This window comes from Balaenoptera ricei, chromosome 2 (assembly GCF_028023285.1).
Source record: "Balaenoptera ricei isolate mBalRic1 chromosome 2, mBalRic1.hap2, whole genome shotgun sequence".
NCBI classification, from domain to species: domain Eukaryota; kingdom Metazoa; phylum Chordata; class Mammalia; order Artiodactyla; family Balaenopteridae; genus Balaenoptera; species Balaenoptera ricei.
The window spans coordinates 58,948,994-59,232,803 of record NC_082640.1 but is presented as its reverse complement, the minus strand read 5'-3'; the positions used below and the strand labels follow the sequence as shown (position 1 = coordinate 59,232,803).

Below are 283,810 nucleotides of genomic sequence, written 5' to 3'. Positions count from 1 at the left end.
ACATGTGCATTAAACTAGTGTCTCAGCCACAATGCTCTGCCTTTCTGAGTCAGTTGCTCCTAAGAAAACTCACGTTGCTGAAGTGTGTGGAGAGGGATAAGGAGCTTCAGAGAGCCTCACCCAATTTTAGGCAGAGCATACGGTGGTTCAGAACATGAAATCTGGAATCAGATTGCCTGGATTTGAATCCCAACTATTCCAATTACAAGCTGTATAACCTTCAGCAAGTTACTTCATCTCTTTGTCCTTCCATTTCCAATTAAATGGGGGATTCTAATTTAGTACCTACTTTATAAGATTGTTGAGATAAGTAAATGAGTTAACACGTGTAACACAATTGGAACAGCACCTGGCACATACTAATTGCTCAGTAAATGTTAGTTCTCACTTTTAAAAACGTGAAACCATGTTCCCCTAAAAGACCAGGCTCCCACAGCTCTGTGCCTCCACCTCATGACCCCCTTGCCTGCCATGCTCACAGATACCTCTCCTGTATACAGGCCATGTACGTGCCTCTCTCCTTCACCCTCCTCTTTAGACTGTGGGCTCCTGTAGGTCAGGGACCAAGTCTGGGAGCCAACATTCATATGCTGCAGGGACACGACACCCCTGTTGGTAGAAGTCTAACTCCCAGCTTTGCCCCCAACCTGACACCATGAAGTTCCTCTGGCCAAGGAATGGGCAGTATTCTTCCTTCCTCTCATCTCCTTAGTAGAAACATGGAAAACCACCTATCATCAGAGCTGGGACTTAGAGACTATCCCTTCCACCCCTTCATTTTATAGCTGGAGTAACTGAAGTCCTAACAGGAGAAGTGTGCCCAAAGTCAAACTCGTGGTACTTCAAATAAAAATGGCAAGTGATGGGAGATGGCAATTTTCTAGGAGTCTTTGCTTTGTGTTGGAATTATGTCAACTCCAAGCTTCATACTGCTCTCCCAATGATGATTCAAAACACCAATTGACAGTTATCTGTGTCTGTCATCAATACAACATAAGAAAATGGTTTGATGGTTTAAACCTTGCCTATATACAAAATTTTTCAAAATTTTGGAGGAAGGGTATAAAGAAGGGTCTAATGATGAAGGATTGGAAGCAGGAGTTTAGAGGACCATGGGATGCCCACCTTTCTATACCTCCTGCCCTTTTGCCCCTGCCCCACCCACTCGAATCACCCAGTAGACCTGAGACTATTGAGGTATAGCCTGTTGGTTAAGAGCATAAACACTGAAGCCCACTTGCCCAAATTTGCATCCTACTCTGCTAACTGAAAGACCTTGAGCAAGTTACATAATCTCCTTGTACTTCAGTTTCCTCATCTGTAAAGTGGGGATAGTGATAGGAATTACCTTACAGGGCTGTTGCGAGGATTAAATGTGTTAATATATGTGTAAGGTGCACAGAACGTTGCCTGGCACACAGTTAGTGCTGCATACCTGTTAGCTATTAGCCATTACTATCATTATTCTTGCCTTGTTTTACCCCGGCTCCTCAGGCCTGGGAGCCTAGTAACACCCGACCTCGTAGCCTTGTCTCTGCCTGGTGCAGCAGAATTCCAGCTCAGGCCCCCAAATCACCAGTCATAGACAGAAAACTGGAAGGCCCTCTGTCTGTGACTTATCTGAGGAAACTGAGTCCCAGAGAGGACCAGGGACTTGCCCAAGTTTACCCAACTAAGGTAGAGCCTGGGCTAGAATCCAGATGTCCCAGTGCCCAGGGACCTGTCTTGGGCATGACCAGACTCCTTCCAGGCTTTTCAGGGGAGCTCAGTGTGACTGTGCAGACTGTGTAATTAGCTAGACAGGGTTAAACACTGAGCCACTGCCAAATGGGTTAGAAGTCAGCTGGCTGGCGGGACGGTCCCACCCCCATGGATGGTGGGAGCCAAGGTGAAGCTGGGACTAGCCTTTGGCCTGTCAGCAAACATTCTGCTGTTGGGCCCTTAGACTGTGGGCTCAGTCACAGTCAAGGGCCCCTGAGTGCCTGCCCCAAATATGTTCCTTCTGGTGGATCTGGGGGGATATGTCTTAGACCACCCTTGCCCTGTCCTCACCCTTTCCAAGAGACCATGGATCCCCAAAAGATCTCTGCATTGGCCAAGGTCCCCCTGTGAGCTGGGGAACGAAGGCCAGGGACGGTCCACAGCCTGAGTCTATGACCAGGGCCCTGTATCCTTTTCTGTCTGCACCAGCCTCCCCTGCGGCACCATTGCCTGTGACGCTTGCCCTCTGCCTCTCATAAAATAAACCTTCACCCCTATCCAACTTTCTCCCTTTAATTTCACTGTACCCTCTACCCCAGCCTGGGTCTGGTGACCCCACAGTGACCTTGAATGCATCTTTGTTTATTGACCATCAGTCCCATCATCTCTAAGCCTTCGAGGCAGGGACCAGGCTCACTGGGCTCACCTCTGCCCCCAGGCCCCCTGCAATGTCTGTAGAGGAGGCACTCAGTCAATAATCATAGTAGGAAGGAGGACCCTCAGGGAGCCGTCAGTCATGGGGCAGGAAAAGATCATTTCCAGCTCTGAGAATATGGGCTTAAGATTTTTATCTCATGGTAGACAATTACGTTTTAAAAAGTAACACCCAGACTCTAAATGTTAAGTGCTCTGGGATGGGCTCAGCCTGGGCAGCTCCAGGAAGAAACATGAGAGCTGGGGGTCCCTCCCAGAGGGCTTCTGGAAGGAGGAAGGGTCTGAAGAACAGTTGGAAGCTTCTGCCGGGGGAGGCAACCTTGTGGCTTTTGAGAGGGGATAGAAAGGGAAGATGACACATTTCCCAAGCCCTCCTGCCTAGAATAAGCCCATTTGCCCAGCCTCCTCATCAGTTTGGAAACTCTACATCCAGAGTGGTTGTCGAGCTGCCCGGGAGGGGCTGAGGGATCTGGGCATATGTTCCTGCTAGCCGAAGTGAGGACATTTCTCCCGCCATCCCCACCCACATCAACCCCCAGTGCCAACTCCAATCATCAATAACAATGCTCTGTCCTCACTAGGAAAGTGGGAGGAGGAGGAGAAGATGGGCAGCCCGTATTCTCTTCAGGAAAGAGGAAGAGTCCACATTCCCTTCTGGGGTTCACTGGGTTGGTTGTTAATATAGCATGGGCTTCCAAAGCCCCCTGGGTGCCCTGAAACTGCAAGAGAGCATCTGGAAGCATTGATGGCGGGGCAAGGGGAGGGCTTCTAGCAGGTTCTCAAAGGGCTCATGACTCATGGGAGGCTCAGGACCAACACCCCGGACCCAAATTGTCAGGGTGCCCTGAGGTGGCAGTGGGCAAGGATCACTGGGGAAAAAGGTCATTAAGAAACTGGAATTTGGGGCTTCCCTGGTGGCGCAGTGGTTAAGAATGCGCCTGCCAATACAGGGGACACGGGTTCGAGCCCTGGTCCGGAAAGATCCCACATGCCGCAGAGCAACTAAGCCTGTGCACCACAACTACTGAGCCTGCACTCTAGAGCCCGCGAGCCACAGCTACTGAGCCCGTGGGCTACAACTACTGAAGCCCGTGTGCCTAGAGCCCGTGAACCGCAACGAAGAGTAGCTCCCGCTCCTGCAACTAGAGAAAGCCCACGTGCCCCAAGGAAGACCTAACGCAGCCAAAAATAAATAAATAAAATAAATAAATTTATAAAAAATAAAATAAAATAAAATAAACTGGAATTTGGGACTTCCCTGGTGGTCCAGTGGTTAAGACTCCACGTTTCCAATGCAAGGGGCACAGGTTCAATCCCTGGTTGCGGAACTAAGATCTCACATGCCACACAGCCCAGCCAAAAAACAAACAAAGAAACTGGAATTTGAAAGGGCAGAATTCTCTTGAAGTTGGTGTGCTGGTAGTGACATGCCAGCTTAGTGTAGCAATCTGGAAGTCATCTGCCATCTGACTGGGTGGAGGGCCTTGGAATAACTCCTGCCCCATCCTGCTGCTATGCCCTGACCCTTAGCCTTCAAATTAGGACTTAAGTTTCCCCTAACACCCAGTGGGACTGCCTCCATTTTTTACTTCATCCAATCCCCACTCACCCCAAGGCAGTTGGCAGGTGAAAATTAAGGTGGGGAGGTAACTCTGGGGTGAAGGGAGTGGGAGGCGAAACAGCACAGTGATTGGGAGGGAGGTTTCTAGAGAGCATGGCCCAGGTTTTAGAAGATGCAGGTTTACTGCCACAAACCTGAGAGTCTCTGGAATGAGGTGGCAGTGGAGGGGGCGTTTGAGGACAGAGGGCAACGTGCAGAGATATTGTTACCATGGAAGAGGGGCTTGCCAGAGGCAATGTGAGATGGAGCTGTTGGCTGAATTTTATGATACAAATAACGATTAGATCTAGCTTATGTGGTGTCCTGGTTTCAGGGCCAGTTATGGAGACCTGGATTTCAAATGCCATCTCTGCCTCTTGCTGGGTGTGTGACACTGAACAAGTCTAAAACTCTCTGGGCCTCTGTCACCTCACCTGCAAAATGGGACTATTACTACATTCCACATTAGGTTGTTGGGAGAATGCAAAGAGCTAACGCACATAAAGCACTTGGCACAATACGTGCATTTAGTAAAGAAAAGTTAAAAAAAAAAAAAAAAAAGTCAAACCTCCTGCCCAGCCCCTGGGGCCCAGGGCTGGCTCCAGGTGGAGGGCCCAGTGGCAGGAACAGTGTCGTCGTGTGGCTCTACCAAGGATGACAGCCAGCACACCCACCTGCACTGGCATCTAGACCCCTCCCCTGCCTCCCGCCCTCTTTATGTAAGCCTCACAGGTGAGCAGCTAGGACCTGCGCCAGATGGGTCAGAGGTATCTGGGGCCACACCTCACCCGTAGCCCAAGGCAGGATGGGGCGGGTCCCCACTGACGCCCAGCCCCACTGCATCATCACCTGGAACCAGGGGACCCGGCAGCGCTGGCTCCCACACCCATGATGCTTTAGCTGAAGGAGCACAGGGGATGTTGAGCTCTGTGCCTGCCAGCCCCAAGGAGGAAGGTGAGCGCCCTGCAGCAGCCAGACCCTATCGGCACGCAGTCCTCTCTAAGTCCTCAGTGGGGTTCTTCCGGCTGGGAGTCAGGAATCACAAGAGAGATTTCAGGGGGACTGATCTTTGAGGTGAGACAGGCAGGTCGTGCAGACTAAAGAGCAGTGGGGGGCGTGGGGTCCACTGTGCAGGGGAAAGGGGAAGCCAGTGGGAAGCAGCACTGCAGACTAGGTCACTGCTTTGAGAGCTCCAGCCTGTGCAGAGGGACCAGCCTGTGTGGCCAGGATGGTGGGATTTGGAGGAGGCACTGCTCCTCTCCCTACTTGGGGTTTTCAGGATTTGGGAAAGTATTTGGGCAACGCCCGCCATTGAAAACATCCTGTGGCGTATAGGAGTAGGGTTCTCCCTTTGCCCCCAGAGCAGAGAGAGGTGAGAACCAGAACAAGAAACGGGAGTATGGGGCGGGGCGGTTGCCAATAGTGGGCAGGAGTCTTTGCAAAGCAGGAGGCCAGAGAATTTGATGTATTTGCTCATCCTAGTGACCGATTGGCCCTGGGGACTAGAGAGCCCGGAGCCCAAAGGCAGCCGCCTCCTGCAATGCTGTGTTGTTCCTGATGCGATCAGAGCATGTGGGCTTAGGAGGCGGTAAATTGCAGTCAGGTAACGAGGCCGGGAGCCAGGGAGTCATGTCCAGGAAGGAGGGCAGGTGCCCCCTAGCCCAGCCAGGCCACGAGGTGACTCACGCTGTGTCTCTATTGCAGGGTGGTTTTGTGGTGCTGGACCTCTCTGGGGCTGATGCGGCTCTCCCAGGGAACACTGGGACAAGTTCTCTGAGGTTCTCGCTCTCTCCCCGGTGAGCTCGCAGGGTGTGGCCACCCCTCGGGGACCATGCCAGAGGCACTCCTGCTCAGGTCTGCCAGCTCCACCCTGAGGACCATGTAAGGAACAAGGATCCCACCCTCTTCCCACCTCCCGGCCCCCACGCTGCCTCCCAGGGAGAGTACCCAGGCTTGGCAGGGTGCCTGGACCCCCAGACTTGGATTGGGAATTTTCACCCTACTTAGTCACCATCCTAATCTCACCAAAGAATTTCCTCCTACTTATTCCCCAAAAGATCCATGAGAGTTCACCAGTAAGGGTGAGAGCTGTGGATGTACTAAGCACTTTACATGTATCCTCTTATCCTCACAACAGCCATAGGATTTAGGCAGAAAACCTAGGCTAAGAGAGGTACAGTGACTTGTCCAAGGTCGTACGGCAAGTAAAGTGACTTGAACAGGCCGACTCTGGTAAATCTCAATGCTCTATTGTTTCAAGAAAGCATTTATTGAACACCTACTGCACACAGAGCAGAGGGTTGATTGGGAAGAAAGAGCCACAGAAATAAAGAGGAGATGGATCCCCATCCATGAGGGGTTCACACGGAAAACGAAGGCTCCCCTCGACTTATGTGTCACACACATAGTGACAACTTGGGAACAATTAGATCCAACCAACATTTACTGAGCTCCAACTGCATGCCAGAGAGAACTTAGGGACAGAGGTCAGGGTTGAATCAGACATGACCCCTACTCTCAAGGAGCTTCCCAAGCCACGTGTGGCCTTCAAAGCCCAAACCTGAGTGTTTGAGGGCTATAAGGGTGAGAGGTGTTGGGGATAATCCAGGAGGACTTCCTGGAGGAGCTGAAGGAAGCTTTTGGCAGGCTGTGTCTTTAAATGGTTCCCATCAGCTCTTCTGCCAAGATTGGAGGAGAAAGGAGAGTGCAGGCTCTCCCAGACTGCTCTGCCTGCCCCACACACCTCACAATATGTCTGCTCATACATGCCCTTCAAGTGTTTTCTTGCTCCCTGTGCTACTGGGCAGGTGCTGAAGAAGTTTTTGCTTCTGTGAAAGTGAGCAAGGCAAGATGCTCATAGTGTTTGTGTGTGTGTGTGTGTGTGTGTGTGTGTGTGTGTGTGGAGTGTGAGCTGGGGTTGAGAGCAATTCCTGTCCTCACCAGGGATACTTTTTGGATCTTCTTCTTCCTCGTAGGAATGAGAAAAGCAGAGGCAAGTCAGCCTCCTTGGGCCGTTCTCCCACCATTACTGTCATTCTGCTGCTTAGGAACTTCCGCCTCTGGGACTGAGCCAAGGTCTGGAGCGCTGTATTCCAGGAGGAGTCTAAGATTCCAGAATGACAGGGATACTGTGTTAATCACCTTTGACAGGCTCACCGTGTTGACTATAATAGTCGTACCTCACTTACTGGGGTCATTTACCAGCCACTTGTACCTTCTGGAAGAGCAGCAAGAATTAGAAGGGGCCCAAAGTGCTTTTGAGGAGTCAAAACTGAAGGGATTGCTCCCCAAATCTCTTTTCTTTGAGGAAAACATTATAAATTCCACTTTGGAAGCCATCTCCTCTGAGTTAACTGACAATTCTAACAAGCTTGGATATTTTATTTCCTAGTCTGCTACCAAAAAACCCTGTAAAGTAGGAGGGAGGTGAGCTGCTAGAGGCCAGCACAGTGACAGTGGCAAGAAGTGACCACTAGTAATGCAGGTGAGGATTAAAAACTAAAGACGACCATGGCCAACAAAGACGTGTGAGGCAGCAGCCACCTTGGGAAGGGGCAGATGGCCCTCGACGCGATGCAGTTTCGCTCATTTTTGTGTTACAAGCCAGACCTGTAGAGTTTGTTACTAGTATGACCTTGAGTGAAGTGAGCAGGAAAAAGTTATAGGGAGGTCCAGCAAATTCTGTTTCAGATGATGGACAAGGATACCCTCCCCCTAAGGGGACTAAATCTTGAAGGTTCAAACCAAGAGGAAGCGCATACTTTACTCATTTGGATAATTGGGTGGATTTTTTTTTAATTTATTTATTTTATTTTTGGCTGCATTGGGTCTTTGTTGCTGCGCGGGCTTTCTCTAGTTGTGGCGAGCAGGGGCTACTCTTTCTTGCGGTGTGCGGGCTTCTCATTGCAGTGGCTTCTCTTGTTGCGGAGCACGGGCTCTAGGCATGCGCGCTTCAGTAGTCGTGGCATGTGGGCTCAGTAGTTGTGGCTCGCGGCTCTAGAGCGCAGGCTCAGTAGTTGTGGCGCACGGGCTTAGTTGCTCCGCAGCATGTGGGATCTTCCTGGATCAGGGCTCGAACCCGTGTCCCCTGCATTGGCAGGCAGATTCTTAACCACTGTGCCACCAGGGAAACCCGTTTAGCTATTTTAAAACCAGAACCCGTTTACGCAAATTTTATTAGGTGGCAGAAATGCTGCCTGTACCTTTTGATGGTGAGGATTTAAAAACAGGCTTGGGGCTTCCCTGGTGGCGCAGTGGTTGAGAATCTGCCTGCCAATGCAGGGGACACGGGTTCGAGCCCTGGTCTGGGAAGATCCCACATGCCACGGAGCAACTGGGCCCGTGAGCCACAATTACTGAGCCTGCGCGTCTGGAGCCTGTGCTCCGCAACAAGAGAGGCCGCGATGGTGAGAGGCCCGCACACCTCGATGAAGAGTGGTCCCCACTTGCCGCAACTAGAGAAAGCCCTCGCACAGAAACGAAGACTCAACACAGTCATAAATAAATAAATAAATAAAAGAACGTGAATTTCTTTAAAAAAAAAAAACAGGCTTGTTTGTGAGGAAGCAGTTAAGACGGTGGGAGATTACAGCCAGTGATGCCTCAGCTGATTTGGGGGTGGCTGCCCACAGCTGGTGTTTTCAAAAGCTGATTGGCTTTAAGCACTGGGTTTACCCTGTGGGCAGCCCTATCTTTTGAGGACAGGGGCCGAGATAGAGCATGGATGTTACACCAAGTTCACAGTCCTCCCCCGGACTCTCAGTGTGGGACCCTCAGCCTAGTTATGTGCGTGTCCCCCCATTTGCCCTGTAATTGTCTGAGCCCAGAGCTCAGGAGCCATTTGATAACATTATGTAGTCTTCTTTGTCCCAAGGTGGAGGCAGCTTTTACTCCACAATCCAAGAGAGTAATGGCAGTAACCGATGATCCAAAGTCAGCAGGACAAGTCCCACGGTGTTCAGAACCCTCTGTTTCCCTCTGCCTGGCACAGCAGGCCTCCCCCCAGAAGCATGCTTTGTCATCTTTTCAGTCCTTCCGGCAGCCTCCCTGGAGCAGGTCACCATAGCAACAGAAGGGCTGCTTCAGCCCCGTGGCCCAGCCTTGTTCACAAAGTTCCCAAGAAGGGGACCAGCTTGGCACCCCACTCATCCCCCTCCTCCTCACTGCCCTCCCTTCATAACCTCATGATGTCTTTTGCTTTAAAACCTATCTCAGGTTCTTAAACAGACTGCCACCAGGTGGGCCTGAATGTGTTTGCAAACTTAATTTGAACCTGCGGTACCAGCAAGGAGTAAGGACGAATGTGAGAAGCAGGTAACTGAGCAAGCTGCCTGGGGACTAGGTAGGGATGGGACTAGCCCCACCCCGACAGACAGGTGGGATTCCCTGGAGCCAGTGTCCTGCCTTCAGGGATGCCAAGACCAGCTGCACAGGTTGCACACTGCACAACTCCAGTAGGCTCTGTTTACATACCCGATGACTGTGAAAGGTGTCCCCAGAGTTGAGTAATCCTGCTTGACCCTGAGGTGTATACTGAACCCCATCTGCTCATCCACCCAGGAGATTGAGGTCTGGCCAGTTGAACCCTGAGGAGGAATCATGTCAAGGAGCAGTGAGGCTGAGTTGATAATGGAGGCCCAGTAACCCCGTGGGCTGTGTTGACCAGAAGAGGAGATTCATTGTCCAGAGCCGCCAAGCCTGGGAGGCAAGGGGGATCGGGGCCAGGAGTGAAGACAGATGGCAAGAGCCCCAGATTTCCCTGGTCCCATGCCTGTTCTGTCCATCAGGGAATGGACATAGGGCACACTCACAGACACCGTTGCGGGGGAGAGGGCCTCACTTGGGGGCTTGCTTAGGACTCGTGAGAGCTGTAGGAGTGTCCTCAGCTCCACTCTGAGTTTCTAAGCATGGCTATTCCCAAAGCCTGAGGGCTGGTGGGTGTGGAGAGAAAGGGGATGGGGGCACCTCCCAACCCTCAAAGTTTTCATGCCACTGGAGTGGTGCTCAGAATCCTCCAGTGCCAGACCCCAAGCCTTTCTCTGTCCAGATGGGGACGCTTGAGCCCAGAGAGACGCATGCATTTGCCCAGAGTCTCACAGCAAATCAGAGCAGAGCAGGACTTGATTTTTCTTTCTGCTGAGTCCTTAGAACCTGAAGGGAGAGGGTGGCGTGGGGGTGAGGTTAGCTCCTGCAACTACTAAGATCTTGTCCCCTGACTCCCCCGGGAGGCAGAGATGCCAGCGTCACCCCCGGGGCTGCTGAGACGTGTTCTGGGCCAGCATCGGGAGCCCAGGCCAGTCTGCCATCTTCTAACAATTGTTTTCCCCCTCCCCTGCCAGCTCCCTGACTGACGGGCACACACTCTCCAAAGAGCCCCTAAGCCATGCTCTCAAGCTCTCGTCCCCAGCGAAGGTGAAAGATGCCCAGTTGAATTCTCCAGGTGAGCCAGGTGGGAGGCTGCTGGGCAGAGTAGGGTGGTCCAGGGCAGGGATGGAGCTGTGCTGGGTGTGCTGGAGGGGGTTGATGGGACACTAACAAAGCAAGCCAGGGGACCCACACAGGACAGAACTTTGGGGGACGGGGCAGGCGGAAATCCTGCTGATCTCCATGCCCCAGGGACCCCCCCACACCCCTTCCCTCTTTGCCGCCATCAGGGCCAAGCTTGATGGAAGGAAGTGGGAGGAAGTTTTTTTCTTCAAGAAGTTTGGGAAGGAGAGAGGTCAGAGGTAGAAAGACAGCTGGGGCCTCATCCAGGGCAAGACGTCGATACCTGGGATCTCGGCTCGGGGTTGCTGAAGGATGGGAGGAGGCCCAGATAAGCAAGGCCTTGGAGAGTCCAAGCTGGTTGACTGGGCCCAGGGGCGGGCTGGCCGGCCCGAGCTGGCAGAGTTGTTTTTGGAAGCTTGGGAGGCCACATGCTCTTTTAAGGACGTTCACTTCCAGATAATTGCACCTTGTGAGAGGCAGAGTTATCATTTACCCTGGCAAGTCATCAAAATGATAATAACACAGCTTTTGTTCATTTTTATTGGCTGTACAACAATATTGTAGCAACAACAGACGTTTAAAAAAAAAAACGCAAGCAATCGGTGCCTGGCACAGAGGGTCACTGCCTCCCGGGTTCAGTGCCGTCCTTGGGATGGTACATTGTTGCCGTCTTGTCGCTGGTCTGTGTCGCCTCTCAGGTGCTGGTTTTCCCAGTTGTGATTTGCCCAGCTTCAGGCTCCTCAGAGAAGCCAGCTGGTGATCCGGAAGCCACTCTCGCTCCCTTGGGCGTTTGGGTGGGAGCTGGTCGGGGGAGATGACAAGCTGACTGTTGAACTGCTTGTGTATTTTGTAGAATGTTCTTCGATGTGGGTACATCTGGGGTCTTCCTCGTGGCTAGACAGGGATTGTGGATTTAGGGGAGTGGGTGGTAGCATTCGAAGTGGGACTAGCTGGGGAGGCCAGTTCCAAGGGTCCCCAAATGGGGCAATACAGAGGCCAGAACCAGGGGCAGGAGGAAGGGGGAGAGGACTGGGGCCTTTGTTCTGAAGACTCTTCCCTCAGAGTTTCTTCTGACTTGGCTTTCACGGTCAGAGGACAGGCCTGATGTGAGGGCAGGAACAGAGTCGGGACCTCTCTGCTCTGTCACAAGCACTGTCGTGGGCTGGAGGGCAGAAAGCTGGGCCAAGGTCACCATGCCCATGGTCTGTGAGGAAGCTGAGACGTAAAAGGTGTAACAAGGGGAGACACCAGACCAGGGCTTCGGATACCCTGCTTCCCAGGCTGCCTGGTCCCTTGGAGACCAAACGCCAATCCCCTCACCGTGGCGGGGCTCACTGCTGCCATCAGACAAGCTGCCCCTCTCCCAGGCTGGGTGTCTTGGGGTGGCCTTGGCAGGGATCTGGCCTGAGGTGTGCACTTTCCTGGAGTGGACTCTGCCTCTCTGCTCTTCCTTAGAGATGAAGAGGGACCTGGACCAAGGAAAGGATTGACCGATTTCTGAGGGGAAGGGTTTGAAAGGCACCGAGAGAGCCCAGGAGAGGGGCCAGCTGGGCCCAGGCAACTGCCACACTCTCTTCCCGAGAGCCAGGGCAGCTCACTGACTTGCTGTGTTGCTGCGTCACCTCTGGCAGGTCCCATCAGTTTGCTCAGGCTTTCTTTCCTTGGACTGGATAATTCCTTCTCTGCAGCGCTCAAAGAGCAGCTGTCAGCACCCGGGGACTTCGCACAGCAAAGCCCTGGAGCTCAGAAGTCCTGACTGTGAGTGATGGCATTGGTGTTTTGCAACTCAAGGGGCAGGAAGGGAGCCAATGTGAGGCAAGTTCAGTGTCCCGTGGAGCATTCCGTGTCGGGAGTGTTTCCAAGGAGGAACAAGTAATCCGAGCCCCTTGGGCCTCAGTTGCTTAATCTTAATTAGCATCTGGCAGCCCTGCAGCAGTGGGGCACAGAGAATAGACAGGTTTCAAACAAGCGGGTAGGGAATCCCAGAGAGGGACCCATCAGAGAGGACTGGCAGCCAGGGGCCAGGCAAGGGCCGAGGGTGGGGAGGGGGGCACCAACTTTAAAGGAGGGGTGGGGAAGGAGTAGGCAACTGTAGGGGAGGCAGCGGGGCCATTCTGGTTTATCAGGACTTCGGGAACCTGGTAAGGACAGCCAGGCTGGGGGCGAACCTGGACTCTCCAGCCTCTGCGCAGGGCTAGGCCGCTGGGGATACTGAGATGGACGGTGTCCTGGCCTCAGAGAACTCCTAGTCTGAGGGCAGACAGGCTCTGGGTGAAGGGCACACAGAGGCTGAGGCAGGAAGGCCTGCTCCCTGGGAACTGGGTGATCAGGGTGCTTCCTGGATGAGGAGGACCTCTAGCTGGCCTCAGTCGTTCAAGCTCCCTCTGGGCCTAGGCCTGAGCTGAGTGGTCTGCCCTTGGGAGTTTAGCATCTAGGGCTGGTGATAAGAAGAAGGAGACAATCTGGGAGGGGCTGAGGAGGCTTCTCAGCACCACTGCCCAAGGGACCCCAGGCACTGCCCAGGGCAGTGCCAAGCAGACCTCATTGGCTCCCACAAGCCTGCCCTGTGGGTCACACTCCTCCCAACCCCAACTCGTGTAGCCTCCAGGGTTTTGAAGGGTGGAGGGGGAGGCTCTGGAATGCAGCTGCAGTAAGATCCAGATTCACCATGGCTTGAGTGCCCACTGTGTGCTGGCCTGGCCCTGGGGCTTATTTCCACGATTCCCCAGCAGCTCCAAGAGTCCCGGATCCAGACTCTGTATGGGAGAGGATATTGGAGCAGCCACATGTGGGGAGGGGCCTCGAAGCTGCCATTTCCATAAAATTGAGAAAAGGCAACTATCTGTACCAAAGACTGTTTGCGGAGGGGGGCTTCGGCGGATTACAAGAGGAGTTAAATCGTTCTTCCCCACACATCTGCCCCCTTAATAAGAGCAACTTTTACTGAACATTTACCGTATGCTAGGCTCTGTGCTCAGGGATTAACTTTCATCTGTCATCTTCTCTTCATGGCAGCAGTGGGGTAGGCACTTTTATCATTCTCATGTGGTAGGGCAAACCGAGCTCAGAGAGGTTCAGTGAGTTCCTCAGAATGACACAGCTAGTAAGATGTGGAAGTCTTAACTGGCACACTGCCTCTTTGGGACCGTTTAGGTGTGGTGCCCTCCCCTCCTGCATGCCCTGGCCAGCCCCTGCCTCCTAACTGCCAAGCTGCAGTCCCTCTGGAGAGCTCTTGGAGGCTTGCCTGCAGGAATCAGAGTTCACCTGGGTCTCCTTGAGTTCCCAAGAAGCTGGAGGGTCCTCAAGCTCTGGTCCCCAGGCTGGGCTCTGAGCTGCCCAGATGGCTGTTCTCCCGGGGACAGCTCCACTGAGTTGGGCCACAGAGCAGCTGGGATCTGACCTCCACACAAAGGCAGCCTTGTGCTGGGCCTAGACATACATTTTTTTCTAGCCCTTTCTGGGTGAAACATGAACCCCAGCTGGATCAAGGCAACGTCAAGACCACAGGGAAGAGGAGGGGATCCAAGAGAAGCAGCTGCCGGGGATGGGGCTGGTGGAGGTGCTGGCCAGGCCTGTTCCCTACACTCACTCTCCCTAGGAAACTCTCACACCCACTGGGGAGTTTTGAGCTGGAGGTCAGGAGGCTGGGAGCTCAGCCCAGCTTGATCACCAGGCCTCCCTCTGTCCCACGCTCCTACCCTTCCCAAATGTTTCAAGGGCATGCGTGGTGTTTCGGCTGGAAGGAGACAGGTACTACCCTTGTCCTCAGGGAGCTCAGAGCCTGCGGCTGGGGGGCAAGGAGGGGCCCTTGGGACAGTGTGAGGCAGAGGATCCGCTGTCATTTCAGCTTCTGGTGGGAGTGGGGGTAGGGAAGGTAGGAAGGACTTCCCAGAGGTCAGAGGAAATGGGAACAGGTGGTAATCTCAGCCCCACAAGCTGAAAAAAGCAGAGCCTCTGGGGATCCTTGTAAAAACTCTTCCCTAATCAGAACGTCCAGTTCTGTCAAGCCACAGGTGTGCCAAGGGCTGGACAAACTGTTCTGGCCCAGGCAGGCCTTCACCCTAATCTCTCATCATGTCCTGAAGCCACCGTGGCCTCCTCCCCTCATATATCCCCAGAGTGCCTGGCATGGGGTTAAGCAGGTTCCAAAGACCCTTAGCAAAGGGGCCCTGTATGAAGAGGGACCCTCCTGGTGCTTGTCCCAGACAGGCCTTTGCAGCAGGGGCTGCAGGATGCCGTGCCCTGAAGAAAGAGCTCTGTCCCGGCCCTAGAACCACATTTAACCAGGATCAGTGTCTCCCTCCTTCTGCTTAATCAGCTTCATTCCGAGGCCGTTCCCACAGGCTGCAGAAAACACCCCGGGCTTCTCCTCTCTGCTCTAGTGTTTCTCCCTTTCCCAGCTAATTGAGAGTGACTTCCTCTGCTGTTCAGGCGCCTTTATTCCAGAGCCCCAGAGAACACAGCTCCCTGCCTGCCTCACCAGCCCCAGCATAATGGGCGATTGTAAGACACAGGCCGGGGTCAGGCCAAGACGAGGTGGGGCAACATGAGAGAGAGTGGGAGAGGAGAGAGAGGCAGGACAAAGTGCAAGCGGGGCCTTGGGAAAGCCCACCCCCAGCACTCAGCGGACATTCTCTGGGTGTGTGCTTGGGGCTGTTGGCTGCAGGCTGCCTGCTAGCTGGGTTCTCTGTAGATCTACCCATAGATCTAACCATTGGATGCCTTTCGGAATCAGGTCTGGTTTGGATCTTGGGTGCCTTGCTGGGTGATAGGGACCTTGATTGGGTCCTGGGCATGTTTTGGCTGTTATTGCCGCAGTGAGATGGCTGGGCATGGGATAGACCTATGCACCTGTTGAGTTTCAAGGTGAGGGGATGGGGACAAATTTAAGGGTCTGGCAACCCATCCTGATTTCTTACATTTCTGCTATCCTCCAAGGAATCACCTGCAGGTACGCAGGCTGGGAGGTACCACGGCAGCCCTGGACCCACCCGTGATGCCTCCCTCCTGCTCAGTTCTGAGCAGCCTACTTTGTGGCAGAGGGTCAGGGGACTCAGGTACCACTCTCCTCTTCCGCCAACACCATCCCCAAAGGAATAGACCATGGACCCCCGAGCCTAAACCTCATTCACTGACCAGCCCCCTAGCCACTGGATGCAAGGCAGCTGACAGTCAGAGGTCTTGTCCCGGTCAGTCCCAGCTCTGTCCCTAACTTGCTGTGACCTTGGCCATTCCTTCCCCCTCTGAGACTCAGTTTCTTCTCCCTCTGAGACTCAGTTTCTTCTCCCTCTGATGGTATTATGTGTAAGAATGCCCTGCGTCCACTTCTCAAGGATGCCCTACCCCCCACCGCTCCCCCACCACTGAGGTCTCAGTCTTTGTCCCTGATGGGCATCACATGTTTAGTTTTATTTATTCTTTTGGCAAACATTTATTGCAAGTCCAATGCTTGCATCAGAAGTTCAGAGTCTAGTCAGAAAGGACGGAGAGAGATTTCTTGAGCACCCACCATGTGCTAAGCTTTTTAACAATATTACTTTGATGCAGATCTTTTTAGTTTTGTCTATGCATTTTTATATGCACTTTTGTTTGTTCCCTTTTTTTCTATTGAGGGTATACTCTGGACATCTCCTTGTGTCATTAAATATTTTTTAAGTACTATTTTGATGACTGCCTATGAATCCATGATATGGCTGTACTCTAATGAATTTGTCATGTCCCCCTATTGGACACTGGGTTTTTTCCAATGATTTTGTTAATAGAAACAGAGCTGCTAAGATATCCATCTCCCTGTTCTCGCTCTATGTGTCTCTGATTGTTTCCCATGGGTACTTTCTAGAAGTGTGATTGCTGCGTCAGAAGTTACTACTTTTTTAAGCCCTTTGATATTTATTGCTAAATTGCTCCCAGGAAAGTCATACCAATTCACACTTCCAAATGGCACAGCACCCTTGCCAACAGTGGGTGTTGTCTGTTTGTCTAATGACATCTTTGCTACTTCATGTTCTTTGATTTTAGGAGAAACCCAGGTAGGTAGGTAGGTAGGAAGGTAGGTAGGTAGGTAGGTAGGTAGGTGAGTTCAGATGGCTTTAGTTGATGGAGGTTATCATGAGGACAGGCAGGGAAGAAACGAAGCTTAGAAAGTGTCCAATGGGGATGGGAAGAAATAGGCCTCCGTGATTCCCCACTCTGGTGACAACCACTGTTGCTCAAACCCAGCCTCTCTCTGCCCCGCTGCCGCTGCCTGCTTCTCTCTGCTCCCCACACTGTGCTAGGACTCCTACCACCCCCTGATCTCGGTGGATCTGTCATGATCTCCGCAAGTCACAGGCCAACTCTGCAAGAGAGAGGCTCTGAGTGGATCAGTCGCCGCCCACAAGGAGCGCTCCTTCGGGGCAAGGCCCAGCACGGTGACCTCATGGCCCCTGTGCAGGGCATGGGGTTCTGGTCTCATTGCTGTGGCCAGGAGAGCAGGGCCAATATCCAGTGCTTTGTGGGCAAAGGGCCCCTTCTGACTGCTCTGCCCACCTTGCTGATAGCTAAGACCTGGTCTTCTACCTCGCTGTCCAGAGATTTCTCTTCCGACAGAGATGAGACTGGGAGAGAGAATGGTGTGAGCAAAGGCCCAGAGGTGGGGCTACATGGACATGAGAAGCGGGAGAGGAGGAGGCACTGCGGGCAGGGAGGTTCATCTATCTTCGCTTCCATCAGTTCCTAAGCCTGAGGCCACTGAGCTGTGGTGGACTCAGGTCAGGAGGACACTGAGTGGGGCTGGGTCTTGCCAGGCCCTACCTGGGGGCTCTCAAGCGTGCAGGACGGAGGTTCAGCCTGCCGTGGCCCACTTGGTCAGGCATCTGCTCTGGGGGCCCGCCTCTCTCTGTACTTGGGCAGCAATGTGTCCTGCACCACCCTCACGCCATCCTGGGGGGAAGGGAGGAGGGGAGAGAGGGAAAGGCCCAGGTCCCCTGGACACACAGTCATTCAGTCCAGCCTCTGGGACTGGGATGGGACAGAGGCTGACTTGTGCTTCCGCTAAGGCCCCCTGCCCTCTTCTCGGGTCCAGGCATCTGTGCTCAGGACCCAGGGAGGAATCAGACCTGCCTTTGAGAGCCTCCAGCCTGGTGGGAGAGGCAGACCCAACCAGGACTCGGCCCGCAGTGAGGCTCAGGCACTAAAGTCCCCAGTGAGGGGGTGGCACTTGGGGCTTGAAACGTGGGAGAGGTGGATGTGATGGGGGAAGAGTGTTTCAGGCAGAGTCGCAGCATGGGCAAAGGCCCGGGGGTGGGTGGGAATGAAGGGAACCAGGAACAGCTCAGGTTGGCTGTGCTGAGGTGGGCAGAGACTGGCGAGCCCCTGTGGGGAGGGCCTTCCTTAGAGGCCACAGGGAGGGCATCACCCTGTGGTCAAGGGGAGATGTGGGAGGCTTTCCAACAGGTCAGATTTGGGTTCAGAAAGGTCACTCTGGGAGCCTCTGGAATGTAGGAAGAGGCAGTGACCGGAGGTCCTGGCTGCCCAAGGTCACCGAGCCCCAGCCCCAGTGCAGGACTTGGGCAGGAGGCATGACGGTCCTTTCCCAGGGGAGATGTGGGTTCTGGGGTTGGCCTAGAACCCCACCGTGACCCCAGCATGGCCAACTGGAACTGTGTGGGTTTGGGAGTCAGACTGTGGGTTGGGATCCCAGCTCTGCCAGCAGTGACTTAGCCTCTGTGAGTCTCACAGGATGGAGGGTTGTTAAACACGAGGTCATAGAACAAGATGGCACGCAGCCCTCCTGGCACAAGTAGGGTGCTCAGTAAATGGGAGCTGTGCCCATTCTAATTCCTTCAAGGGAAGGAGAATGATTGGACCTCTGGGAGGCCAAGGGCAGGGGCAGCCCCCTTCCCACCAAAGTCTTCCCTTCTGGCTAGTCTGGGGTTCAGACAGCTGAGCCTGTGCAGTAAATGTAGAGAGAAAGCTGCACTGCCTGGTCACCCTTCCCGAAGGACATGGGTCCACCAGGAGCCGGGCCTCTCATTCCTGTCACAAAGCAGCTGGGCTAAGAGGAGACTGATCTCACAGACCAACTGCCTTTCCTTCCCTTGTCCATTCCTTCTTTCCTCCTTCTGAGAAGGATGTGAGATGACTTAACCCCAAAGCGTAGGCACCATGAGATAAAAAACTAACACAGGGGAAAGGCAGAACCGTGTAGTTAGTGGGAGAGAAGAAATCAGATGAAGGAACTCTGTCCAAAACGTCCATCAAAATTTTAAGTGCTTTTTTCTTCAGATGCAGTAAACCTACTTCTAGAAATCTATCCTTTGGAAAGCCTAAGGACTAAAAGCTGGAAATCGTCTGAGTGTCTTTCAATGGGGAAGTGGTTGTGATATGTACATTATGATATGAAATTATGGTATGGCCAACGGAGCCATATCAACACAGCCACACACACACACACACACACACAATGAGAGAGATACATTAATGTCACGGAAGTTAAAAATGGATGATTTGGCTAATGGCTGTTTGAATGTAGGAGCCAACATTTAAAAATCAGATGATTACACATAAACACCCAGATTTCCGGTAGCCCTCGGTTTCCTTTCCTCCTGGGCACCAAATCCTAGAGCCAAGGAGCAGCCACTTCTGTAGATGAAGCGTGTGCTCCCCCCACCCCCCAGTCCCCACCACTCCATATTGCCTCCCTGACACTGAGGCTGGGGTTGGGGCAGTGATCATTGCCCTTGTATTGCAGCTTTCCTTAGTAAAACGTTGCACTATTCTCTGTCTTTTATCAAAAAACAGAGGAACAAAAGGTGGACTATGAGGGCCACGTGTCTCAAGGAAGATGAGAGGGAGCCTATTTCTTTGTGAAAATGAAGACTGTGCCTCTGTGTTTCACATGCAGATTCTGGGGCTCTTCATTCATTTATTGTTTACTCTTATTTATTATGATGCTGGTACATTACCTACCTATCCCCTATGGCCATTTTGGGTTTGCTACCCTTGATTAATACAATAGTAACATGATTCTTTTTTTTTTCCCCCTTTGGATAAAAAAACAACAGCAACAAAATTAAAACGAATTCCTTGTACGTATATCTGTATAAGCATGACATACACCAAATGTGAACAGTGGTTACCTAGACAGGCAGCATTAAGAAAGCCCTATCCCATTTTATATCATGTACTTCTAAATTGTTTCCTATTTCTTAGAACAAATATGTATTGTTTTGTGATTTTTTAAAAAAGGTTATAACTTAAAAGATGATGAGTTAAAGTTAAAACTTTTGGTTGAGGGAAGCTTTCACAGCAGATCGGAAGCCTTAGCTGTGATGATCTTGGCACGCCTGGGGGAACAGGTAAATGCAGTGGAGCATGAGCATCTAGCAGGACCCACAGGAGAAATTTGCCTTTTCTGGTCTAAGCACCAAGAGGAATCTGTACCAGGGAAGGGAAGAGAACTACCAGCTACTGGGAGGTGACTCTGCCAGGCTCTGGGCATGCAGGCCGGGCTACCTCACGGAATTCTTGTCCCAATTTGGGTGAGGAGGTCGTGTGTCAGCGTTCCATTCTTCCTCCCTTTTTTTTTTTTTTTTTTTTTTTGGGCTGTGCCACGCACCTTGTGGGATCTTAATTCCCCGAACAGGGACCAAACCCAGGCCCTCAGCAGTGAAAACGCGGAGTCCTAACCACTGCACCACCAGGGAATTCCCCTTCCTCCCATTTCTAAAAGCAGTTTTATTGAAATGTACTTTATATGCCATCGAATTTGCCCATTTTAAGTGTAATGATTTTTCACTTTTTCTATGATTTTTAGCAAATTTTCTGTTGTACAAACTTTACAGCAATCCAATTTTAGAACTTTTCCATCACCCCAAAAACATCCTTGGTGTCCGTTTGTAGTCACTCCCCATCCCCACCCCAAGCCTCAGGCAACCAGTAATCTGCTTTCTATCATTTCTGCCTTTTCTGGACATTCCATGTAAATGGAATCAGACAATACATGGTCCTTTGCTTTTGGCTTCTTTCACCGAACATGTTTTTGAGTTTCATCCATGGTGTTGCCTGTATCAGTACTTTGTTCCTTTTTAGTGCCAAATAGTATTCCGTTGTGTGGAGAGGCCACGTTTAGTTTTCACTTACCAGTTGATGGACATATGGTTGTTCCCGCTCTTTGACTACTATAAATAATGCTGCTATGAACATTCATGTACAAGTCTTTGTGGGGATGTGTGTTTTCGTTTCTCTTGGGTAGATACCTAAGAGTGGAATTGCTGGGTTGTATAGTAGATTTATGTTCCATTTTTTAAGAAACTGCCAAACTGGCTTCCAATATGGCTGCACCATTTTACATTCCCGCCACCTGTATGAGGGCTACAGTCTCTCCATAACCTCGCCGACCCCTTGCGCTTGACGATGATTAAAATGGAGCTAGGAGGAGAAAGCCTTGCCAGGGTCACACAGCAGGGAGTGGCAGAACGGAATTGGAACCCAGGCTGACCTGACTCCACAGCCTGTGTCTTTGCCCTGGTCTGCTCACGTGGATGGACTCTCACCTTTGTGCAGGGGCTGGAGACCCTAAAGGGGTTGATCACTGGGATCTGCCAGGCTGGGGTCCCAGGATATGGGAAAGGGGCTTGGAGATGTCTGAGGAGTGATTGGAGAGGGGTCCTCAGCGGCCCTGGCTCACACCTCCACCTGGGGATGTGGGTCTCAGTCTGGGGAGGTGGTGGACGCCAGCCAGCATGGTTCTGACTTCTGTCAGTACACGAGGCCTGGCACTGAGTGACCTTCTCTCTGCCCCAGCCCACCTTCCCAGGCTGCCATTCCCCTGCCTCAGACATTCCCTTCTTCTGCTTGGGCCAGAATATGTCCCCTTGTCCCCCATCCTTGGCCTCCATGGGAGGAAGGATGGGCTCTCCTGTCCCAGCCCCAGGACCTTTACCTCTTCCTGCCAACTTCCGGGTCCACATGAAACCTTAGAGTGTTGAACAGGAGGGACAAGGTCATCAGTCCATCTGCTGCCTTGGGGAAGGGCTGGTCACAGGACCCCTGTTGGTCCCGCCTCGAGATGGACATCCAAGGAGGTGGGACCTCTCCATCTCAGCATGGGTCTGGCTAGCAGGTGGCAGGGTAGCCCCTGTGGTCCTAGTCAGCCCTCACTCCCCCACCCTTGGGTCACCTTTTTAGGATGGCCGCCATGGCCCCAAAAAGTGGCCTCATGGACAAAAGGATCTAGACGACCCATCCAAGCCTCCTTTGCAAATGATCTGGAGAACTTGGAAAAAGGAGGAACAAAAGCGTGCATTTATTGAGCCCCAACTATATGCCAAGGCTTTTTCATTTTTTTGACCCTGATATCATCCATGAGAACTAAACCCTCACCTTTCCCCTGAGAAAACAGACTCAGAGGTTCAACAGCTCACCTCACATCTCGCATGCTAAATGTTAAAGCTCTGTTCCTACCTACCGCACACAGTAAAAAAGGCTAGGTTGTGCCCGGGACACTGTCCCAAGTGTGAGCATTGGCATCAGGCATACCTTTCCCACTGTGTGACCTTGGGGAAATGACTGAACCTCTCTGAGCTGCAGCTGCCCCATCTGTAAAATGGGGCTACCAGACCCATGTTGTTCAGACTAGATGAGATCCCCATGTGAGGGATTCACATGGGGCCTGGCACTAGGCAAGAGTGAGCAGAGATGGTTAGATTATTTCCTGGCACTGGGAAATTTTCCAGGCTAGTGATCAGAGCCTGCTGGTTTTCAGTCTCCTCTAGCCCCGTGGAAGCGTTGCTATTTTTGATGCTTTGACCTTCTGTCAATTGGGTCTGTCCCCAACCCATTCTCAGGAGGCAGAGGAAGGGTAGAAACCCCAAAGGATCTGACAGTCCCACTCTTCTGGGGCAGCCACAATCCCACTGCAGACCTCTCACCCTCAGGGGGCAAATCCCAGCTGGCATGAAAGCAGGAAAATGTCTAGGGTCCCCAAGGCCTCCTCCTCCCCTCCAGCTATTCTCTCTCCTCTTCCTTGCTGCATCCCTAAAGGTTTGCCCATCCTTCAAGGCTGTCAGACCTCCCCCTCCAGGCAGCCTCTTGGTGTGTCTGCCAGCCCCCTTGGCCCAGTGCCCAAGGCGTTGTTGGGACCAGAGGCCTGGGAGCTCTGCTTAAGGTAGGACCAAGGGTCCCCTGGGGACAACCCTGGGCTGGCACGATCCAAGCTGTGGTCTCCCGGACCCTGCAGAGGAGGCGCTGTGGACAACTCGGGCCGATGGGCGCGTCCACCTGCGCATAGACCCCAGCTGCCCACAGACTCCCTACACTGTGCATCGGATGTTCTACGAGGCTCTGGACAAGTACGGGGACCTCAGCGCTCTGGGCTTCAAGCGACAGGGCATGTGGGAGCACATCTCCTACAACCAATACTACCTGCTGGCCCGCAAAGCCGCCAAGGGCTTCCTAAAGGTGAGGGAGCCCCTCAAGGCACAGCCTCTCCCCTCCCCAGCCCTGCCTTCCAGCTCTGGCCCTCACAGGCCTCCTTCCGACGCCCCACTGGGCAAGCCCTTAGAAAGGATAACAGTAAAAACCAGCCCATTTATTGAGCTAATTTTCCGCTCTGGCCTGGTGCTGAGGGTTTACGTTCACTGGGCCCTTGCCATGTGCCAGGACGTGACACGAGCTTCTCGTTTTTTGTCCCATTCAAGGGGCCTGGGAAGCCTGGTGCACTGGGCTGAGGGATGGGCTCCCCGGGAAGGCCCTGGGAGGGGCAGCAAGGGCTGTTGAGTGACTGGTCCCCCAGGGCACTCTCTAATGTGGGAGCCTGGGAGGGTGGTCCCTGAGGTGGGCGGCAGGGTCCCCTGCAGTTTCGAAAGGGGGCTTGGTGAGAATGAGAGGCTGACCCGGCCTGTCTGCCTTTGGCCTGGAGCTCGGCCTGGAGCGGGCCCACAGCGTGGCCATCCTCGGCTTCAACTCCCCGGAGTGGTTCTTCTCGGCAGTGGGCACAGTATTCGCAGGGTGAGTGGCTGAGGGAGGGGCAGGGTCTCCAGTGGGTTGGAGGTGGGCAGAGAGCGGAGAGAGGGTCGTTATCTCTTTCTAGGGACCCCCAACCCCGTCCCCAACATCCCATCTCTTCCCTGGGGCCCTCTCCAGCACCACCTTTGTCCCCGCTCTGCCTGGGGCGACTGTGCTGAGCCGCCTGTCTGGGCCACGGGAGCTCTCTGGGCCTGGGAGCTGTGGGTGTGTCGGGCAGGGGGCTGGGCCAAGGGGGTGGCCCGCTGCACCTGCCCAGACACGCATCCTCCTGGGTCTCCTGCAGTGGCATCGTCACTGGCATCTACACAACCAGCTCCCCTGAAGCCTGCCAGTACATCGCCCATGACTGCCGTGCCAACATCATCGTGGTCGACACGCAGAAGCAGCTGGAAAAGATCCTGAAGGTTTGGGGGAAAGGGACCAGGGCCACGGGGGTCAGGCTGGGCGTCCTCACAGACCACCAGCTTACAAAGGGCTTTTCCACCCTCCCTGCCAGAATCCTCCATCATTCTCAACAGCAACCCGCCCCACCACACGCACACAGAGCAAAGCAGGGCAATGGCCGCCGACCCATTTGCCAGGTCTGAAAATTGAGGCCAAGAATGTCCAAGGGACATACCCCACATCCCCCAGCCAGCTTGCTGTTCCCCATGGCTTTCCCTTCAGGGAAGGGTTGTGTGCCCTGAGGGTGGCTCATGGCTCTGACACGTGAGCACCCAAGTCTGAGTCTCGATGGGGAGTGGGGGTGTGGGCTGCCACAGGGTGGGGCTTGGGCTAAGCCACAGCAAGTGCCGCAGGGTCTTCTGAAGACAGCAGGGCACCGGAGCAGCTCAACAGTGCCTCTTGGGGCAGCTGGGTCTTTTCTGGAGCACTGATGCCTCCTGATTCATTTAAGGTCCCTTCCTGATTGGCTCTGTCCCCATGGGCACCACGCTGGCATGCAGTGGCCTGAGGGCACCTCTGTGCCCCAGCTACACCCAGTAGCCTGCAAGATCCTCCAAGGCTCCCTGCATCTCAAAGGAGGCTTCCGGGTTGCCTTGTTGGCTTGGCCCTAGTTCTGGAGATATCACCTGGACCTCAGCTCCCCACCTGTACCTGAGGGCGGGAGAAGTGGTCTCCAACCTCCTAGGACCGTGGGATCTGGATCCCAGGATGGGCCTTCCCTCAGCTTGAGTGGAGAAGTCCTTTTCTGTCTCCACTCCTTTTGAACCCCGTTGTCAGGGTTCCCTCATTCTGAGGGCCTCCATCCTGTCTGACTTGGATAAATGCTTGAGATTGGGGGAGGAGATGTGGGTGCGGATAAGGTGGCCCAAAGTGAACGGCTCTGAGAGACTGAGGTGAACCCGAGCTGTCCTCAGCACCCCCTTGCTCCCCCTCCCCCTCCCCAAGCACTCGGGCCCTTCACGTCATAGAAAGGGGACAAATATTTAGAGAACAGTGCACCGCAGGGGTGTCCCAGGCCCCCTAGGACTCAGTGGGGCCATGATTTCCTCAGGTTTGGAGGCTTCATAGATGCCAGAGGCCTCTGACCCAGGTGCCCCCAGGCCAGCTTTGCTTGAAGCCCCACTGGTTTGAGATTCCTTGAGAGCCTCAGCTACTAAGTAGCAATGGTGTTAGCGCTTGTCCTCAGCCTCACCCGAGGGAGTCACACACTCATCAGCGTGGGCGCTCGTGTCAGAACCCTAGGGTGGGGAGGGCAGTGGAGCTTTAAAAAGCCCCCGAATAGTTTTGCCCCATCCCTCAGGGAGACAGCCCCCCTGCATAGATGGTTGATCTGATCCCAATGCCCTCCCCCTGCCCCATTTTGCCACTGAAGAAACCAAGGCCCAGACCTACTGAATCAGAAATGTCCACCCTAGGTAATTACTTAAAATTCGTATTATGAAACTTTCCAGACAAACAAAAATAGAGAAAAGAGTGTAGTGGACCCTCATAGAGTGATCGTCCAGATTTAATCATCATCACTGTTTTTTTGTCACACTCATTTCATCAATTTACCTATTTTGCTGAAGTATTTGAAGGCAAATCTCTGACATCACATCATTTCACCCCCCGAATATTTCAATACCTCTAAAATATATGACATTTTTCTTTTTCTTTTTTTTAAATTTTTAATTTATTATTTATTTATTATTTTTATTTTTGGCTGTGTTGGGTCTTTGTTTCTGTGCGAGGACCTTCTCCAGTTGCGGCAAGTGGGGGCCACTCTTCATCGCGGCGCGCGGGCCTCTCACTATCGTGGCCTCTCTTGTTGCGGAGCAGAGGCTCCAGACGCTCAGGCTCAGTAGTTGTGGCTCACGGGCCCAGTTGCTCCGCGGCATGTGGGATCCTCCCAGACCAGGGCTCGAACCCATGTGCCCTGCATTGGCAGGCAGATTCTCAACCACTGCGCCACCAGGGAAGCCCTATATGACATTTTTCTTAATCACAGTAACTTTATCACCTTTATTTACACAAGTCAAAGAATTCTTTCTTATCATCTAATACCAACAATGTCTTTTTACAGTTGGTTCATTTGAATCAAGATCTAAACCAGGCCCATGTGTTGCATTTGGTGGTATCTCTTAAGAGTCTTTTAATTCAAAACAAAGGCCCCACATTTTGTTTCCCGTACCATACACCAGTGTGGTCCAGGACCAACAGCATCCCCTGGGAACTTAGTTTCAGAACCCCCCCAGACCTACTGATTCCAAAACTCAGGGTATGGGGCCCACGCCTCCTGGTGATTCTGACACAGGCTCAAGTGTGAGAACCTCTGTCATTGACATGCTGCAGAAACTAGGTTAGCCGTCCTGAGCTGTCGTTCAGCTTGTCCCTCTAACCTCTGCACTTCCTGTTAGATGGCAAGCGTTGATGCATTTCAGATTAGACAGTGATTGGCAGGAACAACCCATACGTGGCGCTGCGTACTTCCCATTGCACAACCTCGAGAGGCACGTGATGTCAGGTGGTACCTCGTAGTGAACTCTGAGCTTCATCCCTGGATTCCTGTGGTGGCCACCTGCTCATCCACTGTGACATTCCCCATCAGCCTTTCTCCACTGATGATCTTTGCCTGAATTAATTATTTCATGAGCCATGGGAAAATATTGGTTTCCTAATTGATCAGCTGGGATTCTTCTCCAAGGGAAGAACTTTCTCTCATCACCTGGGACTCTTTGCTACCTGAAGCACCCCATTTGTACAGAGCAGGTGTGGTAGACAGAATAATGGTCTATGTTGGTGACTGTTCCATGCATATTTGAAAGAATGTGCATTCTGCAGTTGTTGGGTAGAATGTTCTAGAAATGTTAATAATGTCAACTTGATTGATAGTGTTCTAATGTTGTTTAAGTCAGCTATATCCCTGTTGATTTTCTGTCTACTTGTTCTAACAAATACTGAGAAAGGGAATGTTGAAATCTCCAGTTATTGTTGTGGATTCTCTATTTATCCTTTCATTTCTGTTTTTGCTTCATGTATTTTGAAGCTCTGTTATGTATACACATATTTAGGTTGTTATGTCCTCTGGATGAATTAATCCCCTTATCATTAAGAAATGTCCCTCTTTATCTCTGGCAACTGTTCTTCCAAAGTTACTTTGTCTTAAATTAATATAGCCACTCCAGATTTCTTATGATCAATGTTTGCATGGTATATATGTTTGCATTGTTTCACTTTTAACCTACCTGTGTCCTATTTTTAAAGCAAGACTCTTATAGATAGCGTATAGTTGGGTCATGCCTTTTAATCCAGTCTGACAAAATTGTCTATAAAACTACCAGTTGGCTGTTTCCCATTTGTCCCATCCATTCTTTGATCCTTTTCTCCCCTTTCATGACTTCTTTTGGATTGAGTTTTCTGTTTTTATTTTGGTTTGTTTTTGAATATTCCATCCTATCCATTGGTTTACTAGCTCTCCCTCTAGTGTTTGCTCTAGGGCTTACAATATGCAACTTTAACTCATCACAGTCTACTTTCAAATAATATTATGATATAATATTGTACTACTTTACATATAATGTAGGAATCTTACAGCAATGTACTTCCTTCTCTCTCCCATACTTTGTGCTATTGTCATTTATACTTAACTTCTATGTGAGTTATAACCCTTGCAATGCAGTATTTTAAACCGTCAAGTATCATTCAAAGAAATTTTAAAGGAAGGAAAAAATGTCTTTTTATTTACCCACATATTTGCCATTTCTGGCACTCTTCATCCCTTTATGTCGACCCCAAGTTTTCATCTGGTTCATCTTCCTTCCTCCTTAAGAATTTTCTTTCTTTTTTTTAATTTTATTTTTTTTATTGGGGTATAGTTGTTTTACAATGTTATGTTAGTTTCTACTGTACAGCGAAGTGGAGTTCCCTGTGCTATACAGCATGTTCTTATTAGTTATCTATTTTATACACATTAGCATATATATGTCAATCTTCAGCATTTCTTGCAATACAAGTCTGAAGGCAATGCATTCTGTCAGCTTCCCTTTGTCTGAAAACTTGTTCATTTTTGCTTTCATTTTCTGAAAGATATTTTCATTTAGTTTATAGTTCTAGGTTGACAGGGTTTCTTTTTTTTTTCTTTCAGCTCTTTAAAGACTTCATCCCAATGTTTTCTACTTTGCATAGCTTCTGATAAGAAGTCTATAATTTCTTTTTTTTTTTTTTTTTAATAAATTTATTTATTTATTTATTTATTTTTTTAGCTGTGTTGGGTCTTCGTTTCTGTGCAAGGGCTTTCTCTAGTTGCGGCGAGTGGGGGCCACTCTTCATCACGGTGCGCAGGCCTCTCACTGTCGCGGCCTCTCTCGTTGCGGAGCACAGGCTCCAGACGCGCAGGCTCAGTAGTTGTGGCTCACGGGCCTAGTTGCTCTGTGGCATGTGGGATCTTCCCAGACCAGGGCTCGAACCCGTGTCCCCTGCATTGGCAGGCAGATTCTCAACCACTGCGCCACCAGGGAAGCCCTATAATTTCTTATCTCTGTTCCTTTCCACATGGTGTATCTTGTTTTTCTGGCCACTTTTAAGATTTTTTCCTTTGTCACTGGTTTTCAACAGTTGGATTATGTTGTGTCTTAGTGTGGTTTTTCTTTGTGATTATCCTGCTTGGGGTTCACCGGGAGTCTTGAATTGATGGATTTATAGTTTTAATTAAATTTGGAAATTTCTCAGACTTTTTTCAATTAAAAAAAATATTTCCTGGGACTCCAATTACACATATGTTAGGCTTCTTAGTTTTCTCCTGCAGGTTAATTTTTTCCATTTTTTTTTTCTCTCTTTCAATTTCATTTTGAGACTTGTGTTTAATTAAGCCTTTCAGAGCAGGTTTAGATAGCGTTTCCTCTAAGGCTAATTTAGCCCCAGACCTAAGACCTGACCCTTCTGGGGTCTCTATTTCCAGAGATCCCTCCACTCTGGCTGATGGAGACACAAACAGTTCTGGCCCCATACATGCTCTTGTTTGTCTTCTAGCCCCAGTCACTGATCTTCCTCCAGCATTTATTCTTCATCTAGTTTCATGGAGTTTCACCTATGCCTATGCAGGTTGATAATCCGCCAAAGAATCAAGAGGACCCCTAAAGAAATTTCTAGAACTCTTTCTCTGCATAGTTCTCTCCTGTCTGGTATTCTGTCCCACAAATTCTAGGCACCCCGGCTTTCCTGAACTCTGATCTCTGACACCTCAACTCAGTGAGATAACTGAGTTCTGATTTCCCTCTACCCTTTCCTCTCTTCTCTCTTCTGCAGTCACACAGTCCCCTGTTGCACTCAGCCAGGCCCCAGGTTGTCTGGTTTTCCTTTAATAGAAGTCATTCCTTGCCCCCTGCTTATCCACCTTTGCTGCTCCAAAGTTCTCATGATGGGGAACCATGCATGAAGGGTGGCAAGGGTCCTGCTGAGTGAAAGGTCAGAGCTGGGGACCACCAACCTTTGCCACAAGGTGCCTGCCAGGCTAACACCTGGAGATTGGGCTCTTCTCAAGAGGTGACTTTTTTAAATGAAACCCCATTTATTTTTCCTGTCGATACAGATCTGGAAAAACCTGCCACATCTGAAGGCAGTAGTGATATTTCAGGAACCTCCTCTGACAAAGATGGCCAACGTGTACACGGTATGGGTAGAGGGCTCGTGTGGGGCAGGTGGGGTCTGTGTGAGCCTGCCCAGCTCACCTGGGCTGCCTGCACTCTCCCACCTGGCCGCAGATGGAGGAGTTCATGGATCTGGGGAATGAGGTGACTGAGGAGGCCCTGGACACCATCATCAATGCCCAGCAGCCTAACCAGTGCTGCGTGTTGGTCTACACGTCAGGCACCACTGGGAACCCCAAGGGCGTGATGCTGAGTCAAGACAATGTAGGACAGATGCCCAGATGGGTGGGAGTGGGCTATGGGTGGATCTGGGCAATGGCCCTGCCCTAACAACTCCCAGGGAGTTTCCTTCAGCCCCTCAGCTCAGGAAGCTGGGAGAAGTAGGACAACTCTTAAGTCTGTGGTCCAGACTGAGCCCAGCAAAATGGTGGGGGATGGGAGGGGGAGGCCTGTCCCAGGGTGTTTCCTGCAGAGACGCCCAGGAGGGTGAACAACCTCTAGGGTGTTCAAAGAACACTCCAAAGAAATAGCCCAAGCCCACAGGGTGGCCACGGATGTGAACACTTCCAGGGCTGGCTTTGTAGACACTGCCAGGACCCATCTGCCTGTCCGCCAGATCACATGGACAGCACATTATGGCAGCCAGGCCGGTGACATCCAACCCGCAGAAGTCCAACAGGAGGTGGTGGTCAGCTACCTGCCCCTCAGCCACATTGCTGCCCAGATCTATGACCTCTGGACAGGCATCCAGTGGGGGGCCCAGGTCTGCTTCGCTGAGACTGATGCCCTGAAGGTCAGTCTGCCTCTCTGCCTAAGTGGGTGTCCAAGTGTGTGTGCAAGGGCCTGCCCAAGTGTGTGCTTGTGTCTGTGGGCCCTGTGTGTGCACTCATGAGCATGCCGGTTCCCCGTGTGTTTATCAGTCAGAATTCTTTCAACTGCAATTAGCACAGCCTGACTCAGATGACCAAACAAGAAGGGAAACTGATGATATTACATAAAGGAAAGTTGAGTCAGAGTGGTTTGTGGGTCCACAGTGCCATCAAGGACGGGCCACCCTCAGAGTAAGATCACAGGACGGTCACAGATGGCCACGGCCCTGCCCTGCATCCCAGCCTCATAAACTACACCTGTGCTTGGGATCCTTCTTTTAACCATGAGGAGAACGTCCCCAGAGCCCCCTAGCGGACTCCCCTACATTGGCCCAAATGTTGTGCCATGTCCATTCATCAACCAGTCACTGCTTAAGGGAATGGGATTACCATGTTTGAGTTAGACTAATAAAAAGTCACTGCCCCCAGGACTGGGAGGGGACTGAGGTACTTCTGAAGCATCTGGCCACCCTGGTACCTGAGCAACATCAAGGTTCTTTCAGCAAAGTAGAGCAGTGAGTAGGTGGCTGTTGAGTCGTAGCCGACAGTATGTGACATGAGTTGCATGCGGTGTGTGTGTACACCTGTGCGAGCTACTGTATACAGGATGCCTGCGTGTGTGCACGCTGACTCTGGTGACAGGGCCCTCCTGGCTCCCGGCCGGCTCTGAACCACAGCCCTGTCTCTCGCTGGCTGCGAACAGGGGAGCCTGGTGAACACGCTGAGGGAAGTGGAGCCCACATCCCACATGGGGGTGCCGCGGGTGTGGGAGAAGATCATGGAGCGGATCCAGGAGGTGGCGGCTCAGTCTGGCTTCATCCGGCGCAAGATGCTGCTGTGGGCCATGTCGGTGACCTTGGAGCAGAACCTCACCTGCCCGAGCAGGTAGAGAGGGCCAGGGGGCAGGAGGCCTGGGGAGGCAGCAGGGCTGGGTCATAACCCCAGGACACAACCTAGGATCTGATAGGCCAGGTTTGTCCAGGCCCCATTGGCCAGGCTTGTCCAGACCCCTGCACAGAGGCCCCATCCGTGGCTGGGCTTGAGCCCCTGTTCTCTTGCCAGATCCCACAGGAGACCATCACCCCATCTTTGGGTCTGACTGCAAGGACTGACTTGCTCCCTCTGGGGTGGCATTTTCCTCCCTGGGAGCAGCTCCTGGCAGTCTCCCGAGGGGTCTCCTGACTTCAGTAGGTGGCTACAGAGAAGGGGCCACAGTGATGGGGGTTTTCCAGCCTTCCCATAATCCAAAGTGACCATTCATCTCTCGCCCACAGCCTTTCGATTGCTTTAAAATTCCCAACCAGTGCTGTGGGAGGATCAATGGCATTAATCTGGCCTGTTCCAATTTAGAAATATTTTCCATTACTAGTGTGTCTGTGAAACGGTATCATGTCTCATGAGACATGTACATGTGTCTGTGCACTTAGGACTTCATTTGCACAGACATGAAAAGGGAATATGCATGAATGACCCATTCAAGAGCTTCAGATGGGATCAGACACATGTTTGTGTCTGTGCATATATACTTCAAGTCTCTGCAAGTGTGTATTACTGTGTGTGTGAACTTGCATGCATCTGTGTTGTCTGTGCACGCATACACAGCTGAATCTGGTTTTCTAACTTCCCCGCTCAAGACGTGTTTGCACGTAACTACATGTACACACCTAGGCGTGCATGCATGTTCACAGGCAGGGCCAATATTAAAAATATTTAGCAGTGGATTCAGCATCGCCACTAACCAATCAGAATAGATCATTGGAACGGCCATTCTGGGTCCCCACTGAACACCCACCCTTTTAACGCAAGTGTGTATGCATGTGTGTGTGTGTGTGTGTGTGTGTGTGTTGTCTTCTGTGAGCCATTCTCCCTCTCCCACCAGTGATCTGAAGCCCTTCACAACCCGACTGGCAGATTACCTGGTGCTAGCCAAGGTCCGCCAGGCACTGGGCTTTGCCAAGTGTCAGAAAAACTTCTATGGAGGAGCCCCCATGACCGTGGAGACACAGCACTTCTTCCTGGGCCTCAACATCCGCTTGTATGCGGGCTACGGCCTCAGTGAGACCTCGGGCCCTCACTTCATGTCCAGCCCCTACAACTACCGGCTCTACAGGTGTGACCCAGGTTTCAGCACATATGCCAGCCCGCACGTCCTGGCTGACACCCTTCAGTGCCCCCCTGCTGATTAGGTCCCTGAGCCCAGGCCACTGGACTATGGGTCCCTGAGTGCCAACCACTCTATCTTGGGCCAAGTCCCTTGGCCAGGCCCGAGTCTCGTGGGGATGGTCTCTGCGACAGTGTCACTTGGGTCTGTGGTTGCAAACAGCCTTGCAGCCCAGGGGCTCCCTGAGCAGGCCTCTGATGGAGGAATTTCCCTTCGGCCCCTCCCTCCAGTAGGGTGGGGTGTGTTAGAGGGTGTCCCAGCATTGCTGATAGCCCCGGTTCCATCTGGGATGGGAGCTGGGGGGGACTGGGCCGGACCTCTGGTGTGGGGTAGGGGGCAATCAGCTCTAGGGAGTGAGTTGAAGGATTCTCTGTTGTGCATAAATACCTCCCCTCCCTGCTTGCCCATCACAGTGCTTAAAGTTGTCCCATTACGATTTCCCCCACTGATTCATTCATTCACCTAAAAACCTTTAACTGGCCCTACCTCTCAGCTCTGAGGACCCTATTAAATTACAAAAATCCTGGGAAAAGACATTCTAGCCATCGGAGAAGACTAGATGGATCAGACTAGGGGCTGATCCAGGGCTTGGAGGAAACTGCTCCCTCTGACCGTGCCTCCCGGCCCCTCCATCCCCCCAGCTCCGGCAAGGTGGTGCCGGGCTGCCGGGTGAAGCTGGTGAATGAGGATGCAGAGGGCATCGGAGAGATCTGCCTGTGGGGCCGCACAATCTTCATGGGCTACCTGAACATGGAGGACAAGACGTGTGAGGCCATTGATGCCGACGGCTGGCTGCACACGGGCGACTCAGGCCACCTGGACGCCGACGGCTTCCTCTACATCACTGGGCGTCTCAAAGGTGAGCGCCTCTGGCTGGTTTCGAGGCTGTGCTGGGACATCGGAGGAATTATACTGCCACCACAATTTATACCCACTACAAGTGTTGAGCCCTTATTAAGTGCCATGCACCTTGAATAACATCATTTTACTTACTATTGTCTCCCGTGGGAAAGATGCTATCATTACCTCGACTTATTAATGAGGACAACCAGAGAGGTTAAGTAACTTGCCCAAGGTCACCCAGCTAGTAAATGACAGAGCTGGGATTCAAACTCCCTAGATAAACAAGGCAAGTCTTTCCAGAAAATTTGAGGACATAAATATGTATTTTTATATGCAAACATGGATATGAGGCAGAGTAGAACACAAATTGGACATAAAATTTAAAATAGAGCATGAGATTTCAAAGAAATTTCCCATGAACAACTTGGCTCTCCCAGGGAAGTAAGTTGGGGACACCTCCATGGAAGAGGTGCTTTGCTTACTTTGCCCAAGTGGATACAATGCCCTCAGCACCCCTGTGGGAATCCCATGCCCCAGTTTCCCAGGGGAAACTGAAGCTCGGTGAGTGGGTAAACACCTTTCTGGAAATCACGCAGGCAGATGTGTGATCGAGCCTGGGTCCTGCTTAGAGGGTCGGCTCTCCAGGCAGAGTCTGGGTGCTCTTGGCCTGAGCACCTGGACTAAAGCCTGTGCCGGGGGCCTGGCCTTGCCTCCCCAGAATTAATCATCACGGCTGGTGGGGAGAATGTGCCCCCTGTGCCCATTGAGGAGGCCGTGAAGACAGAGCTACCCATCATCAGCAATGCCGTGCTGATCGGGGACCAGAGGAAGTTCCTGTCCATGCTGCTCACCTTGAAGGTGTGTCGGGGCGGGGAGGGGTCTGGCTCTGGAGGAGCAGCCAGTGGGTGGTCTGTGGGTCTGGCCCCAGCAGAAGCCATGTTCAGCCAGGACATGTCTGGATCTCATGACTGTATTCTGGAATAACTAGTCAGTGCTGCCTGCACTAAGGGGGCAGCCGCAGCGCATGGAAATCCCTTCTGCCCCTGGTAATACAGTTAATAGTATGCTGCCCTGATGATCTTCTATGTGTTCCAGTACAGTCCAGTTTACACAGTGCTGCTGCCCTCAGTCCCCTCAGCAGATAACCAATCTGGTATCTGATACCAGGGTAGTAGACGGGGCCAGAATTATGGTCCCTGTTTTAAAAGATGATCTCACTGGCTGAGGTCATCTCAGTCTCAGGCCTCCCTTCCTTCCACCCCACCACGGGGCTCAACGCCGTCCAAGTAGCATCCCACTCATTCTAGAACTGTCTCTTTGAAACAGAGCTCACAGTGATCCACATCCTTGACAATCAGCAGTGCGACCTCCTCCAAGACCAGGGCACACATCTTGTGGAGTGAGGCTTGGTTTTGATCTATCTCTGGCTTTTCAGTGCACTCTGGACCCTGATACCTCTGACCCAACTGATAATCTGACGGAGCAAGCTGTGGAGTTCTGCCAGAGGGTGGGTAGCAAAGCCACCACAGTATCGGAGGTCGTGGGGAAGAAGGATGAGGCCGTGTATCAGGCCATTGAAGAGGGGATCCAGAGAGTCAACATGAATGCAGCTGCCCGACCCTACCACATCCAGAAGTGGGCCGTTCTTGAGAGGGACTTCTCCATTTTGGGTGGAGAGTTGGGTAGGTGTTTTCTTAACACTATTGCAGGGGCTGTGCAGGAGGGCAGAGGCCATGGTGGAGCCTGGGAGGTGCCCACTAGGAAGCAGCCATGGCAAACAGAAGGTCCCTGATGGCACTTCGGATGACACCCACCTCCTTCCTTCCTGTGGGAGGACATTGATTGCTCAGTGCCTGGGCTTGTGGTTAGGTAGGGCCTGTTCAGTGTATAAGATATGTGCTGGAATTCGTTAATTTGAACCTATAACGTTTAACTTTGTTTTGACTAAGGAACCATTTTCCCCTGAAATCACAGTGGGACCACCAGGCAGACACAAAGTTCCTGTTAGTGTTTGTTTGGGCTGGAGTCATCTGGCTCTAGGGAGTGAGACCACCATAATCTTTTGTAAAGTCAGCTCATGCAACAGGTAAAGGGTGGAAGCCCTTCTGGACCATGGTCCACAGAACCAGAAAAGGCCTCTGGTGTGGCCTCAGTTGGATGGATGAAGTCGCTCTTGGCTGTAGCATCTTGGGGTGTTCATGGCATGGCGGGGTGGGTATGCAAATGGCTCCTTCAATGAGATTCCCTCCAACCCATCAAGGCTGAACCCAGATGCAACTATCCACAGTAATGCTGAGCTGCTGTCAGAGACCCTGAGCTTATCTGGCTGTCTGGTGCCAGCAAACTGAATGCAAGGTCAACCAGATAGTTGTCCTCTTTAAGCAGTTTATATAAATGGCTTTGATTTTGAAGTCTCCAGTTACACAGCCAAGTATGAGTTAGCACAAAATGGAGTTGAAGCTACACAAATCAGAGCCCTTTTAACCTTGCATTAGAGGAGAGAACCAAGGCCAAGAAAAGTGATATGAGGAAGACCTCTCATAAAGACCATGCCAGAGGCCCTCCCTGGCCAGGGCTTTCCCCTAGCCTATCACAAGCAATCAAAGCATTACATCCAACATCATATGAACTTTCACTGAAATGCAGAGATGATTTGCCTATCAGTTATTGTCATGTAAATTACCCCCACTTCCTCTGTATTCTACCGGCCACTTAGACCAACCCTGGTACAGTGTGGGAAGGAGCCACACAGGGGTGTGACCACCAGGAGCAGGGATCGCCATGGGCCATCTTGGAGGATGGCTACTTGTTGGTCTGGCTTAATTCCAGAGTTCTGGGACGCACTGAGTCTAGATGTTTACCACACACCTTCTCAGACATCTCAGAGCCCAGGCCTCACTCATTTCTTCCAATTTCTCTTTTAGGTCCCACAATGAAGCTGAAACGGCTCACAGTCCTAGAGAAGTACAAAGATATCATCGATTGCTTTTACCAAGAGCAAAAAAAGTAATCAGGGGTCGTCCTTCCCGGGTTTCTCCTGAAGATGGCAGGCTATTTTCCTGACCCCCAGGTCCTCTTCAGTCTGGGCACATGGACTTCTGGCAAGTCTGTTAGTTTCTCTGGGTCAGGTACGGTCCTGGCATCTACATTTGCCAGGTCTTATGCCGAGAAGCTTCATGTGTGGATAGTTTTAAATGTATTGCTTTTTATTTGGGTGACAAGTGAGATCAACTCTCTTTCCAGAACTAAAGGGCTGACAGGTTTTGGCCTTAGTTCCAGGTAGATTTAACAGGCTGCTAGCTCACTTAACAGGAGGCTGGGTGTTGGGGGAGGGAGGAGGGGGAAGATGGCTCGGCTAACCAGTGTGCCACAGGGAAAGCGCTCAGTTGTAACTCACCTAACAAACACCCGACTTACTCTGGAATCTTGTTGGACATTGCCGACCCCATCATCCCATTACCAGGCACTCCACCATACACACACCCACTGACTTTGATGCGTAATAAAACTGCTGCTGCCTATTTGATTGTATTTAATGTGTAATTTGAAATTAAACTTTTTAACAGAACTGTCAACAAGTACCTGATTTTTTTGTCAATAGAGCAGTATATCAGTCCAGAGTAGTGGTTATTTAACCCACAGGACACTGTGCAATAGGTATACCAATGACCTCTAGTGCCCTGGAATAAGCAAAGGTGTGGGAGGAGGTCAAGTGGAGCATTCTAGTGAAAGCAGTCAATTGGGTGCTAGTCTGTCACCACCATGCCACCCTGCCCACTCTGTTTTTTGTTTGTTTTGGCTGAGCCATACAGCTTGTGGAATCTTAGTTCCCCAACCAGAGATCGAACCCGTGTCCCCTCACCCTGCCCACTCTAAATACTTGAAGCAGCCATTCTTAGTAGCAAACTGAGCCAAAATGACCTAAGGCATCTAAATGGGAAATCGGTAGAGAAAGCATACACCTCAATTCGTTTGGGAATTCTTTATTAGTGTAAACCCAAGGATCACTGATAATTAGCACAATTCAATAAAACAGAAGCAGCAGTTTAAACAAAGTAAAATACATATAAGGTTGTAAGTCTGGTTACCAGCCTAAAAAAGGACCCAGACAGGGGTATTTGTTGTTGTTAAGAAATCCCCTTGTGACCAGGGTACACAATGCAAAGCCACAGGTTTGCAATGTTACACAAGGGCCAAGAAGGACATGAGTTGCCTCTGGTGTGGGACCAAAGGGTTCATGAAAATAGTGACTTAGTGTCTGAAGATTAAAGAAAAATCATGCTAAGGATGGGGAATGGAGGAGGGATGGGGACGTGCCTGAAGGTCAAAAGCTAAGGCAAGCCCCAGGGTGGCACGATTTTGTGACTCATCTCAGGCTGAGTCTGCAACTCATCTTTTATTGGTGGTGCTGAGGCACAGGGAGGTAATTTGGTGTTTTGGGGAAGGGGTAGCCACTGAAATATAAAGTTAATAGCCAGCACCCCAGGGTCCTCAACTGCAGTCAAATTTTATATGGTCAGGCCTTTTAGCAGTATCAGTGGGAGTGTGGTCCACTTCCAGACAGAGACAGACATGCTGGGGAAGAGTGATCGCACACAATGGTTGGCTCCCATGTCTGACTCAGGGTCTGCACAGGGGATCAAGGGCTGCGTTACACACGATGCTTGATGTATGTCCAATGAAAAGGAAGGACCACTCCTTCATTAAAAGCTCTCGCCAGGAATAGTCAATCATCTCAAGATAAAAATAATTGAACACACAATGCATTTGTGTCTTTGTACCCGATATATTACCCATATCTTATTAACAAAAACTACATCTCTCATTATATATTTCTCGGATCTGAAGTCTTTATTCATACTCAGTAATTCATGTAAAGCACAAATCGGTCTTTACTTTCCATATCACTAAGAAATATACCATATTCACTGTTTTTGATGTAAACTTTCCCAGGAAATTTCTCTTGTGCCCGTTTAGTTTTATAAGAATATTATCTTGTGCTAATACATCAACATTATATTTTATTTCCATTATATTTTTCATAAACCTAGGAAATCATTGTTTTTCTTGAAAAAGTTGTATGTTTTCTCGTATTAATTCTGTATCATTACAGAATCATATCATTACAGAATCTGTATCATATTTACAGTTAAAGAAAAACTGTTGTAACTGAAGCGTAAAATGGTTAACAATGGCAAATGATATGGTCTACTTAGAGTTTTCAAAAAATGTGTACCAGATAGACATTTAATAAATAAAACAAGCACTTGAATAAAGTCCTTTGAAAGCAGGCCCAGGGACATCACCTGCATCCTCTGCACAGATTTTGTTAAGAAAAGGCCAGGTCTAAAAATGTACTCTGTCAAGAAACAAGCAACAAATGCATAAATGCATACATAATGGGAGGTATTCTAATACAGGCTGACATGGAGTCCGTTAGGAGTGACTGAGGCAAAACCATTTGTAGAAGCCTTAATCTAAATCTTTTACTCGGCGACAGATTTCTTCCGTGAAGTCTGAGCATTTTGCATTGCCTCCCAAATCTTTTGTTAAGCTCTGAGAAAAGGAAAAAGCAAAGATAAAAAATGTATCCACACATTAAACCAAAGCAAGGATGTTTTTATTTAAAGCTCTCGGTGAGATACCAGCTGAATGAGTTACCTGACTACTCTTTCATTTAGTTCCTCATTTCAAAGTGAGACCCGCTCCACCACCATCCACCTACCCCAGGAGAACCTGGAAAAGCTAATTCGATAGTGTACACAGAAACACTCTGGAAGAACAAGATGCTCTCACTACAAAGGGAAGCAGGGAGGCTTTCCAAAAATTTTCCCTTTGTCCATACAACAGACCCTAAGGAAGCATTTGATTACGGACACTTAAATGACAGCAAATCTAAACAAGAGGTTGCATAAATTCCTTGGGGATTTTTAAATTTTTTTTTTTCTTTAAAGACACATTTTGACCTATTTTTTGGAGGCTAAGAAACAAATACTAAGGAAATATTTAAATCACTTAACTCTTAAATTGCCTTCTTTAAGAAAGAAATCCTCCCATATTCTCTGTTTTCTACCAGCTTATGCTCTCTTTACTCCCAAACGGAACTCAGTATATTTAATTCTCTTGTCCCATCGCATCCTGAACAATTTAAAGGGCCTACTGTGTAATTTAGGCATCTCTCTGCTGGGCTCTATGAGTAGCTTCTCAAATACAGCGTCAGAATAAAAAATATATATAATCACATGCCCTTCAATATGACTATATCAGGCTGTTAAAAACAAGCTTGGGTTTCTTATATTTTGGCCATAAGAATTTCAAATTATAGAATTTTTTAAAAAGAAGAAGCAAACCTTGAAGACATTATGCTAAGTGAAATAAGCCAGTCACAATGTTACAAATAGTATATGATTCCACTTACATGAGGCACCTAGAGTAGTCAAATTCATAGAGACAGAAAGTAGATGGTGGTTGCCAGGGGCTGGGGGAATGGCAGAAAATAGGTAAATTATTGTTTAATTGGGACGGTTTCAGTTTAGGAAAATGAAGAAGTCTGGAGATAGATGGTGGTGAAGGTTGTACAACACTATGAAAAGTATTAATATTTAATACCAATAGACTGTGTGCCTCAAAAATTATTAAAATGGTCGATTTTATACTATGTATATTTTATCCTTTTTTAAAATGCTAGTTTTTTAAAAAAAGGAAGAGACCTCAGACTAGGGATTAGCCTTTCAGGCCCAGCCTTGTAAAGCCATGACCTCCTCTGTTCTCCTCCCACTTTCAGAATAATTGATCACAACCCTCCTATGAGTCACAACTGCTTATGGAAACAGTGACGCTTGTTGGGTAAGAGCCAGACTGGGTGTGAACCCCAACTTTGCCAGTTAGGAGCTGTGAGACCTTGGACAAACTTACTTAATCTCTCTGTGCCTCAGTTTCCTCATCTATAAAATGGGCTTAATTACAGTATCTATGTCACATAGGAGTAGAGATTTGCTGAGATATATATAATGAATATAAAATCACGAAAGTATTCAATTAATATCAGCCATTATTACTTCTATAAAACTTCTACATTACTTTTATATCACAGATGCACATATAATATATAGCTCCACTGTATTATAGACACATCTGCATCTGTACTACTGCTAGATTCCAAGCTCCTTGAGGCCTGAGACCAAGGATACCAAGGAATACCTTATTCCTCATTTTATTATATTATCCATACCTTATCATGTATGCAATGGATGTTTGCTGGGAAGAGGAAAAAGCTGCCAAGAAAAATTAATGGACTTGGCCAAGATCCCACAGGTAACAACAGGGTAACTGGGCCTGCACTGCTCTGACGCCCACACCACTGCTCTTTCCATTGCACCCTGGTGCCCCTACCACAGTGCTTCTCGGCCCTTCCCTGATGAAATACGTTAATCCTCTCTTCAGAAAATGCACACACGTGTGCAGACCCCCCGAGTTCACTCAGGGAGCCCACATTAAGAATGCCTGTTCGACATCCAATCCTTTGGCCCTCTTGAGAAGAACCATCATCGGTCCTTCACACACATTAAACCCAAGGAGGAAATGCATTTTACCCAGCAGAAGTGTGGCAAGATTACCAATACCTTCCCATCCTTAATTGTAGCAAAGCATGCCGTCTCAATCTTTGCAGCGTGGTCGAAAAGCCCCATGTGGCGCAGCATCATCACGGCACTGAGCAGGAGGGCCGTGGGGTTGGCCATGTCCTTGCCCGCGATGTCTGGGGCCGTCCCGTGAACCTGCCCAGGTAGGGGGGGAAAGGGTGCAGTCAGGAGGGAGACAGGAGCAAACAGCCCTCTTCCAGGGAAGCTGGGCTCTTAATCAGCTTTCCTCACCGATGAAAAATAGCTACAAATAGCTGCTCAGACACGTCTTAGAAATAAAACCTCACAAAAATAAAGAGCTAAAGTAATTCTTTTTTAAGTGCAAAAATATGGACTAACAATCTTATCCAGTCCAACTTTCAGTAAAATATTTTAACTGAGGAAGGATACATAATAAATAATAAGGATAAAAAAGAAATAAGAGGAAAACGAATGAATAAACTAAGCTTCATTTTCTTCTGACAATTGGAAAAACTCAAGAGTTAAAATATATTTATGCAGATAAGCCCTCCTGGGTTCTCATGTCATTCTGACTTGAATTCTACTTCAGGTGTCACCAGGGTCCTTACCGACTCGAAGATTGCAACTCCATTGGCTCCAATGTTGCCACTTGGTGTCACACCAAGACCTCCAATCAGTCCTGCACACAGGTCACTGGGGGCAGAAAAGCATTTCAAAGGATATTTTGAAAAATAAAACGTCTCACCTAGCACCCAGACTTTCATTTTTAAATACCATTCTCCACTAAAAGGAACCTGGGCTCCTTAGAGAAATGGCTGATTCCAGGACTACAGTTAGGAAAATATAGGATGAGCCTGAAGCACCTTATTGTGCCAGAAAGCAAATGATGGGCTGTGTTAAAAGGACACAGAGACGGGGCTTCCCAGGTGGCGCAGTGGTTGAGAATCTGCCTGCCAATGCAGGGGACACGGGTTCGAGCCCTGGTCTGGGAGGATCCCACATGCCGCGGAGCAACTAGGCCCGTGAGCCACAACTACTGAGCCTGCGCGTCTGGAGCCTGTGCTCCGCAACAAGAGAGGCCGCGATAGTGAGAGGTCCGCGCACTGCGATGAAGAGTGGCCCCCATTTGCCGCAACTAGAGAAAGCCCTCGCACAGAAACGAAGACCCAACACAGCCATAAATAAATAAATTAAATAAATAAATAAACCCAAAAAAAGTTAAAAAAAAAAAAAAAAAAGATCCCGCGTGCTGCAACTAAGACCCAGCGCAGCCAAATAAATATATAAATAAATTTAAAAAAAAAAAAAAAAGGACACAGAGACAGTTCAAAGGGACTCCCACTGGCCAAGTCTGCACAACATATGCATCAATATAAAAGATGATAGTGATGGATATAACCACTAAATAAAATAGAAACCAGGAGTCCAAATTGATATAGGTAAATAAGTAAACAAATAAATAAAAGAGAAGGAAAAGCTTATCCTTACAGTAGAATGCCAACTAATACATGTAGAAGGAATGATGGACTTACAAAAGCACCATTTAACCACCATCATGTGTACGTGTGTAGAGACAAAGAGAGAAAAAAGAAGAAGGAGGAGGAGGATGAAGGGAGGGAAAAGGAGAGAAGAAGAGAGAGAGAGAGAGAGAGGGAGTAATAAAGTAAGTCTGGTAAAATGTTAACATTTGGTGAATGTGGGTGCTGAGTACACAGGAATTCTTTGTACCATTCTTGCAACTTTTCTGTAAGTCTGAAATTAGGCCAAAATTTACAAAAAATTTATAAAAATGAACACGCACCTACCTAGCTACACATGATAAAACACTGAAATCAATCAATCAACCAACCAATAAAATATCTGTAAAATGGGAAGAGGGAACTAATGGTCAGGGAGCAAGAGCCCAGAGCTGATTTGGCAAATGAATGAATAACCCATCCAGCATATCACCATTGATATCACCACCTGAATTGTCAGAATTCAACTCGTGGCTTGTAACAAATGCTGTATTTTATAGTATTTGATTAAAATTTGTAAGCCACAATTTATTTTATGACATTTATAAATAAACTGTAGGCTAAAAGGTATAGCCAGACTCACCTAAGGATGTCTCCATACAAATTTGGCATAACAAGGACATCAAACTGGGACGGATCCTGGACCATCTACAAAAAATGCATTTGTGCGTTTAGCAATCAAAAACTGTGCACCACACGGACACACTATATACCACAAAAAGTAGCAGGTAAGTGTGAATATATACTTACATTCAAACATACTGTGTCAAGGTACATCTCATTAAATTTAATATCTTTATAGTTTTCTGCAACTTCCCTGCATTTTTGCAGAAAAAGCCCATCTGACATTCGCCTGTATTTAATCAAATAAAAATTGCTGAAAGCAAAGACTTGCAGAGAGAAAAAGATCAAATCAGAGAAGTAAAGTAAGTTCAAGAAATTTAAGTTCCAGATATCTGATTTCAATTACAGTAAAATTATTTTTTTTGGCAATCAGTAAAATGCAAATTTAAATGTTTTAGGATACTTCTGGAAGCACAAAAGGGTAAAAAATGTAATATAGTTTGATCATAAGAGACTATATTTTTATAGTGTTATCCAGCAAGAATTATGAAATATCTATTAATAAGAAAACATTAAAATTGCCTTAAAAGGTTAACTTATTCAATTATTTAAATGGTTTTACTATTTTACATGCTCAACACTTTTCTTAGGTTAGGAAACCTGCTTCCTAATACACTGAATTAGCCTTTAATACACTAGGGCTGAGAAGAATTCAAACTGCTAGAATAATACATCAGATAGTATTAGCACTATGAGCAATATTTTAAGCCCCTGAGCAGGTGGCCATCTCAGAAACATTCCTGCTATTCCCTCCTAACACAGAAACGACTGCCCTTTTACAGACCTTAGTGGCCTTAGCTAACTGCCCACCGCACCTGGGGATCCAGACTCTCCGGCTTCCTTCCCCGATGGTTCTCAGGCCCTCCTTAAACTTCCGGGACCTGAATTCTTGCTCCCTCCAAACCTGCCCCAGTCATCCACTCAGTGAAGCACATTAAATAGGATATTCTGACACAAGAGAAATGCCTCACCCTCTGACTGGCTACAAGACCATTTTCCAGAGCTATCAGGAGTCAATGAGCAAGCTGGAGAGAGGAAAGGAAAGCCCTGTCACTGCTCCTCGCCCACAAAGCCGGAGGGAGCGCCGCCCACAGGGACTCACATGATGTTGGCTTTGTGCACGGCCGTGACGTTGCTCCGGAGATTGTTCCGCGCATACTCAAAGGCAAACTCCGCGATGCGCTTGCTCGCCCCCTCAGTAATGAGCTTGATACTCTGCACAACTCCATCCACAATCTGAAACAGAGGAAGTCCTGCCTCGCTGAAAGGGTATGGCAACAACCCGGTCCTGGACTGCCAGCAGTGTGCAGACAACACCATCCGTGGCAGGCTTGCATGGCACCAGCTGCCAAGGCAAGCATCATGCATACGGTATGTCAGTGAGGTTAATCATGTTCACTCCAGTCCTAGGAGCCAGGTATTGTAAGCCTCACCACACAGATGAGGAAAACCAAGGTGCAGAGATGGTTACGTATGAAGTTGAGGATTCAAAATTCACACAGAGGACAAGTTCCCAAGCCCACACCCTGAAGCACCACACCCCCTCGCCCAGGCATCCACTTGAGTACTGTCAGCCAGAGACCCAGGACAAGACAAACACCCACAACTCCTCACAGAATGCGAGAGAACTGTCTTTGGGAAATATTTTCAACTGGGAATTTGAACAAAGGTCCCAAGTGCACAGAAAGCAACCCAACTAAGAATGAAAAAGTATCCAAATGAACATACCACATGCTCAATTCCACTGTATTCTCCTTCCGTGTTCTCTCGAATGGTGACAATATTTACATCACTGTAAGGGGTTTTATAGCCTTCGATTGAGACACATGGTCGGACATTTGCATAAAGGTCAAATGTTTTACGCAGCAATAAATTCATGGATGGGTGACCCGCGGCTATTGGGGTTTTTAAAGGGCCTGTAATAAAGAAGAATACCCAGATGACAAGAGGATGCAGTCTGGTCTTTTCTTTTCCTTTATAAACACAAGTAAATAGTGTTGACACTTGTCCCTCGGCATGGGGGTTTGGGGGGAGGGATTGATCCAGGACCCAGCAGATACCAAAATCCATGGATGTTCAAGCCCCTTATTATAAAATGACATAGTATTTCCATATAGCCTACACACATCCTCCTGTAAACTAAATAATCTCTAGACTACTTATGATACCTAATATAATGTAAACACTATGTAAATAGTTGCCGGTGAAAAAATTCAAGTTTTGCCTTTTGGAACTTTGTGGATTTTTTTTTTTTTTTTTTTTCTGGTAACACCAGTTTTATTCGTTGGGGTGGCAACTATAGCCTGGCTGGGGGCAGGGCCAGCCCTCACAGGTTGTTGAGCTCCAGCAGGCTCTGGTCAAGGGTCTGGTGCATTGCCACGTTCTCCTCCTTGGCACTGGCCAAGGTCTCTTCCAGGTCGTCAATGGTTTTCTCCAACTTTGCCACCGACCTTTTGGCAGACTCTGCTCGGGTCTCAGCCTCCTTTAGCTTCTCCTCCAGCAGTTTGATCTCCTCTTCATATCTATCTTCTTTGGTGGAATACTCCTCCTCTGAGGCCATCAGGGACTTGAGGGCCTGGTCCGTGGTTCGAAGATCCTCCTCCCGGCTCTCAGCCACCTCAGCTGTCTCTTCTGAGGGCTCCAGCTCTCCTTCCAGGATCACTAGCTTCCTGGCCACCTCCTCATACTTGCGGTCTGAATCCTCAGCGATGTGCTTGGCCTCCTTCAGCTGCATCTCCATCTTTTCCTCATCCTTCATAGCTCGGTTTTCCATGACCTTCATCCCTCTCTCACTCTCATCAGCTGCCTTGTCAGCCTCCTCCAGCTTTTGCAGGGCTGTAGCCAGGCGCCCCTGCGCCTGGTCCACCTCCTCCTCTACCAGCTGAGTGCAGCGGCTCAGGGAGGCCACATCTGCCCTGGCATCGGTGGCTCTCTTAGCCTGCTCCAGTTTCTCCTGGGCATCCTTCACTGATTGAGAATACTCTTCCACCTCGCCCTCCGTCCCTCTCAGCTTCTTCTGGAGGGCCTGCTGCTCCTCCTCCAGCCGCCTGCTGCGGTCCTCAGCTTGCTTCTTGTCAGCCTCGGCCTGCTCAGCGCCATCGACGGCATTCTCCTTGTCCAGCTTTAGCATCTGCAACTTCTTGATGGCATCCATGGTTGCGGTGGGAGACCAGCTGGCCGGGGGGCAGTGCAGACCGGGCTAACCGGGCTGGCTGCGCAGACGGGTCGCACCGGTGGCGGGCGAGAGGACCAGCCGGGACTGGGATGTCCCAGCCCAGAATTTGTTTTTTTAATCTTTTCCATACATGATTGTGAATCCACAGATGCACATGTGGATATGGAGAGCCAACTGTATTTGAAATACCAATTTTTATTTTTTCCAGTATTCCATCAGAGATGTATTTAGGATCCTTTCTTTGGACATGAAGTAGCTTTGTGACACATCTAACATGCACGCTTCATGAATCAAGGGACACTTTTACAACAGAGCAAGCGTCATTTAAAAGGGCAGAGAGGTGCTCTGTTTCTGAATCTGATGTTCTCTTCATCGTAAATGAGTCCATCCATGGCTGGTCACTCTCAGGCAACATTCAGCGCCTACTCCCTGTGTCACCTACAGACCCACCTGGGCTACCTTGTAAAATATGTTCTGCCTCTAACTTTACCCTCTCCCTCAGATTCAGATGAAGGAAGAAATTTCCTCAATGAAGCTTTCTGGAATATCAACTGCATTGAGCATCTACTGACTGAGGACCAAGCACGGTATCAGGTCCTTGACATTAGCTAATCCTATGACACCACCTCCCTATGAGGTATCAACTCTATTGCTGTCATTTTTTTTTTTTTTTTTTTGGCTGCACTGTGCCGGTCTTCGGGATCTTAGTTCCCTGATCAGGGATCGAGTCCGGGCCCTAGGCAGTGAAAGCACTGAGTCCTAACCACCGGACTGCCAGGGAATTCCCTATTGCTGTCATTTAAAGGTAAAGGGGAAAAAAAAGAGTAAGAAATTTGCCCAAGCCTCCCAGCCAGTAAGCAGCAGGGATGACATTCATAGTGGATCTGTCTGGATTTAAAGCCTATGCTGAATTCCAATCTGTCACCTGCTAATATTTTGAATCATGACCTTAAGCATGTATGAATTAAAATAAAAATGTAAAAATTATACAAAAGATAAATCTAGGTAAAGATAAATGTAACACCTGTAGCAGAAATCAATAATAAGCATCATATTCACTTCAGTGCTACCTTTCAAGCCCATCTTGTTCTTATCCATGGACTCTTTGGCTTCTGGAGGGATCATCCACTTTCCTCCCGGTCCTTGAATGGCGGTGACATTCCGCTCCTCCCACTGAATAGGTGCCTAGATGCCACACCACAGAGCACAATGAACTGGAAAGACCTACATGTGACTGACATTCACACTACAGTTATAAACAAACTTCCTCACTTTGGATGCAACTGGTGAAAACACATACAATAAAGGCCCGGAAAATTCCTGGCATGCAAGAAGAGATGTCATTCTCTAGCATGTCCAGATGGATTCTCCACATTACCCTTGTCCAGTCATCACTCCTAGCTGCCACCTGCCTACTTCTTTTTTTCACAATCACTGTTAATGTGGCTATAATTATAATATCATAAGGAGCAGAGAAATATGATTCACAGAAATATCACATAGTACTGATACATGGATGAATCCTGAAAATATTATGCTAAGAAAAGAGCCAATCACAAAAACCATGTAATTTTTTTTTTAAGTTTTGAATTTTATTTTATTTGTTTTTTATACAGCAGGTTCTTATTAGTTATCTATTTTATACATATTAGTATATATATGTCAATCCCAATCTCCCAATTCATCACACAAAAACCATGTAATTTTAAGACTCTTTTTATATGAAATGTCCAGAACAGGCAAATCTACAGAGAGAGAAAGTAGATTAGTGGTCACCTAGGGCTGGTGATGGGAGGGTAGGGTGGGAGAGAGAAGGGTGATGGGGAGTGACTGCTGATGAGTATGGGGTTTCTTTCTGGGTGATGAAAATGTTCTAAAATTAGACTATGGTGATGGTTGCACAACTCCATGAATGAACTGTACACTTTACATGATGAATTGAACAATATATGAATTAAATCTCAATAAAGCTGTTAAGAAAAAAAAAGACATATTATAACCTATGAAAGAAGTTTTAAGGAATAAACCAGCGTTATCCTTTCTTTTCACCCACACCCTTCAATGTGTACACACACATCTGACAGCCAACTGGGCACGCACTAGGAATAGGAACACAGAGCAAGACTTGTGCTCCTTGTTCACAAGGAGCTTACAGCTGAGAGCGATCATATTTCAGTTCCCTTGGGGAATGCTATTGTATAAGCATCATTTCCTCTGTAGGAGTTTTAATTAAAAACTCATATAGAAAAACAATGAATGTTTAGTATAAATAAATTGAATTCCTTGACTTATAGCTGTTGGTATCATAACAACCCTGATTTAATCTTACACATTATTTCACCTAGCAGCTATAAATAGCAAGAATAAAGCATCAGGTCAAACAAAGTCCAAGTTTCCTAAATTCTGTAGATTTTTAAGTATCTACCTGCATTGAAGGCTAGGCTGTTGGATAATAATACCTCATACTTGATACTTCCACACCAGGAAAAAAAAAAAAAAAAAAGAATCTTTCAAAATGCCCTATATAGTTTTTTGAAATATCAATTCTATTCTCTTTTTTTGGCAGGAAGGAAAAATGAGATAGACAGGTGACTTGGCAGGGCTTAAAGGCTTTAAACCCAGGCAGTGTTCGAAAGTCCACAAAAATGACAGTACTACTTGGATTACTTTATATATAACTGATGCCAATACAGTAGCTTAAACTATTGACAATGACGGCAGCAAACAACACTCTTTCACTCAGAATCTGTGAAATTTAACAGACCTCACCAACTTCATACAAATGTGAACAATTCATCCTAAGAGTTCACGGTCTCCAACTGGCTAAGAAAACTTTGCTACAAATTATTATCAAAAGTATTTTTTAAGCTCACTTACTTTGGCAGCATCAAAAATCTTCATAACTGTGGCTGAAATTTCTGGGCCAATTCCATCTCCTGGAATTAAAGTTACCGTCTTAACCTGAATATAAGAAATCATCAAAGAAGACAGTCAGAATTGATTTTTGAAGGTTTAAAAAGGAACATCATTGACAAAGAAATCCAGTTTATGGGTTTTCTTAACTCATAAGAAATGCCTTTAAGAAAACAAACCTACCTTCCAACGGCTTATCAAAGTGGAGCCAAGAATCAAGAGACTCCACAACTCTACTCCCTAGCTGAGCCCAGAGGTTTTAAAAAGAACTTAAGTGATGCTCTCCAGATAAAACAAAAATAAACTACCAGGTAAACTTCCCAATTGCTGTTTCGTTTCAGACAAACTACAAAGAGACCAATTAATTCAAGTCTGTAAAACCAAGGAGAGCAAAACATTTCAACAATGTTCTCTCACTAAAATTTAGAGGGTTTCCCAGGAAGGCAAGCACTTTCCTCTCCACCAGGAGCCTAGAAAGTTCGGTTTCTCATGCAACTTGTTCAGTCTTACAAAACACTCTCAGACACTTCCAGAGTACCGCTGAGGTCTGTTTTGGCACTCAGAAAATCAGACTTCACATCAGGACAGGGTTTCCATTTTCCTGATTTCCTTTATAAAATTGGCTCCTAATGACAAAAGTAATCCAAATAAGCTCAGCAGAGTTTATTTGGAACCAACAAGAATAGGGTATGTGATCATACCTGCAGTGTCTGAATTACACTTAGAATGACAAGTGTATTTATAATGTAACATCAACGATTTAGTTCAAAGGCTTCAAACAAAATACAGCCAGCATTTCAAACACAGAAAAAAATGTGTAAAGGGAAATGATGAGAGGATTTAAATGAGGATTACCATTTGGAAACTATATATGTCATTATTTGGGTATTTCCCCTACCTAGAAGTTTGGTTCAGACAACGGTCCCTGGCCTTTTTCAGTGCCAGTTGCCTGTGCTCCTTTTTTAAAAAATCACTGATTTACATTTCCCTGGTCTTCTACCTTCCAGTGATGCTCCCAAAGCAGGTGGACTAATTATTTCTGAATTTTTCTGTACAACTGAAGAAATCTTTTTTAAAAATTAGTTTCTCTTATTTCTTTCAAATATAACCCCCTCCCCACCAGGTCAATATATATTTTTTAATGGACAGCCTGAAAATTAAATAATAGCAGAGAGCAATGATCATCTCATTAGCTTTCAGAATGCGTTTGAAATGCTAGCTTAACTATCCTTAAAGCGCAAGCCTCATCCTGCATCTTTTGCAGCAAAAGCAGAGCCAAAAGAACCCCTTTGGTTTCTTCTTCCTGTTCTCCCAACATGTAATAACAAACGTCATCAGGCCACCAGAAAAAACTACTTTACTTCCACAGTTCAGAAAGTAAATGAAAAAAGATATACTATGGTCTTATAAATCCCTCACAGGGTAAGATGTTATACGGGAGTATAGGAATTATGAAATCCAAATCAGATTCTGTAAGAAGGAGGTAAAATAAAAACATACAGGAAGTCACTGACCCACAGTCTTAGAATGCTCTAAAAATGTGGTATCAGCTTTTAAAGCACAGAACTCTAACGCTGGGAATTCTAAAAGCAGCAGATTTAATGAGAAATAGATGATCCGCTAACACAAGAGTCTATGAAGACTACGTAAGCAAAGTATTGATACATATAAGCCTACAGGGCTTATAGATGTTTGAGGCATTCCTAATTGGCGATCAATCTACTGTTTTCAGGGAAGCTCACAAAATAAAAATGCAAAGCAGGTTTTGAAGCTTCTCAACAATTTTGTCTCAACTTGTACTACTTTGGAAAAAAACTGTCTTATCCAAATGAGATTGTGAAATAAAGTAATAGGCTCAAGGGTAGTAGTTATCTTTAGATAGTATCTGTTTTTTTATATTCTATTTTATAACTATTTTTAACAAGCTTCCTTCAAGATATTAATGTGATAGGCTTACAGCACCAGCTATAATACAATTTTTTTTTTAATGTGCAAGTGACCTAATAGATGTATGCATGTTCACCAATTATTTAAATGTACAGTATAAGTATGGCCAATTTTCCTAATTTTAAATAAGTGAAGATTAAATGCTATATAATGTGTCTAAGCATCTTTCTTGAGAAACTTCTAAAAGGAAAAAATTAAAGACGTAATTATACTCACACCACCAGCAAAACCTCTGGTCACCTGTTTTTGGTTGTGGAATGCCCCCAGCAGCCGAGAGACCTACATTTAATATCAACAAAGAAATGTTACATACAGAATTAAACCACATATAGTTAAAAGGTAGAGATGGAACCATCTCTGACAGCTGATAATGCTGCAACTTTGCAGATATATTCAGGAATTTCCGAGGATTATTTTTCTCACGTATTAGCTCAATGTAGCAAGCTCTTTCGGATTTGAAAACTGAAATATTCAGTTTACCTTTGCTTTGAGAATGTAAGTACGATTTATGTACTTTTAAAGTCAATTTTATGAAAAGTTGTCAAAAGATGTTGAAGCTAGGATGAAACTCTACTTTTTTAGCTCAAACACTGGATTTTTCTCAGATGATCTGGATGGTTTAATGTCAACATTCTTGACCACTGGGTCAGTTTGGGGGTAACACACACTCTAAGAAAACTATCACTAATTTTAAGAGCCAGCAGGGTCCTTATTAATCCCAGAGCCCAACTCACTCATTATACAGTGGAGACAGTGGGTCCAAAGAGTAGGGATTTGCCTAAGGTCACAGAGTGACCACAAAGAGACCACAATCTGGGTCTCCCGACTCTTAGTTCAGGGCTTCTCCAATTATACATTATGCCTATTCTTCTCCCATGAATATTAAGAAATTACACTTTATAATAAAAATCTAACAAAGTTTATTTAATACTATTTTGACACCTGTGTCATACAGAATGAAGATTTTAAATAAATTATCTACTTCTTCTGATAATATAAGTGACATGGTCATTATTGTTAATCGCTGGGACAGGGGAAAGATACAAAAAAAGAAAAGAAATGTGACCTACTAATCCCACTACCCCAAGATGTTACCACCGGTACATTTTTTTTCCACTTAACACTATGACACACCAGAAATATACATTTTGAAAGGTTATTTTGAACTTTAATAATTCAGTCCTTGAAAACTGGTACAAAGTCATATTACATTATAATAAACAATATAATCAAAGAAATTGGGTACATAAACCAAAGGTATTAAAATTCATTAAAAGTTTTAGTGACTTCCCTGGTGGTGCAGTGGATAAGAATCCACCTGCCAATGCAGGGGACACCGGTTCGATACCTGGTCCGGAAAGATCCCACATGCTGCGGAGCAACTAAGCCCATGCACCACAACTACTGAGCCTGCGCTCTAGAGCCTGCGTGTCACAACTACTGAAGCCCGCATGCCTAGAGCCCGTGCTCCGCAACAAGAGAAGCCCACCGTAATGAGAAGCCTGCGCACCGCAACTAAGAGTAGCCCCCGCTCACCGCAACTAGAGAAAGCCCGCACGCAGCAATGAAGACCCAACACCACCAAAAATAAATAAAATTATTTAATAAATAAATAATAATTCATTAAAAGTTTTAAATGTTAACTTTTTTTCATGCTAGATACATGAGCAAAGATACATTTGCTATATCCTTAGTCTTCATTTTGGGGGACAGTTCTTATAAGTCCTGAATCTTCACTGTAATGTCAGCATCCACTAAAGAGACACCAACCAACAGCCAAGGAGCTGTGAACGAATTGTATCCTCTAACCTGGCATCTACAGTCATCTCTCTGGACCGACAATAAAAGACAGGGTGAGACCCAAAAGAATATGCTATGCCAAAACCACTGGCCAAAAACTTAATCCTAGGACATGATTCATCCACCAGCAAATGGGCTATTGGAAGGGAGACCATTTAACGGCTACGTTATAAAATTTGCATGAGTCCTTCTCCCCACACCCCAGAAAGAGAGAAAAAACATTCACTCAAAACAGGCCCATGTCAGGACTTCCCTGGTGGTCCAGTGAGTAAGACTCCACGCTCCCAATGCAGGGGGCCTGGGTTCGATCCCTGGTCAGGAACTAGATCCCGCATGCTGCAACTAAGAGTCTGCATGCCACAACTAAGAAGTCCGCGTGCCCCAACGAAGATCCAGCATGCTGCAATTAAGACCTGGTGCAGCCAAAATAAATTAATTAATTAAAAAAAACAAACAGGCCCATGTCGAGATTGGGACTGACATATATACACTACTATATATAAAATAGATAACTAATAAGAACCTGCTGTATAGCACAGGGAACCCTACTCAATACTCTGTAATGGCCTACATGGGAAAAGAATCTAAAAAAAAAAAGGGGCGCTATATGTATATGTATAACTGATTCACTTTGCTGTACACCTGAAACTAACACAACACTGTAAATCAACTACATTCCAATAAAAATTAAAAAAAAAAAAAACAGCCCATGTCTTTGTGATAAAAGACCCAACCAAAATAACTGATTTAAAATGTAAATCCATGAGGCAAAGATTTTCATGTTTTGTTCACTGTTCTATCTCCAGTACCGAGAACAGTGCCTAGTAGGTGCTCAGAATACTTTTGGAAAAACTGAGGCCAGCCTCAAGCATCTCTCTATCTGATGAGTTCCCACTCCAGCAAATAGCTTTAATACTTGCAATGATTTTCTCTAACAACCAGTCTTCTTCATCTTTGTCATCTCTTCTTCGTGATCTTAGAATAAGGTAGTATTGCATCTAAATCATTAGAATGACCCGGAACTTTTAAGACAAGATTTATTAAAGCACAGGCTGACTTCTACTTTATAGTATACTTGTACATATGTTACATCATTTTATTTTAATAAAACCTGGAGAGATTGTATTAGTAGCCCTTTTCAGATAAGGAGACTAAGGCCAGGCTCACAGAATATGGACTGAACTTCTGACTTCCTGGGCCATCTTCATCCATAGCACCTCATTTCCTTTTTTACCTTCATCCTCCAACTTAAAAACATATAAATACAGTGTAGAATGTATGGCAGGTACTCACTCAATAAAAGCTTCCTGATGGGGGAAGTGCCTCGTTATAATTATAGTATTTTAGAGCCAGAAGGGTCTTTAGAAACTCACTATTTTTTCTAATAAAGCTTTTTTAGAAAAAAAATAAATTTAAGCTGCAGATCTCTTTTTTTGAAATAAAACCTTAAATGGAACGCTAATAGAGGACTTGTTCTGATTGAAACTCACATCCAGCTCAGCTGTCTCATAATTCTGGGACATCAGCTTCCGAGGCACTGTCTACCCCAGTCCCTAAAGGGAGAAACTGGTCCACAGAGGTCAAATGACTGCCAAAGGTCACACAGGGAGTCCATTCCATGTCAGAGGAGAACCTCATCTTCTGACACTTTCTGAATTCCTACTATGTGGCTTTTTTCTTGTAGACCACGCTAAAGGCAAAACAAATTTACTAGCTGTTTTATTTAGTCCCTCATTCTGAAGCTTAATGTACCTACCAAAGATGATTGGATGTTAAGTGTAAGCTCAGTGATTAAAGGATTGACTTCTGTTTAGACAATGACACAGAACTTGCTTTACCTTCAGGAGCCAATGTGAAATAAATTACCATTATACACAAATCCAGGTCTGAAGAGGGTAACAAAGCAGAACGCAGTTACTAAATAAAACCTAGCTACTGATGCCCAATTGTCTGCTTGAAGACTGTAAGATAAGTATATTGACAGCTAGGAAAGCTTCAGGTTTTTGTGTTCCTTCTGCATGTATTAGGTGCTCTCACATTATTTTTTTCAATCCTCAAACAACTCTGTGAAGCAAGTATAGATATTTTACAGATGGCTTATCAAGGCTCAGAGATGTTAAGTAATTTGCTCAGGGTCACGCAGCCAACCAATGGTACTGCCAATATTTAAACCTAAGACTCCTAAACTCCAGTGTAGACTGCTTTTCACTAAGTAACAGTGCATGTGGACCTCGCTTTAAACTTAAAACAAAGGAGAAATACAGTATCAAATTTTATAGAAAAAAATTAAATTGCTTATGGTAGGTTTCTAGGGGATCATTCTTTAAGAGCAACAGGAGAACTGAGGGCCCATTTTTCCCTCTGCCTATAATTCGTTGTGTGACCTTGGCCACAGAGTAGGCAGAATGGGACTTGGAACTGGGAATCCCGAGACATCTGGGTTCCTCTTCCAGTTCTGACACGGACTTTCTGTGTTATCTTGAGCAATTACGTTTTCAGGCACAGTTAGTTCCACTGAGGAACCAAAGAATTGCAGAAATGGTCAGAAACCCTATCCAGCTGCGGCAGGCATCCGAGCTGTCAAGGTCAGAACGCAGGATTCTCACCAATAAAAGGTGAAAGAAAGGCGATGCTGGTCTCCCTCTCCCAGTCTCCCAGTGTTCAGATAGCAATTCCAAGGTGCAAGGTACCCTGTGTCCTTTGAAGGGGAAATAGCTACACGATCAGACTGGGAAGAGCTCTAAGGGAGAAAAAGTCTGGCAGGAAAATGACTTCGGGATTCCCTCACCTGGGAGGTTACCCGGCCCGGGCCGGAGCAGACACCGGGGGGAGGCCTGGGCCGTGCTGGAGGGGACTCTCCGCGCGATCAGCAGGCTGCAGGGCCGCAGCCCCGGAAGCCGCCGGGATGGCGGAGCCGGGGCGGCGGCTCCGGTGACCTTCCCAGGCTACGCGCGCGGCCTGGGCTCCGGCCGGCGCAGATGCCGGCGGTGGAACCGGGATGCTGCCCGGAGCAGGACCTGCGCCCCCCGCCTTCACCCTGATGCCGTCCCCGCCCCAGGCGCTACCTTCGGAGAGCGGGGCTGCCTACACACCGCACGCGGGCCACGGAGCGAGGCGCACAGGCGGCCAGGACAGGCTCCCTAACTGTCCCCAGCCGGTCGCGCGCCGCCGCCTCCCCGTCGGGGGCCGCGCGCCTGCCCCCGCCCAGCACGCGGCCCGCCCGCCAGTCACACGCCGGCCTGCCAGGCGCTCACCTTGGATATCCACGCGGGCCCAGCCATCGTGTCCACTTCTCTCACCACAGCGACAGCGGCGGCAGTACTGCGCAGCCGCGCAGCCCGCGCCGGGAGCCCGCCCCTGGAAGCCCCGCCCCCTGGAAGCCCCGCCCCACGGACCCGCCTACTGGATTCTCCGAGCACGCTCTCGGTCCCGGTCCTGGACACCCCGGCTCCGCTGGCCAATCGCCGGGCTAGTCTCGCGGCGTCTTGCGGAGCAGCGACCCGGAAGCTGCAGTCCGGAATCTCCGGTAAGACTCCTTCCTCTCCTCATTCATTCATAGATTCACTGTTCAGATGGGATGTTTGTCCCGCGCCTGCTAGATGCCAGTCACTCTTCTAGATTTGGGGGATTTAGCTTCTCTTAAGGAGTTTACAGCCTCAGGGAGGGAGATAGATCATTTACTTGTTCCACAAATATTTATTTTTATTTTTTAACAGCTTTATTGAGGTGTAATTTATATACCTTAAAATTCACTCACTGTAATTTCGCGATGATTTTCATTAAATGTAAACAGTTGCACAGCCATCACCACAATCCAGTTTTCGAATCTATGGAAATATTCCTTGTGCCCATTTGCAGTCATTCCCAGCTCCAATCCCAGGTCCCAGCAACTACTGATCTGCTTTCTGTCTTTAAAGCTCTACAAATATTTCTGAGTGCCAACTAGATACCAGACACTGTTCTAAGTGCTGGGTTTTACAATCCAGTAGAAAAGACAGGCACCAATCAAGTATCACACAAACATGTAAGTTAAAACTGTGATAAGTGTCAGGAAGGGAAAGTGCAAGGAGCAATGAGAAGGTAAAATCAGGGGACCTGATTCAAATCTAACAGAGAGGCCAGAGAAGGCCTTTCTGAGGAAATAACACCCATAATCCCCTTCCTCCTCATCCTCTCCTCAGCAACCAGAGTCCTGAAGCTCTACTGATCACGGGTCCCCTAGTTGGGTGCTGGGGTGATTTAGACTAAGTCTCCCCCCACCCCACCCTGGAAAAGGTTGTTTCCAGAGAGGAGCTACCCATCTACCCAGAAAGGTGGTGAATTAGGTGCAGAAGTGATGCCAGTGACTTTCATGAGATAATAAAGTACAGCTAAGTCTGTGGCCTCATCAGGATACAGGAATCTCAACAATCTCTTCTCCTTGGCCTTTCCTCTCATCAGGCCCTGGCAGTCCCACCCAGGGGTGTTCTCCCCAGTCCCCCTCCACTCCATCCCCACTGCCACGCCTGCCCTCCTGCAGGACTGACCATCTGATGCCCAGACAACCCAGTCCTTTCTCCACACAGTCCTCTCCTTCACTCACAGCTCTGACCAGGGCCCATCCGGGCCCTAAAACCTCCTGGCTCTCTCTTGCATTCATCTCTCACCACTGTCTTTTTCAGCCATATTTCCTGTCACTCCTTCCAGCCCCAAAGTCCTGGAGTGCCAGCCAAGTAGGGCTCCTGGCCAGCCCCCAAATGCGTCCCATATTTTACCCACCCTATGCTCATGCCATTCCCTCTGCCAGAATGCCCTTTTGCACCATTTCCACCTGTTGAAATTCCAGCCACTTGTCAAGACTCAGCTCAGATGTTGGTTCCTTTGGGAAGCCCCCCAGACTCACCCACGTGTTCCTTCCCCCTACTCAGAGCCCCCTAGCACTTGGTTCCCACCTCTCCCAGGAACCTTATCACATTCTACCCTGCTGTGTACCACTGAGATCCTCCTCAAGCCCAGAGACCATCTCTTATGTCTTTGTGTCTGGAATATAGACTCTGAGAGTACTTGCTGCTCAGTGATTACAAAACAAATGTGAAATGACTTTCTCCAAGGTCCATTTAATTCACAACAGCTCCATGGGGAAACTGAGGTACAGCTAATAAGTGATGATGCCGACATTGTACTAGGATGCCTCCTAATTACTATGGCAGTTCTCCTAACTGCTAAGCTTCCCCTGGGGAGGGGGGTCATTCAACTCAACAAAGCCTTCCTAAGTGGAGTCCCTCTCAGGTGCACTGTGAGGGCAAGGAAATGAATAAGCCCCAGCCCTGCCCTCGGAGTCTAGTGAGGGAGAAACACAGAAGAAATTCAGCCAATGACAGGTGCTCTAACAGTTTGGGGGTGGGGGTGGGGGCTGGGCAGGAGAGGGGTGTTGATTAGGGAAGATTCCACTATGGAGATGGCATTTGAATCAGTCCTTGAAGAAGTCAAAGAGGTCAGCAGCCTAAGATGGGGCGATGAGGAGGGACTGAGGCCAGCAAAGACTTTGAGGCAGAAAAGTGTCAAATTCTCAGAAGCTCGGGTTCTCAGGACTGAAAGGACCTCAGAGGTTTCCCAGTCTAACTCGCATAACAAGGTGCTTCCTGACTCTGGAGCAGCTGGAGGGACGCCGGGAAGACAGAAGCTACCTCCCCCTCAGCTGGCACCCGTTCCCTGAGTCCGGAACTGCCAGCCGCTACTCCTCATACATGTTCCAGAGTTCCTGCAACATGCAGGTCACTCTCCTGTGGACAAGCCACTTTGTCCTGTCCCTTGCACTTTGTAGTGCCAGAGATCCCATCAGCGAGGTATGTTTGAACTAGACGGTGGGAAAACTTTGCCACTCAGGAGAAGGATCTAGAACGTGTGCCCTTATTTGTGACTACAGCACTACGTAATCCAGGTGTGCTTCACTCTAAGAAATTTTTTTGTAATCAACATGGCAATTTTTAAATCAATCAGTCAGCAAAATAGGAATATAATTATTCACATACCAAAGGCTTTTAAAAAATTTTTACAAAAGGAACACAAATTTATTTCCACAGAATTTCCCTAGTTTATTTTCCTAACTATTAAGACTTCAGTAAATAAACGGGCAAAGGACCTGAATAATCAGTTCACAGTCAAAGAAACACAAATAAACTTTTTAAATGTCCAACCTTAACCGTAATCAAGTACATGCAAAAATATTTTAAATTTGAAGCTTTTACCCTGTCGGGAACCAGCTGCAAGCTGACACAGTTCTTGCAGCTTAAAGCATGGCAAAGTCCTGCTTAATTCTTGACAGGACCCGAAAGAGTTATTGGAGAAGATATGAGTCTTGGCCCATGAGGTTGCTTGCAGTTTCTCTAACTATAGTTTGTCCTTGGCATGTTTCGGTAATCACAGTCTGTTCTCACGCATGTTTATATTCTGGTTCACAGAATGTTTTGTACTATAACTTCAACACTAAGGAAATACTGTCTGATGATTCTGTCTTGTGATTTTAACAAAAACATGTATTGCCTACTGCAATCTATAAAAAGAGTTTTGATGGGAAATAAAGTGTGTGTGTGCTTGTACACCACCCTCCTGACCCCATCTCTTCTTAATCCCCTCACCTGCTCTCAGGACTTGTTCCTCAGTCTAACAGCGACTGACATTACCCCTTTTATTAGAAAGTGTAAATAAAATGCTAATGTCCTCTACTATCTAATTTATGGTGAAACTGCCACACTCTAAGTTTTGGCTGGCCTTATAAACTGCCACAGTTTTTGTGGAAAACAGTTTAGCAATGTGTCTCAAGAGCTATTAAGTGTTTTTACTCTTTCACTTAGTAAATCCATTCCTGAGAATCAATCCCTTGAGAAATCTCCTAAGAAATCCACAAAGACAAAGCCATCAGCACAAAGATATTCATTATAGGATTATCTATAATTTTTAAAATTAAAACAGAAACAATCTAGATAATTACAAGGAAATGGTTATGTAATTTAGGGTAAATGAATTGCATGGAACACCACACAGCCCTCAAAAGTGATCATTATGAACACTCTTTAGCGTCTTGGTGTTTATGGTTTAGTGTTCAGGAAAAAAATATCAAATTTAAAATGTTTGTTCTGCTATAACTTCTTGCTATACGTGAGCAGAGACTAGCAGGGAAATTACTTCCTCCCACAGTCTTCCCTCACTCGATAAAATCCAGCTGCAATCTCCCAGTTGCTCAGACCACAAGACTTGAAGGTGAGCTCTATTTTCCAGATAGATCCAAAATTGGACACTTCTTCCCACCTCCACTGCTCCCATCCTGGTCCAAGCCAAAGTCATCTCTTGCCTGAATCAATGCAGTAGCCTCCAAACCCATCTCCCTGCTTCCACCCTTGCCTTTTTACAGTCCATCTCCTGCCTTAGGGATTCTGTTAAAACATAAGACAAATACATCCTCCACTGCTCAAAATAGCCAGTGTTATCTCGTCTCCCTCCAAGTAAAAGCCAACACTCTGACAGTGGCCCATAAGGCCCTGCACAGTCTGGTCTTACTACTGATGCCAACAACTCAGCCTCTGTTCACTGGTGCCAAATCGAATCTCAGAGACAGAGTTTTGGGTGAAGTAGAAAAGAATATCTTTATTGCTTTGCCAGGCAAAGGGCAACACAGCAGGCTCCTGCCCTTGAAAACTGTGTGTCCCAACCTGGGAAGATTTGGTGAGGAGTTTTATAGCAATGGTTCAAGAGTGGGGTTGCTGATAAGATTAGGGTGTGTGCAGGGCCTGCATTCCTTTAATCTGGTCTCAGGTAATTTTTTTTTTTTTTTTTTTTTTGTCATGCAGCATGCGGGATCTTAGTTCCCCAACCAGGGATCAAACTCACGCCCCCTGCAGTGGAAGCCTGGAGTCTTAATCACTGGACCACCAGAGAAGTCCCTCAGGTAATCTTTTGATGAGTTTCTCTGGTTCCTTTACTCTGGACTCAGGTGGTCTTCTCTGGTATGAAGAATGCTGACATCTTCCATTTGTTGTGTTTTAGTTCTATAAAGAGCTTAAAGATATTGTTATGTGTATCCCTTGAGGCAAAACCAGGATGCTGCCCCAAGGCTGCACTATTGTTTCTTGGCTCCTCCTCCCTTGTCTCTGCGTCCCCTTCCTTCCCTGATTAGCAACTGTTTGAATCTGCCCTTTGCAACTCAGGGAAAGTCATGGAGGCTGGAGTCTGTTCCCTACAAACAAGCAACGGCGGACACAGAAAGTCTTCCGTGCCCAGGAGCCCCACAGGGTCCTGCTCAGTTTCACTACCCCCTCTCTTTTCTCATCTCCCACCACTTTCCCCTTCATCACTCCCTTTTAGATACACGTACCTCCTTGCTGTTCTTTGATCAGACCACACTTTGTCCCACCTCAGGGCCTTTGCACTTGCTGTTCCCAGTGCCTGGAATGCTCTTCCCCATGGCTTGCTCCCTTGGCTACTTCTCATCCCCCTACCACCCCAGACCCTGGCAACCACCAATCTACTTTATGTCTCTATGTCTTTGCCTACACTGGGCATTTCATATAAATGGAATCATACAATTTGTGCTCTCTTGTGATTGGCTTCTTTCACTTAGAAATTAAATAATGTTTTCAAGATTTATCCTTGTGTATTGGAAAAACTTTGGTTCTTTTCCTCCTGTGTCTTTCCTAACTCTTACACTACTGCCACAGTCACAACACTTCTGACACTTCCAGTCGCCAAATGTGTGTGTGGGGCTGTTCCCCACCAAGCAATTCTTTGTGACACCAGCTGGGTGTCCTACAATTTAACTCAATTCTGACACTATATACCTTGAGACAGTGTCAGATCCCACAAGTTAAGGGCTCAGTCCTACAAGATTGCTCCCACCCCACTTCAGATGACAGTTGCAAGTCCAGGTTGTCACCTGTGCTTCTGACCCATGGGCTTTAAATCTGAAATTCCTATGACCTTCTCCTCAGTTTTGATTAATTTGCTGGAGTGGCTTCACAGAACTCTGGAATGTATTTACATGCATTTACTAGTTTGTTAAAGGATATGATAAAGGATACAGATGAACAGCCAGATGAAGAGACACATAGGGTAAGGTCTGGGAGGGTCCCGAGCACAGGAGCTTCTGTCCCCGTGGATTTGGGGTGCATCATCCTCCCAGTACACAGATGTGTTCACCAACCTGGAAACTCTGTGAACCCCACACTTCAGGATTTGTATGGAGGCGTCATCACATAGGCATGATGGATCATTTATTCCATTTCCAGCCCTTCTCTCTTCCCAAGAGAATGGGGAGCAGGGCTGAAAATTCCAAGCTCTAATCATCGTGCCAAAATACAAAATTCAGCTGAGGAAATTTGAAAATCTAATTGACTCTATTCAACGATTCATGAATCAGGCAGCATCCCATCTAGGAGATCCCATCTAGGAAATAGAAAGTACAGGTGCGTGTCTCCTCTTGTGGAGAGGAGGAGACACACACCTGTACTGTGAGCCTCTCAGCCCCTGCTGATCTGTCCATCCCACACAGAGCCACTTGCAATGTTTACTGACCAAACAGATGAACTGACTGACACTCTGACTGTACTTCCCACTCTTCAGTGGCATTTGGAGAACAATCCTGCACAGCCACTGCCCCTCGAAGTTCCAGGGCTCGCCAAGCTTCTACACTGAAAACTGAACTCATCACTCTCCCCACTAAACTGCCCTCCCTCCTCTGTTCCCCATCTCAGCCAAGGGGTCACCCTCAACCCCTTCATCATTCAGAAAAGATTCTCTGTGCAGCTACTGTATTCCAGGCCTGTGCTAGGCACAAGGGAGGAAGTGGTGACACAGGGGAGGTGAAGTCCCTGCCCTCTAAGGCTTTAGCGTGGTTCTCAACACTGTCAGCTAGGATCCCCCCACGACCTTTAATAAATATTTTGAATATCCTCCGCTTTAAATTCATGGATAATATAACCTACTTATACATGTAATGAAAAGACAAAATCAATATAATATAACAAATATAAAAGGGAAATAAAAGGAGCATTAGAATAAAATGTGTTTCAATCTGTAAATGCTTAGGCCTAATACACCAGAGATGTAATAAAGCAGTCACGTGCTTGCACCTACTTAGGACAAAGAAATCTGGACTTAAGGGAGGTAAGACAATATTCAGGCAATACTTTATTTTTGGCATCTGAAAGTAAGAGCTTAAAAAGTAGAGTTTTATATACCGTGAAACATGGCGACCGCAACATCAACAAATGCAGATGGATCCAGGCGAGTTGTATGGGGACTCATCCCATGGTCAAGAAATATCCTCAAACAATTAGATTTGCCAGCAGGTATCTGGGTGAATTTCTTCTTTCTCTATCATGAGTCATGTTGCCATCACAGGTGTGATTTTCCAAAATGGTGATAAGTCCTTGCTAAAGCTCTGAGCAAAGCGAAACTTGGTCTTCCCTTGATTTACACAGTAGTTGCGTTCCTGGAAAAGTCAGCATATGTTAAAACCATGCCAAAAAAAAAAATTGAGTTTATTTGTAAAATTACTAGTTTCCAAGCTCGCTTAATTACAGGGTGTGTTACCTACAGGAGCATCTGGTTGGACTTCTTAAAGTCCTGTGGGACAAGAAACATTCTCCGCTGGGCAGGACTGTCGCTACATTGCAGGACAGCCAGCATTCCCAGCCCCCTGTCCACCACATGGAAATAGCACCCTCCTGTCACTGCATCCACTGAAATATCCCGTACAGTTCAAAGCATTCCTTGGGAAGCATTATCCCTTCCATGAAGAACATTGGTCTAGAGGGTCAATATCAGACAGTTGATCCCAACCCAGTGTAACATGTGCGGCAATACAGATTCCAGGGTCTGTGGGTGCTCCAAACCTGGGGTATCTCAGGAACTGGGGGTTCAAAGTGGACAGATTGCTATAAGCAGACAAGACCTAAGGGAGGCCAATTTTGCAGACAGAAAGAAGGGAAGGCAAAGGGGTGCCAGGCAGAAGGGACAGCATAAGCCAAGGCCTGGAGATGAATGACAATCCATGAGGTATGTGGGAAATGCAAGGTTTAGAGCCCAAAGGGCCAGGTGGTGGGAGGCTGGAGGAAGAGGCAGGGTCCAGACCCTCCCACGCCTATCACAGGAAGCAGCATGGACTCTGTCCTGGGAGGTAATGGGGAGCCATCTCACATACGATGCATTTACTCATAAGTGCATTATTTTTTTAAGGGACTCTGCTCAAAAGATTTGTCCTCCTGAGGCCTGTTTTGGGAGTAGTATCTTACTTCTCCAGAAGTAAAGCCTGGAAATGCAAACCAGGGATGTTGATCAAATCAAATTGACCTGATCTATTCCTATTTGCTTACACTGTGGGGCCTGGCTTTGCTCGATCTGCCCGAGTCTATAGGTTAAGTTCAGAGAAGCTACATAAACAGTGACGCCTTCCCTGAAAGCAGATCGTGACTCCCAGCACAGCCCTCCCCCTAGAGAAATCCAACGTGTGGGCTGCGTGGTTGATGGCATGGGCTCTTGAAAGCCAATTCCCACAGTCCCCACAGTGGACAGAGGAGCTGAAAGGAACGATCCCCAGGAAAACCTGGTCCCCAGTCTCACCCCACAGAGGGTTCTGAAGATTTTATGATTAATATGACACCTTATAACATCTTAAAAAATGCTTGAGCAAGCAGAAGCTAACATTGGCAAAACACCTGTTGAATCCCCCATTCTTCTGGATTAATCAAACAGATGCAGGGAAATGAACTAAATCAGAATCCTCCCTACACAGACTTCCAAACAATCCTCCAAACACAGAAATGAATATTCAATAATTCAGGGCCTGCCTTTGAGGAATGCACACGCAGCTGGGGAGCTATACAGATAGTTCTAGGAGACAGTTTGTGTTAGGATGCTGGGGCTTGGCGGGGGGTGAGGTGTTCCCAGACAGATTCCTTTGTTCTTTTTGTGTAAATCATGATCCCAGGGCCTCTTTATGGTCACAAAAACCCCCAGCTCACCAGGGCTCTCCAAAAGGTCTTCCAGAACCATCTTTCTGTGTGATTTAGCCCTCCTCCCAGTGACGGTGAAAGCCACCTGACTTCAAAAAGTATGGAATCTAAGGCATTTGAGCACAATTTTTACCCCACAGGCAACACCCTCGCCTCCCTCTCTGATGCTGAAAGCTTGGAAGGGAACATAAAGTTTATTTCACAGCTGAAGAAATTGATGCTCGGAGAGGGACAATGACTTGCCCAAGGTCACAGTGAGCAAGCAGGGATTGGAAACCCAAGCCCAGGCTTACCACTTACATGCAAGACCTCATGTAAATATGTTTATGAAAGTCCTCCTCCCCAGGGCAGTGACTAATCAAACCGTCTCTAAGAGGGAGTTGTTCATACACTCACAAAATGAAGGTTCTAGGCCCACGTTCAGTGCTGAAGCCACTGACCATGTGTGGCTATTAAGCACTTGAAATGTGGCAAGTTCACACTGAGAAGGCTGTTAAGTGTGAAATGCACACCTGATTCCAAAGGCTTAGACTGAACAAAAGAATGTAAAATATCTCCTTAGTAATTTGTTATATTGATTACTTGTTGAAATGACAATGTTTTAGATATATCTGGTTAAATAAAAATATTATTAAAATGAACTTCATCTGTTTCCTCCTTTTTTCACTTTTTTTGGCTACTAGAAAGTTTAACATTACATAGATGGATCGCACTCTATTTCTATTGGACAGAGCTTCTACAGGCATTGAGGATATAGCAGAGCACAGAACAGACACAAATCATGCCCTCCTGGAGTTTATCCCCTGAGGGAGGAGAGAGACAACAAATAAACAAATAAGTGAAATAAGTGCTATAGAAAAATAAAGCAGGGAAGTGGGGGAGGGGGGGTAGAGAAGGGAGGAGGGGTTGACATCTAAAACAGGATGATCAAGAAAGGCTTTATTTACATTAGCCTTCAGGAAAATGCAAATCAAAACCAGGAGATACCACTTCATCACCCCCCTCTAGGCTGTCTGTAATCACAAAGACAGGTAATAACAAGTGTTGGAGAAGATGTGGGAAATTGGAACCCCGATAACATTGCTGGTGGGAATGTAAAATGGTGCAGCCACTTTGGAAAACAGTCTGGCATTTTCTCAAAATGTTAAACAGAGTTACCATATGACCCAGCAATTCCCTCCTAGGTATCTACCCAAGAGAAATGAAAACATATGTCTGCACAAAAACTTGTACATGCATGTTCATAGGAGCATTATTCCTAATAGCCAAAAAGTGAAACAACCCAAATGTCCATTAATTGATGAGTGGATAAATAAATTGTAGTATCGCCATACAGTGGAATATTATTCGACCCTAAAAAGGAATGAGGTACTGAACCATGCTACAACATGGATGAATCTTGAAAACATTAAGCTTAGTGAAAGAATTCAGTCACAATAGAGCATATATTGTCTGATTCCATTTAATGGAATTCTAATTCCTTGAAATGTCCAGAATAAGCAAATACATGGAGACAGAAAGTAGATTGGTGGGACGGTTGAGCAAACTGGGGAGAAATGGGGAGTGCCTGCTAATAGGTCTGGGGTTTCTTCTTGGAGTGATGAAAAATGTTCTGTAACTGATCATGATGAAGGTTGCACAACTCTGTAAATATGCTAAAACCCACCGAATTGTATACTGAATTGTAATGGGTGAATTGCATGGCATATGAATTATATTAATAAAACTGTTATTAAAAAAAAGAAAACAAAGACTTCACTGAGAAGTGATATTTGAGCAGACATTTGAGTGAATTAATTGGCTATTTGGGGGAAGGACATTCCAGGCAGAGGAAACAGCAAGTGCAAAGGCCCTGAGGAAAGAGCAGGCTTTTTCAAGGAACAGGCTAGAGCAGAATGAGAGGGAGAGAAGAAGGCGTTGAGTCAGAGGGATGCGGCAGCAGATCATGTAGGGTCTTCCAAGCCATGGGAAGGACTTTGGCTTCTCTGCTGAATGAGATAAGTCACTGGTGGCTTTAGAGCAAAGAGGGATCAGTGTGGCTGCTGTGTTGAGAATAGCCTTCGGGGGTCATGTGCAGAAACAGTGAGAAAGCTGTTATATTGTCTGAACATTTCAGTTGAACTAACATGATGTATATGTGTGTGTTATTGGTTTGAACCCCCTAGAACAGGAAGGGATTGGCAAATTGCAACCCGGGGGTCAAATCTGGCCCACCATCTATTTTTGGACAGCCTGTGAACTAAGAATTGCTTTTACATTTTTCAAAAATTAGAAGAATAATACTTTGTGAGATATGAAATTCAAATTTCAGTGTCCATAAGTAAAGTTTTACTGGAACACTTCCAGGCCCATTTGTGTGTATGGATGCTTTCACAGCAGAGGTGAGTAGATGCAAAAGGAACAAGAGACTGCGTGGCCCTCAAGGCCTAAAATACTTCCCATTTGGCTCTCAACAGAATAAGTTTGCTGAACCATAGAACAATTCCCAAACATTTTGGTCTCAGGACTATTTTTCATCTTAAAAACTGAGGATCCCATATTTTGTTAATAGAGGTTATTAATATTCACCATTTAGAAATTAAAATTGCATGTGACCCTGTGAAAGTATTTTTAAAATATGTATTAAATAATTTTAAAAAAATAATAAATCCACTACATATGTTAGCTTGGTTAACAGTTTTATGAAAAATGATATATATTTTAAAAATAAATTTATTTATTTATTTATTATTTATTTTTGGCTGCATTGGGTCTTTGTTGCTGCACACGGGCTTTCTCTAGTTGTGGTGAGCGGGGGATACTCTTCGTTGCGGTGCATGGGTTTCTCATTGCGGTGGCTTCTTTTGTTGCGGAGCACGGGCTCTAGACACACGGGCTTCAGTAGTTGAAGCATGCGGACTCAGTAGTTGTGGCTCACGGGCTCTAGAGCACAGGCTCAGTAGTTGTGGCACATGGGCTTAGTTGCGCCAGGGCATGTGGGATCTTCCCGGACCAGGGATCGAACCCGTGTCCCCTGCATTGGCAGGTGGATTCTTAACCACTGCGCCACCAGGGAAGTCCTGAAAAATGATATTTTTGAAAACAAAAAATATTTAGTGAGAAGAGTGGCATTGTTTTACAGTCAGCCCTCCTCTGCGGAACCGGTGGATATAGAGGGCCGACTATGGGACTCAGATTTTGGTATGAAGGCAGGTCCTGGAAGCAATCTTCCGCAGATCCTGAGAAACCACTGTACATGTTTGTAAATATCTTTAAAGTCTGGTTTGGACTTCCCTGGTGGTACAGTGGTTAAGAATCCGCCTGCCAATGCAGGGGACATGGGTCTGAGCCCTGCTCCGGGAAGACCCCACGTGCCGCAGAGCAACTAAGCCTATGTGCCACAACTACTGAGCCGGTGCTCTAGAGCCCGTGAGCCACAACTACTGAGCCCATGTGCCACAACTACTGAAGCCCGTGCGCCTAAAGCCCGTGCTCCTCAACAAGAGAAGCGGCCTCAATGAGAAGCCTGTGCACTGCAACAAAGAGTAGCCCCCGCTCCCTGCAACTGGAGAGAGTCCGTGCGCAGCAACAAAGACCCAATGCAGCCAAAAAAAAATTAATTAATTAAAAAAAAAGAAAAGTTACTTATAAGTATAAAAAAAAAAAAGTCTGGCTTAATAGAAGACAGCTGCATTCTCATATCTAATTCTTCCTTCAACCTGTGGCAATACTACACATGTAACTTCTGGAAAACTCCCCTCTATGCTTGGGAGAAAATGAGAGTGAAAAACGCAAATAATGTCCTAGTATTATTATGAAAATAATAATAGTGCTGACCTCACAGACCCTCTGAAAAGGTCCCAGGGACCGCACTTTGAGAGCTGCTCCCGTGGAGGCAGCAGGGACTTTACCCAGAAGCCACACTCCAGAGGCACTTCCGCAAGTGCTTCAATTGTCTTAATGCCATTTCAGCAGAGGGTCTGTTCATTAGCAAACTGATGGCCAAAATAATTGTCCATCAGTCAAACAGGCAGTGTTCCAGATGTGCAATGTGCTGTCCATGTGCCTCTGCTCTTGCACCACACAGCATAAGAATCTAGTGAGCTCCAATGGGCTCTAGGTCTTAGGAATCCGTCTGATCTGGGGTTCAAGCCGCTGAGTGAGGATGCCATCGCCTGACCTTGAATTGAAGCTTGTTCCTCAAATATTGTTGCTTCTGCCTTGGACTTAATCTTTTCAAGAAGGAAGCTTTTTGGAACACCCAGGACATATATCTGGGCCTTCATTGAGCTCACAGAGGAGGTTATATAACTCGAGGACCTGCTTGCTAATCAGTGATGGTCCGTGGCACAGAATTCAGGCTAAAACTGGCTTACTTTGCCTCAGCGCCCCCTGCTAGTAGCAAGGTATGCTCATCTACCACTCATTACTGGAGATTACTGAGATCTACAGCAACACTGAACCCAGTTGCGATGAACTGGCTTAGTCGTGTCATGATGTAATCTACCACAGTAATCCAGGAGAGAGGTGAGGGGGACTTGGACCACAAGATAGTGATAGAGTGCTACAGAGTGGTTGGATTCTAGACATAACAGACTGTGCTAATCAACCAAGTGTGGAGTGTGAGGAAAAGAGAGGAATCGGGGTTGCCTCCAAGGATTTTAAAGGCACTTGAAAGGATGGATGGGGCAGCCTGCAGGAGAAACAGGTTTGTGGGGGAGACTGACCCCTCCCCCCTCAACAGGACAGTCACCATCAGGTTGGGGTCTCATTCTAGGCCATCCGGGAACTTCCCACATCCAGAGTAGCTTCTGGGGAAGGGTCTAGAACAGGTCAAAAGAGGTGGTTCCTGAAGGGAGAAGGTGGGTTCATTCTGTTTGCTCTGTATGAAAGGGCTTGGTCAGAAATTCCCTGGTGGTCCAGTGGTTAGGACTCTGTGCTTCCACTGCAGGGGGGAACAGGTTCGATCCCTGGTCCAGGAACTAAGATCCCGCATGCCATGCAATGCGGCCACAAAAAAAAAAAAAAAAGGAAAGGGCTTGGTCACTCAGTCCTCCAGGAGGAAAATCTATTCCAAGTCAGAACATTCGGGGAGCTACTTGAATCAATGTGTAAACAGGTCCAAAAAATGTATTCTTTTAAAGAATGTTGATTCAATATTTACTAAGACCTTGTCCTAGAGCCTGGGGATAGAACCAAATAAAACATGGTGCCAGCCCTCCTGAATCTTAGTATTCGAAAGGAAATAATTTCCCTCCTTCAAAAAAGATAGCCCCAGGCTATGTATTCATTCATCCACCAAATATTCATGAAGAATCTACTATATGTAAAGTGCTGGAGATACAGGAAAGTTACAAGACAAGCTGTTCAGTGCTAGAATATAGGCCAGAATTAAAAAGGGGTTGTGAGGCGTCTTGTGTGTATGAGATGAGGTTGACCAAGGAACAGCTCACAGAATATAAACAGCAGCTATGTCAGGGGAGCGGCCAAGATAAGTGCTCTCTAAGCAAAGATAAGACTTCAGGAGGAATGAGGTTTAAATTGCCCCTAAGATAGAGAAGACTCAGATGAGCCAAGATAGCTAGCAGGTCCTACTAGGAGGTGGTGTGAAGGTGATATAAAGTTAGAGGTAGGTTAGCAAAAGATTTGAGTGTAGGACAAGAGAATGACTCACTGGGCACATGGGGCTGCTAGAGGGAAGATTTACTGTAGATGTTCCCACCCAGACCTTGGGCCCAAAGCACCTTATCTCTGCCATCAAGATCCACTTAGATTCTAAGTCCTAGACTAACAACTTGCAGATCAATGACATTTCAACACAAAGAATAGTCAATGAGGAAGCACCTTGAAAAAAGGAAAGAAATCAATGTTTTATTATATTTACTGACCCTTTAACTCCTATCAAGTTTACTCCTTGGGCATTTTGTAGTATTTATCCCTCCTATTTTTCTTCCAAATTTTGCAAGGTGCCAGGAATCCCCAAACTACCCCTTGTTGCTACCTTCTGATGTTACATCATTTACAAAGACTGCAACTGCCTAGGAGTTGGCCCCCTTTAAACAGCAGTAACCATATGTTCCCCTGCCCCTAGACAGTGTGATCAAGACAACCAGGACCCAGATTTAAATTACCAGCTGCATGCCCTTGGGCAAGTCACCTTTTCTGAGATTATTTCTTCATCTGTGAAATGGGATAATAACGCCAAACTCTACAGACTTAAGGGGTGTTCATGGAATAATCATATTCAGTAAATGTAAAGCATCCAACACAATCCTGGGCGCAGAGTAGGTAATCAATGCTTCTTTCTTCTCCCTCTGTCCACTCTCCCCTCAACAAACACACACACTGTCTTTTTCACACCCAACAGCTGGAAGCAGCAGAAGCACGATTTGGAATCAGAGAAGGAGGTGAGAGTCACGCTTTGCCCCTTCCCAGCTGGGTGGCATTGGGCAGGTCACTTTGCCTCTCTGAGCTGGGGGTTTCTCATCTGTAACTTGTAAATTGTATGCCATGCCCCTCCTCACAGCATTGTTGTAATAGCTCAAGAGAGAGAGGGCCTCACTTAGGGCAATGGCAATAGCGATCACAAAGGATTTGTTAAGGGAACACTCTAGCCAGGTTGGTTGCTTCTATTTATCACCTGTGAGAGGAGGGACTCCCAGAACTGAAAATACAGTCCTCTTTGTAGAAGTTCTGGCTTTTCTGCCAGGAGTACCTGGCATGCAAATGAGTAGCATGTTAGCAACTGTAAAGGAATGTAACAGAGCAGGATATGAGCACACAGAATTCTGGCCAATTCATGGGCAATGGGGAATCTAAGATGTTTGTTAATAGTGATTGTGTGGTTTGGAGAAGGTTTCAGTTTCCCCAACTCTAATAGTGGGAGAAAGACGAATTGCAGATGGAAAGAATCTTACAAAGGCCTGTCTCTGCTCTAAAATTCCACATTCTCTGAATCTGCCTTCTTTCCCACAGCTGTCTGCTATAAATGTCCAATATAAATGAAGGATAGTGAGGCGGTCTCTGAAGGCTGGTCAGCAATCCCCTGGGCTTCTGAATTGTTTCCTGCCCGTCTGATAGCAATTGATTATGCCTCTGATGACTCTTGCAATATCATCAGGGAGGTTTGTCTGTTTAGCTGATGGCTGCTATTCTCACCAGAGGGTGGCAAAATAATGTCGGAAAACCCCTACCAGGAACCTCAGGTATAAAAGGGAAATGTAAAAACGCCAGGGATCATCTGCCAAACTTGGACCCCTGCTCCTCTTGGAACCCCCAACCTTCAGCCGAAGCAACGATTCTCAAAGCGTGGTCCTGGGGCCAGCAGCATCAGCAGCACCTGGGAACCTGTAGGCCCCCCACATTCTTGGCCACCCAGACTTAAACCGGAAACTCTGGGGGTGGAGCCTACCAAGTGATTCTGATGCACTGCTCTCAGTGGTTAAAGAAACAAACCACCTATTTTAAAGCATAAAGTCTTGGTCTCCTCATCCAGGTGTGAGCTGAGCCAGTGCTGGAGTCCAGCTCAGGTTCTGCTACCTCCCAGCTGTGGAACCCTGGGCAAGTTACTAAACCACTCTCAGCCTCAGTTTCTTCACCTGTAAAATGGAGATAATACCTACAGAATCAGCGGTCCTGGGGTGAGAAATAACAAATGTGTGAGCTGGACCCTTAAAAGGTAGTTAGCGATGGCTCCATTTGCTGCAATGGATGGCATCTGTTTAAAAGCCCCGCGAAACGTCCTGGCATTTGTCACAGTAAGTCTCTGGACACAGTAAGTCTTTTAAATCCTCTCAAGTCTCACGTATCCAAGGGCTCAAAGAAAGGCAAGCAAGTCCCGTCCTCCTCCCTGAGGGACCCAGAGGGTCTGAGATACTCTGACCAGGCCGTGGTCAAAGACCAGATCAACCTCCTCGGGCCTGGCCCGGGAGGGGCCTTAGAGGTCATCTCGATTGACCCCCTGCTGTTCCGCGGAGGAACGGGGCCCAAGGGCGCGCGGTGAGACGCTGGCGGAGCTGGGCCCCAGCCTGGATCCCCGCACTCACAGTTCAGGGCTCTCCGCCTGCTCCTCACTGACGCCCCGCGCCCCAGCTCAAGGGGATCCAAGATCACCCAGTCGCCCCCACTGCACCCCTTGAATGGATCTGCCCAGGCCCCGCACCCTCAGCCCCGCGCCATCTGGGCTCCCGGCGGCCGGAAGTTCCTGGGTCCGCCCAGCCGACGCGGGCGCGGGCGCCAGACGGGCCAGGCAGCGCCTCCCGCGGCCAGGCCGCCCCCTGGCGGGCCCGGGGAGCTCGGCAGCTGGGAGCCGGGTGCCCGCCCTCTCCCCGCCGCGGGGCGGAGTCGCCGCGCTTGGGGTCCGCTCCCCTCCTCCCAGGCTCCCGCCCCGCCCCCGCCGGGTGGGCTGCGGGGCGCGGCGCCTTGAGGCCGGGCGGCGGGTCCGGCGGCCGTCGGAAGCTGCCCGCCGAGGGGCTGACGAGGGCCGCGGGCGCGGGGCTCCGGCGGCCGCTGATGGGAGGCGGTCCCCGGGAGAGCAAGCGACGGCGCCGCAGCCACCATGGGGAACAAGCAGACCATCTTCACCGAAGAGCAGCTGGACAACTACCAGGTGAGCCCGTCGCCCGGCCCCCGAAGCGTCGCCCCTCGGCTCCTCCCTTCTTTTTCCCGTCTCTTGCCGAGGCCTCCCGACAGCCGGTTCACCGGGTTCAAACCTTGCTTCTGCCTTCAGCTCGACGCTTGACCTTGGGCCGGTGACTTCTCCGAGCCTCAGTTTACCTACCCGAGGAATGAGAGCGCTTTCCACTTAAAAGATTCTCGCAGGCGTCCCTCGCTCCAGCTTCCCCCCTCCTCTCTCTCTCATTCAGACTTCTTGCTCTTGGCCCCAGGCTGGACCCGAACCCTTCCCCGACTACTCCTCCCATCGCCCACCTTGGCGCAGAGATGGAGTCCTTAAACGTAGGCTGGAGGGAGGACCCTCCCACCCCCCAACCCCCCTACCCCCCTACCTCCCTACCCCCCTAAAACCTGGGAAGCAGCCCAGGAGAGTGAGTCTTTGTAAAGTAGAAATTAGCTGGGTAGGGAGTGAAGTGCATCAGCACCCAAATGCCATTCTAGGTTGGGGTCTCTCCGTATGGCCCCAGTATGGAAATAATTGGAGCAAGAAGGCAAGCCAGGTACCAGTCTTACGTGGTCATCTCTCCAAACTCCCTCAGGCCCCCAGCAGCCACCCCCTTAGACCCTCCTGAGTCCCTCCACCTCCAGAGCCAGGGAGCTGTCCAGATCAGATCCCAATGCCCTCCCACTCATGTACAAACTTTTCTGTGGTTGCAGGATGGAGCCCAGCCTCCTGGCTTGCCCAGAGCCCTGGCCAGCCTGCCCAGGCCCCTTCCCTGCCCTGCGCACTGCAGCTGCCCCGGAACTATCCGCATTCCCTTGACACGCCGGGCTCTTTCCTCCCTCTCTTTGCCCGTGCTCGGGGATGCCGCTCCCCGGTCTCCAAATGATTTCACTTACCCTCCCAGGCCCAACTCTGATGCTTCTTTCCTGACTGTGCCAGGCAGAGGGGGCTGGACTGTGTTGTGGCCTGTGTGGAGTGCTTGGGGGAGATGAACACCAGCAGGGTCTCCACAGCTGCCTGTTGCCTTCGTGAATATTTATTTTGGAATCGAGCTTGAAGTGTGGGTCCTCTGGTGTGGGCACAAGTAAAATAAAGGCCCTTTTCCTCCTGGAAGTGCTGGTTGTCAATAACACTGCTTTCTCAGGGCCTCACGTGGAGGCGCCTTCTGTGTACGCAGCGCTCTAATGGAGGCTCTCTATGCATCAACGCATTTGATCATCACAGGGAGGTGGATTATTTAGCCCCATTTTACAGTAGCGTAAACAAAGGCTGAGGAGCCATTCGGTACCCTGCACAGTGAAGGTTCACACAAGAATTTGAATTGTGAATCCAAGGCTCACTCCTTTTGTTGGGGCTGGGGGCTGTGTGTGCTCTATGTCCTTAAGGCCCTCACTGTCTGCAGACACAGCCCCTTGCCTCCAGTGAGAGGCAGGTGGTGAGTGTGCTCTAGGGGAGGGCACTAGGGGGCAGTGGGAGACCTGGAGGAAAGGGGGGGCTTTGCTTCGACTGGTAGGTTCAGAAATAATGCAGCGCTTGCAGACCCTTGAAAGATCAGTAGGATTTTGCCCATCAGGGCCCCGAAGGAGGCATTCCAGGCAGAGGGGACAGCTTGGGTAAAGACTTGGAGCTGGGCCCAGGCAAGCAGGTAGACCATGCTCAGAAGAGTAGCCTTGTGGGCATGGGGACCTGGGTTCCCACTCAGTCTGGCCTGGCATTGAGTTACCGTTCGGAGTCAGGCCCAGTGCTGGGTTCTGATCCTTTGCCAGAGGCTGGGCCTGGTGGGAGAAACGAGAGCTGTGAAACCTGAGAGCCCCACGTCTCCCTCCCTGAGACTGTCCAGTTGGCCAGGCCAGTGAAGGCCAGCTGGGGGTGACCCCGGGTAACAGCCACCCCTCCCCCAACTGATCTCCAGGGTTTCCTGCCCTCTTCCTCAGTCCCCAGGTGCCAGTGATTCCCAAAGTTCAGATTTCTTCCCAGACCACTTCTCTGCCTTCCAGGTCCAGCCCCTAGACCCCTCAAACAACCAAGAGCTCACCGCCTTCCCCAGGAGCCTCCACTGCTGTTTGCTCTACTATGGCCTATGTTTTCAGTCGAGAACGAGTCCTGTAACTCTCACCCTCTTTGGGGGCTCACCTGGGGATCCCATCCTCGATCTCCATAGCCAGGGCCCTGGGTGAGTCCTCTCAGTGTCGTGTAACTGAAAATGTAACTGCTGCCTCCCCACCCCACCCTGTTCTGCACCCTCCAGCCACCCGCGTGCTGCTACCGCAATCTCTCAGTTTCTCACTCCATCCGCTTCTCACTCCTTCCCATTTTCTTTCAACAGACACAATGTGCATCACCAATGTAAAACAATTTTTTCTTTAAAAAGAATCTGTGGACCAAGAGTTGCATCGTATGTGTATTAACTAATCCCCCACTGTGGTGGGAGACCCTAGGGAGTTGTCCCTATATAGGTCATGAATGCCTGGAGCAGAAGTACAGGGTCAGAGATGTGAAGGATCTTTCTAAAACATGGGTGTGACCCTCTCCTCTCCCTGGAATTCCACAGTGTCTTGGGATAATAGCCTGAGCGGAGTACAGAGCAGACCTCACCCTGGCCTGATCTGGGCTCAGCCAGCCTCCAGCCTCATTTTTAGTCCCTCCCCTGGCACCCTAAGTTTCAGGCACACTGAAGGGCTTCTAGCCAAGCATGGCCTCACCTCTGGCCTTGTTCTCCTGGCGCCCTCCCCTCACTTCTTCATCAGCACCATCTGGCCTATCTTTCTGTCCATGCCAGGCCTCACCTCTTTTGGACAGGCTCCCTGATGCCCTCCCCCAATCCTTCTTGTGGCCACAGAATGGTTTATACCCAGTCATCACTGTCTGTTTCCCCTCCATCCCACTTCCTGTGTGTCCCCTGCTCAGGCACAGAAGAGGCAGTGGAGAATGTTGTCTGAATGAATGAATACTTGTTAAAGCACGGCTCTAAGGAGTGGAAAGAACTCCAGGGATTCTGAAGTCCTGGGTTCAAGTCATGGCTGGGCCATAGATGCTGTAGGCCTTAGTAAGCCATTGTCCTCTTCTGGGTCTCAGTGTCCCCACCTCTAAAATGGGAATGATTACTAGCCCTGCTGTGCTCATGTCACAGGGCTCTTGCAGGGGTCAGCTGAGCTGTGTGATGGTCAGCTGGGCGGTGCTGAGGCTTGAGCTGGCAGAGCTGGATGGAGAGTCCACTCCAGCTGGGACTGGCTATGGCTCGGCTCAGGACCACTGGCACAGGCAGACCAGGCATGTGGGAGATGGGAGGCAGGGAGGCTACCTGGATAAAGTACCCTTGAGTTGAGCTTTGGAGCATGGAAAGGATTTGGACAAGCTGGACAAGGTGGGGAAGGCACTCCAGGTGGGAGAACAGGATGAATATAAGCTTAGAGGAGGAACTGTAGCCTTAACTGGCATAACATCTGAGCTTCTACTATAAAAGCCCAGCCTGCCCTGTCTTCTGCTGCCAGAGTCCTGAGGGCCCATCTCTCCTGGGCTAGGCCCCCTCCCTCCCTCCCACCCCTCATGACCCTAACTTGAGCTGGGACTCTTCCCTGAAGACCTATCCCTGTGAACTCCCAGGGGCCAAGCAGTGACCAGACATTTGTTCTCAGTGGAGTGTAGGAAAGAGTTCCTGCAGACCTATGGCAGTAGCTCCCTGGGCAGCTGAGTAGATGGAGGGGGGCAGGGTTTTTGTTTGGTGTCTTCAGGGTGGGAACAGACACAGAGCTGCGGGCTCTGAAGGGATGCCTTTGGGACATGGGGTACTGGGTGGAGCTGTTGCACAAAACGGGGTAAGCTGTGGCCTAAAGGCTTCCTGCATCTTATCTCATTTGCTCCTCTCACTGCCCCTTTCCAAGACGCAGTATCCCCATCTTACAGATGCGGAAACTGAGGTTCCAACAGGAGACTGAACTTGCCTAAGGGTCCAAAGCAAGACGAGAATTTGAATCTGACTACTAAACCTTTTCCTCTGCCATGCTGCCAGGCTACTCATAGCCCTGAGAAGCTTTTAAGGCACCTGCCATGTTCCTCCCCAAGAGCTGCCTCCCTGGGATGAGTTCCAGGGAAGTAAGTCAGCAGAAGAAAAAGCAAAACATCAGTCGACGAACAGGTTCATGGCAGCTTTATTGGTAATGTTGAAAACCTAGAAATGGCTGTGGCTAAATGTTCAGAAAGATGAGAAAGTTTAGGTTAAGCAGGGCCAATGCCTTCAGTGAGATATTCCCCAGCCAGTGAAATGATAATGTTAACTGCTGTGGAAGGTTTATATGGAAAAGTCTGGCCATTCATTCCACCAGTCTCTATTGAGCATGCACCATGTACCAGATATGGGAATACACAGTGGAAGCAGGACGTGGAGTGGTTGGTGTATGACGGTGCTGGGTGGACCGTGGCTCTGTTTCCACTCAGTGGGCAGTGGTCAAGAAGCACATAGGGGGCTTCCCCGGTGGCGCAGTGGTTAGGAATCCGCCTGCCAATGCAGGGGGCATGGGCTCAAGCCCTGGCCCGGGAAGATCCCACATGCTGTGGAGCAACGAAGCCCGTGCACCACAACTACTGAGCCTGCGCTCTAGAGCTCGTGTGCCACAACTACTGAGTCCACGTGCCACAACTACTGAAGCCCACGCACCTAGAGCCCATGCTTCGCAACAAGAGAAGCCACTGCAGTGAGAAGCCCGCGCACCACAACAAAGAGTAGCCCCCACTTGCCGCAACCAGAGAAAGCCCGTGCGCAGCAACGAAGACCCAATGCAGCCAAAAATAAAAATTAATTAATTAATTAATTTTAAAAAAAAGAAGTACATAGGCCTGAGTTCCAGCCCAGCCCAGGTCTGCGTGTGCAATTTAGGGCAAGCTGTTCAACTTCGTTGAACCTCGGTTTTCCCATCTATAAAATGGGAAGGTAATGCCTGCCCCCCCCCCAACCCCCGCCCATAGGCTAGTGATGAGGATTAAACAAAATTGGATATTCAGAGCCCCCACGGGCCAGCCCATGGTAATTATGGACTGGTTGTGGTGTGGTTCTCAGGCTGGGCTGCACGTTGCAATCACCTGATGGCTCTGAAAACTGCTGATGCCTGGATCCACCCTCAGGGATTCTGATGTAATTGATCTGGGGTCCATTGGTGGTGATGGGAGGGGACACAGGGAGTTTAAACAGCTCCCCAGGTGATTCTGCTCTAGAGCAGAGGCCCTCACACTTTAGCAAGCATCAGCATCTCTAGAAGGACTTTTAAAAATGCAGATTGCTGGGCCTCATCCCCAGAGTTTCTGATTGTAGTTCTGGAGAGAAGCCTGAGAATCTAAAGTTCCACTAAGTCCCCAGGTGATGGCGATGCTGCTGGTCCAGGAACCACACCTTGAGGACCATTGATGTGGACAGATGTAAGTAGTTGTGGTAAGGGACTGGAGTCGTGTGAGAAGCTTTCACATTTATTGCCAATAAAACCCTCAGGTCAGGACCCAGATACTTCCTTTCCAACCCAGGGGATAGGAGAGAGGAGAGAAGAGAGGGGAGGGGGAAGAGGATAGGCCAGGGGGAAAGAGAGCAGAAACCAGGACCTCTCCCCATCCCCAGTTACGCCGACACCCCCACCATGCTGGCTGGAAGCGCTCTGGCCCTTCTCGCTGGCAGCTTCAGGACGTAGAACCAGCTGTGGGGCTGAGAGAGGTCTGTGCCTGGAAGGCCCAGCTGGGTGGCCTTTGCTGCCTGCTCCAGGTTTCTGGGGTCTGCTGAGAAATCAGCCCACACGGGCTTCAGCCTGAGTCTTAGGCCTGTGGGGCACAGAGTTCTTTGCCCATTCTGGGTGGGGAGGGGGCACTGCTTCCCCAGCCTGAGCCTCTCCTGGCCCCTACAGGGGAGCTATCACCGAAAGCAAAGCCTAGCCCCCCAGGAGAAGCCCCTATGTTTCCGAGAAGGGCCAGACTATGGGGGTCCTTAGTCTAACTCCCACCGAGCAGCAGGTGGCTCAGGACAGACTTGTGGGGCTAACTAGGGCCTGGAAATTGCCACCAACTCTCCCCTCTTCGGCTCTCCTTCAGGTGCCCACTGGAAACCCTAGATAGGCATCCTGTGGGCCTGCTTTCTTGGGTCCTCCTCAATGTGCAGTGCAATTGCCCTGGGGCCCAGGGCTCCAGGTCTCATCCACGGGCTGTCTGCAAGCCTGTACCGTGGCCATTAGTCCCTCGTCGGAGCCAGCTCTGGTCAGCATACCGCCCCAGGAGGCCCCACCAGCTCTGGGCTCTGGGCTCCCTCATGCTTCAACGACAGGCCGAGGTGGAGGAGCCAAACAGCAGGAGAGGAGCACGAAAGCCCTTCATGGTTGGACATTTTACGAAGTGCTGGGTCCTTTTCACCCCCATACTTCCCACAAGGCCTGGCATAGTAGCCTCATCACCAGGCAGGCGGAGCTGTGGACAGAGGCGTGACTGTAGGAGGTGGGTTATCCAGACAAAGGCAGGATCCCCAAGATGAGTTTATAATCTGGGTGAACTCAGGATCCGAGTGCTGCCCCAGCCCTGAGTCATGCCTACCTGGGGGTCCCCAGCAGCCCGCACCCTGGCCTCTGTCCAGATGCTGCCAGTTCCCCCCTGCCCGCCTTCCTCCTCCCCCTCTCCTCCTCGGCCCCTTCTTCTCCCACTCCCCAGCCTCTTCACTGCCTTCTCTAACCTCATCTCTTCCTGTGGCTTCAGATACCAGTTAGATGCTGGTGCTTCCCCAGTCTGTGTGCCTGGAACTCTCAGCCTCTGACCACGGGGCTGCTGCCTGCGACCACTCAGGACACACACCACCCACGACGAGGCACCATTCTTAGGGGCTGCAGCATGGACCGTGCCCCCTGCCGCTGGGCAATGCGGTGACCCTGTCAGTCCTCACTCCTGTTTTGTCTCCCGAGTTGTCTCCCAGCCACTTCCCCCGGGTGTCCCACAGGGTATCTCCTGGCCCCTCAAATCAATGGCATCCACCTCTGAACTCTCCATCTGCCTCCCAAATGCCCTACCCTACGCCTGCCTCCCAGCCCCCCACGCCACGCACTCGCTTCCCTGGCTCAGGTCAAAAGCTTCGGAAGGCAGCTTCTGGACCCACTAGACTGCTCCCTGCAATGGGCTGGGGCAGGGAGGGCTGGTAGTGACTCTGCTGCCCCAAGTCCAGGGCTGGCTGTTCCCGTGTGGCTCTGAGGGAGGAAGGACAACCAACTAAATGTGTGTTTTCCTTCCACAGGACTGCACCTTCTTCAATAAGAAGGACATCCTCAAGTAAGTGTGGCTCTTGTTCACCCCTCTGGAGCTGGGGCAGGGGCAGGGGTGGGACCGGGGACCCTGGGGGCAGAGGCAGGGGGCTGGGGGTGGTGCCGCACTGGCTGAGGACTAGCTTTTCCACCCCCATCAGCAGCCGAGCGCAGGCTGCTGTGGGAACTCGAGACGTCCCACCCCCGGCCCACATCCTTCTGCCAAGAATCGAACGTCTGTTTGCTGCATGCCAGGCTCCGTGGTGGGCGGTTTCAGGAACATTCTCATTTAATCCTCACTGTGCCCTTGTAACAGGAGAATCCTTTTATCCTCACTTTACAGGTGGGGCTTAGCAACTTGGCCAAAGTCGCCCAGCCAGGGACTGAAGACCTGGCCTCTGACTCCAGGGTCCTCGTTATTTCCTTGCACCCTGGGACCTGTCAGACTAAGGGGGGACCCTGTCTGTTAGACTAGAGATCCCTAAGAGCCCTCTGGCTCTGATGTCCTGCCACTCCTGGGAGGTCCTAAAGGCAGGGGCATGGCAGGCAATGCCACCACCGCCCCTGAGCTGTCCACCAGGGGTCTCTTCCCTTTCTTTGGGGGTGGGGTGGGCCTAGACAGGAGAAATGAAGGGGGTTGGCAGCCTCAGAGCCCCAGGACCAGATGGTGGGCAGGACTCACAGAATGCCAGGAAACCTGGCCCCACAGGCCTTGCCAGGCCCCCCCTCCCTGGGCTATCAGGTGGCACTAAAAGCCAGCAAGGTCTCAGGATCACTTTCCCTGGAGGTCGATGGGCAGGCTGGGGCGAGAGCCTGTTACACTTCCCAAGGGAGCTGTGGTCTGTCACTGCCATGACCACTCTGCTCAGACGGTGTCCCTCGGTCCTTCCTTTCTGCCCAGGCTGCTTTTCCAGCCTGTCCCCTGGTGGGCAGGGATGCCCACTCCTACCACCTTGGAGAAGCAGGGTCAGGGGCAAAGCCCCCAGGCCTTGGCATCAGCAGACCTGGGCTCTACTTCCCAGCTCTGACAAGCTTTGAGCCTCGCTGAGCCTCTGTTTCTTCTATAAAACGGGGATAATGCTACCTCCCCTGTTGCTGAGAGGCAGGAAAGCCAAGGTGTGGTGTTTGATAAATGGAATTCGGTCTGTAGCTTGAGTGAGGTGTGGGGTGCGCTTCCCATTTGGACAGATGGTCCTCAGAACTGTAACAACACAGCGGTCACCCTGGCATTCCCGTGGCACCTCTTACCTTTCAGAGTTCTTGGCCCAAATCCTCGTTTAAGCCTCACCACATTTGTCCTCTGTAACAGGGAGCTCCTGCCATCCTGACTTCCCACCTTTGTAGACACCGGGCCCAGACTGCTTGTCCTGGGAGGCCCACCATCATTTCTGTTCTGGCAGCAAAAGCTTGTCCCCAGGCCTTGGCACTGGCTGCCCCGCTGCCTTTCTCATCTTCCCACTGCATTCCTGCATGTCCTTCAAGACCCACTCCAGAGTCATCTACTCTGTGAGCCCCCAACTCCCTGTCCCCCAGCTCTCACACAGCTGCTTTTGCAGCCTTTTTAGGGGCTCTGTGGGCTCATGGCTCAGGTGCCCAGCTTCCCCCGGACTTGCAGTCAGGCAGGACACAGGCTCCCCATGCCTGGCACTGGGCACGGCACCAGTAAGCGCTTGAAGAGTGTGTGGGTGAAGGATGGGTAGGGTTGGCCAAGGGGAGAACATTCCAGGCTAGGAGCAGCGGGGTCAAGGGCACAGACCTGCTTCACCCTGCCCCATCCCCAGTGATCTTACTGAGAGCAGCAAGGTTGCCCTTGGGGGAGGAGAGTGGTTCAAAGGCCAGGCCAGGAATTGGATTCAACCTGAGGGGCCTTTGGGGGTGACCCTCGTCTCTTGGCAAATGATCAGCCCCAGGCAGGTGGGTGGTCTGAGCAGGGGTAGGGGGTCTCCTGGCTCCCCACAGCCCTGGCCTGCCCAGCTCTGCATCCTTCAGTGCCAGCCTCTGTAGTTCAGCCCAGGCCTGGAGTCCACAAAGGGGGGAAAGGACCCCTTCTGGCAGCTGGACGCACTTTCTGAGTCCCCCACTGCCTGCTCTGTCACTGGTTCCTTCAGGCCCCACCTCTGTGTTAGCACTCATTGGGGACCAGACCCGTTGCTCTTTCTGCAGAGTGGTCATGTGGGGAGGGGGAGGGGGTAAAGCCCCACTGGGAGCAGGAGCTCTGGGATCTGGTCCCCACTGTGTAGCACCTGCCATGTCTCAGTTGCCACCTCTGCAGTATGGGGATGACAGTGCCCCCTGGGGCTGTTTTTCCACAGACTCCAGTGGCTGGGAGGGCAGGGGTGACAGTGTTGTTCAGCACAACACAGGCTGCTTGGAGTTTTGTTGCCCACCCGTCCACCCTCAGGAAGGGTCGTGAGGCCAGGCAGCGTGTGGGATTACCTGTCCCTGGGGGACCAGGCGTGGCCTCGATGGCTCGATTCCAGTTGCAGCCCCCTCGATTTTCTCCAACCTTCTCTCTGGGCCCCAGCAAGAGCCAGTGTGACTGATCACCCCTGCCAGGCGAGCCCTCTCCACGCTGTTCACATCTCAGGTCCAGGCGGGACGACCGAGGCCCTGAGCCCAGAGAGGGCCAGGAGCGAGGACCCGGCCGGCAACACAGAGCAGGTCAATGACAGAGCCAGGCCCGAGGCCCAGGGCCCTCCTCCCAGGGGCCTTCCAGCGCTGTTACCCCACCCCCACCCGGATGGTTTTCTGGGTGGGCTGCACCCTGAGTACTGACCAGATGGCGAGGAGGAAACGTGAGCAGCAGATTCTTCTTTGCAGCTTGGGGCCCAGCTCTCTGGTAGCCTTGGGTCAGTGATACTGAGTCACAGATACCCATCTGGGCAGTTTTCCCCTCCCCTCCCCCGCTCCCCTCCTTCCTGCGTACTCACATACACACACACAAACCTGGGTGGATCCAGTTGCTCCCCAGGGCACAGCTCTTCCACCCCGACGCTGAGCCTGAGTGGGCAGCCCCCCATTCAGCCACCTTCTTTGCTATAGGTAACTCCCCTGCCCCCAGTTAGCCTCTGCTCCTAAGCACAAAGAGGCCCAGCTAGCACCCTGGGGTGTTTGCCTATTTGTTACTTTATCATCTATTTTATTTTCTCAACCATTTAAAAACTCTGTATAATCTATTTTAATTACTTTTAATTTTTTATTTCACCTGTGATACATGATGACTGTAGAAAAATTAGAAAATAAAGCCAGTCAAAAGAGACCAAAAATTATCTGTAATCCTGCCACCCAGAAATAACGGCTGTTTTTAACCTCTGGGTAAATAATGTTTACATATTTTCCCTTTGTGTGTGTTTATCGGAAATTTGGATCAGGTTGTTCTGTAATTTGCTTTAAATTGCTTTTCCTTAGGCAACTTGTAAAACTAAATAAGATAAAAAAATGATCTCACCACCTCTTCATTTGGTTGGACATTTAGATTTTCAGCTTTTCACCATTATAATTAGCACTGCAGTGCACATCCTTGGGACACCATGACATATAGCCCACGCGTCTGGGATTATTTCCTTAGAATACATTTCTAACAGATTTCTGGATCAAAAGGTGTGGACATTTTTAAGGCTTTTGATTTTTATTGCTAAATTGCCCTCCAGCAGCCATGCATGAGTCTCCATTTCCCTACTTCCTCAATCACACAGGCTGTTACATCTCTTTTGTCTTCTGTCCCCAAATCGTTTATTGACTATCCCAAGGGTCTCAAACTCAGCTGTCTGTGGGGGCCAACATGCACTGCAAATAAATGAAGCCGTGTAATCCGACAGGAATGTTTTAGGACCAGGATCTGCAGAAATTGCTGTTCCTGAGCCCCAGGTGGTTGTGGCCTTGGGGAAATCCAGGTTTTTCATGTAAAATTGTTTAATCTGTAAATGTTGGCAGCTAAGTTTTAAAGCATTATTTTACATGAAAGCTAGACATGAATGTGGACCACCAACCAGTCTGTGACTTCCAGAAGAATCCATCTTCTCCCCACTGATTTCAAATGCTGTTTGTCTTGGACTAATTCTCATTTATATTTGGGTCTGCCTCTTCTATGCCAATGTCTATTCCATATGGTTTTACTTATAATAGCTTTAAACTATGTTTTAACATCTGACGGGACAAATATCTCCCCAGTTACTCTTTTTTCAGGGTTTTTCCCCCACTCTCCTATGTTTATTCTTCCAAACAAACTTTTGAATCAGGTTGGCAAGATCTCAAATAAATCATTTGCAGATTTCAATTAAGAGTGTATTCATTTTACAGGAAAATGAAGAGAAGATTGCCATCATTACAGCAGTAAGCCTTTCCAATCAGGAAAGTTATCTAACTCCCTAAATATTTTACATCCTTTGGTGAAGCTTCATGGTTTTCTTTGTACACATTTCATATTTATTTTATACTTAGTTGTTTGGGGGTTTTTGGAGGGGGATTTTGTATTGTGAATTAGATCTTCTGTTATATAATATTTTTGAATAGGTGAATGCTGGTAGAAAAACTATTGTGTAGAAGAGCTACTGAGCTCTTTCTCATTCAAATAGTTTTTTTTTTTTTACTAACTTTTTTTTTTTTGGCTGTGCTGCACAGCACGTGGTATCCTAGTTCCCCAACCAGGGATCGAACCTGTGCCCCCTGCAGTGGAAGCACGGAGTCCAAACCCCTGGACTGCCAGGGAAGTCCTCATTCAAATAGTTTTTAAACTGATTATTTTTGGTTTTCCAGCAAATAATAATTTTCATCCTCCTTTCCAATATTTAGATATACTATTTTATTTTTCTAATTACATTGACTAGCACTCACGGGGGACATGTTATATAATGATGGTGACGGTAGGAATCCCACTTTTATGGGAATGTCTGTAGTAGTTTTATCATTTAAGTATAATGTTAGGTGTTGATTTGAGGTAGAGAGTGTCCTTTTGCTTATGTTTGACTAAGGATTTTAAGTTTTTTATTGAAAAAATTAATATATACCTTAAGAATACTTTTTATTTTTATTTTTTTTTATTTTTATTTTTTTTATGGAACTGCACTTTATTTATTTATTTATTTATTTTTTATTTTTTTTGGCTGTGTTGGGTCTTCGTTTCTGTGCAAGGGCTTCCTCTAGTTGCGGCAAGCGGGGGTCACTCTTCATCGCGGTGCGCGGGCCTCTCACTGTCGCGGCCTCTTTTGTTGGGAGCACAGGCTCCAGACGCGCAGGCTCAGTAGTTGTGGCTTACGGGCCCAGTTGCTCCGCAGCATGTGGGATCTTCCCAGACCAGGGCTCGAACCCGTGTCCCCTGCATTGGCAGGCGGATTCTCAACCACTGCGCCACCAGGGAAGCCCACTTTTTATTTTTATTAATAAATACTCTAAAAACTCAGTTCAGAAGTAGGTAAAGTAAAAGTGAAAGTTGGCCTTCTCTTATCACTCCTCTCCACTCCTGCCTTACAGGGACCATCAGTGTAAACATGTGGTGTACACTTTTCAGATATTTTTCTGTGTGCATACAACCATCTAGTCATAAGTGCAGCTATCAAGTTGATCAAAATATTTTTTGCTGCCTATTAATGTGATTTATAGTCACAGATTTCCAAACATTGACCCATCCATGCATTCCTGGAATAAATCCTACTTGGTCCCAATGATTTATCCTTTCAAATGCTGTTGGACCTGATTTACTAATATGTTATTTTATAAGATTTTTGCATCTGTATGTGTAAGTGCCATTGGTCCATTTTGGATGCTACCTGCTAGGTTCTGGTAGCAGGGTTCTTATTAACTTCCTAAAATAAACTGGGAGGCTTTCACTTTTTTGCCCCATGCTCTGGAACAGTTCAAGTAGCATAGGTATTGTTTCTGCCCCTGGAACTTATGATAGGACTAATATGTACATCTTCTTGAATTCAGTAGTGCCCTTTATTGGGAGGAGGGGTACAGGAATTCAGTTCTGTGACAGTTTTTGGAGTTTTTCCCACAGCGATTCATCTTTCCAAATTCTCCTAGAGTTTTCCTTAAAAAAAAAATTCCAATATCACTATAGGCATAGAGTCAGAACACATCTCTGTCCCAGGGCAGAAGCTGGCCTTCGTACCCCAGAAGACACCTCCTCAACTCCACTAATACCCACAGGCCTTCTCCCAAATCCTCGCCCCTTGCAGGGAGCCCCTGACATGGCAGGCAAAACGCTAATAGCTACCAGTTGAGGCCAGGTGGTTTTAAATACTAACGCCATCCTTTTTAATCCTCACAAGTGTGAGGAGGGTAGGACAATCCACATTTAACTGTTCTCCAGTGGGTTAACCTACTCGCCCAAGGCCACGCAGATAGTGAGAGGTGTAGGCAGGGCTCCACCTCAGTCTGACTCACGTCCCTGCTGCAGCCACCCCACAAAACTTTGAAGGTGTAAGCCAACCCTCAAACACCCCAACATCACATCCCAAATGTCAAGGTCAAGTGGGAAATGTAACCATTGCAAATACTATGGTCCTGTCAAAAGCACATGAAACCAGATGCATAAAGTGTGACATATAGTCCAGGTTCCATGTTTGGGGACAGTATAAAAAAAGGGCAAATTTTTCCTCAATGCCGAAAGTAAGAGCAAAGAAAGTCCTCGAATGCCCCTTCGTGGAGGGTCCCAGCTTGATCCTGTCACTCTGTTATCCGCTGCCCCCCTTTGACCCAAAGGACAGCATTTGGGTTTTCCCCTCCAGGTCTGTGTTTCCAAGCCTTGGAAATTCCTTGTGATTTCAGGCCCTTTTATAGGAGCATGTGACTGGCCAAGTGGGCTCATGGCATTTACTTTGCGTTTACTGTTCAGGTTCTCTGAACCAGGTGCTGATGTGCTGGCCTGGGGCAGACGCTTAACCCCTTAGCCTCAGCTTCCTCACCGGAAAAACAGGGGTGGGGGTACTAATAGCTACCTCTCGGGGTGGTTAGGGATTAAACTGAGTAAAGCAGTGCACACGGGGTTAACCCAAAGCCCAGCACAGAGTGAGCATTTGCTAAACAGTGGCTGACATTTTGTGTGTGAGCTGGGCAAGCAGTGACCTGCTCTACGGGAGAGGGCTGGGCGGCAGGGTGACAAGAGTTGGATGGACCCTGTTGGGGGAATTGGGTAGCTATGCTGAAGGGCCTGCTAAGGATGGGCCTAGGAGCATGTCACTGGGCCAGGCCACTTAGAAGAAGACCAGGGTTGATCCGGCTTTGGGGGTAGCAGGGAAGGTGGGCCCCGGAGATATGGGGTCACCCCTCCATCCAGGCCCCAGCAGCCCTGGGCCTCACCACAGCCCCCCGTCAATACCCCTGACAGCTGTCCCCCTGTCTGGCAGCACTTCCTGGACACAATTTCATGTGAACCTCAATTGTACCTGCCTGGGGATGTCAGGGACCTGGACAACAGGACACAGGGCCGCAGAGGAATAATGGAGGAGGGGCTTCCAACTGAGACAGGGTCAGGATGTCTCACACCCTTGAGGGTCCACGCAGCATGTAGGTGGGCTTGTGTCCCAGGGCCCCCCGAGCAAGGTGGGAGGGTGAGAGGGAGCTGGGGACCTGACGCGTCAGCGAGGAGGGCCAGGCCCAGGGCAGTGGGCTCCATCCCGACAGCCCCCAGCTGGAGAGAGGTTGTGGATGGCCGTTCTCAGGGCGCTTCTGGAAGCTCTTCCAGAGACCCAATGCTCAGGGCCTAGCCTGGGGGCAGGGGTAGCAAACGGGGCCAGGACTTCAGCAAGGTCAGGAGTTGGGAACGGCAGGGGCGGCATGGGGAGGAGGGGTTAAGAGCCTCTGCTCTGGATTTCCGGTCCCGGGTTCCAGCCGTGGTCCCTGAGGCTTCCTAGTTGTGTGGTGTTAGACAAATCACTCTTTTGACCTCGTCAGCCCTCAGTTTGCTGAGCTGTAAGAGGTGACATGCCTGGCACATAGAAGACTCTTAAGAGAGTCCAAAGAGGAAAAAAATAAGATCAGATGGCAAGCCCTTGCGGGTGGGGGGATGGGCAGTGGCAGCAGTGGCCATGGTGTTGGTGGTCATGGGAACGGCCAGGACACAATCTAGTCATCAGCATAGGGGTCTGGGCAGAACTTGCCTCCCTTACAAATCCCCCATCCTGTGGGCAGAGCAGGTGGTCTCCCCAAGCCCCTGGCCAAAGTGGGTCTCCAGCGTGAGGGGCCAGGGTGCAGGCAGGATGGCACCGGGCCTCTGAGGGCCCGGGGACCGCATCCCCTCCAGCACTTTTTCTCTGCTTCCCTCGCAGGCTCCACGCGCGCTTCTATGAGCTGGCCCCCAACCTCGTCCCGATGGACTACAGGAAGAGCCCCATCGTCCACGTGCCCATGAGCCTCATCATCCAGATGCCGGAGCTCCGGGTACGTGAGAGGCTGCTGCTCGGCGGAGCCGGGGGATCAGCTAGAGAAGGCCGGGCAGGGGGGCCGGGAGTTTGGGGAATATGCCCCTCTGCATGGGCAGGGCAGCAGGGGCACCCAGACCTGAGTTGAACCCCAGCTGTGCCTCAGTTTCCTCATCTGCACCCTGTGAATAAATGAGCTACGTGTGTAAGTAAATGAGCTTACTCGGTAAGGGTGCCGTGATTGGTGCTGCCCTGTAGTCTACAGGGCTGTCGGCCTGTGCTCACCTGCTTGCCCCTGTGTTAAGTGGCCCGTCTGCTGTCATTGGCAGATCTTGCTTGTGTCTGCTTTTTAAGGTGATTTTTTTAGCCTCGTCCTCGCATGGCTGTTGTCTCCCACAGCACGGTCACCCATAGCATCTCCTCTCAGACTTTAACGTGCGCAGGAATCACCTAGGGATCTTGTCAAAATGCCGATTCAGGTTCAGTAGGTCTGGGGGTGGGGTCCAAGATTCTGTTTTTCTAACAGGCTCCCAGGTGAGGCTTGACATAAGAGTTTCATTTCCCGAGTTCCTTACACATAAAATACACTCCAACGGTAAGAAAGCATTTGGGGTTTTAGGGCACATTGCTGTGGGTCTTTGCAAAGAGCCCCTTGCCAGACCTCAGGTGTGTGATTCTGGTGTCAGGGTGTCCACGTGGTGTCCACATGGCATCCACTTGGGGCCTGTATCCTGGTTATGCCCTCAGTCCTGGGGGACAGTGAGCCAGAGGCTCAGCCCTGACAAGGGTCCAGCCTGGCCTAGAGAGGGGCTTGATTCCAGGCTCAGAGGTTCACTAGAGGGTATGAAGCACTTCGGCAGGAACCCTGGGATTGTCTCTCAGCCCCCCGTGCTGGCCTGGGCTGGGCACAGAGTGGAGTGGCCCAGTGCTGGCCCAGCTGGGGTGGAGGACTCCAGGAGAGGTGGGCCCTGAGTGAGTTGGGATCAGAGGAAGGAGTCATTGGTATAATTCCCCACCTACCTGTGGGCTGGTCTAGGAAAATTTACAGGAGCTGGGTGACAGCTGGCCTGGGGTCTGACTGGCTCTCTGCCTCCTGCTGCTGGTCCCAGCCCAGTTCTCCCACCTCTGGGGCCCCACTTCTGCCCCCTGTGATCTTGGTCTGAGCTGAGAGCTGCCCAGGCCCTGGGCTCTTGTTGTAATAGGGAAGAACCTTTTGTATTCTATTCCAAGTTAATCACTAAAGGGATGTTTCCTCTAAGCTTAAATTATACATAATGGCCCGTCTCTGGGAACCCTGCCTCCCAGGTAATGAGCGTTAAGCTAAAATACCTCTGTTTAGCTCACAGAAAACATCCTGACCAGGCCCACCTGTGAGTGACTACAGGGAGGAAGAAATTAACACCTCCCCTCCGGAGGCTGATGGGAAATAGGAAGTGTTTGACTTTACTCCCTCCCCTTTTAGTATGAAAGAAGCCTGAATTCTAACTCAGGCAAGATGGTTCTTTGGGGCAGGAGCCCACCATCTTCTTGGTTAGCTGGCTTTCCGAATAACATCACTATTCCTTGCCCAAACAACTCGTTTCTCAATGCATTGGCCTCTCGTGTGGTGAGCAGTACGAACGTGGACTCAGTAACATTGTCTTCCCTTGCATGTCAAGGCAGGAGCCTCCATGTACTCCCTGGGCAATGGGACTAATCCCTGCTCCTGCCTCAGAAGAGGTGATGCCTCCAGTGGGCACACCTTGGTTCTGCTGAGCCCTCCGTGCTCATCTGAACAATATAACAAGACATGATGCTTGCAGAGCTCTCACTGGTGCCAGGCTTCATACCAACACCTTACATACTTTAACTTATTCAACCATCTCACAACCCAGTTAAGTAGGTGCAATTATTATCCCCATTTTACAGATGGGGAAACTGAGGCCCAGGGGGATTAGATCACTCGTTCAAGGTCACATAGGCCGTAGCTGTCGGGCTCTGGGTTCCTCCCAGTGAACCTTCACCTATGGTGACTGCTGTGGTTGTTTTCTTCAGGAGAATCCCTTCAAGGAAAGGATTGTGGAGGCTTTTTCTGAGGATGGCGAGGGGAACCTCACCTTCAACGACTTTGTCGACATGTTTTCTGTGCTCTGTGAGTCGGCTCCCCGCGACCTCAAGGCAAACTACGCCTTCAAGATCTACGGTAACGAGGGCCTGGAGGAGGGGCTGTAATGCTGCGTGCGGGTGGTGGCATTCCATAGGCCACTAGTTACTGCTGGTTCCCACCCTGGGGACGCTGGGGACACCAAGAACACTCTGAAGAGTGCCTGCCCAGCACAGTGGCCAGTGGGGACAGCTAGTGCATAAGAGACATCTGCAGGGTCCTGAGAGCAGAGGAGGGAGGGACCCACTCCACCTAGGGCAGGTGGTTAGCCTGAGGGGAATTCACATGTGGTGACATTTCAGCACGGCCTCGGAGGACAGGAGGAGATTTGTCAACAGGAGAATGGGGGTGGGCATACCTGGTAGAGGGAGCACCACAAAGCACAGGGCGTGGTGAGAAGATGGGGAGACGAATGTGGTGGGATGAGGGCGGTGTGAATCTGGAGAGGTCACTGGGGCTGGGCTGTGAGGAGCCAGCCAAGGAGTTTGGGGGCCACTGCAGGGTTTCAGGTGAGGCCAGGAAGCCCTGTGTTCTAGAAAGATCACTCGGCATCCTGGAGGAGCTAGACTGGCAGAGGCCAGGGTTCTGGAGAGGAGGTCTCTGCCAGGTGGTGAGGCTGGGCTGAGAGGTAGGCTTCTAGGTCCCCCCTCCCACTTCTGCAATTGCTGCCAGAGGTAGGGTGGCCTCATTTCACCCCAGCCCAGCCCAGGACCCACTGTCCCACTGGCCACCAGAGGGCGCCGAGCAACTGCGAAGCTTTTGGTTTCTCCTGTGGCGATAGGAGAGAACTTCACGCTGCAGAGCTCGTATGCTGTGAGCCTGACAGCGGCTGGGACTGGTGTCAAACCCTCAGACAGTGCTCAGATGGGAACTTTGAGGCCCAGGGAGGGTCCGTCCTGGACCAGAGGAGCCACAGACAAACCTCCTGTGCCCAGCATCTTTCATCAGCCAGGGGATCCCAAGGCAATGGGGCCCATTGGGCTGTTTTTTCATTTTGTAGTTGTCACGTTTATTTCAGGGGACTTTGGTCTACATGTATCTCTGCACCCACATTGTGTTTGCACGTCAGAGGCATGGTACCCACCTTGTCTACCCTTAACAAACTACGCCCACAAGGTTCAAGTAAAAAGCTTCTCGGATTCCAACCATCATCCCCCTAATGTTGGACCCCATGGCATTGCTCCTGGGAAGGCTGTAGTCTGCCAGAGAGGGGAGGTGCAGGGCACACAGCCAAGCGGGTGTGGGGACAAGTGAAGGGAGAACCAGGGCTCCCCTACCACCCCGGACTGGCGGGTGGGATGGAGAAAGGCAACTGGGACCTGGGGTTTGGTGCTGGGGGGAACTGGGGCCTGACCTCTAGCAAGGGTCACCCACTTCCTTGACCTTATTTTCCCTGAAGAATGAATGGAGTCTGCTGGACAGATAAATGGGAAGGGCGCTCCAGACAGAAGAAATAGCACATGCAAAGATCTGATAGTTGGGTTGAAAGGCAGTCGGAAGGGTGTGCGAGTTCCCTGTGATGAGGCTGTGTGTGGCTCGGCCCTCTGAACATCTTGCTGAGCTGTGGACAGTGCTAGTGCCTTTTGCCGAGTAGAATCAAACCACGTTCCCCGCTCTTTGTGCACAAAAGCCAACCACGGGGCCTCTCTCTGGGGGGCTTCTGAGTCTTCTGACCTCCATGTCTGACTTGGGACCAGAGGCAACGTGGTGCAGTTTAGAAAACATGGGTCTTAGCGTCGAACCGGCCCCGGTCAGCATCCCAGCTTCCCCTCCAAGCAGCCATCTGACCTTGATTCTGTCACTCGGCCTTGCCAGGTCTTGGTTTCCTTAGCTTTAGAGGGAACACAGGGTCCACCATGGGGCAAGGCCAGGAGAGCCGTTTAGCCTGGGCCCAGAGTTCCCAGGAGGCCTCAGATTTGGACGTTCGAAGTGTCTCAGGCCGAGGCTGGGCTTGCCGTCATGGTAGGGGTTTGTGCAGATTGTGAATGCAGATTTGTTGAATGTGGTGTTAAGAGGTGCCTCGTGAGTGAGACCTCCTGGTCCCTGTCGGCTGAGGACAAGGATCCGGTGTCCCCAGAGTGTGCACAGAGGGGCCAGGGAGGTATCTGGTGTGACCAGCTCAGAGGAGAGTGGCCTGAGCGTCCCTGACCCCACCCCACAGACTTCAACACCGACAACTTCATCTGCAAGGAGGACCTGGAGATGACGCTGGCCCGGCTCACCAAGTCGGAGCTGGACGAGGACGAGGTGGTGCTCGTGTGTGACAAGGTCATTGAGGAGGCCGATCTGGACGGCGACGGCAAGCTGGGCTTCGCCGACTTCGAGGACATGATCGCCAAGGCCCCCGACTTCCTCAGGTGCCTTCCCAAGGGGCTGGCATGGGCAGGGCAGGCCTGAATGGGGGCCGCAGCCAGGAGACCCCGCGGGGCTGGGGCGCTGTCACTGCTCCCGAGAGCAGTGGTCCCGGCAGGCCCCGTGTGGGCCGGGAGGCAGGTCACGTTCCAGGCCCAGGTGCCCTCAGTGCGTGACTGGGAAGTCCTCTGCCCCCAGCAGGGCCAGTCTCTGGTGAAGGATAGAGACTGGGGGCCCTTTGGTTATGTCGGGGGTTGGATGCCCTGGGCACAGCTGGTCCTCCAGGCCTTTCTTCCCTCATGCAGATTGTTTGCATCCTCTGCACCCTCCTGGAGGAACTGTCCAGGGTTGGGTGCGGGGCCTGGTTGGTTTCTGCTGAGGACCTTTACCCACCCAGTCCAGAGCCTCTCAGCCCCTCTTGCTCTTTCTCTTTCCAGCACTTTCCACATCCGAATCTGAGGACAGTGCCGAGGTTGCAGGGGCCAGAAACCGACCATCCAGCTCTGCTGCCTACACGAGTGTGACCTCCAAGCTCCCCAGGAGAGGAACTGTGGCCTCTGGGGTTTACACCCACGAACATTTCCTTGGCCCTTTCAGCAAAAAATCCTTAACCAGGGAAGGGGGGATGTGAGGAGCAGGGCCTTTCCCAGTCCCCCTGTGGTCCCTCCACAGGCCTTCCCTCTATCCCCCCAACCTTCCCCACACCTTGGTCCTCTCCCCATCAGAAATGGCCCTACTGGGAGGGGAAGACAGAACCCCTAACAGGGCAGGGGTGCTGACTTGTCCAAGTGCTGGGCAGGCACCCTGGCTGCCCAGGGCAAAGTGAAAAAAAAAAAGGACAAGGTTTAACGAGCTATGCAATCTTTCTCCAAAACCCACAGCTGGGCTACACCCGACCCCGCCTGTTCCTTCTCCCCTGACCCTTCCCAATGTGAAGCTGTGTGAACAGTGGGTCCAAGGGCTCTGTCCCTGTCTCTGTCCAGGACCTGAGCACCACCCCATCTGCCCTCCCCAATGACGTGGAATCCTCACTGGTGTGTGCTGTCCACAGATTTGTGAACTCCTGGTACAGTAAAACACTTTCATGTCCCCGTGTTCTCTGTGTCTGCCAAGGTTAGGAAATGTTCACTGGTCCCTTTTTTCCTTGAAATCCCACCATAAGCAATTCAGTCTCTAAGCATTGCCTTCCCACTTTAGGCACCAACTTTTATTTCAGTGCTCATGTCCTTGAGGGGAAGACACATCTGTGCCCCAAATCTCCGAGTGAGCACCACGAAGAGATGTTGGGTGAAAACCGTTTCCATTTCCCTCATAGTGATAGTCATTCTGGTGAAGATTTATGGAGTACGAACCATGTATCAGGTACAGGGTGACCAGATCACATAGGGATGGCCAGCAAGCGCCCACTGGCTGGCTCCAAAAACTGCCCAGCAGCGCCCAGGCTGACCCAGGCGGCCAGCCAGGCTTGGGCCTGCCGTAGGAGGGGTGACCAACTGTACAGTCTTGAGCAGGCCGCTGATTTACTCTCAGTCCCTACAACCCCCCTGGGAGGTAGGGACTCTTAGAGCCCCATTTCTCAGAGGGAGACACTGCAGAGCCAAGAGGCCGCTGTGGGTAGGTTTTCCCCACAAATGTGAACTTGAGCCACCTCTGCCCAGGGAGGGGGCCCGAGGGGGGCTATGGTGTTCTCTCTGGGGAGGGTTAGTTGCCTGGGGGCAGTGGGCAGGGGGCAGCAGCCCAATTGCTCACCCTTATGGAGGTGGGGACACATGGGTATGAGGGGGAGTGGGATCCCAAGGGAAGGGGAAGGAAGGATCCTGAGGGAAGGGGACTCAGGAGGAGCCAGGCTGACCTGAGGGAATGGCTGTAGTGAGAGGCCTGAGGGCCCCGTGTGTAGAGCTGATGCCTGGGCAAGGCCTAAGGGCCCCCAGGTGGGGTCTGGGTCTCATGGGAGGGGTCTGAGAGCCACCCCTAAAGGCCAAGGCTGGCTGGAGGCAGAGGGCAGATGAGGGTGGCCTGGTCAGATAGGGATGCCGGCGAGTACCCACTGGCTGGCTCCAGAAACGGACCAGCAGCTCCCAGGCTGCCTGGCTGGCAGGTGGCTGCTCCTGTCTGGGTCTCCGTCTCCCCGATCTGCAGCAAAAAGGGTCCGACTGGGGTCTGCCCAGCTTGCATTATGAGGCTGGGCCGAAGGTGGGGGCAGAGAGGGGCTGAGGGGATGGTCCCTGGGAGCCCAGGTGCCCCAGGGTCAGAACCATCACCTCCGAGGCCGGGGCTTTGCTGCTACTTCCCTGGTTTCTTGCCCCAACCCCCCTGGGGCAGGAGCAGGGATGTGGCCCTGGGCCCTCCCTCCTTTCTGCTGATGGCGCCACAAGGAGGGGGACTGGTTTTGGTTTCAAGAGCAACTGAATGACATCACTCAGCCAGTTAGGAAAATGCCAGCGCTGCCACAGGGCCTGCCCCACGCTCAGTAAGTGTTCAGTGGTGGGAGGTCAGCACGGTCAATCCGTCCGGGCCCGGCCTGCTCATCTTGGAAATGCGGGTGGCCTTTGGTCAGTCCCCATTCCTCTCGGGCCTTGATTTCCTCTGGATGGGTGGGAGGCACTGGGGAAGCAGGACACAGCCCTGAGCTGCAGGCAGCTGGAAGGTCCCCTCCCATCCTGTCCCCTAGGCTGTCTCGGAGCCTTGTTCCAGAGCAGGCTGGTTCGATCTGAGGCTCCAAGGGGTGCCTTCAAGCAAGCTGAGAGCTTCCCAGTAAGCCCTGGCATAGCCCAGATACTGGGAAACCCGCTGGTGAGCTTCAGAAAGCCAGGCCTCCTCAGGATCTGTGCTTCTTGTCTGTGAAGAAGAGCCTCCGGAGCTTGTCAGGCTGCAAGGAGGGAGAAGACGTTAGAGCCTGGGTCCCTGGACAGGGAGGGGAGGGCCAGGCTCAGGGCATCCCTCGGCAGCGACTGGGGGCTTGGGCTCAAGGCCAGAGAAAGGCCAGGTTGGAATAGTGATAGTTGCTCCACCGCCCCTCGCAGTGCCAGAAATTCCACTCCAGCCCTCTGGTTTGGATGAAGGATTCGCCCTCTCTGGCTAAGGAGGCTAGGGGAAAGTGGAGAAGAAAGGCCAAGTCCCCTCTTCCCTCACTGGGTCCCCTGGGGTTCCCAACCCCAGCACTGCCCCAGCCATGCCCTAGGTAGAATGGGGGTGGGGATGTACATGGTGCCACCAGGGACCGGAAGGACTTTGCAGCTAGAGGAAGTGCAGTCATGGGATGTGGCTTCTGTGGTTCTTAGAAGGGCTGTCTGCAGGCAGGATCTGTGGTCCCGGGCGTCAGGACCTCAGAGGCAGCCTTGCACCAGGCGAGCTCCCTGTCCTGGGGTGTGTGGGCACAGCCCTGCCCTGGGGGAGGAGATGGCAGAGCTTCTGGTGAAGGCCTTTCAGCTGGGAGCTCGGGGTTTTGCTGTTCAAGCGGAAGAGGAGGTCTGCACGTGCCCATGGTCTGAGGCTGTGCCCTCGGGGAGTGGGCTCTCCCAGCTCATCGGCTCCAGGCGTAGGCAAATAAGCTGGGGCTGAGGGCTCAGGAGGGTTCCTCTGCCTCCCTGGGAATCCTGACCACCTCCCTCTGCCCTCCTGATCCCTGCTTCCCCTTTTCTCCTTTCTTATCAGAAATCCCCAGGAATATCAGCTGCTCACTGACAGCCACCTCTGGGCGGTGTCCTGAGCACATAAGGATGTCTAGCTTCACCTCCTGGGCAGCCGCCCCTGGACACAGCCATAGGACCAGCCCATTTTACAGATGAGGAAATGGAGATCCTGGGTAGATGCTAAATAAGAATACAGGATGCCCGGTTAAATTTGAACTTCAGATAAATGAGGAATAATTGCACTATTGGAGACATAGTTATGCTTAAAAAAATTACTCATTGTTTATCTGAAATTCAAATTAACTGGGCGTCTTGTATTTTATCTTGCTAAATCTGGCAATCTTAGTTGCGGGGGAAACTATCTTGCCCAAAGCCACGTGGCTAGGGAGTGGCTGAGCCATGAAAAGGGCCAAGGCAAGTCAAACCTGGAGCCAGGGCCCTTGTCCACCTCTCTGAGGCTCTGAGACGCTTGCAGTGGCCAAGAGGGAGGGATAGGAGTCCTAGTCTGCCGCAGAGAAAGACATCAGAAGGGCCTGGAAGCCTCCATCTTACATCCAAACCTAACATCTGCCTCTCCCACCATCTCTAAGCAGAAGTTAGGGCTGGAAAGTTCTGGGCAGTGGCAGTGACCTGCCCTGCCCATGCCTGAGGGCCACAGGTCCCTCCTACCACCCCACCCATGGAGCCCACCTTATGTGTCCGTCCAGTCTCCTTGCTCCTGGCTGCCGGGATTTGTTCATAGGTGTTCCTGGGCTCTGGGAGCTCCGGGGCCCCCAATATCCTCTCATAGCCACAGTCTGTGGATCCTGAAAGCTTGCTATATGTGGGACTTGCTCCAGGATAGGGGGGCCTGGCTGGGCCACCCCAGCAGACTGTGATCTGCTCGTAGGTACTGCTGCCTTCTTGGTCTGGCACATCCCTGGCCTCTGGGAGGCCTTCTGCCCGGATGAGCTCATAGATGTCTGCAGAACGGCTCAGTTTTGGAGACCCCTGACTCCAGGTAACAGCTGAGGATCCTAGGGCCTCAGAACTGGGGGACAGGAGAAGGCCCCAAGAAGTGGGAGACACTCTAAGGCCCTGGTCTGGGCTCACCCCAGAGAGGGCAGGTCCCGGGCCATCAGGCTTGTTCTCGCTTCCATCTGAGAGTCTCCTCAGGGCCTCCTTGCCTGGAGAGCAGGCCTGGCTGCTGGCTGGAACAGGCCCCTGCCTGCCAGACACATCTGTGCCCCGGCCTAGCCGTGCCTGGTTCATCTTTCTCAGGTCTGCATAGATGATGTTGTTGGAGCCTCCAAAAGACTCGTCCAGAAGGGAAGCACTCCTCTCCGGGAGGGGAGGCACCTTGACGGGGGCCTGGGGAGAGAGCGACAGAACCTCTTAGAGGTTACCCTGTCTCTAAGTTGCCTTCTGGTAAACTGCAGGTCTCTCAGACAAGCTGAGGCCCCTTGTCTTGGGCTCAGTTTACCTGACTGTTATGTGCAGGGGTTGGATGACATTCGGGGTCCCTGCCAGCTTCACGCTCTAGGACTCTGAGTATGGTCCTTATGTTGGCATTCAAGGCCAGGGGTCACTAAATCTACCTCCCACCCAAGATCATCCTGCCCTGCTCCTCTCCCCTCCAGAGTGGTGGTCCCTCAGAGCCCCCTGACCCCACCCACTCACTGCTCCCTTCCCCTTCAGAATGGTCCACCCCCAAGTCCATCAATTGTGTATTTATTCAACAGATATTTAGTAAGCACTGTGTAGACGCCGTCCTAGGTGCCAAGGGCTCAAAGATGAGCAAGCCCACCTCTTGGGAGTTTACATTCTAACCTGGAGATGGGCAACATACTGCTCTGTTGTATAGTTTAATGTGGTTGATGTAATATATGATACAATAATATATCACAAGATAATATACTGTCGGCTCATGATCAGTACTATGAAGAAGAACAAAGCAGAGTAATGGGATAGGGAGAATGGCTGGTAGGAGAGGGGATATTGTCTATAGTTTAGGTGGGCCTCCCTGAGGAAATGACATTTAAGCAGAGAATGGAATGCAGTGAGAGTAGAAGCCGTGCAGATGTCTGGTGGGAAGAGCATTCCAGGCAGTGGGTACAGCAGGAGCAAGGGCCCTGAGGTGGGAACGAGGTTGATGTGTTTAAGGGAGATCCAAAGGCCAATGAGGTTAGAGAAAAGTGAAGAAAGGGGACAGGTAGCAGGGCACCTGGTGAGGCTCTTGTGGACCCTCGTGAAGATTTCAGATTTTATTTTAAACATGAGGAGAATCCCTCGCTGTGATCTGATATATATTAAGAAAAATCTCCATGAGTCCCTCCTGTGAGTTGCTGTGGAGGAAAATAAAGTATTGACTCACAGGCATCCCACTCTACAGTTTACAAAGGGATTTTTCTGACATTTCATATCCATTCCCTCATTCAAGCCTCACAGGAACCTCAAGATTGGTAAACTGAGGCTCAGAGAGGTTATGTGACTTGTCCAAAGTCACTCAGCTAGAAAGGCCAAGCCAAGGTTTGAACCAAATCCACCGGCCAGAGGCAGGCCACAGCATGGGTGAACCACTGGGTAATTCCAAGCTGGGCCGCTCCTCTCTGGGCCTGGCACTCACCCTCCGCAGCCTGAGGGGCTGGCCAGTGTGGCCTCTCCGGGCCTGACGGTGGACGTGGCACCCACATTCCTGGTCTAGCAACCCTGACTCTGGGTAGCCCAGAATCCTCCTCACCTCCATGCTTTCTTCCTTGGAGAGGTTCCAGGGACTTGCATCCAGGCTCTTCTTTTTGTAGAGGAAGGAGACCTGGGGCTTTGGAGAGGGGCGGGGGCTGGCAGCCTTGTCTGGGACCACCGTGGGGGACACTGCAGCAGGCAGGTTTTCCAGGCCCAGATTGGTCTGATGGAGGCCCAGGGTGATGGCGTCATATAGATCACTGTCCTCTAGCTGGAGGCGGTGGGGACACAGCAGGTGTGTGGTCATACACCCCTGGCCAGCCTCTGGCCTCCTGCCAGAGACTGCTGGCCAGAGACTGAAACATGCCCACCAGGTCCCTGACCTCAGGTAGAACGCTTCCTCCATCTCCCCTTCTCAAATAGGGACCATGACCCTGCACTGAGTGCCCCTGGGTGGCAGGAAATAGGGAAGGCAAGGAAAGGCATGTGGTCGAGTGGGGGACACCCCTGGCCTGGGCACCCTGCCCCACCCCCCGCCCCCCGGGAAGAGAGGTACCTACCCGGGGGCAGGCAGTAGCCAGGGTCTCCCCGAAGGGCTCAAACTGCACCTCCTGGTAATGGCGCACGAGCTCGGCCAGGGTGCCGTGGCTCTGGGTGTCCCCTGAGACGAGGTAGCGCCGGTTTTGGAGCTGGTTGATGACAAAATGCCGGCAGCGGTCACTGCCCCTGCAACACAAGCACTTGTGGCCTGGGGCTGCTGACAACCGGCAGCCCTGCCTTGGCCCAGGGCTGGAGCTGACCTGGGGCCATGCTGCCCACTTGGGCCTTGACGTGTTCCTCTGTAAAGTGGAACTTGACATCCAGCAAACCCAGCCTTGCAGGTGATAGGGAGCGGTTTTTCAACGCCCCCCGCCCCCGCACGTCAGTCAGGGAGGAAAGGGCCAGGGCCGGGGTAAGGGGGAGTGAGGCACTCAGCTTGGAGTGTGAATGCAAATTTAAAGGGATGCCACAAAACTCAGTAATCAAGATAACTAATAATGCAATATTTTAGAAAGTCAATGTTAATACCAAAATATCCATGATGAGCAAAGTATCTAAGGCTTAAAGATGAGGAACGAGCCCACACTTGGCACAACTCAGCCTTACTCATCTCACCCAAATCCCGGCCAGGCCAAAAAGATGGAGTTCCAGGTCCCATCTCCACTCCAGCCTGTAAAGTCCCACCCTCTTCATTTTCCTTTTTTATGGGAGAGTAACGTAAACACAGTGAAGTGCACACGTCCTAAGTGTGCAGCTCGATGAATTTCCACATATGAACATTCCCATGTAACCACCGCCTAGAGCAGAACAAAACATTTTCCGGCTCCCCAGAAGACTCCCTCGTGGCCCCTTCCAGTCAAACGTCGCCACCACTCTGACCCCCATCACCATAGATCAGTTGTGCTTGTTATGGAATTTCACCTAAATGGAATCATACAGTATTTCTTTTTTGTGTCTGGCTTCTTTCACGCAACGTTATATCTTTGAGATTGATTGATGTCCATGTAGAATTAGCTTCTTTTTCCCCCCCATTGATAGGTAGTATTCCATTTAATTAAAAAAATCCACAATTTATCCACTCTGCTGATGGACATTTAGATTATTTCCACATCTGGGCAATTATAAATAAAGCTGCTCTGAACATTCTTGTACATGGCTTTTGCTGAATATATGTATTCATTGCTATTGAGAATATCCCAGGAAGGAGAATTGGGTGAGGGATGCACGTACGTTTAGCTTTAGTAGATTATGCCGAATTGTTTTCTAAAATCATTGCCAAGTATGAGGGTTACAGTTGCTCTGCATCTTCACCAACTATTAGGTAGCCTCTGTCTTTCCACTGTAGCCAGTCATTGTGGTTTTAGTTTCTATTTCCCTGATTGCTAAAGCTGCTGAACACCAGTACGCTCACTGCCCTTTTGGACCCTCTTTTAGGAAGTGCCTTTATTTTGCCTGTGTCATCTTTGTCTCATTGATTTGCAGGAGTTCTTCATATAGTCTGGATATGAGTCTTTTATTAGGTGTATGTATTACAATACAAAACCTCTCCAGCACTGTGGCTTGTCCTTTTATTCACTGAATGGTATCTTCTGATTAACAAAAGTTCTTAATTTTAAAGAAATCCAATTTGTTAACCTTCTCTTTTATGGTCAGTACTCTTGTGTCTCGTTTAAGAAATCTTTGCCTGTCTCAAAGTCATGAAAAATATTTCCTATGTTTTCTTTTCCTATGTTTTCTTTTGCTTTTCTCACTTGGGTCTGTGAACCATCTAGAATTAATTTCTCTGTATGGTGTGAGGTGGGGGTCATTTTTTTCCATTTGGATATCCAATTGCTCCTGTACCACATATTGAAAAAAACCAGCCTCCCCATACTCCTCCCCCCTGGCCCCTCCCTGCCCTCCCCCCCGCTGAATTGCAGTGGCGCCTCTGTTGCAAATCAGGTAACCAAATGTGGGGGACTGTTTCTGGATTCCACTGGGCTATTTGTATATCTTTGTGCAGCCCCACTTTGATCTCTTTAATAAGCTGGCACTCCACCTAAGATCATGTTTGAAAAAAAAAAGCCCTGATGCTGAAAAGACATTTGAAAACTGCTGAGTTTGTATATTTCAAAGTGCTGAGGACCATACCTGGCACATAGAATAACAATGACTATTTTAATAATGACTAACATTTATTTATTTACTATGTTCCAGACACTGTACCAAGCACTTTTAAAGGTATAAACTCATCAAACCCATTCAACAATCCTATGCAATATTCCCATTTTACAGATGAGGACATGTAGGTGCGGAGAGGCAAAGTGACTTGCTCAAGATCAGGATTTGAACTGGGGCAATCTGAACAGATGATAATTTTGAATCTGAATCTGAGGCCTTTGAGATTTGCCCTAGAGCCCCAGCCTCCCTCCCTCCCTAACTAGGGGTGGGGGAGGGAACTTCTTCCTTTTTCTGCCTTTCCACACCCAACCTACCCTTGGGACAGGCTCTGACATCACCACCTCTGACTTCATCCTGGCCATCTTGTCTCCTCTTCTCCATACCCACTGCCTTACCCTAGCCCAAGCTTCCTCATCTAGCCCAGACCTCACCCCTCAGTGGTCCCCACTGCCCCCATTACCTCCAGCACCTGTCTTGAGTCCTCCTTCCATAGGCTGCCTGAAGTATCCTCACAAAACCTAAGTCTGACCAGGTGACCCTTCATTGTCTACAGACATAGCCAGGCATCCAAGGCCGTCCTGAGCTGCCCTCGGCCTTCCTCTCCAGGCATTGTTGCACTGGAACCATGTGTCCTTCTGCACGCGGCAACTTGTGGCTTCCAACACCTTAGTCTGCCCTGTCTCTGTTCTTTTGCATATGCAGTTCAGTCTATTGGAAATGCCTTCCTAAACCCCAATCACACCTCCTTTTCTGCCCATCAAGTTGCTGTTCTTCCTTCTATCCTGTGCTCAAAATCCACCTCTGTGAAGCCTTCCCCAGCCTCCCATCAGGAGGAGGTTCTCCCCTGCCCCCCACCAACCCACCCCCTTGAAGGTGGGTGCTTCATCCTAGTATATGGCCGGTGCTGCTCAGAAAATGTCTGATGGACATGGACGGATGACTGAGGGAGTGAAGGAGTCAGGGCCCAGGGAAAGCCCAGCAGTGTGGGCTGGTGGAGATTCCAAGCTTATCTGCAAGACTGGCTTGTGGAGCCAGAGCCTGCCTGCCTTTGCAGAGGGCTTCCTTTCTTACCTGTAGGACAAGATGTAGCCGGTGGCCTGGTCGCTGAGGCGGATGAGGAAGGAGCCAAGAGCTTTGTCCCTGAGCAGCTGCTCTGTCTGCCTGGGCAGAGGACATGCCGTTAGCTGGGGCTGGGTCCCCACAGCAGCAGGAGCAGCCTGACTTAGACCAGCCTCAGAGTCCCTGCCAGCCATGCCCCAGACCCAGTGCACAGATCTCCAACCCTTTATAGAGAACTCCGTCAGACTTTCGGCTGGTTCTGTGGTCGGTCTGGGTTCAGTCAAGCAAACTCAAGACTCAGTCTGGGGCTGGCTGGGTTGGAATCCTGAGGTCACATACACACACACCCCGCCCCCCCTACTGCCTCACCAGCAGGCACAATAGCCACTGCCCCTCTCCACCTGAATATCCCTGCAGGAAGAAGGAATCCATATAGCTGGAGGTTTTTAGGTTTGTGGGATCCTTGCCTCAGGACTGCTGTGTACAGTTGTGCAGGATGTGTACTACACAGTAGTTTCTGCAGGGAGAAGGCGTTGGTATGTCTGGAGCCTGACCACGACGGCAACTCATAGGTTCTCATCCCCCTCACTTGCATGTCCCCTTCAGCCTCAGGCAGCTACGAATAGCTCTAAATGATGCCAAGGATTTTGGAGGCATGGTGGAAATTCCAGCTGTCTTCTGGTTTGGCAGTACACAGACCAGATATTTCCTCACCCACTTATTCACCATATACTAGCTGAATGCCTGCTCTATGCGGGACCAGCTACAAACTTTGCAGGGCTCAGTACTAAATGAAAACCTGGAGCCCCTTACTCAAAAAGTTAGAATTTCAACATGGTGACGGCCGCATGTTCAGCCAAGACTGGGGCCCTTCTGAGCAGAGGGCCCTGTGTTACAGCACACGTCAATGCCCGTGAAGCTGTGCCTGCTTCAACGCCAGGTGCTGGGCCAGGAGGACCTAATGAGTGGTTGCATTTGTCATTCCTTCAGCTAGTGCTTTAGCAGCTTGGAGATCCAGCCCAATCAGAAAGCCAGCCTCCACATCTTGGCCCTTATTCCTAGAGTAACTGTATATCCAGGTTCGCCTGGGAGAGTCCCCACTTAAAATAGTTCTCCTAGTAAGTCCTCTTACTAACAGTGCTCTGGTTTGGATGATGAATGAAACAGTCCCCCTAGTAATTCATCAGGTTATCCGGAGCTGTTCTGAATGCATACTGCTCTAGCCTGCCCCTCTCTGTTTCTCTGGCAGCCTGACAGCCCCAGCCATCCCAGCCCTACACTCAGAGCCGGGGCCAGTGCCTTCGCCCACCTTGCCCACAGAAGTGGCTGTCAGAGAACTCGGCATTCCTCAGTCTGTTCCCCCACCCACTGCTTCCTGGGGTCCCTGCCTAGCCCAGGGAAAGGGGCTAGCCCCTCGGCCCTGGGGGTCTAGGGGCCACGCTGGGCACGTGGACAGGGGCAGCCTTACTTGCGGGTGATGAATCCGTGAAACCAGGGGGGCAGGGCTCCATTCTGCAGAATGAGGGGGGCCTGCGTCTCCGTGAACCACCTCAGGGCCAGCTCCTGCAGCTCAGCCAGGGCCTGGCTGTCCCCGGCCCCCTCGGGCCCCCTGACCAGGCTGAGCTGCCTTAGGTGGCCCTCCATTCTGGCGAGTACTGATGTGGAAGCAGAGCCCAGACCACCCGTACGCCTCTATATCTGTGTGCACCCCGGCTCATTTGCCTGAGTCCATGCCCTCCCCAACCACCCACGGCACACAGGAGCCCTATTGTCACCTCTGACAATATGCGGCTGGTTCTCCTCTCTGATGCTCTGAGGCGGGGCACCTTGGCTGTCTGGGGACATTGAGGGAGGGTCACATTAGCAGTCAGAGAGGGGCAGGAGAGGGATCCCTGACTTCCTGGCTAGCAGATGAGCTGCCCCACTGCGTTTGGCCCCTTCGCCCAACCTCCGGTCTTTGTCTCAGCTAAAGACCAGACTCTGGCTAAAGTCCAGGCACTGCCACTGTTAGCAAAGTGGTGAATTTAAATTCTACTTATCCTTCCTTCATGGCGGCCACTTGTATCTTGGTGAAGTTCTGGGCTGATTAATTCCTCTTTCCACTCAAGATTTATTGTCTACTGTGTGCCACGTACATCTGGGCCCTGGGAATAAAGCAGCAACCAAAACAGCATTTTGCCTCATGGCACATATGTTCTAGTGGAAGGAGACAGATAATAAACAAATACATATATAGAATATGGGGTCAAGTGTAATAAGCACTCCAAGAAAAAGGGAGAGGAAGAAGAGGGCATGGATTTTGTTATTTAGATAGGGGGTCAGGTAGGGAGTCAGGGTTGGGGGAAGCCTTGCCCAGGAGGTGCCACTGGAACAGTGAAAGAGAGTGCCAGGCAGGTACCTGGGGGAAGAGATGCTGCTCCCAGCAGAGGGAAGAGCAAGTACAAAGACTATGAGGTGGGACTCTGCTGGAGGTCCTGAAAAACAACCCAGAAGCTCATGTGGCTGGAGGAAGAGCCCTTTGGAGTAGCTGGGAACCCTAGAAGGGCTGCCATAAGGCTTTTGAGAGGAAGCACTGCACCAGTTAAGGCCCAGGATATTTGTTCACACAAACATCCCTGAATCTCTAGTGTGTTTCCGAATTTCACAGCAGAAATCCAGGCTCGGTTGACAGTGAGGCAGGGGGTGTTGCAAACAGTCAACCCCAAGGATCTGGGTTAGAATCCCGCTTCCATCACACTGGCACAGACCTCAAGGCAGTTTCTAAGTGGTTGCAGATAGCTCAATTTCTTCATCTGTAGAATGGGAATAATTTTTAAAAAGCTACTTTCTAGACTCTAGGGTCATTATGACAAGTAAATGAGATAGCATAATAGTTAAGAATGAGGGAACATATATATAAATTCCAAACCAGGCAGAACTGACCGATGCCAATAGGAGTTAGGATAGTGTTTACCTTGGGGAGTGTATGACCAGGAAGGGCTGAGGAGCTGCTAGGGGCTGATCACGTTCTATTTCCTGATCTGGGTGGCGTGTTAGGTGAGTGTATTCACTTTGTGAAAATTCATTGAGCTCTGCGCTCATGAGCTATGCAGTTTTCTATGTATATGTTCTACTTCAACAAAACAGCTCATTTGTAAAAAATGAGGATGCTACAGCCATATTTCTTTGGTTCCAGTTCCAGCTGACCAGCTATGGGACCTTGAGCAAATGACTTAATTCTTCTGGTCTTCAGTGTCATCATCTTTGAAACAGGGAGGAAGAACATGACCTGTTGTTTGGAAGGTAAAATGCGTTAAGTCTTCAGAACGGAGTTTGGAACGTAAGCTATCAGCATTAGCTATTACTCTGATGATGATGATGATGATGATGATGTAATGACTCTGAAATACAGTGGGTCCTCCCCTATTGGTAACTATTTTCGTTATTACTATTATTATTATTATAATTTCATCATGGTCATTCTCAAATCAAAATAAAAATACCAATGGCAAGTGTGTGATACATATGATTTAGAGAAAAGGTCAGGGCATGAGGCATACCTGCAACCTCAACCTGGACAGCTCATTCCCTGTCTTTGAGACTCATTTTCCACCTCTGTAAAAAGGGTTGCAGAGCATCCACTTGCCTCACCTGTCGATGGAGTGAAATACTGCAGGTCATGCTCTTCACACAGGGACAGCCCCACGGGCACATAGCAAGTGTTCCCGAGGGTCAGCTACCGGGAACATCACTTTTATAAACAATTTCCAGCCTTGACAGAGAGGAATCAACTCCAGCCAGGGGACACCGAGAGGGATTCACATACTTGCGAAATGGTCTTCCTGTCACAGATATAAGCCAGGGATATACTGGGGTCATAATGGAAATCCCAGGGCCAAACTAGCAAGGACTGGAATTTCCTAATGTGGGGTGGGGGAGGAGTAGGAGTGGATTACATCTTTATCTTCCCCAATCTCTAACTGAAATTCAGCATTTCCTTCCATGGTGAGTGCAGAGAACAAATCTTATTAGTGTTCGTAGCACCTGTGACTTTGTCACCAAAGGAAATCACAGATATTATCATATCACATTACAGCTGCTGCAGACATCTTGAGATATTGATTTTGCTCATTACCCCAAGATTATAATAATTAGACCCAAAGCTGGATCTTGATATTTAACATGCTAATAAAGAAGCACATCGTATTACTGCATCACAGATATTTAGATAACCGTATTTCAGGATGATTGATTTCCACTGTAATTCTATGTATTTTATTTCGTGCATTTAAAAATATTATTCTGAGAAAAAGTTCATGAGTTTTACCAGATACCAAAGAGGTCCATGGCCCAAAAAAGGCCAAGGAAGCTGGGGTCTGACCCAGAGTTGGTTTGTTGCCAACATGAGGTCCTGGAGGTATTCAAATACAAAGAAATGTGTTTCTATAATTTTCCATGAGGTGTTCTCTCTCCACCTTCGTTTTAGGTGGGGCACTTTTATGAGCAGAACCTGGCCATTTGCATAAGAAGACAAAGGCTTTGTGTACTGGAAGGGAGAGCCCAGGATGGCTGCAGGACAGATGTGAAGATTCCAAGGTCAGGCAAATAAAGGAGAGTCTATTTTTATACTCAGAGGAAATGGGGGTGAGGAGGGGTTGAAGCCAGGTTTGCAGGCGTCAAGAGAGCTCTGTGAAAGATTGGGGATGGGTTTTCTCTGACAGCGCTCCATATCCCACTGTTCAGTTCATCACCTGTGCTCACCTACTAAGGGCTGGGTCCTGGGACAGAGAGAGGACCCTGGAGCAGCCCCTCCCTCCTTCTCCAACCCTGGGTGCCCAGAGGTGTCCAGAGAGGAACTAAGAGGATTCAGGCTCTGCAGTCAGACTAAGTGACTTAAGAATCCTGGTTCCCCCTTTGCCGGCTTTGTGAGTTTGGAGGAGGTACTTCACTTTGCTGTGTCTCAGTTTCTCATCTGTAAAAATGAAAGGGAGAAAAAGTATGCACCTGGTAGGGTTTGGGGATCCAGTGAGCTGATCCGATGCAAGGGAGTGGTGGGGAGGCATGGTGCACATGCAATAAGCATCAGCCCCAGCTCCAAGTCATCCCCCTGCTGGGAAGTCCCCAGAATTCTAAGTCTCTGTCTGTCTCATCGAAACTTCCTTGTCCTAGGTTCTCCATCAAGGTCATGCTTCTCCTGTAGGACCAATAGATGGTAATGGATTATCCATTAAATTACTCTCTCCCGAGGATGCTCAGTCTGGCATGCCTTCTCAGGAGGAAAGCGCTCAGATTTCTCCAGAAAGATGCTCAGGGTCAGTGTCTTTCCAGCTGTTTTGATGAAAGCCCACTGAGTATGGCCAGAACCCCAGCACTAACGCTGCCACTCCTTCTTTCTTGAGCCTGTGCAGTGGGAACATAGTACATGGCCAAGTGCTGCTGGCAGCCAGCCTCCTGGGTAGAATGCCAAAGTGGGCTTTTCAGTAAATTCTAGTCATATGTTCATTTTAGTTTATGAACACTGCATTTTCGTGCCCCTTAGTTAGTTATTCCATTAGAATTTGTTCCACAATAGTAGTGAGTGGAGAATGAATGATCCTATTTCTTTTTTCTCAGATTGTCCGCCTTATTCTCCACTGTATTCTGTGCCTAGAATAGTGCTTGGCACTGTTAGATGCTCAATAGGTATATTTTATTTTATTTTATTCTTTTGATGTGGACCATTTTTTGTTAGTCTTTATTGAATTTGTTACAATATTGCTTCTGTTTTATGTTTTGGTTTTTTGGTCGTGAGGCACGTGGGATCTCAGCTCCCCGACCAGGGATCGAACCGGTACCCCCTGCACTGGAAGGTGAAGTCCTAACCACTGGACCACCAGGGAAGTCCTGGTATATTTTAAATTATCATCCAAATTCGTGATACAGCCACACGGTTTTTAAAAATAAAAAGTGTAAAAAAGGTATCAGTAAAAATGTTCTCCTTCTAGGCATTAACCCCCATCTACCCAGTTCCATCTCATTCCCACAAGGAACCACTGTTATTCATTTCTTGAATGTTCTTCCTGGGTTTCTTTATGCTTATTCAAGTAAATATGTATATTCTGATTTTCCTCCCTTTGTTATATAAGGGGAGAATCCTATGCAGTGTTCTGCACCTTGCTTTGTAAAACTATTTAGTAATATATCTTAGAGTTCCTTTCATAAGAGTACATAGAGGGATGTCATTCTTTTTGTTGCAGCTGCGTGGCTGCACCATCATTTTTGTAACCGGTCCCCTACTAACGATCATTTGGGTTGTTTCCAGTGTTTTTATATTTCCAACAATGCAGCAGTGGATGACCTTATACAGATTTGATTAAACATAAGAGTGAGTACATCCATGGAACACATTCCCAGAAGAGAGATTGCTCAGTCAAAAGGGTATTTGCATTTGTCATTTTGATAGATGTTGCCAAATTGCCTCCTTTAGGGGTTGTAGTCATTTACGCTCAGGAAATATTGAATGAACGAATAGACGAATAAATAATATATCCAAGCTCAGACATTTGGGGGCCCCCAGCTTGCAAGAAAAACTGGGAGGGGGCTGATGCTGACTCAGAGAGGTCACCAATTTTACCGTGACTCTTGCGGCACCTTGATGTCACTGAGCAAGCTCATCTTTTCACCTGTAGATCATGGCTGTTGGGGTCAGAGGGCAGTACCCAGAGATGCTCCCTACAGACATCTTCCCACCAAACAGGAGTCCTGTTTCATTCACAGGACAGTGGCCAGGTGCTGAGAACTTTACAAGGGCTGATTAAAATGTCTGAGACCTGAAAAACAGCAACAACAACAAAACAACTCTACCACTATTGGCTCCAAAATCCAAAAGGAGAAAACTGCAAAATCACAACAAATGCATAATAAATATCTATACAATATACTGTTGCATCAGCTTCATTTAGTATTCATAAAAGTTTCATCATATTTGAAAATGGTTTGGAGGTCAGATTGTCTTACCTCACAAGAATCCCCAAGTGTTCAGGAAAACTGCCAACAGACTGTTACCAATTGTCAATTAAATTAATTCTCAAAGCCAAATCATTCCAAAGGAAAATTATAAAAGTAATCATTTCTAAAAAGTTCAAAGTAAAGAAAAATTATATACAGTATTATACATAAGATATATAGAATATTATGTCATATATAATATACATATGTAATGTTAATTAATACTATAATTATATATAATATAAAATATTAATTAATATTATATTGTATATAATTTTAAAATTTCAAACGTGGCTGTGTCATTAAATTTATTCATTTATTTATTTGCTACATAGTGAGAGGCAGACTCCAAAAGCAAGAGTGCCTTGGACCTACCAAGGTCTTAAGAACACTGCCAGCCCCACCTACTCCACAGAGTACCCCTGCTCTGGGACTGTGGGCTCCTGACAACCCCGGAGGAAAGGGAACCCACCCCTCAGATCAGAGGCGCTCCCCCGTCGGTTGTACCTCTCAGTTTTAGCAGCAAGAACAAGACGTAAATTTATTTCTCTATAGATTATCTGGCCTCACCAGTGAGTAGTTCTGAGTCCCACGCAAAAATGAAAATCTACAGAATTGCATGCTGTCTGCTCATGAGAACTAAAGAAGGGCCGGGTATGTAGGGATCAGTTTAGGGCCCGTTGGGAAGATCAGGGGCCAAGGACCATATGTTGGAACTCTTGTTCTATAGTTTCTTGGAGGCCAGATGGCCGCCACGGGTCCTGGCACACCTGACAGCTTGGACAGCTGCAGCTGCCCCTCCCTTAGTCCTGTCCCCGTCTCCCCTCCCTTCACTTCACAGCCGGGAAATGGAGGCCCACAGTAGATCTATAACGATGTTGAGCCTCTATCATGTGCTAAACACTTCAAATGCATACATATGATTGCCTTTCCTCTTTATAACAGGTAGACGAGGTAGCATTACTGTCTCCACTTGTCCTCATTGTAAAGATGGGAAACTGAGACTCAGGACTGGAAATGGCCTGCTTGAGACAAAGAGTAAGTCAGTGGCAGGGCTTGGACCAGAACCTGGGTGTCCCAGCCCGGTTCCTAATAAATATGCTGCATCTGCCTTCCATGCCTTTGCTCTTGACATCTCCCCTACCTGGGGTTCCTTTCCTTGCTACTCAAATTCTATAAGTACCTAAAAAATGCCCTGAATCAAAATTAATAAATATTTTGTCAATATATTCAAACTTCAAAATACAAAACAAATCTTAAAACGTTCTCCTCTTCACTCCAAGAAAGATCGGCTCTTTCTGGGTCTCCTCACTGCCCATTATCACATCCTGACTGCCTTCTGGGACCTTCCCTCCAAGGTCTTGTCTCCTTATTGCTTTGCTTGCACAAGCACCTTTTAAACTCCTTTGGAAACCCCTTTACCCAACCAGGATGATGTCTAAACTTCTATCATTAGAACAGCATCTCTTCAAGACTTCAATGAAAATGCCCCCACCTCCCAGGCTGGGCCTCACAGTGGAGGCTGCAGTCCTAGCGCTTGTGTGACCAGGGAGGAAGAATCTGAGCTCAAGTTTGGCTGAGGGAAGGGGATCCTGGGAAGGGGACGGCAAGAGGGCCCTTGGGAAAGGTGAGTGGGGAAGGCAGAAGGGCTAACAGTGTCCTGGGCACAGTGTCAGGCCCAGAAACAGGACAGTGACCTGAAAGGACAGGGCCTCTGCAGCTACAGTCCCATTGCCTCCCCTGGGGTCCAGTTCTCACCTGCTCCCTGGGCAATGTGGCTTTCCCTAACTCCTATGTGGGCCTCGCACGCAGCCCCTGCAAGCCTTCCACCCCCCATCAGCTCCCAGGGGCACCCAAGCCTCTACCTATCTGAGCCCTGGCTACCTGGTCCTCGGGGCTGGGAGCTTGCCCAGCACCCCAGATGCCTTCCCTTCAGGAAAGAGAACCACAGGTGTGTAGATTTGCCTGCCAATTTGGTAGGGAAATGAGGCATCCTGGAAGCTGGAGATGGCAAATCTAGGCCGAGATGGTCCCATTTGAGAGCTCCACTGTCTAAAGCTCCCCCACCTGCCTAGACCAAGAGCTTCCTGCAGCAGGCGCCAGGCCCACTCCTTTTCGGAGTTTCAGCATCACTCAACACCAGGCGGAGGCAAAGAGCAGGGGCTGGCGATGTTTACTGAATGAATCAGCTACCATTCTGAGGCCTTAACACCCATCAGGGACTGTGTCAAATGCTTTGCATTTGTTATCTCGTTTAAGCCTCACAACAGCTCTAGAAGGTAAATGCTATTATTATTATGCCCCATTCTATAGATGAGGAAACTGAGGCAACGGGAGGCTGGGTGATCCACCTAATGTCACACAGCCCCTCCTTTATTTGGGAAACCGTCCCCCACAACTGCCAGAGGGCAGGCAGCGTGGTGCAGGGCTGTGTGGAAGCACGTGGACAGCTCTCTCCCTGGAGGTGGTGGGGTCTCCCTGTGGGAGCTGTTCACCCTGGTCAGTGCAGCCTCTGCTCTGAAGACGGTCTGGCTCTCCCTGTTCCCTCTGCCACCCTCCAGTGCTCCGCCCATTCACAGCTACGGTACACCAGCCTTGCCCCATGAACTCTAGTCCCCTCCCCATCCAGGCCAACTTCCTCCAGATGTGCTCTGGGTTGAGCAAGGCCCCACCAAGTTTGCACTGTGTCCCGCCGCCCCCCCCGCCCCCCCCCCCCCCCCCCACCGAAAACAGAGCCAGCTCTGCCAGTACTCTCTGCATCAGGCACAGAAGGCCTCCATTGGTGCCATCTGTGTGTGGCAGGGTGGTTAGGGCAGCTTCTCCAGCAGGGCCGGGGAAGATGCAAAGTGGTCATGCTTGCACTGACCAGAGTGGGCTGCCAGGCCTGCAGGATGAGATAGCACCCTGAAGGGAAGGGTTAGGTCGGTTGTAATGGCTGGAAGGATCAAGAGACCTTTGAGCATGGAGGCTCAAAACAACAGAGCCTCTGCTGGCCTGGGGAGCTATAGGGAGAATGACCACAGGCCCTCACAGCTGTGCCTCATGCCACTGACACATTTCAGAGCAGGTGGGGCAGGGCTCTTGGAGATCACCTTGCCATCCATTCCCTCGTGGAATAGGTGGGAAACTGCAGCCCAGAGAGGGCACAGACACACCGAAGGACACACAGCATATCAGGTGGTAAGGTCTACATTCCTCTCTGGGCTCCCCACGGGATTGTGGGCTCCTCCTGTGGCAGGTGGGTGTCTTAGTCAGCTCTGTCCCCTGGGGTCTGAGAGATGCAAAGGCAATGTGGCTGGGTGCTTCCTCAGAGGGCTCTCACCCTGTCCTTCTCTGGGGAAACTGGACTAGGGTGAGTCACTGGCTCTGTGTTCCCCGGGGTTCGCCCAGAGGCTGGCCATGTGGGACCAAGTTCACTGCTCAAATTTCCTCTTTTTAGTAAACAGCAGCCACTTCCTCCTGGGTTGGCCATTTCCTCCTGGTCGCTGGTTCCTGAGAGGCTCGAGGGGGCAGGGGCTCACATGGGCAGGCAGGACAGACCCTCTGGCACCAAACTCACCCGTACTGGACATGGGGGAAGCATGCAGGCTGTGTAAAGCTGGCGTCTGACCACAGGACATTGACCTTTAATCTAAGAGACTTTGGAAACTGCAAAATGTCAATAAGCCGTCAAAGAAGGGTGCCAAGGAATTAGGAACCACCAGGGGCAGGCCCAGAAGGTCCATGTAGGAGGGCCTGGAGGGGGGTGATCTGGTTAGAAAAGGGTGGAAACTGAAGCTGCATTTGTTTAGCATTTTACACAAAATATAAAAATTTGTCCAAAATAAAGTTGGAGAGCGGTGTTAAGAGAGACGAGATGAAGGTTCACTGTCCAGCCCCCTTCAGCTTGTAGCTTTAGGAAATGGGGGGTGAGACAATGCAGGATTTGCTCACGAAATAACCAGCATCCCAGGGTGGCCCGGAGAGAACTGGCAGGGCAGGGGGGCCTGGGAGAAGTCTGGAGGATCCAGAGGGTGTTGGGGTCTGTCCTGGAGCCTTGGGCCTCTTCTGCTTGCCTCTGCAGAGACGTGGGGCCCTCCAGAGGCCTCTGCTGAGATGTTGCCACTGGCTTTGAGGCCTCCACACTTTGCCTTTCTCATTGGGGTCTCTGGGCTTGTGGCTGAGCAGCCTCCTCAGAGGCCCACATTCTGGGCCTGGCCAGAGCCTGGCAAAGGGCCAGGAGAGTTTAGATATAGAGTCTTTATCAATAGATAGTGTAGGTGCAGCACCTGGGTCTGCCAGCTTTCAAGGGGCCTAGGAAATGTTTGTAGCCTAAGAAAAAGATAATGGCTGCAAAACCCAAGAAAAAGGGGAAAATCAAAATTAATAAATATTTCATTAAATGTCTACAAAGTGTAACATTATGTCAACTTCATAGTTATCATAAAAATGTCACTCCCTTTGAAAACAATTTATAGGTTGGGTTTTTTTCTCACTCAGCCAGAATTCCCAATAGACATGATGACTGCCAAGATATGGTAGCCAAACGTAAATTAAAATGAATTCCTCGTAGTCAGATACTATCCAGAGCATAATTCTAGAAATTCCTTCAAACATTTTTAGAGCAAAAATTATGTTTATTATGGGATGTGGAGCATTTTAATATGTTTGATATGATATGGGGTGTGGCCTCCATAAGGAAGAGGGGAGGGCCTGCGAGCATGTTAAAATGACAGGGAGAGAGTGGAAGTTCAAGTGCAGGAGGGTCAGGCTTGAGGCCAGCTTGCCCACTGAGAAGCACAGACACCAGCTCTGGGAGGAACGGCAAAGGTCTCTTGTCTAGTACCATTTGCCCAGCCCCGGCCAGCCAGGCCAAACTCTTGCCCAGGGTGGGGGGCTCACTCCTGCCACCAGTGAAGGATGCCTTCCTCCTGCCTAGCAGGTATCTGCCTCCACCAGATACCCCACAGGGCTTAGTTCCATCCTCTCAGTCGACAGTCTCCGGTCACCCCTACTTTTGCACAACTCACTGACAGAGCTGAGGGCGGAGGTGGGCTGTACCCCACTCCTGCCCTGCGGCCTCCCGTATACCTCCTGTGTGTAGCTGTGTACTGCAGTCTCAGTTCTCCCAGATCTTCCCCTTTCCATAGCATTTCCCGGTCACATCCCACCCTGGCTGCCTTCCCCACAAGCCAATTAATCACAGCCCCTCTTGCCCATGGCAAGACCCAAATTAAACATGGTTCCCTCACTCCTGAGGGTGGCCCATCCCATCCCGGCAGTGCATTCTCTGGCCTCCCATGTGTTGGGGCTGCTAGAGCCCCCTCTCTGAACCTGTTGATTTCAAAGGACATCAATGCTCACTGTATAATAATAATAATAATAATAATAATTGATATACTGAGTGCTTACTATGTAAGCACTTTTACATGATCTTGTAATCCTTACAAGAACAATGGTATGAAGTAGCTACCTATACTGTCCCCATTTTATAGATGAAGAGACTGAGGCTCAGAGAGGTAAAATAACTTGCCCAAAGTCACACCTCTGATTAGTGGCAGAGCTAGGAGACAAATTCCATCAGTCTGCACTCAAAGAGAACCATAGGGCACTAAGGTAGAGGCGTCCTTGCTGTGGCCAGCCAGCCAGATTCTTGACGGGTCCTGGGGAAAGGGGTGGTCATGTGGCAGCTAACATAGAGCCCGTTGCTGGTTGGCTGGCGGGGTAAGCTCACTCTTGCTACCTGTCTCCAAGTAAGCAGTCTAATTTGGTATCCCTGTCCATTTCAGAAAGCTCGATTTTCCACCTGCGTCTGTTAGTGTGTCTGTGTAAAAACATGCAAAACAAAGATGAGATATTGTTTTGATTTGGCCCTTTCACAAACATAGCTATGACCTTCCTTTTTTCTTCAAGTAAAGTGAAATTTGTACTCGTTTCTCCCCCACATCTTTCCATGGCTCATTCCCTCACATCATCCAGGTCTCTGCTCCATGTCACCTCCTCAGAGGGGTCCCCCTGACCCTCTGGAACGTAGCCTGCCACTCCTGCCCTACATGCCCCCATCCTCTTACTTTGCTTTTTTGTGAAACAATGGCACTTGCCTCTTGAAGTTATTGTGAGAATTCAAATGAGTTAATATATTAAGCACTGGTAAGTAATACATGCTATTTAAGTGGTAGTCCTTTTTAAAATTTCATCACAGCGTGTATACAACACAGTATATATTTATCTGTCTTCTTTATGTAGTTTGTATTATCTCTCTCCCTTACTACTAGACTATTATCTCCATGAGGGCAGGTAAATGATTGGCTTGTTCACTGCTGTGTCCTCCAGTGTCTGGAACTGTACCTGGCACATAGAAGGAGTTCAGTAAATATTTGTTGAAATCGGTGAGGTCTGGAGAGGTGGGAAGTGCTTTGGCTTTCATTCACGCATTCTATAAACATTTACTGAGCACCCACTCAGCGCCAAGCAATAGGCTCTCTCATTTTTGTAATACTAGCCTGTGAATCTGGCAGGGCAAAGATTTAAAAATAAAGTTTTGTACTGAGGTATAATTTACATAGAGTGAAATGTACAGTTTTAAGGGGACCCCTGATGAATTTTGAGAAACGCGTGTTCCAAGTAACCCACACTCCCGTAAAGAAATAGAACAATGTTTCAGCCCGGCAGCGCGAGGTTTTGAGCCCCAGGTTACACAAAGGAACAGAGGGCAGGGGCGACTCTTCCGGACCAGGTTCTGGGGCGCCCGCGGGGCCGCTCCGGGTGCGGGCGGGCGCTCCCGGGGGCGGGCGGGGGCGGGACTACAAGTCCCAGGCTGCTTTGCGCGCCCGCCAGCCGTGCGGAGCGGCGGGGTTGAAGGGAGGGGGCTCAGCGGCGGCGCCGAGGCGCTGGGGGCTGCGGCGCTGGCGGTTGGAGCGCGGGCGGGCGATGCTGGGGCCCGGGGCCCGGGCGGAGGAGGGTAGCATTGGCGAGGGCGCGGCCCCGGGGGCCGCGGCGGAGCCTGGGGCAGGGCCGGGGCGGGAGCCAGCGCGGCTGTGCGGCTACCTGCAGAAGCTGTCGGGCAAGGGCCCGCTGCGCGGCTACCGCAGCCGCTGGTTCGTGTTCGACGCGCGCCGTTGCTACCTCTACTATTTCAAGAACCCGCAGGACGCGCTGCCCCTCGGCCACCTGGACATCGCGGACGCCTGCTTCAGCTACACGGGCCCCGACGAGGCGGCCGAGCCCGGCGCGGAGCCGCCCGCTCACTTCCAGGTGCACAGCGCGGGAGCCGTCACGGTGCTCAAGGTGGGACAGCGCGCCCCGCAGCCCCGCACCTGCCTCCCGGGAACCCGCCCACACGCCCTTACCCTGCTCCCCCTGCCTAGCCTCTGGGGCTGCCCCCAATGCCCAGCTCAGCCTAGCTCCTCTGACCATCGAACTTTTTGCATACCCTCCTTTCTCTAAAGCCCTTCTGCCTTTCTTTCCCCACTTCTTTCTCAGACTCTGTCCCCGTCCCCATCTCAAGCCCTTTACCTGGGTTTAGGCGAGAGTGGCTGGGGGCTACTCAATCCCTTGACCCGTTATCTCCCTCTGTGCCTTGCCTCGGGCCCTTCTCTGTACACCTCCCTTCCCCTCCCCACCCCTGTCCTGTGGATGTTCTGTGTAACCCTCCCAGGCATTCATTACTGTAGGCTTCCTGCCCTTGGGTAAGTTATTACCCTCTTCAGCTGCCTCTTCTGTAAAATGGGGATAGCAGTAGTATCTACTTCGTGGGGGTGTTGGAATTACATGAAATATACTCTAACCTCTCCTAAGTGTTACTGCATTCACGGCTATAGACCGAGAGAGTCAGAGTTGGCAGGGCCCTTAAAGATAATCCACTGCAGTCTCCTCCAGAGTGGGCAGAGACACTCCAGCTAAGGTCACACAGACAGTAAGTAGCAGAGCCTGTTTGCTTGCTCTGTATTTTGGCTGGGAGAGGAGGGAAAGGTTTGCTTCAGCCAGTCCTGCCTTGCCCATTTGAGGCTTCCTTAATCTTTTTTCTACACAGTGTTTAGAAGCATGGGACTAGAGTCAGAAGTCCTGATCCTGGTGCTGAGAAGCCTTCCCTGCCCCTGGGGGGTCCCATCATCTCCTAGGGGCCCTCCTGCTTCCGGCACCTGGCCGTCTGGGCCCTGGCCTGGAGTCGGGTCTCTCTCCCAGCCTCCTTCCCTGCCTGGTTCCTGTGAGCCTCCACCCTCACTCCGCTCTCTCGCTTCTCTTCCGTATTACAAGCTGGGCTTTCTCCAGAGCAGCAGGGCTGGGCTGGGATGTATGAAAACTCTGCAAAGCTGGCCAAGTGGAGAGCAGAGTGGGCTGAGCCTGACGCCCTTGGCCTTGTGAGCACAGGGCTGTTCCCAGGATCTCCGAAGCCAGCAACAGTTGGAGTTGCTCCCCAGGTCGTTTTTAGAGCTTTGTCAGCTCAGTTCTTGCTGTTTCAGGCAGAGTCTGATTACTGTGTTCTTTTAGGCTCTTCCATCCCTTCTTTAAGTGGGTGCAGACAACCTTTTTCTCCAAAGGAAGCCAAGCAGAGTTGCAGTTCAACTCGGGCTTACTTAGAAAGCATTTGTATAAACTTGGGCCTGATCTGAGCGCGTACACAGGGACTTTTGCCAAAGAAAGGCTTGTCCTCACTGTATATATGGACTGTCCTTGTGTACAGCTGAATTTCCTGTGGAATTGTTTGTTAAAACAGAAAATAGAGCATCCTGTTTCAGATTTTCTCAAATGACTTTGGAGCCCTCCATCAGGTTTTTTCATGAAAATTTTTTCAGTGATGGAGGTATCTACATAAGTGGGGCTACAAGATGCAGTGTCAGGAGTGTGGCTTTAGAGTTGAATTGACTTGAACTTGTGACCTGAATCTGCCACTCACATGTGTTGAGCAAATTATACCACCTCTCTGTCCCAGTTTCCTCTTCAGTCTAATGGGAATCTTACCTTCCTCATTGGTTAGTTTTGAGAATTCTGGAAAATAGCTGGCACAGAGTAGGCACTACATGGCAGCCATATGAAACAGCCAGTCGTGTCTTTGGCCAATTATGTAGCACATTCATATAATGGAATATTATGCAGCAGTGAACATAAAGGAATGAGAGCTATAGGTGTCAACATGGATGACTCTCATAAACATAAAATTGAGAAAGAAAAACAAAGTTACACGTTGATTGCATACAGAGGTACCATGTATGTAAAGACTAAGAAGATCATGCAAACGCATATGCTGCATGGGGAGTGGGAGAGCTGTGTGGGCGTGATGAGCCCTGGATTCAGGATGGTGGTTCCCACTTGGGGAGAGAGGGGAGCGTGAGTGGGAATGGGTGCCCAGGGGGGTTCTAGTGTCTTTGCAGTGTTTTATTTCTAGCACTGGGTGGTGTTTGTTATATTATTCTATCTTTTTGTATGTTCAGAATATTTCTTTAAAAAAAAAAGGAAATTGATTTTCATGTAGGTTACTGACTATGGAATATTTTGGTATGTAAAGTTGAATTAGTCACAGAATAAGACAGCATGCCCGAGACAAAGGGTTTGCTTTATAAAAACAATGGAAATGGAAACACAGGCAAGGCTTTTCAAAGGAAGGGAGCAGTCAAAATGTAAGGTTTCAGAGTAGGGGTGTGTTTTAGGAAGGATTTTTAAAATTTTAATTTAAATTTAAATTTTTTAATTTCTAAAAAATTTATTTTATTTATTTTATTTTTGGCTGCGTTGTGTCTTCGTTGTTGCGTGGGGGCTTTCTCTAGTTGCGGCGAGTGGGGGATACTCTTCGTTGCGGTGCGCGGGCTTCTCATTGTGGTGGCTTCTCTTGTCGCTGAGTACGGGCTCTAGGTGCGCGGGCTTCAGTAGTTGTGGTGTGTGGGCTCAGTAGTCGTGACTTGCGGGCTCTAGAGCGCAGGCTCAGTAGTTGTGGCGCACAGGCTTAGTTGCTCTGAGGCATGTGGGATCTTCCTGGACCAGGGCTCGAACCCGTGTCCCCTGCATTGGCAGGCGGATTCTTATCCACTGCGCCACCAGGGAAGCCCCAAGAAGGATGAATTTTATTGTACAGTAATTCCTTCTGAATTGTGGGAGTAAAAATTTTATGGTGGTAAAAGTGGAAATTAGCAATTTATCTTCCTTTTCACCTTTCAGATCTAAGAACTGACTCCCATAAGCTTGAATGCTTCCCTTTAGGGCTGCTTAGCGGTAGGGCAGACCCTGATTTCTAAGGGGGATTGTAGGTTAGTGAGGATTAAACCCTGCTCAAGCTTCAGCTAGTTGTATATAATTTTATAGATACCATTTCTTTTGACGGGTTAAAAAGAAAAAAAAAATCAGCAATTTGCTTATTGTGTTATCATATGGTTCTTATTTTAAAGTGACTTTCTGCCTTCTCTGGAGGAGCTGTGGTTTTGTTGAAGTTTTCCAAAATGTTTTACTGCTTGAGTCTTAATGAAAGCTGATATTGGAATTTCTTGGTAAAATTTTCTATTCATAAACTCAGGGATGTAGGCCTTATTTTACAGATGAGGGAATGGAGGCCGGAGAGGGGATGTGATTTGTCTGAGATCTTGAAGATAGACTCAGATGCTCTTGGCTAGTAGAGACTCTGGGAACAGTGAGTGTCCAAAATGCCAAGTGTCTAATTCTATTATCAGTTTTGACAAGTCTTCCTTTTTTTTTTTTTTTCCACTTTGGATTTCAGTGGTTTGGGATTAGATAAGATGTAGTGGTTTTTCCCTTACTGCATTTGATTTCTGTCCTTTTCATGCAGAATGAAAGCACCAGGAACATTTTACCTACCGATGCTTTACCAGGATGTATGGTAACTGTTACTAGACATTTGGAAACTGCTACAACAGACAGAAACTGATGCTTCCTGTGTGTGTGTGTGTGTGTGTGTGTGTGTGTGTGTGTGTGTAGAGGTGCTGGAGGCTTCTCACTGAGCTTTCCTGGGATCTGAGGCACAGGAAACCGTTCTGGAGTGAGCTGGCACTTAGGGAAGAGAGAGCATGTGACTGACTGGGGGTAAAGCTTGAATGACCCTGCTCTGCCAGATCTCCACAGTCCCCGGAGCAAGGAGCGTCATCAGACTGTCAGCAGATGCACTCCGCTCCCTCTCCTCCCTTTCTTGAAGGCATATGGTGCACAAATGGACATGTGTGTTGGTTTCTGAGTCGCACGTCACGGAACAATCATGCATCCCTATTCTTAACCCACTTTTGTGGGAAGGATGCACATTCTCTGGTGTTGAAACTGCTCTCAGCTTAATGACAAACATTTGCTAGCTTGGGTAATCATAGTGTGTGCAGTACAAAATAGATGTGGTGAACCAGCCTTCTTGGCTAAATGGTTCTGCTAAGCTGTTCTTCCCTGGGGCGTCCGCTCAGGGGTCTTGAAATGTTATTTAAATCTTTTATCGAGACATGACTTTCCATGGATTTTTCATGGTTTCCCAATGAGTAAGTTCCTTAAAGGCAGGTATAGTCTCACAGGTGTGATGTCGCAGTGGCTTTCTGTCTCCCACTGTCTGTCACACAGGCCTCATGGTAGTGTGGCCTCCACACTGTTTCCTGCTCAGGAGGCCCCAAGCACTGCTGTTTGCATCCTTGCCCTCCCAGAACAGCACCTGCACAAAGTAGGTGCCCAGGCAGACGTTTGTTGAACGAATGAGTAGAAGGTCGTTACCCAGTAGGCACTGGTTTTGGTGTGAGCTCCAACCCTTTAGAAGTGATCAGCCAGAATTCTCAAATGTATTAAATGACATTCTCACCACATGTCATGGAGGTGCCTGCCATTCAAGGAATGCCCAGTAAATATGACAGGCATCAGGGGTTCAAAAGAGGGATTACCATCGGTCCTTAATTTTCAGGTCTCTTGTATTTCATGCCCACAGTCTTGACTCTGAGGACACTGTTGTAGCAGTGGGTGAATGTTTCATGTAAAAGACCATGTAGTAAATATCTTAGGTCTTGCACCAGTGCCATCTCTGTGACTGCTCCGCTCTGCTGTTATAGTACAGAAACAACTGTAGACTGAGTGTAGCTGTGTTCCCATAATTTTTTGTTTATGGATTCTGGAATTTGAATTTCATGTAAGTTTCACACGTCACAAAATACTGTTCTTTTGGGTTTTTTTTTTTCAGCCATCTGAAAACATAGAGACCATTCTTGGCTTGTAGCTGTGTAAAAATAGGCAGTAGGCTGGATATGGCCCTCAGGCTGTAGTTCCCTGGCTCTGGTGTTTTAGGAAGGCCTGGACACTTCTCATTCATTCTGTCACTTACCCATTCTGTGTGCTTAGGCACTGGGGGTATAGACTGAACAAGGTGAACACAGTGCCTGTCCTTGGGGAGCTTTCTGTGTAGCCCAGAGACAGACGTTAATAAAAACAAACCAACACCAACCAGTGCTGGGAAGTTTAAAAGGAAAGAGATGGGATGCATGTATAATAGGGGGTCCTAATTTAGTTTGGAAGGAGGAGGGCTAGGGAAGACTTCCTGAGGAAGTGACATTTGAGCTGAGGCATAAAGGGCACATTGGTGTTGACTGGAGAAATGGAGAGGGGAATAGAGTGTTCTAGGGAGAGGAAATGGCAGGCGCAGAGCCCCTTAGGTGTGTAGGGGACTCAAGGAATGCCCGATGGCAGCTGGGGTGGAGGGGAGGGCCTTGGGGCCCGAGGTGTAGGAATCAACAAAGAATTCTCAGCAGGGCTTAACAAATAGTTGGGTTTTTTTTTTTTTTCCTCCCAAACTGATGGTTGGGTTATATCCAGTATTTTCATCTAATTATGTTGGAGGATTGTCTTGTCTTGTGTTTTAAGAGTTGAAATATTAATATGTTACCCACTGGAAAACAGGTTTTAAAGTTGATAAATGCAGAGTTGAAGATCTTGTGGTCCATTGCCTCTTAAGCACCATTGTTTCTGAGCAGGGGTTGCTGGCTCGGGGGCTGTGTGGCTACAGCCTGCCCCACCCCTCTCGGTGGACTGCCTTTCCCAAAGCATTCCTCATGGCCACCTTCCCTGACTTCGCTCATGTCCCACTTGCTTTGCTCATATGCGTGTTACCAGTTTTCTTCCCCTTTGGAGGAAACCGTTGCTTGAGAAATGGAGGGAGGGGTCTCATGCATTCAGGGTTGAGACGTGAACACCAGCTCTCCCATCTCACTGAGGCTTCTGAGGGGTGGACGGCTCTCCTTGTTCAGGTGCCTGCATCCATCATCAGCCTTCCCATCTCTGGGCAGAACAAAATATAGATAATAACCCTCTTTCCAAAGAAAGAAAAGAACCCCATTGTTGTAGAAATGACTCTCCGGTTGGTGGAGTGGAAGGGGTTTTGATTAGGAATTTTCAGTTCTTTTAGAGATTTATGTAGTAGGGTCTTAATGACATTTGAGTGGGTGTTTAGCTACATCCCGGCAGGCCCAGTCCTCAGTGGATTTTGTTCACTTTCACAGAGTGAATGCAATATGGAATGGTGAATTAGGAAGTAGTGATGCTTCTAACTAGTGTTCTGCTAACTACTCTTCTTGGGAACTCGGTGAAGTGAACGTGCCGGGCACATGTATGTGCGAGGCCTTCAGGGGCAGGAGGCTGAGGTGGTCCCTGGAGAGGCTGCAGGTTTCGTGATCACCCAATAAACAGTAGCTCACCAAGCTGCACAGGAAACCCCGAATGGACGGATTCAGGGTGGTGTTGCTCCCTAAAATGGGTCTAGTCCTGTTCCGGTTTTTGAGCATCTGATGCCGTGTCCTACTAGAGCCCAACTCCCTGCGGGCAGAGTTTTGTCCCTGGTTCACCGCTTCAGCCTTAATGCTTAGCAGAGTGTCAGGCACGGATTATATGCTCTGTATATACTGGGTAGCCGAATGAATACTTCATACCCTCATGTCCTCTTGGGGTGGGTGTATGGTATGCTCTTCTTGCACGTTCAGAAGGAGATTTGCAGTGTCCATTTCTTTCTTTAGCAAATATATTTGAGCACCCACCATGTTGTAAGCATTATGCGTTTTCTGTATATACAGCAGTGAAAATTTTCCATTCATTTCAGAAACTACAGTGTTAAGACTTTAAAAATAGATTAGCGCCTGATAGCTTTGAAAAAAACTTTGGAGAGAAACCATTTTTGTCTGTAGTGTTCAGAGTTGGGAGTAAATATCAAATGTCTGCAAGTTTTTTGATCCTGAGGGAGGTCTGGCATCTTTCCATAGTAAATAAAGAGGGGGGCAGGGAATCCTGAATGTAAAGTACTGATTTGGATATCACCCAGAGCCAGAAATCTGTGGTTTGTACAATAATTTCTGTGGGCATTGTGGAATTGGGAAGATCTGTATGACTGATCACCAAGAAGAGCTCCCTGGAGAAATGGGCTGGGGAGTTGGTCAGGTTTTGGTATAATTGTATAGCTGTTCAAAGGTTTAGTTCCTTTAGGATCAACAAGAAGTGTTCCCAGTCTGATGGGAATCAGCATCTTTTTCATGAGTTTGCATGCTTGGCCATTGCTTAACTTCTTCTGACTGATTGTGTGGGAAAACTGGAATCTGGGGGAGAAGGGGACATTCAGGAGCTGAGATCCTTTGGCCTCCTCTCTGGCCCTTTCCAGGGCCAGCCGTCCTGGAAAGAGCAGACTTCCTTTGAGCAGTCTGCCCTCAGGCGAGAACTTGTCTGGGCGTCGGATGGCAGGCCTGGCGGTGGACTGGAGGCGGACAGGCCAGTGTTATCAGAGATGTTGATCTTGGATTACAGGAATTATTTCTAGGCAGCGAGCCCAGTTTTCATTTCCCTTTCCAGCTCTGTGATGTCCAGGGGAGACTGTGCTTGCAGAGAAGGAGCCTGTGTTTGGAAATCTGATGCAGCCAGCCAGCTGTTCACCTAACAGTCTTGGTTGGGCAAGGCCGTGATGGACATCTAGCGGGAGTCAGGTGTTGCCTCTGGCCTCTCAGAGCTGTCCTGTTCTGGGGTGTCATTAGGGCATTGTCATCAAGTGGCTCTGTGAGGTGGAGGAAGTCATTTGGTGTTTTTGTTCCAAGGGTCACTGTCCCTGAGTCAGAACTGATGAGAGCCTCAGATGAGCCCGCCCTGCCCCTTGTGTGATAGAGTGAGAAACAAGAGTCCCACAGCTAGTTAGCGGCAGCTCTGGCACTAAAACCTCCCCCAGACACCTGAGTGATATTTAGCCATTTTAAACCCAGCAGTTTGACGCTATTTGCCATCTTACTCCCTTAGTAGGAAATTAGGCTTATTCTTGTTTTTAGTTGTTGTACACAGATTCTGAAATTGTACATTTACCTCTTTGGTGCTGCAGCATAGATGTAAGATGTTCAAGTCACATGAAGATTGGAAATTAACGGTATAGATGATAAACTTCCAGTGGGGGTTGATTGATTATAGACGTTAGTGGTGTTTCCCTGGCAGGACTAGACCTGCACATCCCTGTTCAGGAGCCTTCTCTTTGGAGGTGTGCAGAGGAAAACTGACACTTGGTGTGATTTCTCTTGCTGCTCTATAAGCCATGCCCTCTAGCTTCAGAAGTGAAGCAGTTTTGGGGCTTCCCTGGTGGCGCACTGGTTAAGAATCCGCCTGCCAATGCAGGGGACACGGGTTCGAGCCCTGGTCCTGGAAGATCCCGTGTGCCGCGGAGCAGCTAAGCCCATGTGCCACAACTACTGAGCCTGTGCTCTAGAGCTCGCGAGCCACAACTGCTGAAGCCCGCGTGCCTAGAGCCTGTGCTCTGCAACAAGAGAAGCCACCGCAATGAGAAGCCCGCGTAGAGTAGCCCCTGCTCGCCACAACTAGAGAAAAGCCCGCGCGCAGCAACGAAGACCCAACGCAGCCAAAAATAAATAAATTAAATAAATAAATTAAAAAAAAAAAAAAAGAAGTGAACCAGTTTTTTAAGCTTCACAGTTTACACAGCTCTCTCACATATACTATCCCAGAGGTAACATGATGATAAGGCTATCTTTCATTTCTGTCCTTTAAAGGGAAGCATCTCCTTGAGAATTGTGGTTCTCAGATTGGTGTGGGGAAGGAGCCTCCTGGGATCCTGTTAACATGCAGGTTGTGGGGTTCCCCCCTAGAGATTCTCGTTCGGTTGGTAGGCCAGGGTGGACCTCAGGAATCTGCATCCTTATCCATTGTGCCGACCTTTCTGCTGCATACCTTTGTGGTCCTCTCTTTGAGAAACACCACTCTCCACCAGATCATGAATAACTGCTCTCTTTGACTGTGAAGTAAAGACTGGCCCTATTTGAGGATGGTTTTCTAAGCAGACTAGAAATAACTAAACTGCGTGGGTGGAGACCAGTGAAGTGTGAGCCATTTATCCTTAGGTTGACACTCTGTGGTTTATATCTGCTACCTTCTTTGCATTCTGAGTTTCTGTGCTCCAGAGCAATGGTTTGGGGCCTGTGACTCCCTCCTCGCAATGGCCCTGAAGTTTCTGTCTCCCGAGCTGATCACTCAGTCACTGGCACAGCACCACATGCCAGTGTTCCTTCAGGGCCGTTCAGAGGGAAGCTCCTGGAGGGCGATAGTGTTCGCTTGCCATCCTTAGGGTGATTTTGGGAGAGTGAGTTTTAATGATTACCACCACCAAACAGCTGATAAGGACTTTTAGAGCCCCCAGCTTTTCACCCAGAGAGGGGTGAATAACCGATTGATATAGGAGAACCATCTGGCACTTTCTGGAGGTACCAGCTCTATCTTAAAAGACTGTTAGAAATCAACATGCTTCCCAAACACTCCTGTAAATTCACTGAAAGGTTAGGCAGATTTCTGGTACCAGGCTCCCATGTTCCTCCTAATCTCTGATGGGCGGTGCCTGGGAATCTGCCCCTCCCAAACCCCAGTTCATAAAACTTCATATTAAGTCAGTCATTCCTGTGTCCTACTTTTAAGTTAAAAAACCATCAAGCCAGAACATTGCAGTGTTGCATGGTGTGTGGAAGCCATCGCAGACAGAGGTGGCGTGGGGCTCTCCACCAGTCTGCTGGCTGTTGCTGCAGGAGTTTTTATTTATCCTGAGCTCATAAAACCCTGGCGCTCTCTTTATTGTGCAATGGCAGAGCTGATAGGGAGACATAGGAATGTAGCCCTGTGGTCACTCGGAGGCCGCGTGCTCCCCTTCCCTCTGAAACAGAAAGCGTTTTGACAGGCTTCCACACTTCCTGCAGGGAAGAGCAGGCCCAGAGAGTGGCCTTGGCCTTGCCCTTGCCTTGGTGAGATCTGTCATCTAGGCCAGGCCCCTCACAAGCCCAGTTCTCTTTATTGCCCTCTTTTCTAGAACACGCATTTGCTTGTCTTTGTTCTGTTTGGAGTCTTCTCCTCGTCCCTTGCCCTTAGTTTGTAATCTCCATTAAATTGTTAGAGATGGGTTTAAGGAGTGGCTGATCTCTCAAGGTGTTTGCTTTTTAAAAGAAGACGCTTGAGTATCAGAGAGGGCAAAACTCCTCAGACTGCTGCCTCCCAGAATGGGTGAGAAGTGGGGCACCTTTCCGAGGAGAGGCTGCCCCCCACTGCCAACCGTCCAGGTAAAGTGACGGCGGGGGAGGTCTAGGTTCTTGCTCAGCCTTTGAAAAGGATTTAGATGAGAATTCATGTAATTATTTTGCAAAATAAGTTATATGAAAATGCTGACTTCAGGATAGCCATTCAAAAAGACAAATAAGAACGTATCGTGTTCGTTAGAGGAATGGAGGTCTGTACGATTGCACTCCATTTTCCGAGGAGCCAGGAGATCCAGTATTATTTCCCTTCTCAGCATCTGTCACTGGGCTGAAACAGAAGATTTCAAAACTTTCCCAAGGAAAAATTACTTTTTTTTTCATTGGTACTGGGCCAGATCCCTTGAGATTGTTTCCAGGCGCATGGTTTTGAAATGTTCAGAAGAATATTTGGAACCTAAAGTTATTTATCAGATATGGGGTTGTAGTCTGTTTTTCATCTGAGTTTTGTTTTGTATTATCAGGCTGTTTACAATGTTCTTGTGCTTTTTATTGCTTATGGAAGAATTACCTTGGAAATCCAGATATCCTTCTTTCTTTGTTTGGCCACGCCTTGGGGCTTGTGGTATCTTAGTTCCGTGACCAGGAATTGAACCCAGGCTACAGCAGTGAAAGCACCGAGTCTTAACCACTGAACTGCCAGGGAATCCCCCAGATATCCTTCTTTAGATTTAAGAAATGAAAATTCCTTCATTATGAACAGGCATTGCATCCTTTTAAGATATGACTGAGTCAAACTATGCATGCAGTTTAAATTGCTTTCTATGACGTGTGCAAACTTAGCCCATCTGTATTCTCTTCTTGTGGCTCTCTCGTGACCTTTGGTTATTCTGTTCTTCTGGCTTATAAACATGGTAGGCACTGACACTTTGGGGAGGAGCCCAGAGTTCACACCCTAAGTGGGTGACTGAAGTGCTCTGTCATCACCATATAGCATGATTGGTTCTGTAAGGGATGTCGGATGGCCTCATAGATGGGATGTTTGAACTGGGTCTTGAGGGGTGAGTAGGCGTTTGCAAATGGGTTTAATTAGTGCAGTAGGAGGAGGGGTCGTTGAAGCTGAACTGGCTTCTGTGTGCCTGTTGTGTGGGCAAAAGGCTATAGTCCTGTGGAGTGTGGGTCAGTGTAGGCCAGGTGACCATGCCAAATTGCCCAGCACTTAGAAGCCACCAGAGAGTTTTAAGCATGGGATAAATGTGACTTAGGTGACTATGTGTAAGAAGGGGGTTTGGGGAGGGGCGACTGAGGACAGCAAGACCAGTTAGGACGCTCTTGCAGAGGCCTGAGGTTGATGAACCAGGACAGTGTCAGGGAGCGGGAATCTGAGAGACTGACAAAGGGATTCTTCGGGCTTGGAGACCTGGTGATCCTGTTATGCTGGAGAACGGTTCCTCTCTTCTCTACATTTGTTTATGTGTGGTCTTATTATTGCTCACTGCAGTCTATTTTTAAAGAAATGTCTTTAGAGAAGAATTGTGGCTCAGAGCATCCGGTGGGAGCACCTTATAGCCAATTGATGGTCATACTCTCTCCAACCCAGTGAAGCTGTGCTGAGCCCCCCTTCGATGTCCTGAGGACCTTCTGTACTGTCAAAAAGACCAGCCTCTGATGTGGGAGTTGTCCTTGCCCATGAAGCCAACACACTTTAAGTTGAACTTGGCTGTTGGTTGGGGTCATCAACATTTCAGTATCTGAGCAAGACCATAGAGGAACTTCTGATTCCTGCTGACATGCTGAGAGGATGGATTTTGTCTTGGACGTGCGCTTCTCCGTCTTCCCATTAATAGCAAGGAACACAGACCCAGGTTTGAATTTTGATGTGCCAACTGGCTGTGAGATCTTGGGTGATCATGGTAATATGGATGGTTGACGCCTAATGAGTGTGCCAGGCACTGTTTTGAGCTTAACACGCATTAACTCATTTAATCCTCATAACAACATCACATGAAGTAGGTTCCTGTTATTCACATTTTGCCAATGAGAAGTCCGAGACGCATTAAGTAACTTGCCTAATACAGCTAGCAGATGGCAGAGCTGTGATTTGAACTCAGTTAGGCTCCAGAGTCCAAGTAGGTAATACTTTGGGAAAGTAGATGATACTATCTTGTGAGATTGTTATGAGCTTTAAATGGTAGCATGTATAAAGTGTTTAGCACAATGTCTGGCACATAGTAATTGTTTACTTAATGGTATCTAATATTATTACTAATATGCACGTATACATTATGAAATAGTCTATATAATTTTATTCCATTTTTGTAAAGAAAATTGCTACAAGTATTTATGGATAGAAAAGTATCTGAAAGGATGTACTCCAAAGTGCTGATTGAAGTTATTACTGGGGATGTGGTTATGTTCATTTTATTTTCTTTGTTTTTCTGCATTTTTCAGATTTTCCACAGCAAACATGGGTTATTATTATTATCGAAATAAAAGTCTAAAATATGTTGTTGGGTTTTGTTTTTGTTTTTTGTTTGTTTTTTTAAAGCTGAATAGGAGCTCCCAGGCAAATAGGAGCTCCCTAAGTGCTGGCAGAGTGAGGTGCCTCTGCAAAGCTATGGAACTCCACACTATGTTTAGCGACTTAGAATTTGTTTGGTCTTTTTCTCAGTTTGTCTTTTAATTTTGTTTATGGTGGTTTTGGACACACATCCAGATATTTTTCTCTGCTGTCTTTCTTTTTGGGTTGAGACAGGCTTTTACATTCCAAGAGAATAGAAATGTTACAGCAGAGACTTTTTCCCTTTGTGTTGCTGGGGTAAATAATCAACGCAGTGAAAATCAATGCCTCCCTGCCCCTCCTCAGCCTGGAGTCAGCTCCCTAGAGTTGCCCGTGCGAGAAGCAGCTCTGTGGCTTACAGTCTGAAGATCTGCCCTTCGAGCCTTCAATTTGGGGCTCAGTCCTGAAAAAGCGTTGGTTTTCCTGTCCACAGCATCAGGACGCACAGGGCATTTGTTGTCACAGGGCATTCGTCGTGGCCGTTGATTGCACTTCAGTGTGAACTGTTCAGGAGATCTCTGCACAGACCTTCCGTGTGAAGTGCTGCTATGCCGATGGTTGGATGTAAAGTCAGATCATCCCTTGTGTACCTTTAAAATTTGGCAGAAATCTACGCAACTGTTGTTACAAGATGCAGAAAGAGACAGAAACTTAATTTTTTTTTTTTTTTTTAAAGAAATTCACGTTCTTTTATTTATTTATTTATTTATTTATTTATTTATTTATTTATGACTGTGTTGAGTCTTCGTTTCTGTGCGAGGGCTTCCTCCAGCTGCGGCAAGTGGGGACCACTCTTCATCGCGGTGCGCGGGCCTCTCACCATCGCGGCCTCTCTTGTTGCGGAGCACAGGCTCCAGACGCGCAGGCTCAGCAATTGTGGCTCACGGGCCCAATTGCTCCGTGGCATGTGGGATCTTCCCAGACCAGGGCTCGAACCCGCATCCCCTGCATTGGCAGGCAGACTCTCAACCACTGCGCCACCAGGGAAGCCCCAGAAACTTAATTTTAATTTACATAGGCATCTTCTACTAATTTAAATGGTTTTTATTTTACATTCCAATCTTGAATCAATTTTGAATTTATTTTCTTTTATATTGTGACCTAGGTTTCACACCTAGGTCGTAATTCATAATACTTTTATTTCTTTCCAAATTTTTAGCCAGTTGTCCTAATGTCATTGTTTAATAATTAATAATTTTCCCACTGATTTGATTTGAAATGCTACATAAGTATTTTATATCTATTTAGCCCTGTATTTTGATCCTCTGAGAGTAGAATGCTGGTTTCATTATTGTGGCTTTATAATATGCTTACTTATTTGGTAGGGCAAAGCCTCATGCCTCATTTACTTTTTCAGAATTCTCAAAGGTTAAACTTCAGATGAATTTTATAATTTCTTTCCCATGCTTTGAAGAACTTTTTAGAATTTTGGCTGGATTTTTTTTTAAGTTTCTATAATGCATACAGATTTCTTAAATGTATACCTATGCATTTTGTGTTTTGTTTGTAATTGTGAACATGTTTCTAACTGTCTGTTGCTGGTATGAAGGAAACGTTTGCTCATTGGGAGGGTCTGAGAGCCGAAAATTGACCAGGTCTCACCCAGTTCTGTACCCCTAGTGTTGACTGCTGCATTGGCCTAACTCAGGCTCTTAATAAATATTTGCCAAGTGAATGAACAAACATTTCTATGTATATGGTGTTCCTCCTTTTTCTTCTTTTGGATTACTTTAGATAGATTCCCAGGAATGGAGTTTTTGGTTAAAGGAAATGAGCATTATTATAGCTTCTAAAATGTGCTGAGTCTTTTTAGATGGAGATTCTTTACCAAAGGGCTGGAGACCCAGGGGATAAGAGTGCTTGGGTCAGTTGGTGGTACAGTGAGAATGTAGTTAGGAGATGAGGCCTGACTCCCTGTGTGTGCTGCAAGATTGTGGCTCCAGCCCCCATCCCCAGTAATGCACTTGCCTGCAAGAGTGGGCCCTTAATAAATGTGTGTTGAGATGAATTAACTTTACTGTGGAACTTTTCTGAGCACCAAGGAAAGAACTGGTGTTGGAGAGAGGGAAGTCCCTGGGGCCCAAGAGAAGAGACAGGTGTCTGGGGCCCATCTCCCCAAGAGTGGACTTGTTTTGGGCTACTAGAGGTCTGGGTGCAAAGGCTTGTGGGAACAGCTGGAGTATCACATGGTTCTTCTCAGCCAGCTTTCAGGGACTGAATTCCACCTCAAGCTGGACGAGGCATGGTCTGGTTTCCATTCTCTGAACTGGCACCTCACGTCATGGTGCCTAAATGCAGCAGATGTCTGTCATATCAGGACTGTGCCCACCCAGTCCTTGTCTGCCCCCAGCTCCCCAGGACATTCGTGCAGCTGTGTAGGGGACAACCAGAATGGCTTTCCAAGATGTTTGGCATGGTCTCTCATGTTGGGATTTGGTGCCATATTTGAACTATAATTTTAGCAGTTTTGAGGCAGTAGCAGTAGCTGAACATAGGAAAGAATGAGTCAGATATATGAATGCTTAACTGCATTCCAGTCACTTGCTACGCATCTTGGGCCATATTGAGGCCAGCAGGTTTTGCCTTTGTCTTGAAAGAACTTAGACTAGTGAAGAACGCACACTGCCATGGGAAGCTGTCCTGGGCTACATGGTGCTGTGAGTTCCCCATTCCGAGGACGGAAAGAGCACGCAGGTCAGGGAAACCTTATTTGGGTTTTGAAGAATGAGTAGGAGTTGGAGAGAATGGTGTCATGGGAGACTCAGGATATGGTCCCGGTGAGACTTCAGACAGTAGATGCTGACACTGACCTGTTGGATGCCTGCCTGGCATCGGCTCTTACTGTCTGCTGAGCTGTGAAGCTTTGCCTCGTCTCTGCTCCTTCCAGCATGATTGGAATGTCTGTCTGGCTTTCCAGAATGTGGGACTAAAGCATTTAAAATGGTGATTTGGGGTAGGGTGGGGCAGATATTGATTCTCTCTGGGTTATGCTGGTGGTGGTGATAAGCTTCAGCACTGACTGGCTCATTTGTCACCAGCCGGGCTGCAGCTCAGTGGAGCGAGCCCTGGTGACAGACTCCTTGAGGTGCTGTCTGTGAAGCCAGATCACTCGAGGGTCCTTGCCTTCCTTTGGGAGGGGGCAGTGAAGACACTGAAACTGTGAGCCATCAGCCAGACCAGCCAGACCCATTCTTCGGGGTCCCCAAATAATGTTGGCATCTCCATGGACATTAACAGAGCATGGGGTGGTTGGAGATGTGGAGGTACCTAGTTAAAGAAGAAAGTTATTTGAGTCATAAAGTCCTTTGGGAGGTGAATAATGTTGGCTGCCCCACACTCTCAAGAACCCCATGCCCTTGGTCATCCCCAAGGCCGTTTCCCATCCGCTGGGTTTCCCACCTAGCCAGATCTCCCACCAACCTTGGCTCTCAAAATGAAATTTGTTTGCCATCATGATCTAGACCAGCACTGTTCAATAAAGACAATGTGAATCAGTTATATACTTAAAAAAAAAAAATTATTTATTTATTTTTGGCTACATTGGGTCTTCGTTGCTGCGCACGGACTTTCTCTAGTTGCGGTGAGCGGGGCCTACTCTTCGTTGCGGTGCGCGGGCTTCTCATTGCGGTGGCTTCTTTTGTTGCAGAGCACGGGCTCTAGGGTGCACGGGCTTCAGTAGTTGTGGTACGCAGGCTTAGTAGTTGTGGCACGTGGGCTCAGTAGTTGTGGCTCGTGGGCTTAGTTGCTCTGCGGCATGTGGGATCTTCCCAGACCAGGGCTCAAACCTGTGTCCCCTGCACTGGCAGGCGGATTCTTAACCACTGTGCCACCAGGGAAGTCCCGCCAGTTATATACTTACAAGTTTTCAGATACCCACATTAAACAGGTAAAATTAATTTTATAATTTTTTAAAAAAATTTTTATTTATTTATATTTATTTTTGGCTGTGTTGGGTCTTCGTTTCTGTACGAGGGCTTTCTCTAGTTGCGGCAAGCGGGGGCCACTCTTCATCGTGGTGCGTGGGCTTCTCACTGTCACGGCCTCTCTTGTTGCGGAGCACAGGCTCCAGACACACAGGCTCAGTAGTTGTGGCTCACGAGCCTAGTTGCTCCGCGGCATGTGGGATCTTCCCAGACCAGGGCTCGAACCCGTGTCCCCTGCATTAGCAGGCAGATTCTCAACCACTGCGCCACCAGGGAAGCCCCCTAAAATTAATTTTAATAAATAGATTTTATTTAACCCACTGTGTCTATAATATCTCATCATGTGGTAGTAGCCGTATTTCACGTGCTCACGAGCCATGTGTGGCTAGCGGCTACTGTGTTTGGATGGGGCAGATCTAGACTAACTTTACCTGGCTAACTAACCAAGACTGGGGCAATGAAGAGACTAGTTTGTGATTCTACATATAATTAAGACTGAACAGGCCAAATCTCTGTTCAGTCTCTGTTTAAAAGACATCAAATGGGAAACACAGAGGCTTTGTGGATCGCTGCTGATTGTGCTGTTCTACTTTTAATCCTGTGCCGTCTCGTCTAGTGGGTCTCAGCTCCCTGAGGGAAGGGCCTCTGGGGGCTTCTCCGCCTCCTTGATCATAGCACATGCCCTGGAGCCATGTGCCCCCAACAGCCTTTCACAGCTGCTTGGGGATTGAATTCGAGATGCTTTTAGTGGTTGCTAGATTTTTTTTTTTTTAAAGGAAATGAACCCCAGTTAATCATTGTCTCGAGGTAGTTTTGCCTGCCTTGTTGACCAGATTTCTGTAACATGAATAATATGTCAGACATTGAGAGCATGTGATCTAAAAGTTTTTTTGCCCGAGGAATTTAGTGAGAGATGATTAAGAGGTTACTAACTGTTCCTCAGTCAGAATTTAAGACTCAGAGATTTAAAGGGAAAAGGCTTTCTTGTAACAAGCAGCTTTCTCATGGTGTTTGCATTGCAGGAAACAGCTAGAGAGGTTAGTGATGGATCTGACACAGTATGGTCTTCTCCCTGGGATGGGGATGGGGATGGGCTCCAGGCAGGGGAGCTGGTGGGAGGACCAGTACACACGCACACATGTGCACACACATGCACCCACTGTCAAAACACACACTTTCGCCTAAGCTGGGGGTCGGGAGACTAGGGGCTCAGTATGGACTCTGTGAAAGGAGGGAGGAGGAGGGATTAGGTGGGCTTTGGGTTCTGATTTGGCTGTCTCCCAACCCCTTACTCTTCCAGCCACTCTCTCCCCTCCTCTGGGAATGCTGGGGTCTCTTATCCTGCCTCGGAGCCAGGCTGAGCCCCCAGTGTCCACCCTGCAACCAAACTGCCACTCAGACGCCAGCTGCGCTTTAGGGCTCCTGGGCCTGAGCGAATCTCCTCTTCTACCTGAACCCTGCTTCCCCCCTCCCCCACCCCCTTTCCAAGAGCAATGACTTTGTCTCATCTCATCATTGCCCTGCCAAGAATCCAGGAAGGCACTCGAGTCCTCGAGTCCCTTTGGGCGTGGTCCCTGCTTATCCCAGCCCCGCCCCCCTCCACCCCCCTTCCAGCCTCCCCTTGCCTGTGCTGTCTTGCCTCTGGGCCTTTGCACATACTCTTATCTCTGCCTGGAGCTTCTTTTTTGTCTTGTCCTTCTGGCCACCGGCTGCTTTCCCTTTAAGACCAAGCTTCTCCATCATTTTATGATTACTTGTTCATTCATTTCTTCACTTATTTATTCAACAAATATGCATCTGGCACTGAGCTGGATGTTAGAAAAATGGAGACATCTCAGAGTTTATGTTTATTGGAGAAGACTGTGAACCTTTTGAATCCACAGGTAGCAGTTTTCCTAAACTTTCAGTACCTGACCCTTGCCCCATCTCCTCTGCACCCTCCAGTCACAACAGCCCCACCTCACCCACTCTGACCTCTGTCATAGCACTTAACACACTCTTGAAACTACTGATTTATTTTTCCTATCTTTCTCACAAGCCCTGATTCCAGGTTCCTGATAGATAAATATTGATAGTAAATGTCGGTTGAATGTATGGATGAAATGATGGCTTGGCTGATAGTTGGAGGGATTTTCTGTAAGATACCCAGAGATCATGTAGTGAATGGTTTTCCTTACCAGGGCTGTGCCTGCAAGTGTCACTAAAAAGACTCCAGGTTGTAGCAAGAGCACTTTGCTTGTGGACAGTAGAGGTTTGGTCTCTGGCTTGTTACTTGCTCTCGGGCCTACAGAGCAGTTTTCCAGATTGCCTCTGACCCTGGGGTAGAATTTATAGGTGCTGAAACCACTGTGTCTGATGTCTATACACCTTACTGGATGCCACTGGTTCCCATAATCATGCCATGGCATCCTTCTCCTTGGGACTCCTTTTGGGGGGCAGCCTGGAGACCTGTGACCCACACCTGCCATCTAGTTTGTTTGTTTATAGCTAGGTTCATTGTTTTGTGTTCCCTCTGTATCTTGATTGATTTTTTTTTTTTTAGTGTTTATAGTGAAATTCACTCTTTGTGGTATATAGTTCTTTGAGTTTGGACAGATGCGTAGAATCATGTATCTACCCCCACAGTCATGGTGCAGAATAGGTTGATTACCCCAAAATCCGCTTGTGCTGCCCCTTTGTAGTCAGCTACTCCCTTCACCCAAGCCCTGGAAACCACAGGTTTGTCTTCTGTCCCTATAATTTGGCCTTTTTAAGAATGTCACATAAATGGAATTGTATAGCCTTTTGGGACTGGCTTCTTTCACATACGCATGTAATATTCATCCACGTTGTGTGAATCAATCGTTTGCTCCTTTTAATGATGAATAGTATTTCATGGTACGGATGTGCCACAGTTTATCTGTTCACCAGATGAAGGACATTTGGCTTGTTTTCACTTTTTGGCGATTATGAATAAAGCCTCTGAACATTTGCATGCAGGCTTTTTTGTGAATGTATATTTTTATTCCTCTTCGTTGAATACCTAGGAGTGGGGTTGCTGGGTCACTTGGTAAGTGTATGTTTATAAGGAACTGCCAAACCGTTTTCCAAAGAGCTGCACCATTTTACATTCCCACCAGCAATGAATGAAAGTTCCAGTTGCTCTATATCCTTTCCAGCCTTTGGTATTATCAATTTTAAAAAACTTTAGCCATTGTAATAGATGTCCTCTCTAGTTTTTAATCTGCAGTTTTCTTTGCTCACTCTCCCGGTTGCTGACAGGATCTAAATACCATTATTTGATTTGATTTGGCAGGGATGTTATCCATACCCATGTGAGATTTGACTTCTTAAGAGAATTTATAGGTGCTCAGAGTGAAAGGGCACTGGGGATATCAAGCCTTCCTAAAACCTTTTGAGGAAAATGTTATATTGTATCATTCTGTAATTTTAGAATTTAAAAAGATTTCTTATTATTAGGGTTAAATTCTTTATGTAAAAATTGCTATTTTCTTGACCAATTGTAGTGAACAAAAGTTACTAATCTTGAAATTGAAATTTCTTTGACCTGTTCTTCTTAACTCTCCCTTTCATGTGGCAAGGTGTCCAGTCTGTCCTCACAAAGCATAATTATTTTTTTAAGCTCTCTATGTTATTGGTGGCCATAACACTTTTTCCCCTTCCTTCTTTTTAGGCCCCTAATCGTCAACTCATGACTTACTGGTTACAAGAGCTTCAGCAGAAGAGATGGGAATATTGCAACAGTCTCGACATGGTAAAGTGGGACAGCAGGACCTCCCCGACTCCAGGGGATTTTTCTAAGGGTCTTGTGGCCAGAGACAACACAGGTAGGTCAGAAAGGGAGGGCACCTGTGTCAGTGCTTTGTGTATCGCCGTTTGACGTAGCAAGTCAGCTTAGCAGAGGAATTGAGAATGAAAATAATGGTGATGATCCCTTATAAATGGGCTGCATCCCATAGTTATTGAGGGCTTCTGTGTCCATGTACAGAATTGTATTCAAGCCCAATGACAACCTCAGGAGTAAGGCAAGGCTGGTGCTAAGCATCCTAAAGAGACGGTACGGCTGAGGGCAGTGGGTAGTGAGTTGTGGTGCTGAAGTCCAGTCTGACTCCAGGACCAGCCTGCTCTCTACCCTGTCTGAAGGTGAAGCACCCACACCCGCAGCCCTGTGCACAGATATGTGTGCACACTGGGAAGATGTTCTCAAAGCACTCACTGTGATTCAGTGATGCTTCTTGGGAAGATTTTAACTATCAGACACTAATTCCATTTTATCCTGGATCTGTGGTATTTCCATAACTCATGCTGATCCCGGGCCGATTGCAGTATGGAGATGATGTGGTTTTATATTTGAATATCAAAAATTAAAACCCTGTGATCTTCTCATGACTGTCTGGTGGTGCTGAGCCTTGTTAACTGAAAGAACAGGACTATGGTTATACACAGACCATCCCCCGACCCAGCCCCTGCAGGGACTGCTGAGGTGGGGCTGTATTTGTGGTCCCTCCCTTCACACAGGGAGAAGAGCAGGCCCAGAGAAACCTGACCCCTGGGCCTTGAAGTAAGGCATGAAAAGGCCAGGCCATCACACCAGCATTTCTTAAGGATTGAAGGAGCTCATATTGGAATTTAGCCAGCATGGGCTAGTTCTCATGCCTATAAAGAGGTGTGGTCCAAGCTTTGTAACACCTGCGGGACCTTTGCTCAGGAAAACACAGGCTACAGTCAAGCTCGCTGTAAATGAAAGGTGGCATTGGCACGTGTGCAGCCAACTTGTTTTGGAAACAAACGCCTTCTTGGACTTCTTAAATTATTTTTTTCCTCCAAATCCCTGTTTTCCTGCCAGCCTTGTTTTTACCAATCAGCAGGTTAACCCTCTGGTCAGTGAGAAATTACTGTGTGTACTTCATTCCTCTTCCTATGCTGTGCTATGAGAGTTCTCAGGTCATTTTCATGGATGTCTTAACCCTAATGATAGCAGGAGCTGAGAGGATGCCTCCAGTTTCAAGCCAAAACCCCCTCTATGTTTAATTTCTACTTCTGCTCATTGATGACTGAGTTATTTAAAAAACCACTATTATAGTGCTTTTGATCAAAAGAAGCTCTATAACTCAGTATCAGTCACTGGAACGACTGGAAGCCCTGCAGGGAAACCAGCAGTATTCATGGTGGTCGCTAGTGCCTCTGGCACAGACGGTACTCACCTTGCCTCTGTGCCTTCTTTCTGAGGACACCAAGCACTTCTCTCTAAGGGAGACTCAGGCGTTACACCGAGAGGAGGACCAAAGGAACGAAGCCCTGTGGTCTCTTTATAACACGCATCCTTCCTTCTTTTAAGCCAAAGTGCTGAGGCTAGGGAGCCGGTAAAAACACCTGCAGCCCGCATTTGGTTCTCTGCATTTGGTTCTCTGCATTGGGTTCTCTGCATTTGGTTCTCTGCATTTGGTTCTCTGCATTTGGTTTTGGGACTCTAGCATGGGAATTTGGAGTTGGCACCCTCTGGTGTTTACTCATTCATTCAGCAAGTAGATGCCTGTGATGGGCTTGGATCTCCCCCCCTCACAGAGTTTCTAGTCAAGCAGAGTGAAGAAAAAGTGAGATCACATGAGAGGGAAGGTACAGGGTACCAAGGGCCATGAATGGGTTGAGCACAGCTTTGGGGTGGGTGGGTACACTCTCTGAGATCTGAGGATGACCAGGAGTCAGGCCAGGTAAGGGGAGCGCAGTGCCCTCCAGGAGCTAGAAGGAGGGTGTGGCCAGAGGGGGAAGGCAGTGAGCTGAGCCTGGAGGCACACCCAGGGCCAGGGTGGGAAGGGCCTGGACCTCTGGGCTTGGGGTTTTGGACTCTCCTAAGAGCAGTGGAATGCCCTTGAAGATTTTATGTGCAGAAACGACTGTAATTTTGAACTTCTGCCGATTTTTATATAGCTTCTAAGAACAAATAATGAAACTTTGGACGACCAGGCAATTTGCAAGACTATAATTATTCAGGAAGTCAGAAAGTCTAAAGGAGGAAGACAAGAAGAAAAGGCTAGATTTTAGTCACCCTCCTTTTTTATCATTATTTTAGATAAAGATTGGTTAAAAGATAAAATGAGTTAAGGTATGTGGTGGTGCTCTGTCATGTCTCTGAAGCCATGCTTGTAGTTATCTGCTCTGTTTATCCTAAATCTTGCTAACTCTAGCTAGGATTGAAGACAAATGTTTTTATTACTCTGATTTACATTAAAAAATAAAACTTTTCCTACTGTCCTCTCCTTGTTACCCAGTTTTTGGTAACATTTTCATTTGTTGTCTAATAGGTGTCACCCATCAGTACCCTCCTAGCACCGACATTCAACATGGGGAAAGATATAGGGAATTAACGTTTGACAGGCAGTTGTATCTTGGAAGGCAGCTCTGTCTGGTGGAAGGATCCCTGTGGGCCTGGGTTTGAGTCTTGGCTCTGATATTTACTATTTGTCAGACTCTGAGTGAGTCATTTTCTCTCCAGTAAAGGGTAGCAAACTGCAGCCTGTGGAAATGAAGTTTTATCAGAATAAAGCACCACTCATTTATTTGCATATTGTCTTTGGCTGCTTTTGCACACCAGTGGTAGAGTTGAATAGTTGTCACAGAGACCATTTGGCTCACCAGTCTAAAATATCTACTACTATCTGGGCCTTTAAGAAGAAGTTTGCTGACCCTTGCTGTAATGTCTTGAGCGTACCTCTCTTTTTGAGCCTCAGTTTCTTTATCCGTAAAATGGAGATTGTTCATTCAGTCTTTCACTCCAGACATTCTTGTATTTAGACATTGTGCCAGTGCCTGGGATGTAAAGACAAATAAGTCATGGGTCATGTTCTCAAGGAGTGTGTGGTCTAGTGAGGGACCCAGACAGGTAAAGAGGCCTGCACAATGCAGTCTGGTAAGCACAGGGCCAGAGGTGAGCACAAGAAGCTTACCTGCGTGTGGGTGTTGGAGGGTAGGGTGTTGGTGGTGTCTGAGAAGGCTTCCTGGACTAGGAGAGGGCTGAACTGAGTCCTGAAGAGCTGGCCTTGTGAAGCAGGCAAAGGAAAGACCTGGAGACCCTAGAGACCAGGGCCTGACTCGAAGGTAGAGTGTGTGGACAGGAGTGACACAGAGAAAGTTGGATGGATGATCAGGGACCAGACCTGGAAGGGCTTATAAGATAAGCAAAGGCACGGCCAATGATAGGGTTGGATATGCATTTGAGATGATTAACCATGGCCGAGTGGGTGAGAATGGATTCCTTGGCAGGACAAGAGGAAGGGAGACCAGTTAGAAGGCTGGTTGAGCCTAGAAATCATAGTATCCTTGAGTAGGGTTGCAGCAGAGAAGATGGAAAAAAGTGGGCAGAGTTGGGAGATTGTATGGTGGGAGAACTGGTGGATTAAAAGGTGAGATTAGCTTTGAGGGAGAGGGAAGGCAGAGGGTGCCATCCAGGTCCCAGGCCCAGGCAGTTGGCTGGATGGGATTGGAAGGAATACTAACAACAACCTTGTCCCCCACCCGTCCCCATCCCGCCAGTAGTTCTGTTTTGAGGGTCAGATGGGAAACTGCATTGTTAAGTGTAAAGTGTCAAGTGTATTATATATACACATGTGTACATACATATATGGTATTATCATTTTGAATCGGTTAGGATTATGTTCAGCCGCAATTAACAGGAAACCTAATAGGGACTTACAAATAGAGATTTATTTGTCTCATGATGGCAGTTCATAGCTGGCGAAGCTCCTCCCCAGTGCCATTGAGGGACCCATTCTGTTCTCCAGCCTTAGAGTATTAGCTTCCCTCATGCTAGCTGCCTTTGGGAGTGGTACCTATATCAAAAAGGAGAAAGCTTTCCCAAAAACTCTTGCTTTATGCCTTATTAACTAGAACTGTGTCATGGGGACTCTGGAATGGAGTTTGAGACCAGTGTTTTAGCTGAGCATGTGGCCACCATCAAAACCAGGGTCTGTAAGGAAGAGCTAGAATGGGTATTGGATAGGCAGCTGGCAGTGTCACATAATTGCCTACATTAAATTTGTTTTCAAGAGTTCATGTTTCTAGAGTAAGAATCTGTTCATCTGTGTGACTGAAATTTGCAGCTTTACATTAGTCAATCAAGTATTAGAAAGTGAGATGACTTTGTTTTATCTGATCTGTCTGCCTTCCATCTGCAGCCTGGCCTCTGAAAGTATGCCACGCCTCAGACACCACTCTGCTAGTCTTCAGTGTTTGGATAGATAAAGACCTAGTTTCAACACAAAGGAATAATTTGCAAAGATAAAATCAAGAGTCTGCAGTCCTTCATAGCTGTTGGGAATGAGGCAGCCAGAACCCAAAGGAGGCTTGTAGCGAGCTAACAGCCTCATTACAAGCCGTGTGTCCAGCACGTTCTGTTTACTTCATTTCCCATGTAAACTAATAGGCAACCAAGTCAGGGATAACACGACTTTGTTTTTTTAAGACTTCCTGTGAGTTCAGGAGTACAGAAGCCCTCACCATCACAGGAGGAAAATGGTGCAGCGAAGATGGTTTGAGGGATGAGCACAGCTTTCCTTCTCTGAAGCAGCCTGAGAGTAACTGCCGGCCTCTCGGCTTGTGTGGGAGCAGGGGGAGGGGAAGGGAAGTGGCTGCTCGTGCCAGTCCTCCCCCAGTTTGAGCCGCGCCCTCTGTGCCAGTGCTGGAACTGGTGGGAGGGAAACCGTAGGGTGGGACGCAGGCCCCACATTAGCAAAGCCACAGGAATTCCATGGAATCGTTTCATGTCACAGTTCCCTAAAGTCATCAAAGAAGCTGTGCTTCTATGTTATCCTGTTTGTAAAGCACTACAGAATGCCATGTGTTGTTTTAAAGTGTAAGTCACGGTGATTATCAGCCTTGTAGCTGAGAGGCAGCCTGATCTAGTGCAGAAAGCTTATGGAACGAAGGGCACACACCGTTTCCCCCTCTGGGAGCAAGATGCTGTCTGATTCCTTCTGGATTGAGGGTTCCGTGATTCCTAGCATCAGGCTGTGAAAGGGAGGGAGACGATGAGCAGGGTTAGGTTCCAGCAGTGTCGCTGGGGGAGTCGGGGGGAACCTCCTGAAGAAGATCCGGAGGAGACGGTCCGTGGTGGGCTGGAGTGTGGTGCCTGTGGAGGCAGGCTGGGCCTGGCTCTGGGTGCGATGTGGCGCAGTGAACGGGCGGTGTGCTGGGGTACCGAGCCGGCTGCAGGAGTGCAGGGTGGTGGGAGAGGGCAAGAGAGGGAAGCCCTGGAGTCAGGTGTGCTCCCCACCCCTAATGCAGGGGGTCTCTCAGAGGCGAGGTGGCAGGAGAGGGGCAGTCAGGAGGGATGATGAGCGTAGTTCCTTAGAGAACGACGGGGCCCTGCTGCCTCCTGCCTGATTTCCTCAGCCTCCAGAAGGCCCTCCCTGCCGCACAATGGCAGTCGTTTATTCATTCCTTCAACCATTTTACCAGTATTTACTGAGTCCCTCCTCTGTGGCTGCTGTTGGGTACGCAGCTGTTAGCAAATCAGGCTGGGGGCCAGGTCTCACAAGATTTACGTCCTTGGTGAGGCACGGGAGAGAGCAGACGGATGCGTGATTAACCAGACACGTGGGCTGGCCCACTGGGGACGCTCAGACCCGGTGGCTTGCTGCCTCTTCCTTTCGGGGTTAGATGCACGCTGTGCCCTTACTTGGAAGATAACTGTACTGCTGACCACGCCTTCACAATCTGGGTTAAACTCACTTTGATAAAGGAAAAAAAGCTTTTTCAGGTTAACCCCACTCTGAGTGTCCTCCACCAGCTCCCAGTGGGGACTTGCAGGCTCTCTTTTGCGGTATCTTTGACACACATGGCAATGGCCTTTTCCCAGTGCTTTTCCCTCCTTTCTTGGAGGATGCTGCATCTTGGGCACCCTGTTCTGCCCTCTGCGAACAGGAGCTAGGAGCCGGAGAGGAGGGAAGACTCACGGAGGTGTCCAGATGTGAGCAGGAGCCTCCCGCTGTGGGTCCCACAGGGCCCCTGGTGTTAGAATGCGTTCAGTGGGAAGGACTCCTGGAGATCTGGGAATGGCCACGCCAGAATGATAGAGGCTGTGCTGGAATCAGAACCCAGGAAATCTGTAGTCTAAAAGTTGCTCAGAGGTGTCATTTAGGCATTGGGAAATGTTCAGAAATAACAGAGAAGGTCTGAACACCAAAACTCTTCAAGCACAGACTTTCTCTCCCCACTGCAGCTGCAAGATAAAGCACATGTTCGTGAATCCAACCCATCCTCTTAAGGGTTTCAAGGAAATACTGCCCTGTCCTAGTTTGTGTCCTTCTTGAGGCGGTTCCCTGAATGCTAATGTTAGGACACGTATTGAGGGGAAGCCAGCAGCTCCGCTTTTAATTAAGGAAATCTCACGTGGTCTTTTAACAACCAAAAACCAGACAAAACAATATAGCTAAAACTGGGAAATGGCTTCTTTTTCACGTCAAATGATGACTTTTAGAAGCGGTTGGTTTTGCCAACATCCTCCCTGGCCTCTGGTCCCTTTTCTGCACCCCACCCCCAGGGCCTGAGTTCCTCAGGGACCATTTCCAGTGTGGGCCCAGGGCTGCTGCCAGGCCTGGGCGTCCTGGTAACAGGTGCTTGGCTATGCGAGAGCGCTTGACAGTCTCACCCGCAGAGGGGCCGCTCCTCACCTTGCTGCCAACCCACACAGGAAGAAGGGGCTGGACCCTGCTCGAAACAGAAACAGATGCAGTGCGCTGTGTTTATTTCCTGGTTTGGTTTAGAGTTGTAATGCTTTGCCTGTGAGGGGTCTGCGAAAGACCAGCCTCCGGGAAGCCTGGGTGTCGGCTTTACCTTTGTCTGAAATAGAGGCGGTGCACCCGTGTGCCCAATGACCGACACACACTCACAGATGTCGGGTGCCTGCCTCTACCCGGTAAGTCACTGCACCCGCCATGAGGCTGTTGTCACTGCAGGAGCAGGTGACTGCCTTCTGGCCCCAGCTCAGGGCTTCTGTGTCCTGCCAAATAAAGTAGGTAGAAGAAACTGGACCCAGTTAGTGGTGTTTGAACGTATTTTTTGTTTGTTTATTGGAACTCTTTTTTTCCAAATGAAATCTCAAGAGGAACTCCAGGATATAAAAGAGTGAAAAGAGGAACCACTGTGGTTGAAGCTGAGAGTGGGACCCCTTCCTTCTCTCCCTCTGAAAATCCCCAAGGCATCTCCTGGACCCTAAGGCTCAGAGGAAAGTCTGGATACCAGGGACTCAATGCATTCGGTGGTGACTTGGAGCTTAACATTTTATTATTTTATATCTTTCTCCTAGATGTGTTCTCCTTTAGGGCAAGAACTCTCTCATTTTTTGTTGTACCCTGAGCACCTAGTGCTTCATACACAGTGGTAACTTGAACCAAGAATCAGGAACCAGTGGTAGTTTGTAACTTCTGGCCTTCTTGACTTAATCTTGTAATCCATTGTGAAGCCTGTAGTTCTTCTGTCTCCCAACACACCCTCTTGCTTTTTCTACTTAGAATGCTACTATGAGCCAGGTGTTGACTCTCCTGGGCAGGCCCCAGTTCCCCTCATGGATACACAGCGGTCATTTCGTGTCACAGCCAGCATACTTTTCCCAGTGTGTTCCCGGAGCCCTTCCCATGCTGACTGTGGTCAAGTTGGTGACCTGCCAACAAAGTGTGAGCCCGTCGTAAGGTGTTCTCGTTTGGAACATCAATTTTCAAGGGCCCCTGAGCCCAGGATTCCCTGTGCTCTGCCTTCTCTACCAGTGCTCGATGACCTTCACAGTGACCTGTTCTAAGTGAACTCAGGTTGTGTGCTCATCTGATTAGAAAGGAATTTTTTTCTTGGATATCAGTGTTCCAGCGTTCCATCAGTCCACTGAAGGAGTGATGGTTGATATTGCCAACGTAGGGATGCTTTATTCAAGGGGAGTATAGATCAAATTGATTATTGTAAAACAATGTTAAATTCTGTTTACAAACATGTATATTCTCAGAGAGATTATATCGTTTGGAAGAATACAAAGTATTTATTGTTGGATACATTTTATCAAAACTTTAGAAAAGTAAGTTTTTATTATGGGTCTTATGGGAAATTTTAAACATATGCAAAGAGAGCATAACATAATATTACCCACACGTTTATTAGGTAGTTTCAACAATTAGTATTTCACGACCCATCTTGTTTCATTGATATATTTACCCACTTAATTTTGTTATTTGGAAGCAAATAACATGTTATTTGAGGCAAATATTATTTATTTGTTAAATAACAAAATGTTGTTATCTTTTTTCTTGTGTTTGAATTTTTGAATTTTATTTTATTTTTTTATACAGCAGGTTCTTATTATCCATCTTATACATATTAGTGTATATATGTCAATCCCAATCTAAAAATATGGAACGCTTCATGAATTTGCGTGTCATCCTTGCGCAGGGGCCATGCTAATCTTCTCTGTATCGTTCTAATTTTAGTATATGTGCTGCTGAAGCGAGCACCAAAATGTTGTTATCTTGAAGCAAATTCTGGGCATCATATCATTGCAACCTTAAATATTTCAAACATTTACATTTTATTTTATTTCAAGATTTTTTTGATGTGGACCATTTTTAAAGTCTTTATTGAATTTGTTGCAGTATTGCTTCTCTTTTTTTATGTTTTTTGGTTTTTTGGCCACGAGGCATGTGGAATCTTAGCTCCCCGACCAGGGATGGAACCCACACCCCCCTGCATTGGAAGGCAAAGTCTTAACCACTGGACCCCCAGGGAAGTCCCTCAACCACTTTCGTTTTAAAGATACATTCTGAAATTTGATCATGTTTTAGCATCAATGCATTTGCCTATGAATTTACTGAACTGCTATCCTTTATATGCAAACTTATTTTTTCAGTGTCACTATTGGTGATCAGCAAGTATGTATATATTCTATTCCCCTCATTTTCTCACAGAAAAGGGCATTAGTGTAATCTGGTCTGCACTTTGCTTTTTTCACCTAACAGTTTATCCTGGAAATTGTTCCTTATCAGTATAGGTGAGTGGACCATGATCACAGCTTTATACCAGGTTTACTGATCTACAGGACAGCGGAGAGGAGCCCTAGCTTCTTCTTCCCCTGGGCCGATGCTGTTAACTTGGTGGTTTGAAGCATGAACCACCTTCCTTTGAGGACCATGGGTCTACTTTAGATGAAAATGGTTGCAGAACACGCTAGCTGCCTACAGATTGTGTTTTCATGTAGTACACGTTAAAAATATACTATAATAGGGCTTCCCTGGTGGCGCAGTGGTTGAGAATCTGCCTGCCAATGCAGGGGACACGGGTTCGAGCCCTGGTCTGGGAAGATCCCACGTGCCACAGAGCGGCTGGGCCCGTGAGCCACAATTACTGAGCCTGCGCATCTGGAGCCTGTGCTCCGCAACGAGAGGCCGCAATAGTGAGAGGCCCGCGCACCACGATGAAGAGTGGCCCCCGCTTGCCACAACTAGAGAAAGCCCTCGCACAGAAACGAAGACCCAACACAGCCATAAATAAAACAAACAAACAAATAAATAAATAAATAAATAAAAGATAAAGGGGCCATGTAAAAAAAAATACTATAATATATACTATATAGATTTTTATATAGTATATCAAGACAGTGTACTATGTAGGATATCAAGTTCCCTGTGGAAACTGAGTAACTGACACTTGTTTGCCTTTCTTTCAGATTTAATTAACCCGCACCCAAATGCTTCTGCAGAAAAAGCCAGAAATGTCCTAGCTGTGGAAACTGCCCCTGGAGAGCTGGTGGGAGAGCAAGCTGCAAATCAGCCCGCCCCAGGGCATCCAAATTCCATTAACTTCTCTTTGAAACAGTGGGGCACTGAGCTCAAGTGAGTCTTTGGAAAGCAGCATGTGAAACTGAAAATGGCTTATTTCTGATAATGTATGTTATAATTTTATATATGAAATTATAAAACCACCTGACATTTGTGAAAGCATTTACCACAAGGTACTTTTGCATACTTCGTTATTTTTTTAGCTTGTATGGAATGCCTATTACGTGCCTGTTGCTGTGAAACACTTTCACACTCATGGTTTAATTGCTTGACTCTGTGAGGTGGGTCATATGGTTGACATTTTACAGAGAGAGCAGTTGGCTCAGGAAGAGTCCTTGTCTAAGGTCACAAGTCTCCCAGGCTGCAGAGTTGAATGAGCATCACCACAATCAATTTTAGAACATTTTCGTTACCCCAAAAAGAAACCCCAGTACCCGTTAGCAGTCCCTTCCCCTTTCCCCCAAACCTCTTGCTATCCGGCCCTTGGGAACCACTGATCTACTTTTTGTGTCAATGGATTTGCCTGTTCGGGTACTTCATATAAATGATATCATACAGTGTGTGGTCCTCTGTGTCTTGCTTCTTTCACCAAGCATAATGTTTTTAAGGTTCATCCATGTTGTAGTACGTATTAGTACTTCATTTCTTTTTTTTTCTGTTATAAATTTATTTTATTTATTTTTAGCTGCGTTGGGTCTTCGTTGCTGCGTGTGGGCTTCCTCTAGTTGTGGCGAGTGGGGGCTACTCTTCGTTGCAGTGCGCGGGCTTTTCATTGTGTTGGCTTCTCTTGTTGTGGAGCACGGGCTCTAGGCACCTGGGCTTCAGTAGTTGTGGCTCGCGAGCTCTAGAGCACAGGCTCAGTAGTTGTGGCGCATGGGCTTAGTTGCCCCATGGCATGTGGGATCTTCCCAGACCAGGGCTCGAACCCGTGTCCCCTGCGTTGGCAGGCGGATTCTTAACCACTGCGCCACCAGGGAAGTCCCCATTTCTTTTTATTGAGCAATAAGATTCCATTATGTGGGTATACCACATTTTGTTTATCCATTCTTCAGTTAAGGGAAATTTGGGTTCTTTCCACTTTTTGGCTGCTATGAATACAGCTGCTATAAATATCTGTGTGCAGGTTTTATGTGGACATAAGTTTTCGACTTCTTTGAGTAAATACCAAGGAGCACGATTGCTGGATCATATGGTAAGAGTATGTTTAGTTTCGTAAGAAACTGCCAGTCTTCTGAAATGTACCACTTTGCCTTCATTTCTACCAGCAATGAATGAGAGTTCCTGTTGCTCCACATACTTGCCAGCATTTTGTGTTGTCAGATTTTTGTCATATGATGACATATGATGTGACGCATTTTTCATATGCTTATTTGCCACCTCTGTATCTTCTTAGGTGGAGTGTCTGTTAAGGTCTTTGGCCATTTTTAATTGGGTTGTTTGTTTTCTTATTATTGAGTTTTAAGAGTTCTTTGTATATTTTGGGTAGCAGTCCTTTATCAGATGTGTCTTTTGTAAATATATTTTCACAGTCTGTGGCAGTCGTTTAATTCTCTTATATTGCCTTTCACAGAGCAGAAGTTGTTAATTTTAATCAAGTCCAGCTTATCAATTATTTCTTTCAAGATTGTGTCTTTGGTGTTGTATCTAATACCTTCACCATACCCAAGGTTGTGTAGGTTTTCTTCTGTGCTAACTTGTAGGAGTTCTATAATTCTGAGTTTTACATTTATGTCTATGATCCATTTTGAGTGAATTTTTGTGAAGTGTATAAGGTTTGTGTCTAGATCCTTTATTTTGCATGTAGATGTCTAGTTGTTCCAGCACCGTTTATTGAAGAGGTTATCTTTGCTCCATTGTATTGTCTTTGCTTTTTTGTCAAAGATCAGTTGACTGTATTTATATGATTCTATTTCTGGATTCTCTGTTATGTTCCATTAAGGTATTTGTCTATTCTTTTGCCAATACCACACTGGCTTGATTACCATAGCTTTATAGTAAGCCTCAAAGTAGAATAGTGTCAGTCTTCCAGCTTTGTTCTTCTTCAGTATTGTGTTGGATATTCTGGGTCTTTCCCCTCTCCATGTAAACTTTAGAATCAGTTTGTCAATAACCACAAAATAACTTGCTAGGATTTTGATTGGGGTTGCATTGAATCTATAGATAAAATTGGGACGAACTGACAATGTTGAGTCTTTCTATTCATGAGTGTGGAATATCTCTCCATTTATTCTGTTCTTCTTTGATTTCATTCATCAGAGTTTTGTGGTTTTCCTCATACAGATCATGTGTATATATATATATATATATATATATATATATATATATATATATATATATATATACTTAGATTTATACTTAAGTACTTTGCTTTCTGGGGTGCTATTGTAAATGATATGGTGTTTTTAATTTCAAATTCCACTTGTTCACTGTTGGTATATAGGAAAACAGTTGAATTTTGTATATTAATCTTATATTGTACAACCTTGCTGTAATCACTTATTAGTTCCAAGAGTTTTTTGGTTAACTCTTTCAGATTTTCTACATAGATGGTTGTGTCATCTATGAACAATTTTATGTCTTCCTTCCCAATATTTTTAATTTCTTTTCTTTGCCTTATTGCATTAGCAAGGACTTCCAGTACAGAGTTGAAAAGGAGTGGTGAGAGGGGACATTGTTGCCTTGTACCTGATCTTAGTGGAAATGCTTCAGGTTTCTTACCATTAAGTATGATGTTAGCTGTAGGCTTTTTGTAGATAGTCTTTATCAGGTTGAGAAAGTTCCCTCTATTCCTAGTTTACTGAGAGTTTTTATCATGAATGGGTGTTGGATTTTGTCAGATGCATTTTCTGCATCTGTTGATATGATTATGTGATTTTCCTTTTCTAGTCAGTGATGTGATGGATTACAATAATTGATTTTATTTTTTATTTTTAAAATTTATTTATTTTTATTTATTTATTATTTTTGGCTGTGTTGGGTCTTTGTTGCTGCGCGTGGGCTTTCTCTAGTTGCGGCGAACAGGGGCTACTCTTCATTGCGGTGCACGGGCTTCTCATTGTGGTGGCTTCTCTTGTTGCGGAGCACAGGCTCTAGAGCGCAGGGGCTTGAGTAGATGCGGCACATGGGCTCAGTAGTTGTGGCTCGTGGGCTCTAGAGTGCAGGCTCAGTAGTTGTGGTACATGGGCTTAGTTGCTCTGCAGCATGTGGGATCTTCTTGGACCAGGGCTTGAACCCATGTCCCCTGCATTGGCAGGCGGACTCTTAACCACTGCGCCACCGGGGAAGCCTCCAATAATTGATTTTAGAATGTTGAATGAGTCTTGCATACCTTGGATAAATCTCACTTTGTTGTGAGGTGTAGTTTTTTTATACATTTTTGAATTTGATTTGCTAATATTTTGTTGAGGATTTTTGTATCTGTGTTCATAAGAGACATTGGTCTGTAGTTTCTTTTTTTATTCTTGTTTTGGTTTGCCATTAGGGGAATGCTGCTCTCATAGAATGAGTTAGCAAGTATTCTCTCTGCTTCTATCCTCTGAAAGAGATTGTAGATAATTAATATAACTTCCTGGGACTTCCCTGGTAGTCCAGTGGTTAAGACTCTGCACTCCCAGTGCAGGGGCCCAGGTTCGATCCCTGGTCAGGAAACTAGATACTGCACGCCACAGCTAAAGATCCTGCATGCCGCAACTAAAAGATCCTGCATGCCGCCACTAACGGTGCCGTAGATGGCAACAAAGATCCCGTGTACTGCAACTAGGACCCGGTGCAGCCAAATAAATAAATAAATATTTTAAAGATTAGTATAATTTCTTTCTATAATGTTTGGTAGAATTCATCAATGAACCCATTTGAGCCTGTACTTTCTGTTTTGGAAGGTTATTATCGATTCCATTTTAAAAATAGATATAGGCCTATTCAGATCTTTTATTTCTTCTTGTGTGAGTTTTGGCAGATTGTGTCTTTCAAGGGATTGGTCCATTTCATCTAAGTTATCAGATTTATGGGCATAGAGTTGTTCGTTGTATTTCTTGCGTATCCTTTTAATTTCCATGGAATCTGTAGTGATTTTCCCTCTTTAATCTCCAATATTAGTGATTAGTGTTATTTCTTTTTTCCTTAGTTAGTCTGGCTAGAGGCTTATCACACTGATTGATCTTTTCAAAGAACCAGCTTTGGTTTCATGTTTTTTTTTTTAACATTTATTTAATTTATTTTTTGGCTGCATTGTGTCTTAGTTGCGGCAGTAGGGATCTTTCGTTGTGGTGCACGGGCTCTTCGTTGCGGTGTGCGGGCTTCTCTCTAGCTGTGGCACGCAGGCTTCTCTCTAGTTGTGGCCTGCGGGCTCCAGAGCATGTGGGCTCTGTAGTTGTGGCATGTGGGCTCTTTAGTTGTGGCATGTGGGCTCAGTAGTTGTGGCATGTGGGCTCTTTAGTTGTGGCGTGTGGGCTCAGTAGTTGAGGTGCACAGGCTTAGTTGCCCCACGGCATGTGGAATCTTAGTTCCCTGACCAGGGATCGAACTGGCATCCCCTGCATTGCAAGACAGATTCTTAAGCACTGGACCACCAGATAAGTCTCTGCTTTCATTTTTTTCTGTATTGATTTCCTGTTTTCAATTTATTGATTTCTGCTCTACTTCTTCTTATTTATTTTCTTCTGCTTACTTTGGATTTAATTTGCTCTTCTTTTTCTAGTATCCTATGGTAGAAACTTGGATTATTAATTTTAGATCTTTTTTCTTTTCTATTATATGCATTCAATGCTATAAATTTCCCTCTAAGCTCTGCTTTTGCTGCATCCCACAGATTTTGATAATTTATGTTTTCATGTAGTTCAGAATATTTTAAAATTTCTCTTGAGATGTCTTCTTTGACTCCTGTTAGTTGGAAATGTGTTGTTTAATCTCTGCATACTTGGGGATTTTCCTATTACCTTCTGTTACTGATTTCTGGTTTAATTCCACTGTGGTCTGAAAGCAGATGTTGTATGATTTCTGTTCTTTAAATTTGTTAAGGTGTGTTTTATGGCCCGGAATGTGGTTTGTCTTGATGAATGGTCCATGTGAGGGAAATGTATATTCTGCTCTTGTTGGATGAAGTAATTTATAGATATCATTCACATCAAGTTGACTGATGGTGTTGAGTTTGACTGTGTCCTTATTGATTTTTTGCCTGCTGGATTTGTCTATTTTGGATAGAGGGGTGTTGAAGTCTCCATCTATGATAGTGGATTCATCTATTTCTCCTTTCAGTTCTATCAGTTTTTGCCTCACATAGTTTGATGCTCTGTTGTTAGGCACATACACATTAAGAATTGTTATGTCTTCTTGGAGGATTGACCGCTTTATCATTATGTCATGCCCTTCTTTATCCCTGATAACTTCCCTTACTTTGAAGTCTACTCTATGTGAATTTAATATAGCTCTCCTGCTTTCTTTTGATTAGTGTTAGCACAATATATTTTTCTCTATTTACTTTAATCTATTTGTGTCTTTATTTAAAAGTGGGTTTCTTGTAGACAACATATAGTTGTGTGCTGATTTTTGATCCATTCTGACAATTTCTGTCTTTTAATTGGTACATTTACACCATTGACATTCAAAGTGATTATTGATATAGTTGGATTAATATATACTGTATTTGTTACTGTTTTCTATTTGTTGTCCTTGTTCTTTATTGCTATTTTTGTCTTCCACTCTCTTAACTGCCTTTTGTGGTTTTAATTGAGCATTTTATATGATTCCATTTTCTCTCCTTTCTTGGCATATCAGTTATACTTTTTTTTTCTTTTTTTTTTTACTTTTTTAGTGGTTGCCCTAGAGTTTCCAATATGCATTTACAACTTATCCAACTCCACTTTGAAATAACGCTATCCACTTCACAGGTTGTGTGAGTACCTTATAACAACAAAATAATCCTAATATCCTCCTCTAGACCCTTATATCATTGCTGTTATTCATTTCACGTATATATAAAGCATACATAGCACATATATACATAATATGTATACATAAGCATACATAATATATGCATAATATAAGCTTGCACATATATAAAATGTACATCAGTATACCATACATAACATGTATACATAAGCGTACATTGTTGGTATTATTATTTTGAACAAACTGTTACCTATTAGATCAATTAGAATAAGAAAAATAAAAGTTTTTATTTTACTTTCACTTATTCCTTCTTCAATAATCTTCCTTTCTTTATGTTAGATCTGAGTTTCTGACCTATATTATTTTTCTTCTCTCTAAAGAACTTAATACTTCTTGCAAGGCAAATCTACTAGCAACAGATTCCTTCAATTTTTTTTTTTTTTTTTTTGGTCTGAGAAAGTCTTTATTTTTTTTATTCTCCTTTACATTTGAAGGATAATTTCACAGTTTACAGAATTCTAAGTTGGTGGAATTTTTTTTCTCTCAACACTTTACGTATTTCAGTCTACTATTATTTGCATGGTTTCTGAGGAGAGGTCAGATGTAATTATCTTTGTTCCTCTATAGGTAAGGTAGTTCTTTCAGAATTTTTTATCTTTGATTTTCTGTAATTTGAAAATGGTATGCCAAGGTATGGGCTTTTTGGCATTTATCCTGTTTGGTGTTCTCTGAGCTTGCTGGAGCTGTGGTTTGGTGTCTGAGGTTAATTTGGGGAAATAATCCATCATTATTGTTTCAAATATTTCTTCTTTTCCCCTCTCTTTCTTCTACTTCTGATATTCCCTTTATGCATATGTTACACCTTTTGTGGTTGTCCCATAGTCCTCAGATATTCTGTTCTTTTTTCTTTCCTTTTTTTTCTTTTTCCAGTCTTTGTTGTCTTTGCCTTTTAGTTTTGGAGGATTCTATTGAGATATCTGTATGCTCAGAGATACTTTACTCAGCTGTGTCCAGTCTACTAATAAGCCTGTCAAAGGCATCCTTCATTTTTTTTGCAGTGTTTTTTTTATCTCTAGCATTTCTTTTTGGTTCTTTCTTAGAATTTCCATCTCTGCTTACACTGCCCATCTGTTCTTGCATGCAGTCTACCTTGTCCATCAGGGCCCTGAGCATATTAATCATAGTTGTTTTAAATTTCCCGCCTGATACTTCCAACATCCCTGCCATGTCTGGTTCTGATGCTCGCTTGTCTCTTCAAACTGTGGAGGTTTTTGCCTTTTGGTATGCCTTGTAATTTTTTGTTGGTAGCTGAACATGATGTTCTAGGTAAAAGGTAACTGCTGTAAATAGGCTTTTAGTAATATGGTGATGAGGTGTGGGAGGTGAGGAAGTGTTGTGTAGTCCTATGATGAGGGCTCAGTCTTTTAGTGAGCTTGTGCCTCCGGAGTTTGAACTTCCCAAGTGTTTCTCTGTGTTTTTATTCCTCCCTTAGGTGGGGCAGGATGGCTAGAATGGGCTGGAGTTGAGTATTCCCCTTCCCACAGGTCAGTTAGGCTCTGATAATACCCAGGTTAGGCTCTGGTTAATAGTTTTCCTGGAAGGCAGGCCTTGTTAAGAACAGAGTACTCTGGAGTATTTAAAAATTATTTCTTTTCCCCTCTCCCTGCCAGAAGCCAGAGGGAATTTTTCTCTGGTATTCACTGTGGGAACCTGGTCGAGCTCCTGGAGGTAACTCTCACAATATTGTGGGGACCCCTATGACAGGCCCCCTGGAGTTTTTAACTCACAGTTGTCTATACTGAGCCTCCAGCAAGTCATCAATTACGGTGAGTTTTCCTACCCCGGCACTGGTTCCTTAGGTGACTCTGTGCTCTAGGAAGCTGCAACTCCCTGTATTGGCCTGTCCTTCCAGTACTGGGGATAGCAGTTTGCCCTGTGTCCTCCCTTCTCTTATGGATCCAAGAAGTGGCTTGTTCCCTGGTCACTGTTTCCCCATATTCTCACTCCCTGAGCTGCCGTGTTCCGGCCATTCCATACCTTGCTCCTCACCCAGGACCTTCACTCATGGTGTGCCCTTCTGCTCGGGGTGCCCCATGTCATCTGATTCAGTCCTTTGCCAGCCGGTACCGAAGGTAAGGTGGGAGGGAGGAGGCAAGGTGGGGCTGGCTCCCTGGGTGCCTGCCGCTAGAGCAGCACTGCTTTCATTGATTTCAACCTGTTGGACTTCTCCTTAAAGAAAGGGTTCTATGCTCCTAAACATGTTAGAAAGCCACCAAGAGGTTCTCCCTTTCTTTTACAGGTTAAGAAGCTGAGGCTTAAGAGAGGTAATGAAACCACAGAAATGCGTCTTGGTGGGGGGCTCTGAGGAGCTCCGGTTCTTTATGTCTCAGCACAGGAAGAATTCTGTGAGAGGCAAAGTGTGATAGATAAGAAGTGGTTTATTAGAATAGGACACTTGTAAGGTTTACAAGCGGGTGGGCAAGAGGGTGCCTCCCCAAGAACTTAGTGGGCTACAGTTTTATAATCAAAGGAAAAGAGGGGAGAGGGGGAAAAGACCATCTTCTTCCTCACTCTTTGAGTCTTCCATCATTAACTCCTCCGACATGTTGGGAGGGGGAGTTTTTGACCCTATATGGCCCATCCAGGACTGTCATGGTGCTATGGAAAAATTATTTCAGGTCTCAGTATAATGAGGGTCTTTCACTTTGAAATGTCACTTTTCCCAAATTATTGCTTTTTATGTGTGCAGAGCACATCCTAGGGGTCATTAACTTACTGACATCACAGGGCAGGATGTGAGTATCATTCCACCATTGTTTTATTGTTTTGGGACATGTCTCATGCTTCTGTTTCATGGTTTTGTTGCTAAGCAAGCCTGCTTGGCTTTGTTGCTAGGCAGGCCTGCTTTCTTGAGTGATCATTAACTTACAGGGGTCTCCCATACTTTTTTCTTTACTTATGTTCCCTTAGTGGAAATAACTATTTAATCACCTACTTTGTCCCTTTACTCTGTCCCTATCAGTAAAGTGACTTGCTCAAGACACATAGCAGGTGTATGGCAGATCTGAAAGGCACCTTGGGTGCCTTGATTGGAGCCCGGTGTTCCTTCCACCTCTCATTGTAAGAACATATTCGGGAAACTGTTGATTTGCCAGATTTTCATGCCTAACTAGCCTCATCTGCCCTTAAAGTTAGATAATGGAAACGGGGGGAGACAGACCTGTAACACAGGCGGCTTTCTGATTATGGAGTGTGTCCAGCCTAGGAAAGTGAGCACGTGTCACCTTTACTTGTAACAACTGACTGTTCACTTTCAGGGTTAAAGTTCACTTGGAGTTATCTTCTGTCAGCTGTGCCTTCCCACTGTAGCCCAGTGATTAAGAGCCAGACAGCTGAGTTCAATTCCCAGATCTGGATAACTCAGGCAAATTACTTAACTTTCATTTGTAAAATGGGGGTAATAATCACATATACTTCAGGAGATCAACATGATGATGACAACTTAAGCTGACCCTCGCTAGGTACTAGATGAGGGCTAGTTGTTGCCATTTTTGGGGGAGACACAGCTCATGGCAAAACCATTCTCCATGGAGGTCCAGGGGGCCACTTCCTGTAGAAACCCTGATGTTTATTGATTGGCATAGGGATCTTAGGTGTTTATGGTTTTTGTTTTCTTTTTTTTACTTATGGCGTGTTTAACGAAGGTTTAAATAAGATGCTTTAGGTGTGTAGAGAGATTTTAATGATCATAGAAGTATTAAAACAATATTTCTATATTATAAATTCATGGCTCAAAAATTACATGTATTTTATATAAATTTAAAATGGTGTTTTAATTAAAGTGGCTTAAGGGATAATTTTTTGTTTAAGTTTTTTTTTTTAATTTATTTATTTTATTTTTGGCTGCATTGGGTCTTCGTTGCTGCGCACGGGCTACTCTAGTTGCGGCGAGCGGCCTTCTCATTGCAGTGGCTTCTCTTGTTGCAGAGCACGGGCTCTAGGCGCGTGGGCTCAGTAGTTGTGGCTCACAGGCTCAGTAGTGTGGCTCACGGGTTCTAGAGCGCAGGCTCAGTAGTTGTGGCACACGGGCTTAGTTGCTCCGCAGCACGTGGGATCTTCCCAGACCAGGGCTCAAACCCGTGTCCCCTGCATTGGCAGGCGGATTCTTAACCACTGCGCCTCCAGGGAAGCCCCTTAAGGGATAATTGAATGCTTGTCTGCTGTGCTTTTGTTGTGTTTATCAATACAGTTGAAACTCTCTTAACCAGCTTCCATTCCTCCAGCTCCCCTGTTTAACTGACATTCTAAATTCCCTCTATAGAGCTGTGGTCCGCAATGCCCGCACGAGACTAATGGGCTACTGCAGGGCACCCTGTGCCTCTGCTCCCACCAGCCACCTGCAAACTTACCAATAGTCGGCTGGCTTTGTTCCTAACTAGTTTTACTTGTTCTTGTAATTACATAATTCAGTGAAATACTTAGTAAACCCATAACATATTAAAATGAAACGTTTTTTCTGTGAAAAGTAAGTTGAATGCTTGGGGGAAATTTGATAAAGGTGAGTCACTAAAAAATTGCCAGGATGTGGGTGGCACAGTTGTGAAAGATAGGAGAAAAAAAATTGTTCAAAACCTATAAAGATTCTATACTTAGATTGTTTCACAACTGTAAATCCCCATTCTACTTTTTAAGAAGAAGCAAAACAAATTTGGGAAAATTAGATGATGTCTTATGGGTGTGATTTATCCAAAAAAGATACCAGGGAACTGTGGTCAGTAGCCTCAGACTCAAGAAGAAGCCTTGGCTGGCCTACATCAGGAGGCTGGCACACCAGCGCACACTTACTTGTGCCTTTATAGGTACATGTGTCTGTTTTAGGTTACTGTTAAATGGTTTCCCGCTTTAACCAACGTTTTCATTAATCTACTAACAGTCCAGATCACTTCAGGTAAAAGAATTCAGGTGAAAGGTCTCATGTGCAGTTCTGGCTGGTCCATGTGTGAGTGTGCATGCTTGGGGGTGGGAGTGGGAGTGTGTGCCCTGGAGCCCGTGCAGAGTTTGAACAGGATGGGTAGGCGTGGGAGGTGTGCTTAGGCTGCAGCAGTGCTGCAGGTTGGGTGATGTCAGTGAGCATTGCCCTGTGGTTCTGTGGGCCTGGACTGCGAGTCCATGGCCAGGTGCTCAGCCGTGCCTGACATGTGGCCGGCAGCTCCCAGGGTCCAGCTCTCCCTCTGCTCAGGAGTGGGGTCACGCCGTGGCTAGTGCTGTTCGTAGTCAGCCTGGGTTTTGGAATCACAGCCCTGCTACTCATTAGCTGTGTGATGTTGAGCCAGTAACTTAACTTCTCTGAGCTTTATATTCTCCATTAGTATAAATTGGCGTGTGTGTGTGTGTGTGTGTGTGTGTGTGAATGCCCTTCCCCAGTGGGTGGGTGTGTTAAGGTTATAAATAAGAACTGCCTAGCTCAGTGTCTAACTCATTGTAAGTGCTCAGTAAAAAGTGGTCACACGATCCAGTCCTGTTGGTATTGCTGCCACTGTTGTTACCCTGCCTCCGTTGAGCCAGTAAGTGAAGTGGATCTTTATTATCCATAAGTAAAGTAGAGGGTGCCTTTCTGGAGGATGGGCGTGAAGACTGGGGTGACTGGGAAGGTGTGCTTATCCTTCTGGCTTGCCTCTGATAGGTCTTATGCTAGCCGCTGACCTGCTCTGACCCTTTGTCTTTTGCTTCCCTCTTGACCCCTCAGGCCAGGTATATTTATCTGTGTACATGGCTGGCGTTCTCAGGAGACTGTTCTGGTTTGGCTGGCTAGGACCATGCCTGGTGGCTCATCCCCAGTTTGTAGCAGAGGGTGCGGCCCAGACCAGAGCAGGCAGATAGTTGGTGAATTTGGGGAAGTCGTTCATGCCCAGTAACTGTAACATGGTATTTATTTGTGGTTTTCCTTGTAAGGCACAGCTCTGACTATACCAAGACAGAATTTAGTCACCATGCTACTGCCCCACGCTGATGTTTTAAAGCCAAGCCTCCTGGAGAGGGAAGCATGAAGGAAGGTGACCGGCTTCCTGGCTGGCAGAGTTTCAGTGATTGCGGGAGTTGGCTGGGCTTTCTGCGCCTTGCTGCATTAGCGCCCAGTCCTCTCCGACAGCCCCTTGGGGAGCAAGGGTCATGCTCAGCAGCTCTGTCCCAGCAGTCCTCTCCACCTCCACTGGCCGCGCACTTCTGGGGGCCCACGAATCAGAAGGGCCACGGTTGCGTGACACCGCTCCGTGAAAATTGCTGCAGTGGTGAGAGGAGCGATGGCTTTGGCTTATAACCCTGGCTGGGATGTGTGGGCGTCCTAGTCAGCATGGGAAACAGGCTCAGAGAACTTTGGTGCCTTGTTCAGGGCCACCGAGGGAGGGAGTAGTTGGCCCACGTCTGCCATTGTATTTAGAGTTGGGGGCTGGGAAGGGGAAGCTGCCTGCACCCTGGACTGTGCCGGTCCTGGGCCCACCTATGGCAGGGGCCCTATACTCTCAGTGACCCGAATCAGTTCTTGCCACTAGTTCAAGCCTTCCGTGAGGCGTCTCATTGCCTTAGGCTGCAGGCTACACTGCTGAACGTGGCATTAGAGGGCCAGTGGGCTCATCTCCCCTATCTCAGGCCTGCTTGGCCTCTTTCAGTTCTTCAAACGCACTGTCTTCCCTACAGGCCCTGGTCAGGCTGACCTTTTGCTCGGAGGGCTCTCTCCTCCTGGTGACTCCCGGTCACCCTTCAGGGGAGCCTCGTTCCGCCCACCCCCGTGCTTTTCCTTCACAGCCCTTACTACCACTTGGAATTATTCTGTTTCTTTGCATTCTTGTCTGTGGTCCACCTCCCTGGTGGGGCTGGGGGCTCCATGGGGGGGCAGGGACCCTGTCTGTCCTGGCTGGTGTATCCCCGGCACCTCACATGGTACTTGGCATGTGGTGGGTGTCTGGAGCCTGCTTGAGGAAGGAATGATGAGTGAAGGGCTCAGTACCCTTCCCAGGGCAGAAACACTCTGTTCCCGCTGCTCGGGGTTTGTCTGTCCTCACCCTGTGCACACGTGCGGGTGACACTGTCCACCCCCTCCTGCGAGGGGCTGCAGTTCCGTGGGTGCTGTCTTTTCTATTTGGCCTCCTGGGAAGGGGTTTCCTTCTAATGAAGCGTTGTTCACCTTCTTGACTGGGAATCCACAGCAAATAATATACATTCATACATAAATGTATACTGTTTGTAAGCACACAAAACTGAAACAGAAATTTCATACAATTTTAACTGTTATATCTAGTAAAGCTGAGTATTAATTTCTCTTCCAATGTATTAAAAAAATTCCCATCATGACCCTTGAAATCGATTTCATGGCTCTTTAATTCTATCTCCTGGCCCGCTAATGGGTTGTCACCCATAGTTTGAGAAGCACTGCTTGGAAGGCTGCCTCTGGTTGTGTAGCCTGGCACCCCCCTCCCCCCCAGTCATCTTTGCATCTTCCCCTCCCCCCTCCTCTGTGGCCTGGGTGCTCCATTGGATAAGAGGTAGTCCCTCCCTGCATTGAGGTATTTACAGTCCTCAGGGGAGACAGACAGGCAGGTAAGGAGTCCTGTCATAAGGCACCACTGTAGGGTGCGGTTGAGGGCTGAACCCAGCAGGTCACGCCTCCCCGGGTGCACTGAGCGGGGTGGTCGGGGAGAAGGTTGGGGAGGGCAGGCTGTGCCATGGAGGCTGAGTTTTAACTTAGGATTTGAAGTATGAGGTGGGACCTGCCAAAGGGAAAGGTAAGTACAGAGACTCACCTAAGCAAAGGTATGGAAGTCAGAACAGGGTTTCATGAGTTCACAAATTCATGTGCTGGGAGCTTAGGGTGCTGGGTGGAGGTGATGATCAAACAGTTGCTGAAGAGGCCGGGAGGCCCAGGGTGAAGGGATGGGGTAGTGTCTGTCCTTTGGGCAACAGGAAGCCGGTAGAGCTGTACCTGCCTGGAAATTCTATGATGAGATTAGTTTTACTTTGATTCTTTTTTTTTTTTTTTCTTTTGAGGCAGTGCACATTTTATTAGATGTGTGTTCTTTACAATAGGTGGACTCATTATCCACATTAAATGTATAGGATATTTTGGAAAGAGCATTTCTTTCTTTTTTTAAAAAAAATATTTATTTATTTATTAAGGCTGCCCCGGGTCTTAGTTGCGGCACACAGGATCTTCGTTGTGGCATGAGGGATCTTTAGTTGCGGCATGAGGACTTCTTAGTCGTGGCATGCATGTGGGATCTAGTTCCCCAACCAGGGATTGAACCCGAGCCCCCTGCATTGGGAGTGCAGAGTCTTACCCACTGGACCACCAGGGAAGTCCCTGGAAAGGTCCTTTCTGATGACACTTCTTTCCCATTATGTCAACAATAAATATATTTTAACTTTAGACGTAATGCTCCAAACTTGAATGCCTGTTGAAATACGGACTGTAACAGAAAGTAGTCTTGCAAAGCCCATGGTTCGAAGGGCAATAGCTTATTGGAGGGTGGTTGTGTTCATTTGCTCTGGCTGCTGTAACAAATTACCATAAACTTGGTGGGTTAAAACAACATAAATTCATTCTCTTAGAGTTCTGGAGGCCGGAAGTCCAAATCAGTCTCACTGGGCTAAAGTGAAGGTGTCAGCTGGGCTGGTTCCTTCTGGAGGCTCCAGGTGGGAACGCGTCCCTGGCCTCTTCCAGCTCCTGGTGGCTGCCAGCATTCCTCGGCCCGTGGCCACCTCACTCTAATCTGCCTCCCCAGTCACGTCACTTGCTCCTCTTCTTATAGTGATATCTTGCTCTGCCTCTCTCTTGTAAGGACACTCGTGATGACATTTAGGGCCCTCTCAGATCATCCAGGATCATCTCCCCATCTCAAGCTCGTAATATAATCACATCTGCAAGTCCCTTTTGGTTATTTCTCCTTTTTTTTTTTTTTTTTTTTTAATCATTTCAAATAACATTGTCCTGGTATCCTTGTACATATGTCTCCATGTCCTTGTGAGAATCTATCTGAAGAATTGATTTGTGCGAGAGGAGATACTGCATCATCTTTATTAGGGTAGCTATTGCCAATCAGAGCCCCCCTGCCCCCACTTTTTGTTTCTCTTGACGGGGCTTGTAGTTAGGAGGGCGGAGCTGACAGGCTGCCCTGGAGGTAGCCTGCTCTCCCTCTGCCCCTGTCTTCCTGACACGTACAAGGTAGTGGCAGAGGCCAAAACTTGGCTGGGCAGGGTGCTTGTAGAGCTGTGAGCTCTTGAAGGATTTGATGGGGCATTTTCCAGCCATTCTGTCAACTTCTAAAATTCTAGCTGATTATCAGAGTTGAAATGAATGTTGAAAAAATTATTACTGTTTTAGGTGGACGTTTTAAACTGTATGTAGAGAAATTGAACTGAAATATGTAAACCTAGACACAGGTTTTCTTATTAATTATATAGATTGCTGGTATTTGGTTTGTTTGTTTGTTTTTAAATTGTCATTGGAGTATTTACAATGAAATAGGATTTACAATGTTGTTGCTGGTGTTTGTTTTTAAAAGTTCAGCCTGAACACTGCAGCTGTCAAGGTGACATTTGGCTGCCTGGTGGTCTCCTGCTTTTCATTTCAGATCAGAGTAGCTGAGTGTTTATTGAACAAAACAGCAGGCACCTAGCACGGTGCCTGGAAGGGCACAGAAGTTCTCTCAAAGGATTGTCAGATGACATTGGGTTCTTTAAAGGGCAAGCACTGTATGAGAACGGCCTCGAGCATCAGCCAGCAGAACCCCGTTTAAACTGGCAGTGAATTCTAATTAGTGCACAGGCAGGACACCTGGTCAGTGCAGAGGCCTCTGCTGACCAGAGCGGATAGGACGAGTGGTTTGAGAAGCGTATACTTTACTGACCCCCATGTTGCACAGTCACAGAATTGGGTTTTACCACTAAGATCTAAAGCAGGAATTGGCTCTATAGTGTTTCAGCTTAAAGAGGTTTTTGCTTTGAGCCTGATCTGGTTTCTTCATCACCTAAGGCTTGGCAGGTGGTACCTCCCCCAACCGAGGCTCAGTCCCTCAGCCACAGGCGAGAGCATGGCATTTGTGCAGGTGGGCCTCGTGACAAGGCAGGGATGGCAAGACCATGTTGGGGAGAAGGAGGGCGTGTGGAAGTTCTGAGTCATTTAAGTTGCTGTTCTCTCTCCCCAGGCATGTTCTGTTCTTCCCTGTTCTCTCATTCCTCCCTTCTGTATCCACCGTTTAAGGACCAGGGCTGAGTAGCACAGTTTCAAGGCTCGGGCAAATGGCAAGGAGAATTTAACTCCTCAAATTGATGGTGATGGTAGTAACATGCCACATGTGAGTGAAGGCTGCTGTGAGACCCTGGCCATAAGCCGGGCAACTGAAATTTTAGAGTGTAGTGGGTCCAGTGTACTCAGCTAATTGTATCAAAGAAATGAGCAAAAGTATATGGAACATTTGTGAAAGTTTCTTTTTTTCCTGAGCAACTATTTTGAAATAGCTTTCTCCACAATTCTGTAATTTTTATAAAATCAGACTTTACTTCAACATTGCTCATTGGGTTATAGTGGGGATTTTACTAGCATTCCTCTATGCAGTTCTCTGGGAAGATGTGTAGCACAGTTGCCAGGCACTAGAAGAGACTTAGGAAATAAACAGTACATGTAACAAGCTCTACATTGTTTGTTTGCCAGTTCACTCTTGGTCCCAGTAAATAAGCCATAAGAAAACTTTTATCAGGTGTAAACATATAAGCAGGTATAATTGCCAGGTTCCTGGTGACTCCTTGTTAAAACAATTAGAGTGATGGGAACATAAATGTTTTCGGTAATTTCTCTGCATTCTTCTAAATTCTTAAAACACTTTAATGAAATTCAAATAAAGCAAAAAAAATCATGCTTTCAAAAACATAAAACACTGAAAATGACTATTTTACATGAGAATGTCATCTGATTCACACTAGAGATGAAGCTACCTTTTCATCCCCTACCTTTAATCTACCTCAGGAAACTCCAAATGATGCACATTTCTTCCTCTTCTTTATTTTTAAATATTTCCTTATTTATTTGGTTGCGCTGGGTCTTAGTTGCAGCATGTGGGCTCCTTAGTTTTGGCTCACCAGCTCCTTAGTTGCAGCACGTGGGCTCCTTAGTTGCGGCTCATGGGCTCCTTAGTTGTGGCATGCGAACTCTTAGTTGCGGCATGCATGCAGGATCTAGTTCTCTGACCAGGGATTGAACCCGGGCTCCCTGCATTGGGAGCGCGGAGTCTTATCCACTGCACCACCAGGGAAGTCCCTGTTTCTTTATTTTAATAACCTTACTGAAGTATAATTTATCTATGTTAGGTGTACAGGCTGATGGAGTTTAGAGATTATACATAGTCATGTAAACACCTCCATAATCAAGATACAGAGCATTTCCACCACCCTACGAAGTTCCCTCATGCCCCTTTGCATGAAATTTTTAAGAATTTCATATATATGGAATCATATTGTATTTGTATGTCTTCTTTCATTTAACATCATCTTTTTGAGACTTATTTATTTTGTTGAGTGTTTTCATATCTCATTCCTTTTTTATTCCTGAATAGTATGCAGTAAGTATGGATATATCACAATTTGGTTTTCCATTCACTAGTTGACAGACCTTTGGTTGATATCCAGTTCATGGCTGTTATGAATAATGCTTGCTCTGAGTATTCACATCCAAGTCCTACATGTAGACATGTTTTCATTTCTTTTGGGTAAATATGTGGGATTGGGATTGCTGAGCTGTTTAGTTAAGTGTATATTCAACTTGATAACATACTGCCCTACTGTCCTCCAGGTGGCTGCACCATTCTGTGTTCCCATTAGCAGTACATGACTGTTGCAGTTGCTCCACATCCTTCCCGATACTTGGTATTGCTGGTGTTTTTAACTTTAGCCATTGTGGTGGGTGTGGTTCATTTTGGTTTTAAGTTGCATTTCCCTGATAATTAATAACGTTGAGTATCTTTTCATGTACTTGTTGGCCATCTGTATATCTTTGGAGAAATGACTATTCAAGTCCTTCACCCACTTTAAATTGAATTGTTTATTCTCTTATTATTGAGTTGTAAGAGTTCTTTATATTTTCTGAATACAAGCCTTTTGTCAGATATAGGTTTTGCAAATGTTTTTCAAAGAAGAACTTTTAAATCTTGATAAAGTTCTTTTATCATTTTAATCTGTTACAGATTGTGCTTTTTGTGTCCTGTGTTGGAAATCTTTGCTTAACCCAATGTCACAAATATTTTCTTCCCTGTTTTCTTCCAGAAGCTTAATGGTTTTAATTCTTACTCATTTATATACTTTAAGTTAATTTTTATGTATTATGTGAAGTAAGGGTTGAAGTTCATTTTTTCCCATACAGATAACCAGTTGTAGTACCACTTTTTGAAAAGACTGTCTTTTCCCCATTGAATTTCTTGGGACCCTTGTTGAACATCAGTTGACATTATTACATGCTTAACATTGCCCCATGGCTCGTTGATTCTTCCTTCATCTTTCTTCTCTCTGTTTTATTTTGGATAGTTTCTATTGCCCTGTCATCAAGTTCACTAATCTTTCCTTCTGCAATATCTCATCTGCTATTAATCCCATCTAGTGTATTTTCATCATAGACATTGTAGTTTTATCCCTAGGTTATTTTTAATTGAAGTATAGTTGATTTACAATGTTATGTTAGTTTCAGGTATACAGCAGAGTGATTCAGTTATATATTCTTTTTCAGATTCTTTTCTATTATAGGTTATTACAAGATATTGAATATAGTTCCCTGTGCTATATAGTAGGTCCTCGTTGTTTATTTTATATATAGTAGTGTGTATATGTTAATCCCAAACTCCTAATTTAGCCCTCCCCATCCCCTTCCCCCTTTGTAACCATAAATTTGCTTACCATAAGTTTGCTTTCTATGTCTGTGAGTCTGTTTCTATTTCACAGGTAAGTTCATTTATGTCAGTTTCTTCGATTCCACATATAAATGATATCATATGATATTTGTCTTTCTCTGTCTGACTTACTTCAGTTAGTATGATAATCTCTAGGTCCAAACATGTTGCTGCAAATGGCAGTGTTTCATTCTTTTTTATGGCTGAGTAATATTCCATTGTATATATGTACCACCTCTTCTTTAACCATTCATCTGTTGACAGGCATTTAGGTTGCTTCCATGTCTTGGCTATTGTAAATAGTGCTGCAGTGGACATTGAGGTGCATGTATCTTTTCAAATTAGAGTTTTTGTCTTTTCTGGATATATGCCCAGGAGGGGGATTGCTGGATCATATGGTAACTCTATTTTTAATCTTTGAAGGAACCTGCATACTGTTCCCCATAGTTCCTGTACCAATTTACATTCCCATCAACAGTGCAAGAGGGTTCACTTTTCTCCACACCCTCTCCAGCATTTATTGTTTGTAGACTTTTTGTTGATGGCCATTCTGACTGGTGTGAGGTGATACCTCATTGTAGTTTTGATTTGCCTTGCTCTAATAATTAGCAATGTTGAGCATCTTTTCATGTGCCTGTTTGCCATCTGTATGTCTTCTTTGGAGAAATGTCGTATTTAGGTCTTCTGCCCATTTTTTTGGTTGTGTTGGGGTTTTTTTTTTGTTTGTTTTTTGTTTTTAAATATTGAGCTGTGTAAGCTGTTTGTATATTTTGGAAGTTAATGTCTTGTTGGTTGTGTCGTTTGCAAATATTTTCTCCCATTCTGTAAGTTGTCTTTTCATTTTGTTTCTGGTTTCCTTTGCTGTGTAAAAGCTTTTACATTTAATTAGGTTCCATTTGTTTATTTTTGCTTTTGTTTCCATTACTCTAGGAGACAGATCTAAAAATATATTGCTGTGATTTATGTCAAAGAATGTTCTGCCTGTGTTTTCCTCTATCTCTAGAAGTTTTGATTTGGATCTTTTTCTCACATCTTCCGTATCTCTATTTAACATGTTCAGTCTTTCTTCTAGCTTCTCAAACATGGGGAAACAGTTATAGTAACTTTTAAAATCCTTGTCTACTAATTTTATTATTTGTCATTTCTGAGTCTGTTTCTGTTTAGTGATTTTTCTCCTTAGAATGAGTTGTATTTTCCTACCTCTTTGCATGCCTGATAATTTTTTATTGCATGCCCGATATTATGAGTTTTACCTTTCTGGGTGCTAGATTTTTGTGCCTGTTCCTGTACATATATTCTTAAGCTTTATTCTGGAATGTAGTTTAATTACTCAGAAACAGTTTGAAGTTCATTTTTAAGCTTTTTTAGGTGGTATGAGAGCGGACTTTAGTCTAGGGATAATGTCAGTAACCTTTTCCCAAGTACCAGCCTACCATACTCCATGACGTGTGAGGTTTTCCACTCTGGATGGTGGGACTAGACACTACTGTGTGAGCCCCAGGGATGGTTCCCTCTGCTCCTCTCAGGGGGTTCTTTCCCCATTCTTGGATAGCTTTCTTACACACAAGCCTGATAGTACTCATCTGGAGACTTGGGAACCCTCTGATGTTTCTGCAGCTCTCCATACAGCTCTTTTCTCTCCAGTACTGTGCCCTGTGAACTCCACCTGCCTTGGGATTCCCAGCTCTGTCTTATCAATTCATGGGAGAGCTCCACCTGGGTTCCCACGGCCTGCACCGTGGCCTGGAAAGTCTCTAGGCAGTAAGCTTGGGCAGGGGTGGGGCTTACCTCGTTTGTTTTCCACCTCTCAGGGATCACTGTGTAGCCTGATGTCCAATATCTGAAAATCATTGTTTCCTGTATTTTGTTCAGTTTTTCAGTTGTTTCAGATGACTGTAAATCCAGTCCCTCTTAGTCCATCTTCACTGGAAGTAGAAATCCCAACCCAGTTTTTAAAAGTTTTAATGAAATAATTTTAGCACACAGGCAAGTGTAAAGTATAGTAAATTGATTACCTGGGTAACCACTACTAAACTATATAATTTTGTCATATTTCTGCTGCACTTTTTAAAACATTACAGATATGGTTCAAATCCTTTCTTGTCTCCATGATCCCATTCTTTTCTTGCCCTTCACAGGAGTAACCAGTGTTCTGTATTTGATAATTATCATTCTTGTGTGGATTTTTAAGCTTTACTACATATGTGTGTATCTATAAATGATATCTATTAATAGTATTATCTTGAAGATTTAAAAAAATATCGTGTTGTACATGTCATTCTTCAATTTTCTTTCTTTTCTTATTCAGCATTTAAAAAATATTTGTCCATATGATCCATGTAGCTTTAGATAGAATGTACATTCCACAAGGACAGGAATATTTGTTCACTAGCATATGCCAAACACTTAGAACAGTGCCTGGCACATTGTAGGCACTTAATATTTGTTGAATGAATGAATTCACTTTAAGTGATGTATAGTCTTTGATCGTATGAATATGCTACAGTTTATTTATCTGTTCTCTTGTCAATAGATGTTTAGGTTGTTGGGGTTTTTTGCCAATATGAATAGTGCTGCAGTGGATGTTCTTGTTTGTGTCTCCTTGTGCACGTGTTGAAGAATCTAAGAAATGCTGGGTCTCTGGGTCTTAGGGCAAAAACTTCTTCAACTTATCTGTATGTTGCTGAATTGTTCTCCATGGTAATAGTTCCAGTTTATACTCCCACCAGCAGTGTATGAGAGTTCTCATTTCTCCATATCCTCACCAACATTTGCTATTGTCAGATTTTAGTTTTTGCCAAGCGTATGTATGTGACCATTTTTAAAAAAAATAAAACATTTCATTTTTCCCAATAGAAATTCAATGTCTTCTTTTCGCCCTGGGAGAGGGCATAACGACAGTCGCAGGAGTGTGTTTTACACCAGTGAAGAGTGGGAGCTCTTAGATCCAAGCCCAAAGGACCTGGAGGAGTCCACGGCACAGGAAGAAAGGAAGAAGCAGATCCCTGAAGGAAACAAAGGTATGGGTGCGGTTCCTGCTGTCTTTCATTCTCTCCGCTACCATCTGTTAACCACTGGTGATGTGGGAGACCCTTTGGTAGCAGGTATCACTGGGAGCATGAGACCCAGCGGGAGTTGTGTTCTCTTTGTGGGAAATAAAACATAAAGGCTTGAAAATGAGATGTTGCAAGAAATAAATAACTGTCCAGCCCTGCGGTTCTGAAACTTTTTCAGGAGATAGGAGATCTGGAAGTCATGGTGCTCTTTACAGAAATACTGATTTAAAAAAAACTAAAACTTTTTATTTATAGGAATTTGTTAATGCACACAAAAGTAGCAGCTGTAGTGTCACATTCCACAGTTTTGAACTTATGGCCTCTCTTTTTTCCTCTGTATCTCCTCTGAGCTCCTGCCCCTCCTGGCACCCACCACCAGCTGGGTTATTTTAAAGGAAGTTCTAGATATTAATCCTTTGCATCTGTAAACATTTTAGTATGTATCTCCAAGAGATGACTCTTTAAAAGAACCACAGCTTCATTGTTATACCTAAACACTTACAGTAAATCCTTCTTGTCTACTTCCCCGGTTGTTCCATAAATGTCTGCTTGCAGTTGGCATGAGCAAATGAGGGGCTAACAGGCCCCCAAGTATGTTTAGTTGTGTGTCTTCTTGGGTCTCTTTCAGTCTGAACAGCTCTCTGGTTTTTTTTGTCTTCCGTTTCCCTTGCCACGCCTGTTGAAGAAACAGGGTCTTCATGCCGAGGAATTGCCCACATTCTGGATTTCGTTAATTATATTTTTGCGGGGTCACAGAATATACTCCTCCATCCCTGTATTTCCTGTACACTTGTCACTAGAGCAGAGGCCTGCCCAGATTCAGGGTTGACTTTTAATTATGACAAGAATATTTTGGGGTGGGGTGGGGGCTAGGGATGCTGTGTATTTCTTGTTGCATCACATCTGGAACCACATCATATCTGCTTTTCCCTCTTTTTGTGATGTTAAGGTCAATCAGGATTTAGGGTGTCAGCCTGACCCGTTCATACATCTCTCCATTGGCATTTTGCCTAATGCGTTAAGCAGCCCTTCATGATCCTGCATCCATTGATCCATTGAGGGAATATTGATGTTTTAAATGTAAAATAACAATAAATAATTTTGAAATTCTGCCTTATGCTTCATTCTGGCATGAGCTGGCAGGATTAGGAGGCAGGATTTTAGGAAATCTTTACTGAGAGCACATATTTACTGAAGGTAATGTTTTTTTCTGTCCCCTGGGAAAGGACCACATGACTTGCTTTGGTGGGGAGTTTACTTGTGATCCCCAGGATGGTAGCATGGAACCCTAAGGTCCAGTGTGACGTGGTGAAGATGTGAGTCACGTGCCTCATGACCCAGCACGTGGCACAGCCAGCGGGGCACCCAGGAGAGGGGCTCATTGTCAACTGGGAAGGCCTTCTGAGGAACAGGGATTTGTGTTGGGGATTTGGATTGTTGAAGGTAAACATTGTTGGCTCTGACTTCCCCATAGAGACTCTAGGAATGAAATGGAAGGGTGAATGGTAGCAAGATTGGGAAGGAAGAATCAGTAAGGCTTAGTGACTCGGGTGGGGCAAGAAACTCCCAGCACCCCTGCAGAGCAGCTTCTTGTCTGGGAGCAGCCTTCTCAGCCTCTGCCCAGCCCCTGATCCCTTTGAGAGGGAGCCTGTGTGGAAGACACGGAGGGACAAGGATGTCTCTGGATTTTTATCTTGCTGATTCCTGGATATTTCCTGTAACGGCTCCAAGAATCAGCCTGCCAGCTTCTTGTCCGTGTCATTCATGGGAAGTAAGCTAATCTGCATACACACAGAAAAGTCCCCCAGTCAGGAATGTATAGCTCAATGGATTTTCACAAAGTGAGCATATCCATGGAGCCAGCACTTACTTGAAGAAACAGGACAGTACCAGGGGTCACAGCCTCTCTCCCCAAACCCCTTCCAGTCACTGCCTCACCTCCCACCCCCGCCCCCGAAACCACTGTCCTGACTCCTTACATCATAGACTTGTTTTGCCTGTTTTCTAAAGTTATATAAATGGAACCTATATAGTATGTACTCTCCTCTTTATATTTTTAATATATATTTGAGTCCATTTATACTAAAATTTATTTGGATCCCTCAATATTTTTAAATACTCGTTTTAAAGGAAGAGAATAAAATGTGTTTACAATTAAGAAAACATAAACTCGGGGTTTTTTTGCTTTGTTTTTTTAGTAAGGACAGATTAGCTAAAAATAAGCAGCCAGGGATCCCTAGTGTATCTCTAAGTCCTACCCTCTAACTCTTTAGATGCAGGCCCTGTCCTTACTAAGGTGCCTGGGGGAAGGGACACCTTGTGTTCAGGATGCTGTAGGAACCTGGAGCAACCACGTTCTTCCCTGGTCTGTGTCTCTGTTCTCTTTGGTCCTCAAAGTACCTGACATAGGAAAATGGTGATGTGAACACATAGGCTTAGAACTGATCTTTTGGAAAATAAACTTAACATTACAAAAGAATCTTGAGAGAGTTGAGTACAGTTTTGTCATAAATTCCTCCTTAGTACTAATGTATAGTCTGACTTTTTTTCGTCTGTCTTAATGCAAAAATTGAGCAATCAAATAGAGAAAGCTTTCTTTAAAAGTGATCACATGAAAGATCATCTTTGGTTTTAAGCTTGGTTATTATCAAGAATGAGGTAGGAGCAGAGAGTGACGCATGCAGAACTCCTTAGAGGATGATAGATGGAATGTTAATGTATTTTACTGGAATTTCCAAAAGGAAAATTTGACCTGAACTTAAACAAGTTTTGTTTTTATGTAGGAGTAACTGGCTCAGGATTTCCCTTTGATTTTGGACGTATTCCCTACAAAGGAAAACGCCCTTTGAAAGACATGATTGGATCGTATAAAAATCGCCACAGTAGTGGTGACCCTTCAGCTGAGGGGCCATCGGGCAGTGGTAGCACCAGCAAGCTGGCCTCCGAGATGCAGCTGCAGGTCCAGAACCAGCAGGAAGAGCTGGAAAGGTTAAGGAAAGACTTATCCAGTCAGAAGGTAATTCTTCTTCCTCACATTTCTATCTCATCTCATGTCAGCAGGCCAGGGACCAGAGGAGCAAAACCCGGCTTTCATGTCTCTCTGACTCCATTATTTCCCAGAAGGTGCTTTTCCCCTAAGAGTTGTATGTTGCCATGGCTACTGACCTAGGCACTGCTGCTCTGCTTGGACATTTGAAATTCCGACGAGAGTGAAGACCCCTCAGGGTGGGTCGGGGAGGGTGTTGTCTGCACCTTGCCCATGCCTGCCCTGAGGTCAAATCTCTCTGAGCATAGCTTCAGCCCAAGGCCCATGAACAGTTGTTAAAAGAGTTTCCACATCCTGTTAAACAGCAGCTTCCTTTTGAGCTGATCACACCTAATTATACTTAATTCCTCAGCAGGTCAGTGAATTTAGACCTCAGATTTTTTAATACGGATGAACCTTTACTGGGAGCCATTGCTAATTGCAGTCTGCCTGTCCACTATTTCCTGTTTCCTGTTATTGTTCTCTACAGACAGTCTTTATGGAATAAATATTTTTCCTTCTCTATTTTTGAGATCCTTCATGAGGAAGTTGGGTATTAAAATATTTCCAGTAAAGTTTCTGCATTTACTCAAATACCAATGGTTGCTCCATGCAGAGTTGCCATGATTTCTGCTTTTTCTCCCGTCTCTGCTCCCCACTCCATCCTCCCCTGGCTCCTAGGAGCTCGTGCGGCTTCTGCAGCAGACGGTGAGGTCCTCCCAGTACGACAAGTACTTCACGAGCAGCCGCCTCTGCGAGGGGGTCCCGCAGGACACACTGGGGCTTCTGCACCAGAAGGATGACCAGATTCTGGGCCTCACCAGCCAGCTGGAGAGGTTCAGCCAGGAGAAGGAGAGTCTTCAGCAGGAAGTAAGGACACTGAAGAACAAAGTGGGCGAGCTCAGCGAGCAGCTGGGGATGCTGATGGAGACCATCCAGGCCAAGGACGAGGTCATCATGAAGCTCTCCCGGCAGCTCAGCGAGTGCGAGGGCAGCGTATCCTCTCCCACCTCCATGCCCAGCTCTCCTGTGGCCCTCCCCACAGCCAGGGACCAGCTGGAACTGGACCGACTGAAAGTAAGAGCAGGGCGTGGGCCCCTGTTATTGGGACAAGAAATCCAAAATCCGCTAACAGCCTGTCTGTTGATGTCACTCTAGAGCTGCTAGCCTCAGTGAGCTAATTTGGTGTGACAGCAGAGCAGCTGTGCCTTTTTTTTATAAAACATGCGCCACAGGACTTCCAGTCAGATAATTACTAGGTTTCTAAGAAGCTTCCTTGGAAAATGAAAGTCTCAGCCCGTCGATGTCGCCATAGCTCAGAACAGTTTCAGATCTTTCCCCTCCCTTGCTTTCAGGCAGCTGCGACTTCTCTTTTTTATACACCCTTAGGACTTTATTACTCCATGTAACCTGCAGAGGCTGTTTCTTGCCCCCTCTGTGCATGGATGCACACACCATCATTTGCATAGCCCGCCCCAGGACATAATGGAGGCCAGGTGAGGGAACACTGTTCCCAACAGCTAGTGTGGGGTCGGGCGGGAAAGCAGACCCTGGCTCCCAAGCACACCGGGGAAGGGGGCCTGCTCAGAGTCCGTGCCCCCCATGCCTAAGGCAGGAGGGTCCTGACACTCAGAAGGGAGGGCAGAGCTCTCTTCCCAGTGTCCCTTTCTGGCTGGCCCTGGGGATGGGAGGCTGGTTCCTGAATGGAGGTGACTCTCCCCGTCATACCTGGGGTGGTGGCCAGCTGATGAGGTAGGAAGAGCGTTAGTGGGAGGCATGGGCAGTCGGACTCTGTGCCCACGGAGAAGCGTGCTGGTCCCGAGGGGAGAGCTGAATGGCCTTGGGCCACTGTCAGTCAGGCCACAGCGAGGGTCCGAAAAGTTTTGCTGCCACCAGTTCTCGATTTGGAGAAGTTTCAGGTGGAGAAGTGTCTCCTAGGACATGAGGCATTGGGTGTAGCCCAGACCCCAGCTGACCCCACACAGTTCTGCAGCTCTCGGTCCCACCTGGCCGCAAAGTCTTCCTCACCTGGCTACCCACTTTTTGCAAATAATGTGGCACTCAGGATGTTTTGCCCTCCAAATGCAGTTTATCCTTGAAGCGCAAAGGTTTGCCACTTTTGAGGTTGTTACTGAGCCTGCTTCCTGACTAGTAGTACCTGTCATGCAGTGTCAATAGATTGGATGACTGATGGACATGCCTGGGCCTTAAAGATAATTCCAAAATGGAAATTAAAACACTGGAATAATGGTGACTTTGTCGGAATAGGTATGTGGTCTCCCATGGTGACAACTTCTCAGTGATGGCACTCAGTAGATATATGAGGCCAGAAGGATTTATTGGTGAGAAAAACCAAAAGGGCAAAAACACCACCAAAACCCTCAATCTCATTACTTTATAATTATATCTACTACAAAAATAGCCGTGTTTAAAAAAAAAAGGTCTTGGTTAGTGTTGCCAGTAAAATTTGGTTTTGTTTATGTATGCAATCTAGAGTGTACTGACCCTAAATATACATCCCATCAGTGATACACGTTTTAAGACCACTTATTTAAGGTCAAGTGAATTTTATATTTTGCAAGCACATCTGTCTTCGTAGTGTTTGGAGAATGACACCAGGGCGTTCGGTTTCCAGGTCCCAGCGCTCGGCAGTGGGGGACGCGTGGGGAGCATGTTTTCCCGGGGACCCGAGCCAGGGTGTGGTGGGGAGTGTGTGGCTTTGTTGTTGTGGCTCCACACAGCTCCTTTTGGAGACGACTGACGGAGCTGATCACAGCTAGACTTCTCGACCTTTGCTTTTTGCGGGGTAGCGGGTGACATTTTTCTTTTTCTCCAACATTTCTCAGCTTAATTTATAAAGTCTGTGGCTCCAAAATTCCACAACAGTGAGGTTAAGTGGTGACATAGCTTATGGAGAGGCAGAAAGGTTGTTAAGGGACTCCCCTGTGGCCTGTGTGTTCTGAGTGAGTCCTGCCCGGCTTGGTGACCTCATGTTTTCTGACATTGCTCTGCCTGGGCCGGATATTGCCAGGGCATCCCCTGTGCCATGCAGAAGACAGTCACATTCGTGCCCCCTCTGTGGTGGCACTGGGAGAATTGGAGTGAAGAATCTCATTGTCCTTCACTTTTAGATACCACATGGTTTCCATATTGATTTCTTCGTTTGACCCCAAATTTAAAATGTCTAGGTGGGGAAAAAAAGATTTTGTGTGTGTTTTGGTGGGGGGAAGGTATCTTTTTTGTTGTTGTTACTGTTACTATTCACTGTCTTGCTTTATAGTCAATGTATGTGCCTGTAAAGATTTCTGCTTTTTAGAATATGCTAACATTTCTTTTTTGGTCTCATATGTGGTCACTTTCTGTTCCTGTAGTATTTTGAGGCAGGAGCACATATTGGTCTTAGGATTTTACCACCCTAATGATTTAAATATTTTTCCCATACTTCCTTCCAGGCCTGTTCCATGTTTACATAATTCTTGCATTTCCTGGAGTAGATAGACTTTTGTTTCATTCAGCCTTAGAACCCAGGCACTTTCTGTATTGCTATCATTAATGATTCCAGATTGTCCATCTTTTGACTCTGTCATCATTTACTTAATCAGCCTCTGTCTTCTTTCCTGTGATTTGTTATTTCATGAATATCTTCATGCATACAGCTTTTCCTTCTTGGGACTCTTTCATTCATTCATTCATTCAGTCAGTCAGTCAGCCATGTGCTGGGCTTTGTACTCTGCACAAAGTATACAGTCTCTGTCCTCCTGGAGCTCAGAGTTTAGTTTATAAAGCACAAAAACAAAAAAGCAGAATCACAACTGTAATAAACACCAATGAGGAAGGGGATGTGTCCCAGTATGGGGTGGTGGTTTAGACTGAGCATGTGTCCCATGGCTCTGGAGTCAGACCTGGCTGGGTTCAAACCCAGCTTTGCCACTCATGACCTCTGACCTTGGGCAGGCTGGTTCACCTCTCTGCCTCAGTGTTCATCTGTGAAATGGCACTCACCTCATAGGGTCTTGTAAGGGTTAAAAGAGGTATTCCATGTAAAGTCCTCACGGGGCACCTGGCACCTCATAGAGTCTTAGCTTGCTGTGATCATCATTCTAGAGAAAGAATCCTTTTTTTTTATTTTTAAATTTTATTATATTTAGTTTTTTATACAGCAGGTTCTTATTAGTCATCCATTTTATACACATCAATGTATACATGTCAATCCCAATCACCCAATTCATCACACCACCAGCCCCACCTCCCCGCCGCTTTCCCCCCCTTGGTGTCCATACATTTGTTCTCTACATCTGTGTCTCAATTTCTGCCCTGCAAACCGGTTCATCTGTACCATTTTTCTAGGTGCCACATACATGCGTTAATATACGATATTTGTTTTTCTCTTTCTGACTTACTTTACTCTGTATGACAGTCTCTAGATCCATCCACGTCTCTACAAATGACCCAGTTTCGTTCCTTTTTATGGCTGAGTAATATTCCATTGTATATGTGTACCACATCTTCTTTATCCATTCGTCTGTCGATGGGCATTTAGGTTGCTTCCGTGTCCTGGCTATTGTAAATGGAACTGCAATGAACATTTTGGTACATGACTCTTTGAATTATGGTCTTCTCTGGGTATATGCCCAGTAGTGGGATTCCTGGGTCATATGGTAATTCTATTTTTAGTTTTTTAAGGAACTTCCATACTGTTCTCCATAGTGGCTGTATCAATTTACATTCCCACCAACAGTGCAAGAGGGTTCCCTTTTTAGAGAAAGAATCCTTGAGATACATTATCAGGACTTCCTTAGACTGTAATGCACAGTTGGACTCAAAGACACAGATGGCAGACTGTGGTGTCCCGCTCCCCCGACCCACCTTGTGCTGCTCAGTCTCTGTCCATCATGGCCCAGTGTATTCTTTAGGTGCCCTCTAGCTCACCTTCCTTCAATCAGCCTGCCTTTAAGTAACGTGTTTGTTCATTGTTTCCAAATATGAGAACTTCAAGACGCCAGGAGAAAGGAGAACATCGTGATTCTGGTCAGAAAAGGAAGTCTGTGGACCTCCTTTGGGGTTTGACAGAGCCTGTCTTGAACGCTTGTCATGACGTGTGGTCTTGCTGAGACTGAGAAGGTGTGATGCGTATCAGAGCTCAGGTGGGCGTCGGGGGCCAAGCACCTGGGCCAAGAGCGCAGCAGGCCTGGCTCCCAGCCCGACACTTAGTAGTTGCGCAGCCTCCCTGTGGCTCAGCTCTTCACCTAGGAAATGGAGATGACGAGAGTGGCTGCTGAAGAGTTGTGAGGTTTGAATGGGATCGAGGACCTCACGCGCCTAGCACAGGGCACCTGTAACCCATAGCAGGTGCTCCGTAGGTGTCAGCGATTAAAGGGACTGCTGGAACATTTTCAGTTCTTCTGTATTTTCAGGGGAACTTGTGTACCGCCATGGTGGTTTCTAGTTTGGAGATTGGGGCATGTCTCTGGACACATCTCTGGGGAGGGGCCATGGTCTCTGTCCTGGGACAACACAAGAGTCAGTGCCTTTCTTGACCACCCCTGGCCTGTGCTTGGAGCTGTTGTGATTGAGGGATCAGAAATTCCTTGAAAACTTCAAACAGAGTAGGGGAAAAACTCATTTGTAAAAGACTGAATTTGGTAGGGAGCATTTGGAAATAACTGCCCCAGTTGTCTCAGAGGTTTCCTTTCGCTTGCCTTGCTCAGAGTTTCAAGGGCTGAAGGTCACGTATGGCACCCGCTTCTGCCAGGGCTGAACTTTTGGTTGGACTTGGCAGAACGTGTCACCAGCTTGTGATGTTCTCTTAAAAACAGAAAGTAAATGTGGCAAAAGTTAACAATTGGCAAATTTAGGTGAAGGGTATATTGTGTTTATTGTACTTTCCTTTCAACGTTTTCATAAGTTTGAAATTTTTTAATGTAAAAAAGTTGAGGAACATGTTCTCTTAAGTGCCTTGTACATTGTAGGTTATAGCTATTCATTATTAAGAGTAATCCTTTAGATAAGGGCATTGTGTATGTGTGTAGCCTCTTCCACATAAACTGGATAAGTAAAAATGAGAATGTACAGAAAATTTGTTCAGTTTCTCTAGTTAAAAAACAAAATGAACGTAAGGCATTACCTTTTGTACCCAATGAATGTGGGTAGATAAAATATTTGCATAGATTTAGGACATAAGTCCTACTTACTTTTCCTAAGGACAGGTGAGGAAAATCACCACCGTTAAATAAATTTATTTCCCCATCTTCTTCATTACAGCAGTGGTCCCTGCCTACCTTCTATTGCCAAGGGTAGCCGCTTTCATTTCCTTAGAACTTGTTCTAACTTATTAGCAGGGCTATTTGATTGGTGAGGCAGCAAAATATTAATTATATTGAACAGGGGTCCCCAACCCCTGGGCCACGGACTGGTATCGTCCATGGCCTGCTAGGAACTGGGCTGCACAGCAGGAGGTGAGCAGTGGGCGAGCGAGTGAAGCTTCATCTGTACTTATAGCTGCTTCCCATCTCTCGCATTACCGCCTGAGCTGCACCTCCTGTCAGCATTATGGTGAGTTGTGTAATTATTTCATTATATATTGCAATGTAATAATAATAGAAATAAAGTACACAATAAACGTAAAGCGCTGGAATCGTCCCAAAGCCATCCCCCCACCCCCCGATCTGTGGAAAAATTGTCCTCCACGAAACCGGTCCCTGGTGCCAAAAAGGTTGGGGACCGCTGATATAGAATAACTAATCAACATTCAACCAATGTGAATTGATGGACCTTTTTTTTGCAACAGGATAATCTACAGGGGTACAAAACGCAAAATAAATTTCTGAATAAGGAAATCTTGGAACTCTCAGCTCTACGGAGAAATGCAGAAAGAAGAGAGAGGGATCTGATGGCAAAGGTGGGTCAGGATGGTTATATTTCTATTATCTGGTGGGAGGTATGATTCAGAAATGATTTAAAAATGGACATGCTTTAAAATCAGTTCAACCCCCATGCTTGGAGGGTGTGGTTATTGATACCAAATTATATTTAAAATATATAAAGTGCATAGCACTGTGTTTAGTTTCACTTCGTGATGAAGACAAATAGAAATGTCCTGAGAGGTGGCTTTTATTCACACATATAATGAAGTTTACAGAAAAAAAATTAAATACAATTCTAAGGTTCCCCCAAATTAAGGTTCTTTGGATTTTGATTTACGCTACTGAGTTGTGTGAATCAGTTTCTTATCTATAAATGGGGATGGTGAGGGTGATGCCCCCTCTGTGAACCTGACGGGGTTGGTTTGAGAGTTAGATGTGACTGTGGCGGGAAAGGGCTTTGCAGGGTGTAGAGACATCACAGACTTTCCAGTAATGAAGCTCAGTGACACTGTGTCAGCAGCTGTTGTATGCCTCATATACCTTTTGAACAGTCCTCAGAACATCTTCCCAAACCTTGTTCCTGCATGTTTTCCAGGGGTGTATTGATTTGTCTGATAAGGTAGCAGATGAGAGCTAGTTCTGGGTCACAGCGTCCTAGGAAAGTATTGATGTTGCATGGGATGGCTGCTTGGAGCTTGTGTCCAAGTGGCACTCAGCTTGACCTCAGCAATGGGTGTGTGGCCTGGTTTCTGCTGCTCACCTCAACCCTGTCCAGAACCGATACGTGTGTTGACATGCAGAGGCCTTATTACCAGTACTTCTGTGTCATACCCCCTAGAAGGAAGACGGGGCCCATGTGGGCCATTTAAATAAGACAGGTGGCCTGTGGCATAAATTCATCTCTTGTCTTTGATACAGTCTCTCTCTGGCTCACTTGCTAGTGGTTCTTGGCTTGTCATTCTTTGATCGCTTGAGGTACTTGAGGATTGCTCTTCCTGTGTCTCTGTCTGAATGGAGGTGACTACCACATTCTCTGTAGTATTCTAGCCTGGAAGCCAAGCTCTGCCAGATAGAAAGCAAATACTTGATACTGCTCCAAGAAATGAAGACGCCAGTTTGCTCAGAAGAACAGGGGCCTTCTCGGGACGTCATAGCCCAGCTGCTGGAGGATGCCCTGCAGGTCGAGAGCCCGGAGCACCCGGAGCAAGCGTTCGTTAAACCTCATCTTGTCAGGTAAAGGTGCTAGCGACTGCTGGGGACGGTGGGACCCATTTCTCAAGCCCCTCTTTCCACAGCAGTAGCCATTCATTGAGAACTTTACACAATTCTCCGTGTCTCGTTTGATGCTCATGGCAAGGACCGTCCAGTCATTAGAACAGATAACGTCATCAGTCTTGCTGTAATAATCAAGTAACAGAGCTGGGGTTCAGCCTAAGTTTTCATTCCAAGACCTTTCTCCCATGTACCATGCCAATGTGGGCCGTAGCCAGTCCTGCTGCAAGAGGAGCCCGTCTTCCTAGGAGTAGAACCCTCTCCAGAGACATAGCTGCACCCATGGGTAGTTTGAAAGCCAAGGGGGACCCTAAGTGGAAAATTGGGTCTTCTCTGTAAGGGAAGGACACTTGGGTAACCTGATTCAGTGGTTCAGAACTCACTGAGGGTCTGATACAAGCCGTGGACGCCCTTGGCCCCAAAATGCAGTTGGACGCACATACAGTATTGCGTATATTTTTCAGAAAATCATGGAGTGTGGAAGCCTGTGATGGATCTTGGATTAGGAACCTTCATATCCTAGTTTCTTAAAACTGAGATTCATGAAATACTGGCTCAAGGAGAAATCTGCAAATCCACTCAGTCCGGTCTCCTCCTGTCTCCGCCCCCTTGCCCCTCTGGCAGCCCTGTGCCGAGGCCCTGCTTGCTGCTGTGGCTCAGCTTCTCCAGCCCCACCCCTGCCCCAGGGGAAGCCTGGCTTCAGCCTGACCCACTCTTTCCCTTCTCTGCGCTTAACAGCACTGGCCTGCCTTGTCCATGTTACTCAGACGACAGGTAAAACTATGCTGTCAGAATGCGACCAACGCCATTGTTAAAAAACTCTTACCGAGGCCTGTGTGCCGGGAGCCGTGCCAAGGGCCCTACACGCAGGCTTGTATTTAACGCAGCTCAGCCAGGCGGATGTTTTTATCCTTGCTCAGCAAATGCGGAAGCTGAGATTAGGGAGGTGATGTAACTTGCCCAGGTCACATAGACGGTGAGTGGCAAGGACGTGGCCCCAGACTGGGCAGCCCCATTCCCAGGCCAGGAGCGCTGTCTCCATGCTGTGCGCTCGTGCTGCGTCCGCAGTGGCGGGGGGACTCCCGTGAGGGCGGCCTAGCAGTCTGCCCTGAGGGCACCAAGTCTTCTTCCCGCTTGTGCTTTGGGCTCTTACTATTCATGTTGTATCTTTTCAAACTTCATGTATAACTAGAACAATAGCTGTGTATATTGATTTACTTTTAACTTTTCATTATGGAAAATTTCAAACTTACAAAGTAGTAGGCGGAATCATATGACAACCCCCATATGCAACTGTTACCCAATAATTTAGCAATTATTAACATTTTGGCAGTCCTGTTTCTTCGTACCCTTCCCCTCCAAAGTTTTTTTTTTTTCCCCTGGAATATTTTAAAGCAAGTACCAGACATGTCATTTCAGCTTTAAACCCTTCAATATGTACCTCTAATTGAAGACACGTTTTAATATGCTAATCCTACCATATTCATACCTTTTTGCAACTTATTTCTTTCAACATTGTTTTCTGAAATTATACAGGTTAATACATGTAGCTCCTGAGCATTTTTTTTTACCTGCCTCACAACTTCATATTTTTATTCCTTCTCTCATGGTGAACACTAAGAATGGTTCCATTTTTCCTTGTTACAAACCATGGTGCAGTAAACATCGTGGTACGTGTATCCATGTGTCCGTGTGTCTGCGTGAGAGAGTTTCTCCAGGGTGTAGGCTAGAAGTGGAATTCCTGACCTATAGGGAATGCATATCTTCAGCTCTGCTAGATCTGATTTCCAAAGTGCTTGTACAGGTTTACACACTCAGCAGCAGTATGTGAAAGGCCTTTGTATTGGTTTTCTATGACTGCCATAACAAATTATTGTTTTAAGCCAATAAGTTTGTGATACATATTTATTGTGCAACAGTTCTGTCGGTCAGCAGCCCAGCATGGTCTCGCTGGATGGAAGTCAGGGTATTAGCAGTGCTGTGTTCCTTTCTGGAGGTTCTTGGAGACAGTTTGTGTCCTTTCTTATTCAGGATGTTGGCAGAATACAGTTCCTTCTGGTTGTAGGACTAGGTCTCTGTTCCCTTGCTGGCTGTCAGGTGTGGCCATTCCCAGCTTCTGGAGGCCACCTGCATTCCTTGGCTTGTGGCCGCCTTCTTCCGTCTTCAAAGTCAGCAACCGTGGGTGCAGGCCCTCTCCCACTTCACATCCTTCCTGCCTCTTCTTCCTTTGTCGCATCTCTGGTCCACTCTTCTGCCTTCCTCTTCCACTTTAAGGGCTCCTGTGTTTACTGTGGTCCCACCCGGCTAACCCAGGATAATCTCCCTGTCTTAAGTTCTGTAACTGTAATTCCACATGCAGTGTTCCTTTGCCATGTAATGTGACATATTCACAGGTTCCAGGGACATTTTTTGGGGCCATTATTCTGCCTACCACAGCAGAATAATTCTTTTTCTTTTTAAGAATTAAAAAGAATTCTTAATTCTTTTTCATCCCTAATGTCTTACAAATGTTTTCTCCCTTGTCTTTTTACTTTTTAAAACATTTTTCGAGCATAAGTGTTATGGATGTGTATATGTAGGCTATATAAACATACATGCACATGTATATTAATGTAGCCAAATTTATCAGCCTTGTATTTGCAGATAGCTTGTATTTTCTTCTGTGCTTTTCACATTTAGCACCTCAGCCATCTAGAATTGATTTTTTTCCTGTGTAGTATAAAGGAGAGATCTAACGTAATTTTTTCCCATATAGATAGCCAGTTATTCTCACCCTGTTTATTGAGAAGTTTATTATTTCCTCACTGAGTTGAAATGCCTGGTCATATATCAAAGTGCCATTTACACACGGGTAGATTTCTAGGTTCTCTTTTCTGTTTCATTGGCCTTCTTGCCAGATTGCATCATTTAATTTTTCCTTTTGTTTTTCTCAACAGTGAATATGACATTTATGGGTTTAGGACTGTCCCAGAGGATGACGAGGAAGAGAAATTGGTCGCCAAAGTCCGGGCGTTGGACCTGAAGACTCTCTACCTCACAGAAAACCAGGAGGTTTCCACTGGGGTCAAGTGGGAAAACTATTTTGCGAGCACAGTGAACAGGGAGATGATGTGCTCTCCAGAATTAAAGAACCTGATCCGTGCGGGCATTCCACATGAGCACCGTTCCAAGGTGTGGAAGTGGTGTGTGGACCTTCACACCAGGAAATTCAAGGACAGCACTAGGCCTGGTTACTTCCAGACCTTGCTTCAGAAGGCTCTGGAGAAACAGAACCCGGCCTCCAAGCAGATCGAGCTGGACCTGCTGCGGACCTTGCCCAACAACAAACATTACTCGTGCCCCACCTCGGAAGGCATACAGAAGCTGCGCAACGTCCTGCTCGCCTTCTCCTGGCGGAATCCAGACATTGGCTACTGCCAGGGTCTCAACAGGTGGGTGTCCGGCCCACAGAGGGCTCCTCTTCGCTGTTAAGATAACTTGTAGCTCCAGGCGCTGCCTGACAGCCCCCTCCTCTCCTGGTGAGCCAAGAAAAACCAGTCTTTTAAGGGAAATAAATATCAATAGCTGCAGTAAGCTAGTTTTAATTATGCAGTGTCCCCAATTCTAGAATAATTGAGAGAAACAGACATGCTTTTGGAAAATATTGGGTTGGCCAAAAAAGTTTGTTCGGGTTTTCTGAATGAACTTTTTGGCCAATCCAATATTAAGAACACCAAAGTCAAACTGTTTGAAACAACTAGGTTTCTCATTTTGATTCCTTGCTGTTCTCATCACACTCAGGTTTTGATCAGAAGTTTGCTTTCATTCATTTATAATGCTTGATGTGGAAACAAGGCCACTCCTTGTTTATACAGGATCTTTGTCAATCAAGAGGTTGCCCCAAACGATTTTTCAGCTGGTTAAACCTAGCCCTTGAAGAGCCCAAACTTGTTTTCTTTTGTATGAGAGCCTTCTGCAGGTCTGGTATACTTCCCTGCTTCTATAGGCAGAGGACACTGAAAAGCCTCTCACCGTCTCTAAATGATCCAGGCTCCTCATTCTGAGCTGAGCTGCACTGGGACGAGGCCACAGGAGGTACTGAGGTCTGTTCTCCATGAAGCTGCTCCCCGTCTGGACTTTGAGTGCTTGTGGGTGCTTTTTACCTCCTGTCTGTCTCTTACCTCGCTGGCGCACTTCTGCTGCTGTCATTAGAGTCCTTTTATATTCCTCTGTGTAATCAAAGTAGGTAACCAAGCTTGCTAGAAATATGGACAAAGAATGAAAAAGCTCCGTGTGCTATCTTTAGCAATTCTCCTTAAGTCAAGTGCATGCACTGAGTTTTGAATGCTGACGTTTATTCTGGCAGCTCTTGGGCCTTTTTAATCCTCATCTGTGCTGGATACTGACCTCCAGATAAGGGCTATCTATTTGCATCTGAAATGAGAGTATTGCAGGAAGAAAAGATTTTAAAGTGGAATGTTAGTTGGTTAAGACCTGAAACCAATGGTTTCCAGGAAGTCATTGCCTCTGTGGTGGTCAGGACAGGGTGCCCTCTCTGGGCCATGAAAGTAAAAGGGACTGTGGCTGCTCCTCGATGGTCCCCATTTAAAAAAAAAAAAAAAAAAAAAGCCTGTAAATAAGTTATTGCCTAACAAAGCAGCCTTGTTTTGCTTAAATGCACAGTTCACATTGTATACTCAGTCTAAAAATTCCTGGAAGCTAAAAACCTCTGAAACTTAAGGGATCTTGGCGAGGACTTGAGCATGCCTGTTAGGGGTGCAGTAACACCCCATTTATCTGACATTGCCATGGAATCAGCTGTTCCACACATAAGGAGACTTTCCAGAAAATTAAATCTTTCTCCGTACCATCACCATTAGGGCCTCTAAATTTTAACCATTTTACTGGATTTTTTTTTCACCACATTATTTTGTACATGAGAACAGAACTGTGAACCCAGAACTTCAGCAGAAGAATGCTAGCCTTTCCTCAGTGATTCAAGCCTGTCATCTGGAACATCAGTTAACTAAAAGTGATGTCGTCAAAGGCTCTGCTCATTTTAGTCTCTCTACCCCTTCTCCTGGCATCCGCAGGTGCTGTGCATGTCCTGTTTTTCTCTCCTTGTCCATCTCTACCTGTTGTAACCTTTCTACTCTCCATCCCATTCATTCCTACTCAAGGCATCCCCTTCCCAGTTCTTTTTTTTTTTTAACCTTTTAATTTGAGATTTCATTATAATTTTATCCAAGGAAGAAAACAAAAACAGATTCTGAGAAGTGACTATAGGGTTTTCCGTAAGTGATGCACAGAAGCTTCATGTCACGAGCAGAGGTTCTTGGATATGTAGAGGGGGGCTTTTCTCTTGCCTCGTCCTTTTCAGCCTTCTGCCCTGAATGCCCGCTCAGAGCCAAACCTGGGGTTACTGGATGAGTCACCTCTCAGTGGTGACCATGTAAATAGCCAGACCCAAGTTTCCATTGTGAGTGACATAACCGGTGATACATACGGTCCCCTTTCCCACCCCGCGTGTGTGCTGTGGATGCAGTTCTTTGAGAAAGCCCCACCGCAGTGGTTCATTTGTCTGAAGCCCCGTTTCAAGTAGACTGGTATCAAGAAGGTTGTTTTTAAACCATCATGTGTTCTTTTCCCCTTATATTCACCCCTGGATTTTTTGTGCATAAAAGGATTAGTTGGAACTTCTTGAACAAAAAAACTCGAAGAATTAGCTGCATTAGCAAAAATCTTATCGTGAAAACATTTAAAAAAATGAGGCTGGCTGCTCATTGGGAAACAATTTCATCATCTTTAAACAAAAACCAAATGAAGGGGAGGGTGGATGTAGCTTTGCTTCTCAAACTAGGAAATGCCACCCTCGCCAAGGAACACTCATTTGGTGTTCTTTCTTGGAGAACTAGAAGTTGCTGTGGCCGTGAGAGAGTGCAGCATACTGCAGAGGCCTCTGTGAAGACGGGCCGTGCTGCCCGGGTCTGGGCTAGGAGGCTGGCGCTCACCTTGTTCTCCGTTTGCTTGTAGATTGGTGGCAGTGGCCCTCCTATACTTGGAACAAGAAGACGCTTTCTGGTGTCTAGTCACCATAGTGGAAGTTTTCATGCCTCGAGACTATTACACAAAGACTCTTTTAGGATCCCAGGTACTTCTAAAAATATTGTGCTTCAGTCAAAAACCTGTAGAATTAGAGCTGAAATGTGACCTGAATTAAGCCTTGGTGGGGGAGGCTCCATGTGTGTGGACCCCTGAACAAGGTGCGCACCGAGGCTGGGCCTGCCCTGGAGACTGGGCCGGGCTGCTTGTGAGCAAGTGCCAGGTCAGGCTCACTTAGCGCCCTGGAAGCCAGCAGAGGGATTGCTACAACCAGAGAGAAACAGACCAGGCCTGCAGACCTGCTCTGTGGTCACTGCTCAGCACTGTCTCCCCTGGGCTCGGCCTGCCTGGCCAGCTAAGCCACAATCCAGGGGTGCCTAGGGAGCTTGGTGTGTTAGCTTGGGTTCTCCAAGAAGCAGAGACCAAGGCAGAAGCAGATGTGCCAGAGATTCTGAGGAAAAAGACCTGTGAAGGATCTAGGGGAGGGACTGGGGAAGGCCCGGTGAACCCCCAGACCAGGGGAAGGAAGGAGGTTTGGGTAGGTGGGAAAGATCCCAGCCTACTGTGAAGTTCTGAGAAAGTTTTGGCCAGGCCCGTGTGGCGTCCTCAAGCCAATGTCACCTGTTAAAGATGCACACGTCTCAACGGGAACGGGCTGCATTAGTGCCCTCCCTGCTCACTCACTGGCTGGAAGCAGAGGGGGCGACATGGCTTCTGTAAACAAATGTGGTGATAGATCCAGAGGGGCAGCGCTGGGGCTGTCAGTACTGCCCACAGCAGGAGATCTAAACAGCACAGTTCATGCCCACCACGCCTGGAGTCTGAAGCCAGGGGGCGGGTAGGATTATGTGGGCTGGGAGAGTCCAGGGGTTCTGTCTCCACTTGGGACAGTCCCGACTCTGGACCAGACCCTTGGCCGTTGCAGCCCAGGGCGTCTCTTCCCTATGCTGGGCTGGGGGTGCTGCCATCACTGGCTTCTGTAATGGCCTTTCCCTGCTTCCCCACTGGCAACCCGCCTCCTGTGTCTGACGTTTGGTCCAGTCCTGCCCAAGGGCCTTTTTTTCTCTTGACCGCAGCTGTGCCCGTGTCTGTGCTCCGTCGCATCCTCTTCTCCAGGCTTGTGCCAGTGCTTGGCCTGCCTGCTCACAGCCACTCCTTGCCGTCCCCTGCTCTACTCCTGTCCTGACAGCTGGGCCCGCAGGCTGTCTCCCAGCTCCTGTGTTGGCCAGCGGAGGAGGGCGCGGGAGCTGAAGGCAGTTTTCTCCCTCTCCGTCCTGGGCACTGCCTCTGCCGGTGACTGTCTCCTCCGTGGTGCCAGCTCCTGTCTGGCGGGTTCTTCATGCCAGCGGGTACCTCCCTACTCCAGCCTGGGGGTGGCTTCCTGCCCTGGCCTCTGGGCTGCCTCACCATCAGGTGTTTGGTTTCTCAGCTTTTCTGTCACCAGTGTGACCGTTGCCCTGGGTAAATCCCTGTTATAAATGTTTAGTGTGGCTTCTGTTTGCCTAGTTGAGCCCTGAATTTTACTTTCTATTTGCATTTCTGCCTTTGGAGGGATCCTCATTACTGCCCTCTGTTACCACCTGTACTGCCCCCTCACCCGCCAGGAACTCGAGTCAGCCTGCACTCCTCCTCCTTCCTCTCTCTCTGTGTCCCTGGAGTTGCGGTTTCTGAGCACTGCCACCTGCCTGGCGGCTCTCAGATCTGTTCTCTCATTCGCTCCTCACTGTTAGGTCACCATCCCCTCTCCTGCATCACTGCAGTTGCCTCATCTCCTCTCTTCCTGCCTTCACTCACCCAGTCCTTCTCTCCACCTCACTCACAGATTCAGCCACGTCCTCACCACCCCCCGCCCCGCCCACCCCCGCTTCCGGGCAGAGCCCAGCCTCCTTCCACACCCTGACCTGCCTGCTTGCTGGGCTGCTGGGAGCGCAGCATGCCCTGTGATGGAGCCCTTGTCCTCTGGCGGTACCCCATTCTCTGTGTACTTTTGTACACAGTTCCACTACCTAGACCCCGTTGCCCCGCTTACCTCCCTAGAAAGCTGCTGCTCAGCCTGAGCTCGTGTGCCCCTTCCTGTGTGATACTTTCCTGCCTTCCCAAAGCTGCCTTCAGGGCCCGCTCCCGTTCCCCCTGCTCTGGCCCAGGCCTCGGTGACAGTGGTTATCTTCCTGGGTCGTCCTGCGTGCCTGCTTGTCTTCCAGCTTAAGGGCTGCAGCCCTGTCTTTCATTTTAGTGTCTCTTGCACCCAGAAGTGAGTGTCTGAATTCACGTGAGCTCTTTGCCCAGGGAAAGGGAGCCCCAGCCCGTTGCTAGCAGCCACACAGCTGCACAGAGCCATGTGAGTGGAGGTATGGTTATCCCCATTTTACTTGGGAGAAAACTGAGGATCAAATCCACTAAGCATCTTGCCTGAGGTGCCACCACGGAGAGCCCAAGCTGGGGTTTGGCCTCAGACATCTGTGGCTCTGGGCCCAAGCTCTCCCCCTGCCCCGCCACTGCCTCTTGGAGTGACGTGGGAGGACGGCAGGAGGGTGAGCTTTGGCCTTCCTACAGAGCGGGCTTTCCTTTGGGTTCCTGTCCCAGCTTCATGGATGCCACCTGATCCCGGAGAAGCACATCTGGTCTCCCTGTGATCGCTTCACTTTGCTAATTAAAGTAGAGATTAGTTTTTGTTAAAATAGTGGGTAAACTAGTAGGAAATGAACAGCAGTGGGAAGAGGCAGCTGGCACAGTCAGGTGCGAATGAAGAGGTCAGTAAAGAAAGTTTTATGTGTTCATGGACACCTGGAAGCGAGTAGCTTCAACATTTCAGATGACTCAGTGTTGCTGAATGAGAAGAATGAAGCGCTGGTCTTTCTTAGTTCCACTGAGGTGTGGTTGAGCACATCAGTGCTCCGTGTGCTCCGTGTGCTTGGGCTCGGGGTTACGTGGCTGGCTGGGAAGACAGGCCCTGTCCTGGAGCTGTGGAGCTTGGCCACATCACTGAACATCTCTGTGCCTCAGTTTCCCTGTCTGTAAGATGAGTGTCATATTCTCCTCTTATAGAGTGTCTGAGGTTGAATTCAGATGATGCATTAAAAGAGTTTAATATGCTTAGAACACTGTAAAAACTCAATAAAATTATTATTAATAGTGTTATTACAGGCAGAAGGGGAAGACCTATTTTAAGTATGTGAATTTAAGATAAAATTTGCCTCACATTGTCACATCAACATAAATGTAAACCCTAAAGAGACATTTTCCCCGACTTTAAAGGTTTTTAAAAAAATTTTTGGTTGCATTGGGTCTTCGTTGCTGTGTGCGGGCCTTCTCTAGTTGTGACGAGCGGGGGCTACTCTTGGTTGTGGTGCGAGGGCTTCGCATTGCAGTGGCTTCTCTTGTTGTGGAGCACAGGCTCTAGGCTCACGGGCTTCAGTAGTTGTGGCGTGTGGGCTTCAGTAGTTGTGGCTTGCGGGCTCTACAGCGCAGGCTCAGTAGTTGTGGCGCACAGGCTTAGTTGCTCCATGGCACGTGGGATCTTCCCGGACCAGGGATCGACCCCATGTCCCCTGCATTGACAGGTGGATTCTTAACCACTGTGCCATCAGGGAAGTCCCTCCCCATGACTTTAATAGTAATAGATGCTCTCTGAAGTTAGGTAATACAGAAATATATATTAAGAAAATGAAAAATCACCTGTTATCCTACCAGCTTGAGAATCACAGTTAGCATTTTGATATATTTCCTTTTTACTTTTTCCCAATACATTTAGGTATCCAAATTGAGAGACTGATTATCCTGGCTGGTTCACATGACAGCTTGAGCATTTTCTCATATAGTTATATAGTTTTTAACCATCATATTTGGTGGCTGTAATATTCCATTGGGTGAATGGACTTGAGGTATTTAACCATTCTCCTATGATGGACATTGCGTAAGGCCACTCTTAAAATGCGGATGGCTTTGTGTGTGCAGTCAGCCCCCAGCGCTGTACTTTGCAAATCGCTGTCAGCCGCCTCCTGCCAGAGCCCAGTGCCTGAGCCCCTTAACGCTGCGCTGCAGTCCAGATGCTCAGCAGTTCAGTGCACACTGTGCACCGGGACCTCGCTAGGCGCTGAGGACACAGAGATGAATACAGTCATTCCACGTCCTCTTGAGCTGAGAGGGGCTGAACAGAGGCCCGAGCAAGTGTCCCTGGCAGCCTGCCCCACGCCAGCCGTCTGCCAAGCACCCGGCAGCCTCGAGAACAAGACACCATCTGCCACCTACCTGGGAGGAGAGGTGTGTGCCTCGTTCTTCTCCCATTTCAAGGCCAGCTGACTGGTCCCTTCCTCTCAGGCACTTTCAGCCCAGTCCCTCTGGGCAGAATGCATCACATCGCCATCACTTGGTCCAGTGGTCAGCTCTCTTGTCTCCCTTGCCCGTTTATAACCCCTTAAAAGTAGCACCTTGTCCTGTTGTCTCTTGTCCCCAGCACTGGCCAGTGCCAAGCATGAAGTGTGTGCAAATATGTAGTCATTGTTTAAATGTTGAGGGATGGAATAACACCAGCAGAAAAGAAGACCCATCACTAGTGAGTCATGCTGACCCTGCCCAGAGGGAGGAGCTGGGCTTCCAGGGAAGCTGACCGAAGAAGACGTCCAGGAGTGGCCTGTCATCGTGGCTACCGCACATGCACGCGTGGGATGCTTTTACAACTTGCCTTTCAGTTGTTGCTCCACCTATCAGAATTTTACAGAGGTGGGGAGTGGATGTGGGTGAGAAGGTGAGAGACTGATACTTTTTGCACACCACGGGATGGTTTTATAACTTTTTTAAAAAATAAATTCATTTATTTATTTTTGGCTGCATTGGGTCTTCGTTGCTGCACGCAGGCTTTCTCTAGTTTCGGCGAGTGGGGGCTACTCTTCGTTGCGGTGCGCAGACTTCTCATTGCGGTGGCTTCTCTTGTTGTGGAGCACAGGCTCTAGGCGCACGGGCTTCAGTAGTTGTGGCGCACAGGCTTAGTTGCTCCGTGGCATGTGGGATCTTCCCAGACCAGGGCTCGAACCCGTGTCCCCTGCATTGGCAGGTGGATTCTTAACCACTGCGCCACCAGGGAAGTCTTATAACTTCTTATATACTTTTGTTTTTTGAGTCTTCTAAGAAAACTTAATTATAATTCATTTCAGCAAATTTAGATCTTCAAAACTTTGTCTCTTCTAGTCAGAAAGGAAACTGGACAAAAATGTATGTTTCCGACCATGATTCCTGTATTTTATCCTCTGTGCACCCTAGGGTGACTTTACAATGCTTTATAATCATTTCTGTAAAAAATAATGTTTTTTAGTTTTTTAAGTTACTTTGCCTTTTAAAATTTTAAATTTCAACCAATGATACCTACTTGAACCTATGTAACATTCTTTTTTTTTTTTTTTTTTTTAAACTTTGGGTTTATTTATTTATTTATTTTTATGGCTGTGTTGGGTCTTCGTTTCTGTGTGAGGGCTTTCTCTAGTTGCGGCAAGTGGGGGCCATTCTTCATCGCGGTGCGCGGGCCCCTCATTATCGTGGCCTCTCTTGTTGCGGAGCACAGGCTCCAGACGCGCAGGCTCAGTAATTGTGGCTCACGGGCCCAGTTGCTCCGCGGCATGTGGGATCTTCCCAGACCAGGGCTCGAACCCGTATCCTCTGCATTGGCAGGCAGATTCTCAACCACTGCGCCACCAGGGAAGCCCAACATTCTTTTTTTAAAAAAATTTTTTGACTGTAATGGCTTCTATATTTTTTTTTTTTTTTTTTTTTTTTTATTTATTTATTTTTGGCTGTGTTGGGGCTTCGTTTCGTGCGAGGGCTCTCTCTAGTTGTGGCAAGCGGGGGCCACTCTTCATCGCGGTGCGCGGGCCTTTCACTATCGTGGCCTCTCTTATTGCGGGGCACAGGCTGCAGACGCGCAGGCTCAGTAGTTGTGGCTCACGGACCTAGTTGCTCCGCGGCATGTGGGATCTTCCCAGACCAGGGCCTGAACCCGTGTCCCCTGCACTGGCAGGCAGATTCTCAACCACTGCGCCACCAGGGAAGCCCAACATTCTTTTTTTAAAAAAATTTTTTGACTGTAATGGCTTCTATATTTTTTTAAAAAAGCAAACCTTCCCAAAAGGATAAACAATTGAGTTTTTCAATGTTTTGGATTGTCCTAAAAAAAGGACATTTTAAAATGTCATTTTAACATTTATCTAGATTGTTTTTAGTTATTTTAGTATCCCAGTAATCCCAAGAATTATCACATCTTCTATCTTATCTTGACTGTTATGCAGGTGAAAGTTTGGCAGGTTTTTCTGGGATCCATTCCTAGGAGTAGACTTGCTGTAGGGTGAGTCTTCCTGTTTTCTGGGTGTTGCCGGATTGCTCTCCTAAATGGTTGTACCGGTTCACACTCCCCTCACAGTGTACCATTCAGGGAACGCTAATGAGGTGGATACACTTCCCGTGCAGCGGGCTCTTCCTCACTGCTCTCGTTCCTGGACGGCCTGGCTTTGGCCCATGGGGCATCTGTGGCTTGCTTTCCTCTGCTGGTCTCTTTCTTTCTCACAGTTTCACCACTCACCTAAGGTGACCTCACTCCACCCAGGCCCTGGAGCCTCAGCTTCGGGTCTCTGGTGGGCTGCAGTTATCCTGCTGCAGATGCCCCTCGGGCACCAGCATGTCCCAGTCTCCCCCAGCCCAGCCCTCATTCCTGTGATCTGGCCTCAGGGGACCACACTCTGCCCTCCCCATGCCCCTGTGGGAAGCCTGTGTATTCTGAGCACCCTCTTCCTTACCTCCGACAGCAGAGGGGTCCGTAGGTTCATACAGACTTCACCTCCACACAGCTCTGATCCAGGTGCTCTCCTCCCACCACCTTTCCTTGGTTCCGATTTTCATCCCCTCTGCCCCGGGTGTGGTGGGGCCTCCATGGGGCCTTGCTCCCCCTTCAGCTTGGCCCCCTGTTTCAGGTGGAGAGATGGATCTAAAGTACAAATCCAGCCACATCACTTTCCTGCTTAAAGCCTCGTAACGCTTCTCCTTCATTGCCTGCTGTGTTTTTCAAACATGAGTAATCGGTATTGGCACTAGCTTTTTTTGTTTTTTTCACCAAATTAAGTTGAATAGAGTAGAACTGAGACATCAAAGTGTGTCCTACTTTGTGAGGTTAAGTATTGTTTGTGAGTTTGTTTCTCTTCTGTGCACACAGACTAGGTGATGGCTGATGTATATTTTCTTGTGGGTCACAGACAAAGGCTGGAGAAGCCCCTGGCCTGTAGGTGAGGTCTGCCCCTCAGGGACCTGGTGCTTCTGCCAGGCTGGGCTGCGTCCTTCTCACCCCTTTTGCCCAGAATCCTGTGCTCCCACCGCAGGGCTGTTCTCCTCCAGGCTTGGCTGGGACTCGTCCGGGGCTCTGTAATGCTCTGTAAACACATCTTTACCAAGCCCTGATGGCCACAGCTATCGTAACAGTCCATACATCTGGCTTCCCCACTCGTCTTTTAGCTCCTAGAGGTCAGGGCTGAACCTGATTCAACTCTCTGCCCAGCACTGGCCCCTGCTTGACACAGAGCATGGAGGGGTAACAACCACCTATTCTGATATGTGTTTACCTACGTCTCATGCAATCTTCACAATAGCCCTGGGAGAGAGAGATCATTAACTGTTTTCCAGATGAGGCACAGAGCTGTCTAGAACATAATCTGCCCAAGGCCACCCAGCTAGAAAGTGGTAGAGCTGAAAGCCAAACTCAGGTCCAGCTGACTCTGGAGTCCTTGCTCTCTCACTGCCCCACACAGCCCAGTAAATATTTGGTGAATGGATGTGGTGATATCACACTTCCTCTTTGGCCCGAGACTCGGGTATATGGCCCTTTGCAGCAGCACCCTCTGTATTTCCACGTGGCTTAGCAAGACCGACTACGCCACCGGCTCTGCAGCAGCCCATTCTCATGGGGCATTTTGAGTACAGGAGTGGCTTTCAGGCCACAGAACCCACCCCCATACCCTGTGGAAAGGATGACAGTCAGGGGGCACTTGGTGAGCACCTGCAGTGTGCAAGGTCAGCTGCTTCTCGGGCTCGCCCCAGAGTGGCTGCAGAGCACTTGGAACAGCTGCGCTGCTGTGCGTTGTGATGGGCCTGCAGCCCCTCCGGGGCCCCGGGTGGCCTGCTCAGTGCAGTGGCGGCCCCCATACACTTCTCCCCTTTGCTCCCTCTCTAGGTGGACCAGCGGGTGTTCAGAGACCTCATGAGTGAGAAGCTGCCTCGACTGCATGCCCACTTTGAACAGTACAAAGTCGACTACACCCTCATCACGTTCAACTGGTTTCTGGTGGTGTTTGTGGATAGCGTCGTTAGTGACATCCTCTTTAAAATATGGGACTCTTTCCTTTATGAGGGACCAAAGGTGGGTCTGCTTGCTGCATGACTCCATGGGCAGTGGCAGTGGCAGCAGAGTGGCCGGCTTAGCTGGGACGCATGAAGGGTACCGAGGGGCAGAGTGATCCCAGCACCAGGCGCTGCTGGAGGTTGGTCTGGGGTCGCAGGAAACTGCAGTCATTTGCTCGTTTATCAGAAACATTGAGTCTCTGCCAAACCCCGTGCCAGGCATGGGGGCTTTGATGGTTTGCAGTCTGAGCCTCAACTTCTGGCAAACAGATGGCGGTTTTATCCCCATTGTATGGATGAGGAGGTAGAGGCCCAGAGTAAACAGAGGATCAGGGGCAGACTCAGAGGGCCAACTTCAGAGCCCCACTGCCCACAAGCATCCCACCCAGTCTGCTGTATGTTTTAAAAAAATCAGTTTGTGAGTAACACATGATAAACTCAAATCATATAACTAAGGGCGTGCAGTAGAAAAGAGATCCCCAGTCTCCTAGCCGTTCTTCTCAATGTACTGTATCTTTTTTTCAAGGTATTTTATGTATATCTAAAATATGTTTTTTTAATTTATTATTTATTGGTGATAGTTTCATATCAGGGCATATAGATCTGGCTCTTTTTTTTTTTTTCCTAAACTCTGCATAGTATCTCCTTCTACAGATGAACCAGAAATTTACATAACAGTCCCCTGATGATGGACACTTACATTGTTTCCAGTCTCTTGCCACTTCAAACTGTGCTGCCATGACTCCTTATAATTGTCTTTCTATAAGTGCAAGTGCATCTATAGGTTTAGTCCTAGAAGTGAAGTGCTAGGTCCAGGGTAAATCCACAATCAAAGGACCCTGTAGTTTTCATTGAGAATGCCAAATTGCCCTGCAGAAGGGCCTTACCAATTTCTACTCCCACCAGCAAAGTTTGAGTGTGTATATTACCCCACACTCTGTCCAGTACAGTACATTATCAACTTTTTAATCTAGTCTGTCATTATTGAAAAGAATTCTCAACCAGGGCTTAAACAGTGTTCCCTATTGGGCCACAGGTAGGGATGTTAAGAGAAAGATAATCTATTTAAACTCTGTAAATATTGTTTTCTAAATAAGAGAAAGTTCAGGTTAGTGCAAGCCAGCCAGTGCCCTTACATGTGGGCGAAGCAATTTGTTCCAAAGCTGCTTGAACTTGCAGGACCACCGGGAGTCCATTCCCTCTGGCCTCAACACAGTGACCCAGAAATAAATCCGTAAAAAAAAAAAAAAAAGAAAAAAAGAAAAAATTTATTTTCTTTCACCATATTCAGAAGTCAGAAATTCAGACCCTAGTTTCAGTAGGTGAGATAAAAACTGCCTCTGGAGGTGGAGCTTTCTAAGAGTTTCAGAATCAGAGGACCCTGGTTTTGATTTAATTTAAAAATTATTTCTAGTTCTATATAGCTTATTGACTAGAAATGTGAGCTAAATGTGGAAGGATTCCACAAAGATTCTACTCCTTAAGGAAATTTTTGGTTTGGGCTGAAGTGTTGCTGAAAACCACCAAAGAGTTGAAAACTTTTTTCTCTTAAGAAGGGCACTAGTGGAAATTGCACCTCAGGTCAAGTGTCTGCCCCACGGCAGGACGTGCAGGCTGCTCCCAGGGCCCAGGGAGGCCTTCCATCCCTGGAGCCGGTGCCTGGAGCCACGGTGCTTCTCTACTCATAGGTTTCCCTGTCCTTTCCACAGGTTATCTTCCGCTTTGCCCTGGCACTTTTTAAATACAAGGAAGAGGAGATCCTGAAATTGCAAGATTCAATGTCCATATTCAAGTATCTCCGTTACTTCACTCGCACTATCCTTGATGCCAGGTGAGTCCTTGGGGGAATCCCCAGACGTCCAGGAGGGCAGGGATCCTGACCTCTGCTTCCTTGAGAACAGACTGTCCCGGCCGTCTCAGACCCAGAGCCTTCCCAGGTGTGCGGTGGTGAGAGAGGGCGCTTCCTCCCAGGGAAAAGGGGGAAAGGAGTGGGAACACCCAGCGGCCTCCAGAGACTAGGGAGGAACTAAGATGAAAGATGCTTTTATCCTTTATTCAACAAACATAAATCCCAGCAACCAAAGCACATTATTTGTCTAGTGAGCACTTGCTGAGTATCAACCACACGGCGAGCCCTCTGCCAGGCACTGAGGATGGTAGATGAGGAACAGGCCCTGTCCTTGAAGAACTTGTGGGGAAGTGTTACGGTGTGGTTTGCTCAGAGCTGTGTTGGAGGAAGCCCAGGGACGGGGCAAGTGCCGGAGGAAGGCCGCGTGACCTGGGCCAGGCAGGGGTGGTGGGGAGTGGGCAGCCCGGGCAGAGGGACTCAGGAGCCGTGTGCTCGCAGGGCTGTGGGCGCACAGCGTGTTTGGGGGAAGTGCCGCAGTGGCTCGGCCAGGGTGGGGCTGGCATGGCAGGGATCGAGGCCGGGCTGGTGCAGAGCTGGGCTGTTAAGGCCCTAGTTGACTCTGCCCAGCACCTTGTGCTTCATCCTGAGTGTTGGGAAGTCCCTGCGGGGTTAGACACCAGAAGGGCACGTCAGGTTCGAGCAGGACTGGCAGTGGGAGACCAGGGGGTCCCGGTGAGAGAGGTGGCAGCCTGCAGCGAGGTGCCCCCAGAGATAGAAAAGGGGGCAGATTGACGGGGGTGGAGAAGGAATTTGAACTTCGAAGTCCCCTGGCTTTCTGGCCTGGGCAGCCGAGCGTTCAGGAATCTCTTCCTCCCCTCGCTCCCCAGCCGCACACTTTTTGCCTGTTCTGAGACACCCTCGTTGTCCATGTGTCCCCTGAACTACAGTTGGCAGCTGCTCTGGCCCTGATGACCAAGGCTGGGTTCTCCAGGGGATTTCTGTGGACCTGCTGCTGATTGGGCAAGTGAGGCCGCACGTCCCTGCGAACCGCTGAGGCAGCGCTAACGTTCAGTGTGCCGAGGTGCTGGGAGCTGCCCATACTGCACGGGAATGGACCCCTGCAGCAGACTTGTGGCCTCTTGAAAACCACAGGAGTCCTTTCACTGAGAAACATTTGGAGCTTATTAATGTTTTTCAAACTCTGTTGACTGCCACCCATAATAAGAACGTTTTATCTCACAACCTAGGACACACATACTGGAGTGTATATAACTGAAACAGAAGAATTTGTTGAAATATTTCCAGTGCTTGCCAAAGATTTGTGCTGTACCCTCTGATATACTTTCTAAATACACTGTATATTGCATATTTAAAATGCTCGTCGTGACTCACTAAATTGATTCCTTGATCCGCTGATGGGTGACAACCTACTTGACAAACACCAGTTGCCCCCCATGATGCTCACTTGACGGGGAGGGAGGGCTTCTCTCCTTGGCTGATGTAGTGAGAGGCGGTTGGGCAGCGTCCAGGCCTCTGGTCAGCCAGGAGGGGCTGAGGGCTCTGGTGCTGCAGGAGTCTTGTGGCCGGAGAGCGTGTGGGGCCGGAGAGAGGGGAAGGAGGACCATTCCCCTGTGGTTCTCTTGAGTGAGGCCAAGGGACCAGGGAGGTGGACGCTGGGAGAAGGTGCTGGCTGAGGCCATACCTGGCTTCCTTGGATGTCACCACTATCGTTAGGATCTTTTACTTGGGAAGTGGATTTTTAAGATGTTTTCAGGCTTATTGCTATATCAACAATAATAGGATATCCAAGAATAATGTTTGCCTGTGAAAGATTGATGCTGAGTCCTGGGGTGAACCTTGAGAGCATTTGTTAATCTCACATCAGGTCAGGATGACAAGAGTGGCGTTCAGTGAACTTCACTCCAACAGCTGATGCGTGTGGAGGGCGTCCTGCTCAGCCCCTAACAGTTTTGTGTGGGTTGTCAGTGCTGCCGGGTGGCAGAGACGCAAGGGGTGGTGGGCCTGGCGGTAGTCCCTCTACTGTCACAGGCAGAGCTGGGATACGGTCCGTCCTGCGCACTCCTGCAGCGCCACCTGGTGAGTGGCTTTCATGCAGTTTCCCGTCAGTTTGCCGCAGGAAGTCTGCGTCCACTGGACCCAGAGTTCCCTGTGTGGTGGGATCACCTGTGGGTGTTGTTAGGACTGCAGATGCCCTGGCCCCATCTCTGGACTGGGGCCCCAGTATTTTAATAAACTCCCCAGACCAGCGGTTCCAAGGAACATCGACCTGCAGCGCCCTGATTAGTTCTGTGGGGAGGAGGCAGGCGACTCTGAGTGAGACATGGTCAGGAGTGCGGTGCAACAAGATTAGACCCGTCTCTGAATCAGGACCTTCCGGGGCCTCTCATGCGCCAGGCGTTGTCTTCTGAACGTAGCTGACACAGGGCACTTTCTCATCTCTTGACCGCACCTGCCAGGCCCGAGGCAGAGTGGTGTGTAGTCCCCCGTGCTGCCCCAGCCTGCGCTGATAGTGGCTGCCTGACGGAGGCAGCGGACAGTATCAATCTAATTCAGTGCTTTCTGTAGCAAGGAAGGGCCTGGACACTTGGATTTCAGGTGTATGGAGCCTGTGACTAATAGCTGTCGGAGAACAGGGGCTGGTCATGCAGGCCTGGTTCCCAGTCCCCAGCCAGCATTTTGTTTCACAGAGACCCACACTGAGCAGGCCTTTCCGCTCACGAGTTCTAGAACATGCTCTGGGAAGCTCGGCTCTTAAAGCCAGCCTTTCTGACCCTTTACTTCCTGGCAGGAGCATCCTCTGGCTTGGAGTGAAGCATGTCTAAGGTGTGAGTGTTTAAAAATAGAAGAGGGAGGGACTTCCCTCGTGGTCCAGTGCCTAAGACTCCATGTTCCCAGTGCAGGGGGCCCGGGTTCGATCCCCGGTCAGGGAACTAGATCCCGCATGCCACAGCTAAGACCTGGTGCAGCCAGATAAATAAAATAAATAAATAAAATTTAACAATATATATAAGAGGGAGGGATGCTAAGGGCATGTACACTTTACAGTAAAGCACCTCACGTGATGGAGGAGTAGCAGGGGCAAATGGTTTGTTTTCTGACAGTCGGGGAGGAAGTCCTGTGACATTGCTGTTTCATCACAGCCTCTCCTGGGTCTGCAAGAGTATCAGGCCTTAGATCCCTGCTGCTGGGGCCTGCAGAAGGGAGGCGGGGGCTTAGTGTGCGAGGAACCGGCTTCTGTGACAACACCAGACGGCTGTGGCTGCCGTGATTAGTGCTGGAAGCCCTTAGCCAGGCCTTGGGCACTTTCTAGTCCTGTTTTTATTAAACCACTGGCCAGTGGTTAGGGGCAAGGTACCGTGATTTTAAAATATTTACTGTAGATGGGTGCCTTGACCTGGGGATGGTACGAAACCCACAAACCGCACGTTTCTCCGTAGACTGCGTCTTGACACCTGTCACACCACTGAGGCTGACAGTTATCCCCAGGTTTGCTCGGGCGTCCGTGCATCCATTCACTCCCCGTCAGTCCGTCCAGTGACGGAGCCTTTCTGAGCGCACCCTGTGCCAGGCCTCATGCTGGTTCCGAGGACTCAGAGGCACGTGGCCCCCACCATCGCTGAGCAAGTGCCAGACCCCGTCCTTGTGCTCACGGGCGGGAACTCGAGTAGCCCCATGCCCAGGAGGCAGCACCGCTTTTATCTCAATGTACAGATGAGGAATTGGGGGCTGGAAAGGGGGGTAACTTTCCCTGTTCTGCGTCACATGGGGAGTGCGTGGTGGAGCTGGCGTCTGGATCCAGGCCGGCGTTCGGGGTCTGCCCCTGCAGCCTCTGCATGAGCGCTGGCCTCCGAGTGACATATCTACATCAGGCCCTCAGCGTGGTGTCCGGGGTCCGCCTCCCCACACCCCCCGGCCTCCAGGCTGGGCTGATAAGAGTGCTGTGTGTGAGCTCTCGCCTGAGCCCCCCCTGATGCTCTGTCTCTGTGCTGTGTCCTGCCAGGAAGCTGATCGGTATCTCCTTTGGGGACCTGAACCCATTCCCCCTGCGCCAGATCCGGAACCGGCGCACCTACCACTTGGAGAAGGTCCGGCTGGAGCTGACGGAGCTGGAGGCCATCCGGGAGGACTTCCTGCGTGAACGGGACACCAGCCCTGACAAGGGTGAGCTGGTCAGCGACGAGGAGGAGGACTCCTGAGTGCCACCCCACTCCCACCCCGGGACGCTGCTCTTCTTGCCTTCACAACCAAAGTGTGCCAAAAGGGTGAACTGCAGAGATGTTTCTGCTCGTTTCAAAGCCAGAATGTAACATCCATGGTCTCTGGAAGTCTGCTGGGCAGATGTCCAAAGCCACACTGCACTTTCTCATTTCCACTCGGGGTGGGGGTCTAATCTGTTTACAGCCATCTTCATGCCATGGCACGTGGTTACTCGTATCCCGTCATGCTTTCCGCCTGATCAGTGCATCACTAGGCTTATAGCTGGCAATTTTCAAGAGCCTATTTACAGCATCTGTCAGCTTTGTTGGTGACTCTGTGCTTAGAAAACCTTACGTGGGCCATCTCCCCTTGTGGTATCTCCTGTACGTAGTGGGCCGTCGTGGGCAGTTGTTTAAACAGTTGCTGCGGAGGATGCCCACTGCACTTCACACACTCCTGGGCCAGAGTCTGACTGCTTTGGGTGGCATAAGGTTGGTGTGAATAAAGGGACTTCCTCAGGAAAGCAAGCACATCCCTTTTTCAGAAACGGCCTATAGAAAGCCCACAGACCTTCTGCTGGTGGCTTCAAGGTGCTGGCCGTGCCCCATTTCTGGGATAGCTTTTGCCCTTCCATGCACAGCCTTTCAAATAGTAACTCCCAGCCTGCTGGGGGAGGGCCTGGCTCTCCAGACACCACACGCTCACTCCTGTCCGCACGGCTCCACGAGGCTCTGTGCAAAGCTCCTCTTTCCATCTGAGAGTTGACCCTTGGTTCCTTGTACACGTGTGGATGGGACTCCAAGGGAACCGTGGATCATCGTCCTACAAAGCAGGCCCACCCTTGGGCCGGCCTTGGTTGAGGGGATGGAGGAAGCTTTTCTGGGGGTGCTTTGCAGGGCAACGGTGCAGCTGCAGAGTGAACGCTGTTGGGCAGCTGGAAACTGTGGCTTCCTCGGGAACAGCCAGTGTGTCTGGCTGGGATGGCAGGAGGCCGGCTGCCAGGGCCTGGGCTGGGAAGCCTTCACTTGAGGTCAAAGCTTTGGTGAGCCCTCCCAGACGCGTCCCCTCCCCGCTGCCACTGGGCGGCATCCTTGTTCTCAGCAGCTGTCCTCCCCAGTGGGGTCACCATTGCTCCCAGTATGTGAGGCTGCCTAGGTAATTCTGGGACTTAGAGCACTACCTTTTTGAAGGCCTGGAAAGAGGCTTTGCACAAGGAAGGTTATTTTTGCTTAATCACTCTGTGGACCATCCCTGATGTGTAGATATGAGAGAATGTTTCCGGGACAGTATTACTCAAATAGGAAAGAAAATTTTAAATGGATTTTTTTTACACTACTTGGAAAAAATTGGAAATAATCCTTAGTTGATACAAAACACAGACTATTGAAGCAGTGTAATTTGAAGCAGCACTTTTTTCATAAGCATTTTTTTTTTTTTTTTGGTCAACCTTCTAGCAGTATCATAGCTAGGATGGCATTTCAGCATACTAGACTAAGCAAGCTCAACTTTTCTGTCTTTGGTTAAGCTGGTTAATTTGATTTCTCACTGTGTACAGGGAGCTGGCCTCTGTATGTAGCCAAAAGCCTTTGTCTGTTTTCAGGTGTCAAAAATGTATTTTATCATCGTTTTGGTCTTTGGGAGCAGCTGTTTGAGGCCTGCCGTTTTCAGGAAGTTGCCTTGTGATTTGGGCTGCAGCCTCGCCACTCTGCACAGACCCCTGCAGGACCACTGGGGCTGCTGGAGACTGCCTCCCGGCCCCCACCTCCCACACCTGCTGTCAGCCTAGTGGCCAGCAGCCCAGGAGGTGCAGTAGGAATGCGGTTGGGGCCCCACAGGTCAGCTCCAGCTTCCTTGAGACTTTAGTTTCCAAGCTGATTTCCCCCTGGAACTGCTATGTCCTGTGGGCTAAAATGCTGCCTTTAGGAATAAGCTTGTTTTGTCTGTTCTGCCTTGAAAAGACTCATCTTAAAAGCACCTGAATTGGGCCCAGGGACCAGCTGTGTGGCTGGTGTCAGCCGTGCCCTGAGTGGTGGTGGCGTGTTAGTATTTCCAGGCTGTTAGCATCAGTGGTCAGGCAGTGGGCACGGGAGAGCAGAGAGAGGTCGTGGAGGAAGTGGACCAGGAACCCTTGCTAGGAGGTTCTCCTCTCTGGAATAAAGCGCTAGGTGTCTAGAGGGTGGGAGAGGGAATGCTTGGCCCGATCCCAGACTGGGGCAGGAATGGAGCTGATTCCTTCCTCCAGAACCGTAGGGTGTGGTCCCACTATTTTGAGCCAACGCTTCCCCTCTCCTTGTGCTGTTGAGGAAAGAGCTGCTCTGTACCCTCCAGTGCCTCCCCCGCTGGTCCCATGGGGAGGGCCCTTCTGACAGGCGCTAGCCTGGGGTGGGGCAGCCTCCAGCCTGCTTCCCAGGCGCACACACCATGGCCAAGGGGAGCCGCGCTCATCTCACCAGGTGGGAACTGCCAGCTTTCATGTTGGTGAGTTGTTTTGTGTGGGTTGAACATTTGTTAATACTTTTGTATATTTTCACTACAGTTTATATTTTTATAGGCTATTTTTATCAAGGTTTTCTAGATTATGTACATCTATTTTATATAACAAGTTCTTCTGTGTGCACGACTCCTTTGTGTGTATTTATGTAAACCTGAGCCTCCGGAATCGCTCTTCACCTCTGTGCCATCTCTGACCTCTGGCCTTGACCATCACTGACTTCTCCTTACGTATGCATGGGCCCACTTCTTACCCCAGGTAGCCTCGGCGCTACTTGCAGTCATGCTGACAGCTGTCCGACAGCAGCCAAGACTGTTGAGTGCTGGGAACAATTCTGGTTTCTACATTATATTGATATAGGAAGTACTCTAGGCAAATAGCCAGTCCTTTTTAAAAAAATTTTTTTTTAAACTAAATGTATTACTGCACAAATCCCTACTCCTCACTTTGCACGGTGCTGCCTTTCTGCCTGTGTTCTGGGCAGCTGGGCATGCCTGGGGCCGTCCTTGCAGGCAGGAGGCTGGATGCCAGCAGTGGAGGACTCGGGGCATTGCCAAGTGACTCTTTCTTTCCTTTTATGTCACAGCAGCTTCTGTGCTTATCTTCAAGTTAAATTTTGGAATTGTCATACTAAAAGACAAAATAAACAACTAATTTGTATAATGTTCTGGTTTGAAATGCAGTTACAGTCACTTGTGATGGGACTCAGCCCCAAGGGCTCGAAGGTGCCTCAGGGCTTATGGTTGGGGGCGGCGGGGGGGCGGGGGGGGGCGCTCTCGACCTCCCAGCTGGGTGTTTCTGCATCCCTGTCTTTGGTTTGCTCTGGGCAGGTGGGACAAAGCCTGGGAGGCCCTTGAAGCCATGGCCAAGCTGCAGGTGAGGGCTGGGGGCACTGGGTTCGGCCGAGAGCCAGGAACTAGAGTTCCCTGTGTCCGGAGCAACCCCCAGCCACAGGGTGGCAGGCACCCCTCCTTCCACCAGCTGTGACGTGCCCTGCCTGAGTCATGGGTTGTTTGCCTCCTGCCTAGGCTGACAGCTCAGGCCCAGCTGCCACTGGGGACACCACTCCCCGCACCCCCCATCATCGGAAAAACACGAGAATGATTAAGACCAAATGTCTTTCCACAGTGTGACAGCTGGGGGGGGCGGGTGGTGGGGGGCTCCAGTGAGAATTCCCAGACAGAGCAGGCTGGTGAGTCTGTATCCTCCTGGGACACGGATTCAGTGAGGCTGGGGGTTCCTGAGGTCACAGCACACAGCAGTGGCATAGCTGTGACTGGGACCCCAGTGCTAGCCCCTGCTCAGTGTGTGGGTCAGGGGCCAGCAAGTAGAGGCCCTGCTCCCTTGTAAGGGGTTGCTCTTGTGACAGTGCAAATCCCTAGGAAGCCATTACTCACAGCATGGGTCTCCAGGGCCTCCTTTGGCCAGCCGGGCTGCTGCAGACAGACAGGAAGCAAGCCTGACACCCCTCCACCCTCGGACAGTGCGGTGACGCTTGGACTCACGCAAGCCCCAGACTGCTCTCTGTGCAAAGCTACCGTGGGGCCTGCTCAGGCCATCTTCCTACCTGGTCAGAGGGGTCAGCTGCTGGAGATGGCCCAGAGCTCAGAGCAGGAGATGATGGGAGCTTGAGGCCTGTGTAGTCAGGGCATATGCCCTTATGCCAGTCACCTCCCTCTCAGAGCCTTGGGCTTCTCATCTGAAAATGGGGTACTCACTGCAGCCCCATGGAGTGTGTTGATGATTAAATAGAGTGTGACGTGTGATCAGAGAATGGGAAATGGGAGAGCTGGGCACTCCAGCACCCTTCTAACCCTTGGAGGGGCCAGCCCTGGGACAGACACACTTGCTGATTCCTTCAGCCTCTGATACTGTTTCTTGGTCTCAATCCCCAAGGAGTGATTTTCTATCCCCCCCCCTGCCCCCAACACACACACCCAAGCCGTGAGTAGCCACCACACGCACAGCTCCAGAACCACCATTCACATCACAGTCTGAATGGCAGATACTGTAGAATAGAATGAGAGTGGTGGTCCCCCATTTGGAGAAAAGGGATAAACCCCTTCCAGGAGTAGGACTTGTGAGCAGATTGTAAAACGGTCAAGTCCAAGGCTCATGGCCAGAGGTAAGGGCTGGAGCCTGCACAGGTCACTTCCTGGAGACAGTGTCTAGCCTTCTCCGGCCTCCTCACCCCTCACCAGGGCCCAGGACACCTTCAAAGCACACAGACTGACTCCATGGAACTAAGTGTGGCAGGCAGGGAAGGGCTGGCGTGGCAGGTGCTGGGGAGCGGGACCACCTGTCAGTGTAGCAAGAGCCCAGCGCCTGGGATTGTCAGCGAGGAAGAAGTCACCATACGTCCTGGCCTCGACCGGCCCAGCCCCACCCCTGAGTACAGAGAAGATGAAGGAGAGGGACAAGTGGGGGCCAAGAAGGGTGTGTCTGGCCAGACTGCTCCTCCCTCCACCCCCTTGGTGCAGATAGAGTTAAGAGTTAACAGATGAAGCAGAGGGGGCCGGGGATGTGTCCACAGGGTTCATTCCAGGGGGCAGTCCCTGCTGGTGACCAGATGGGCCTTGCTCCTCTAAGGGCGTGTGGCTCAATCCCTGTGAAACACAAGTCTCTGAAGACCGCAGAGTGGGGACACGGGGGAAAGGGCTGGGGGGCCTGGGCAGGGGGCATGAAGTGGAGGCGTGGAAGGATTGTGAGTAGGGACCAGCACCCCCGGGCCTCTGCCAGGCTGCGCCTGGTGCCCAGAAAACGCTCCCGCCGCCTGTTACCCAGCCGTCTGAAGCCCTGCACACACCGCCTCTAGGAAGCCCTCCTCCGCTCTGCTCCCTCAGGCCTTCCTGCCCACATGGGCTCTGCTCCCTTCTCCCCTGTGGGCCTCCCAGAGGAGCAGATGGAAAGATGCTGTCTGCTGCAGCAGAGGTGTAGTTTCTGACTTGAAATTCCCCCAATCCAAGAGGAAGCCAAGCTGTACTTCGAAACGGTAGATGCCTGTTTATGTATAACAATAACAATAATAAATGTTAGGCAAACTGTTAGAATAAAAAAATACCTTTTCTGAGGGGGAAGGGTCCCCAGCCTGCCACTGTCGGGGGCCGGGTTAGCACCATTAGGGCGCGAGGGGCGGGGCTCCACCGCAGCCCGTGCTGGGCGCTGAGGTCCGTGCATCGGTCTGTCTGTGCATCCTGGCCGCGGGGGGCCGGGGTGCGGGTCAGCGGCGGGCGACCCGCTGATGGCCGCGGGAGGGGGCACCACGGCCGGGTGGGGGACAGGAGCGGCAGCACTGGGTGCGGACGGTGGGCAGCTGGCAGCGGCCCAGCAGGCGCAGCGTCTCGCAGAAACCGAAGGACAGGCGATCGCGCTCGCAGCCTAGGGCTGGAGGGGGCGGGTCAGGACCAGCAGGCGGGCACCGGAACCGCCGCCCTCCTCCCACCTGCACCCAGGGTGGAGGGGCTTCCCTGAGATTTTACCTGGGCCGTCTCCCTGCCCCCCAGCAGCCTTAAGGAGACCTGCAGCCACCCCCAGGGCATCGGCCTCCTGTTTCTGGAGGGGCTTCCCTAGGCCTGAGTTACAGATCTCCAGCTGCTGTCCTGTCCCACCTGCCCTTGGCCTAGGCCCCCACCTTCAGGACTGGAGAACTGGCCCTGCTGGGCTCAGGTTTCCAGAGGAAAGGGCCCGAGACCCCAGCCCTGACTGCCTCAGGTGCTCACGAGAAGCCAAAGAGCCTGCCACCCCTCTTGGTCCCTGACCCTGTGAGACCTGACAGGACCTGGCACACAACGGAAGTCCCAGGTGCCTCCTGCCAGCCTACAGTGGCCTCTGCCCCCCACCCCCTGCCCAAATGTACCTGTCCTGCCAGACCTCCCTGCCCCCTGCAGCCATGGGCTGTACTCAGCTTCAGCTTGCGGGTCACACACCAGAACAGCCCCATCAGCCAGGCCAGGCACCGAGGCCCTGAGAGAGCAGGTGTGGCCTGGGCCATCAGCCCGTCAGCAGGACCCAGGCCTCCTGAGGAGGGACAGAGGGAGGCTTCCTGCCCGGGGCTGAGGCCTGGCGGGCCCTCCTGCCCTGTGCTTATCAGAGCTATTTTGGGATGTGGCTTGCTTCCAGCCTCCTGGCCTTGCTCCCGCTGCCTGTGACAGCCCCCAGCTGCCGCCTGGCCCTCTCACTTCAGCAGACTTCCCAGGGGAGGAGAAGCAGGAGGGCAACTGGCAGCCCCGTCCCTGGGACATCCCTGGGGCCCGGCAGAAGGCATGAGGCAGCAGGCAGCCTCCTCCACCCTGGCTCTGAGCAGCAGCTCTAACCTACGCATCTGCAGACCTGCATCCTGCTCCCACTGTGTGACCTCAGGCAAGTTTCTTAACTTCTCAAGGGGCCCCAGTTCCCTCCTCTGCCAGTAACCCCGCCTCCACAGGCAAACGGATGTGGCCGTGCTATGTCAGCTGCCTCACCGTGATGACCAAGTTTCCAGGCTTTCCAAACGTCCTGCCACGCAGCCCCACAGATCATCAAAACATCCTGGGGACTCCAGGGTCTCCGCATGCAAGTCACTTCCTTGGCTGGCCTCTATCCTTAAACTCCTCGCTTGGGTGCCAGCAGCTACCTTGGGGCTGTGTGCCGGAGGCATGGAGGCGCTTGCTGGATGAATGCTGAGGGCAGGGCGCTTGGGGTGGGTGGAATTTCTGCTGGGCCTGAGGTAATGGGATTTGGGGCAGGAAGGCCACCCCTGCCAGTGGTATGGCCAGCAAGGCATGGCAGTGGCTAGTCCGGGCTTGCCCAAGGGCTGCCAAGGAGCCAGTCACTGGTACAGAATGCAGACTGGGGCAGGTCCCTGGAGGCCCTGGATGCCAGCTGAGGGCCAAGGACTCTGTCCTAGGGGCAGGAGTCAGACAGCTGACAGGCATAGGAGCTGCTGGATTCTCCTGACTGACAAAGGTAGCCCTAGGCATTCTTCCTGACCTCACGATGGGGGACGATAGTGTCCACGAGGGAGAGGAAGACGCCAGCCTTCCCTGAGCACTTCCTGGGCTCTTCACTCCAAGGCCTCATTTATGAGGATGGGGGTTGTCTGCCCCTTTATGCGCAAGACAGGGAAGTGGAGCCCAAGACCATAGAGCTGGTGAGGGGAGGCCAGGTGCGACCCCAGGGCCAGTTTCCTGTGCTCAGCACTGCTGGGGGTGGCTGGGCTGCAGGAAGGAAGCGTGTGCGTGTGTGTGTGTGTGTCTATGTCCAGAGCCACCTCTGCCACAAGCTCTTCCTCTAGGACCCAGCTGGCCAGGAAGCCACCAGCTGCTGGGAGCTAGCAGGACCCTCGGCGGGAAGCCCCTTCCTGCGGTTACACTGCTCACTCTGGGCAGTCCTCCTCCGGCCAGGAAATGGACGGGCCGGAGCTGGGGCCGGGGGCTCACTCAGGCCTGAGCTCCACACACTCAGGAACATCCCTGGCCTCACTCTGGGAACGGGGGGTAACTGAGACCCAGAGGGGAAAAGAGCTTGCCCGAGGTCACACAGCAGCCTGGGGGCCTCCACTCCTCCCCTGAGCTAAAGAAAGCTGCCTGCGGGGCTGGACTCCCCGTGGCTCTGAGCCCAGCACGGCCCCGGCCTCTGTGTGGCTCCCCGTCGGTCAGCCAGTGCTGCAGGGGGACGGTTCCATGACTCTCCCTCTCCCCACCGCCCACCCCACCCCCCCCCCCGCCCCCCAGCAGACAGCCGGCTGGAGCACTCACGCGGTGGCTCAGTGAGCTCACAGTCCTGGGTGCCGCACGGCCGGGAGCTCTCGGGCCAGGCCTCGTGGCCACACTGGTCGCTGTCTTCCTCAGGCAGCCCAGTCTGGGTGTTGACGCACTTGACCAGGCGCCGCTGGACGCCGCCGCCGCAGGGGGCTGAGCACTGTGGGGAGCACGGGAGCGGTGAGCATCCTCTTAGCCGGCCCTGCAGGGGGGCGTCCCGGGGCGTCCCCAGGGCAGCGGCTGCCTTCTCCAGGAAGCCTAGCTCATGGTTCCCAGCCCCAACTCTCCAGCCTCCTCAGAGGGTTAGTCCTGTCCCCAGAGGCCACTAGGTGTTCGCTTGCAGGAACTGCATCTGCAGAGCGGAGGGGAAAGCTGCCAGCCCCTCACACGGGATGGGACATGCCTGAGAGGCCTGGGCAGTGGCTCCGGGGCTGGAGGACCTGCTGCAGCCCATGGGCAGAAGAAGGAAGGGAGAGAAGGTTTCTCAAACAGGGCCCACCATCCCAAGTCAGGCTTTGTTCTTATCAGTTGGGGTCTGATGTTTTTAAAAAGCCCTAAAAATAAATTTAATCTGTGCCAACATCGTGCCAGGCCCTGTGCTAAGTGCCTCACTGTGTGACTTCATCTAATGCTCACAACCCCACTTTACAGATGAGAAGACAGAGGCCTGGCGAGGTAACGCAACCTGCCCAGGGTCCCTCAGCAGCCAGTGGGACAAGGCCTGAGATTCCCAAACAGGCCTGGCAGGAAGAGTCCTGCCCAGCTGAGGCCTCACCGGCCACTCCTGTACCCCCTCCGCCAGTCTGGTCTTTGCTTAGTCTCCTGAACACCCTGTGCCTGTCACTCCTGCCCCAGGACTCTGCATTTGCTGCTCCCCGTATGCCTCTCCTTCACATCACAAACCCCTCCAGTCTCACTCTGAAGTCCCCTCCTCAGAAGGCCTTCCCTGACATCACAGCGCACGTCCCTTTTTTTTTAAGTCTGTCTCCCTGGCAGGCTGTAAGCTTCAGCAGGGCGGGGACCTCATCTGGCCACCACTGTATCTGCAGGGACCACAGAGAGCCTGGCATACAGGACACACTCACCAACTCCCTACGTGCACAAAGGTCTGATGGATGCCTGCTGACACGAGTCCCCCCTCTGCATGTCCTCCCCGCACAGAACCCCGCGCTTGCTCACCTGGCCCCAGGGCCCCACCACCCACTGCGTACAGGGGTGCGTGTTGCAAGGCCGTGTGCTGTTGGGTCTCAGCGCCTCCTCACAGAGGCCCGGCTCTGGGCAGGTCACCAGACGCTGCTGCTCACCACCGCCGCAGGCCTCGGAACACTAGGAGGGCAGGGGAAGGGGTCTGGGCGCTGCTAGGCTCTGAGGACACCCCCGCTCCCATCCCAGACCCTCAGGCCTCACCTCCCTCCAGGAAGAGATGTACCAGCTGAGGCAGGGCTGGGCCCTGCAGGGCCGGCGGGCAGGCGGCTTGGCAGGCCCCGGCTGGCAGTGGAAGGGCCGGAGCGGCTGGAGGTCCCGTGTGTCCACACACTGCACGTCCCGCACGGAGGAACCCCCGCCACAGCTGCGGGAGCACTGGAGGCCGAGGGTCCCGCGTGTGGACACACCACCACCACGTGCGTGCACACGAGGACACGGTGAGGGCTGTGGCAGGGCGAGCGCTGGGCACTCTCACCCCCACCCGCGGCAAGTCCCTTAAGGGCCCCAGGGAGAAGCCATGGCTGACCAGCCCTGGGCGGCGGGCGGCATGGCCAGGGGCTGCCCCGGAATGGGACAGATGGAGAAAGAGTGGAACAAAGGAGAAAGTGAAATCCCGAGGGTGACAGAAAGGAGAGAAAAGGATGCAGCCAGGGAGAGAAGGGGCGTGGGGCAGGCTGAACCACACAGATGGAATGATCCCAGAGGCTAGAAATTAGAGAACAAAGATGTGCAACACAGAGCCCCCCCCCCCCACCCCGGTGGCTATGGCTGACCCCAAACACAGGCCACGGGCCCCAGAGCTCCACCCCGCGCCCCGATGCTGCCCGCCTTCTCCCTCACGCACCTTACTCCAGCTGCCCGTGTGCCAGGCAGCGCAGGGCCGCAGGTGGCAGCGGCGGGCGGGTTGGGGCCGGGCAGCGGGAGTGCAGTCCTCCTCTCGGCCGGAGCTGCAGCGCACGGGCCTCCAGACGGCACCCAGACCGCAGGTGGTGGAGCACTGGGGGCAGGGGACGCAGTGGCCATGAGGGCCGGGCAGATCCCTGCACCCTGCAGCCCCCAAGCCAGGTGAGAGGGACCCGCCAGTGCCTCAGTTAACTCGCCTGCAAAATGGGCTCCTCCGCCCGCCTCCCCAGGAGACCATGAAAAGTCAAATCCCCTGGCAACCAACTGTCCCCGCTACAGGAGACACACGTGAGGTGGCCCGGCTGTGCTGACAAGGCTCACTGCTTCCCAGAATCACTTGGGAAGGAAGTCTGGGTTCCTCGCTGGGCCTCAACCTGTCCCTCCCACACCAAAACTAGGGATCTGAATAGAAGCAGCTCACTTCCCCTACGGTGACAACCTGGGGACGTTGGGGTGGGCTGGGGGACACAGGACAGCTTCTTGCCATGCAGTTCAGACCCTCACAGGCCCGACAAAGCAGGTGGAGCCCTGAGGGGAGAACCAGGTGGCAAGGAACTGCACTGCACCTGGAGGAGCCAGGCTGAGCCCCGCCGGGCCTGGGGACCATGGGAGGAGGCTTCCCCACTGACACAGCTGCCTGGGGTAAGCTCCCTGTCCCTGGAAGCATGCAAGCCAGAGTATGAGAGGGCCGTTCCCCCTGGCTGCCCCTCATTTGTGCCTGCCCTGCCCTCCCAGCGGCCCCCTGCGCTACTCAGGAATGAGCCTCTGGGGACCCCAGGGATACAGGCCTCCTTGCCCCGCCCTACTGCTCAGAAGAGAAACTGAGGCCCAATGGGGCAGACCAGCCCCAGGGGCACATGGAGGGCAGTATGACTGAGCTGGGGCAAAGTTCCTCCTACCTCACAGAGCCTCCACCCACCACGGGCTGTCAGTTCCCTAATCCCCACCCACCCAGGAGGCTGGACAGACAAGGCTTATATCCTGCTCTGCTCATTTTCAGATGAAGAGACCAAGTTAGTGAGGTCCTGCTCAACCCCCCGGCCCACCCCGATCCCTGCACCACTTGCCTCACTCCAGTTCCCCACTTGCCAGCTGGCATTCCTGATGGGCAGCAGGTCTACAGGGGGTCCCTCCTCTGCTGAGCTGGGGTCCAGAGGCCCAGGGGCTCGGCTGCCGTTGGCCGGACTGTCCTGAGCTGGTATGGACAGCGGCACAGGGCTTGGGGGCGTCTCAGGGCTGGGGGACTCAGGCTGGCCCAAGGGCCCCAGGCTCAGGGCAGTCACCCAAGGCGTGTGCCCTAGGCCGGTCGGAGCCTTCAGAAGGAAGGTTCCCGGCATCGCCAGGGTCTGCAGGTCGCGTAGAGCCAGGTCTGGGGTTGAAAGGGTGGGAGTCCCGGGCTCCAGGGTGCTGTCTGTACCCTGAGTGTCTGGCAGACTGGCGGTGGGAGGAGGGGGAGGAGCGCCCCCAACGGTGGGCCACAGCTCATTGCCCACAGGCCCCAGGCCACCCTCCAGCGCTGGTTCCCAGGCCAAGGTGCCACTCGTCCACAGCTCTACTGTGTCGGGACTAGGAGAGGAGTGGGAGGTGCTGATGGAGGACAAGGGGGGCAGCGTGGGGTTGGGTCTTTGGGGCGCTGTGCGGCCCAAGGCTTCCTCGCTATCCTCGGAAACCTCATTGGTCCTCTCCCACCAGGGAGGGGGCGGCTGGCTGTGGCTGTCCTCCCCTCCCAGGAACTTGTTCTGGCTCCCAGGGGCAGCAGGCGTCTCCATGCTGACTGGAGTAGGGGGCCAAGGCAAGCTGGGGAGCCCAAGGTCTGGGGCTCCAATGGGGGCATCTTCCTCAAATAAGAAATTGACCAAGGAGTTCCCAGGGGTCTGCTCCGAGGGTGGGGGTGGGGAATGGCCAGCCTGGCTGGGCCAGGGAGCAGGGGACCAGTCTCCCAGCGCCCCCTCATCCTCAGGCCCGGAAGGCTCTGTGGCAGGCGTGGGGGTGCCCACAGGAGGCTCAGCAGGACTGCTCGGGGGCGGGGGTATCCAATCCCCTGTGCCCGCCAGGTCTGCGTCAGGCTCCCCGAAGGGCCCGTAGGACAGGTTCTCATGGAAGTTAATGAAATTGTAGTCGTAGTAGAAGTCGTCAACGAACACGGGCCCCGGCGGGCCCAGCTCAGGGTCCTCCTCCCCGATGGCATTGCCCATGCCAGCCGGCTTGGGTGATGAGGGGGGCGGAGGGCGTGGGGCTGGGCGGTGAGGAATGAAGTCGACCTCATTGAAGAGCTCGCGGCTGGAGGAGCCGCTGCCTGAGCCTTCGGGGCCCAGCACGTCCAGGGCCCTCGGGCAGGGCGGCAGAAGGCAGGCGGCCTCGCTTGCCGGCTGCTGGTCCTCATCGCAGGGGACACCAGTGTCATTGGTGCAGAGGATGCTTCGGTGCTGAGTGCCTGGGCCGCATGTCACAGAGCACTAAAGGGAAGGCCAGGGTGAGGGACTCAGGGCCAGGGGAAGCTGGGGCCTGGCAAGGTACCCTGCTCACTGCTCAATGTCAGTGTACAGGGCCCCAGCCAGCCCTCTCTCGCCCTGACCAGCTCGAGACCATGACTTGTGGCCATGGCTGGCCAGGGCACCCCAGCCCCTGAGGCTTTGGGGATGGGGCCGGACCTGGAATGCCCCAGGCCCCTCCCACCACGGTGCCCGGCAGTAAGGGCTCCCCAAAGGCTGTCTCTGCCTCCCTGTAGCCCAAGACCGATGGCAGAGCTGGGGGCGGGCCCCCTCCCATCCTGCTGCTCACCTCAGACCAGTTCCCCACGGCCCAGGTGGCCGGACAGGGCACATCGCGGTTGCAAGGGGTTTCGGCAGGGGGCCGGGGCAGGTGTTCACAGGCAGGTGGCTCCAGGGCGCTCTGCTCATCCAGCCCCACGCTGTGGATGCAGAGCACGGCCCGGCGGGAGAGCCCCCCAGGCCCGCAGGAGCTGGAGCACAGCTGCCACTCACCTGCCCACCACCTGTGGGGGGCACAAGGGCAGCATCAGCGTGCAGCCACCTGGACTCCCAGGCACTCGGGGTTCAGGGAGGGTCGGGCCTAAGCCCAGGGGACGGTTCCCCAGAGCTCCAAGCCTGGGATGGCCCCCTGGCCCCCACAGCCCAGGGACAGGGCACAGTCCCCCTTGCTGCTGCCACCTTCACCCCTGGGGGACCCGGGCAAGACCCAAGGCCTGTGTCCACATCCAGGGACCCAAGTGCGAGCGATCAGGCACGTCCCTGGCTGATGCTGGCTATTGAGGGGGAACCCAGGCCCAGGCTGAGGTCACGGGCAACCAGGGGCTGGGGCTTCAGCCTTGGGGAGAAAGGCTAAGAGCCCAGCTCCTTCTGCTCCTCCCAGGGGCGCCCCCTGAGGGACACCTGGGAGCCAGGCGCCCGGTGGGCTCACCGGGCGGGGCAGGGCTCCTCGCTGCACTTCCTCTGACGGTCATCGGGCCGGCCCAGGGGCTCACAGTGCCTCTCGTCCACGGGCCCCGCCTGCCGCTCCACGCAGCGCGCGCTCTGCCTCTGCATCCCTGGGAGGCCATGGGGGCTCAGCCTGGGCCCGGCACTCAGGGCGCCCCCTGCCTGAGCCACGCGGCACCCAAAGACACAGCTACACCCCACTCCGCTCAGACCCCTTCCAGAACAGGGCCTCACCGCCTCTGTCAGGATGAAGGCAGGCCCCCACCGCCCCCTCCTCACTGTCCTCCGGCCTTCACCCCCACCCCTAGGGAGGCAGCAGAGTGTGCAGGTTCGGTGCGCGGGGGGTCTAGCCCCACAGCTTCCTAGCTGGGAGGCCTGGGCAGCTCACTTGGCCTCTCTGAACCTCAAGTCTTCATCTGTAAATGGGAGTAACAATAACACCTGCCTTGAAGGTCAGGTGTGAGGATAACGTGCTCACGGATGTGCAGGCTCAGCCCATGACTGGCACATGGTAAGAGCGCAACCAGTGCCAAATCCAACCACGGCCTAGCACCACCTCCAGTGTCTACACTCCTCCCAATAGGATCAGTGCCCAGAAATTCTGGAGAAGAAATCCATCAGACCTCCCAGTCAGGCATTCCTCTCCAGCCTCACAGCCCTCCCCACCCCCTGCCCCGGCACTCGCTTTGTCACTGTTCCTGTCCTTCACTCCCCCTGCCATCGCCTGCCTCTGCGCCCTTGCAGAGCTGTGCTCTTCCCTCGCCACACGCACCCCACACCACCTGCTGAGGCCCAGCGGCAGGACCAACTCCAATAGGCTCTGCCTTCACCCTGCTCCCCCCATGGCGTAGAAGCGGGACTCACCCCTGCCCTGAGCCTCCAGTCTCCCCTCCACCCGCCTCCTTCCTTCCTAATAGAATGCAGGGTTTGTTCAAGGTAACAATGGGACCTGCTGAAAACACTCCCCACTGTAGTTCCCAGGCAGCTAGGGGGTCTGGGACACAGTCGTGCCAGGGAGAAAAAGACACAAGCCCTTCCTGAGAGTCAGCCCTTTGCCCCTTCTTCTTCTTGCCAGCAAGAAGCCTGGGCAAAGGGTGCCATCTTGTGACACGCATGAGGGGAAGGTGGGGCTGACAGTGGTCCCTAAAAACACGGCAGGCCATCCAGCCAGCTTGGACTATGCACCCTCCCTGGGGGTTCTTACTGCGGAAGACAAGTAAACCCTTATCTGCTCCAGCTACTACTCGTCAGGATCCTGCCACTTGCCACTCAACACATTCCTATTCTGTCCACGTGGCAAGCCACCGATTTGCTGAAAGACAATTCCCCAGTGTCTGGTTCATCAAATGTATTTGTTTTCACATTTGTAAACTTAACTCATACGGGATAGGATGCTTTTAATAGCTTTTGAAGATTCCTGCCCAGCTTTAGTGGGTCAGTGTTCATTTGTCATCATAATAGCATTTCAAGGAATGTTCAAATGTCTCTGTCCCAGATTCCTGATACTGAGACCCCTGGACACTGAGGGGGAGGGGGAGGGGAAGGGAGACTGAAGAAGCCACAGGGAGGGGAGAGTGAGAGTTAGTCAAGTTGTTACACATTCTATAAAGAGTTTAAAGAAATAAGTAAATGTGGTGAATGGGCCATTGGGCTAAAAGGCTCAGAGTTTGGGTGGGGAGATCCGTGTCACGTCCCACCTCCCTCCTCCCTGTCCCGGTCCTACTCCATCCTCCCCCCCACTTCTTTCTCTCCCCTGCCCCTCCTCCTTCTCTCCCTTCCCCCTCCCCCTTCTCACTGGGGAAGACCTCCTGGGCCAGCAGCCCAGGAGTGTCAGGCTCTGGGCCTCCCAGGAAGGGTGGGAGGGCACCAAGGAGGAGGGAGGCCCGGGGAAGCCTGTCTGTGGCGGGAGCTAGAGGAGAGGAAGGAGCTTATCCTGACGGAGATGCAGGTAAGGCTCTGGGAGGATGAAGGGGTCAGATCCCAGATATGGGGCAGAACCACGGGCACATGACCTGCCAGAGCTGAGCAGTGAGAAGAGGGAGAGGCAGCTGGTGCCTCTCTGGGGGAAGACGCACTGAGAGCTCGCCAAGCGCCACGTGCTGTGCCTGCCTCACCCTGTTTACTCTCCCAGTGGACCTATGAGATGGGGCCATTGCTAGCCCCATTATATAGATGGGGGAACTGAGGCCCAGAAGCAGCATTCCAAGTTCACAGCAGCCCAGCAAATAAGCAACGAGCCAGAGGCTAAAGCCAGGCATCAGTGCCCAGAGACAAAGGCCCTGCTGGGCAGTAGCTGTGCCCACTGCTCTCCTCACCTGTGCCACAGGTGACTGTGCACTTGGTCCAGGGCCCATAGTGCCAGGAGAACTCAGGCGGCTGGATCTGGTTATGGCCGTCCGCCTCCCTGTGGATGATGTACTCGTAGCGCACCCCAGGGTTGCTCTCCTGGAACAGGAGCTGGGGCAGGCCGGGGGGGTGGCCCGTGAGCATGAGGTGTCCTCTCCCTCTGCCCAGACCTGCCACCCATCGTAAAGGAGCCAACCTCAGCCACCTCTGGGACCTGGGACTATACCATGGAGCCATTCTAGTGATGGGGAAACCGAGGCAGAGGCCCCAGCAGTAGGGCCAGGCCCAGAGCCAGACTCTGTGACTGTCCCAGGGCTCGCTCCTGCCATGCGGGCGGGAACCACGGATTCCACCTCTGCTCCTCCCCAGCCTGGGCCCCAGGAGGCAGTCACCTGGATCCAGATAGGCTCGTCGGTGGGACCAGGGGATGTGAGGTTCTCCCAGTTGCCTGTGCGTGCATATGTGAAGGTGGTCCCCGCCACCTGGTAGTCCCCGTTCCACTGGATGATCCACCCACCGTTGAGGAAGTACTTATCCGGGTCCTCGCTGCGTAGGGCCAGGAAGTTGGCGGCCTCGGCCACCTCCTCGATGCGGATCTCGCGAGCACCCGCTGGGATCAGCCCCACGTCCACATACCCTGTTGGCCAGGGATTGTGCACAGGTTGTGAAAAGAGGTAAGAGGGTTAGCTGTTGCCCGCCCTCACCTCTCTTTCCACTTGCCCCTGCCTGCCGATGCCAAAGATTCCATCGTTAACTTAAGATTCTGGGTTCCCCACTTAGATCTGTCCCAGATAACCAAAGCCTCAGAAGGGCTCAAATCCTACCCCCTGACCCATGCCCCACCACCCTTCTCTGGGAAACCTTAGCTGGTCTCCCTGTCACAAGGCTGGGCCTATCCCCTATACCTGGGGCCAGCATGACCTTTCTAAAAACCCCAGTTGACTGGGCCTTTCCCCTGGGATATCCTCCTCATACCTATACAGCCTGTTTTTGTTCTCTCACTAAGTAGTACCCATCATGTGCCTGGCATTACCCTGAGGACTCTACAGGTGTAACAACCCTATGACATAGGTACTACTGTTATCCCCATTTTACACATGAGGACACTGAGGCACAGAGAGGTTATTACATAACTTGCACCAGGGTTCTGCTGGGATGTGAATCAAGCTCTGAGGTCTGAGCTTTAACCACCACGCTGGACTGCATCTCTGGGGCTGAAATCTAAGCTTCTTGGCCTAGCATTCAAAGCCTTATGGCATCCCCGCCTTTCTTATAGATAGGTCCCCAGACATAGCATGCTCTTTCTTGCCTCCAGGCTTTGTTGGGCACAAGCTCTTTCCTCCATGTGTAATGCTTTTCCACATCTCGTCTGAGTCTTTTATGACTCAGCTCAACTTCCACTTCCTACAGGAAGTCTTCCCTGACCTCTCCATGTCAGGACCTTCTTCCTCAGTGCTCTCACAGCCCTCTGGGCCTCCCTCCACTGCATCTGTCACACTAAAAGGTGAGACTGTAAGCTCTTCACCTCTGTGTCTCCCTCACGTAGCACACAGCTGGCACTTAAGTAATGTATGCAAAACAGGCCCTGAGGTGAGTGAGTGGAGCTGGGGGGGGGGGTCTCTAAAGCTTCATAAGGCCACTCATAAGCCTGATAAGCCCAGCCTGGGGTCCCTGGGGCAGGAGGACTCCCTGTGAAGGCAGGTCTCTGCACTTGGGCCTGGGTGCCCTGACTCCTGCCAGGATCCTAGACCCAGCAAGGCAGCTTGCCTGCTTCCCATCTCTGGCCATGGGGGCTGTGGGCAGGGCTCAAGGGAGACAAGGAAGGGCCACCAGGTCAAGAGTACCCTGCCCCCCACCAGTGGTCCCACCCATACCCAGGCCCTCAGCCTCCTCGAAGGTCCCGCTCACGGTGTGACACGTGGAGCCGTTGCCGTGGCACACGCCGCAGCGGTCCTCGATGGCACCCGAGTCAATCTCGAAGTCGCAGCCCACATTCTGCAACACATGGGGAGGAGAGACCCCTGGTGCTGGGCCACTGGCAGCGAGTCCTCTCTGGCACCAGCCTCGGTGGCCTGCCAGGGTGGGGAGGAGAGCTCGGAGCAGGGAGCGGGGCCCCCACCACAGCTGTGCCCTCTGACCCCACGTAAACCCCTCGACCTCTCTGAGCCTCAGCTTCCTCAGATGTGAAACAGGGAGAACCACCTGCACCGTGAAGGTGTGTTGTGAGATCTCATGAGACAAGAGACGGGAGAAGCTTTGTAAAAGGCCACAGCAGGCAGGGGGAGCTGGCACACCCGCGCTCCTGACCAGCATGGACAGGAATTTCCCCAAAACAGGAATCAGTGTTCCCTGCTGGCCCTCCCCAGAGCCCAGGCCTCTACGTCCAGGGGCTTCCCTTCCCAGGAGCAGGGGAAAGAAAGTGCTGAGGACATGGGCAGGGGGAGTGGCCACTGATACTGCTGGAAATAAGTCTAAGTATATGTCAGCAAACACTGACGCTTTCTGTGCCAGGCCCTGAGGCCTGCACGGCCCTGCAATGCCCTGTTAAATGACTGCATTTAACCCTGTGACGTGGCTACACGGACGGACAGTCCCCTTTCTACTGTCGCAGAGGAAACCACTGCTGGGGGTCATCCAGCCAGCAGGAGGTCGAGCTACCACCTGAGCTCTGGTTTCCGGGCCGGGGCTGGGCCGGTACAGAAGCCAGCATTCAGAAGCCATGGCGGGCAGGCCGTGGTGCAGAGGCAGAGGCTGGGGGTGAGGTCCGATGATATGGGGGCTCCAGTCCCAGGAGGAGCGGGGAGGCTTTGCTGAGAGGCGATGGGAGACCACCAAAGGGCTTCACTGGCAGAGCGGGGAAGCCCAATGGTACAGCCTGGGGAGGGTGGCCAGAGGGAAGCAGGAGGAAGCCAGAGGAGACCTGCCAGGGGGTTGGGGAGGGCAGGGCCGGAGACTCTCTTCCTAGCTGGGCACACCTTGCAGATGCCGTTGATGCAGAGGTCACGGCTGGCCTGGCCCTGGTAGCAGGGGGTGCCATCGACCACAGCGTCCCGCAACTTCTCAGCAAAGTACTCATTCGAGGGCCGGCAGTGCAGCTCGCAGGGGTTCACTGGGGGCCCAAGCAGAGAAGCCATGAGGGACAACCAGGGCAGGAGTCACGGAGGCCACCGGGAAGAGCGCCTCCACGACACCCATCAGTGGCGGGCTGGGGGCTCCACTGGGCTGGTAGTATCTGCAAGGTTGTCCACGGGAGCCAGGAGGGAGCTGCAGCCCCGGCAGACAGTGCCTGTATCACTGGGCCACCTTGGCCCTTGGATCTCTGCCCTTCCAGGCCTCAGTGTCCCTGCGGGCAACAGGACTCACCGTCATTGACCACGGGCACCCACGTGTGCAGTTGGCCCTTGTAGAGCATAGCGTCAAAGTGGCTGCACTGGACTTGGCGGAAAGAGGGGCGGCTGGCGGGGCAGGCCTGCAGGTTGCACAGGCGAAAGCGCTTCCGCTCACCCACGCAGTATCTGCCCTTGTATTTGGGCCTGTGGGGAGAGTGGGGTGGGGGGCAGTGAGTGCACAGTGACAGTGAGTGCCGACTGCACACCCGGATCCGGAAGTGGGCCCTCGGAGCGAGCAGCTCCTCCTGCATCCCTAACACCCAGAGATTCCCGCCGCCCACCTCCGTTCACGCTCCTCTCCCCGTGGGTCGCCCACACTCTGGTCCAGACACAGGCTCCCTGTTTGACAGGATCTCAGGGAAGGTGGCAGCAGGAAGCCTGGGCTCTGCCCCTAACCTGCTGTGTGACCTTGGCCAAGTCTCTGGACCCCTCTGGGCCTCAGTATCCTCATCTATAAAACGGGACTGGGGCTGCCTCTGCAGAGGGTTGTTCAGAGGCTGGGCCAAGCTGCAGACATGACTGGCACTAGCTGAAGGGGTTACTCCAAGTCTCCAGCCCGTGGGACCCAGAGTCCTGACAGCCCATGTGTCAGCAGACGTGTTCCTGGTGGCAGCACCCCAGCCCAGGTCCAAAGGAAGCCCCCTTGGCCCTGGCCCAGCTAAGAGGTATGCCCCCAGCATAGATCCTGAATCCTAACCCCACCCCGTCTGCCCCCAACCCAGCTCAGACCTAGAGGCCTGGAGGCAGGGTAGGGTATAAGCATGGGGCTCTAGAAGGACCTGGCTCTGAATCCCATGCCCACCCTGGGGCAGCCTAGTGAAGTGGGCTCATCCAAAGGCACCAGGCAGCCCCTCAGTCTACAGTACAGCTGGCCTCTCTGCATCTCCCTGAATCTTCACCTCACCACTCTTAGATGGGGAAACTGAGGCCCAGAGAGACGAAGTCACTCACCCCAGGTCACACAGCACCCCTCCCAGGCTGACCAATTCTCCCAGCTGTCCCCAGTCTCATCTTGGACCCACTTGTACCTCAAATGCCACTAAGCGGCTCTATTTACTGAGCGCCTGCTACGAACTAGCTGCAGGGCTTTGCCTGCATTTATCCTCTACCAGATGGGCACTGCTGCTGCCCCGTCACATACCTTCTCTGGAAGCTGAGGCCCAGAGAAGGGTGGAGAGGGAATTTGAACCCTGATCCGTCTAAGGTTCAGGATCTAAGCTCTTAGCCACTGTCCTCCCTGCTTCCCTCCCACCAGTTGCTGCTTTGTTGTGTGGCCTCTGATGAGTCCCTCCAGTCTCTGGGCCTTGGTGTTTCCCTCTCTGCAACGGGGTCAGCAGTGGCGACTCAATCAGCCTCCGGGGCACTCCTAGAAGTGACCCGAGGTGGCTCTGGACACTCCGGGCTCGGCCTCCATGGGGGTACTTCTGCGAGTGGGAGGCTGGGACAGAGCCAGTGTCCCTGCAATCGCCGACTCTGCCCAGGGCGCCCCACCCCACCTGCCCCGGGAGCCCCGGCCCCGCACTCACGCAGGCTGTGTGCACTGCCGCTCGGCACTCTGCACGCCCACGCCACAGCTCCGGGAGCAGACGGACCAGGCGCTCCAGCCAGACCAGCCACCGTCCACGGCCTCGGGCCGGAAGCCCATGGGAACGCACTCCCCATTCAGACACCACTACCGAGACAGACAGAGGTAGAGCAAGCCCACTCCAAGCTCCTCACCCTAGTGAGAACAAGGTGGGAGGGAGGCCTGGAAAGGCCCAGAGGGGAAGGACCTAAGGGCTGGGGGAGGCCCCCTTCCAGTCGCCCAACACCTGGGCCCCATGGTGGAGCCGAGCAGGGAATAAAATAAGAGTCCACATGCTGACTCTTCTGAGCTGAAGGCACTTTGGAGAACTGCCCAGTCAAGCTCTGCCCCAAAGCCTCCATTCTGCAGGTGGGGACTTGGGCCAGAGAGGGCTGGGGTTCTGCTAAGGGCATGAGCAAGTCTGTGAGCCAAGGCCGACCCCAGGGCACAGACACAGCGGGGAGTCTCACCTCTCACCCCCTCCGCAGCTGGAGTGGGGAACCCCTACCTTGCTCTCCCCACACCTGGTACCATCCACAGCTGCATCCAGCTTGGAGTGACAGGTGGTCCCCACGGAGCACCAGAGCGTGTGGCAGACATTCTGCAAGGAGGAGGGCAAGGGCCATACCTTCACCTCCTCCTCGGGGCCACCACCTGCCCTGCCCCCTCACCACCCCCACGAGTCCCCTGGGAATCCCTCCTTGGGGCTGGCACATGGTGGGGGTCTATAGCTGGAACCCCCTCTTGTCTTCCCGGACCACGTGGTGTGGGGGGACCTTGGCTGGGGCCCCGGGCTCGGGTTTGCGGCTCAGGGCAGTCCCCAGCTCGTCCACACCTCTCCCAGCCCCAGCCTACCCGTCTGGAAACACCCTGGTTAGAAGCCGCAGGGTCTCTGACATGCCCGTGGCCATCACTTCGGGCGATCTTCCCCAGGACCCCGCAGGAGAGGTTTTATTTTACCTCTTATGATCCAGCTCCAGCAGGTGAGGGTCTTGCCCAAAGTCCCATGGTTGGTAAATGGTCCACCCAGAATGCAGACCTGGGTCTATGGCCGCCCAACCCTAGGCCTCTCCCACAGGCCACTTTATGTCTCGTGGGCATCACGTGCGGGCCGAGCCCAGGCTGGGTGGGGTCTGCGGGCTGCTGAGGGCTGCCCTCCTCCCCCGTGTCCACACAGGCCCCACACTCACGTCCATGTCATCGCAGAAGGCAGAGTAGGCCCCATACTGGAGGCGACACTGGTGGCCCACGTCATAGAGGACGCCAGGTGGTATCGAAGGGAAGTCGATGACATCCTTGGTGGGGGAGTCATCCAGGCAGAGGCCCCACCCACGGCTGCAGAGATGGGACAGGACGATGAAGTGAGGGGCCACCTGTCCTCTGGGGCAGAGGGGGCAGCCTGAGAGACCCATCAGGGAGGCCGCACCAGGCCAGTTGGGCAGGGAAGGTGGGAAGGGGCTTAAAGCCCTAAACTTACGGAAAACTCCAGCCTCCTTGCTCGCCCACCCTATTCTTTGACCTAAGCTAGCATGAAAGACCCTCCCAGCCTCTCCCATCCATCTCCAGGGCACTCCAGCTGGCTAAACAACTCATCCCCGCTCCCCAGTGCCAGGCCTCTCCACAAACTATTCCTTCCACCCACGACACTCTCCCCACTCCCCCACTGGTGAAGCCTCTCTCCCCAAGATCCAGCCCGAAGGCCCTTCCCTCTGAAGCCTCCTGGACCACTAAGCCCTCATGTGACCCTGCTCGGAGTTCCCGCAGCCTCCACCCCTCAGTCCATGATCTGGAGAGCATCACATCACAGCTGATACAACAGCAGGCCTCTGATGGCCCCGCCCTGGGCTGAGACCTAGGGTCACCTGTGGGAGAACCAAGGCCTGAAGGCGGCCCCCTGTCCGGCCGCCAACCTGGGAGAGAGCCCAAGGGCAGCCCTGCCTGCCTGTCACTCCCTTATTTACTCCTGCCCATCTCCAGCCACGACTCCCTGGCAGCAGCAGGAGGGAGGCAGGACCTGTGGGGCTTGGGGTCCCAGGCTAAGCAGGGTAGGGGGAGGCAGAAACCCCCCAGTTTTCCAGTCAGGGAGGCTTGAGGGTGGCTGGTGCCAGGTCGGGGAGCCAGGATGAGCAAAGGGTCCTGGTTAGGACTGAGGGAGGCATAGGAAAGAAGGGCAGAGGTGATGGATGCTGGGGTCTGGCCAGGAGGGAAGGAGACACTACGGGCCACGGAGAGGCCGGGAAATAGGCCAATTTGTAGGCCCGCGTGAGGAAAGGCTGGGGGCAGTCAGCCACTGGGATCTGGGAGTCCAAATTTCAGAGGCAGAGGTCTAGGAGCTGCGACCCCAGGCCAGGGTGGGTGGTCCATGTGGTCTCCCAAGTCCCCTGGCTGGTGGCAGGGCCCGGGCTCCACCAGAGCTTCAGGGAACAAAGCCTCAGTGACCAGACGCCTGCTGAGGACCCTGGGGGCCCCTCCCCACCCAGAATCACCTGGCCCACCTGTGTTAGCTAGAAACGGACCCTCTGAAATGGGCATCGGGCAAATGAACAGGCGTGGGACCCAGCCCTCTGTCCCAGATCACCGCAGGCCAGGCTGGCCCTGGGTGCTGAGCGGGCACTCTCTCATCTGCTCCTCACAGCCCCTCAAGCAGAAAACTCTACCACCACCATCTCCTTACACTTTCAGGGCCCAGGGCAGTGCGTCACTTGCCCTGGGTCATGTGGGAGGGCAGTGATGGTCAGGATGTGATGCCAGGCCAGGCTGCCAGCGCCCACGTGCCCACTTGCTAGGCTGCCCTTGGTGCAGAGCTCCTCCCATCCGATCGTGAGCCTGCCTCAAACACTTCACCCCAAATAGAAGTTCTAAATCATGGCAGCTGAGGCCTGGCAGGGAGAAAGGAGTCTTCTGATTGCTGGCTTCAGCTTGGGGGCTCCCTGGGCCTGCACCTTGGGGCAGAGCATCGGCTGAGATGGGGAGGAAGGGGGTGAAGGGTCAACCTGGCCCTGGGGCTCCTCCTTTTTGTCTGGCAGGACACAATTCAAGATGTAGCTGGGGGGGGGGGGGGTTCACCCACTCCTCTGACTCAGACCCAGCCAAGGAGCTCCTCTGACTGGGGTCCAACGTGCCTCAGCCCCACACCAACAGGTCCCAGGCCACAACCAGCCCTTCAGTTTTCCGGCCAGGACCCGGTGCTGACGTGCCACGTATCAAGCTTCTGTGGCCTGCGGCTGGGCAGCCAGAGCAACAACCACCTCTCAGGGCCCTCCTGTACGTGTGTGAGAGGTTGGGGGGCCTGAAGGGTCCTCATAGGACCCACCACCAGAATCAGAGCCACATTCAGGCCCAGAATGCTGACTGGAAACCCGAATTCTGCCCTGCTACAGATGCTGTGTGGCCTTGGGCCATCCCTTACCCTCTCTGGGCCTTCACATCCTCATCTACTAGAGGCTGAGTCAGCTTATGTGATCCCAAGCAACAGAGGTATAAATAGCAGCATCTACTTGGGAAAAGTCACACGGGCGGCCGGCAGCCGGCCCTTCCTTCCTCTGGTCGGCTCACTGCCAGGCTCCCCATGCTGCTGACACACGTCAGCCCTTCCCCTCGGGGCCCCTCCTCGCTCTAATTATAGTGGGCTGGGCAACCCCACATGGGGTCAGAGCAGACGGCGGGTGGCTCCAGTCAGAAGTGTCACTCCCACCTCAAGGACTGCAAAGAGCTGCCCATCACCTGGGAGAGACCTGTGTGCCCCCCTCCCCTCGCCACCCCTGGGGGCCTGGTCATGGAGTCGCCAGATGGTGCGGGCAAGGGCCCGACACACGATCAGGCCCGCCTCTCTCCTTGCAGAAATCCTGGCTGTGAAGGCATGAGAGAACAGGGCCTTCCCTCCCTGGCCCCAGGTCCAAGTAGTAGCTCATGAAACGAGAGGTCCCTTATGAAACAGCAAGGTCCCTTAAAGCAGCTCTCAGCCCAGAAAGGCTCTTCAGGTTCTTCAGGTTGACGTCTTGGACTGGCCAATGACCGCAGGCCCCAGAAGCTTTCCTCCAGCCCCACCACCACCTCTTGAAGATTCTCCATCCCACCCCACGCTCCCGTACTGCCAGCCCTGGACCACGCTGTGCACCCCACCTACAGCATCCTTCTTCCTCAGGGTGCTGCATTAGTCCTCAGAGGGCAGCTCCGCGGCTCCTTCTCAGAGATGACGTCCCTGCCCCTTCTCCAGATTCCTACAAACCCCACAGGCCTGTCTGCCACAGTGCTAATTACCCGGAACCGTCACATGTCTGTGCCCCCCAGACGGTGAGGGTCTTGAGGACAGGGACACTGCCTCCCCTACCACTGTCCCCCTGAACACAGTTTGAGACCAAGTTGGATTCGCCAATGTCTGGGTCTGTGTGGCCTAATAAACATCTACTTGCAGGGAGCTGAGGAGTGTCGCATCCAGGGGGAAATGGTGGGTGGTCTGAGTGCCTCTGAGACACCCTCAAGCCCTGGAAACACTGCCTGACTCCACCTGGCGCCTTCCTTCTGTGAATCTTGCTCACTCTGGCCTCCATCCTGTCTAGGTGGGACCTGTCCTGTCTTCTGTCCCACCCCCAGCAAGGAGACGGAGGGCGGAGGGGCTGGAGGACAGGTTGGTACCACATTCTCCGTCTGAGCACCCCCTCCCGCACCTGTCCTGGGCCTTGTGATCCCCTCCTGCCTGACCCTCCAGGATGGAGAGGTGAGAGTGCGACCACCCTTGGGGAGATGAACTTCTCCTCCCTCCCCAGCTCCCCTCCATCTGCCGCACCTGTATCTCTCTTTCCGCCTCTTTCCAGCTCTTCTCGGTGCCAAGGCTCCGGGAAGCCCTGGCTGGCTCAGGGTTTCGCCCTCTCCTCCCACCCTCACCCCAGGCCTCAAGCCAAGTCCCTCACACATTCCAGCAGCTGAATGAAGACAGAGACGCATCTGTCTGTCTGTCTGTCCTGACAGAAGTCAGGCTGGGCGGCACCCTGGGTGGGGGCAGCTGGGAAAAGCCCTCAGGGTGCTGCAGGGGCGGCTACTCTTCTGATTTCCCAGCCCTTCTCTCACTCTTGACTCCCATGTCGAGGAGGTGACAGACCCTTGGGATAGTTTTCTACCCAACTCTCCCTGCCCGGGCCACTTCTCTGTTTCAGCTCCTCATCACTTATCACTTGGTAGCAGTGATAACAGTCACCAGGCATTGAATGCTAACCATGTGGCCAGCGTTGTGCTACACACTTCACGTGTTTGCTCACTGAATCCTCAGAGCAACCCAGGAGGAAGTCCCATCATTATCCCCAGTCTTTGAGGCTTAGGGCTAATGTAACTTGTCTGCCAACATGGGGAGAAGCCTGGCCCAGAGTCCAGGGTCTTAACATCAAACTCCACTCTTCTCTGTTTCTAGTCCCACTCTCCACCCAGTAATCCCTCTTCTATCAGAGGCCACAGTCCTTGCTCTCACATCCATAATGAACCTGGCCCCAGTGAACGGACTTCTAGAAAAATATGGCTCATCGAACAGACACAGGTTTATTCCCACTCCCTTCCAGAGCCCCACTAAGATGATAGGAAAGGAATAAACAAGGCATAAATCCACAAGGACAAAGGGCGAGAGAGAGGTGATGATGGCAGATGAAAGATGTCAGCAAAAATTCTAGAAGCTGAAAAGCAGATGATCGAGTAGCAGCTGACTTACCACAGCAGTGAATGCTGAGAGCCAGTCCTGCAGGGGGAAACTACCCAGAAGTGGGACACTGGAAGGGCTCAGGAATCAGCGTCCCAGGGACCCCTGGAGGCCTGTGCACCAGGAAGACTGAGGACAAGAGCCTGGCTGAAAGTCTGTAAGACCCACTAGATCCCCTTCCCAACCCTATGTAGCCAGGCGATGGCCACCTCCCTGCCTGGCAGAGGGCCGGGGTCACTCTCGGGAGAGGGTGATCCAGAAGATCTGGTCCAGGAACACCAGGCACAGTGGAAGGCCTGAGGCAGAGGGACCTACAGAGAAAAGTCTACACGAGGAAGGCTGGGATAACCGCCAAGCTCCTTCCCCATTTGGATGCCAGAACGCTGTAGCCAGACTTACACCTTCCCAGGAAAAGACTAGAGAATGCCTCTCTGGGGCAACAATCACTCAGAAAAACGACCCTAGATACTGACATTTAAAGATCTCCCAAAGAAACAGCCCCATCCCCACCAGTCCCTTAGCGGTGATGTGGAAAAGTGCGGCCCAGTCTACAGACCTCCCAACTGCCAGCCCAGTGCCTCCTTCCACGGAGGGAATACAGCCATGCCATCTTAAGAAAACCTTTAACATGACAGAAAGATTTAAAAAAATAACTCAAAGGAAAGAAAGATATTGCAGGGAGCAAAAGAAAAAAAAAATCCACATAAATAATAACCTCAGAAAGATAAGATACTCTACCCATGGAACTAGAAAAGGATAATAAAAAGGAGTATTTAGCGAATAAGAAAGTTCAGGAAAGTAGAAGTACAATAGGAAAAAAATTTTAAATGTAATAGAAGGGTTATAAGGTAAAGATAAGGATGTCTTCCAGTAAACAGAAAGAGATGAAAAAAAGTAAAAAAATGTAAAAATAAGAAAGGGAGAGAACAGCTGGATATGAAGGGTTCCAGAAGGAGAAAATAAAAGCAAGATGACTATCAAATAAATAATATAAGAACATTTCCAAGAACTGAAGGACATGAATTTTTAGATTAAAAGGGACTACCAAGTGTCCTCCCAACATAAAAGTAGACCAAGGCACATAACTGCAAAAGTTCAAATCACCAAGAGAAAAAAAGAGAGGGCTTCTCTGGTGGCGCAGTGGATAGGAGTCTGCCTGACAATGCAGGGGACACAGGTTCGATCCCTGGTCTGGGAGGATCCCACATGCCGTGGAGCAACTAAGCCCGTGTGCCACAACTACTGAGCCTGCGCTCTAGAGCCCACGAGCCACAACTACTGAGCCCGCGTGCCTAGAGCCCGTGCTCCACAGCAAGAGAAGCCACCGCAATGAGAAGCCCATGCACCGCAACTAAGAGTAGCCCCCGCTCACTGCAACTAGAGAAAGCCTGCATGCAGCTACGAAGACCCAACACAGCCAAAAATTTAAAAAAATTTTTAAAAATTTAAAAAAAGAGAGAGAGGGAGACACAGACAGACAGAATATTCTCTATATTAAGAGAGAGACAGAGAAAATCCTAAAAGTTTCCAGACTTTTTAAAAGGTCACATACAAAGGTTTGGGAATGAGACTGCTTTGAGACTTGTCAACAGCAGTGTTGGAAGCTAGAAGACAAAGGAAAGACACCTTTGAAATTCTGAGGGAGAAAGACTTCTAACTTAGAAGTTGCTATCAAATGATCAGTCAGGTATGAGGGAAGAATAAAGACAAGCAAACATTTTAAGACAAGCAAACCATTCACCTCCATACACCCCTTCTCAGAAGGCTACTTGAGAATATGCTCCACCAAAAAAAAGAAGTAAACTCCTCTAAAAAAGGTAAGCAAGAGATCCAGGAAACAGAAAGACCATGCATGACAACTTTAGGGGAGAAACAGAAAGCATCCAGTTTAGACTGCAGCAGAAGGACAAAGGGAAGTTGAGGGGGCTGTCCAGGAAAGAAGGAAACTGTTAGACGATGGGGCAGGGATTGCCTTAGGGAAAACCGGATTAAGAGACATTTTGTAGAATTGTTGTAGGATATGGAAGACTTAGAGAAGCAAAGAAAACTAGGCAAATAAAAAAGTGGTTCTTAAAAAGAGAATATCATTTTGTTACAACACTTGGTTCAGCATTATCTATACAACCCTAATAATGAAAACACTGAACGTGGATTTAATCAACATATGCTAACATGATATTGGGATGTGATGGCAGGGGCAAATGTGTGCAGGAAGTGACACAAGGGGGTTAAATCCCAACCTTCCATTGTACAAGTCATCTGATAATATCTAAATTGAAAAATCAAGAAACAGCACTCTAGGAAGGCTTTTTGGAAATATGAAAGTAAATAAGGTAAGAAAAAGCTAAAAAGAATGAAAGTTGAAAGTGGCTGCCCAAAGAATGGAGGGTGGGGAAGAGTGCAGCAGGTGATTTAAAGCTCTGCTACTGCCATCTCGAACTCTTAATATTTTTGAACTTGTGTTCTGTTAAGCGAGTTCTGATGGAACAAGAAGCATGTGCGTGAGCAGGGGAGATATGCGATGTCTGTGTCCTCTGCTCCTTGCCACCTCACGAGCACAGCATCCCAGCAGACCCATGATGTGGAGGAATTCAGTGAGACTCTAAGCAATTGGAAGATAAGCATGCTATGTCTAGGACAGCCCCAGAGGCCATACTTTGCACTAGAACCAGAACTTGCTTCAAATGCAGAAAGAAGGCAATGATGTTTTAAGAAACAGAAATGACCAAGGAACTCTATAATCCTTTGTTATTTGTGTTACTTCCTTGTATCAGCCAACTACTGCACTGAAAATGATGGGCTAGAAGGAAATGTAAAGATAGTTCCATTTCCCGTCAGTTCTTCCTCACTCATCAGTAAGCCAAGGCAGAGAGTATTGGGAGAATGTGTGCATGTTATGAAGTGAAATAAAACCAGTCAAATTAGTTTTGTGCAGTATGTCCACCATTCTGGTAAATATGAGCTATGAAATATGAATTGCATCATTTTAGTGATTCCACATATGAGTTCAATGTGCCTATATTTGCATTTAAAAATTGGCACTGCATAAAGATGAATGGTAAAATTTATGCTAATCATTTAGAAATAAAGACTAAAAAAAATAGAAAAAAAAAGCCAATAAAAAGATCAATAAGAGCTGGACCCTCACCCCATATAAGGAACAAGCTCGCCCCCCCCTCAGGGAGTGAGCAAGCAAGGGAACCTTTTGTTTGTTCGTGCTCCCCCCTGCTGCAGCAGGGGCCCCCATAAAGCCTTGCCTGAAAAAAAAAAAAAAAAAGATAAACAAAATTGATAAACCTTTAGCCAGGCTCATCAAAAGAAAAAGAGAGAGGGCCAAAATCAGAAATGAAAAACAAGTTACAACTGACACCATGGAAGTACAAAGGATCATAAGAGACTACTACGAACAACTATATGCCAATAAAATGAACAATCTAGAAGAAATAGACAAATTCCTAGAAATATATAATCTCCCAAGACTAAACCAGGAAGGAACAGAAAATAGGAACAGACCAATTACCAGTAATGACATTGAAGTAATTAAAAAAAAGAAACAAACAAAAAAACTCCCAACAAACAAAAGTGCAGGACCAGATGGCTTCACAGGTGAATTCCACCAAATATTCAGAGAAGAGTTAACACCTATCCTTCTCAAACTGTTCCAAAAAATTTCAGAGGAAAGAACACTTCCGAACTCATTCTATGAAGCATCACCCTGATACCAAAACCAGACAAAGATATCACAAAAAAAGAAAATTACAGACCAATATCACTGATGAACATAGATGCAAAAATCTTCAACAAAATATTAGCAAACAGAATCTAACAATACACCATGATCTAGTGGGATTTATCCCAGGGATGCAAGGATGATTCAATATCTGAGAATCAATCAATGTGATACACCATATTAACAAACTGAAGAATAAAAACCATATGATCACCTCAATAGATGCAGAAAAAGCTTTTGGCAAAATTCAACATCTATTTATGACAAAAACCGCCCAGAAAGTGGGAATAGAGGGAACATACCTCAACATAATAAAGGCCATATATGACAAACCCACTGCTAACATCATACACAATGGTGAAAAAACATCATACTCAATGGTGAAAAGCTGAATGCATTCCCTCCAGGATCAGGAACAAGACAAGGATGCCCATTCTCACCACTTTTATTCAACATAGTATTGGAAGTCCTAGCCACAGCAATCAGGCAAGAAAAGGAATCCAAATTGAAAAGGAAGAAGTAAAACTGTCACTGTTTTCAGATGACATGACACAATACATAGAAAAATCCTGAAGATGCCTCCAAAAAACCACTAGAACTCATCAACGAATTTGGTAAAGTTGCAAGATACAAAAATTTTTTTTTTTTAATGAATTTATTTTTGGCTATGTTGGGTCTTCGTTGCTGTGCACAGGCTTTCTCTAGTTGCAGCGAGCAGGGGCTACTCTTTGTTGCGGTGCGTGGGCTTCTCACTGCAGTGGTTTCACTTGTTGCACAGCACGGGTTCTAGGCACGCAGGCTTCAGTAGTTGTGGCACGTGGGCTCAGTAGTTGTGGCTTGCGGGCTCTAGAGCGCAGACTCACTAGTTGTGGTGCACGGGCTTAGCTGCTCCACGGCATGTGGGATCTTCCCAGAGCAGGGCTCGAACCTGTGTCCCCTGCATTGCCAGGCAGATTCTTAACCACTGCACCACCAGGGAAGTCCCGCAAGATACAAAATTAACATACAGAAATCTGCTGCATGTCTATACACTACCAGTGAATTATCAGAAAGAAAATTAAGGAAACACTCCAATTGACCATCGCATTGAAAAGAATAAAATACCGAGGAATGAACCTACCTAAGGAGGTAAAAGACCTGTACCCAGAAAACTGTAAGACACTGCTGAAAGAAATTGAAGATGACATAAACAGATGGAAAGATACACCATGTTCATGGATAGGAAGAATCAATATTGTTAAAATGACCATACTACCCAAGGCAATCTACAGATTCAATGCAATCTCTATCAAAATACCAATGGCATTTTTCACAGAACTAGAATAATTTTAGAATTTGCATGGAAACACAAAGACCTCGAATAGCCAAAATAATCTTGAGAAAGAACAGAGCTGGAGATTTCACACACCCTAACTTCAGACTATGCTACAAAGCTACAGTAATCAAAACAGTATGGTACTGGGAGAGGAATCAAGATGGCAGAGTAGAAGGATGTAACTCACCTCCTCCCTCAAATACATCAAAAATACATCTACAAATGGAACAATTCTCACAGAATACCTACTAAACACTAGCAGAAGACCTCAAACACCTGAAAGTACAGGAAAGACCTTCACATAACTGGGTAGGATGAAAGAGGTGGGGGAAAGGAAGCAGGATGGGACCTGCGCCCCTGGGAGGGAGAGGTAAAAGAGGAAAGGTTCCTGCACCCTGGGAAGCCCCCTCACTGGGAGATTAACTGGGACAGAAAGGGAGCTACAGAGGCTTGGAGAAGAGCAAAACAACTGGTTTGTGGCAGGCAGAACAGAGAGAGACATGCACAGACAGTCCACGCCACCACCCTGCATGCCGCAGCCTGAGACAAGAATCTGCTGGTACAGGAGGGGTCTAGGTGCTGAAACTTGGGGTTTAGAGGAGACCTGGAGAGAGGACTGGTGTTGCCTGTGTGGAGACAGCCTAAAGGGGCTGGAATGTGGTATGGCTGCAACCAGGGCTGTTTGCAGAAGAAGCCCGGGCCTGCCATAGAAGTGATGCACCATTGTTGAGTGGTGAGCAAAGGGAGGGGTGGGGCCGCCATAGCAGCCTCTTTCTCCATGTCCCAGCTGCTGCCTGGGTGGGCCCACACACCCAAGCCACGGCCTTGGTGGGCTCCCATGCCAGCCACTGCCTTGGTGGGCTCCAGGAGCAGGTGCCAGTGGGTTGCCCATGTGCAGAGGTGGGGCTGAAATCACAACTGAGCCCCAGGGACCTCATGACTTATGAAGCAGGGCTGAAATCTTTCCCCAGCTGTGTGAGCTGTGGATTTACACCTCTGTTGCCAGCTTTGTAAATACAGCACCTGTGGGACATCCGAGCAGACAGTGGGTGCTCCTGTGGCTGGGACGGGTCTGGCCTTAGGAGCTGTGGGCTTTGTGGGCGCTTGCACGCAGGGGCTGGGCCAGGCCAGGATCTGAGCTGCCTCGCTCCCACAGCAAGTCCAGGTGCATGACTACTGCAGTCCTGGGACCTGATTTCAGTGGATCTGCGCTGGTGGTCTTGCGAAAACAACGCCTGAGAAACACCAGGGTTTACTGACGTCATTCCCATGGTTGAGGCAGGGCCAAGGGCAGTGCCAACAACAGTGGACTTTGTGATCCCACACAATGGGTGACAGGTGACACAACAGAGCATGCGCACCAGTGGATGGCTCTGGCGGAGGAATACTCAGTGGCTCCTCTCCCAGTGGGAATGCTCCAGTCCTGCCTACCTTACACCTCAGCTCAGAAACGGATCTGGGGGCTTCTATTCCAACAACTAGGAAACAGTTGGACAAGGCAGTGACAACCACAGAGCAAAGAGGATGCCCTGCTCAACATCCAATGCAGGCTCTAGTCACACCTACTATCAAGGGGATAATGGCCAGCATACACTGAAGAAAGAGGTGGTGGGCATCCATACTAAAAACAGCCCTTGCACCAAAAACTTATTAAACCCACACAGGCTACACAGGGCCGCTCCCACACAAAAACAGCCCTCTAAGACCACAGTAGATAATTGTTTCTCCTAAACTCAGAGCAAGAGAAATATAAGTAAAATAAAGAAGCAGAGGAACCACTCCCAATTAAAAGATCAAGAGAATTGCCCTGAAAGAACAATGAAACAGATCTCTTCAGTCTAACAGACACCGAGTTCTGAAAATAAGAGACCTATGGGATAATGCCAATCTACGTATAATATGGCTCCCAGAAGGAGAAGAAAGAGAAAAGGGGATTGAAAATGTACTTGAAGAAATTATGGCTGAAAACTTCCCAAACCTAAAGAAGGAAATAGGGGCTTCCTTGGTGGCGCAGTGGTTGAGAATCTGCCTGCCAATGCAGGGGACATGGGTTCGAGCCCTGGTCTGGGAAGATCCCACATGCCGCGTAGCGACTGGGCCCGTGAGCCACAATTGCTGAGCCTGCGCGTCTGGAGCCTGTGCTCCGCAACAAGAGAGGCCGCGATAGTGAGAGGCCCGCGCACCACGATGAAGAGTGGCCCCCACTTGCTGCAACTAGAGAAAGCCCTTGCACAGAAACGAAGACCCAACACAGCCATAAATTAATTAATTAATTAATTAATTTGAAAAAAAAAATTAAAAAAAAAAATTCTTTAAAGAAGGAAATAGATATCCAGGTACAGAAAGCACAGAGGGTTCCAAACAAGATGAACCCAAACAGACCCACAGCAAGACATATTATAATTAAAATGGCAAAAGTTAAAGAGAGGATTCTAAAAGCATCAAGAGAAAAAGAGTTGGGGAGGGGTAAGGGTAAGCTGGGACAAAGTGAGAGAGTGGCATAGACATATATACACTACCAAATGTAAAAACAATAGCTAGTGGGAAGCAGCTGCATAGCACAGGGAGATCAGCTCAGTGTTTTGTGACCACCTAGAAGGGTGGGACAGGGAGGGTGGGAGGGAGGGAGACACAAGAGGGAAGAGATATGGGGATATATGTATATGTATAGCTGATTCACTTTGTTATAAAGCAGAAACTAACACACCACTGTAAAGCAATTATACTCCAATAAAGATGTTAAACAAAAAAGAGAAAAAGAGTTAATTACAAAAGAACCCCCATAAGGCTATCAACTGATTTCTCTACAGAAACGTTGCAGGCCAGAAGAGAGTGGCAAGATACATTCAAAGTCCTGAAAGGGAAAAATCTGCAACCTAGGATACTTTACCCAGCAAAATTATCATTTTTTAAATTTTCAATTATCACAAGCAAAAACTAGAAGAATATAGCAATACTAAACCTATCATAAAGAAAATATTGAAAGGTTTTCTCTAAATACTAAGAAAGAGAAAATCACAATTGGAAAGGAAATCACTTAAATAAGTCAGTACATAGATTTAAAAAAAAAATCAAAAAATTTCTGTGAAAGAGATGATAACCACAATTAACAATAAAAGGATGAACATGAAGATGTAAAAGAGGACATCAAAATCATAAAATGTGGGTGAGGAGAGTAAGAAAATGTAGGGTTTTTTTCCAAGAATGTGTTTGAGCCTATATGACTACCAGTCTAAAACAAGTAGATATAGGAAGGGGTTAACATACTTGAAGAACAGGGTGACCACAAATCAAAAACATACAATAGATTCACAAAAACCAAAAAGAAGAGAATCAAAAAGAAGTATAATACAAAAGAAAATCATCAAACCACAAAAGGAAAAACAAAAAGCAAAAGAAAGGGACAGAGAAGAAATATAAAATCAATGGAAAAACAAGGTTTAAAATGGCAATAAATACATATCTGTCAATAATTACCTTAAATGTCAATGGACTAAATGCTCCAATCAAAAGACAGAGCAGCAGACTGGATTAAAAAACAAGAGCCTACAATATGCTGCCTACAAGAGACCCACTTTAGGGCAAAGGACACACATAGATTGAAAGTGAGGGGATGGACAAAGATATTCCTTCATACAAAAGGAAATGTCAAGAAAGTAGGGGTCACAACACTCATATCAGACAAAATAGACTTTAAAACAAAGGCTATAAACAAGACACGGAAGCAACCTAAATGTCCATCGACAGATGAATGGATAAAGAAGAAGTGGTGTGTGTGTGTATATATATATACACATATACATACATATATATATATATGTGTGTGTGTGTGTGTATATATATATATATATATATATATATATATATATATATATATATATATCTGAATCACTTTGCTGTACACCTGAACTAACACATTGTAAATCAACTACACTTCAGTAAAAAAATAAATATTAAAAAAAAACAAAGGCTATAAAGAAAGATAAAGAAGGACACTATATAATGATAAAAGGATTAATGCAAGGAGGGGATATTACACTTGTCAACATATATGCACCCAATATAGGAGTACCCAAATACATAAAGCAAATACTAACAGACATAAAGGAAGAAACTGATGGGAACACAAGAATAGTAGGAGACTTTAACACCCCACTCACATCAATGGATAGATCTTCAAGATGGAAAATCAATAAGGCAACAGAGATCCTAAATGATACAATAGAACAGTTAGACTTAATTCATATTTTCAGGACATTACATCCAAAAAAAGCAGAATACACATTCTTTTCAAGTGCATATGGAACATTCTCTAGGACTGACCCCATACTAGGGCACAAAACAAACCTCAAAAAATTTAAGAGTATAGAAATTATTTCAAGCATCTTTTCTGACCACAACGGCATAAAACTAGAAATCAACCACAGAAAAAGAAACAAGAGAAAACAATTACAAAGGGCTTCCCTGGTGGCACAGTGGTTAAGAATCCTCCTGCCAATGCAGGGGACATGGGTTCGAGCCCTGGTCCAGGAAGATCCCACATGTTGTGGAGCAACTAAGCCCGTGTGCCACAACTGCTGAGCCTGTACTCTAGAGCCTGCGAGCCACAACTACTGAAGCCCACATGCCTAGAGCCCGTGCTCCGCAACAAGAGAAGCCACCACAATTAGAAGCCCAGGCAGCGCAACAAAGAGTAACCACAGCTCACCGCAACAAGAGAAAGCCCAGTGCAGCAACGAAGACCCAACACAGCCAAAAATAAATAAACTAATTAATTAAAAAAAACAATTACATGGAGAATAAACAACATGCTACTAAAAAACCAATGGGTCAACAATGAAATCAAAGAAGAAATCAAAAAATACCTTGAGGCAAATGACAATGAGAACACAACCATACAAAAATCTATGGAATGCAGCCAAAGCAGTCCTTAGAGGGAAGTTCACAGCGATACAGGTCTTCTTTAAGAAACAAGAAAAATCTCAAATAAACAACTTAACCATTTAAAAGAATTAGGAAAAGAAGAACAAACAAAACCTGAAGTCGGCAGAAGGAAGGAAATAATAAAGATCAGAGAGGAAATAAATAAAACAGATTTAAAAAACAATAGAAAAAAAATCAATAAAACCAAGATCTGGTTCTTTGAAAGGTAAACAAAATTGACAAACCTCTGGCCAGGCTCACCAAGAAGAAAAGAGAGAAGACCCAAATAAACAGAATAAGAAATGAAAGAGGAGAAATCACAATTGATACTGCAGAGATATAAAAAACCATGAGACATTATGATGAACTATTATATGCCAACAAATTTGACAACCTAGAAGAAATGGACAACTTTCTAGAAACATACAGCCCACCAAAACTAAATCAAGAAATAGATAACTTGAACAGACCAATCACTAGAAGTGAAATAGCATCTGTAATCTGGAATTAAAAAAAAACAAAAAACAAACAAACAAAACTCCCTACAAACAAAAGCCCAGGACCAGATGGTTTCATAGGCAAATTCTACCAAACACACAAAGAACTTATACCGATCCTTCTCAAACTCTTCCAAAAGACTGAAGAGGAAGAAAAACTCCCAAAGACATTCTATGAAGCCACCATCATCCTGATACCAAAACCAGACAAAGACACTACCAAAAAAGAAAATTACAGGCCAGTATCTTTGATGAATATAGATGCAAAAATTCTCAACAAAATATTAGCAAACCAAAACCAACAACACATAAAAAACACCATACACCAGGACCAAGTTGGATTCAACCCAGGGTCACACTGATGTTTCAACATATGCAAATCAACCAATGTGATACACCACATCAACAAAAGACAAAAACCACATGATCATCTCAATAGATGCAGAAAAAGCATTTGATAAAATTCAACATCCATTCATGATAAAAAAAAAACCCTTGAAAAAGTGGGTATAGAAGGAACATATCTCAACATAATAAAAGCTATTTATGACAAACCCACAGCCAATATAATACTCAGCGGTGAAAAGGTGAAAGCCTTCCCACTAAAATCTGCAACAAGACAAGAATGTCTACTCTCACCACTTCTATTCAATATAGTACTGGAAGTCCTAGCCACAGCAATCAGACAAGAAAAATAAATAAAAGGTACTCAAATTCAGAGGGAAGAGGTAAATCTGTCATTATTTGCAGATGACATGATATTATATATGGAAAACCCAAAAGACTCCACACAAAAACTACTAGAACTGATAAACGAATTCAGCAAGGTAGCAGGATACAAGACTAACATACAGAAATTGGTTGCATTTCTTTATGCTAACAATGAAATATCAAAAAGGGAATGTAAACAAACAATTCATTTTAAAACCACATCAAAAAAATAAAATACTTAGGAATAAACCTCACCAAGGAGGTGAAAGACTTATATGCTGAAAACTACAAAACATTAGTAAAGGAAATTGAAGATGATTCAAAGAAATGGAAAGACAGCCCATGCTCTTGGATTGGAAGAATATTGTTAAAATGGCCAGTCTAATACCCAAAGCAATCTATAGATTTAATGTGATACTTATCAAATTACCCATGACATTCTTCACAGAACTAGGACAAAAAATCCCCAAATTGATGTGGAACCAAAAAAGACCCAAAATTGCCAAAGCAATCCTGAGGAAAAAGAACAAAGCTGAAGGGACTTCCCTGGCGGTCCAGTGGATAAGACTTTGCCTTCCAATGCAGGGGGTGCGGGTGGGGAGCTAAGATCCCACATGCCTCGCAGCCAAAAAACCAGAACATAAAACAGAAGCAATATTGTAACAAATTCAATAAAGACTTTAAAAAGGGTACACATCAAAAAAAAAAAATCTTAAAAAAAAAAAAGAACAAAGCTAGAAGCATAACCCTCCCAGGCTCCAGACAATACTACAAAGCTACAGTAATCAAAACAGCATGGTGGAGGAGAGGAGAAGATGGCGGAAGAGTAAGACACGGAGATCACCTTCCTCCCCACAGATACATCAGAAATACAGCTACAAGTGGAACTGCTCCTATAGAACACCCACTGAACACTGGCAGAAGACGTCAGACCTCCCAAAAGGTAAGAAACTCCCCACGTACCTGGGTAGGGCAAAAGAAAAAAGAAACAACAGAGACAAAAGAATAGGGATGGGACCTGCACCAGCGGGAGGGAGCTGTGAAGAAGGAAAGGTTTCTACACACTAGGAAGCCCCTTCGTGGGCGGAGACTGCGGGTGGCAGAGGGGGGAAGCTTCGGAGCCACAGAGGCGAGCACAGCAACAGGGGTGCGGACGGCAAAGCGGAGAGATTCCTGCACAGAGGCTCGGCGCCAAGCAGCACTCACCAGCCCGAGAGGCTTGTCTGCTCACCTGCCGGGGTGGGCGGGGCCTGGGAGCTGAGGCTCGGGCTTCGGAGGTCAGATCCCAGGGAGAGGACTGGGGTTGGCGGCGTGAACACAGCCTGAAGTGGTTAGTGCGCCACAGCTAGCCAGGAGGGAGTCCGGGAAAAGGTCTGGAGCTGCCGAACAGGCAAGAGACTTTTTCTTGCCTTTGTTTCCTGGTGCGCGAGGAGAGGGGATTCAGAGCGCTGCTTAAAGGAGCTCCAGAGACGGGCGCAAGCCGCGGCTATCAGCACGGACCCCAGAGACGGGCATGAAACGCTAAGGCTGCTGCTGCCGCCACCAAGAAGCCTGTGTGCAAGCACAGGTCACTATCCACACCACCCCTCCAGGGAGCCTGTGCAGCCCACCACTGCCAGGGTCCCGTGATCCAGGGACAATTTCCCCGGGAGAATGCACGGCGCGCCTCAGGCTGCTGCAACGTCACTCTGGCCTCTGTCGCCGCAGGCTCGCCCCGCATCAGTACCCTTCCCTCCCCCTGGCGTGAGTGAGCCAGAACCCCCGAAGCAGCTGCTCCTTTAACCCTGTCCTGTCTGAGCGAAGAACAGACGCCCTCAGGCGACCTACACGCAGAGGTGGGTCCAAATCCAAAGCTGAAACCGGGCAGTTGAGCGAACAAAGAAGAGAAAGGGAAATTTCTCTCAGCAGCCTCAGAAGCAGCGGATTAAAGCTCCACAAACAACCTGATGTACCTGCATCTGTGGAATACCTGAATAGACAACAAATCATCCCAAATTGAGGAGGTGGATTTTGGGAGCAAGATATATTATTTTTTCTCCTTTTCCTCTTTTTGTGAGTGTGTATGTGTATGGTTCTGTGTTAGATTTTGTCTGTATAGCTTTGCTTTCACCATTTGTACTAGGGTTCTGTCCGTCCATTTTTTTTTTCTTAATAATTATTTTTTATTTTAATAACTATTTTATTTTATCTTACTTTATTTTATTTTATCCTCTTTCTTTCTTTCTTTCTATTTTTTCTCCCTTTTGTTCTGAGCCGAGTGGATGAAAGACCCTTGGTGCTCCAGCCAGGCATCAGGGCTGTGCTTCTGAAGTGGGAAAGCCAACTTCAGGACACGGGTCCACAAGAGACCTCCCAGCTCCACGTAACACCAAACGACAAAAATCTCCTGGAGATCTCCATCTCAACACCAAGACCCAGCTTCACTCAACGACCAGCAAGCTATAGTGCTGGACACCCTATGCCAAACAACTAGCAAGACAGGAACACAGCCCCATCCATTAGCAGACAGGCTCCCTAAAATCATAATAAGGTCACAGACACCCCAAAACACACCACCAGACGTGGTCCTGCCCACCAGAAAGACAAGATGCAGCCTCATCCACCAGAAGAGAGGCATTAGTCCCTCCCACCAGGAAGACTACACAAGCCACAGAACCAACCTTAGCCACTGGGGACAGATACCAAAAACAACAGGAATTACGAACCTGCAGCCTGCGAAAAGGAGACCCCAAACAGTAAGATAAGCAAAATGAGATGACAGAAAAACACACAGCAGATGAAGGAGCAAGGTAAAAACAGACCAGACCTAACAAATGAAGAGGAAATAGGCAGTCTACCTGAAAAAGAATTCAGAATAATGATAGTAAAGATGATCCAAAATCTTGAAAATAGAATAGACAAAATGCGAGAAACATTTAACAAGGATCCAGAAGAACTAAAGAGGAACCAAGCAACGATGAAAAACACAATAAATGAAATTAAAAATACTCTAGACGGGATCAATAGCAGAATAACTGAGGCAGAAGAATGGGCAAGTGACCTGGAAGATAAAACAGTGGAAATAACTACTGCAGGGCAGAATAAAGAAAAAAGAATGAAAAGAACTGAGGACAGTCTCAGAGACCTCTGGGACAACATTAAATGCACCAACATTCGAATTATAGGGGTCCCAGAAGAAGAAGAGAAAAAGAAGGGGACTGAGAAAATATTTGAAGAGATTATAGTTGAAAACTTCCCTAATATGGGAAAGGAAATAGTTAATCAAGTCCTGGAAGCACAGAGTCCCATATAGGAAAAATCCAAGGAGAAACATGCCAAGACACATATTAATCAAACTATCAAAAATTAAATATAAAGAAAACATATTAAAAGCAGCAAGGGGAAAAAAAACAAATAACACACAAGGGAATCGCCATAAGGTTAACAGCTGATCTTTCAGCAGAAACTCTGCAAGCCAGAAGGGAGTGGCAGGACATATTTAAAGTGATGAGGAGAAAAACCTACAACGGAGATTACTCTACTCAGCAAGGATCTCATTCAGATTTGATGGAGAAATTAAAATCTTTACAGACAAGCAAAAGCTGAGAGAGTTCAGCACCGCCGAACCAGCTTTACAACAAATGCTAAAGGAACTTCTCTAGGCAAGAAACACAAGAGAAGGAAAACACCTACAATAACAAACCCAAAACAATTAAGACAATGAGAATAGGAACATACATATCAATAATTACCTTAAATGTAAATAGATTAAATGCTCCTACCAAAAGACACAGACTCGCTGAATGGATACAAAAACAAGACCCGTATATATGCTGTCTACAAGAGACCCACTTCAGACCTAGAGACACATACAGACTGAAAGTGAGGGGATGGAAAAACATATTCCATGCAAATGGAAATCAAAAGAAGGCTGGAGTAGCAATTCTCATATCAGACAAAATGGACTTTAAAATAAAGACTATTACAAGAGACAAAGAAAGACACTATATAATGATCAAGGGATCGATCCAAGAAGAAAGTATAACAATTGTAAATATTTATGCACCCAACATAGGAGCACCTCAATACATAAGGCAAATACTAACAGCCATAAAAGGGGAAATCGACAGTAACACAAGCATTGTAGGGGACTTTAACACCTCACTTTCACCAATCGACAGATCATCCAAAATGAAAATAAATAAGGAAACACAAGCTTTAAATGATACATTAAATAAGATGGACTTAATTGATATTTATAGGACATTCCACCCAAAAATAGCAGAATACACATTTTTCTCAAGTGCTCATGGAACATTCTCCAGGATAGATCATATCTTGGGTCACAAATCAAGCCTTGGTAAATTTAAGAAAATTGAAATCGTATCAAGTATCTTTTCCAACCACAACGCTATGAGACTAGATATCAATTACAGGAAAAGATCTGTAAAAAATACAAACACATAGAGGCTACACAATAAACTACTTGATAACGAAGTGATCACTGAAGAAATCAAAGGGTAAATCAAAAAATACCTAGAAACAAATGACAATGGAGACATGACTACCCAAAACCTATGGGATGCAGCAAAAGCAGTTCTAAGAGGGAAGTTTATAGCAATACAAGCCTACCTCAAGAAACAGGAAACATCTCAAATAAACAACTTAACCTTGCACCTAAAGCAATTAGAGAAAGAAGAACAAAAAAACCCCAAAGTTAGCAGAAGGAAAGAAATCATAAATATCAGATCAGAAATAAATGGAAAAGAAATGAAGGAAACGATAGCAAAGATCAATAAAACTAAAAGCTGGTTCTTTGAGAAGATAAAAAAAATTGATAAACCATTAGCCAGAATCATCAAGAAAAAAAGGGAGAAGACTCAAATCAATAGAATTAGAAATGAAAAAGGAGAAGTAACAACTGACACTGCAGAAATACAAACGATCATGAGAGATTACTACAAGCAACTCTATGCCAATAAAATGGACAACCTGGAAGAAATGGACAAATTCTTAAAAAGCACAACCTGCCGAGACTGAACCAGGAAGAAATAGAAACTATGAACAGACCAATCACAAGCACTGAAATTGAAACTGTGATTAAAAATCTTCCAACAAACAAAAGCCCAGGACCTGATGGCTTCACAGGCGAATTCTATCAAACATTTAGAGAAGAGCTAACACCTATCCTTCTCAAACTCTTCCAAAATATTGCAGAGGGAGGAACACTCCCCAACCCATTCTACGAGGCCACCATCACCCTGATACCAAAACCAGACAAAGATGTCACAAAGAAAGAAAACTACAGGCCAATATCACTGATGAACATAGATGCAAAAATCCTCAACAAAATACTAGCAAACAGAATCCAACAGCACATTAAAAGGATCATACACCATGATCAAGTGGGGTTTATTCCAGGAATGCAAGGAGTCTTCAATATACGCAAATCAATCAACGTGATACACCATATTAACAAATTGAAGGAGAAAAACCACATGATCATCTCAATAGATGCAGAGAAAGCTTTCGACAAAATTCAAAACCCATTTATGATAAAAGCCCTGCAGAAAGTAGGCATAGAGGGAACTTTCCTCAACATAATAAAGGCCATGTATGACAAGCCCACAGCCAACATCATTCTCAATGGTGAAACACTGAAACCATTTCCACTAAGGTCAGGAACAAGACAAGGTTTGCCCACTCTCACTACTATTATTCAACATAGTTTTGGAAGTGTTAGCCACAGCAATCAAAGAAGAGAAAGAAATAAAAGGAATCCAAATGGGAAAAGAAGAAGTAAAGCTGTCACTGTTTGCAGATGACATGATACTATACATAGAGAATCCTAAAGATGCTACCAGAAAACTACTAGAGCTAATCAATGAATTTGGTAAAGTAGCAGGATACAAAATTAATGCACAGAAATCTCTTGCATTCCTATCCACTAATGATGAAAAATCTGAAAGTGAAATTAAGAAAACACTCCCATTTACCACTGCAACAAAAAGAATAAAATATCTAGGAATAAACCTACCTAAGGAGACAAACGACCTGTATGCAGAAAATTATAAGACACTGATGAAAGAAATTAAAGATGATACAAATAGATGGAGAGATATACCATGTTCCTGGACTGGAAGAATCAACATTGTGAAAATGACTCTACTACGCAAAGCAATCTACAGATTCAATGCAATCCCTATCAAACTACCACTGGCATTTTTCACAGAACTAGAACAAAAAATTTCACAATTTGTATGAAAACACAAAAGACCCCGAATAGCCAAAGCAATCCTGTGAACGAAAAATGGAGCTGGAGGAATCAGGCTCCCTGACTTCAGACTATACTACAAAGGTACAGTAATCAAGACAGTATGGTACTGGCACAGAATCAGAAACATAGATCAATGGAACAGGATAGAAAGCCCAGAGATAAACCCACGCACATATGGTCACCTTATCTTTGATAAAGGAGGCAAGCATATACAGTGGAGAAAAGACAGCCTCTTCAATAAGTGGTGCTGGGAAAACTGGACAGGTACATTTAAAACTATGAAATTAGAACACTCCCTAACACCATACGCAAAAATAAATTCAAAATGGATTAAAGACCTAAATGTAAGGCCAGACACGATCAAACTCTTAGAGGAAAACATAGGCAGAACACTCTATGACATAAATCACAGCAAGATCCTTTTTGACCCACCTCCTAGAGAAATGGAAATAAAAACAAAAATAAACAAATGGGACCTAATGAAACTTAAAAGCTTTTTGCACAGTAAAGGAAACCATAAACAAGACCAAAAGACAACCCTCAGAATGGGAGAAAATATTTGCAAGTGAAGCAACTGACAAAGGATTAATCTCCAAAATTTACAAGCAGCTCAATAACAAAATAACAAACAACCCAATTCAAAAATGAGCAGAAGCCCTAAATAGACATTTCTCCAAAGAAGATATACAGATTGCCAACAAACACATGAAAGAATGCTCAACATCATTAATCATTAGAGAAATGCAAATCAAAACTACAATAAGTTATCATCTCACACCGGTCAGAATGGCCATCATCAAAAAATCTAGAAACAATAAATGCTGGAGAGGGTGTGGAGAAAAGGGAACACTCTTGCACTGTTGGTGGGAATGTAAATTGATACAGCCACGATGGAGAACAGTATGGAGGTTCCTTAAAAAACTAAAAATAGGACTACCATACGACCCAGCAATCCCACTACTGGGCATATACCTTGAGAAAACCATAATTCAAAAAGAGTCATGTACCAAAATGTTCACTGCAGCTCTATTTACAATAGCCAGGACATGGAAGCAACCTAAATGTCCATCATTGGATGAATGGATAAGAAGATGTGGCACAGATATACAATGGAATATTACTCAGCCATAAAAAGAAACGAAACGGAGTTATTTGTAGTGAGGTGGATGGAGTTAGAGTCTATCATACAGAGTGAAGTAAGTCAGAAAGAGAAAAACAAATACAGTATGCTAACACATATATATGGAATCTAAGGGAAAAAAAAAAAGGTCATGAAGAACCTAGTGGCAAGATGGGAATAAAGACACAGACCTACTAGAGAATGGACTTGATGATATGGGGAGGGGGAAGGGTAAGCTGTGACAAAGTGAGAGAGTGGCATGGACATATATACACTACCAAACGTAAAATAGATAGCTAGTGGGAAGCAGCCGCATAGCACAGGGAGATCAGCTCTGTGCTTTGTGACCACCTAGAGGGGTGGGATAGGGAGGGTGGGAGGGAGGGAAATGCAAGAGGGAAGAGATATGGGAACACATGTATATGTATAACTGATTCACTTTGTTATAAAGCAGAAACTAACACACCATTGTAAAGCAATTATACTCCAATAAAGATGTTTAAAAAAAAAAACAGCATGGTATTAGCACAAAAACAGGCATATGGATCAATGGAACAGACAGAGACCCCAGAAATAAACCCACACACCTATGTTCAGTTAATCTTCAACAAAGGAGGCAAGAATATACAATGGGGAAAAGACAGTCTCTTCAGCAAGTGTTGTTGGAAAAGTTGGACAGCCACATGCAAATCAATGAAGTCAGAACGCACCTTCTCCCCATACACAAAAATAAACTCAAAATGGCTTAAATACTGAAATATAAGACATGACACCATAAAACCCCTAGAAGAGAACATAGGCAAAACATTCTCTGACATAAATTATACCAATGTTTTCTTAGGTCAGTCTCCAAGGTAATAGAAAGAAAAGCAAAAATAAACAAATGAATGAAATAATGCCATTTGTAGCAACATGGATGTACCTAGAGATTATTATACTAAGCAAAGTAAGTCAGAAAAAGAAAGACAAATACCATATGATACCACTTATATGTGGAATCTAAAATACAACACAAATGAACATATCTACAAAACAGAAACAAACTCACAGACATGGAGAACAAACTTGTGGTTGACAAGGGGGAGGGGGCATGGGGAGGGAAAGATTGGGAGTTGGGATTAGCAGATGCAAACTATTATATATAAAATGGATAAACAACAAGGTCCTATTGTACAGCACAGGGAACTATATTCAATATCCTATGATAAACCACAATGGAAAAGAATAAGAAAAAGAATATATATATGTATAACTGAATTACTTTGCTGTACAGCAGAAATGAACACATTTTAAATCAACTATACTTTAATAACATTAAAAAAAAACAGTATGGGAGAGGAGCTTCAAGATGGCAGAAGAGTAAGACACGGAGATCACCTTCCTCCCCATTGATACATCAGAAGTAAATCTACATGTGGAACTGCTCCTACAGAACACCTACTGAACACTGGCAGAAGACCTCAGACCTCCCAAAAGGTAAGCAACTACCCACGTACCTGGGTAGGGCAAAAAAAAAAAGAAAAAACAGAAACAAAGAATAGGGACGGGACCTGCACCAGTGGGAGTGAGCTGTGAAGGAGGAAAGGTTTCCACACACTAGGAAGCCCCTTCGTGGGCGGAGACTGTGGGTGGCGGAGGGGGGAAGCTTTGGAGCCACGGAGGCGAGCACAGCAACAGGGGTGCAGAGGGCAAAGTGGAGAGATTCCTGCATGGAGGATTGGTGCCGACCAGCACTCACCAGCCCAAGAGGCTTGTCTGCTCACCCGCCGGGGCTGGCGGGGGCTGGGAGCTGAGGCTCGGGCTTCGGTCAGATCCCAGGGAGAGGACTGGGGTTGGCGGTGTGAACACAGCCTGAAGGGGGCTAGTGTGCCACAGCTAGCCGGGAGGGAGTCGGGGAAAAGATCCGGAGCTGCCGAAGAGGCAAGAGACTTTTTCTTCCCTGTTTGTTTCCTGGTGTGCGAGGAGGGGATTCAGAGCGCTGCTTAAGGGAGCTCCAGAGATGGGTGCTAGCCGTGGCTATCAGCACGGACCCCAGAGACGGGCATGAGATGCTAAGGCTGCTACTGCAGCCACCAAGAAGCCTGTGTGCAAGCACAGGTCACTGTCCACACCTCCCCTCCCGGGAGCCTGTGCAGCCCGCCACTGCCAGGGTCCCGCGATCCAGGGACAACTACCCCAGGAGATCACATGGCACGTCTAGGCTGGTGCAACGTCACGCTGGCCTCTGCAGCTGCAGGCTCGCCCCGCATCTGTAAACCTCCCTCCCACCGACCTGAGTGAGCCAAAGCCCCCGAATCAGCTGCTCCTTTAAGCCCGTCCTGTCTGAGAGAAGAACAGACGCCCTCAGGCGACCTACATGCAGAGGCGGGTCCACATCCAAAGCTGAACCCCAGGAGCTGTGCGAACAAAGAAGAGAAAGGGAAATTTCCCCCAGCAGCCTCAGGAGCAGCGGATTAAATCTCCACGATCAACTTGATGTACCCTGCAACTGTGGAATACCTGAATAGACAACGAATCATCCCAAATTGAGGAGGTGGACTTTGGGAGCAAAGATATATTATTTTTTTCCCCTTTTTCTCTTTTTGTGAGTGTGTAGGTGTATGTTTCCGGGTGAGATTTTGTCTGTATAGCTTTGCTTTCACCATTTGTACTAGGGTTCTGCCAGTCCGTTTTTTTTTTTACTTTTTAAAACTTTTTTCTTAATAATTATTTTTTATTTTTTATTTTAATACCTTTATTTTATTTTACTTTATTTTATTTTATCCTCTTTCTTTCTTTCTATTTTTTCTCCCTTTTATTCTGAGCCGTGTGGATGAAAGGCTCTTGGTGCTCCAGCCAGTCATCAGGGCTGTGCCTCTGAGGTGGGAAAGCCAACTTCAGGACACGGGTCCACAAGAGACCTCCCAGCTCCACATAATATCAAATGGCAAAAATCTCCCAGAGATCTCCATCTCAACGCCAAAACCCAGCTTCACTCAACGACCAGCAAGCTACAGTGCTGGACACCCTATGCCAAACAACTAGCAAGACAGGAACACAGCCCCATCCATTAGCAGAGAGGCTGCCTAAAATCATAATAAGGCCACAGACACCCCAAAACACACCACCAGACGTGGACCTGCCCACCAGAAAGACAAGATCCAACCTCATCCACCAGAACACAGGCACTAGTCCCCTCCACCAGGAAGCCTACACAACCCACTGAACCAACCTTAGCCACTGGGGACAGACACCAAAAACAACGGGAACTACGAAACTACAGCCTGTGAAAAGGAGACCCCAAACACAGTAAGATAAGCAAAATGAGAAGACAGACAAACACACAGCAGATGAAGGAGCAAGGTAAAAACACACCAGACCTAACAAATGAAGAGGAAATAGGCAGTCTACCTGAAAAAGAATTCAGAATAATGATAGTAAAGATGACCCAAAATCTAGGAAATAGAATGGAGAAAATACAAGACACGTTTAACAAGGACCTAGAAGAACTAAAAAGCAAACAAACAGTGATGAACAACACAATAAATGAAATTAAAAATTCTCTAGACGGGATCAATAGCAGAATAACAGAGGCAGAAGAACAGGTAAGTGACCTGGAAGATAAAATAGTGGAAATAAATACTGCAGGGCAGAATAAAAAAAAAGGATGAAAAGAACTGAGGACAGTCTCAGAGACCTCTGGGACAACATTAAACGCACCAACATTCGAATTTTAGGGGTCCCAGAAGAAGAAGAGAAAAAGAAAGGGACTGAGAAAATATTTGAAGAGATTATAGTTGAAAACTTCCCTAATATGGGAAAGGAAATAGTTAATCAAGTCCTGGAAGCACAGAGAGTCCCATACAGGATAAATCCAAGGAGAAACATGCCAAGACACATATTAATCAAACTATCAAAAATTAAATACAAAGAAAACATATTAAAAGCAGCAAGGAAAAACAACAAATAACACACAAGGGAATCCCCGTAAGGTTAACAGCTGATCTTTCAGCAGAAATTCTGCAAGCCAGAAGGGAGTGGCAGGACATATTTAAAGTGATGAAGGAGAAAAACCTACAACAGAGATTACTCTACCCAGCAAGGATCTCATTCAGATTTGATGGAGAAATTAAAACCTTTACAGACAAGCAAAAGCTGAGAGAGTTCAGCACCACCAAACCAGCTTTACAACAAATGCTAAAGGAACTTGTCTAGGCAAGAAACACAAGAGAAGGAAAACACCTACAATAACAAACCCAAAACAATTAAGAAAATGAGAATAGGAACATACATATCAATAATTACCTTAAATGTAAATAGATTAAGTGCTCCCACCAAAAGACACAGACTCGCTGAATGGATACAAAAACAAGACCCGTATATATGCTGTCTACAAGAGACCCACTTCAGACCTAGGGACACATACAGACTGAAAGTAAGGGGATGGAAAAAGATATTCCATGCAAATGGAAATCAAAAGAAGGCTGGAGTAGCAATTCTCATATCAGACAAAATAGACTTTCAAATAAAGACTATTACAAGAGACAAAGAAGGACACTACATAATGATCAAAGGATCGATCCAAGAAGAAGATATAACAATTGTAAATATTTATGCACCCAACATAGGAGCACCTCAATACATAAGGCAAATACTAACAGCCATAAAAGGGGAAATCGACAGTAATACAATCACAGTAGGGGACTTGAACACCCCACTTTCACCAATGGACAGATCATCCAAAATGAAAATAAATAAGGAAACACAAGCTTTAAATGATACATTAAACAAGATGGACTTAATTGACATTTATAGGACATTCCATCCAAAAACAACAGAATACACATTTTTCTCAAGTGCTCATGGAACATTCTCCAGGATAGATCATATCTTGGGTCACAAATCAAGCCTTGGTAAATTTCAGAAAATTGAAATTTTATCAAGTATCTTTTCCGACCACAATGCTATGAGACTAGATATCAATTACAGGAAAAGATCTGTAAAAAATACAAACACATGGAGGCTAAACAATACACTACTTAATAACCAACATCACTGAAGAAATCAAAGAGGAAAACAAAAAATACCTAGAGGGCTTCCCTGGTGGCACAGTGGTTGAGAATCTGCCTGCCGATGCAGGGGACACGGGTTTGAGCCCTGGTCTGGGAAGATCCCACATGCCATGGAGCAACTAGGCCCGTGAGCCACAACTACTGAGCCTGCACGTCTGGAGCCTGTGCTCCGCCACAAGAGAGGCCATAATAGTGAGGCACGCGCAACGCGATGAAGAGTGGCCCCCGCTTGCCGCAACTGGAGAAAGCCCTCGCACAGAAACGAAGACCCAACACAGCCAAAAATAAATAAATAAATAAATCATAATTTAAAAAAACAACTCACATTATTTAAAACAAAAAACAAAAAAAAACCTAGAAACAAATGACAATGGAGACACGATGACCCAAAACTTATGAGATGCAGCAAAAGCAGTTCTAAGAGGGAAGTTTATAGCAATACAATCCTATCTTAAGAAACAGGAAACATCTCAAATAAACAAGGAGCAAGATAAAAACACACCAGACCTAACATATGAAGAGGAAATAAGCAGTCTACCTGAAAAAGAATTCAGAATAATGATAGTAAAGATGATCCTAACCTTGCACCTAAAGCAATTAGAGAAAGAAGAACAAAAAAAACCCAAAGTTAGCAGAAGGAAAGAAATCATAAAGATCAGATCAGAAATAAATGAAAAAGAAATGAAGCAAACAATAGCAAAGATTAATAAAACTAAAAGCTGGTTCTTTGAGAAGATAAACAAAATTGATAAACCATTAGCCAGACTCATCAAGAAAAAAAGGGAGAAGACTCAAATCAATAGAATTAGAAATGAAAAAGGAGAAGTAACAACTGACACTGCAGAAATACAAACGATCATGAGAGATTACTATAAGCAACTCTATGCCAATAAAATGGACAACCTGGAAGAAATGGACAAATTCGTAGAAAGGCACAACCTGCCAAGACTGAACCAGGAAGAAATAGAAACTATGAACAGACCACTCACAAGCACTGAAATTGAAAATGTGATTAAAAATCTTCCAACAAACAAAAGCCCAGGACCAGATGGCTTCACAGGTGAATTCTATCAAACATTTAGAGAAGAGCTAACACCTATCCTTCTCAAACTCTTCCAAAATATAGCAGAGGGAGGAACACCCCCAAACACGTTCTACAAGGCCACCATCACCCTGATACCAAAACCAGACAAAGATGTCACAAAGAAAGAAAACTACAGGCCAATATCACTGATGAACATAGATGCAAATCTCCTAAACAAAATACTAGCAAACAGAATCCAACAGCACATTAAAAGGATCATACACCATGATCAAGTGGGGTTTACCCCCAGGAATGCAAGGATTCTTCAATATACGCAAATCAATCAATGTGATACACCATATTAACAAATTGAAGGAGAAAAACCATATGATCATCTCAATCTATGCACAGAAAGCTTTTGACAAAATTCAACACCCATTTATGATAAAAACCCTGCAGAAAGTAGGCATAGAGGGAACTTTCCTCAACATAATAAAGGCCATATATGACAAACCCACAGCCAACATTGTCCTCAATGGTGAAAAACTGAAACCATTTCCACTAAGATCAGGAACAAGACAAGGTTTGCCCACTCTCACCACTATTATTCAACATAATTTTGGAAGTTTTAGCCACAGCAATCAGAGAAGAGAAAGAAATAAAAGGAATCCAAATGGGAAAAGAAGAAGTAAAGCTGTCACTGTTTGCAGATGACATGATACTATACATAGAGAATCCTAAAGATGCTACCAGAAAACTACTAGAGCTAATCAATGAATTTGGTAAAGTAGCAGGATACAAAATTAATGCACAGAAATCTCTTGCATTCCTATCCACTAATGATGAAAAATCTGAAAGTGAAATTAAGAAAACACTCCCATTTACCATTGCAACAAAAAGAATAAAATACCTAGGAATAAACCTACCTAAGGAGACAAACGACCTGTATGCAGAAAATTATAAGACACTGATGAAAGAAATTAAAGATGATACAAATAGATGGAGAGATATACCATGTTCTTGGACTGGAAGAATCAACATTGTGAAAATGACTCTACTACCCAAAGTAATCTATAGATTTAATGCAATCCCTATCAAACCACCACTGGCATTTTTCACAGAACTAGAACAAAAAATTTCACAATTTGTATGGAAACACAAAAGACCCCGAATAGCCAAAGCAATCTTGAGAACGGAAAATGGAGCTGGAGGAATCAGGCTCCCTGACTTCAGACTATACTACAAAGGTACAGTAATCAAGACAGTATGGTACTGGCACAAAAACAGAAATATAGATCAATGGAACAGGATAGAAAGCCCAGAGATAAACCCATGCACATATGGTCACCTTATCTTTGATAAAGGAGGCAAGAATATACAGTGGAGAAAAGACAGCCTCTTCAATAAGTGATGCTGGGAAAACTGGACAGGTACATTTAAAAGTATGAAATTAGAACACTCCCTAACACCATACACAAAAATAAACTCAAAATGGATTAAAGACCTAAATGTAAGGCCAGATACGATCAAACTCTTAGAGGAAAACATAGGCAGAACACTCTATGACATAAATCACAGCAAGATCCTTTTTGACCCACCTCCTAGAGTAATGGAAATAAAAACAAAAATAAACAAATGGGACCTAATGAAACTTAAAAGCTTTTTGCACAGCAAAGGAAATCATATACAAGACCAAAAGACAACCCTCAGAATGGGAGAAAATATTTGCAAATGAAGCAACTGACAAAGGATTAATCTCCAAAATTTACAAGCAGCTCATGCAGCTCAATAAGAAAAAAACAAACAACCCAATCCAAAAATGGGCAGAAGACCTAAATAGACATTTCTCCAAAGAAGATATACAGATTGCCAACAAACACATGAAAGAATGCTCAACATCATTAATCATTAGAGAAATGCAAATCAAAACTACAATGAGATATCATCTCACACTGGTCAGAATGGCCATCATCAAAAAATCTAGAAACAATAAATGCTGGAGAGGGTGTGGAGAAAAGGGAACACTCTTGCACTGTTGGTGGGAATGTAAATTGATACAGCCACTATGGAGAACAGCATGGAGGTTCCTTAAAAAACTAAAAATAGAACTACCATACGACCCAGCAATCCCACTACTGGGCATATACCCTGAGAAAACCATAATTCAAAAAGAGTCATGTACCAAAATGTTCATTGCAGCTCTATTTACAATAGCCAGGACATGGAAGCAACCTAAGTGTCCATCAACAGATGAATGGATAAAGAAGATGTGGCACATATATACAATGGAATATTACTCAGCCATAAAAAGAAACGAAATTGAGTTATTTGTAGTGAGGTGGATGGACCTAGAGTCTGTCATACAGAGTGAAGTAAGTCAGAAAGAGAAAAACAAATACAGTATGCTAACACATATATATGGAATCTAAGAAAAAAAAAAAGAAAAAGGTCATGAAGAACCTAGGGGCAAGACGGGAATAAAAACACAGACCTACTAGAGAATGGGCTTGAGGATATGGGGAGGGGGAAGGGTAAGCTGTGACAAAGTGAGAGAGTGGCATGGACATATATACACTACCAAACGTAAAATAGATAGCTAGTGGGAAGCAGTCGCATAGCAGAGGGAGATCAGCTCGGTGCTTTGTGACCACCTAGAGGGGTGGGATAGGGAGGGTGGGAGGGAGGGAGACGCGAGAGGGAAGAGATATGGGAACATATGTATATGTATAACTGATTCACTTTGTTATAAAGCAGAAACTAACACACCATTGTAAAGCAATTATACTCCAATAAAGATGTTAAAAAAAACAAAAGAAAAAAAACCCAGTATGGTACTGGCACAAAAACAGACACACAGAGCAATGGAACAGAATAGAGAGCCTAGAAATAAACCCACACACTTATGGTCAATTAATCTACGACAAAGGAGGCAAGAATATACAATGGAGAAAAGACAGTCTCTTCAATAAGTGGTGCTGGGAAAACTGGACAGCTACATGTAAAAAAATGAAATTAGAACATTTTTCTCAAACCATATACAAAAAATAAACTCAAAATGGATTAAGGACCTAAACATAATACCGGAAACCATAAAACTCCCAGAAGAAAACATAGGCAGAACACTCTTTGATATAAATTGTAGCAATATTTTTTTGGATCCATCTCCTAAAGCAAAGGAAATAAAAATAAACAAATGGGACCTCATTAGACTTAAAAGCTTTTGCACAGTGAAGGAAACTATCAACACAATGAAGAGACAACCTACTGAATGGGAGAAAATATTTGCAAGATATGACTGACAAGGAGTTAATATCCAAAGTATTTAAACAGCTCATACAACTCAACATCAAAAAAAAAAATAACCAGATTAAAAAATGGGCCAAAGACCTGCACAGACATTTTTCCAAAGAAGACATACAGATGCCCAAAAGGCACATGAAAAGATGCTGAACATCATTAATCATCAGAGAAATGCAAATCAAGTCCATGAGATATCACCTCACATCTGTCAGAATGTCTATCATCAAAAAGAACACAAATAACAAATGTTGGTATAGATATGGAGAAAAGAGAACCCTTGTACACTGTTGGTGGGAATGTAAATTGGTGCAGCCACTGTGGAAAACAGTATGGCTCAAAAAAAGAAAAACAGAACTACCATGTGACCCAGGAATTCCACTCCTGGGTATATATGAGAAAAAAATGAAAACACTAATTTGAAAAGATACATGCAAACCAATGTTCACAGCAGCATTGTTTACAACAGCCAAGATACAGAAGCAACCTAAGTGTCCATCAATAGATAAATGGATAAAGAAGATGCGGTATATATATACAATGGAATACTACTCAGCCATAAAAAGAATGAAATCATGCCATTTGCAACAACATGGATGGACTTGAAGAATATAATGCTTAGAGAAATAAGTCAGACAAAGAAAGACAAATACTGTATGATATCACTCATATGTGGAATCTAAAAAATAAAACAAACTAGTGACTACAACAAAAAAGAATCAGACTCACAGATACAGAGAACAAACTAGTGGTTACCAGTGGGAAGAGGGAAGGGAGGAGGGGCAAGATAGGGACAGGGGATTAAGAAGTACAAACTACTATGCATAAAATAAATAAACTACAAGGATATATTGTACAGCACAGGAAATATAGCCAATATTTTATAACTATAAATGGAATATAACTTTAAAAATTGTGAATCACTATGTTGTACACCTGAAACTTATATAATGCGGTACCATCAACTACACCTCAATTAAAAAAAAAAAAAACTGGTGCTAATTATTTAAATTTTTAAGTTTGTCTTTACTTAGAACATTAACTAGCAAATAAAAAAACAACATAGCAAATCAAGAGGACATGAAAGAAAGGAAAAGCTTTATATTTCGGTGCCTTTAAGGGCACTTGCTTCCCCGCTTTTCACTGGACCCTTCCGGCCACATGGCCAACCCTGTACCTCCTCCAGCTTCCTTTCCTATTCTGCTTTGGCTCCTGTAGCATCACTTAATATCCTGCCGTTCCCTGAAAATTATCCCACTCTCCTCATGTCCTCGTGCCTTTGCCTATGCCTCTTCTACCAGGAATACCACTCTTCTCCCTTCTATACATCTGTGAACTGCTCATCCTCCAAGGTGCTGTCTGCATCTCCCCGGTCACACCCTGACCTCAGGGGCTCAAGAGAAGGCCCAGGGCTGGGGGAGGGACTTACTCAAGGAACCTGGTGATGTATTCGCGGCTGCAGCGGGACCAGGTGAGAGGCGCAGCGTCGTACAGGAGCTGTGGAGACATGATGAAAGGCCGTTTCCCAACGGGCTCACAGTCATTGCCGCTTCCGTCATGCTGAATGCCAAAACTGTGTGAGAGCACAGGCCCCAGGGGCGGGTGAGCTGGTGGGAAGCCACCCGGCCGCCCCTCCCTCGGAGGTCTACAGGGTGCTGGATCCTGGCTCCCAGGCCTGGCTCTGCCACCAAACCACTGTGTGGCCTGGGGAAAGTCATATCCCGTCTCTGAGACTCAGTTTCCTTAAGGTAAAACGTGGGTGTGCTAACTAGTATCCCACAGGGCCCTCTGCCAGGTGCACCAGCCTGAGCCTGAATTAAGCACCAGGGACGCAGAGCAGCCCGGCTCCTGCAATGAGCTGGCCAACAACGGCAAGCCAGGTGGCATGCGTGGGGCCCACTGTGGCCCCCGCAACCTCACTGGTGCCAAGAACAGTCTGACAGAGTTCCTGCCACCCCTCAGGTCCTGTCCCAAGGCTGTGCAGTGGAGTTAGGGAGTCTGAGCTCCTGCGCCACAGGAAAAGTCTCAAGACCATCCTTGGGAAAGACATGAGAAAAATTACCTTTGCTGAGCACTTAACTATGTGCCAGGCACCATACTAAGCACTTTGAGAAACACTATCTCTCTCAGCCCTCAGTGATGACCCAACACCTCGGACCAACAGAGCTCTCTGTGAGCCTGTCCTCATTGGCTCCCAGACATCTAAGACTGCCATATTCACAGCTAAACAGTCTGGGCACAGAGGGCCAAGGGTACGGGCCATGCCTAGGCATAACAGCCTCATGTGGAAGTGTCCAACAGAGGGAGCCTTGGACATCACTGAATCCAACCCCCTCAATCAACAGGGAACGCACAGAGGCCCAGAGAGGGCAGGGCACTTGCCTAGGGTCACAGAGCGATTAGGAACAGGGTGTTGGCAGGGACTAAGAGTAAAAAATGCAAGCAATGAGGGCAACAGGGAGGGACAAAGACCTATGGTGACTTTCTGGCCCATCTCAACCTCACTTCAAATAAGACTCACCCCTCTCCTAACAGGGAAGCAGCCTGTCTGCGGGGTGGGGACAGTGCCAGGGATAGCATGTGGCCAGGCTGGGCTCATTCCTCAAGGCAGGGCTCCCTTCCCTGGGATTGTGTGGGCCATCGGCTTAGCTGTCTGGTGCCCACAGGTTGGGAGGTGAGGTCGGGTTCTTAGTGTGGCAGTGGGGTTGGTGGGGTACCTGTGCCCGAGCTCGTGGGCCACGGTGAAGGCCAGGGGCAGGCCCGTGTCCTCGTTGATGTTGCAGCTGCGGTGAGGCTGGCACATGCCCGCCACGTGGGACAGGCCCAGGGTCTCGCAGGGCTGGTTCATGGCGGCACACAGGTCCTTCCTGCACATGCAGAGAGAAGGGGCCCTCAGGCTGACTTGGCCCAGAGCCAGGCCCACCCAAGCTGAGGGGGCTAGGGAAGGGCCCCTGCTGACCCTGAGGGAGGTTGGGAGTGAGAAAGATGCCCCTCCCATCGCTCCGAGACCAGCGCAGGAGCCATTTGGGAAGCAGGTGCCCTTGTTCACCCAGGACACCTATCTGGGCCTGGGGACCCATGCACAGACAATTTGGGTCACTACCCCAGCGAGGGTGCTGAGAGAAGCTGCCGGAGCTCAGCAAAGGGAAATAACTCCACCTCAAGTTCAAAAACACTGCCTCTGAACCGATAAAGAGTTGTCAGAGGTTGGGGTCATGTTGAAGGGGGGTGGTGTGTGAGTAAGATTTTCTGGTTATAAAAGAGTTGCACAAGAGATCCTTCTAATAGAATCATTCTATATCTAGACTGTGGCGGTGGATACAGGAACTTACACATGTGATAAAATTGCATAGGACTAAATACACACACACACACACACACACACACACACACACACACACCCACCCCAAACAAGTAAGTGCATGTAAAACTAATGAAACCTGAATAAGTCTGTGGATCATATCAGCGTCAATTTCCTGGTTGGGATATAACTACAGTTATGCCAGATGTTACCACTGTGGGGAACTGGATGAAATGTAGATGGTACTTCCCTGTATTATTTCTGACAACTGCATGGAATCCACAATTATTCCAAAATAAAAAGATCTCCCCCAGTACTGCTGGAATCCAGTCTTGGGTCAAAGGTGTGCAAACCCTCCTCAAAATGGGGCTCCCTGAGAGCAGGGCCGTGTCTACCCCCCCCCCCCCGAGGGTCAGGTAGCACCTCCCACCCACGCAAGCTCTACCGGCCACACCCACGGCCCAGCCCCTCACAGCTGGCGGTACCTGGTGAGCAGGATGGCGGTGTCGTGGTGCAGTGGGTGGGCGTCCCTTTTCATGTTGATGCCTTTCTGCCACTTGCAGAAGCTCCTCAGGGTGTTGTCTGCATGGTGAGTGATCTTTAGGTCCTCCTAGGGGCAGAGAGCATGGCCACTCAAGCCTCTCCCTGAGCTCTGAAGGGTCAGGCCAAATTCTCCTTCACATGAAGGCGGGAGACAGAGGCCCAGAGGTGGCAGCAGGCAGACAAGCAGGCAGGCCTCTGGCCTGGCTGGAGGCTGGGCCGCAGTCCAGCCTCCAGTCTGACAACCCCGCCCACAGGCACGTGCCAGACGGGACCTAAGAAAGGGTCAGCCAGGGACTGGGGGTGACAGATGACACTGCTTGGGCCAAGGAGGACCTCGCTGTGCCCTTCCACACGAGGCAGCTCAGGTAAGTGGCAGGAGGGCCCTGGCAGACGATGCCCATCCCAGGGGGCAGTGTGGGGCCACGTGACTTCTCACCTCCTCGTCTTCCAGCAGGACCAAGCGCACGATGGTGATGTGGATGGGGTTCCCGATGCTGGGGTCGTGAAACAGGCCGGCCACCTGCCCAAGAGATAAGGGTCAGGCTGTCACCTTGGATACAGGATATGGGCAGCCTCTGCCCACCTCAAGGGATGCACACCCAAGTTCACACCATGGGGAGCTCACCAGTGCATGCATCCCATACATGAACGTGCCCACACCTGCACACACACTTCCCCAACCAGCAAAAGCAGAACCTGGGGAGGACGAGAGGGTCTCCCAGCACCCGGCCATTCCTGAGCACCAGTTTGGGATCCTATTCCCCAGCTCACACCTCCAAATGCTGGCTTGTTGGCCCATCTCAGGGCCCTAACGTGCCCTGGCTGGGACAGCCCTGCAGCCCCCTCCTGCCCTGGGGACGCCAGGACCAGCATCCCAGGAGTGAGCCCTCTCATGAGGCATGACCTGGGCATGGCCTGGGGGAGGGGTGGAGGCAGGCAGAGGCCCATCTTCCCTGGGGCTGAGAGCCATGGGGCCAAGAGGGCAGGTGCGCATGCCTCTCAGAGGCCCCCGTAGCTACAAGGGCGGCTCCACACTCAGCCCCAAGACAGAAGGCCATCCCCAAAGATGGACAGTGCACCAAGGTGCTGGGAAATGGGGGTTAAAGCTATCTGCTCTTTTAAAGCTCCCTCAGAACAAGAAAAGGGCCAGCCCGCAACTGGGGACAGGTGTCAGGGTCCCAGAAGGCAGAGATGTCAGGACACACCAGTTGTGAGTTGGCTTCTAGCAATTCCATCAAGAAAAGCAGGGGCTTCCCTGGTGGCGCAGTGGTTGAGAATCTGCCTGCTAATGCAGGGGATACGGGTTCGAGCCCTGGTCTGGGAAGATCCCACATGCCGCGGAGCAGCTGGGCCCGTGAGCCACAACTACTGAGCCTGTGCGCCTGGAGCCTGTGCTCCGCAACAAGAGAGGCCACGACAGTGAGAGGCCCACGCACCGCGATGAGGACTGGCCCCAGCTTGCCGCAACTAGAGAAAGCCCTAGCACAGAAACGAAGACCCAACATAGCAATCAATCAATCAATCAATCAATCTTTAAAAAAAAAAAAAAAAAAAAAAGAAAAGTAATATTCAAATAGGAATGGACAAAACACACACTGTTAAGAGGGCAAAAGCCCCTGATAATGGGGATGAATTACACCGTCAGAACCCAAGGTCAGGAATGGTGAAGACAGTGATGCAACGTGTCTCTGTGCCCTCCATGCACATGCTGGAGCTGGGAGCCCCTCTGCACTGCCTTCTTCCACCACATCAGCCAGTTTTGCCTCCTAAATTTTGTCCTCTAGCCCACCTGCAGCCTTGCACCCCAGTCATCTGTCTCTGAAATGCAAACCCAATCACCCTATGCCCTTGCTTAAAGCAATGAGTGGGTCTCCACTGTCCACACATAAGGAAAAAGTCCTAGACCTGGCACACAGGCCTGTGTGGTCTGGCCCCTGCCCACCTCTATGGCCTCACTCCCCTCCTCAAACCCCCTCACTCCTGGCTCCAACCACTCTGGCTTTCTCTCAGAATCCCATGATCCTTCCTACCACAGGGCCTTTGCAGATGCTGTGCCCTCAGTCTGGAACACCTTCCCAAGTTATCTCTCACCCTCTCTCCAGCTCTCACCCCTCCATCATGTCTTCTGGGGAGGCTTTATTCTACCCGACACTCCCAAACCACCATGAACTTGTCCTTCCTAGTACCCCCTCCATCACACCTTCATATTCATCAGGGTGACGGCTTCATTAACGTCTCTCCCATTCCAGACCATAAGCTCCATGAGGGCAATGTCTGTGTGGACTCCCTCGTACAGCCCCAGTGATCTGTCCAGTACCTGGCACATGATGGACTCAAGAAACAGTTGTTGAACGAATGAATCTTGAGCACTTGCTAAGTTTTTCCAATGTGTTATTTCATTAAAAAAAAAAAAAAAACCAGTGAAAAATGAAAAGAGTACCCCAGAGAAAGTCAGATTAAAAGAACAAGTCTTTCCTAGTCGACATGCAGGTGAACTCAGCAGCAGCACCCAACAAAGTGGCTCCAGAGGAGCCCTTAAGGGTCTGCTAAGACCTGTCCCGACAACTAGCCCACCCCATATCCTGAGTTAGCGCTGGGATAGCTTCCTGTCACCACAAAGCCCCACCCCCAGCGGATATAACACTTCTCACTGTCCCCCAAGAAGTATGGAGGTGAAACAGATGCTGGGAGGGACTGGAGGGTGGCAGAGTCATTACTTGTATGACTGTGTATGGCCTGAGGTCAGTGTGGTTGTCTGGATAAACGATACCCAGGGAAGACGAGCCCTGCTCTGGTGCAGGCCTGGAGAGCAAGCCAGGGTGGGCAGTGTTCATGAGAGTAAGATCTGGGGGTTACAGGTGACCACAAGCTCCCAATGAGCTGACAGTATGACATGAGCCACTCAAAAAGGGCCTGTGACCTCAGAGGACATGAATAGAATTGAGGGCGCAAAACTGGGTGGCGGGACCTCTCTTGCTATGCTTGGAAGAGACCCACCTGAGCTCCCGGGCTCAGACCTGGGTCTGGCACAGAGAGGACACTGACAGATTGGAACCTGCAGGAGGCCCTGGTAAAGAGGAGTGAGGCTGTCCTGAAGGTGGCTGTGGGGCCGAAGGGCAGATGCTAAAGCAGCCACAACAGCAGCAGTAACACCGACCGAGCCTAGCACACACAGTCCTCATGCTGGGAGCGTCACATGCCTTATCTCACTTAACCTTCTTACTTCTCAGGCAGGCATAACTATCCCCACCTTACAGATGAAGTAACGAGGCTCAAAGAGAGGCTGAATAGGGGATCAGAACCCAGATCTGACTGCATCAAAGTTTCTGCTCTTACTTCTTAAGTTTGGAAAGTGCTGCCTGCCTCCTCTCTGAGGGATTCTCAATGCCTATAGCTTTGGAGGCTCTGAGAAGTCCTGCATTAAAGTCTGTGTTCCTTATTTTTAATCCTGTGTTGCCAAACTTTTTCAACAGCACCATCTTTCTTCACAGAACACTTAGTAGCATCCCTTGGAACAAGTACTATCTGGAATATTCTTTGAGAAATGCTACAATGAGGTACAGTTTCCCCAGCATAGGATCCTATTCTTATGCATCCATCTCCTTATCCTTGGTACAGAGCTGGCACTCATCCCATCAGTGTTACAGAACTGCTCCAGAGGGAAAAGAGGGTAAGTTCCCCCATCTCCACCATCCTGTTCCCCCATCCTTCCAGCACACTCTGGCCACCACAGCTACCCAGCTGTCCCTCTCTGGGGCAGGCTGAGGGGCAGAGAGGACAGAGTGGGACTTTGGAAGCAGATAAATCTGAGCTCCGGTCCCAGCTCTGCCATTCACTAGCTGTGTGACCTTGAGCAAGCCCCTTGGCCTCGCTGAACCTTTGTTCCTTCAACTATGAAACGGGGCTGAGGCTTAGATGAAGCAGTGAGTGCGGAGCCCTGGACAAGTAGCAGGTGTTCAGAAGGTTCCAGCCTAACACACGGTCCAGCCCTCCTCTGAGGCGGGCTGCGTGCCACCCCATGCCCCTGCCATCTCCTGGAGTCTCCCTATCAGGTATCTAGCACTGTTAGGCCATAGGTGCCCCCACTCTGCCCTGACCAATGCTGGACTTGCCAGCTTGGGAAAACCTGATACTGTCCAGAGCAGGTGACTGTGAGAGCCAGACCCTCCCTCCTCCAGGGTGGGCTCACAACATAAATGTGTGCGTCCTGTGAGTCTGGACAGGGAGGCAAGAAGGGGCCCCGTTCTGGGGCCAAATCCTTGACCCCTGGCACACAGGGGATGTCACGGGGCAGCCTGGAGGGCTCAGTACTTGCCCACATGGAACACTCAGAAAAAATGAGGCAAATGAACCCAGCTAACCATTGGTGGCTCCAGCCAAGCTCCTGGGCCTCCTTCAGGCTGAGCCCCTGAGTGGAAGATCTCATGGCCTGGGAACCTGACCTTGCCCACCCCCAGCCCAGAAGCCAGGCCCCGCTGTCCAGCAACAGTCCTTCCTGAACCCTGGCCTTTAGTGGTTTGTCTCCCTGGGCAGATAAGGCTAAATGGAAGCTTGGCTGGGTCTTAGAGCCCTCAAGTGCCAGGCAGAAGGCTATGGCCTTTATTCCATAAGGAGGAGGCAGCCAACATGGGTGGCCAAGTCGGGCAGGAACCGGCCCAGAGCTGAGCTTGCCAATGCAGACTGAAGCAGTGGGGGCATGCTGGCCACAGACGGAGTCCCTGTCTTTCTCTGACCCCAGGCTTCATGGCGATAAAAGGGGTGGCCAGACCTTCGATGATCCAGAGCGCACTTCCTTTAGTGTTGCAGGGGGTGTAAGGCTGGCACGGGCAGAAGTCACAGCACATGACACTGGCCACATCAGCTGCAGAGCACACACCCCCCCGCCCTGTTCTCAGTCACCCAGCCCAGGAGGAAAACAGTGTTGTTCAGTGGGTGGCCTGCTAAGAATGCCAAAGGCAGAGATCTTTTCTCCCGGGGGCCGAAGGAAGCAGCTTGGCTGCCTGAGGCCTCCCACCTGCACACCCAGGGCAGCAGCAGGGAGGGACTGGCTGGCACTACAGGAGCAGGAGTCACCAGCTCCAACCTGCCACGGTGCCCCAGGTGGGACCTGGGAGACCTGGGCTCCTGTTCGGCTCTGTCTTGCCTCGCTTGTGACCTGGGCAAGTCACTCACCCTCCCGGGGCCTAGTTATCTCAACTGTCCCGTGGGGTCAAGAGCAGTATGCCAACGCTGTAAGGTACTCTTGTCATCCCCAGTTCACAGGTGAGCAAGCTGAGGCTAAGACAGGTAATGTGGCTTGCCCAAGGTCACCAGCTAGTAGAACACAGAACCGTACAGATCCTTCTAACTCTGCTGCGTGCTGATGTCTCAGGCAGGGGCTGGTCTGATTGGTCATTTCCGTGTCCCCAGCGACCAGCACAGGTCCCGGCACAGAGGAGGGAGGTTTGTTCAGAGTGGTGTGGATGGGTCAACCAGTCTACGAGCTCCCTCAGCCTCCCCTCCCCCAGCTCTGGTCCTGGCAGCGGGTGGAGGCTGCTGAGCCAACGGGGTGGAATGACACTCAGTGGTGTCCTCACAGCAGCCCCAAAGGCCCCACCTCTGCCCGGGCTCTCTCCTAGTGACCCCCTGCGGGGCCTCCCATCCCCTCCTGGACTTAGGAGCTGGAAGCCTATAGCTCCTGCTTGGGGCCTGGGCCTGGGGAACACCCACCGTTTGTACCTCAACACCACCATCCCCTGGCAGCCCTCACCACCCCCGACGCACCGCCCGCAGCAGCCTCACCATGTTCATGATGGTCAGCACGTAGTTCTCGACATTTGGCTGCCCGTGGTACTCCACCATTTTAGCATCGGCTACCACCAGGGTCTCCACCCACTTCTCTTTGCTGACCGAGCGCTGGTGTAGACGCCTCGGCCGCTGCCGCCGCCACTGCTGCCGCTGTTCCCAACGCTCCCGCCGGGGCTCCAGCTCCGGGGACTCTGTGGGCCCCAGATGGGCTGTGGGTTAGCTGCCAGTAGACTGGCCCAGGGCACACGTCTCAAGGGCCTTTACCCAGTGAGCTCCCTCTGGGTCAGTGGGAACAGTGCTGGGATCAGAGGCAAAAGGCCTGGACTCCCATCATGGCTTTGCCCCAGACCTGTGCTGTGTGACCCTGACCTGGTCACTTCCCTTCTCTGATCCTGGGGGATGCCTGACTATAAATAGATAAGTTGATCAGCCTCACAGAGTGACTTCGGGGGGCTAATGAAATGGTGGATATGAACACAGTAAAGCACTGTGTCCGTGAGGCGAGCTCCTAAGCCCCTATCTCCCTGCGCTGATCCCTCCCCCGCTGGGGGGTAAGTACATCCCAGCACCTGCAGATCCCCCGGCCTAACCCCCAGCCTGGGGAGGCTGACCAAGACCCCAACCAGCTGACTCCACTGGAGACCTGCCCCACTGACCCAGGCTGCCCCCAGATCAGAAGAGGAAGCACATCTATGAAGCTGGGGAAACTGAGGGCGAGAAGCATGCCTCTTTGGATATCTGTTCCAGCAAAGAGAGTCCCTGAGCTGTGGGCAGCTTGTGAAGTTGGAGCAGTCCCCAAACCCCAGCAGCCCTTAGCAGGCAGCTCCTTACAGGAACTGGCCAGCACTGACTGCGGCCACTCTGCAGAAGAGGTGCTGGGCGCCACACTCTAGGTCTCCAAAATGGAAGTTGGTTATCCTGGGGTGGGACCAGAGTGGGGAGGGGAGGGAGGTTCCTGGCTAGCTGTCCTGCTGGGGTTGGGTATGGCCCGGCCTCGCCTGGACACCCAAAGAATAGTTGGCACAGCTGGAGGTGCCCCAGGCAGAGAGTGGGGAGGGGCAGGGAGAGACGGAGACGGAGCCCTGAGGTGGGGAGACGGATGAGCTGACAGTGAGAGGAGCCAGCCCAGGGCATGAGCGGGGGCAGGCCTGACAGGCAGAGGCCTCAGGCCCGCGGCACATTTGGAGGGCACAGGCTATGACGATGTGTCTGTCAGTCTGTGTCCCTTTGGTCCAACAGGAGCTGGGCATGGAGGTGTTGACAGAGGTTTCTAGAAGGCCCCTCCATGCCCCCAGACCCATCCCCTACCCGAGAGCTGGTAGCAGAGAAGCATACCTTTCACCCCACAGGTGCCTGGAGCCCTGGGGTCCCCCGGCTCTGCCCACCTCTCAGGGGCTTGGCGCTTGTATACCACGTGCGGCTGGGCGCGGCCAGGGCGGGCTGGGACACCATCCAGGGGCTCAATGAAGTAGTCCTTGTTGGAGAGCTGGAACACACCTTTCTGGGAAAGAAGCACCAGGGTCACTTGGGGAGGGCTGGCACTCAGCTGCTCTTCCCACCCATCCCAGAGGCCTGTCCTGCCCAGCGGAGCCCACCACCCCAACTGACCCCGACACACTGTGCTTTCCTCTCTCTGGGCCTTTGTTCACTTTGTACCCTCTGCCTGGAATGTCCTTCCTTACAGCTTCACCCAGCCAAAGGCTTCTAGGCTAAGCTCAGAAGCCACCAGCCTAGGAAGCTGCTCCATACACCCACCCTACCCCTTAGCCCATAAGAAGCAAGAAGTGGGTCCACATCTCCTGCATCCCCAAAGAAAAGCAGGAATTACAATTAAAAGCTTAACATCAAGAAGAAAAAAAAAAGTCCTGGGGATGTAATGTACAGCATGGTGACTATAGTTAATAATACTGTATTGTGTTTTTGGAAGTTGCTAAGAAAGATCTTAAAAGTTCTCATCACAAGAAAAAAAACTATATGTACATAAATTTGTAACTAGACTTATTGTGATCATTTCACAACACATAGGTGTCAAATTGTTGTCTGAAACTAGTATTTCAATGATATCTCAATAAAAAGAAAGAAATATGATCACCAAAAGAAAGAAAGAAAGAAAGAAATGGGTCTGCTTCCAAATCTAGCAAGATGGCCACAGAGATGCCCACTGCCACGAGGACATCCTTGTCCCTGGTCCCAGGGTCTGCCAGAGAAGGAAAGCTGGCAGGGATGTCTTGGTCATGTCCGCTGGTATTCAGAGAGGCCAGAGGAAGGAGGGGCCTTGGTAAGTATCTTTGAGCAGCCCACCACCTCCTGGGGAAGCTCAGGACTCCAACACGGAAGAAGGTTTTACCTCCCTTGGACCTCCCTCACTGGCTCCAAGTTGGCCAGTTGGATCACTCAGGGCCAGAGAACCTGGAGCGCTAGACAGTGCATCATCAGCTCTAGGGGCTGGAGGCCTGGGTTGAATGCAGACTCCACCACTGGATAACTGGGTGACCTTGGGCAAGTTCTTCCCTGAGCCTGCTTCCTCATTTGTAAAATGGGAATGATGCACCTGTCGCTCAGGCTCAACAAGATTAATTAACTGTGTGGAAAGGGAGGAGCACAGACTGGGTAAATGAGAGACTTTCCCAGGCATATGGGCTCTCAAAGGCCCAGATACCCTAGAGCCTATGAGGTGGACTGTCATTAGGCCCTGCCCTGCCACAGCCCATGGCTTTTCCTGAGCAATCTGAGCTGAGGCTCCCCCCACCAACAGTGGATGGCTGAGAATGTGCAACCCCCCAACTCCTCCCACACCCCACGCCTGGGAACTGAGAGCAGAAAGGGGCCCTATCCTGCTTGGAGTGGAGCTGCTCTAACTGGGCACTCAAGCAGAGGGAGGCAATCAGGGCTGCAGGCAGTAGCCAGCATTACCTCAACCCAGAAAAACCTGGAGGCTGAGGCCTGCTCTCCAGCGAGGCTGCCTCATCACCCCCTGAGACAAGGTAAAGGTGAGGAAGCCTGTCCTGGAGAAGAGCAGCCTAAGGGGGTGGGCGGGGGCGGAGGGAAACAAAGTCATAACTGATCCCCCAAAGAAGAGGGATTCAGCTGCTTTCTAAGTTAGTCTACACACACCACAAACAGTGGTTCTCAAAGTGGGGTGTCTGGACCTGCAGCTTCAACACTATCTGAGAAACTGCCAGAAATTCAAATTTTGCTACCCTCACCTACCCTATGGTACACTGTGTTTTTAACAAGGCCTGGGTGATTCCGGCTCGCGTTAAAGTTTTACAAAGGCTAGAGAACAAAGAGGCCTGCGTTGTCCACCCCGTTTTACAGGTGTGAATACTGAGGCTGGGAGAGGAAAAGCCAACAGGCCAGAAGTCAGCAGGCAGGTCCGTGGCCAGGCCGGGGGCAGCCCCGCGTCCCGCCAGCGCACCCTGCGCACACTCACCAGGCCGTCGCAGGCGCTGATGGCTGCCAGGCCGCCCTCGAGCTCAGGGTCCTGCACCTCGCCGAGCAGGTGGCAGGCGGGGGCGCGGGCCCGGATGTGCGCGCGGCCCAGGCCGCCGCGCCGCCGAGTCTCGCTCACGAAGCCGGGCGCCAGCAGGTGCGAATTGGCTGTCAGGTTGAAGCGCAGCTCGCGGCCGCGGTACTGCAGCTCATAGAAGGCGGGAGCGGCGGGGCGCGCGGACACGTCCCTCTTACGCAGCGCGCGCGGCCACAGCTCGTAGGACAGGAAGGAGCCCCCCGCGTCCACGCGTACCGGGTGCACGATGTCCAACGCTGCCCGGCCCTCGGTGGCGTGCTCTGCAGGGAGAAGAGCCGGACCCGAGTGGGGAGCGGCCGAGAGGGCGGCTGAAGTCTGAGTGCCGGGACTCAAACACCCACCACCTGTGCTATTTCACCTCTCCGTGCCTCGCTGGCTCCATCTAGGTTATCGGGATAACCTCTTAACAGGTTTCCCTGCTTCCGCTATTGCCTGTGTGGCATCCCTCTCCCCTAGTCTTCTTTCAGCGTAGCAGTCACAGGGATTCGTTCCAAATCAGTCAGATCATGGCCCTCCTCTGCTCAAAACCCTGCAGGGGCTTCCAGCTCACACACAGCAGGAGATAGAGTTATGGCGATGGCCTGTGAGGCTTTAGGCAAGGTTACCACTCCAATCTCATCTCTGCTACACTTCCCGAGTTCCCTCCACTCGGCCACTGGCCTCCTTGCTGTTCCTCAAAGTCAGACATGCTCCTGCCTCAGGATTTCGCTTTGCTATTCCCTCCACCGGGAACACGCTTCCCTCAGTGTTCCACCTGACTAAACCCCTCACTTCTTTTCAAGTCCTTCCTCAAAGCTCTCCTCGCTTTATTTTCAAATTGCAACTCCCTGGCTCTCCCTATTCCCCCTTCCCTGCTTTATTTTTCCCCATAGCACTTCTGACATACTGTATCACTTAACATCTTCATTCTTTTTCCTATTTTTCTTTCTCCATCTCCTCCCAGTGTGAACTCTAGGAGGGCAAGAATTTTCATAGTCTTTGCTGAAGAGTTTAAGTGCCAGAGTATTTGGAAACTAGTAGTTTCTCAGTAAATATTTTTGTAAAATCTGTAGAATGGGGATAATTACTTACACTTTGGGAACTGAGGATCAAATGAACTGAACTGCTCCACATATAGCAGTGCCTGGCCCACTGACTGAACATGATGGCAAGTATGATTATTATGACTATTAGCCTAATGGATTTTTTTTTTAAAGTGCCTGAGGGTTCTGCACACATCTCCAGGACTCCTGAGATGGGGAGTCAGAGAACCACCCAGGTAGGGCTCCCTAGCCCCTCATCACTACCACTTCAGCGGAGCAGCTCTAGTTTATTTCTTTCACATTTAAGAGTTTGAATGAAAAGGTTCCAGGGCTGCAAAACTTCTGCAGACTTCTGCTCAGGCCCTTGCCATTTGCAGAATCCTCTCCTAGTCATTCTGTCTGCTTGGATTTCCCAGTAAGGCTTCATTCTTAATCTTTTTTTGCCATGGACTCCTTCTCAGAAAAATGTTTTTAAATGTATAAGATTAAATATATCAAGGAAATTGATTATATTGAAATACAGTTGTCAAAATAATTTAAAAAGTAGATGTGAAATTATGTGCTCCTTTACTAATACACTAAACAAGACTTAACGGCAAATTTAACAACTATGGTGATTTAGAAGTAGTGATAAATGTCAACCTTATTTCAAGATACCTGCAACTGTATTGAGGTAAAATATTTTGCTTTTCCTATTGGTAGCAAAATCACAGATGGCCAACACTATTGTGATTTGTTGCTAATATTTATAATGGAAAGAAATGCTAAATTTCGCTTCAAGGTTACAAAAATTAAAGATGTAATATATTCCCATCCAAGGTCATGGATCCTCTGAATTCTACCCAGGTCTCTATGGCTGCAGATCCAGGTTAGGACACCTGCAGTAGAGTCCCCAGATTGCTTCTGGAGAAAGCAAAGAGACATTCAGAGAAGTGCAGAGACTGGCTTAAAGCCACACAGCGATAGTAATAAAGTCTCCCAAATGGCTTCAATCTCTCAGTAACATCGTTCTACACTCAGCAGTCCGTCCCTTGCTGGGCCTCAGTTTCCCCTTCGCCAACATAAGGAGTTGGACCAGATCAAGTTTTTCAAACTATTTTGGCCACCAGACCTAGTCTTCAAAAGAAATCTCATGTGGACACATACACACATAAGAGCACCACTGCTGGGGGTGGGCAGGAACCCCAGGGCTGATGCTCTTGTTCCCCTTTTTCCTTCTCTGCAGTTCCCAGGCTCTGAGGTACAGGTAGGAAACTGGCCCATGTGAGGTGTCTCCCGGCTTCAGGTCCTGCCCAGATCAACTGGCTTTATGCTCAGCTCCTGGGACCCTGGCTGCTTGTGACAATAACCCCTCGAGGCCACAAGGATGCCTGAGTGCCCTGCAGCTGTCCCACAGGGCTCTCTGTGTGGCCACTGCTGGGGCTGGAAGGCAAGCCAAGCCCAGCCTGAAGCTCCATCCAGGCCAGGCCGCAGAAACCCAAACTGCCCTCCAATCTGCCTCCTGTCAAACCACGTGTAAAGCGCCCTGCACACGCCAGTGGTGTGTCCCCCTGTTGAGGACATCCCCCGCGGCCCACAGTTTCCCCAGCAGGCCAGCCATCAGGGCATGGTCCTCTTAAGAGCATGCTCCGAGCGAGGCAGGGTGGGCTGGGGTGACTTGCCGTGTGGCTCTGGACAAATTTTCCCTGTCTCTGAGTTTCAGGAGGACACCAGTGCAAGGATTTTCCAGACATCTCAGATGAGAATTTGTTAAAAACAAATTCTGTGGGATACCCCACAGTTGGACAGGACTGGGAAGCTGTGGGGTTTTTAAAAGAAAATTTTTTAACATCTTTATTGGAGTATAATTACTTTACAATGGTGTGTTAGTTTCTGCTTTATAACAAAGTGAATCAGTTATACATATACATATATCCCCATATCTCTTCCCTCTTGCGTCTCCCTCCCACCCTCCCTATCCCACCCCTCTAGGTGGTCACAAAGCACCGAGCTGATCTCCCTGTGCTATGCGGCTGCTTCCCACTAGATATCTTTTACATTTGGTAGCGTAATATATGTCCACACAACTCTCTCACTTCGTCCCAGCTTCCCCTTCCCCCTCCCTGTGTCCTCAAGTCTACTGGAAGCTGTGTTTTTACCAGGAGCCTCAGGGGACTGTGATCATCGGGGAAGTTAGGAAATTCCTCACTGGAAGGGAACCTGGCTGAACATCAGCAGTACCTGGAGAGCTCTGAAAAACTGCAGCTGTCCAGGACCCAGCCCAGAGATTCTGAGTCCATAGATTCAGGACCCTGAGGCCCCAGAATCTGTATTTTTTTCTGTATTTTTCTAAACCTTCTGGGGATTCTGTTGTAACCATTTCAGGGCTGGCATTTGGAAGCCACTGGGCTGGATAATTTAAGGAGACTTCTTGCTCTGACATCCTAATAAGGGCATTTGGGATGGCAACTCCACAACCACAGCTGGCAGACTTGTTTTTTTGTTTGTCAGTGTATTGATTTGGGGGGGGTGGCGTGGTTTGTTGGGCTGGCAAAAATGTTGGAAAGTATTTAATCAGTTGTTAGTGTTTAAAAAAAATCACATCATTTTGTATAAAAATATCCATTTTCAGCTTAAAGTCTTATCATCCATCCATGTCAGGCCTAAATTCACACTTGTCAAAAGTGGCCCTTTAGAGAGGGCCTGTGCTCCCCCATCTGCCTCAGTCTCTACCACTCCCTATCGTGTTCTCAACACTGTAGCTAAATATAGGTTGCCCTCAGCTTCAAACTTGTATTGTCTTTCATTCAGTAAAGAACTGAATCTCTAACAAAAGTGGGAAAACAAGAGATGGGCCAAGAGGCCTCATGTTTCGAGAAAAATGTCTTCCCACCAGCCTTGTTATGTTACCTGCCTGGTCCATCCCTCAGAATAGAGAAATGCGTGCAGGGCACGCGTGATCAGTACCCCTGGCACAGTGCCAAGAAGGTCCAAGAGAGGGGAGGGGATACCCCACAGTTGGACAGGGATGAAGAAAATCTTCGTTAAAGGGGCACATGTGAAATGTCCCTTGACATACAGGTACGTATTTAAGCGTGAAGATGAGGAGGGCATCTTGGTGGTGGACACCATGTGGTAGACCCCCAGAGAAGTAGGAAAAAGCCAGGGGTGAGGGGAACAAGCAGTAAGAAGCTTGGCCCAGGTGTATGTTTTGTGAAATGAGAGACAATGGAGTGACAAAATAATGCACTGTCAAAAGTATGGGCTTTAAACATAGGAAGACCCAGGTTCAGGTGCCAACTTGGCCACTTAATAGTTGTGTGGCCTAGACAGTCACTTAATCTTGCTGAGCCTCAGTTTCCTCATCTGCTCAGAGAATCCAGGTCAGAAAACTTAAGGAGGGTCACAGGGCAAATAGACGGAGAATAAGACAACAGCCACACTCCAAGGCTTTGTTTTAAATGAGTATTAACAGCAGTTCCCAGGGCATGAACCATCACAGCCAAGGCTGCTAAAGACAAGCTGAAGGTCTGGGGGTGCTGAAGCTAACCAGCCATGAAGTGCTCAGTATACCAGAAAAACGAAAGCTACATGGCATACTTCTGGCAACAGCAGTGTCCTCAAACGTGTGTGGGTGGGAGAGGGTAGTATGTATGTGGCTGGGGAATTGGAACCACTGCGGAGAAATGGCTCCAAGAGCTCAACAGTGTCCCTGGGGAGGGATCCGTGACCTCGGGGTTATGCGGTCCTGTTGAGAATCCCTGCTCTAGACCTTGGGAAATTATTGCAAGACAGAAATTCAAGTGAGTTATAAAGAAACGTCCTCTTAAGTTCAAAAATGTAATGGGGCTAAGTAGAAATATGCTGCAGGTGAAAGGCATTAGAATTAATGTGCTCTAGAGACAGAGTGCCTGGGTTTGAATTTGCAGCTCTGCCACCTACAGCTGTGAGGCCCATGGGTAAATTACTCAACCACACAGTCTCAGTTCCTCCATCTGTAAAATGGGTATGATAATCATCGTACCTTAGGTTGTGTAAGAATTCAATGAGTTAATACGTAAGTGCTTAGTACAGTAGATAACATATAGCAAGTGTGAACTAAGTTATGATTGAAAATTAGCAAGAGAAGTTCTAAAGTATACTTAGCTATTTCTTTAAAAACCTGTTTTATCTCTTTGCCTAATGGTGTAATAAAATATTTTTTAATCAAAAATTTAAAAATACTTACAGGATGTTACCACTTTTACTGCAATAATTTTCATCTTCTTGTTTTGTTCTGCATTCATTTGCAATAGTCAATTTGTATTGTTTTGCCATTAAAATATTTTTAAATGAGGACAGAGTGAGTTAAAAAACAAACTCTTTCAACGTCTCCGACAGCTGACCCCTGGTAGAGACAGTGGTGGCTGAACCTACCACCACCCAGTGCCAGCAAAGGGTAATTGCAGGTTCCAGTCTCTGGTTTGTGGGTGCATCAGAGCTGAGCCAGCAGAGCTAGAACTACAGCAGGATGGGAGCAGGGACTACTAGTGGTTTATGGCTGAGACTGTCCCGCCAGGGAGTTTAGTCGGTTGTGATTGGACTGAGTTCCTGCCACAATGGGTGTTGAATACTTTGAATATCACCCCTAGGTGACAGAACTGTCACTTTGGAGCTTCTACCAGAGAAATGCCAACATGGTGTTCACCCTCACCTCCTTATCGAGTACCTGAGTTACAATCCAGCCCTTCAAACGACCCACAGTTCATGCCAAAGAGAAAAAACCAGGGTGTGTGTGTGTGTGTGACACACACACCCTCCTCCTTGAGTCTGTCCTCACTTGCCTGCAAGCACATGTGTGCACACACACATAGAGCTCACATGTGTGATACAGTGTTTTGATGGCCCCTGCCCCAGTCCCAGCAATCCCAACAAGTCCTTGGTTTGTCACATTTTCCTAAAAGTGAGCCCAAGACAAGTTCTCTGGCCTGAAAGAAGGTAGGGTTCAGTGGGCAGGGGCCCCGGTCTACATCCCCCAGGCAAGTCCAAAGAAAATGACAGAGCTCAGCAGCCTCAGGATCAGGGATCCTGAGCAGGAGCAGACTGGGCAGAGCCCCATGCTATGTATCAATGGGAATACTTCAAGACACTCACCCTGAAGGGCGACCCAGATTAGATAGGAGGGGTGCCTGCCTTGGCTCCACCCCAAATGGCAGGTTCAAGTTACAGGACACACCAAGGACTCCCTGATCTTACTGCAACTGCCTGGCAGATTAATAAAAATCACAGCCAGCACGTGGTAGGTTCTCTGCTCTGTGCAAAACAATCACATTTAGCATCTCACTTAATTCTCACAAAAACCCTTAGAGGTAGATACCATTATCCCCATTTAACAAAATGGGCAATCTCATACATGTGTCTGGTCTGCAGTAGAAGCAAAGGGGACACTGACCACAGGGGACTCCCCCCCCGCCCACCTTTCTCCCACAGCTGCCAGGGGGCCTGGACCCAAGTTCAGGCTCAGGGGCAGTTCCTTGGGGTAACCACTTTCCTGCTCCCTCATCCCCGTCACCTGGTTCATCCTCATGGGTCCCCAGCTCTGGACAGAAGGAAAACACAGGCTTCACCCAAGTAGCCCAGGAGTCCAAACCAGCAGGTCACTCTCCTCTCTGAACCTCTTCCCTCATTTATAAAAGGACTTTCCATCACACACCTTGCAGGGCTGTTGTGGAGCTAATGAGAAATAAGAACTAGGGAGGCTGGCACATGGTACTTCTCATTAGATGTTTGCTCTATCCCCTACACATTGCTGCTAGATAGGGAGCCTCCTCCCTAAAACACTGCCTTCATCAGCTGCTCCCCTCAACGGCTCTAAGATCTGGTTTCAATGTCCCCTACGTTCCGGCCCATATGCTTTTCTAGCCTCACAACCACAATCCCTCTGCTGGGGAGGCAGGTCTCCCCCAGGCCCAGCAGGCAGGCCTAATCTAGCCACCCCCCTCCACCAAGCCCGGCCGTGATGCACCCCCACCCCCAACACGCACCCTTCCAGCCCATCCAAAGTTCATCCATCCTTCCAGTCCCTCCAAGCTCAGGCCCCTCCTGTCCTACAAAGCCTTCCCGTCTGCCTCGCCAGAACGGCTCTCACCACTACTCGACCCGCCCCCATCAGACCAGCAGCTCCCTGAGCGGCAGGCCAGGGGTCCTCTACACCCTCTGTTCCTAAATTCCCAGGCCGGCTACTCCGGACGCTCCAGGAGCTCCGCGGCCCGGCGGACGGCGGCGGAGCAAGATTCTGGACACGGGCCAGAGGCTCGTCGGAGGCCAGCCGGCCGGGGCGGGGAGAGCCGAGCCCAGGGCTGGGGAAAGAAGCTCCTTCTCCCCGCTCCACTCCAGGCGCCTTCACACTTGGGGGAGGGGGAGGCAGGAAGCGCAAGGACCGCGCGAGACCCGGCCCGGGGAGGCGCCGAGGGCCGGCAGGCACCTAGAGGCGGTGGGTAGGGGCCGGGGCGGGAGCGCGGCGGGGGACCGCGTAGACCTGCGACCCCGAGCCCTCGTCCGCAGCACCCTGGCCAGCCTGCTTTCCAGACGAGGCGCACTGAGGAGGGCGAGAAACTGAATCCATCGCGTGTAAGCCACGCTCCGTCCAGTCCCTCCGACGAGAGATCCCCGGGAGAGACAGACGCGCTCTGCGGTACCCGAGGTGGGGAAACTGGAGCCCGAAGAGCGTCTAAGAGGCTCTTTCCGGCTACAGGCAGGGTGGGTAGCGGAGTCGGGGGCTAGGGAAGGCTCCCTGGAGGCGCGGTTTCGCGGCCCCAACCCCACCCCTGTCCCTAACACCAGGGGGCGCGACCGCTCCAGGCAGAGCCTGGAGGGCACAGGGTCTTGCAGAGGTGAGAAGGGGCTAAACCGAGGCTGGGGAAGCGGGGAGGGGTGGCAGGGCCGGCCGGCCGGGGCGGGGTGGCCACCCACCTGGTGCAGATCCGTGGGCGCCGGGCGCCAGAGCGCAGAGGAACAGGAGGAGTGGGCGCAGCAGCGGCGCGGGGCTGCGGGGATTCGGGCCGCCGGGCATGGCCGGTGCCGGGCGGCCGCCGGGCGATCCCGCGCGCACACTCTCGTCTCGTCCGCTCGCTGCCCGGTCCCGGGTCCGGCTCAGGACATGCCCGACCCGCGTGCAGCTCCCGGCGTCCCGGGCCCGGACTCCGGCCCGGCGGGCGGCTACGCTCGGTCCGCTGGCAACAAAGGCTGCAGAGCCCGCCCCCTCGGCCGGCAGCGGAGGCAAAGAAAAGACCGGGGAGGGAGAAAGAGAGAAAGAAAGAAAGGGAGGGAGGGAGAGAAGTCGCCGGCCCCCGCCCCGCCCCTCGGGCTCCTTCCCCCGCCCCCGGCCCGCCCTCCAGTCCCGGCTCGGCCTCGCCCCGCCCTGGCCCCGCCCTCGCGGGCCACTCGGGGCCGGTGCCGGCGGCCCACCGCTCTAGGGCGGAGTTGGGGCAGGGAGCTAGTAGCGCCCCCAGACGGCCGCTTGGCCGCCCACCGGGCCGAGGGCGCCCTCTGGCGGTGGAGCGGAGCAGGCCCATTCCCGACCTGAGCCCCCCAAGGCCCCCCAAGGCCCCCCAAAGAATCTGGAATTTCTGGAATTTCTGCCTTGTCCCTAAACTGTGCTCGAGGAGGCGCCCTTCGGTGTGCTCCCTGGGCTAGGCAGGCCTGCCCTTCTAAGGAAAAGGGACACGGAGGCCTCCCGAGGGTCCAAGGTCTCCAAAGCCAGGTGGGGAGAGAGGCCCAGACTTTTCCCAAGTGGGCAGCTGTTTCCCACGCGGGGCGGGGTCCCTCAATTCCTCATGTCCAGACTCCTTTCCAAGTGTGTTTGCCTGGAGCGAAGCAAAGCATTCGGCCCACGGGCTGGAGCCCACAGACTCTCAGCAGGGGCCCCCTGGGAGCTTGGAGGCCAGCCAACCCCAGCCTCACATCCTCCGCTGCAAACACAGGCCATCTGTCCTTCTGTGGCCCCAGCCCTGATTCTGGCTTCCTGCTCCCTCCCCCGATGCTCCCTGGGGCCCCCGCCCCTGTCAAGGAGCACTCCGACACCCCACCTCCTGCTTCACTAAACCTGGTCGACCTCTTGTTCCTCAGGACGGTGGTGGTCCGCTTTCTTCCCTTGGCCAGCCTTTGTGTAGCCACCCCCCTGCCTTCTGCTGCCCACATACCTCCTCCCAGTTCAATCTCACATGCACTTTCCCTCATTCCTGGAAGCTCCCTTCTGGCTCCTTCACCCCAAGCCCTGCTGCCCTCCTGGGGGACCCATGTAGCATGTGGCTACAGAGTTCCTTGGCCTCCTCATCTCTAATGACCCTTCCCTGCGCTTTAGCCACCAGCCCTCACTGCCACAGCCTAGGCTACGCATCACCAACTGCCCACTCTGCAATCTGAAGATCAGATGCCCCACTCTCACACCACACCCTGATGTCTTTCCCACCCTCCCTGAACATTCACAATCACACTACGTATTTTCCTTACTCGCCTCTTGTCACCTGCCTCTTCCCCCCACCTACCTGCCCCTCCTGGCTTCACCTACTTCCCTCCCTAGCTATACTCACTGCTTGATCCCTGGCCCCTACCCAACTACTTTCCATTTCTCCCCTGCCCCTAACAGCAGTTGGCCTTGCTGCCAGTGACAGGGACAGTTCAGACCACCACATCCTGCCCCCCACACCCCCATCCTGTGCACCAAGCATCTGTAACTGGCACCCATGCATTTCCCCTCCCTCTGAACACAATGGAACAGGCACCTTCCAGCGGTCAAAGGCTTCCACCAGGCCTCTGTGCTCCCCTCCTCTCTCCTCGTCCTCCTCACCTAGGACCTTGCTCTAGGTGTTCCCCTCTTTCCTTGGTCTCCATTGGTTCCTGACCCTTAGTATGAAAACATTCTGGTCTCCCTCCTATTAAAGATAGTGATTATACCCGTCTATGGACAAGTGGTCCCTCTTGTTCCCACCCTACATCTCTGCTCCCTTTCTTAGTGTAACTTCTCCAGGGGGTTATCTAGATTTCTCCTCCTCCCATTTGCACCTCAGACTCACCCCCTCCACCATCTTCCACGCTGGTGCCAGAGCCATAGGACCCTTTTCAGTCCTTGTCACCTTGACCTGCCCAATGCATTCTAGAGGTGCCCTCCCCCTCCCCACTCCTCAACTCTGCCCTCATCTACATGGCAAACCTCCTCTTCACCCCACAGGTGTTGGGTATCCACAGGGGCCATAGCAGTGAGTGAGAGGGTCACGGTCTCTGGAACTCGCACTCTGGAGGAGAGCCACAGGTCACAAGCTAGTAGGCAGAGGTATAAACAAGACCAGCTGCTGAGAGGGGCTATGAAGAAAATAAAACTGAGAGGCTAGAGGGTCTACTTTCCAAGGGGTCAGTCAAGGAGGGCCTTCCTGAAGAGGTGACATTTACCAGGCATGTGAAGGTAAAAGGGAAGAGATGGGCACACACTTGGTGCATCTGAGACCTGTCCTTTCAGGCTCAGCTTATATGTCACCTCTCCCAGCAAGTCTTCCCCCACTCCCTTCTCAGGGTCCCCAGAGCACCCTTTGCCACCCCGATCATGGCACAAATCACACTGCACTGCTGTTGTCTGTTTATGTGTCTGTCAACCCCACCACACTGTGAGACTCTCAGGCCATGTCTTCTTTGTTTTGTGATCTCAGCCCCCAGCACAGTAAGCCCCAGAGATGGAGAGGATCTGGGGAGGGGACACACAGTCCTCCCTGGCCAGCACCACAACCTGCTGTCCTCGATCCTTTGGTGAGCCTCCAAGGCCAAACGCAGATTAGAGGATTTTCTGAAAGGCAGCCTAGAAGTTTGTGTTTTCAAACGCATCAGCTGACAACAGTCCTCACCTGTTTCCATTTGCGTCCCAGGTCCTGGCCTTTACTCTGTTCACACCCTGCTGGGCTGCCTTCATTTTAAGCCTCCTCGGGAGCCATGCTGGACACCACAGGATACAAAAGAATGCGAGGTTTAGTCCTGTCCTCATGACACAAATAACAATCCAACCGGAAAAATAAGGCCAGCCAACTCCAAATTTGGGGGGTAAAGTGTACATTTTGAACAAAGCAAGAGATTTGATATTTCAACATGTAATTATCCAGAATGTCAGGTATCCGATTAGAGTTTCCCCCCGCCAAATCTTGTTAGAATTATTTTGTTTATTTTTTAAATGATTGTTATGCTACGTAGCCCAACATCTCCAGTAAGATTTAGCTTAGCTAAAACACTCCAGAAACTGATCAAACTAAATAAGAAACTAAATTCATTCTACTTCTATATATCCACTTATATATTAATAGATTGCTTAAAAAGAAGCAAGTACAGTAGAGCACTGTATATTTAAAATCATAAATGAATAGATAACAATGAAAAAATGAGGTATATAATTTTTTAAAATACTATAAAACCTCTTTGGACCTCAACTTTCTTATCTGTCTAATGGAGACAGTGAGTCCCACTCCCCCATTTCACAGTTTTCTAGAGCAGTGGTTCTCAGCCAGGGGTGATTTTGCCTCTACGGAATTTTGCAATGTCTGGAGGCATTTTTTTGATTATCACAACTAGGGGAAGGGTGCTATTGGCAACGGGTGGGTAGAGGCCAGGCATGCTGCTAAACATCCTACAGTGGACAAGTCAGCTCCCCCCAACAACAAAGAATTATCCAGCCCCAAATGTCAATAGTGCCAAGGTTGAGAAACTCTGGTCTAGATGATTAAATAGTCTGAAGGCAGGCACTTGGCAGAGTAAAAGGCCCTTTGTTTTAGTATTTTATTTTGCGTTTTTTGGTAAGGCAAGCACAGGATAAACATTCAAACTTTATAAACAGTGAAAAGTAACTCTTCCCTCCCAAAGCTGACCCCTAGTCCCTCAGTGCTCCTTCCCAGGGGCCATCACCGTTTCTGTTTCTCCTGAATCCTTCTAGAAAAATTCTATGCAAACACAAAGTTACATTGTACACACATGGTGGCACATATACACTCTGCACCTGGCTTTTTTCATTTAACAGTATAGCTCAGAGATGGAAGCTGGGCCAGCATCCTTACTTATGGACCTGCTGCAGTCTTCTAATAGCATGTGGCACATCAACCAGAATGTAAGCTCCATGGGGGCAGGAAATCTTTGTTTTGCTCACTAATGTATCCTAGGCACTTAGAACAATAGCTGGCATGTAATACACGTTCAGTAGATATTTTCAATTATTCAAATAAATGTTGGATGGTTGACATTCCATTATGTGTATACGCCATTATACCCATCTCCTACTGGTGGGTATTTAGATTGTTTCTAATCTCTTGCTGTGACTATCCTCTGTGCATATGGGTGAGTACATCTGTAGGATAAAGTCCTGGAACTGGGATTGCTGTCAAGGGCATGTGCATTTGTAACTTTGATAGATAAGTATTGCCAGATTAAGGGCATTATTTTTGATGCGTCCCTTCCACCCCAGCAAATTGCAAGAACTGCAAAAATAATTTTAAATGCTAATTTAGGGTACAGATTGCTAAACAGGGATGCCGAAAAAAAAGCCCCCTCCGTGGGACAGGAACTGGGCTAAGAGCTGGCCTTGGAAATGCGTAAGATGATTGACTTGGAAGGGGATGATGAGCTTCCACCATGGGCCTGATTAGCCATTGTTCTGGAAGCCCTGGAGACACAGGTGTTCTCAATATATTCTCATACTTTGAAACACTGCGGCCTTTGCCTGCCAACTACCCAGCCTTAGGAGGGGTGCCTGCCCCTACACCGCCATGAGGGACAACACCACAGGAGTCATGGACATCATCCACACGGAGATTTCAGAGCTGTCAGTCAGCTCAGGGGCTAAAGGTCCAAGATTGGCTTCCACTGTCTCACCATCAGCCATCTGGGCAGTGAGAATGATGATTAGACAGAGGCGAATTGTGATAGTGAATGAGCGCTGTATACCATGTGTTGGCACTATGCTTTACACGCAATGTCTCACGTAATCGTCCTCCCAACATGAAGTGGACGCTATTATTATCTTCATTTTACAGATGGAGAAACTGAAGAACGGAGAAGTTAGGTAGTTTGCTGAAGGTCCCAGCACCCAAGTCCCTGAGCACTACACACCTCTGCCTCCCAGATTGACAGTTTCAGCTTCTATGCATCAAAGGATCTGTTCCTTTCCGGCTCCTCCTTTGGGAGTTGTTTCTAAGTCTCTCGGATAGCTAGATGTGTGGGAAATGGGCCACTTCCCCTTCACTAGGGATTCACCATGGCTTTCATTTAGGAACATCTCCCAAGTGACAAGTGCCAAGAGCCATACTGATTTCCAAAGGGACCCTTAAGAATGCCCATCACATTATTCCCTGCAGTCAAATCTTGTCTTCGCATCTAGTCCACGAACCCCCGGAGGGCCAGGGTCCTAAGGGGCTGAAGACTAGTAGATCCCAGGGGAAGACTGTTCTGTGGGAGGCTGTGTCCCCAACTTGACCCTGGCACAACCCTAACCATCCTTAGATCTCTTAATGCCCCACACTCAGTAGCCTGATGATTGCCTTGGTGGTTTGTTTAATTTTTTTTAAATTTATTTTATTTTATTTTTTGGCCGTGTTGGGTCTTCATCGCTGCGCACAGGCTTTCTCTAATTGTGAGAGGGGGCAACTCTTCGTTGTGGTGCGCGGGCTTCTCACTTTGGTGGCTTCTCTTGTTGCGGAGCACGGGCTCTAGGCGTGCGGACTTCAGTAGTTGTGGCACGCGGGCTCAGTAGTTGTGGCTCACGGCCTCTAGAGTGCAGGCTCAGTAGTTGTGGCGCACGGGCTTAGTTGCTCCACGGCATGTGGGATCTTCGCGGACCAGGGCTCGAACCCATGTCCCCTGCATTGGCAGGCGGATTCTTAACCACTGCACCACCAGGGAAGCCCCCCGCTTTTTTTTTTTTAATTGTGTTTTTTTTTTCTTCTTCATGCTCTTGTTTCAGCAATGAGT

At 48.9% G+C, this 283,810-nt stretch overlaps 7 protein-coding genes and 1 non-coding gene across 17 annotated transcripts in view; 3 read left to right on the top strand and 5 right to left on the bottom strand.

Annotated features, from left to right (window-relative positions):
- Nucleotides 1-36,460, top strand: part of ACSBG1 (acyl-CoA synthetase bubblegum family member 1) — a 49,038-nt gene extending 12,578 nt beyond the window's left edge. Inside the window, exons 2-15 of the mRNA XM_059912651.1 lie at nt 9,230-9,328; nt 10,354-10,454; nt 22,722-22,942; nt 23,403-23,491; nt 23,793-23,913; nt 29,520-29,600; nt 29,692-29,841; nt 30,194-30,370; nt 31,150-31,331; nt 32,326-32,556; nt 33,249-33,466; nt 34,169-34,308; nt 34,886-35,132; nt 36,375-36,460. Coding sequence (XP_059768634.1) covers nt 9,230-9,328; nt 10,354-10,454; nt 22,722-22,942; nt 23,403-23,491; nt 23,793-23,913; nt 29,520-29,600; nt 29,692-29,841; nt 30,194-30,370; nt 31,150-31,331; nt 32,326-32,556; nt 33,249-33,466; nt 34,169-34,308; nt 34,886-35,132; nt 36,375-36,460 — 2,143 coding nt within the window. The remainder of the gene's footprint in view (nt 1-9,229; nt 9,329-10,353; nt 10,455-22,721; nt 22,943-23,402; nt 23,492-23,792; nt 23,914-29,519; nt 29,601-29,691; nt 29,842-30,193; nt 30,371-31,149; nt 31,332-32,325; nt 32,557-33,248; nt 33,467-34,168; nt 34,309-34,885; nt 35,133-36,374) is intronic.
- A 957-nt stretch (nt 36,461-37,417) lies between these two features.
- On the bottom strand, nt 37,418-73,234 carry IDH3A (isocitrate dehydrogenase (NAD(+)) 3 catalytic subunit alpha). Of its 3 annotated transcripts, XM_059912653.1 has the most exons (12): nt 73,039-73,234; nt 63,239-63,492; nt 51,444-51,506; nt 49,245-49,328; nt 47,438-47,552; nt 44,921-45,108; nt 44,295-44,428; nt 43,319-43,421; nt 43,152-43,216; nt 41,660-41,744; nt 41,073-41,225; nt 37,418-39,006 (listed from the first exon to the last, which is right to left on the bottom strand). In XM_059912653.1, exons 2-12 carry the CDS (start codon nt 63,260-63,262, stop codon nt 38,923-38,925), a joined length of 1,098 nt encoding a protein of 365 aa, XP_059768636.1. In that variant the 5' UTR covers nt 63,263-63,492; nt 73,039-73,234; the 3' UTR covers nt 37,418-38,922. The 3 variants fall into 3 exon arrangements, with proteins under 3 accessions (XP_059768636.1, XP_059768635.1, XP_059768637.1); XM_059912652.1 differs by lacking the exons at nt 63,239-63,492; nt 73,039-73,234 and adding an exon at nt 56,282-56,360; XM_059912654.1 differs by lacking the exons at nt 63,239-63,492; nt 73,039-73,234 and adding an exon at nt 56,093-56,112.
- On the bottom strand, nt 45,487-46,610 carry LOC132359187 (tropomyosin beta chain-like). Its single transcript, XM_059912655.1, has one exon. It carries the CDS (start codon nt 46,344-46,346, stop codon nt 45,519-45,521), a length of 828 nt encoding a protein of 275 aa, XP_059768638.1. The 5' UTR covers nt 46,347-46,610; the 3' UTR covers nt 45,487-45,518.
- Nucleotides 73,235-73,393: 159 nt separating the features above from the next.
- On the top strand, nt 73,394-94,807 carry CIB2 (calcium and integrin binding family member 2). 2 transcript variants are annotated; one of them, XM_059915426.1, is made up of 6 exons: nt 73,396-73,601; nt 80,857-80,891; nt 89,131-89,242; nt 91,258-91,405; nt 93,528-93,723; nt 94,156-94,807. In XM_059915426.1, the coding sequence occupies exons 1-6, from the start codon at nt 73,551-73,553 to the stop codon at nt 94,175-94,177; spliced, it is 564 nt and encodes a 187-aa protein (XP_059771409.1). In that variant the 5' UTR covers nt 73,396-73,550; the 3' UTR covers nt 94,178-94,807. The 2 variants fall into 2 exon arrangements, with proteins under 2 accessions (XP_059771408.1, XP_059771409.1); XM_059915425.1 differs by having other exon boundaries at nt 73,394-73,601; nt 93,528-94,807.
- Nucleotides 94,808-96,536: 1,729 nt separating this feature from the next.
- On the bottom strand, nt 96,537-105,414 carry SH2D7 (SH2 domain containing 7). Its single transcript, XM_059915185.1, has 6 exons — nt 105,239-105,414; nt 103,783-103,872; nt 100,568-100,737; nt 100,070-100,278; nt 98,041-98,700; nt 96,537-96,587 (listed from the first exon to the last, which is right to left on the bottom strand). Exons 1-6 carry the CDS (start codon nt 105,412-105,414, stop codon nt 96,537-96,539), a joined length of 1,356 nt encoding a protein of 451 aa, XP_059771168.1.
- Nucleotides 105,415-117,631: 12,217 nt separating this feature from the next.
- On the top strand, nt 117,632-205,150 carry TBC1D2B (TBC1 domain family member 2B). 6 transcript variants are annotated; one of them, XM_059912650.1, is made up of 14 exons: nt 117,632-118,002; nt 138,316-138,469; nt 148,342-148,507; nt 170,119-170,282; nt 173,102-173,334; nt 174,025-174,420; nt 180,131-180,241; nt 181,246-181,439; nt 184,415-184,909; nt 187,491-187,608; nt 195,763-195,948; nt 197,639-197,760; nt 201,800-201,960; nt 205,074-205,150. In XM_059912650.1, the coding sequence occupies exons 1-14, from the start codon at nt 117,646-117,648 to the stop codon at nt 205,139-205,141; spliced, it is 2,925 nt and encodes a 974-aa protein (XP_059768633.1). In that variant the 5' UTR covers nt 117,632-117,645; the 3' UTR covers nt 205,142-205,150. The 6 variants fall into 6 exon arrangements, 4 of the variants coding, with proteins under 4 accessions (XP_059768633.1, XP_059768630.1, XP_059768631.1 ...); XM_059912647.1 differs by having other exon boundaries at nt 201,800-205,150; XM_059912648.1 differs by lacking the exons at nt 201,800-201,960; nt 205,074-205,150 and adding an exon at nt 198,726-199,144.
- LOC132361774 (U6 spliceosomal RNA) lies at nt 147,027-147,133 on the bottom strand. The gene has a single exon (XR_009502042.1). It is a non-coding gene; the product is annotated as a U6 spliceosomal RNA (small nuclear RNA).
- Nucleotides 205,151-206,998: 1,848 nt separating the features above from the next.
- Nucleotides 206,999-278,103, bottom strand: ADAMTS7 (ADAM metallopeptidase with thrombospondin type 1 motif 7). 2 transcript variants are annotated; one of them, XM_059912646.1, is made up of 24 exons: nt 277,790-278,103; nt 269,742-270,097; nt 267,644-267,809; nt 266,303-266,499; nt 260,958-261,041; nt 260,464-260,588; nt 259,395-259,544; nt 258,107-258,250; nt 224,261-224,405; nt 223,579-223,671; nt 223,033-223,178; nt 221,481-221,650; nt 221,093-221,226; nt 219,992-220,112; nt 218,510-218,754; nt 218,087-218,228; nt 215,755-215,881; nt 215,116-215,329; nt 213,402-214,790; nt 212,276-212,428; nt 211,633-211,806; nt 211,405-211,551; nt 210,223-210,385; nt 206,999-207,487 (listed from the first exon to the last, which is right to left on the bottom strand). In XM_059912646.1, the coding sequence occupies exons 1-24, from the start codon at nt 277,887-277,889 to the stop codon at nt 207,327-207,329; spliced, it is 5,046 nt and encodes a 1,681-aa protein (XP_059768629.1). In that variant the 5' UTR covers nt 277,890-278,103; the 3' UTR covers nt 206,999-207,326. The 2 variants fall into 2 exon arrangements, with proteins under 2 accessions (XP_059768629.1, XP_059768628.1); XM_059912645.1 differs by lacking the exon at nt 206,999-207,487 and adding an exon at nt 207,495-207,871.
- Nucleotides 278,104-283,810: the final 5,707 nt, after the last annotated feature.

Coding starts and splice junctions, on each gene's coding strand:
- LOC132359187 (XM_059912655.1), bottom strand. CDS start 46,346: ATGGATGCCATCAAGAAGTTGCAGATGCTAAAGCTGGACAAGGAGAAT.
- IDH3A (XM_059912652.1), bottom strand. CDS start 56,308: ATGGCTGGGCCCGCGTGGATATCCAAG. Junction 44,429..44,920: donor ACAGTGGAATTGAGCATGTG/GTATGTTCATTT, acceptor CCTCTGTTTCAG/ATTGTGGATGGAGTTGTGCA. Junction 43,422..44,294: donor GTGCACAAAGCCAACATCAT/GTGAGTCCCTGT, acceptor GATTAAATACAG/GCGAATGTCAGATGGGCTTT.
- CIB2 (XM_059915425.1), top strand. CDS start 73,551: ATGGGGAACAAGCAGACCATCTTCACCGAAGAGCAGCTGGACAACTAC. Junction 80,892..89,130: donor AATAAGAAGGACATCCTCAA/GTAAGTGTGGCT, acceptor CTTCCCTCGCAG/GCTCCACGCGCGCTTCTATG. Junction 89,243..91,257: donor TCCAGATGCCGGAGCTCCGG/GTACGTGAGAGG, acceptor TGTTTTCTTCAG/GAGAATCCCTTCAAGGAAAG.
- SH2D7 (XM_059915185.1), bottom strand. CDS start 105,414: ATGGAGGGCCACCTAAGGCAGCTCAGCCTGGTCAGGGGGCCCGAGGGG. Junction 100,738..103,782: donor GGCTACATCTTGTCCTACAG/GTAAGAAAGGAA, acceptor CTTGTGTTGCAG/GGGCAGTGACCGCTGCCGGC. Junction 100,279..100,567: donor TACTGCCTGCCCCCGGGTAG/GTACCTCTCTTC, acceptor GCCTCCAGCTAG/AGGACAGTGATCTATATGAC.
- TBC1D2B (XM_059912650.1), top strand. CDS start 117,646: ATGCTGGGGCCCGGGGCCCGGGCGGAGGAGGGTAGCATTGGCGAGGGC. Junction 138,470..148,341: donor TGTGGCCAGAGACAACACAG/GTAGGTCAGAAA, acceptor CCTTTCTTTCAG/ATTTAATTAACCCGCACCCA. Junction 201,961..205,073: donor GGACACCAGCCCTGACAAGG/GTGAGCTGGTCA, acceptor TTTATGTCACAG/CAGCTTCTGTGCTTATCTTC.
- ADAMTS7 (XM_059912645.1), bottom strand. CDS start 277,889: ATGCCCGGCGGCCCGAATCCCCGCAGCCCCGCGCCGCTGCTGCGCCCA. Junction 270,098..277,789: donor CGCCCACGGATCTGCACCAG/GTGGGTGGCCAC, acceptor TTCTCCCTGCAG/AGCACGCCACCGAGGGCCGG. Junction 221,227..221,480: donor GGTGCCCGTGGTCAATGACG/GTGAGTCCTGTT, acceptor TTGGGCCCCCAG/TGAACCCCTGCGAGCTGCAC.